We start from the raw sequence: 288358 nt of genomic DNA on the forward strand, positions 1-288358 counted from the left end.
TACATTAAATCAAATCTATTAAAACGTTTTTAATGAAGGGACTGAAATCCTTTCCCTTCTTCTAAGAAGGCCAACCTCTTCCAAGAAAGTACAACCTTGTCGTGTTAAGATCATGTACATATTGCTGCCCTTTTGTCAAGATAAAGGACACATTGTATGCTACAAGTTCAAAGGTTCATCTATAAAGCAAATGTGCCTATAATTAGTATGACAAACATTATTTGCTAGGCAGAAATACAACCATTTTGTCCTCTAAGCTGACACTCAGTTGTTTTGGGAAATGATGCATTTTAGATGTTTAATAAATCATTCACAGAATTAGGTATCCGCTGTAATTCAACAAGTCAACAGGCTTTTCTTTAAAAATTAAAAACAATTTTAAAGTAGCACAGACCTCCCTATTATATACTGATACACAAAGCCACAGGTATTGGAGGAAATCTCTTGCCCTTTGCAGTTTTCTTCTCACACGTCCTTTTATACTAAATGTTTGGTGTGGCTCCTGTTCTGATGGATGTATAATCTCTTAAAAACCTATTCTGTGTTTCCTAACAATTCATTTCACGAAATATTGGCCGACATGGTGTTGCCTCCTGTTACAAAGACACTGAGCTATCAGCTCCCTGCCTTCACAAACGGCCGTTGTTCCCCACTGACCAGCCCCCAATCCCTGCTTCCAGAATTCAGGCCCAACAATGTCAGAACTGTACTTGCTAGTAGTCATCCAGGTAATTTCAAGATGCCCATCTTTTAGAATGTGCAAAAAAATGGAAGGTCTCAATATAAGATTCTCTCAAATAACAGAGTAAAAAGTTAGGCAAGATATCACCGTCTCAATTTCTGTAAAATAAAACCCAGGCACTATCACAGATGATAGACTGGCACCAACACCAAGCCATTCATATCAAACAGAGAGAATATTGACTCTAATCCCTTTAGAATGGGTGCTACTATTCAGAGTTCACAGTTGTCTTTCCTGATTTGTCCTCTATTAGATTTTTCCTTTGACCTTATGAATCTTCCTCTGGTTTAAAGCCTGCTTGTTAATGGTTCTCTGCACAATTGTATCCGTTTTTGTGCTGAAGGCTGCAAAAGTCCACTGGGTTTGGGCACCAAGGACAAGTGAGTTGCTGGATATCTCTTGTGCCTCGTTTACTCCTTCCGGCCAGGAGAACATAAATGCTTGGCACTACGTGTGCTCGGGGGAAGTCCAGACAGTACCGAAGGCCATGGGGCTGCCACGTGTTGCTGTTCTGTGAAATGACAAAGTATAGGGCAAATAATAGGAATGAGCCACATGGTTGCCCCCCCCCACCATCTCTTATCAGAAAGTCAAATGTAAGTTGACTCAGCATCAGCAGTGAGCAGAAAGTGGGCTGCAGAAGCTGAGGGGGCTGCTGGAAATGAGGGGGACGTCACTGTAGCCGTTCCGTTCCCTCCTGGCTCCTACAAATGGTGACTTGCATGAACGCAAAGGAGGAAGTGAAGCTGGGGCTGTCCACCACTTCTTGATACCCTGGAGCCAAAGTCCTTCCAGGCTAGACTCAATAAAGAAACACACAAGGCTGAAGGTCGTAGGATGTACAATCCCATTTTGGACTATGGACACGGAGGGGCAGGAATATCATTTACTGAGTGTCTGCTGTAACTCAGACCCAATGCCCATGTGGTACTCATAATAATACTGTGAGGAAGTACCACCTCCAAGGACAGAAAATTGATGAGAAAGTTGAACCACAGAGAGATTAAGTAGCTTGCCAAATTTTGCAGAGTTAACAAGAGTCAGAAGTGAGTCTCACCCAAATCTGATGATGGAGCCTTCAGCAGCTTTAATCACTAGGAGCGTGACTGGAGTAATGGAAAAGGCATAGACTTCAAACACACAGAGTTTAGGTGGAGGTCCAATTCCCTTACCCATCACCTTTCCTGCATCCCCATCTCCTTTGTCCCTCTCTAGCATTTACAGTGCTGAAACATGATCTTGAGCTGCCTGCTCACTTGGTCTGGGCCCAACTTTCCTTGTCTATAAACAGGTGACAAGACGGCAGCACTGACCCAAGTGTAGGCCTGTCGGGACGGGGCCCACACACAGCTGTGCTTCACTATGGATGAGCTCTGTGCTTTCGCTTTCTCTGTGCACTGACTCAGTGTTTGCTGTTCTGATATGACTTTACAGAGACCCTCACGAGGGTCCGGCATTACTGCTTAATACGGTGTGAACTGGGTAGTTGTGTATCTAGCTCTTATCTTGTTCTTAACAATGTATGGAATGTCTCTCTTCTTCAACAAGTGCCATTACGCTTCAGACCACTTTAAAGCCAGAGAATGTTCTGGCAATGGCTTATAGACAGAGTGAGTTAGCCCTGTGGTCGTGAGCCCTGTGGTGCCTTATCTTGGCTTTATAACTATCCCTGAACACACCTGTCCTTGTTCAAACTGTAGTAGGAGGGGCCTCAGGCCAGAACTCCCTGTGTTGTCTGTTTGTTAACAAGGCATGGAAAGGAGATTAATTCCACCAACCAGTCCTGTGCTGATAAAAACTCAGGGGACCTATTCCCTACAAGAAGTACAAATGGTACAAAAGTACCAATTCCCTATAAGAAAAGTTTCCGATCTAAGGTAAGGACGTTGACCAACATAAGTGCTGTTTTGTTTTTTAATTTTTTTGTTATTGGATTTTATTTAATTTTTTCACTTTTGATTTTGTTTTGAAAGTTAAAGAAGTTACTCTTTTAATACTACTCAGCCACAACAAAGAACAAAATAACGTCATTTGTAGCAACACGGATGCAACTAGGGGTTATCATACTAAGTGAAGTTAGTTAGAAACAGAAAGACAAATATCATATGATATCACTTATATGTTGAATCTAAAATATGATACAAATGAATTTATCTATGAAACAGAAACAGACTCACAAACAGAGAACAGACTTGTGGTTGCTGGGGGGGCGGTATGGAGGGATGGATTGGGAGTTTGGGATGAGCAGACGCAAACTATTATATATACAATGGATAAACAACAAGGTCCTACTGTACAGCACAGGGAACTGTATTCAGAATCCTATGATAAACCATAATGGAAAAGAATATAAAAAAATAATGTGTATATATGTATAACTGAATCACTTTGCTGTACAGCAGAAATCAACACTTTGTAAGTCAACTATACTTCAATTATAAAAATTCACTAGAACCACTCACAGAAAAAAAGAAAAAAAGAAAATAAAGGAAGTTACTCTTTTATTCTCAGTAGTTCAAGGGGTCCCAGGGCAACCTTGCTCCTGGTAGTGAGGATGTTTAATAGAATGGGGACTGTTGGTTATGCCAGTCAGTCTTAAACATCTGGCAGCTCATTTTTCCTGACAGTGATGGGATGACCACTACATTAAGACCTATTATTATTATTACTTTATTTTTTTTTTCCCCGTACGCTGGCCTCTCACTGTTGTGGCCTCTCCTGTTGCAGAGCACAAGCTCCGGACGCACAGGCTCAGTGGCCGTGGCTCACGGGCCCAGCCCCTCCGCGGCATGTGGGATCTTCCCGGATCGGGGCACGAACCCGTGTCCCCCGCATCGGCAGGCAGACTCTCAACCACTGCGCCACCAGGGAAGCCCAAGACCTATTATTTTTAATAGTCGTGTGATCTCACACGCTCTAGGTACCTCTGCCTGAAGCATAATCATTCAGCCAAACAATACTCACTAAACCCTTACTCTGCGCAAGCCCCAGTGTTTATCACCATGGAGGATGCAAGAAACAGGTTCGTGATTCCTTCTTAATGATACTTAACTTCTTTTGGGGGGAGGGATTGAACAAAACAGGAGGTGTCATAGGGCATATGTCATATAATTAACTCCTAGGGGAAAAAATGTAAACTTGTGATTTAGAAGTTCAGAAGAGAGATGGACCCATGACAAATTTCATTCACTGGATCACAAATTCATTCAGTCACTCAACCAGTGAGGATTTACGGACTCGTGCTTAGGTGCTGAGGGAATTTCAAGATGAATAAGAAAAGGTCCTTCCCACTGGACTTGCAGTAAAGTAGACAAGCTAAGTCATGTACACAAATAACTATAATCCAAACAAGGAGGTAATAAGTGCCGCAAGAGACATAGAGATAAATGTGCTGGAATTTCTGATCACAAAGGGACAACAGCTTGGAGCCAACCCAAGAAGGCTCAAAAAGCAGATATTCAGATGGAGCCCTGCAGCAGGGGCAGGGCCTGCACATGTGGAGATGGTTAAAATCACTCCCGCCAATGGCACCCGGACAATGTCTTCTTAAGTTGGACACTGGCATTTGGAATATATTTTGCATGGAAACAATACTCTTAGCCAGTCTTTGGTCTCCCCGGCCTGTCCACAAAAGCTCATTTAACCCACAATGTATGTGAGGAATATAAATATATTCTTTCAACTACACATAGATATTACATCAGGGTTCCTGTGGGAAAATTCCAGCTGTGCAAATATTTGAAGCCAGGCACACATTTCCTGCTCTCCCACTGTGGGATCAGGGCCCACCCCCAGCTTCCCCCCCAAGACCCCTCAGGCCTCCAGCCAACACATGAGAACAGTGAAGGCTTCTGTGATGGGGGAGTTTTGCAAGGAAGGCTCCAGGTTGTGGGGTCTGGCCCCCTCTTCTGTGGGGAAGGAAGGTGGGCGTGGGGTCGATCAGAGCACAAGTGTAGGAGCCGGACAGACTGGGGCTGGTATTCCGGAGGGTTCCAGAGTTGATCCTCGAACACCTTTTTGATCCTGAGTTTGCTCATTTGTAAAAAGGGGGAAATTGTCATCGTCATGTGTAATAGTGCCAACTTTGGAGTAAGGTTTCAATGAAACGTCTAAAATACCTACCCCGGGGACTTCCCTGGCGGTCCAGTGGTTAGGACTCGGCATTTCCACTGCCGTGGCCCTGGGTTCAATCCCTGGTCGGGGAACTAAGATCTCTCAAGCCACGTGGCATGGCCAAAAAAAAGGGGGGTGGATTTTAATAAATAAGTAAGTAAATAAATAAATAAATAAAATGCCCAGCTCTAGCTCACCACAAGTGTTTAACAACACGGAGGGATGGGTCATCTGGAAATTGTGATGCTGCCTATTTTAAATAGCTTTGCAGAAACCCACTTTCCTGCCTGTACCTCGAGTTCACTTGTCTCTACTCCAGGAATGAAGAAGGAACTGCAAGAGACGCTCCCAGTGTTGGCCAGAATCTAGAACATTCTGGAGACGATGGCCACACATATGCATGAGTCCTTTGTAAATGGTAAGATCCAGGGCACATGGGAATCAGTGTTGATACAAGTCTGGCTGTCAGAGATGGTCCCCAGATTTCCCAGCCGCTGGCCAACTGCAGTGCTTCCAAAGGGAAGGGAAATCAGACAGCCGGGAGGGACCAGAGAAGCAGGTTGGGTAAGGGAGCTGAAACAGGGGCGCACGGGTATTTTTATTTAAAACTGGTCAGGTAGAGTCCTCACCTTTTACAGACAAATACTGAAACATTTAGAGATGAAGTGATAGGATGTCTAGGACTTGCTTCCCTGGGGGCCAAATAGTTGAGGGTGCAGATAAAATTGGCCATCTCTCTTCTTTGGTATAGGCCTGAAATGTTTCATAGTAAAAAGATTAAAGAGGACCAGATAAATAAAATCACTTATTCTATAATGGGGCAAATGTTCACATGTGTCCTGTGCTGTGCCCCCCACACCCTGCCAGCAAGGCTGACCTAACTAGCAGCCCCTGATGCATCTCCCCTGGTCCTGCCCCTGTGCCCTAGGACCGGCTCCTCCCCACCGGGGAGTGTGTAAGCGGCATTGTGGAGGAGGTTGGCGGTCCCTGTTGGGTGCCCCGACCCTGCTGTCTTTATCTTTCTCCTCCCTTTGGCCCTGCCTTGAGCTCAGGACTCCTGTGTGCTCTGCTTCCTGGTCCCCGACACTGGTTTGGCCAGCTGCCTCGCTGATGCCTCCAGCACCCAGATGTTTCCACCCTTCTGACTTCTCTTTTGAATCTGGAACGTGGTGCTTGAGCTCAACCCAGTCTCATTCCTGGTGCTTCTTTCCCCCCTTTTCTCTCAGTTTGGGCACCTTACCCTGTCTCTGTGATCGACTGGTGCTCACAGCTTAGACTGACAACAAAAGGTGGAACGATTACATTTTTTCAACCCAAAAAAATAATGTGCATTCCATTTCCCAGTAGTTTTATTATGGAATTTTTAATTTGCTATTTCTTTTGCTTTAAATTGATCAATTCAGCCATCTTAATGAAATCATTCTAGTAAACCTCTGAAGCATTAGAGTACATACCATCTACTCATTTCCTATTGCTGCTCGAACAAGTTGCCACAAAATGAGTGGCTTAAAAAACATACATTTAATGGAGCTGGAGGAATCAGACTCCTTGACTTCAGACTATACTACAAAGCTAGAGTAATCAACACAATATGGTACTGGCACCAAAACAGAAATATAGATCAATGAAACAGGATAGAAAGCCCAGAGATCAACCCACACACCTATGGTCAACTAATCTATGACAAAGGAGGCAAGGATGCACAATGGAGAAAAGACAGTCTCTTCAATAAGTGGTGCTGGGAAAACTGGACAGCTACATGTAAAAGAATGAAATTGGAACACTCCCTAACACCATACACAAAAATAAACTCAAAATGGATTAAAGACTTAAATGTAAGACCGGACACTATAAAACTCTTAGAGGAAAACATAGGCAGAACGCTCTATGACATAAATCACAGCAACATCTTTTTTGATCCACCTTCTAGAGTAATGGAAATAAAAACAAAAATAAACAAATGGGACCTAATGAAACTTAAAAGCTTTTGCACAGCAAAGGAAACTATAAACACGATGAAAAGACAACTCTCAGAATGGGGGAAAATATTTGCAAATGAATCAATGGACAAAGGATTAATCTCCAAAATATGTAAACAGCTCATGCAGCTCAATATTAAAAAATACAACCCAATCAAAAAATGGGCAGAAGACCTAAATAGACATTTCTCCGAAGAAGACATACAGATGGCCAAGAGGCACATGAAAAGCTGCTCAACATCACTAATTATTAGAGAAATGTAAATCAAAACTACAGTGAGGTATCACCTCACACCAGTTAGAATGGGCATCATCAGAAAATCTACAAACAACAAATGCTGTAGAGGATGTGGAGAAAAGGGAACCCTCTTGCACTGTTGGTGGGAATGTAAATTGATACAGCCACTATGGAGAACAGTATGGAGGTTCCTTAAAAAACTAAAAGTAGAATTACCATATGACCCAGCATTTCCACTATTGGGCATATACCCAGAGAAAACCATAATTCAAAAAGACACATGCACTCCAAAGTTCATTGTAGCACTATTTACAATAACCAGGTCATGGAAGTAACCTAAATGCCCATCGATGGATGGGTGGATAAAGAAGCTGTGGTACATCTATACAATGGAGTATTACTCAGCCATAAAAAGGAACAAAATTGGGTCATTTGTAGAGATGTGGATGGACCTAGAGACTGTCATACAGAGTGAAGTAAGTCAGAAAGAGAAAAACAAATATCGTATGTTAATGAAGATATGTGGAATGTAGAAATATGGTACAGATGAACCAGTCAGTTTGCAAGGCAGAAACAGTGACACAGATGTAGAGAACAAGCATATGGACACCAAGGTGGGGGAAGTGTATGTGTGGGGGTGGTGATAATGGGATGAACTGGGAGATTGGAATTAACATGTATATACTAATATGTATAAAATAGATAACTAATAAGAACCTGCTCTATAAAAAATAAATAAATTAAATTTAAAAACGACAACAACATACATTTAATCTCTTACAGTTCTAGAGGTCAGAAGCCTGAAGTGGGACTTACTGAGTTAGAATTGTGGTGTTGGCAGGACCGTGTTAGTCTGGTGGCTCTGGGGGATTGGTTTTCTTACCTTTCCCAGCTTTTAGGGCCTCCTGCATCCCTTGACTCATGGCCCCCTCCCTCACGGTCAAAGCCAGCAGTGTAGAACCTTCAAGGATCTCTCTGACTCTGACCCTTTCTGCCTTCATCTTCCACTCCAAACGACTCTTGGGATTACATTGGGCCCACCTGCAAAATCCAGAATAAACTCTTTAAGGCCAGCTGATTAGCCATCTTACTTCCATCTGTAACCTTCATCCTCCCCTTGCCTTGTAACCCGACACAGACACAGATTCCAGGGATTACGATGTGGATATCTTTGCTGGGGGGGGGGGCATTATTCTGCCCACCACATACCATATTAGAGATTGAATGTTACTTTAAGGAGATTCAGGACAAAAGTTATCCCAAGAGCGAAGTGGTTGGTTTAATAAAACCGTAGAGATGACCAAGATACTGTTCAGTTAAATTTGTCTAAACAAACCGGTGATTGAACCTCTCACATCCCACACTATTGGTCCCCACCTTGGCCTTTCTGGGTTTCCAGGAAGGGCACTTGGTGATTTTGAGTGAACCCCTCATCTTTATGATGCTGTCTCTTTGGTAACAGTAAAAGACCCACACTCATCATTTATTGCTGTTGGCCCAGCACCACCCTGGACTTGCTCTCCGCACAGCCCCAGGGCCCCAGCTGAGCTACATGAGGGCCGGTGCTGTGCTGGGTGCAGGAGACCCTCAGGCAGAGAAGAGAATCCTGAAGCTCGAGGGGAACTAGCTTCTATTTTTCCAGGTTATGTTATAGATGAAGAAAATGAGGCCTCAGGACGCTAGGTGACTTTACAAAGACATACAGGAAGTGGTGTCAGGGATCAGAACAAGAAGCAGATCTTTGAGGGGCTAAATAGAACCCACCTCATTTTCTTCCCAAATCACCGCTGGTAACATCTATAATTCTTTTAGAGGAATACTTGTTTTAGACTCACAGACACAGAGAACAGACTTGTGGTTGCCAAGGAGGAGGGGGGTGGAGGAGGGATGGATCGTGAGTTTGGGATTAGCAAATGCAAACTATTATATAGAGAATAGATAACAAGGTCCTACTGTATAGCACAGGGGACTGTACTCAACATCCTCTGATAAAACATAATGGAAAAGTACATGAAAAAGCATGTATGTATATGTATATGTATAAATGAATCACTGCTGTACAGGAGAAATTAACACAACATTGTAAATCAACTATACTTCAATTAAAAAAAAGAATATTTGTTTTTAACAAGGTCAATGTCACTTACGTGTTAGGAGACTAGAGCCCCATGATAATAGAAGAATGAAAGTCCTTTGTTCCAAAAGTATAAGCGAGCTAAGGTGTGGAAAAACAGCGAAGAAAAGTAGCACAGTGAAGACAACGGTTAAGCCCGAATTCAGAATAAACTCCTTTCACACGCTCAGGCCAAGCCTAGGGAGGTGGCACCTCCTCTCACGAGTTGTCCCAGATGTGGGAGTGGGGGCAAAAGGGATGCAGCCCTCTCCCTAGATCCTGGTCCAAGGTGGGGGACTCATGATGCCAACTGTGCCCCAGCTCTGGTGGTCCCAGCCCGCCGGCCCAAGGAAGCAGTGATGCACAGACTGTCCAAGTCCTGCCCATGCCCTTGCTCATGCTGTCAATACTCATTCATTCATTCATTCATTCTCAGTGGCGAGTACCTGCTCTGAGAGCCAGTGCAGCAGGTACTGGAGAGAATGAAAAAGTGAAGAACTCTCCGGAGCCTGCCGTCCAGGCGAGTTGTTCACAGAATTAAACTTTCATACCACCGAGCTCTGTCATACAAGCCACAGAGGTAAACACAGCCTCAGAAAACACAGCCATTGGAAGCGTTTGAGAGCCCAGAAGGTCCTCCCGGGGGCAAGCCCAGAAAGAGGGCAGCACTCGGCCAGGAGCCAGAGAGAGGCCAGGCGTACAGCCCTGGTCAGAGGCAGGAAGCTGGGTCAGGTTTTCAGAGCAAAGCGAGTGTCCGTGATGCTGCTCAGGGCTAGCTTCTCATCCTTTGGAAACGACTGTCATCACTCACTCAATGGACCACTTATAGTCTGTTCAAGTCTGTCTTTCTAGTGAGAGATTCTATTAATTCTCAGGCGAGCAATCAATAAATATATGTTGATTGCTGTATCAGGCCCTGGGTGGAATGTGCTGGGTGCTTCCTTATTTAGCAATTCCATTTGTAAATGAACCCAGATCTTAACAAAAGGGGAAAAAAAAGATACACTTACTTTGTGACATTTTTGAAGGGACAATTGATATTACAACTCTTCTCTTTAAATCATATATTTAATTGTGAGGCATTCTCCCCATCAGGTGCTCCCAGTTTGATTCAACAGTCTTCTGTCAGTTGGTTCCCCACGATCAGACATCTGAGTACCTAAAGAGAAATGTTTCCTGCATAAACGCTATGGAGACGATTTCTATGTTTTAAGTGTGTAAAGGTGATGTCTAGTTGAACAGCGAATCATTTAATGTGTTAAATAACGCAAAATGAAATCTGACAAATGGTGTCAGATTAAAAAAGATATAGGCTATTTAATTCAGTTTTACATCATTTAACTTTGATATTCTAATTCATTGCCATATAAAATGAGCTTTCATGAGAGGGGCTGATTTATCACCATTACTTTTCTTCCTATTTCCTTTTCTGCTTTCCTTTTTAATAGTACTCCTGAAATAGGGCTACAGAGTTATTTTTTAAAACAGCTCTTGATGCGTGTCAGATCAACAGCAAAATCATTTAGAATTTAAAATAAAGTACATTTAAGGGTCCTTATAAACCTCACCATGGAGACCAAAGAGTGAACAGTTACCATGGAGATGTGTGTGAGTCCACTGTGCCCCGAGTTATGATCACACAAAGTCAGATATTAGCATGAATTGGAAATCGTATGTAAAGCATTTTCAGTTCCTCACTGAAAGCCTGGTGACAAATGAGATTAATATGAAACAGACTTCAATGCTCTAGAAGTGTCCTCATCCCTTGCACAGGAAGAAAAAATCTATGGCTCCCGGACTTCACCCAAATTCCTGATTCAGTTTGGAGAGGCGGCTGAGCAGTCCTGAGAAACAAGCTTCTCAGGAGACTTTGAGAACCCGCCCAGCGTGAGACTCTCACAAACTGGAGTTTCTGGGCAGGTAGTCACCAGGAATGGTTTGGTCTTGGTTAAATAAAAGTTTTTGCTGATCTTTCAGGGGTTTACTTTGACATTAAAAATTAATTGCAACTAATTAAAATTCATAAAAACCTAGTTCTTTTTTTTTTTTTTGTGGTACGCGGGCCTCTCACTGTTGTGGCCTCTCCCGTTGCAGAGCACAGGCTCCGGACGCGCAGGCTCAGTGGCCACGGCTCACGGGCCCAGCTGCTCTGCGGCACGTGGGATCTTCCCAGACCGGGGCACGAACCCACGTCCACTGCATCGGCAGGCGGATTCTCAACCACTGCGCCACCAGGGAAGCCCCAAAACTTAGTTCTTTCTTAAGTATTGACATTCAATTCACATACCTTGCTCTATTTGCTAATTTGACACATCTTAGCCATCATTTTTAGAGGGGCTTTTACCATTTAAATTCCCTTTGTATAATTGTAATATACCTGAGTTTTTAAAAGATACCTAAAACTTTAATGCAACAAAACTGTCCCAAGTTCTTAAATAGCTAATTAAAATTTAAAAATTAAACTTATAATCTCTTCAGTATTCTAATACTGTAAAAGCACAGTGAGATTTCAACTAGTCATAAATCAAAGAGTTAGGTATTTCAAATTTGAATCACTATGCTAACTTCTCTGCCTCTCATAACCCAGTTATTAAAAACTTTGCAAGTATATAAAATGCAAATCCTCAAATTCCATAACACAAAAATACATTTATTAAACTCTACGGGTTTGACCTTAAACATTTCTAGACTTAATTCTAAATCTTCTGAGGGAGAAAATTTCCTCCTTGCTTATCCACAAGAGGTTCTGGAAGGGTCGCTGATGGATGGGCTGTGCTGAGCATACGCTTTCATCACTTCGTACGTGCTGGGATTTAAGGTTTTCACCTGGAGCTTGTAGATGGCAGTCGTGACAATCACCATTGCTGCAGATGGTGATGTGGTCTGGGTCCACCACCTACCAGCAGGGCTGTATGTCTCAGCTGCCTGACCTAGGCATCCGAGGGTAGTATGGGGGGTTGTAACATGGTCTTCCATCTGAATCCATGCCTGGGGACTCAGGTAGGAGGAAGCATGAAAACAGGAGGAAGGGGACTGGACACTAGGGGTCTCACCTGGTCAACAGATCTTCTAGGAGAAGATGATCATGAAGGATCTCCCAATAGGGAGAATAGGCAGCTGATTTCCAAACAACCGGGGTCTGAGAAGTAGGTCCCCACTTGGACTTGGTGAAAGAGGGTCATAGTCTGTGCGTCCACCTGGTACTGATCTGCACTAATTAGTGCAAAGACTAAACTGCTGTAACAAAGAGCCCCCAGTAGGCTGGCTCATCAAAAACAGAGGTTTATTTCGCTCTCACTTAACAGCCCTGTGGGAAACGGGCCACAGACCAAAGAGGAGGCTGTGCTCCTCAGGACCATTCTGTGACCCAGGTACCTACACACTGTTGCTTCATTGCCCCCCAGGGCTTCTCAATCTGGGGTTCTCGGACCACCAAAGAGTCCATGGATAGAGTTCAGAAGCTCCATAAATTTGGATGGGAAAAAAAAATCACATCTCTATTTTATATTTAGCATTTCCTTCAATTATGAATGTAGGCAACAAACCTTGGTACTATTAGCAGTACTTATGAATTTATCACCAATATGAATAATAGATATTTTATATCAATTTCAATTGTCTTAAAATATCATTTATATTCATCCTTACCTTGAAGTTATGGTAATTATTAAAACTGCTGCTACTTATTATTAGATACCTCACTAAAGAAGCATATATATTACTATATCACAGATTAGTTTTTAAAACACTGATAACATTTTATGCATATTTCAATATAAGTTCTTTATAATTTTAAGAATTTTATTTTCTATTTACTTGTGTATTCTACTTTTTCACTGAGTTGCAACATAGACACAGTGACTAAAATACTCAAAAGTGTTAAATTATACATTTTAATGGTACCAAAATATAGAACTTCATCACCCTAGAACATTTCCCTGTGATTTTTCCCTGTTCTTTCGCGGTGCCGCTCTTGGGAAAGTAACCATTATTCAGACTACCGTTACCATTAATTGGTATTAAATGTTCTTGACATTTAAATGAAATCATATAGTGTGTGCACTTCTTTTTAAAAGACAATTTAAGAGCGGTTTTAGGTTTACAACAAAATTGAGAGAGAGGTACAGAGATTTCCATAGACCCCCTATTCCCACATGCAAAGCCTTCCCCATTATCAACATCACTCTCTGGACGGTACCTTTTTTTTTTTTTTACTAAGGATGAACCTACATGGACACATCACAATCACCCGAGGTCCATAATTTGCCTTAGTGTTCACTCTTGGTCTTGTACATTCTATGAATTTGGACAAATATATAAGGATGTATGTCTACCATTATAATATCAGACAAATATATAAGGATGTATGTCTACCATTATAATATCATTCACTGCCCTAAAAATCCTTTCTGCTCTGCCGATTCATTCCCCGCTCCCCCAAGCCCCTTGAATATTTTTTTATTGAGATATAACTGACACATTATATTAGCTTCAGGTGTAAAACATAATGATTTGATATTTATGTATATTGTGGAATGATCACCACAATAAGTATAATTAACGTGTACACACTTTTGCGTTGGCTTCTTTTACTCAACATAATGTCTGTGAGGTCCATCCACACTTTTGTGTGTTTTGGCAGTCCACTCCTTATACTGCTGTATAGTAATTCATTTTATGAATAGAAACAATTGATTTGTCTATTCTCCTGTTGGTGGACATATGAGTTCTTTCCTATTTTTGACTATTATACATAAAGCTACGATGAACATTCTTATGCATACCTTTGCAAACATATGCACTCATTTCTCTTGGGTATAAACCTACGGGTGGGATTTCTGGGTCAGAGGGTAATCGTAGGTGTAGTTGTAGATTCTGCCAAACTATTTTTCAAACTGGTTGGATGAGTTTACTCTTACTAGGAAGCAATGTATAAGCATTCCAGTTTGCTCCACATTCTCACAAATATTAGGGATTATCAGTCTTTTAAACTTCAGCCACTCTAGGGGGTGTTTTGTGGTGTATTTTATTTCATGCACTTAAAATATATTTTTCTGAGAAGGAATCCATAGACCCTCAGGGAGGTTCATGGCACAAAAGATTTCAAATGCCTGGTGAAACCTGGATGCTCTGGTTTTCTAACTCCGGGGGAGGACAAGCAGCAGAAGTTCAGGACAAGCAACTTCCTTTCGACAATGAGGAGGAAGTTGCTCATAGCTTTTCACTTAGTCACTTGGCCACGCCCAACCTCACAGGTATCTGGGAAATGTAGTCTCTGGCGGGGCAGCCACGTTCTGGGTCTAAACTCTACTAATATGGGAGAAGCGATGATTAATTACTGGGAGTCTCCTCCAGGATGCTGTGGACAGTCCTGGTGGTTTTTCAGTGGGGTGGACTTCCACAGCTGCTAAATGGACCTCCCCCGGGGCAGGCAACTGATGAATCACCTAGCTGCCCTGTTTGGCCTTTCTGGGATGTATTGGGGTTTGGGGCATTGGTTTCAGGCCCTCATGCTGAGCCTGCCCCTCAGGCAAACAGGTAGGGTGATGAGGTCCATGAGGTCCTCCAACAATGGATGTATAAGACATGCTATTTTAGATGCATCGGTGAGTAACTGCATGACCCAAGGGTGAGTAGGGCAGCTTTCTCTGGAGAGAACGTTGGAGGTATTGGTGTCAGGGTGGCCTGAGTCATGCCTTCATCAAGTACCTGCAAAACATGTTGAAACTTTTCCAGGAAGTTGTCATAGCATCTCAACCAAGGTCTCCTGGGTCATCCCTGAGTGTGGCTTTTACCCACTTCTCAGACTGGGTACAGTGGCCACGTAAAGACAGCTGTGGGCCTGGGGGTCAGCTGTCCCGTGTCTTCACCCCACACAGACCAGCAGCTACAGAAAACAAAGGTGGGAGCAAGTGCGAACATGTCCATCATTGGAAATGCACAGGTGGCACCAAATGAGGTGGCTGGCATACTCCTACCAAGGCCAAGGTGATGGGAGAGGCTTTGCCATGTAATTTGAGATCAGAGTGGAACCAACAGTCTTTCTTCACAGTGAACTCACACATGCCAGCATGGGTTGGGATGGAGATTTGAGTCCATATGAAAACCAAAGAGGACACTGAGAAAGAGATTAAATCCTGCAGTGTAAGCTATGTGTAATTAAATATATATATATATGTATATGTATATATACATATACATATACACTTGGAAACAACCAAAGAAAAGCAAAAAGTCAAACTCCATCTGGGAAGTGGAGAATCACCCCAAATCCCTTCCTTCCCACCCCATCTAATCTCAGGCTCCCGTGTTTGTTATCTCCCCCCACTCGGCAGCAGATACAGGCAGAGATAAGAATAGCTTTGATTTCCAACTCAAGGAGGGGCTGGGAAAATTTCTAAGCTGCCAGAAGAGGTTTGGGATCTGCTCACATCTGGTGTGGGGTGTATGGTGCCACCAGGAAATGGAGGAGGTGGGAGCTTTGGGAGAAGTAAAGGAATTACAAAGATGAACAGCACTGAGGGAGGAAAACGTGGTGCTGAGGGGAAGAAAGTGTGTTTCCCTGATGAAATTCTATTGGGGGAACTTTGGGCGGTGAGGCTGGGCTTTCAAGCAGGACACAGAGGGATGCATTAATGAGAAGAGAAAGCCCGAGGGGCGGCTTTATCACCATCTCCCCAGCGCCTGCAAACTCTGCACCGTGGCGTCTGAACACGGTGACCCTGAGTTGCTGGAGTCGTGTGTGATGTGCATGAATGCACTGGACCTCCACCCTCCTGGTGCCTCCAGCCTGGGACCGCTAGTGACACGGCCGGTGGGTGACTCAGGTGTGCGCGGCTCATCAAGGGGGCTTTGTGGAAAGCCACGCTCTCCGAATGCTACGGCTCCTCACTGGGTTACAGGGGGTGTTTAGATGGCACGTCAGCTTTGAGGCTGTGAATTCCATTCAGACCTGTCCAGAAATTCTAGTTTGGGAAAAGTTATAAACAGTGTTCTCATGAACACTTATGAGGAAAAAACACACAAGTGGAAACACCCATGGGCGAAGGCTCTGCAGACAGATCTGAATAAAAGCTTCTCGGTTGGCACCCAACACACTGGAATCTTTTGAACAAAGCCTCAGGCCTGCCTGGCAGAACGTGAATGCCGACTGGGTATTGAACAGTATTATCCTTACTTGGCAACACACACACAAAGTGTGCTTCCTGGACAACACAATTCTGACCTTAATACTCTTTTTTCTTTTCTCATTTACAATATTTGGCTTAATGAAGAAGCGTAACGGTGAATGTTTCCTTGGCAATTTGGCAATAAACATGGACATCTGTATTGAATATAAAGTCCCATTTGGTATTTGGGGGCAGAATGACCAGTTCATTAACGCGTGGGTAAAGTTTCTTGGAAAGCGAAGGAGGCTGTGTTGAGATCCAGCATTTTTCTTAAACATGGTCATGTACTGGGCTGTGCTGAAGCGGGGCAGAAGGGGAGGTTGGTCAAAACTCTTCATGGACTAGGCTTGAACCCTAGCAAAGCCCAGACACAGGGAGGAAATTGTTGATAGCATCGGAAATCCTTCCCAAGGGGTGTTTCATCAGCAGGCTCCTTACGGCTGCAGAATACAGCCTCCATTTAAAATATAACAGAGGGGAGTTTGGCGTTTTTTGATCTATGAGCCACCCGTTCTGCTTGCTCAGCCCTGCAATAAACCTTTCTCCCCTCTCTCCCTCTCTCTCTCTCTCCCGCTCTCTCTCTCTCTCCCCCTCTCTCTCTCTCTCTGTGTGTGTGTATATATATATATATATATATATATGTGTACATATATATATATACATGTAAAACAGAGGTTTCGCAAGTGAAAGGAGGAAGGGAAGCTTAGTCAACAAATGGCATCAACTCATTTGCTTCAAATCCTTCACTAAAAGTAATTCATTAAAATTAGAAGTTAAGAATAAAACACCAGCCATAGGAAGACTGGAAGAAAATATAAATGAATGTTAATCAACCTCTGGTGTGTGTATGTGAGGATTCTTTTAAGTTTGGAAGAAATCACAGAGAAAAATGATAAATGTGAATGTATGACATCTTGAAATTTAGTATCTGCAAATACAAAAAAAGGCAAAAAAGAGAAGAAAAAGACTGGGAAATAATATCACAGGTCAATGAGAAGCAAGTGATTAATCGTTGCCTTAGATCAGGTTCCCTGGCAACAGACCCAGATGAAGCATAGTTATTCAAAATGTTTATTGGCTCTAAGCATTTATTGAGGGATGAATGGATCAAGAAAATATGACATTTACCATTTGTGACAACATGGGTGGACTCTGAGGGCACTGTGTGAAGTGGAATAAGCCAGACAGAGAAAGACAGGTACTGCGTGACCTCACTTATATGTGGAATCCAAAGAAAGAAAAAGTCAAACTTGTACAGAGGAGAAGCGGTTGCCAGGGGCTGGGGAGCGGGGGGAACAGGGAGGGGTGGGTAAAAGTGCCAACTTTCAGCTCTGAGGTGCTAACGTCTGAGGATCTAATGTATGATTGGGGACTATAGTGGACAACACTATATTGTAAATACGTGAGGTGATGGGTGTGCTAATTAATTGGATGTGGAATCCTTCACTACGTATGTGTGTATCACATCATCACATTGTACACTTTAGATATCTTACGATTTCATCTGTCAGTTATACCTGAATAAAGCTGAAAATAAAAAAGGAGTTTATTGGGGAGGGTTCTAGAAAGATCACCCGTCAGGGAGTGAAGCCCCATGTCTGGACTCTCCTGGACTCTGCCCCAAATATCTCTGCCTGTGGCTGATTTTCATCTGTTCATTTCCTCTGTAATAAACCAGATCCATCAGTATTACAAAAACTGAGGGGGGTTTGGGGAACCCCCAAACTTGCAGTTGGTGTCAGGAGGAAAGGCAGTCTCCTGTGGGAACGGTTCTAACTGGACAGGGGGCTGACCGGCACTCAGGCTCGGGGAGTCCATGTCCCTGTGCCTCTAAGGAGGAAGCTCTGCGGAGGTGCTCGGAGCTGGCTTGACTCTCCTCTTTCTGGGTTAGTTCTCCCTTTGATTCTGCGATAACTAGTATCTTTCCAATAAATTATCTGCTTTTTCTTAAGCTTTCCCAAATTGGGTTCTGTTACTTGTAACCAAATTTGTCACAGCTATAGAGGAAATAGCAAGTGCTATGAAAGCATAAGGTGGGGGACAGACTCCCACAGGAATTCCTCTAAAAGATAAATAAAAGTCGACTTCATGAGGAGGGGACAGGAAAGAGAGAACAGGGAGTGAGATGGCCCCAAATTTGTTATGACACTGGTTTGTTATTTCTAAAGTTGGGACATCAAGGGAAAGGCTCAAGCATTTTTCCTGCCTCCCTGACTCAGAGTAAACAACAACTGATGGGAGAAGTTCTTTATAGAAGGATCAGAGTTAATGATTGCAGGGGGAAAAACAGAATTAGAAAATCATCACACTTCTCCTCTAATGAAGCAACAGATGAAGGTAAAGAAGAATGGCCTCTAAAGCCGGTAGGTGCACAGTTGATGGGGAACGTTCTGTGGGACAGTCAGGCTGGCCACACCTGAACCACGGGTCAGTCTCAATCTCGACGTGACTAAAAGCAGGACAACCAGCACTGAAGGCTCTTCTTCATGAGATGCAGTAGGAAATGGGCAGCCCCACCTTTGATGTATTTTTGCTCCCAACCAACTTGAACCTGAATATCAACAAACTTCTGGATTTAAGTGCCAGTTTACAGGAAATATGGGGCATATATTAAATGACCAATGAGGATTCAATCAACCAAAATCAGATTGTGAGAAATTCTATAAGAAAATTGTCCCAACGTCTTCAACAAATAAATGGCATGAATAAAAAGAAGAAAGGTAAGTCTTTAAAAACTAAAGAGCCTTGAGACTCATGAATCAAATGCACTGTCTGGACCTAGTTTGAATCCTGATTTGAACAAACTGATTGTAAAAAGACATTTGTATGACAGTTGGGGAAATTTAAATACTGACACTGTATTTGATAATATTAAAGCATCTTCTTTTTTAAAAGAGAACATAATATATTGTGGTTATGTTAGAGGAGAAGAAGAAGAAGGGGAACGGGAAGGGGAAGGAGAAGGAGAAGCAGAAGAAGAATAATTTTCATCTCTTAAGAGTACATCCAAGGTATTTCTGGAGAAATGTTATGTTTTCTGGAGTGACTATAAAATAGTTGAGTTGGGGGAGATGGATGGGAGGGGTATAGATACAAGAAGATTGTTCAGGGACTTCTCTGTGGTCCAGTAGTTAAGACTCCACGCTTCCACTGCAGGGGGCATGGGTTCGATCCCTGATTGGGGAACTAAGATCCTGCAAGCTGCACAGTGGGGCCAAAAGAAAAAAAACAGTTCAAATATTTATAATTGCTAAAGCTGATGACAGGAAGTCACTTTATTCTGGATGTAAAATCAACTTTTGTGGATGTTTGAATATTTTCACGATAAAAATGACATTGGGAAAACTGGGTAACATACCTCACATCCTACACTTGGATAAATAAGCCTAAATTACGAAAACCAAAACAAAAACCACTGAAAGAAATCATGGAAGAATTGTTTTCATGATCTCAAAATCTGGGAGGGTTTCTAAGAATGATCGCCTTTCTATTAGTGTTCTCCTGTGACTGTGTTCCTTTTGTCCATATTTTATTAAGGCTTTGGTTCTATCACAAATGACATTTGATGGTAGTTTACTTTTCTGGGTTGTTTTGTCAGGTTTTCATATTAGTGTCAGGATACCTTCATAAAACAAATTGTGACATTTTCCATCTTTTCCAAAGCTCAGATTAACGTAACTTTTTTGGAGATAGTTCTCCAAAAACTTGTTCATTTTTTCCCCAGAGGTATCCAATGAGATGTTGAGTGTTTTCCCCCTCTTTTAGTATCAGGATGAACTAATGAGTTTTTATATATTCAGTGTTTCAATCTTCCCTTCCAGTTGGTTCTTGTGTCCTGAGACATTAACCTCGAAGTCTCTGATGGCTTCCTTGCTTTCTGAAATAAGATATTTGAGGCTCATCTTGTACTTTTCCTGCCCTGGACCTGTAAAGAGCCATTTCTCCAAGAAACCCTGGTTCCTTTTAGTGATTGTTTTTATACCCAATATTATATATTGGATGGTCTTTAGAGACCACACAGTGGATGCCAGGTGTACTCATGTTACTGTTGTCATTGCTTCCGGCCTTTTCAGTTTGGAGCTAGGAAAAGCATATTAATTTTTTTTTGAAAAAGAAAAATACATCATGAGTTCATACTTTAAAAAAAAATGTATATATATTTATTTATTTGGCTGCGCCAGGTCTTAGCTGGGGCATGCGGGATTTAGTTCACTGACCAGGGATCGAACATGGGCCCCCCTGCGTTGGGAGTGCAGAGTCTTAACTGTTGGACCACCAGGGAAGTCCCGAGTTCATACTTATTTTTCCATTTAAATTAAATATCTCATGGACTTAACTTCTTGATTTTATATTTGTATCTTCTTCCTCTTACGTTGAATAGCTTGGATCCTAATAAAATTAACATAATTACTTCATATAGATATATGCATTTATAGTGTGTGTGGGGGGCGGGTATGAGTACAGTGGTTGCTTAATAATATGTCAGCTTGGCTAAGCAGAACTACATTCTTCAGAATTCCCTTCCCGGAAGACCTCTGCTTAGGGTTGACATAAGAGATATTCGTGAGAGATTCTGAAGTAGCCGTGCTTCCTCTGAAAGCCAGTGTAGGCTGTGCCCTGCTGGAGCTCAAGCACATTTTGTGGGTCTGCTGCTCACCTGTTGGTGTGGGGAGCATCTGGGTGCAGAGTCCTCCGATACTGTGGGATCTTGTCCTTCAGCTTCTCCAAATTCTGGGCTGGGTGTGAGGAGAGAGTGGGGAGAAGTCCCTGCTGCCGCCCATTTCACATGAGCCTTTCCTTCCTGGCCACGGTGCTGTGACTTCAGGCTTAATGAAGGTGCAGAATAAAGAGCAGATGAGACTTATTAGCCCGCTCCACAGCTGTGCAACGTCAAAGCTTTGCATATGAGTCCTTTATTCTGTGGCATTTCTAGGGGTTTGGCTTCTTCTATTGGTTCCTGACTGGTACACATGTATAAACACATCATATGTATGTATGTATACATGACTATATGCATATCTATGCATACACGCATACGTGCATTTATGCATATATGCATGTATGTATATATGTACTACTATCTATATGAACTAATTTCAAGACAACAATACTAACATTATTGCTATCAATATCAATATAATTTAAGATTTCTATGTGATTGTTTTTATACCCAATATTATATATTGGATAAAACATCTCTCTTCCATGATTTGAAATACCACTTGTTTCTTATACTAAATTTTCATGTTTCTTTGAGTCTAGTCTGGACTTCACGATATTCTAGCCCATTGAGGTCTCTATTCAAGTGTCAGTTCTACACAATTTTAATCACTATAGCTTTCTAATATTTTTTAATATCTGACAAGTCCCCCTCGTCTTATTTTTTTTTATATTTCAGATTTTTCCTGGCAATTTGTTTATCTTTCCTACAAAATTTAGAATCAACTACTTAACTTTTAAATAATCCTGTTAATATTTTTATTGGTTACACCTGTTTTGATCATTTATGTTTTCTTAGGAAATTATTCCACACACATTAACATTTTTTACACAAATCTTACATGTTAACTGTGGTTACACTCCCTCATTCTTTCCAAATGAAATGGTGTTGAATCACCTTTTTTTTGTTTGCATCTGTCCACAAATTGTCTGTTTCTTTCAAAGCTTTGGATTTGTCTATCAAGTGTATTATTTTATGTTTTAATTTATTCATTTTTGCTTTTGACTTTATGATTTCCTTCCTTTGCACTCCTTAGAGAAAAAGAAATTAGAAGAAAAAGTGATTGTGTATGAGAAATATCTGTTTCAATGTAAAGGAAAAGTGTCTCTTTCATTCCTTCACTGAATAATTTTTAATGCCTGCTATGTTCTGAGCTAGATACTAGACAAGAGGAAAATAAAAATATCTTTTTTGTAGGGAAATAGAAATCACCCCAGCATATAAATACTATCAGCTTCACAGGAATGCTTCTCTGGAAATTCTAACCCTGAACTGGCGGCCCTGCCTTTTCTCTGGCTCCGTTTAGTCACCTGGATGGCTTCCCCAGCTATGGCTTCTCTATCTTTAATGGAGTAACAGAGTTCTTAGAATTGCAGTTAAATAATATACATGTGTTGGCCTGAGAAGCCTGGGTCATCGCTTTCTCACTGGCGTCTTCAGACCGGCACTGCCTCTGAAACCATGCCCTTGTGCATTAGGAGGCCTGAGGGTCAACAGGTCACTGGTTTTCTAGCAATCAAGAAAAGGTAAGTGGGTACTAACAACAGGAACGTGGCAACCAAATGGCACGCTCTTGCGTCTATGTAACTACTTATTTTTAGCATATGCTTCCTCAATTTAACCATCTCTCTTATGTGCAGTAAATGGATGTCAACCAGAAATGAAATTCCCTACTCGAGAAGTTCAGAAGGCAGTAAAAGATGTTCCTTTCATCTCTGAGTTTCTATAACACAGGAGATTCCTTTTCACGGCTCCACACAAGCATAGTGGACCTACAAGGGCTGTTCGTTTAGAGTCACTGCTGTCTAGTGTTAGAGGTTAGAAATCACCCAGAGGCTGGTCCAAGCCCTTTGTAAGCACAGAGCCAGTGGGCCGTCCAAGGACATGGGGAGCTCGGAGAAGAAGGGGTTCCAGTCTCAGATCTCCCCGCCTCTGTTCTTTCCGTAATATCTCATTTTCTCATCTGAAAAACCAGGACAATCATAGCACCGGTAGATACTATTATGTGAGTATTAAGGGTGATAACATATATAAAGTGCTTAATGCAGTAACTGGTGTATCACAGTAAGTGTAGGCTTAGATTTTTAAAACTTTTAACAGATACCTGCACATCCTGAATCTTCCACACTTAAACAGTCATGGTGTCCCTGGGTTCCTAGAATTAGATGGTAAAGAAAATAGAGCAGTCTTGGATTACAGAATTTTAGGTACGTTTAACTTATGAAATGGATGGGCGGCTACAGCATTTCTACCTAAGCAATGTCTACAGAGAGCAGACCGGCTGAAGCAGAGCAGTATCTCACAGTTAACCCACAGTTTTTACTCAGATATCATACCTACTGGCACATCATGAAAATGGCATAGGTTTAATTCAATTTCTATAATATTTCATAATAATTATAATTCAATATAATATTGAGAAAAAGGTCAGCTTTCCATGCCAAACCCTCCATGTTGTGGGTTAACCGCTGGGGAGATGCTGTGAAGATGACAGAGCACTGGGAGCCCTCCCTGGACTACTGTCTGTTTCCTCCACTCAACACCACCTCCATGACTTCTCTTAAAACAACTCAAAGCAGCAAACTTATTTTAAACCAAAGTGTTAAGTAAATTACTTCCTGGTCCATTATATTTACTTCTCACAACATCAGGTCAGCAAGAGAATTTCAATATCAAGGTGATGGGGTTTTTACATGGGGGACCTACTGGTGACCTTTCAATATGCATCTGGCAGAGAGCACCTGAAAGCCATCGACTGGACCAAAGATCAGTGGACTTTTCTTCTTCAAAGATCATAGATGAGGCCCAGGTCTATTGAAAATGTGTGGGGAAATGGAGTCCAGCTGAAAAAGGGAATGTTGGATGCTAGAAAAGGATACAGGTCCTATCCTGACATGATGAGAAGTGAAGACTGGCCTGGGGGACTTGAAGTAGGTTTTGACTCCCAACTTCTGCCCTTCAAACTGGTCACCCAGCGTGGCTCAGCCTGATGCTGTCTGAATATCCTCTTTTTCCACATAAATGAAGCTCCAAAAGAGTTTGCAGTGGGTTTATAGCATGAGTGGACAGGGCCTGTGCCTTCGTGTTTACATCAGATGAATAACCAACCTTGGTAGCTTGTATTTGGGGCGGAAGGGACGGGGAAGGGGCAGATGTACCACGGAACAGGAAAACCTCTCCTGTGTCTCTCAGCAATTCTACGCCCAGAATACTTCTGTCCTCTCCGCGCTGCTTCACTTCTGACACTCTGGTCACCAAACGTGTGGGGTGTTCTCACGCCAAGTGCTTCCCTGACACCAGCTGGTGTCCTGCAATTTACCCAATTCTGACGCTTATCTACGTGGAGAGACATTCGGATCCCGTAGGCCAAGGGCTCATTCTCACAAGACTGCCTCCATGTCAGTACACCTGTGCTTCTGACCAACTGGCTGCATATCAGAGGTTCCCACATTCCCCTCCTCGGGTTTGATCATTGGCTAGAATGGCTCACAAAACTCAGGGAAATACTTTACTTCCTATTGCCAATGTATCACAAAGTATGTCTCAAAGGATGAAAATGAACGTCTGGATGGATGGAAGAGATGCACAGGGAGATCTCCGGAGGGCAAAGAGCCTCCATGCCCTCTGCAGGCTCACCGCTGTCAAGCTCCTCCATGTGTTCACCAGCCCAGAGCTCTGAGGAACCCCGTCCTTTGGGGTTTTTATGAAGATTTCATTACCTAGGCCTGCTTGATTAATTCATTGGCCTTTGGTGATTAAATCAACCTCGGCCCCTCTCAGCTCCCCAGGTGTGCAGCGTGGGGTATGGATAAAAGTTTCAACCCTCTAATCACAGGGTTGGTTCCCCAGGGAACAAGCCCCATTCTGGGGTTGGTTATCTAGAAGCTTTCCAAAAATCATCTCACTAATAAACTCAAATGTGGTTGAAAGGGGCTTGTGACGAATAATGAAAGACACCTGTACGCCTCTTATCACTTAAGAAATTCAAGGGTTTTAGGAGCTCTGTGCCAGGAACAGGGATGAAGACCAAGTATATATTTCTCATTATAAATCAGAATACCACAACCATAATTTTTTTACCCAGTCACCCGCTGATGAGCTTTGGGTTGTTTTCAGTTTGGGGCAACGCTATGAATATATGTTTTTATTCCTCTCAGTTAACACCTGAGTGGAATGTTTGTATCATATGACAGGTGAATGTTTAAGTTTTTAAGAGACTGCAAAACTCTTTTCCAAAGGAGTTGTACCATTTTACATTCCCACCATCAGGATATGAGAGTTCCTGTTCCTCCACATCTTAATCTTAGTTATTTGAATAGGTAGGTAGTGGTATCTCATTGGGGTTTTAATTTGCATTCTCCTAATGTGTAATGATGTTGAATATCTTTTCTTGTGCTTATTTGCTATTCATATCTTCTTTGATGAATGATTATTCCGATCTTTTGCCCATGCTAAAATTGTTTGTTTTATCATTGTTTTAAAAGTTCTTTATAGGAGCTATATACAAGTCATTTATCATATTCATGATTGCAAATATTCTCTCCCAGTCGTGGCTTGTCTTTTCATTTGCTTAACATTGTCTTTTGAAGAGTGGAAGTTTTTACTTTTGCAAAAATCTAATTTATCAATTTTTTCTTTAGTAGGCCATGACTTAGATGTTGTATTAAAAAAACACCTTTAACTTAAGGTCACAAAGTTTTCTTCCATTTGTTCCTAGAAGTTTAATAATTCTAGGTTTTACATTTAGGTCTATGACCCATTTTGAGTAAATTTTTATATGGGGTATGAAGTATGAAACAAAGCTCTTGTTTTAAAAATGTGGATATCCAATTGTTTCAGTACATTGAAAAGATTATTTTCTTCTCTGAATTGCCTTTGTATCTTTGTCAAAATTCAGTTGTGCTTATACATATGTGGGTCTATTTCTGGACACTATTTAGTTCTACTGAACTATGTTTATGCCAATACTTTGCTGTTTTGGTTGCCGTAGCTATAAAAGAAGTCTTCAAATCAAGTAACATTAGGCCTCCAACTTTCTTTTTCTTTTTCAAAGTTGTTTTGGCTACATACATTCTTTGTATTTCCATGTGAATTTTAGAAGAAGCTTGTCAATTTCTACCACAAAATGTGCTGGGATTTTGACTGGGATTATGTTGAATCTACAAATCAATTTGGGGAGGATTGGCATCTTAACAATATTGACTCTTCCAGCAAATGAACACAATCTCTCTCTCCATTTATTTTGGTCTTATTTAATTTCTCTCAGCAACGTTTTGTAACTTACAGATCTTGCACGTCTTTTGTCAGATTTATACTTAAGAATTTTGTAATTTTTGATGTTACTGTAAATGGTATTTTAGATTTTCAATTTCTGATTGTTGCTAGTACATAGAAATACAACTGTTTTTTTAAAAAAATAAATTTATTTACTTAATTTTTAGCTCCGTTGGGTCTTCGGTTGCTGTGCGCGGGCTTTCTCTAGTTGCAGCGAGTGGGGGCTACTCTGTTGCGGTGCATGGGTTTCTCATTGCTGTGGCTTCTCTTGTTGCAGAGCATGGGCTCTAGGCGCGCGGGCTTCAGTAGTTGTGCCTCGCGGGCTCTAGAGCACAGGCTCAGTAGTTGTGGCGCACGGGCTTAGCTGCTCTGCGGCATGTGGGGTCTTCCTGGCCCAGGGCTCAAACCCGTGTCCCTTGCAGTGGCAGGCAGATTCTTAACCACTATGCCACCAGGGAAGTCCCCATTATTTTACTTTTAACTCTTTGTGTTTTTATATTTAAAGTGTGTTTGTTACAGCCTGCATGTAGTTGAATCTTGTTTGTTTGGTTTTTTTAATCTAATCTGAAACCTGATTTTGAATTAGGGTGTTTAGACCATTTTTATTTAATGTGAGTACTGAAAGGATTTGGTTAAATTTATCATCTTACTATCTGACTATCTTACTATTTGACTCATATTTTCTTTGCTCCTTTTTCTGTCTCTTCTGCCTTCTTTTGGATTAATTGAGTATTTCTGATGATTCCATTTTATCTCCTTTGTTGGGTTATTACCTATAATTCTTGTTGTATTATTTAAGTAGTTGTTTAGGATTTGTAGTATTCATCTTTAACTTATCACAATATACCTTCAAGTGATACTACACCACTGCATATATAGTATTATAATAGTATACTTCTATTTCTCCCCTCTGAATCCTTGTGCCACTGTTGTCATACATTTTGCTTTCATCTATGTTATGATTCCTGCACTACATTGTTATTTTTGTTTAAATAGCCAATTATCTTTAAAATATATTTAAAGAAAAAAATACATATTTACTCATGTAATAAACCATATCTGGTGCACTCTATTCCTTTGTGTGGATCCAAATTTCTACCTGGTGTCGTTTTTTTTTTTAACCTAAAAAAACTTTTAGGTTATGGAAAATTTCAGAGTACACAAAAGTAGAGAGAATGGTACAGTGAACCCCCATGTATCCATTACCAACATTTTGTGCCATTTTTGTTTTCTAGCAGGTGCATGTGTCATATATTAAAACAAATAAGTAAAATTATGAAAATAGCCATGCTACAGAACTATGGAGACAAAAATCTTTGGGTGGAGGGCCCAGGAATCTGCATTTTAACAAACGTCTTGCCTAGCAGGTATCCTTTTCCTTCTGTTTGAAGGACTTCCTTTATCATTTCTGGTGCTGCAAATGTGCTAATGATGATGTCTTTCAGCTTTTGTCTGTCTAAAGATGTCTTCATTTCACCTTCATTTTAATTAATTAATTTATTTATTTTTGGCTGTGTTGGGTCCTTGCTTCTGTGCGAGGGCTCTCTCCAGTTGTGGTGAGCGGGGACCACTCTTCATCGCGGTGCGCGGGCCTCTCACCGTCGCGGCCTCTCCCGTTGCGGAGCACAGGCTCCAGACGCGCAGGCTCAGTAGTTGTGACTCATGGGCCCAGCTGCTCTGCAGCATGTGGGATCCTCCCAGACCAGGGCCCGAACCCGTGTCCCCTGCATTGGCAGACAGATTCCCAACCACTGCACCACCAGGGAAACCTCTCACCTTCATTTTTAAAAGGTATTATCACTGAGTATAGAATTCTAGGTTGATAACTTTTTCTTTCAGTGTATTACACATTACTCAACTTTCTTCTTGCTCACATTGCTTACCACAAGTAATCTGATGCTGTTTTTATCTTTGTTGCTCTGTCTGGAATATGTCTTTTTTTTCTTCTGGCTGTTTTTACCTTTTGCTCTTTTTTTCTGGTTTGACAAATTTGATTACGATGTGCATTGGTGTAGAAACCATTGTCTAATCCAAGGTCACAAAGATTTACTCCTATATTTTCTTCTAACAGTTTTATAATTTTAGCTCTTACATATAAGAGTATGATAAACTTTGATACATTTATTATACATTTGATATATTTGATACATTTTTGTGTATGGTATAAAGAAGGAGTCCAATTTCATCCTTTTCTTATGTGTATACAGTTTTCTCAGGACAGTTTGTGGAAAAGACTATTTTTTCCCATTGAGTTTTCTTAGCACCTTTGTTGAATATCAGTTGACCATAAATATGAAAGTTTATTTCCTGTCTTTGAATTCTAATCCACTGATGTAGAAGTCTATCCTTATGCTAGTGCACACTGTCTTAATTCCTGTAGCACAGAAGAAAGTTTTAAAATTGGGAAGTGAGGTTGCTCCAAAATTGTTCTTTTTTTATCCAAGATTATTTTGGCTATTCTAGGGTCCTTTGAATTTACATATGAGTCTATGGCCAGACCACTCTGAATGCACCTGATCTCGTATGAATTTCCATATGAATTTTAGAGTCCACCATGTTAATTTCTGCAAAGAAGCCAGCTGGGATTTTGATAGAGATTGCGTTGAACCCATAAATCAATTAAAAAACTAATTTCTCTTTATTTATATTCTCTATTTGATGAGAGTGTCATCACACCTTCCTTTACCTCTTTAAGCATGGTTGCCTTTAGTGTTTTTTTTTTAGACTTTTTAAAAATTAATTAATTAATTAATTTATTGGCTGCATTGGGTCTTCATTGCTGTGCGTGGGCTTTCTCTAGTTGCGGTGAGTGGGGGCTACTCTTCGTTGCAGTGTGCAGGCTTCTCATTGCAGTGGCTTCTCTGTGGCAGATCATGGGCTCTAGGTGTGCAGGCTTCAGTAGTTGTGGCACGTGGGCTCAGTAGTTGTGGTTTGTGGGCTCTAGAACACAGGCTCAGGAGTTGTGGCACATGGGCTTAGTTGCTCTGCGGCATGTGGGGTCTTCCTGGACTAGGGCTTGAACCCATGTCCCCTGCATTGGCAGGCAGATTCTTAACCACTGTGCCACCAGGGAAGTCCCCCTTTAGTTTTTAAAATATATTTATAATGACTTCCATGAAGTTTTTATCTATTAGGTCTGACATCTGGGCTTTCTCATAGGTAGTTTCTGTTGTCTGCTTTATCCCTGTGTACAATCCATACGTCACTGTTTCTTTGCATGTATTGTAATTTTTTATTGAAAAAATAGACTTTGTAGATATTGTGACAATTGTGACAACGCTGGATATTAATGCTCCCATTGCCTCTCCACCCCCAGGCTTACTTTATTGCTGTTTGCTTATTTATTTGTTTAGTGGCTTGGTGGTATTATTTTAGTGAAGTCTGCTTCTCCTAATGTGAAGCTTCGACATCAGCGTTCAGAGGGTGCAGCTTTGGGCGTGTGCACAGTAGTGTTAGCAAAACTCCCTTGACTGTCTCTTTCCTTAATCTTTCATTAAGCTGCTGCCTCTGTTGGACTCATAACCAGCCCTGAGGCTCTACTGATTGGCAATTGATTGCTCTATTGTTTTCCACAGTAGCCTGTAGGTTAATTGCTCCACTGCTCATCAAATTAAATTCCGGCCCCTTTGCAGGGGTAGTTTTTGAGGTTTGTTCTGACTCTAGGAGGGTTCTTCTTATATCTTTCTTCAGCCCTTCTCTGGCAAACTAGCTGGCATATAGTTTAGCTTATTGCTCTCAGCTACCAACCTTCTCTTAACCGCTTATCACCAAAATCGGCATTATTCTCAGGAGCATTCTTAAGCTTGAACTTCCCCACACTGTGTTCCAAATAAAGTCAGTTCCTTTGGGGAGAGTTTCAGAGTTCTCTGTCCTTGTGGCCTGACTGCTTGCCCCGCAAGGGTGCTGGACAGGGGTGGTAGCCTCTGCTCTTCTCAACTTGCCTCTCGGCACCAAATCTGTCCTATGAGCAAACAAAGGCAAGGGCAACAGGGGTCCTGTGTTCTCTGCCTGCTGTGCACGTGCATCAGTAGAGTCTCCACCCTAGAAGTGGGGATGGGCGGAGGAAGGGAGCCTCTGACCTCTTGGATGCACTCACCAGGAGCTTTGCCTTTGTAACATGGCACTGGGGGTAGGAGATGAGAAATGCTGGCAAGCTTCCCTCCCCGAGAGGTGCCATAGACCTTGACCTGGAGCTTCTGGGCCACACCTGCTGAGACTGGAGCATCCATCAGGCTGAGCTGAGGGGGAGGGAGGGAACAGTTCTGGCTCAGGTGCCATAAGCTCTCACTGTTCTTGCTGAGACAGAGTGGATTTTCTTGAATAAGTGTTTCTTAATTTGCTGCATGCCCTTAAGACATATTTCAGAGACTTTAAATGGTCATTGAAAAGAATAATTTTCACTAGTCATGGTTGTTTCAGCAGTGGATCCATGGAGTCCTCAGGTTACCTTCCTGGGAGTCATCCCACTCTGTTCACTTTTTATGATGCTCTTCCTCTGGGTTTCATTTCTGAGAGTTTCTATTGCTATGTCTTCAAATTCAGTAATATTTTCTTATCCAATATCTAATCTGCCTTTAATCCCACTCAGTGCATTTTTTGCTTCAGATATTGCAATTTTCATCCGTAGAAGTTTCATTTGGGTCTTTTTGATATCTTCCTTGTCTCTACTTAATTTTTTGAACATATATAACACAGTTGAAATAACTATTTTAATGTTCTTGTCTTCTAATTTTAACATCTGGGGCAGATCTGGGTCAGTTTTAATTGGTTTTTCTCCTCCTTTTTAGCTTTTATTTTCCTGGTTCTTTGCTTAACTGGTAATTCTTTACTGGTTGTCAGACTTTGGGTGTGGCTATTTTGTATTCCCATACTTTTTTTTTTTTACATCTTTATTGGAGTATAATTGCTTTACAATGGTGTGTTAGTTTCTGCTTTATAACAAAGTGAATCAGTTATACATATACATATGTTCCCATCCCCATAAATACTTTTGAGCTTTGTTCTGGAACACAGTTAAGTTACTCTGAAACAATCTAATCCTTTCAGATCTTGCTTTTTGGACTAATTTGGCAGGACCAGACTAGTGTTTAGTCTAATTTTTCCCCTTTTCTGAGGACCCTACCCAATGTTCCATGAATGAGGAGGGTTTCAGCCTGGCTGATGGGAACAGGCACTATTCCTAGCCCTGAGTGAGCACCAAACACTGTTCCCTGTAATCCTTTCAGGTGGTTCTTTACCTGGTCTCTGATGATTTCCTCACATGGACATGCTGGTTGGTGGGTGTTTGCTGACTATTCGAGGGAGACCCCCTGCAGATCCCAGGGTTCTCTCTTTTTGAAGCGCTCCCTTGTCTGGTGCTCAGCCCTATGAGCTCCAGTCGCCCTATTCTCCGCAGACTCTCATCTCTGTCCCCACAATCCAGGGAACCCACCAGGCTTTGCCTGTGTTCCCTGCTCTGCACCACAGTCTGGAAACTCTCAGTTTCCACAGGGTGGGGCAATCACAGGGCTCACCTCATTTCTTTCTCATCTCTTAGGGCTCACTGTCCTTTGTTATTAACAGCCAGTGTCTTGAAATATTTTTAAAAATCCAGTTTCTTTTTTTTGGGGGGGCGGGGTGTTTCAGGCAGGACCATATATCTGGTCCCTGTTACTTAATCTTGGCGAGAAGCAGAAATCTAGAACCCCCTTGTTAATTTCTGTATTCCTCTCTGAATCCAGTAAGTGAAACCATATTAAATCTACATGCTAATAAGAAAATAAAAAAGCATATATAGTAAGGTTCTTTTATGTATAAACAAGGAAAGCATCTGGACACACACATTATTTAAAGACATTAAAAATCAAATGCAGATAGCTGCTCCAGATAAATTCTGATCTCTCCCAGTAGGTTGCCTTTTGTGAAAAGATCTCCAAAACCAAAGGCAGAAAAAGGATAATAGTGATCACTTAGAACATTCAAGAAAAACTTGCATAACTGTCCCAAATGTCCTCTTCATTTGTGGTGTGGTATCTCTCTCTCTCTCTCTCTCCTTCCTTTCCTTTCCTGCTTCTACAATTGCAGTATCTGAAACTGGCTTTACAGCAAAAAGGAAGACTACTTGCAGTGTTTATGTTAGTAGCTGAAAAGTTGGTTTCACTTAAAAAGAAACTTTTTAAGTAAAATAATAAAATGAAAAATAACATATTCAGTATTTCAAAATGTTCCTGTTTCAAAACCCAAACAAAAGCCTTAGAATACTCAGCTTGCATAGTTCTGTTTTTACCAGATGATGGAAAACATTGAAACCAAACCAATTCCTCAGAAATGTGTTTCTAACCACAACTCCATGTAGGCAGACAAACAGAATTTATGTCAGTTCCTGGAAAAGAGAGGCCCAGGAGCCACATTTAACTGTTTCACCTCCTTTATTCCTGTTCCTGGTTGCCTCGTCTTCAGAGGGAGTGACGGCCAGTGTCAGACATGTCCCTTCTCTTCCCGCCTCCATGCTGATGATGCTTCTGGGTTCTGGAGGGTCTGCCCTGGGTTTCCTGGATGCCTTTCTCTGGCTCCTGGTCCCTCCTCAACTCTGTCCAGAAAACCCAGGTCTCCCTAGGTTCTTTTCACAGTGACCTGATTCAGGCTGAGGCAGCGGCTGAGCAAGCCACTGTACTTTGGGCTCATTTCAGTGTCCCCAGCTCTTGGTGCCCTGTTCTGTGTGTGGCAATCACCGTAACAGGAAAATTTCAGGGGTCGACAGAAGCAAGAAGGAAGGTCCAGCTGACTTTGTTCTTCCAAGTCCAGTTCCTTCTGAGTCCCTCATGTTCCCCCTGTTGACCTTATGAGATATCCCCCAAACGGTTCAATCAGCATCTCCCCTTACCTACCAGTGTTTTCTGGCCTAAGCTGGCTCCAAGTTGGCTCCTATTAGGTGACACAAGACTGCTTAGATCTGCCTCATTTCAAGGTGATCTTGCATTATTAAAAAAAAATCCATGCAAATTGTTGGAGAGATGTTAATGATGTAGTAATTTTTTTTTTTTGCGGTACGTGGGCCTCTCACTGCGGCCTCTCCCGTTGCGGAGCACAGGCTCCGGACGCGCAGGCTCGGCGGCCATGGCTCACGGGCCCAGCCGCTCCGCGGCACGTGGGATCTTCCCGGACCGGGGTACGAACCCGTGTCCCCTGCATCGGCAGGCGGACTCTCAACCACTGCACCACCAGGGAAGCCCATGTTGTTTGGGTTTTGACAAATGTATAATGACATTTATCCAGCATTACAGTATAGTACAGAATAGTTTAATTGCCCTAAAAATCCACTGTGCTCTGCCTATTAATTCCTCCTTTATCCTAACCCCTGGAAACCACTGATTTTTTTTTAATGTCTCCGTAGTTTTGCCTTTTCTAGAACGTCATGTAGCTGGAATCATACGTTATGTAGCCTTTTCAGATTGGCTTCTTTCACTTAGTCATGTGCATGTAAGATTCCTCCATATATTTTCATGGCTTGATAGCGCTTTTTTTTGGCTACACCGTGTGGCATGTGGGATCTTAGTTCTCCGACCAGGGATTGAACCTGCGCCCCCTGCGTTGGAAGCGCAGAGTCTTAACCACTGGACCTCCAGGGAAGTCCTGATAGCATTTCTTTTTAGTGCTGAATAATGTTCCACTGTCTGGATGGACCACAGTTTATTCATTTGCCTACTGAAGGACATCTTGGTGGCTTCCAAGTTTTGGCAATTATGAATAAAGCTGCTATGAACAGCCGTGTACAGACTTTTGTGTGGATATAAGTTTTCAACTCTTTTGGGTAAATACTAAGGAGTGCGATTACTGGATCCTATGGTAAGAGTATGTTTAGTTTTGTAAGAAACCACCAAGCGGTCTTCCAAAGTGCACCACTTTGCATGCCCACCAGCAATAAATGAGGGTTTCTTTTGCTCCACATCTTCACCAGTATTTGTTGTTGATAGTGTTTGGGATTTTAGCTGTTCTAAAAGGTGTGTAGTGGTATCTTATTTTAATTTGCAATTGCCCAAGAATGTATGATGTTGAGAATGTTTTCATGTGTCTATTTGCCATCTGTATATCTTCTTTGGTGAGGCGTCTATTCAGATGTTTTTTTTTTAATTTTTTTTTTTTTTTTGCGGTACGCGGGCCTCTCACTGTTGTGGCCTCTCCCGTTGCGGAGCACAGGCTCTGGACGCACAGGCTCAGCGGCCATGGCTCACGGGCCCAGCCGCTCCGTGGCATGCGGGATCCTCCCGGACCAGGGCACGAACCCGTGACCCCTGCATCGGCCGGCAGATGTTTTACTCCTTTTTAAATTGGGTTGTTCATTTTTTTTACTGTTGAGTGTTAAGGATTCTTTGTATATTCCATGTCTGTTTCTGTTCACCATCGTGTACCAGTGCCTAGGGTTACAGTAGGAGCTGAGTAAATATCTACTAAGTGAATAAAGATGCGAAAGCAAAATGGCAGATAATTCAAGCTGTGCCTAAAGATTAGTTATTGAAATAAAGAGTATAAGAGTGAGATGAGAAGAGACTATTAGGACCAAGATTTTGAGGATTTCCCTCATTTAAATGCTGGATAGAAGAGAATATCCAAATGGCCACAGAACCTAAAGCAATTCAACCTCATTAGTCATCGGAGACATGCAGATTATAACCACAATGAAATACTACTACACACCCACCAGAATGGTTAAAATTCTTGAAAAGGATGGAATTACCAAGTATGAGCATCTGGAATGCTCATACTCTAAGGGAACCGTAAATCCATACAACCAACTTGGAAAACTGTTTGGTGGCATCAATTAAAGCTGAATGTATCTACATTTTATCATCTAGCAGTTCCCTGATTAGGTATCTATCCAACAGACTGATACACAGAACTTCATGATTCTATATACAAAACATTCAAAAGAAGGGAAAATGAATTTATTGCATTAAAAGCCAGGATAGTCACTACCTTGAGAGAGAGGTAGTAACTTGGAGGAGGGTCAAGGTGGGGATGAGTCTAAGGTTCTGGTATTTCCTGATGTGGGTGTTGGTTATGTGAGTGTGTTCAATCCGTGATGATTCATCAGGCTGTTCACTTTATGATTTGTGAGCTTGTCTTCATACATGTTTATACATTAATTAAAAATTTATTTAAAGAGAAAAAGAGGTCTGTTTGGAGTCCTCCAAAAGGAAGTCGTAAAACTTTTCCCATCCCCCTCAGTGCCTGAAAGACTGTGAGTCTATGGGCCGTTTTAAGAGCAAAGGAATCCGTCTATAAAAACTTCTCACCCATTTTCAATGTTGATGCTTTAACTTAGAACCTAATACTCAGGAAGAGACTTACTTGATGGTCATGGGATGATAAAAATATTTTGGTAATGGTCTAGGATATTTAATGGGTCATGAGAGAAAACACTTGGGCCTCCAAGCTGTGTTCTGCTATTGATTCTTATCAACGTAAATTTTTTAGCCAAGACTATTATAACATATAAATGAAATGATTTATCTGCCTGGATGCTTGCTCTGGTTTTTGTAAATCCATTGTTGATGAATATTAGAGTCACGAGGAGCTCTCAGCTGAACTTTAGGTAATTGCTTAGAAATGCTGCGACAGTTTCCACCACGGAAACAGGGTTGAGCATGCAAAGTTATAGACAGAGCTCGGTGGATTCTTGGAAGCTCTCTCTTCCACTCCCTGGAGAGAGGCCACTAGGTGATTGTCAGTGCCTTGAATTGTGGGGTTGGGGTAAAACAATCAAACTCTATACTAGAAAGAAGGGATCTAGTAAAACAAAAGAACACCAGGATTCTAGTCAGAAGAAATAGTACCCTCGTCCTGCTACTTGCTGTGTGACTGTGGGTAATTACTAATGGTCCTCTCTTTCCCCCCCGGGTCCTCATCTACAACACGGGGATGATTCACTGGTTCACTGGGTGGGATGATGGCCTCACAGATTTGAAAATATTTAGCATGTGATAGGTGCTCAATAAACATTCTCCTGTTCCTTTCATAACTGAGAAGTGAGGAAAAAACACATGTTATATAGACATAGAGAACAGACTTGTGGTTGCTAAGGGGGATGGGGTGGGGGAGGGATAGATTGGGATTTTGGGATTAGTGGATATAAACTATTATATATAGGATGGATAAACAACAAGGTCCTATGTATAGCACAGGGAATTGTATGCAATATCCTGTGATAAACCATAATGGAAAAGAATATTAAAAAAAGAATGTCTACATGTGTATAACTGAGTCATGTTGCTGTACAGCAGAGACTGGCACAGTATTGTAAATCAACTATACTTCAATTAAAAAAAACACATGTTATAATCTATACTTTTTCAGTAAACATAAACTTTTTGTTAGTAGAGCTGTTGAATATATAACCTATCCAATGGCATAATCTAGTGAAAAGTGCTTCAGCCTCAGAGGACCTTGGTTCAAATCCTGCCTGCCATTTGCTAAATATTTGACCTTAAGAAAGTTACTTAAGTATCTGAAATTTAGTTTTTTCCATCACAAAACAGTAAAATGTTACTAGTTTCCCCACAGGCTCTTGTGAGGGTTAAGAATGATGTATAGACTAGCCATGGGTCTTTGTAGGTGAAACCCCACCTCACCTCGCCTAAGCCACAAGAGAGGGTATATTGGCTCTTGTTGCCACATTCAGGCAAGGGCAGAGGTGATCTGGTCTGGGGGTAGCTGCTACCTTGGACCCATGCTGGCACTTCTATTCTTCTAAGACACTTATCAAGAAAGGGGTCCAACCTGGGTTCTCCAGGCTTAAAATCAACATTATAAATGCTGTCTCCTTTAAGAGTTTCCCAGTCACCTGACCATGCCCCACCAAGGTAAAGTTTGTGACCCTCTGCCATTTCCCTTTCTTCCACTGTGGGTGTTGGCAGGGTCATCACAGCTCTTTCCCACCTCTCTGAAATGGGGGAATTTGAAGCAATCTTGAGCTTTCTTGCACTGACTTGGATACATCAATTCTTTCTCTCCTAAGGGTGAGTTCTTTTCCAACAGATACATTGCTGGGAGACTAAGATAAGGGGTACCTTTGAGGTGGCGTCTTGGTGTTGGAGATAGGCCTTCAACTCCAGTGCATTTAGTCATGCTCTCTCCCTTATGCAGATAAATCCAAATCAATTTATTCATTTTTCTTTATGCATATGAGAAATAGATATCATATACTTGTATTTTATATATTTTATATTATTTATAAATGTATACTGAATAGTTTTTCTACAGGCTCATTAAACTCCCTGAAACTCTTATTTATCCTTATTAACTGTTATTATTCCTGGAAGTATAGCACAGTATTTAAAAGCACACATTTTGGTCTAGGAAAAAATGTGACTTTCAATCCTGGTTCCATCACTGACCTCTGGTATTTTAGGTTGACCTCCCTCTTAGGCTTGGTTTCCCTAGGGAATTATCTCATATACAGTTTGATCTCCAAAAGTCCTATGAGGTATTAATAACCATAATTTATGCAGACATCTGATGCATATGTCCTTGTTTACTATTTTTATTATTTATTTGTATGTTCATTCTGGCCAGGACCTTAATAATCCAGAGAAATGGATGCCTCAAATTCCTATAAGAAATCGACATTACATATAAAGAACAAAGCAAAATGTGTTACCCAGCTCAGACTGTCATAACAAAATACCATAGATGGGGGGGGCTTAAACAAGAGAAATTAATTTCTTCAAGTTCTGGAGGTTAGAAGTCAGATCAGGGTTCAGCCAATTCAATTTCTGGTGAGGGCTCTCTTCCTGGCTTGCAGACAGCCACCTTCTTGCCGCATCCTCATGCAGCCTTTCCTCAGTATGTGTAGAGAGAGTAAGCAAAGCAAGCGGGTGTCTTTTCTTATAAGGACACTAATCCTATCAGATCAGGGCCCCACCCGTATGACTTGATTAATCATAATTACCTCCAGAAAAGCCCCATTTCCAAATACAGTTACATTGGGGTTAGGGCTTCAACATATGAATTTTTTGGGAGGCGGGACACAATTTAGTCCATAGCATGAAACAAAACAAAATTAACCTAAACTTGAATATAGCTAGAAACAAATAAATCTAACTGTGCATTAAATAATTACATAAACACATAGAAAAAAATAATTAACTCAATTAGCTTTTGAACTAAGTACTCTGACTATATAGCCTTAGTAAATAGGAGGAAAAAAAGAACTGCAGAGAAATCGTGAATTTCTTTAGTCGTTTTGTTGTTGGAAGGGTATTGGTTTAGTGATATTGGAACTATTTTATGTATATTGAAGGATAGATATGTTATGTGTTGTTGGGAACCAGGGGAAAGGGAAATACAAATAAGTCATGAGAAAGAAGAGCTGTAGTTGTATTAGCATCAACTCATGTTTGTTTGTTTAATCTAATCCATTGAAAGGACCTATATGCCCTTTCCAATATCACTTAAACACCCAGCACCAAAATCTTGGTGTCTAAATACTATTCTCCATTAAAAGGAATCAGGGCTCCTTAGAGAAACAGCTGACAGCAAGTCTGGGACAGGAAGTAAAAGTGAATCTGAAACCTTTACTGGGTCAGATTACTTATTAAATATAAAGAGAAAAGATGCCTTACAATGGAGAAAACTGGACACCACCTGTGCTGAGTTAGCATCACTGGTAATGGGATAAATTTACATCTGTGCCCCCTGCTCGGATGCAATGGGAAGGATACAACATCACCTTTGTACTTTTCTTGCCAAAATGTTTAACCTAAATCTAATTAGGAGGAAACAATTATTCACATCCAGATTGTGGAAGATATTCTACAGGACAAATAGGTCTTCAAAATGTCAAAAATCTTGAAAGATTGAAGGAGACAGGAAACTGTGGATTGTATAATAGAAATCAATTAATTAATATAAAATTAATTATCATGATTATTAATATTATGATTAATTTTATACTAATTGTTCAGTCATGTTAAATATCTCAGGAATGATAATATTATTGTAATTTTATATAAGAATGTTTTGCTCTTGGAAGATACAGGCTGAAGTACTTAAGAGTGAAGTATGATGATTAATTTCAAATGATTCAGCCAAAAAAAGGTGTTTTATGTACATATTTATTTATATAAATTTATATATTTATATTTAAACATATAAACTTCAGTACTTCCAGACTGAAGTTTGTTTATAAATATATAATTTACTTACAATATATATATATTTCAGTACATCCAGACTTGGATTTCATGGGCCAAAATAAATTTAAAAATAAATTATATTTATTTTTTATAAATAATTTTTTTATATTTAACATACAGAACAAAATAAAACAAAAAAATGGGGGAACTGATGTAAAGTTGCTAGCTCTGTATTTTGTCCAATAAAGACTGACATAAACAATTGAAAAAGTCATCTAGTATTCCATCTGTTATCATACTATGTCATTTTAATGAAATAACGACCTCAAAGAAAAAGCAGTCTGTTATCTCAGGGTGAAAGTTTTTTAAACCAGCTGCCTTTGTCCGTGTAAACACACGCGTTGTTCCTGTACGCCACGGAAAAGTGAAGCTGGTTGGGCCGGCGTGGTCCCCGGGCAGGCGGTGGGACCATGGGGCCCAAACACCTCCTGGCTGGGAATCACATGGCTGATGTCCCCGTTGGGCGGCTGACAGCAAATGTCTCCTTTCTGAGCTGAAACGGACTGCTCTGTGGCTCCCACTCTTTGTTACTTTGCCATCTGAAGCACCTCAGAATTTAGCCAGTTCCATTTTTCCCCTTGGATGAGGTTAAGATAGGAATCCAGAAAGAAGTAACCTGGGAACCGATCTTTCGCCCTCTTTTATGAATATGCCTGTGATAGCTGAAGGTTGTCATGTTTTCCTTAATCATCTCTAGCTCTAACACACCAGTCTTTCAAATATCCTTCTTAAGCTGTGGGCTGGTTACTTGATTTTTTTTCACTTTTAAGCTTCCTTCATGTAGCACAAAAAAGGTATTCACTCCATCTGTAATTTCTCAAAGTCTAGACTTTAAGAGCACTCAAGAAGTGTTTCTACAGCTCTAGTTAGTGTGTGTCTGTGTGTGTTGTGCGTGTGTGTATGCTTGTGCACACGTGTGTTAATAAAATCACAAGGCTGGGATGCAGGTTTGCTTTCCTTGCAAATGTTTTGCATCATGCATGTTGGAGACCTCATCCACTCAGCAGTGGGGTTTCCCTATTTCTGATCTTTCCCTCTTTCTCCTTCTTAGCTGAGCTCTCTAATCTCTGAGCTGTGGCTCTGAGATATTTACAACAGGCTCTGACATTCAGGAGGGGGGAGCAGCTTTGAAGTTGAATATGGCCCGACTATGGCTCCTGAACTACGCAGAAGTCAGGCTCTCCTAGGCAGTTCCAGCGTGATGCTCCCAAACACCCCTCTGGTTGAGCTTCTCCTGACCCCACTATCTTTATAGGCCAGTGGTTCCCAGACAGAGCCGTAAAATGAGAACATCTTATATCTGATAATAGACTTGTAAACAAGGAAAACAAATAAAAACTTAAAAACCCAAACATCCCCAGTATTACTACTACCATTCATAAAAGAAAGGATATTTTGATACCCATGAAGTAGGAAAGTCATAATCCCAGGATAACTTGGGAGCTGAGCTTTCGGCTGTGAGTACGACGGAGGGTACAAGAAAGTGCCACAGCTGCCCTTGGGAGCTTGTGCCCAGAATCTCAGCCAGAGACAACCTTCAGGGTCTCCTTGTCCAACCTCCTTCTCAGGGTTTAGATGAAATATATCATTCAGGTGACGTCCACTAACGGAGACACAGCTACGACACAGTGTAAAAAGTGAGAAATCCTCTCAAGGATGTAGGATGATGTCCAGCGGGAGGTAAGAGGAGAGGGAAAGCAGGGCTCAGGGCGCAGCCTACGAATGAGACTTTGAGGAGTGACGTGATTGAGACCAAACATTCTCAAATTTCAGTGTACATCAGCATCACCCATAGGGCCTGTCGAAAGACAGAATCTGGACTCTGATTTAGTGGTCTGGGGAGGGGCCCAAGAACTTGCGTTTAGGACAGTTTCCCAGGGGATGCTGCTGCTGCTTGTCTGCGGACCAGGGGTTTAGAGATGCAGAGACTGGGGCTTAGGCAAAGGTACAGAAGTGAGAAAGTAGAGTGGGTTGGTGCAGGTAAGACGGGCAGGCAGGATTCTGCAGAAGAGTGAATGCCACGTGAACGAGATTGGACTTTTATCAGGGTAGGCAATGGGGAACCATACAAGATTTTTGAGCCAAAGAGTAGAATTTAAAACAGGATCACATAAACAGGAATGAAGTGCTGACACAGGCTACAACATGGACACACCTTGAAAACATTATGCTCAGTGAAAGAAACCAGTCACCAAAGACCACATATCCTATGATTCCATTTATGTGAAATACCCAGGTCAGCAAATCCATGGAGACAGAAAGCAGATTAGTGGGTACTAGGGTCTGGGGAGATGAGGGGGTGGGGGATGACTGCTTAATGGGATTGAGGTTTCCTTTTTAAAAAATTTTTTAATTTTAATTAATTAATTAATTTTTGGCTGCGTTGGGTCTTCATTGCTGCGCGAGGGCTTTTCTCTAGTTGCAGCGAGCAGAGGCCACTCCTCGCTGCGGTGCGCTGGCCTCTCACTACGGCGGCCTCTCCCGTTGCAGAGCAGAGGCTCCAGGCGTGTGAGCTTCAGTAGTTGTGGCACGTAGGCTCAGTAGTTGTGGCCCATGGGCTCTAGAACACAGGCTCAGTAGTTGTGGCACACAGGCTTAGCTGCTCCGCGGCACGTGGGATCTTCCTGGACCAGGGCTCGAACCCGTGTCCCCTGCACTGGCAGGAGGATTCTTAACCACTGTGCCACCAGAGAAGCCCTCCTTTTTTAAAAAAAATTTTATATTTTATGCTTTTAAACATCTTTATTGGAGTATATGAGGTTTCCTTTTGAAGTGATGAAATTGTCCTGGAACTAGATCCTGGTGAGAGTCACAACATAGTGAATGCATTAAATGTCACCAATGGTAAATTTTCTTTCTTTCTTTTTTTTTTTTTTTTTAATGGTACGCGGGCCTCTCACTGTTGTGGCTTCTTCCGTTGTGGAGCACAGGCTCCGGACGCACAGGCTCAGCAGCCATGGCTCACGGGCCCAGCCGCTCTGCGGCATGTGGGATCCTCCCGGACTGGGGCACGAACACGTGTCCCCTGCACCAGCAGGCGGACTCTCAACCACTGCGCCACCAGGGAAACCCAACAATGGTAAATTTTACGTTATGTGCATTTTTACCATGATAAAAAAAAAAAAAAACCCAGCATCATATTTCTTACAAAATTAGGTTATATCACAATAAAATATTGATAATTCCAACAGATAAAAGACGCAAATTTGTATATTTAGAGTGGTTATAACCGTTTCAGGATACAACTTTATACAGAGAAAAAAAGATCAGAAATAACTGACTATGTGAGTATGTGTGTGTGTTTTGGATGATGAAAATATTATGATTTCCCTCTTGTTAGAGTTTCTAGAAATTTTCAATAAATATCCAGATATTACTTATATAATTAAAACATATTTTAAAGGAGGAGAAAAAGGAGAGTCCCAGCTCTAGTATAATTTCACCAAGAATAACTGAGAGGGGTTGGTTTGAGCCTGAGCTTTGGGACAGATCTGGGTCTCAGACATGAGAGGCTCGAGAGGGCAAGGGCGTGAGGAAATGAGGTGTCCTGAGCGGAAGTGGTGACTGTCCACCTCCCGCCCGAACCACTCCACGGTTTCCTCCAGAGACCTCCTCCACAGTATCCAGCCTTCCCTCTTGTACTTCTCTTTGGGTTTTTCCTTCATTGAGCTGTCAGCATGTCTCAGGATTTCATTCGTTCATCCATTCATTTTCTCAGCCAGCATTTATTGAGCATCTACTGTGTGCCACTGTACTTCATCCATGGAGCCAAGGTGCAAGCACACAGCCGTGTTATTCTGGCCTTATATTGTTTCTCTCATTTTTTAAACACAACTGTTTTCTATTCCTGGTCTGGGCTGCAGCCCTTTCTCTCATTTCCCTTGGATGGTGAGGAAGTAATGCCTTTTTTGTTTCACTTCTCTGGATGGTGCGCTTGACTCAGGCTGCACACTGCGGTTGAACAGGTTCTGGCCAGCCTGGTGGTGCTGTCTGTGGAGTCTACCCAAGTGGTGCCTTCTCCTCCTGGGGTCCACACCCCATACGGAGCCTGGCTGTTTTACTCTGAATGACTCATCTCTGCTTCTGCGCCAGCCCTTTCTCTCCAGTTCTGACACTTCCTGGTCACTGGCTTCAACCTCACAGGCCACGTCTTTTCTGCTTTGGACCTGGATCTTTTATCTCCAATTTTTATTTTTCAATCATTATTGCCCTCTCCTCACAACACTGATGTGGCCCAAACCGACATATATATTCATGAATTCTCACACTCTGGCCACAGCCTTGGAGGTTGGGGAAACAGTGGATTTCTTCAAAGGGTCAGGGCCAGAGGTGAGTTCAGACTGTGGCCTCCTGATGCCAGGGCCTCCTTGCCGACCTTCTGCATCTCTAGCTCCTGGCCTCGTGTCTGGTGCACAGTGGGTGCCTGGTTAATATCTGGGGAAACAGAGTCAGGACCAGTATGTATGCCACTGGGTGGCAGATTCAGGGCAAAGAAAAAATCAGTTTTGTATTAGTTAGGATTCTTTAAAGAAATCGAATCAATAGGATGTATAAATAGAGCGAGATGTACTGTAAGGAATCTGTAGGGTCAGCCAGCAGGCTGGAGACTGGGAGTGGAGTAACAGTTCAAGACTGAAGGCTGTCTGCGGCAGAATTCCTTCTTCCTCCAGGTGATCAGTCTTTCTCTATTAAGTTCTTCAACTGACTGGATGAGTTCTACCCACACTATGGAGGGTTATCTGCCTTACTCAAAGCCTACTAACTTAAATGTTCATCTTATCTAAAAATACCTTCACAGAAACATCAAGAATAATTTTTTAAAATTTATTTTTTATTAAGGTAACATTGGTTTATAACATTATATGTTTCATGTGTACAACATTATATTTCCACTTCTGTATACAACTACAGCACGCTCATCACTAGAATAATGTTTGACCAAACATCTGGGTACCATGGCCTCACCAAGTTGAGACACAAAATTAACCGTCCCAAATATCACTGCTGAGTTTATTGTCTGCTCTTTAGGTAAGAGCTCCATGGCAGTGAGAATAATCTGGTGAGTGGAAAATGTTGTGTTTCATAGACATGATATCATTTTTACTCTTTGGGAGCGACTCGCCAGCCCTGCAGAGAATTCCAAGATGTTCCAGGTGCTGACCTGGTCCCCTCTGAGCTTCTAGTCAACAGGTGGAAGTGGGACCTTTACCAATGGCAGTGAGCGTGTGAACACGCCAGCCGGCACTGACTCTCTCTCTCGTCTTTGCAGTTAACTCTTGATTCTCTAAGTTCAGCCCTGATATTTTACTTCCCGCTCTGCTCATCATTCTTACCCACATATCCCTGCCAACGCCTCAAACTAAAACCAAGTACAGTTCAATGCATGGTGTGGTAGTTAAAGGGCTCACTGAATAACCCATCTGGGCTGGAATCCCGGCCATGGCCACGCGGGCAGACCCTCAAAGAGACCATTTGCCTCGATCACAAGGACAATAGCACCTTTTTCTAGGCAGGAGGAAGTGACACAATTGTTATGAGATGCTAGGCACGGTGGTACCCAGCTGGCAGTCGACACTCAGTAAGTGTTTACTCTCATGGTTAAGAATCATTCTCCCATCCAGACTTTCAGGTTCAAAAGGGGAGAATGTCACCAGTGACACTGACTTAACCTTCCAGGTCCTTTTCCTCCCCTCCTTATCCTTTGTATGTAAATGTTGTATTTTTAGCAAACAGCAGAGAGCTTTCAGACTCTTTATCCTTCTTCCCCACCAGAACCTAAAAATACGCTTGATGAGTATAAATTTGCTCATGGAAAGTAAAAGAGAAATATTGCACCAGAGAAAAGACGTATGAAGGCACCCATGTGACAGAATGGCTGTGAAGATATATAAAGATATATAAACATATGTAAAGACACACACACACACATAAAGAAAGAATGTGTGACTCAAAAGGTCAAACCAGTACAGCCCAGCAGCTTGAATGGGCACTGCTCTTTCTGTCCCACTCACAGAAGCATGGGGGTCTAGGTTTTACGACTTTGCTAGTTTGATAAGTGGAAAATTGTTTCTTAATGCTTTAATCTGTATTTTTACTCACTTGTGAAATTCAATATTTTCTTCATATATTCATTTCCAACTTCTGGATTGCCTGATTGGGCCTCTTTATTTTTTTTTAAAGACTTTTATTTTAATTTTTAAAAATTTATTTAATATTTTTTATTCATTTATTTTTGGCTGCGTTGGGTCTTTGTTGCTGCGTGTGGGCTCTCTCTAGTTGCGGCGAGCAGGGGCTACTCTTTGCTAAGGTGTGCGTGTTGCTCCGTGGCATGTGGGATCCTCCCGGGCCAGGGCTCGAACCCGTGTCCCCTGCGTTGGCGGGCAGGTTCCTAACCACTGCACCACCAGGGAAGTCCCTAAAGACTTTTTTTTAAGAGCAGTTTTTGGTTCATAGCAAAGTTGAGAGGAAGGTACAGAGATTTCCCATATACCCCCTACACTGACACATGCATAATTTCTCCCATTATAGAAACCCCTCACCAGAGTGTACAACTGTTACAATTGATAACCTACATCGACACATGATAAGCATTCAAAATCCATAGTTTCCATTAGGGTTTACTCTTTGTGTTGCACATTCTTCAGGTTTGGACAAATGTGTGACATGTATCCATCATTATAGTTTCATAGACTATTTTCACTGCCCTAAAAATCCTCTGTGCTCTGCCTGTTCATCCCTTCCCCCTGACTCCCAGTGATCCTTTTACTGTCTCCATAGCTTTGCTTTTCCCAGAATGTCATAATCACACAGCATGTGGCCTTTTCAGATTGGCTTCTTTCACTTAGTAATATGCACTGAAGTTTCATCCATGTCTTTCATGGTTTAATTGCTCATTTCTGTTTAGTATTGAATAATATTCCATTGTCTGGATGGACCACAGCTTATCCATTTGCCTACTGAAGGACATCTTGTTTGCTTCCACATTTTGGCAATTATGAATAAAGTTGCTATAAACAGCTGTGTACAGATTTTTGGTGTGGATATAAGTTTTCAACTCCTTTGGGTAAATACCAAGGAGCGTGATTTTGGATTGGATGCTAAGAGTATGCTTAGCTTTATAAGAAACTGTCAAACTGTCTTCCAAAGTGGCTGCACCATTTTGCATTCAGCAATGCAATGAGCGTTTTTGTTGTTCCACATCCTTGTCGGCATTTGGTGCTGTCACTGTCCCAGATTTTGCTATTCTAATAGGTAGGTAGTAGTGGTACCATATAATCGAGCAATCACACTCCTTAGTACGGGTTATAACAAGCTGGTGTGGCTTAACTGTTTAACATGCAGACCCAATTTTGGGGTCATGTTATACTCACAGGAACTTACTTACTACAAACGTCTCTCTAAATCTACATCATACACACGTCATGTAATACCTAAGTGACATATACCACTGCACACCATTAAATATACCCGAGTAAAGACACCAGTCTGCTGAATCGTTCCCAAATGTTAAGAGATTTCAGTTGTTTTGCCCCTTTAATGCCACAATTAATGCAGCTGTACTCCTCCATCTCAGCAGAGATGACTTTTGATTTCTCAAATGTATCTCTCTGTGTGCATGTTTACTTGTGCACACACAGGCAGGCTTCCTATTTGCTCACTTTTCTGTGTGTGTTTCCATGTTATTGTCCAAAAGAAGATTTGCTGGATCAAAAAACATGATCAGTTTTATGGCTGTCATTGGCTAGATTTTAAAGAAAGAATGGGGTGGTTTTCCCAGTCCCTTGGTGGACTTTCACTAAACACTTGCTGGTGAACTTTCACTTAACACTTGCTGGTGAATTACTTGTTTCTTTTAGAAGAAATCCCCACACAGAACCTTCTGAGATGAGGTCCAGGGTGAGTATTCCAGGTCAACCATCCCGTTATGTGGATGCCCCAGTCCTGGGGTCCCGTCATGAAGACGACTGTGGTCTCCCAGACCCATCAAACAGGAGTCTCGTTTGAATCGCATGAGAGGACAAAGACCCTGCTGGGACAAGTCCTAGGTAAAAAGATCCATTTCTAATCACCTTTTTTTTTTTTTTTTTTTTGCGGCACGCGGGCCTCTCACTGTTGTGGCCTCTCCCGTTGCGGAGCTCAGGCTCTGGATGCGCAGGCTCAGCGGCCATGGCTCACGGGCCCAGCCGCTCCGCGGCATGTGGGATCCTCCCGCACCGGGGCACGAACGCGCGTCCCCTGCATCGGCAGGCGGACTCTCAGCCACTGCGCCACCAGGGAAGCCTTCTTCTTCTTTTTTAAAAGAAAATTCTAGTCATTTTCACACCCTGGTGATACAGAGACGATCCTTGCTTCATCTATGGGCACCTCTCATACAGACAGATAATTCCATTTGGGTAACAGTTTAGACCCTGACCTGCCGTAAAAGGGGTTTAGTGGCTAATTATGTTTGTCAGCAGGAAAGTCCATTAACAATTCCTGGGAAATAAAAATAGAACGTGGGTGATAAAGTCTAACCTTTTCCTCTGCGCTCAGTCTAGTCGGCTGGCTCCCAGGGTACCGCGCGCAGGGGCCTTGTGCCCGGCCCTTCAGACCAGGGTTCCTGGTGCAAAACGGCAGCGCCGGCACCTCAGCTCAGGGCGCTACACAGAAGGTCCGTCCTGCGCACTCAGTTCAAGATGGCGGGCGGTCGCCTGCAGAGACGCAGCACCTGGCACTGCGATGGGGGGTGGGCGGCGTGAGCAGCAGCTGCGCCTGCGCTGCTGGAGAGAACCCCGCCCCCTCCCCGCTAAAGCAGCCCCAATCGGGCCTGTTGGGAGAGCGCGTGCTCTGGAGCACGAGCTCCCACCTCCCCATTCTTTGATCAAAGAATAAAGCTTTCCTTTGCTTCTGAACTGAACTCGGCCTCATTCTATTGGAATCGACGCTGGGCAGGACGCTTGTTGGGGACGGAGGGCAGGTGAGTTGCTGAGTCAGTGCTAGGAGAGGTGTGAGCGGAGCATGGGCAAGCTCAGGAGGAGACCTCACGGGTGAGTGGAATCTGAGCAGGTTTCTGGAGGCTGATGGATTCCACCAGAGGGGCAGAGAAGAGGCTGGTTTGGGCCACATTTTTGCAAGATGTGCTGAACACTTCGATTGCATCTTGTAGGTGCCGTTGAGGACTTCAAGGCAGCAGAAAAGCAGAAATCCAGGTTAGTACAATGACCTTTTGCTTCACAAAAGTCTCATAAGAAAACCTTGCATGTTCCATTTTTTAAAAATTGGATAAATCCTCAGTTATGTACCATTGGATTTTTATCCCTGCTTAAGTTGTATCAGAACCTCTTCATAGTTGCAGAGAATTCCAGAGGAGTCAGGCCAGGCCCGTCATACAGTAATCCTAGAGTATAATGACAGCATTCCTAGGGAACATTATACCTCTAGGAAGCTGAGACCCACCCAGGACCTGACACTCCCCAAACACATCTTGGATCAGCCACCGTCCCTCCTTCCTGGGAGAGCATGGTGCACAACCTTGGGGTGATCATGGGGACCAGGGTTTTCATGAGGCCAGTTTTTAAGTCCCCAGCGGTGACCTGGCTGATGAGGGGGGTGGTGCGGTTGACAGACCAGGGTTGGCACTTTGTGAAGCGCTCGGCCTGGTCAGAATGAGACACAAGTGAGGAGATTTTAAGGGGGTAGGTGTGGGCAGAATAAACAGAGGGGTGATTCTCAGGGGAGAAGGCCTGGATCAGCGACCGTCTGGGGAGAACCCAGAAACCACACAAGCCTGGCAGACACCTAGGCTAGTGGAGAAGCGAGAAGAATGGGAAGAGTCGTGAGAAGAGCAGGGGAACCAACGAGAAATTCTGCCAGCCCACTTGTATGGGGATGGTTCTGCCTCAGTGACCTATTGCAGTTTTAATAGAAAAGCCTCCCACCCTGGTTTGGCCAACTTTGGGGAAGTGAGAACTGGTTTGGCGCCTTTGGGGAAGTGAGAAGAAAGGCCAAAGGGAAGCACTTTGACGTCGCCTTACCAGAGCTGCTTCACCACAACAGCTCTGCAGCTGTGTGGCAGCTGTTCTCTGCTCAGCGAATCTGAGGACAGTGAGGCCCTGTGGCCAGGGCTGGGTGGCTCTGGGCGGCCTCTTTTCATTCTGTCCTTGCTTTAGATACTAAACCAAGGACAGGTACCGATACAATAATCTTCACGCCGAACAGGACCTGTGTTTCATCCATGGCTACTTTTTGAACAGTTTAGTCCAGGTTTGTGTGACTGAATAATCCTCCACAGCCTGCCCAAGCCAGTGGAAGCCTCCACTGCCCTGGGGAATTCGTGGCCAACTGTCAGAGTTTTTTTTCTGGGGGGGGGAGGGCTATTTTGACTCCAGACTCTCTCTCTCTCTCTCTGGAGGTCTTGATTCAGAAGTCCCTATTGTATGCACTACTTGGGTGCTGGGTAGCTTCAACATGGCCTCAGTAGGAACAAAGCCAGATAGTCAAGGTGGGTGGTCCATTGGGGGCCACAAATGTCATCGATCAAAATTGGCAACTCAGGACAGAGGCCTGAGAGTTTGGGTTAGGGGATGAAGTTTAAAGAAAAAAGTTCTTTCTGATCTGAAATGACATGAATAACTGAGGTACCTATGTCGGAAAGGCGGACATTTCTATGGCAGCAACACAGGTGGCCTGAGTGGGTGAGGTACGTGGGCCACGGTGGAGAGGGGAGGGCAGTTCCTCAAGCCTGCCTCCACTGTCTCAAGCCAGAGCTTCTTGGTTTCCCGGTCAAGGAAGGATGCAGAAGGTCCCTGTTTGTAGCGTCGTTCTGAGGGCTGGGTGTCTGCCCGGCAAGTGGCAGCGTTTCTGTGCTGAGCATGGCAGCTTCCTCTCTAGAAAGCGCTTCCCTTTTCAGACACGGACACCCTTGTTTTGGAGGGAGGAATAGACCGTAGCTTCTAGAACCAATTTCGATTACATACAGAAAAATGAGCTCAGGGCTGCTGAGAGTGACAAACTACGTGGGGGTAAACTGAAGCCCCCCTCCCCATGATATTAGGAACTTCGGGAGAGGGTGGGCTGCACCCTCAGACCTTCCTGCCCGTTCGCCCAGCCTCTGTCAAGTGCCATTTATGACATGGAAATGCTCCCCAATGATGGCCTGGGCTGGCATCACCCACTTTCCGGAGGGGGATGCAGTCTCCAGCCGTGGGCCCGGTTCCCTCCCCAACCGCCCCCAACCCCCCCACCCCAGGCGGGACGGGTCCTCTCTCCACCCCGGGCGCCTTGCAGCCGGCAGCCCCTGGGTCGGGTGCGGGCGAGGGGGAGGGGGACTCTGCAGAGACGGGTCCGAGGCCGCCGGCCGGCGGGTGGGAAGAGGCCCTGTGCCAGGACGCCGCAGGCCCGGGGGCTGGGGGCCGGGTGGCTGACGCCGTCGGGGGCGTTCCCAGAAGCCGGGCCGCCGAGGTTTCCCCGCAGCCCCGGGAGGAGCCGGCGGCGGCCACGTGACCCTCCTCGGCGCGGCCGGCGGCCCAGAAATAGCAGCGGCTGCGGATCCGCCCGCGGGCTGAGCGAGGGGAAGGCGGGGACCGGAGGACGCCAGCTGGCGGGGCGCGGCGCGGCGCGGCTCCGGAGGATGCTGAGCTCCTGTCCGGCCCGGCCCCGAGCTCATGATGGCCATCCGGGAGCTCAAAGTCTGTCTCCTCGGGGTAAGTCCTGCGCCGCCATTCGCCGGGGACCCGGGTCCGCGCGCCCCTCGTCGGCGCGCCTCCCTCGTCCCCAACTTCCCCTGCCCACCCCTCGTCCGTGCTCCCCCCGTGTCCCCTGCACCCCCTCTCCCGCTCCCCCGGGCCCCCTCCCCGTCAGGCCCTGCTGGTTCCGGGCCCGAACCTGAACGGGAGCTTTCTCGACTCGTCGTCCCTCCGCCGCCGGCCCGCGTCCCCGGAGTTGCTCGGGCCGGGCCGGGCGCCCGGGACCCCTCCGCGGGGACAGGAGCCGCGGCCCTCACCTCTGAGGGCTTTCTCCTTCGCCTTTAATAATTTCCTTCCGGCGGAAACTTTAAGTTACTCAGCCAAGGCGCCGACTCTTTTTGCCTCCCTGGGCCAACTGGTTTATTTACTTGTTTAAAAAGAAAGCCCAGCTCAGGGTGAGAAAATGCGCGAGGGGATGACCTGGCGGGAAGGTGAAGAGAGAACAACGGATGGTAGAAAACCGCGCCTAGGAAACTTTTAGTGCCGCGGATAAAGGCAAGATGAGAGAGTCCTCCCCTGTCCCCACTTCCCCTCCCGAAGTGGGTCCTTCTGAGCCCGAAGAAACTTGGAAGAAGCCAGAAACAAAGACAGACACAAACACCCAAGTGGTGCGGACCTGTCAGATGGCACTGGACAGGCCCCTGGGGACCGCCCAGGGGATTCAGATGGTGTTAAGGGTCTCCTCCTCTTGGGTGCGCATATCAAATTCCAGAATTACTTCTTTGGGAAGAGCTGGTTTGAAGCCCTGTTTTCAGCAGCTTTTGGTAGGAATGCCTAGTGTTCTGCCGATCTGGTCGCCCAAGAAAACCATTTCTGAAAAGAGCAGCAAAGGTTGGACTAACTGGTCTGTCAAGACGGATGTGCAGAAGTAGATAAAGAAGAAATGGTTCTAGGTTAGGACTGGGTTGTCGCAGACCAAGGGGCTGTCTGGGCTCCCTCTAGGCTCTTCTGGAACCTGGGGCAGAATGATGCTCTTGGCTGTCTCCCCTCGCTGTCCTTTGCTGGAACCCCCATTTACACTAGGTCTTCGGTTGGCCTCGAATTCCAGGGGATCAGGCAAAGGCCCCCCTTCCCTGTGCCCCTCCCCCTGCCTGCTCTGCCATGGCCTGGATTTGGATGGGATGCTGTTCTGGCCTTCCTCTGTTGACCTTTATCGGTGTTGCAGGGGTAGGTTGCACCGTCTGCCAGGCTCTCTAACATAAGCCAGACATAAATTCCAGGAATCGCATGCTTTCCTTGTGAGGAATCATTTCAGCCTCAAGGAGGCCCTTCAAAGACTCAGAAGGAACGTCGGATCCCAAGGAATCAGAGGCAGCTTTGACGTGTGTTGTGTGTGTCAGGATTGGCTTTGGGAAGAAATGAAGTCGGAAGTGACTTGCCTGCCCCACCGCATGAATTATTTGCAATTTTGCTACTTAGGGGTGAGTCTGTTTCCTTCTATAAGGAACTGATCAGGTAGAAAGAGCCCTGTACCCGGAGGCGGCAAGCCTGGGTTCTCATTCTCTCCCATTCATTGGCTGTGGTGTTTTGGACCAGTACCTTAGCTGCATTGTCTGTGAAATGGACATAATAGCATCTTCCCTTTTAAGGCAGAGGACTATAGCAGATGATCACCTAAGATACATGGTACCATTTCCTGCTACCCTGTGATTCCAAGCCTGGGAGATGAGAAAGCTGGAGGAACTCCCTATACTTCTTTTTGTCTCATCTCTAAGAATGGAACGCACTCATTCAGTGATTTCCTGGAGACAGTGCCTCTCCTTGTTTGCTGGTCCTTTGCAGTGGCTCAGTTGGTAGGAGGTTGGGCTTGGAAGGGAAGAACGGTCCCAAAGCAGAGCAAGAAGATGTTTCTGAGCAGATGGAGACCTTGAAGCTCCAATCCCATCACACCGTATCCGTGGCCTTCTTTTTTTGAGAGTGGCTCTAGGTTTTAGTCTTGCTTAGGTCGGAAGACATCTTATTTGAAATCTTTGAAAGGGCCAGTGATCTTTTTATCACACTGAGTAATGTGTCTTAAGTTCCCCCCGTTTGGCTGGTCCTGTCCTGGGCAAGATGTGTGTGACAGGGTATGTTCTCAGCGGCTCCTCCAAACAGGGTGATGCTCTGGGTGAGACAGCACTTGGGTGAGGCTACAGCCGTTCTAACTGCTGGGTCTGCTCTCTTGATTTGGGAGAGAAGCCTGTGGATCCGCGGCTGGAAGAGGGAATCAGTGCCAAACCCAGCGTCCTCTCAAAATTTTAAGAGGCGTCCCGGCTCCTTTGTTCTATGTGTGGGAGGCCTGTCTTTTCTGGATGAAGTCTTGCATGCAGCCAGCCCTCAGCTTCCTGTTTTTAGCCATCGCCCCACCTCCCTGAAATCTCAGTCTGACCCAGGCCCTAGCAGCCGTGCCCACTGTGGGCGTCACTGTCTGTTGGGCCCTGGTGAAAAGGTGATGGGAATGAGGACCACTTAGCTGCAGCCCTGCTCGCTCACTGGAGAGGCTGAGGGGCTGGTCCTTTTGTGCCTGGTGATGGTCCCTGTTCCTCAGTGATTACTTGGGGACGTGCTTCCCATTTAAGGCACACGGTTGTGTTTGGCACGGGCGGTGCAGGCTTTCCTCCCTCTCAGCTGAAGCCTCATGCGCCTCGAGGGGCTGGAGGTTCCCCACCGGAGGGTCATATGCAGAAGGTGGCAGTGGAGTGGGCCAGGTGGCATGTACCTGTGCCTTTCAGAACCCTGATGTTAGACGTGTCTGATCTTACTTCTTTTGGTGAGTGCTCTCGGATGGAACCACAGCCATCTGTGGAACATTCCCTGCATGCTTTGTGCTAGCGCAGGGTTTATTTAGCCTACCTGTTAGAGATTTTTGACCTTGCTGCTTTCACGGGTAGACTTCGTGTTTCTCCCAAGCCTTCGTGAGTGCCCTTTCCTGGGATAAGCCGGGCTGTCATGGAAGTGAGCCGGGCAGGAGGGTGTTGACGGGGGTCTGCGTTGGACTCTTCGGACACATGAGTCTCATTCTTGCCAATAAAGTGCCAATCATCCTGCTTTGTGAATCTCAGCTAGTATTATGAAACATGTAGCTTAAAAACAACTCCATTAAAAACAGCAAAGTATGTTAAAAAAAAAACAAAAACTAACAAAACCAATATTGAGGCAGCAGCTGTTCCAACCCCAAAGGTGGAAAGCTTCCCAGTATGCATTTTTAAAACACATCACCACGTGGCAGAAAGTGAGAGGAGGGAGAGGAGGGGAAGGAGGTGGGGGGGGGGGCGGGGAGAGGAGGGGGAGAGGGGGAGGGAGAGAAGGAGGAAAGGATATTTCTTGTCTTTCATTATTTCCTCTGGGTGTGTACACTTAAAAACTGCTTCCGAATGGAATCCCTGAGAGATTTATATTTGGACTTCGGTTGTCTTGACGACAGTTTAGAGATCTCTGCCACTTCCTCCACAGCTGAGTGGCATGGTTAAGAGGCCACCGTCAGGGCCTTGGTGAGGCCTCTCCTCTGGCCTCTGTTAGAATCTGCTTAGTGCTTCATCACAGCGCAATCCAGTCCCTGGGATGTGCTGTGACATGTGGGCAGTGGGGACTTCTAGCCTGTCCGGACCTTCACGAGAAAGGGCTGTGGGACCCCCGAACACCCATGAGGCTGCTCACAGCCAGCAGATCGGCCCGAGCTGTGGACGCCGGCACAGCCGGCTGAATGAGGGTGAGCGCTCCTTACCGAAAGTGTTCCATAAGGTTATGTGAATCGTGGGGTCCTTGTGGAAGGAACAATGCATAGGATGGGGAAGCGCAGCCCAGGCAGCCATCAGCATTGCTTTCCAAGCCTGAGATTCTGTTAACATACTCATATTTGAGGGGCTTCCCTGGTGGCGCAGTGGTTAAGAATCCGCCTGCCAATGCAGGGGACACGGGTTCAAGCCGTGGTCTGGGAAGATCCCACATGCTGCGGAGCAACTAAGCCCGTGCGCCACAACTGTTGAGCCTGCGCTCTAGAGCCCGCGAGCCACAACTACTGAGCCCGCGAGCCTAGAGCCCGTGCCCTGCAACAAGAGAAGCCACCGCAATGAGAAGCCCACGCACCGCAATGAAGAGTAGCCCCTGCTCGCTGCAACTAGAGAAAGCCCGTGGGCAGCAACGAAGACCCAACGCAGCCAAAAATAAATAAATAAAATTTAAAAAAACCACACATACCCTTTTTTTTTTTTCTTACCCAGAAACTAGCATTTCTTTTTGCGGGGGAAGTGGGGAGGGGAGTGGGGGGTTGCAGAGAGGCTAGGAACTTACAGTAATTCGTTTCTTACCTGATTCCTCTATTAAACTGAACCCCTGTGGAAAGTGTGGTTTAGCGTTGGTGACTCTGGGACGAGAATAAATATTCACAATAGAGCGGGACGTCTCCCAGCAGGGCCCGGTGCGTAGTGACACTGAGCCCCCGAGCCGGGCTGCTGGGCTCCACCAGGCCCTCGCTCCTCTTCTGCTCAGGGTCAGTATGGCCGCATCTCACCCTGAGCCCAGCGTGTGCATCAGTCATCTGTGGGGCATTTTCAAACGTCTCTGGTCCTTCCCCAGCCCTTGTCTGTAGCTCTCAGGCGTGCTGCCCCACCTCTACCACCGCCCAGCGTCCCTGTTTCAGTGAGTGTGTTGTATCCCCGAGATCTGCTCCAAGGCTCTGGCCGTTGGAAAACAGAAAACTTTACATTTTAAGGTGCCAGGACATGAAAAGATTTTGAGGTCACGCATTAGAACAGGTCTTCAAATTCAGTTTTGTCCAACAGGTTAGACTAATTTTGGTGCTTCCGTGTCTGTACATATTACACTTTCATTTGTCTTAGTTTCTATAATTTGTCATATGTGTTGGAAATTGGAATAGACTTTCCTTCACTCAGTCGTTCACTGATTATCGAGCACTTCTTTCATGCCGGGAGCTTGGGCGGCTGCAGGTGGACAGGACAGCCACGATCCCTGTCTTCAAGGCACTCTGCCTCTCCCATGACGTGGACACAATGACACGTGAACTAAATGACATCACCAGTATCCTTGCGACAGCACTCACCACGGAGCCACGCCCAATAGAATTAACAGAGTAGGATGACAATAAATATTGACTGTCGTCCATCTTATCAGGTGTGAGGACAGGTGAGGGACAAAAAGGTTTTGGTCAAGATCTGTCTTGAGTACCTGCGGTGGATAAGGTGCTGTGTCAGCTCTACTGGAGGTGGAAAGTCGGGAGGCTGGGTTCTAGTCCCGCTTGTGGTGGAGGGGCTCCTGGTTGGGCAGGTAAGACAGGAGCTAGCATCCGTGGCTGTGGTGACAAGAAGGATGCTGGAGGTGTCACGTGGCGCCACGGGAGACATGCAGGTTATGTTAAGTGCAGTGGGGGGCTGGGAACTGAGCCATCTGGAAGGTCTCCTGGCGTGGGAAGGATTTGCACAGGGCTTCAAAGGACACGTAGGGCTTGGACAGGGAAGGAAAGGTGGGCATGGACCCCAGGACTGGGAGAGCAGGCTCTGGATCTCACTCTATTTTCTGGAAGGCTGAGGTGGTGGGAGGGTGTGGGGAGGTGATGAGCACCGCCTCCCACTCCCAGGCTGACGGCTCTCCTGCTGACCCCACAGCCTCTAGCAGGGGGTCTTTTATTTTAACTCCCCTTTCCTGTTTTATTTTGAAAAACATCAAACTTACAAAGCAGTTGAAAGAGCAGTAGAACGAATGTCTATAGCCTTCTCACCTAGAGTCAGAAGGGATGACTTTTTGTCACTCTTGCTTTCCTCTCTCTAGTACACAAAAAATATTGGCTTTTCCCCCTGAACCATCTGAAAGTGAGTTGCAGACATTATGACACATCACCCCTACAGTCTTCAGTGTGTATCTTTTAGGGACAAGGACATTCTCCCCCCACACAACTGTAACATCATCATCTCACCTCTGACGTTGAACACAGCAATAGTGTCAGTCGTGTAGTTCACATCCAGGATGCAGTCAGGGATCACGTGTTACATTTGCTTCTCACAGCTGCTTCTTAACATCTCTCATCTAAAACCGTTCCTCTCTTTTTTTTTTCCCACCACGACATTTGTGTTTTTGAAGAATCTGGACAGTTGTCTTGTAGAAAGTTCTAGCATCTCGATTTGTCTGTTTGCTTCTTTGTTGCTTCTTCTGGGTTAAGTGGTGGGAAGACAACCTAGGTGATGTTGAATGGTTGTATCTTTTTCTGTGCTCATATGGAAGTAACTCTTTCTCATTTACCTCTATGGCACTCCTTCAAAAAATACTCCTGGCTTTTATGAGCAACAGGCAGTGGTGTGTCTGAACAAAACCAAGGGCCTTGATCATGTGGGTCAGACGCTTTAGCGGGGACTGAAGGTGCACAACCGAAATCAACTCGGGGTGAGTGAGATGCTGAGCTCACCCACCTACCCATCTGCTCGTCCACCTCCCACCCCCGGGGCTCCCGCGACCCTTCCTGGGCTCTGGGTCCTGACTTTCCACAGAGCACTGACCACTTCCTGACAGACCACATGATTTATTTTCCCCGCCTAATTGCTAAAGCTGCTGAGAGTTGCAGGTGTCCCGAGAAGTTTGTCAGCAGAAATAAAGAAAAGAAAAGTGGGATTTAACATTGGGGTCCCGGAGCGAGCTTCTCCTTGTGGAACCTTCTGTCTCGAGTCTTTTTCTGATTATTTCCTTGCTCCTCATGCCCCAGCCCTGCTCTGAATTCTCTGGAGGTGAGGACTGTGCTTCTGCTCACTAGTATTTAGCCTGGGCTACTCTCAGTTTCCCTAGAGGTGCCCAGATGACCCGGGTTATCAGAAAACTGGGCCCTGGAGAGAAGCGGAACCTAGGGGAGGTCACTTCCCTCCTATTTTCTCTTCTTTGAGCAAGATGCTGGGAAGCTGGATGCCTTTGTATCAACAGTATGCGTTTTTCTGGAAGAAACAGATACCTGAATTGTTCAGAATTACTTCCTTTCTGCCCTTGTGGAATCACTGTTCTAACTAGGACCTGCAGATAAAATGCATCTTCCTAAAAAGTGCCTCTACCCCAGCCTGCCCTGGAAGGGGAGGAGAGAAAAGGGATGGAGGGAAGGAGAGGTTATGCGGGGGTGGGTGGGTTGGAGAAGACAAGGGAAGGGGAAAGAAGTCTGTGTGAGAGAGAGAGAGAGAGGGAGAATGCCAAGCACAGACACACACACGCACACACACACAGACACACACAGACACACACACAGACACAGACACGCACAGACACACGCACACACACGCACACATGCACACACACGCACACATGCACACACACACAAACACAGATACACAGACACACACAGACACGCACAGACACACACACACAGACACACACACAGAGAATGACACACACACACACAGACACACACACACAGACACAGAGAATGACAAGCACACACATACACAGACACAGACACACACAGAGAATGACAAGCACACACACACACCACACACACCACACACACACACACACACACACACACACACACACACACGGTATCACATAAAGCTTGCCCTCTGCTGGCAGGGGAAAAGAGCAAAGCCTCCCTCCCTCCCTCCCTCCCTTTATCAAACGATTGGCCAGGGCATTTACATTTGTAGCAAGCTTAATTAAGAAAGTCTTTTTTTAAAAAAAAAATCTCATAGCATCAATACTTCAAAGACATCTTTCATTTGGGGAGGTAAGATATTTTCTAAACTTTTCATAACAAACTTCTGAAAAGCTATTTTTTTTCATTATCCGTGCCCATCTTAATTAGATTTTGAACCTAATGATGAGGCGGGGGAAAGGATTAAGGAGTAAAATGATGGACGTCGATTTGGGTTTGAGATGGCAAAGGCTAGGGATACAGGATGGTGCTTTTAACCTTGTTTCTTTATAATGACACGTAACTGTGCCAACTTGCTCATGTCCTGTTTCCTCGGGTGAGTTGGAAATCCTGCAGCTGTGAAGACAGCATCCTGCCTGCCCTCCTGCACCTCGCAGCTCACCTCCTCATGGTTTTTCTTCCTCTGTCTTTTGTTTTATGTCCAGCCGGCTCCTTTATTTTATGGTCAACATCCAGCCCACCGTCCTGCTCCAGAGTTTTCCTGCTGTCTCTGTTCTTTCAGCTCCACATTCTTCCATTGTTTTGTTTCCTTTTTCTCTCCCCTTCTAGTCAGTGAATCATCAGCCTGTCCTTTAAAGAGACACCCAGGGCTTGGCTGTTAGAGGAAAATGTTTCTGACTCTGCTTTCCATCCCTCCCTTCCCCACTGAGTGGGGAGTGTGCTGAGCCCCAGTGCTTGACCTTTCCTCCTGCTGCCAGTGTAGCCCAGAAACCCGGCCAGACTTACCCTGTGGGGAGTAACGAAGGCATTTCATGAATCTTCTTGTTTTAGTGTAAAATAAAACAACAAAAAGGCGTCTGTGTAAAGTAAATTAGGATTTCACTAATGGATCGTGTGCTGTGGGGATGAAGAGAGACCCTTACCAGGTGTGTGCATGACTGCCATGTGGGCAGGTGTAATGACTTCCCGCGGGGGTGTGGGGTCTGTCCTTGGGTTTCCAGCCCAGCAGGGCCCTTGGGCTGATAGGGTGGGAAGCGGGAGGTGAAGTAACAGCATCAGGAGACCCCTGGGATGTCACATGATGCTCAATGGCCAGGTAAGGGGGTGGAGTTTGGGCATGGCTGGTGGAGGGGAGGCTGTAGGTGTCTGAGGATGAGGCTGGGTGCAGAGGAGGGACCAAGAGTGGCCCTGTTTACACCGAGCAGAGACAGGAAAAGGTTCCGAAAGGGCTCGAATGCACGTCCAAGTGCGCCTGGGCCTGATTCGTGCTCACAAATAACTTATTCTTTCTCGTTTGGTTCTGTGCGTTGGTTTATTTAGTGAGCCTGCATTACTAGTGTAATTAACTTAAAACCTGTAAAAATTTACTGCAGGACCCGGGGAGATGTTTGCTGGGTAGAGATCGTTTGGTTGTTGCTGGAAATAACGGGTACACCGATATAAAATTGGAAGGTAATTTGGACGCAACATTGTAAAATCAACTATACTTAAGTTAAAAAAAAAAGAAAAAGAAAGTAAATTTGGGTTGTTATTCAGGCTCCTGTTCCATCGCCATGGCAGGGGCGGTGGGGTGGGCAGGGGCATTCCGGGCGTGGTCAGTGGCCCCCCGTTTGGCTTCCCCACCTGTCCCTGATCTAGGGTTTCTCCAAATGGGTCTGGGAGAGGTGTGGGCCTGCCGATCTGTCCTGTGGGATCTGCAGGTTTTCTGTGCTTGTTCATTTCTATGCTGCTCTTTGAAAGGTGAATAAAATTACATCTGGATCTTCCAGGTGATCCTCCTGTAACAAAACTATAGCAACTTTAATGTCCGTTAAAACTGGCCAAGGAGAGGAGAACCCAGGCAGAGTCAGCACAGATATCGCGTTGGGGCCACGTGATGACCGAGCGGTTCCGGAGCAGGTGCCTCAGGTATTGATGGACCTGCTCCCGGGTTGGGCACAGCTGGCAGCGGAGTGGACCCACTGTCCCTGACCTCATGGAGCCTACATCCTAGGAGTGACCGTGATTGAGAGCTCTGGGTCCCTGATGTGACAGATGGTGACAGGCGCCCTGCAGAGAAAGCCAGCATGGGCCAGGTGGGCCCATCCCCTACTTGGAGCTGCACCCTCCCCTGCACTTGGGCTTGAGAAAGTCCTCGCCAAGACAGCCTTTAAGTAAACACAGAGACCATATTCTTGAGCCGGCTGGGCCCTCCTGGCAGAGGGAACCCCACGCTGGGGTGGGAGCAGCAGGCTGGCCAGTGTGGCTGGAACAGTGACCAGTGGGAAGAGGGCAGAAGTGGGGTTGGGGGCCTGTTAATTGGGGTCTCGCGGGCCGGTGTGGGAACTGTGGCGTCTCCTGGGAATCCAGCGGGGGCCATGGAAGGTTTTTGTGCAGGGACAGTGATCTGACTCGTCCATCGTGGTGGTCAGCCTAGCGGCCACCTGGAGGATAGACCACTGGAGGATGCATGCAGGGGAGCCTGTGGCAGGCTGTGACCTTGGTCGCGAGCAGGGTCCCGATCGGGCTGTTTGGAAGGAAGAACTGACAAACTTTGCTGACAGATGTTGTGTGGAATGCAAGGGAAGTAACCCATCCCGGGCACAGGGTGACAGAGCACTCTGACCTTGGGACTGACCGCAGCCCTGAACTGTTTTTCTTCAGGTAGCAACACCATCCATCGTATTAGGTTAATGTTCATTTGAATGGCACTGGTCTGATAGTTTAATTTGTATTTAATTAATGCATTTATCTTTATTTTATAGCTCTAGAATAACAAAAACAATTTGTGGGTACCTTTACTATTTGTATACAGTATATTTACACAACAAGTAATATCTGTGTTGGGTCCCTGGGGTAGCTTTTCTCTTTAAAAGAGCTTATAGAACCTTAACAGGGCCTGAGAAGCATGGCCCTGAGAATATTTTGTAAAGAAAGACGTCTGCGTAAAAAGATGAGTTGTAAAATTTAAAAAAAGTAAATAAAGTAAAAAGATGAGTTGTATTCTTTCTAGACCTCCACCTCAGGTTAGGCTAATCTTAGTAAGACAACTAGTAGAATATTTTTTTTCAATAAGAATAGAAATATTTTTGAAGTTTTTGCTAAAGTTATAATTGATATAATTTACTGATTTGAGTATGTTGCAGCAACATACTGATTTGAACATGTTGGTGTGAATTGCATCATTGCACATTTCACTCCCATCAGCCCTGTGCTTCCGTTTTGGTAATCATAGTTATTGTGTCACAGCTAACCATGTACACACCCTTACTCTTGCTTGTGAGCAATGTAGTTACAGATGCTCTGCTGGGGTCTTCTCCTTATGTCCTTGACTTCTTTCTTATTAAAAATTTCCATGGGTAAAAGAAAAACAGTAACTATAAACTCACCAGCACTGTAATAATTTGTAGTTGCCCCCAGCCCTAATCACAGCAACAGTGACAGCAGTAACAGTTGAGAAGGAATTGAAGCAAAACCTCATTCTGTTCTTTCTCAATCAGGAAAGTGCTTCAGAATGCCTTTTATGAAGAGGGATGTCTTGAAATCACTCTAGTTTATGAGTATCCCTGTAATCAAGACAGCTGACCCCTGCTGAGTGTAACTCACATACCGGACACCATGCTGTTTCAGTTTTCCACTGCTTTGTGACAAGCCACCCCAAACTTAGTGCTTAAAGTAACAGTTTATTTTTCCTTCTCACAATTTAAAAACTAGTTCAACAATTTGAACCAGGTTTGAAGTACTTCGCTGGAAGAAAAAGGCAGGGTCCTGGCCAGGCTTGGGGAGGTGTGATGGAGGGGCCTGTATTAGCTGTGAAGAGGCAAAGTGCTGTATCAGCTGGGAGGCTGGGACGCATCCAGGACACCACCATGCACGGTGACAGTGACACAGACGTCCCCTCTGTTTGCTTAGCACCTTGCAGGGGCAGCATGGGGTCCGTAAGTTGTCGCATTGAGTCCTCGGACCGCCCTGTGTGGGGGCCCCTGTCTCTGGTTTGTGGTGTGAGAGGAGCCTTGGCAGGTCTCAGGGCTGTGTGAGCGGAGTGGCCTTGAGCTTGGCTTTATCTGTTGCCCATTTTCCAGCTCATGTGCAGGAAGCCCTGATTTCCAGGCCTTTTTTCCTTCGCTCCCTCAGGGGATCCGTGTTAAGCGCTGTAACTGGGTTCAGGAAATGTCAGGTTGCAAACTGTGGTCCATCATGACGGCCCACCTGCTGGATGGCGGGCCTGCAGGTGTTAGGAGTTTCTAAGGCTGCAGTTGAACTGTCAGTGCGGCTGGACGGGCCTCTTGCCAGTGGAGCACAGTGCATGGTGGGTCACCCTTGGGCCGGCAGACGTGGGTGTTTACTCTGGCTTTGGCACTTCCTAGCTCGATTCCCCTGGCAAATCACATAACTGCCTGGGTCCAGTTCCCTCCTTTGTAAGATGCTGGCAGTTTGCACAGACATCCTCTCTAACCCTGCCTGGCGTGTCATATGGGAATATGCTCTTACCTCTTCTTCCCCAAACCAGTTTACACCCTGAGAATCTCAAGGCTTAAGAGAGTTTAAGTAGGTTCTTTCTACAAGAGAATCTCCAGTTGAGAAGTTTTCTTTACTCTGCTTAGCTAAGGGATCTGGCCAAGCATAGGTGGTAAGTAATAGCTTTTGACTTACTGTGTTACACTTCAGAATTTCATTCCTTTCATGAATTTGAACAAATTTCTAACCTACTCTTTAAATTTTTTTTTAATAAATTTGATGGTATAAGGTATAGTCATGTTACTTTGATACACTTATGTGTTGTAACACGATTGCCAGTGTAGTCGTATAAATATTTGTCACATTGCATAATTCTAGTACAATTTTTGTATTCATTATACCGTGCCTTAGATCTCTATGGCTTATGTACTCCTTGTTATGAGTTTGTGCCCTGAACAATAGCAATCTTATCCCCCCGACCCCCAATCCCCTGGTCGCCACCATTTTACTGTCTGTTTTTTACAGGTTTAACTTTTTTAGATTCGACATGTAAGTGGTATCACCCAGTACTTGTCTTTCTCTGTCTGACTTACCTCATGTAGCATCATGTGCTCGAAGTCCATCCATGTTGTCACAGATGGGAGGATGTCTTCCTTTCTCATGGCTGAATAATACTCTGTTGTGTGGATGTACCACATCTTTTTTATCCAGTCATTCGCTGATGAGCGGTTGGCTTGTTTCCATATCTGGGCTATTGTGAATAATATTGTGGTTAACAAGGGAATGCAGATATCTCATTGAAATCCTGTTTTCATTTCCTTTGGGTATAAACCCAGGAATGGAATTGGTAGATCATATGGTAGCTCTATTTTTAATGTTTTGAGGAACCTCAATATTACTTTCCATAACGTTGGACCAATTTACATTCCTGCCACAGTGCACAAGCGTTCCCTTTGCACTGCATTCTCACCAGAACCTGTTGTCTTCTTGGTGATGGCCGTTCTAACAGGTATAAGTTGATATCTCATGGTGATGTAACATATTCTTTACATTAAAAAAAATTTTTTTAACGTTTAAAAAAATTTTTTTTTAATTTTGGCTGCACCAGTCTTAGTTGTGGCATTCAGTATCTTTAATTGTGGCATGTGGTATCTTTTCAGTTGCAGCATGCATGTGGGATCTAGTTCCCAGACCAGGGATCAAACCTGGGCCCCCTGCATAGGGAGTGTGGAGTCTTACCCACTGGACCACCAGGGAAGTCCCTCTTTACATTTTTTTTTTTTTTGGCGGTACGCGGGCCTCTCACTGTTGTGGCCTCTCCCATTGTGGAGCACAGGCTCCGGACGCGCAGGCTAAGCAGCCATGGCTCACGGGCCCAGCCGCTTCGCGGCATGTGGGATCTTCCCAGACCGGGGCACGAACCCGTGTCCCCTGCATCGGCAGGCGGACTCTCAACCGCTGCGCCACCAGGGAAGCACTTTCTTTACACTTTTATACTGAAGTATAATATTAGTGCAAAAAAGTGCACAAATCTTAATATAGTGCATACTGGATTTTTACAAATTGAACAAACCTATGTAAATGCCCAGATCAAAAACCAGAATATTCCTATTAAGTGTTTAGGATATGATTTTCTGCCACTTTACCAACACTGAATATCACCAGAACTTTTTATCTTCGCTAATATTATAGATTAAAAATGATAATCTGTTCTAATTTGATTTCATTAATTATGAATGACAGTGATCATCTTTTCATATGTTTATTGACTTACTGTATTTTTTGTTACCTACACATTCACATCATTTACCTAATTTTATTGGGTTGTTTTTCTTATTGATTTGTGAGAACTCTTTGTATATTAAGAAACCAAATCGTGGCCTCTCTCACATTCTGAGATGGCCCACACTCTGTGGAGTGTGTTTCTCTCTAAAGAAATCCACTTCTTACCTATCAAAAAAAAAAAAAAAAAAAGGAAACCAAATTCTTTGTCATTTGTATTGTACAAACTTTTCTTCAGTTTGTTACTTTCTAGTTTACTTTTTTACTGAATTAAAAAAATCATATCAATATTTTGAAATCTTTATTTAGTCAAATATATCAGTCTTTTCCTTTATGGTTTTGTTGTCTATGTCTTGCTTAGAAAGTCGTTCCACATTCTAGTATTATAAAATTTTTTACCTGTATTTTAATTTTGCTCTTGTACTTTCATAGTGTCTTAAAATTTTTTTTAATTAAAAAAATTTTTTTTTGGTCATGTGGCATTTATTTTGGTACAAAGAACCAGGCTGGGATTCAAGTTTTTTGTTTTTTTCTTCACTCCAAATGTCTAGGTAGTTGTTTTAATACTGTTTATTGATTAAGTCTTTATTATTTACTGATCTGTTAGGTTATTTTTATCATAAATGAAATCTCATTTTCATTTATGAAATGAAAATGTGGATTTTCATTTCATGAAAATGTGTATGTGGATCTGTTTCTGGACTCTATATTGTTCTATTAAAAATACACTGATGTCTGAATCCATCAGATTCAGGAAAGTTTAGAAATAGCATGAAGGAGTCACTTTTGGGGACTGAATGGTTCAGGGGGCCTTGGACACTGAGGGCTGCAATTTGGATCTAGTTCATTGGTTTGCTCATGGAACCACTATTAACGTGTACGAACTTTGTAGGTACAAGTGTATTGAGAGTTTCGTTCGTCTGTGACAATGTCCTTAGCGAGAATGATAATCTGGAACACTGCATATATTGAATTCATTCAGTGGTTACCGGAAGGTGCTTTAATGAATGAAAAATTTGAGGGTGGCTAAAGGGAAAGAGTGATGCTGTGAGCTGAGCTTAGCTGGGTGGTACCTGGCTCTGAAGTGCAATGGCTTCTGTGTTTGGACCAGTTGTAGAAAAATAAGCAGGTGGAGTGGTGAGTTACAGTTTCCACCATCTACAGAACTTGGGTGTTTTCCGTGCTGTGAATCTTTATATTTTTCCCCTTCAGTGTGAGTGGGATTACTTCCATTGGAGTTAGTCCAGAAAGTGCTATGTCAGTGGGAAGTGTGAGTCTAAAAGTTAGGGATACATCAAGCTTAACGTATAACACAGTCCATTTAAAATGATCCTAGGGCTTCCCTGGTGGTGCAGTGGTTGAGGGTCCGCCTGCTGATGCAGGGGACGTGGGTTCGTGCCCCGGTCCGGGAGGATCCCACGTGCCGCGGAGCAGCTGGGCCCATGAGCCATGGCCGCTGAGCCTGCGCGTCTGGAGCCTGTGCTCCGCAATGGGAGAGGCCACAGCAGTGAGAGGCCCGCGTACCGAAAAAAAAAAAAAAAAAAAGATCCTAGATCCTAGGTTCTTCATCTCCCCCAAATAGTGAGCAGGGCTGGAGTCCTTCTTCGTGACAAATTAATGCTGTCTGTAGCGCTGGACTGTAGGGCATATGCTCCGGTCAGGGAAGTGCTGACCCCACATCACGGCGGGTCCAGCACTGCTTGTTGCCAGTCAGGTGGGGCAGAGGCTGCTTCCAGGAGGATGCACTTCAGTATTGAGGGCTAATCCAGAGGCACAGGTTCGCCTTCTTTCTAGGAGAATTCTGATTCTTCCTTTCCTCATGGAGTCCCAACCCGAACCCCAGCCTCCCATTTTCCTGGGCCGTCATCACTTCCAGGAGTCGCCCAGGAGGGGTGTGGACAGGCTGCCGCCTGCCTCCCAGTTCACGGCCTCTGCTCCTGCCCTGGGGGGCCAATCCGCGTTCCCTCAGGCGCTGTGTCCCAGCGCCTCTGCCGCCAGCCTCTCCTCTGTCTTCAGGCTCACCTTCCCTCCCGTGAACCCTCACACGTGAATCCACGCACGTGACTGGTGAAATTTCACGCGTGTGGAACAGGCTCATAGCTCTGTGACGGAACTCACTTTAGCTGGAATGTTAATTGCCCATCATTCTCAAATATCACAGGATGGAAGACTTGCTTGGCTTAGTTTCAGATCAAACGTAGGGAGAGAACGATTCTCAGAGCACCTGAAAAGTGCCTGAGGACACAGCTGCTTCTCCTCTTGAACTAAACTGAATTTTGTCTGGAGTTGGGTGCAGTGTCCAGTCTGAGTTGTATAAGCCATGGAATTAGATGCAGGGAATGTGGTCGATGCTTGTCTTTTATTTTAGGAAATTCCTTGTAGCATTACTTTCAGAGGGAAGCAGATCCTGCCTTCTGAATAGAGGCGAGAAAGGCCAAGAACCTCTTTGGCAGCTTGGTCACGGGCAGGTGACCTAGTTCGACCAGCCTGGGGCCTGCGCCCTGGCCCTTGCCCAGGAGCCGCGATGGCAGTGACCTTGCAGGCGGCTGTGGGGAGCCGTGCCTGGCAGACTTCCCCGGCCTGCCTGATGTCCTGGTGTGATTTCGGTGGCGACCGCAGCTCTCCAGCTTCCTGAAAATCCTCGGTTAATTGGTACGACTCACCCCACCCCCCAGTTGTGCTCTTAGGTGCTGAGGGTTCTATGGACACACCCCTCACCTAATGCCTCGTCAGCCCAGGCCCGCCTACATCCTCTCTCTCATTTTTTAGCTCGAATTAATTCATTCTCCTCCGGCCCTCAACCCAGCTCCGACCATTCTGCTGTGTTTATTGTGCCTTTTTGTTTCCAGGCCGACATCTTTTCAGGAAATCTCTTTTAGCTTGAATGCCCTGCGTGGAGCCCTGGCCGGAGCCGCAGGTGTGGTGAGGTTGTCGGCATCAGAGCCGGGTCGGCAGACTGCAGGTGTGGACGACTAGGTGCTATCGAGACGACTAGGTCCTATCGAGCGGCAGTCTGTAGGTGTGGACGACTAGGTCCCACCTCCCTGGCCTTGACTCCCAGCGGCTCTGTGGGCCTGTGCATGCTGCGTAAGGATGAGGGGTGAGGGGCCAGCCAGCTGACGACGTGCAGGTCTCAGGGCCTGAAGGCCACACAGCAGACCCGGCCTCAGTGACTAATGCAGGGGAGATGGAAGACGCAGCTATGGGTGACAGAAGGGGCACCGGGAGGCGGTCCTCGGCTCTGGCCCCTGGAAGCTCCCTGGGGTGGGGACTGCTCTGTGTTCTTGGGCTCTGGGACCGAGTCACCGTGCAGGGACGGACTCCTCAGGTGATGCCAAGGCTGTCTCATCTGTGTGCCAGGCGTGTTGTGTGTGATTTTATTCTAGCAAAATCTATTTCTTCTTTTGAAAAGGGGCCCTTTTTCCCATTCTTTACCGTCTTGATGTAGAGAGTAAATAGCATCTTCTCTGTCATTATTGAAACTTTTAATTTTGCTTCTGGACTCCAGATCCTAACCCTAGAACTGACGCTCTAGAAGCTTGCTGCCCACCGCTGTCACTACTCTGTCCCCCTGTCGGGACTGAGGACCGGAGCCGGCCCGGGGCCTCCAGGTGGCGCTCAGTGACGCTGGAGGTGAGGGAGCCTTCTCTGTGACTGAGGGGGGTCCCTCTTGTTCATTTATTGATTGTTAGAGCTGAAATTTCCCGATGTGTGTGGATTTGTATTCGTTCATTTGTAAACTCAGAACATCAAAATGGTGGCATTCATCCTGGGAATTTTTGGTAAATATTTGCTGATGGTGGTAACATGATATCAGGTGTCTGAAGCCAATTCAGCAAATGTTAATAATTAGATTGGCCAAAGGCAACAGAAGTCTTAAGTGGGTTATGCTTTCAGCTTCTAAAAAGCCTTCAGACTATTACAGTGGTGATAAATTTGCTTGAAAATGGTGTATAATTTGTGTTAGAATACACAAATGTATATTAAAAGCACAGTACTGTTTTATGTGAACTTCCAAGTTTTCCCCTAAGACTAAAAAGTAGTGCTTTGAGATGTTGGATAAGAGGGACAAGGGCTCATTATTTTTGTTTTAAAATCTGTGTTGTCTCTAGTTTACTCTTTCAAATGTCTATTAAAATGTATTACCTGTCTGCACTTATGCATGTTTTATATGCCAATTGTAAGGATGGATCAATGGATTTATGTGTCTAGCAGGAGGTCGGTTAATTGGTTTTGAATGGTTTGCCAAGGTGACACTGTCAGTTTTATGACTTTTCATAGATGATGGATTCCGCTCCTGTGACAAGGTCACGCACATAAAAATTCCAAACGCCATAAAAAGCGCGGTTCCATATGCCAGTTTAATTCCGTCGCAGAGCTGGCAATGCCATCTGTTTCCATCTAAGGTTAGCCCCAGTCCTGCCTCTGTAGCAGGTGATCACACAAACACCTAGTTTCCTAATACATGTAATATAATGAAAATATATAGCATAGAAAATAATGGATGTGTAGCATAGGTCATTTCAACCTGAAAGTGTATTTATTTTGGTTGTAGTTGAGGCTGAGTGGGAGGTAGAGTGTAGCGTCCGTAATTCAGGATGGCGAGGGTCATGCTGGTCTCCCGTGCTGACAGGCTGTTGCCCCTCTACTGCTCGGTGTCGGGTGGGTAGACACTGCTGTTAATTACGTGCTGCTCCTAATGGGCAGATGTCTGTCCTTCTCGACTGCAGCTCTTCACCAAAAATGGAGTGGCCAAAGTGAATTGGTTGTGTTTATTATTCTGGTCACGGGACACAGCAGGTGTCACAGCAAATCAATCTCAGCTTGGTAATAGGTCATTGAGAAGGCAGAAAACCGCAGGCTAGAACAAATTGACCCATACCTGTCATAAAATCTCAGGTAATGACGGTTGGGTGGTTATGTGTGGTGCAGCTGAAATATATAGCATAAGGCATCCAAGCTGGGGGTCTCTAAATAGGTCAGAGGGTTCCAGCAGATACCCCACCCCCTTCTGCTGCTTTTAAGGGCTGTTGTTGCTGAATGGTCATAAAAAGAGTTTTGTCTGCTCTAACGCTAACCAACAAGACAGGACTATCAACGACTTGGTCCTGGCATCCGGTCTGCCAGCCAGCATTTAAAGGATGCTCGCTGCCGTGGCAACCCCGCTGGGCCTTATGTGTGTGAAAGTAGATGCAGCTGCTGGAGAAGGACCAGAGCCACCCAGCAGGGCAGAGAGTACCGCCTGGTTCAAATGATGCCCTGCCAGCCCGGGCCACTGGGAAACTGGGTGGTGGACAGACCACCTGCGATAGCTAAATATGGGTGAGTGGCATTTTCCAAAGAAGGACATATTCTGGGAAGAATATGGGTTTAAAGAAATGGTATATTGTCATACTTTACAGGTAAATCTCATAAATTGGGATTCGGAAATTGTGAGAATTCAGACACAAGGCCAGGATGAATTTACCTTATAAATGAATGAGGAATAAACAGGTGATGAGGTTCAACAAGCTCTAAGGATAATTCTTAGCCAGTTTAGAGGGATATGCAGGTTTTTAAGTTTCTTTGATGTGCTGTATTGAGGATACAGGCTGAGCTGCTAAAATAAGAGATCCGAAAGTCTGGTGACTTAAGCAGGAGAGAAATCGTCTCTTTCTTCTTGATCAGTCCTGGTGGCTGGTTCAGGATGCTCTGATGGTTTACGGGGTCAACACATTGCCTCTGCTTCCACCCCGTTGGCCAGAACCAAGACCCCTGACCGCCTCGACCAGCAGGGGTGGCGGGGCTCTTTTTCTGATGGTGAAGGGGAGCATGGGTATCGTGGAGCGATGCTAGTTTCTCCCATAAGCACCTTTTGTGTTCCAACAAGGTCACTGCCGGACTATGAATTTGAAGACTGTGAGTTTATGGCTTAATCGGAGCTTTGACTTGATTTGTCCTTTCAGACTCTGGACTCGAAGGAGAGAGAAGCGAGCCTTAAGCTGGCTTGTGGAACCTCTTCAACTCAGATCCCTCACTTGTCAAACGTTGATAACACTGTCTGTCTCAGCGAGTTGTAACGGTTACACAGCACAAGTAACCTGAGAACACTGGGGTTCCTGCCTGTCATATGATAACTTCTGGGTAGGACTAAGTTTGTTCTTCCTCTCTAGGGGACCGGTAGAGGTCATCTACTTCCCTGATGCTTCTGGAAAAACAAGTTGACTTGCTCAGCAGTTACTTTAACTTGCCTCATTGCACCAGGATTACACCACTTTACAGTAAAAGTATTTTTAGTTCTCCAAATGCAAATTTTAAAATTCTGTGATGAACTAATGTTCACCCAGAGGCAACTCACACCATCATGACACATCTTCTGGCCCCATTGCACCCGTGCTAGAAAGAAGGGATAACAAAAAAGCAGGTTTCTTTGGGAAATGAGGTATGCACGCTGCCTTGTGGGAATCTGCAGTGGCAGCCGTGGCCTCGAAGCAGGCTTTGGGGGTCGTGAGCTGTAGTCTCCAGGCAGTGCAGACGTGCTCCTCCTGGCCGGTACCCTGGGGTCCCTGGGTCTTGAGCCCAGACCCTGTCAGGAAGCTGCTGGTCCTGGGCAAGACCCCAGCACGTGCTGCTTTCAGGCAGGTGGGACTCCTGCTGGGGCATCGCATGCTGTGAAGTGTGAGGTGGCCAGTGGCACCCTGGGATGTGGCAGACCGGGTCCTGGGATAGGCAGCTCCAGAACTGGGTGGCATCGCTAAGTGACAAAGACACATCACAAGAACTGAAGTCGTGGGGTCGGAATCGATGAGCCTTCACTGGGAGGACCTGCCCTTTGGGAAGCCACCTTCTTTCCCATCTCTGCCTCCCCGGCCGGGGTCACACATGTGGGCTACTGGGTGGCTCCCCTCGTGCTTTGCTGGCTTCGCAGGGCTGTGAGGGTGGGGTGGGGCCATGCATCCTGGCCTGGGCTTCCTGTAGCTTCCATGTGTGTTTCAGTTAAGGCACCGTCTGCCTCCCAGCACTTCGGCAGCAGTGCTGCCACCCCGGCTTTGGGAACCCCTCCCCCGGGTGTGGTTACTTTTCACTGGCGTCCTGATTGCCGTCTGGGGGGACGGCATCTGGAAATGCTCCCCTGCCTTCCACGTGGCACCCGTGTCTTTGCCGAGCTGATGCAGTGACCACAGGTCCTACTGCTGTGGGGGCCCTGGTGTCAGGCAGGGGGAGTCGGTGGTCTCTTGACGGGAGGCCTGTGGCGTCATGGGGGCTCCGGCTGGTCACCCTCTCTCCTGTCCAGAGCTGTCCTCACCAACAGCCTGTCTGGGACATACTGAAGTTCCCTGGCAGAGCCAGTGTTGGCAGCACCAGTGGAGGGAGGCAAGGTCCGACGCTGAGAATCAAGTTTGATTTAAGGAGGTCTTTCCGAGCAGGAGGGAGTTGTCATTGGGTAAGAATCACTGTCACGATGCAGGATGGGTGCAAACAGCAAGCAAGGTTTTTGAGGGTTTCCTAGAACCCTAGGGTGCAAACTCCTGTGGATGCTTCCCGTTGAAGAGCTGGTGGGCCTTCTGGGAAGTTCCTGTCACAAACAATCACCCCGTTTGTCCCAACAGGAAGAGTAAAGAAATGCTAATGCCACAGGGAACAGCCAAGTCCTGATGAACCAGCCGGGAGGGGGTTGGGCCTTCGCTCCGCCAGCCGCGTGCTAAGGCTATTCTCAGTTCTCGTCATTAGCTCTTTGTCTTCTAATAAGTGATAGGTTTTTATTCATAAACGTAAATGGGAAGATGCCCATTTAAAAAGCAGTGTAGGGACTTCCCTGGTGGCGCAGTGGTTAAGAAGCCACCTGCCAAAGCAGGGGACTTGGGTTCAAGCCCTGGTCCGGGAAGATCCCACATGCCGCGGAGCAACTAAGCCTGTGCGCCGCAACTCCTGAGCCCTCGTGCCACAACTACTGAGCTTGCGCTCCTAGAGCCCGTGCTCCGCAACAAGAGAAGCCACCGCAATGAGAAGCCCGCGCACTGGGACGAAGAGTAGCCCCCACTCGCCGCAACTAGAGAAAGCCCATGCGCAGCAGCAGAGACCCAACACAGCCAAAAAAAAAAAGCAATGTAAACAGGCTCTGAAGCCCAGTGACAACGCTTTAGTAAGTCAGCCCCTAGACCTGCTTTGGATGGAAACAGTTTTGCTTAAAATGATTTATTTTCCTTGAATATTGTGATTTTCTTTTTCAGTTGTGTGTGATAACTTTCCCTGTACAGGCATTACCAGCATATGAGGAGAAATGATTAACAGATGCACAAGTAATTTTCATATGCTTGAAAGCTACAAAACAATGCGTTTGTTGCAGGAAATAAAGAGGACAGATGTAATAACTGAAATATTTATATATATATCTCAATCACTTAAAGAAGAAGTATTGCATTAAGTCAAATAATAATACCCGAGTGTTTATATGAAGCCAACTTGTGACTGCCTAGGTTTCTACAAGGGCTGGTTCACACGAGGGCCGACTCCCCATCCGGGCTCCCAGGTGCATGCCAGGCTGGACCCTGGGTGGGTTTGGGAAAACTCCTGGGTCTCCACTACCCACACGTGCTCCAGGGAACCTCCCTTCCCAGCCCAAACCCGGTCTTTTAGTCTTTCCTGATGCTTCTGGGCCCTCACACCCGCCGGCAGCGGTGACAGACCTCTGCACTGTCCGACTCAGTGCCAGGGTTTGCCGTCTTGCAGCCCCGGTTAGTTCTTTGTCCCGTGTCCGCTGCCTTTGGTGCCCTCCCTTTTAGACCAGGGTCTTGTTTGCAAGAGAGATCTCCTCGTTAGCCCCCAGATTTCGCCATGTGGACTCCCGTGGCACGCGTGGCCTGTGTCTTCCCCAACTGTACAGTGGTCGTGGGACCCCATGGTGCACGTTGGCCCATTTATCTTTTCCCATTTTAGTTCTCATTTTTATTTAGTGTGGAGTTGCCTCTCCTAGTTCCTTTTCTCATCCACACCTTTAGTTTTTTCTCTTTTTACTTCCTGTGTCATATTGTGAGGAAATTTGGAATAAGCAGAAAAGATTTCCGGGTGTCCCCAGTGGAAAACTATGCATCATGTAAAGAACAGCCTTCCAGGGTGTCTGATTCTAGGCCTTTCTTGTCCTTGATCTGCTTTTTGCCTCTGTAAGTTATAGGTAACTGATAGCAATGCAAAATAATTACAGTCTACAGACATGGAAAAAACATCTATTTGTGTGATTAAAATGACCTCCCCCAGCATCAGGAAAAAAAGTCAGTTTCTTGTCCATTTGTAAATTCATTTCAACATTTAATTGGATCATTCCTTTAATCCATATAAATTTGTGCTTCTCTGACTTCTGTGAATTGGTTGTAACACCTCACTAATACTCTCATTAGTAATGAGGTTAATAAAGACTTTAACACATGTTCATTCTATATCTGCAAGTCAGGATTCTGCCTATGGTAATTCTTCTTTAACCGCTATATGGATAGCGGAAACGTAAGATGTGCAACTGCTGTGGAAAATGGAAATTTGGCTGTTCCTTAAAAAGTTATAGACAGAATTACCCTGTGACCCAGCAATTTCACTCCTAGGTATATACTGCAAACAGTGGAAAACAGGGCCTCAAACAAATACTTGTAACGTGAATGTTCACAGCAGTACTATTTACAACAACCAAAAATGGTGGAAACAACCCAAGTGTCCATCAGTGGAGGCTGGCTAAACAAATTGTGGTTTAGACACAATGAAATATTATTCAGCCTTAAAAAGGAATGAAGTACTGATACACAGGACGTTGTGACTGAACCTTGAAAACATGATGCTAAGGGAAAGAAGCCACTCACGAAAGATCACGTACTGTATGATTCCATTTGTATGAAATGTCCAGAATAGGTAAATCAATAGGGACAAAGTAAATGTATGATTCAGAGGCTGTGGGGCGGAGAGAATGGTGAGTAATTGCTTAATGAGTATGGAGTTACTGGGGATGAAGAAAATGTTTTGGAACTAGATGGAGGTGGTGGTTACACAACACTGTGAATGGACTGAGTGCCACTGAATTGTTCACTTTAAAATGATTAATTTTGGGTTATGCGAATTGCACCTCAACAGCAACAAAAATGAGCGTAGGCAACTTCCACATCTGAAATCGTTTACATTTGAGTAACTAGGAGGGGGAGGGTTTAGCTCAGCAGTTTTAATGTTTTCGCACCAGAAACACATGACACATAGGACACCGACGGTGGAGTTGACCCAGGAAGCACACTCCCACGAGTTCCCAGGTTCATGCAGTTTCCAGCAAGTTTCCTATAATTCCACCTCATCAGCTTTGGTAACGCTGATTCATACAGATTACACGAGCCATACCCTGCAGAGGCAAGAATCTATGATTTGGGTGATGGCCATTTAAAATTTAGATGATATGAAGGGGTCTGGGGAGAAAATGTTAGTGTAAAAAGTTACGTTTATATAGAGAAGCTTAAAGAAGAATACAGAATTTGTACCCTGATCCCTGTACCTGGATCACATCTGTTCATACTTAAAAATAGATACAAGGAACGCTTTGTATAGGATTACAAAGTTCAAATGCGTCAGAAAGATACAGGATAAAAAGTGCCGCCTTCCTAACCTTCGATCATCACTGTTAATGTGTCCTTGTGATTTTTTTTTTTTTTTTTTTGCGGTACGTGGGCCTCTCACTGTTGCGGCCTCTCCCATTGTGGAGCACAGGCTCCGGACATGCAGGCTCAGCAGCCATGGCTCACGGGCCCAGCCGCTCCACGGCATGTGGGATCTTCCCGGACCGGGGCATGAACCCGTGTCCCCTGCATCGGCAGGCGGACTCTCAACCACTGCGCCACCAGGGAGGCCCGTTGTGATTTTTTTTTAAAGGAAATGTTTCAGGCTTGTGTGCTTGTGCTCACACACCCAGATTTTTTTTTTTTAATAAAGGTGTCATTACAAATTTGTAAATGGATTTTTTCAATCAGTATATCTTGGAACGCTTTCCATTCGTATCGGCTCCTACAGATGGACTTTATTCTTTTGAATGGCTGTGTAATCGTCATGATGGTAATCAGCATTTATGAACATTTGCGGGATGCCGGTGCTGTTCTAAGTGCTGTGGACGTGTTATCTCATTTAATCTTCACGACAATCCTATGAGGCAGGCCCTCCTATTGCTCCTCTTTCACAGAGGAGGGAACAGAAGCACAGAGAGAATTAGGAAGAAACTTCAATTTCATGCGTCTGACCCCAGACCCACACTCTGACCACCCCCAGATTCTGCTCCCCTGTGCAGTTAGTTTGTGGGAAGGCGGGGGTTATCACCGCTTCTGGTTTACCCCTGACGGTTATTTTCTCTTCCTCCTTTGTTACAGCATCCCCTCGGATGTGTGTGCCCTGTGTGTCTCACACTCCAGGCTATGACCTCTTGGGATCTCTGTTTTATTGGAGTTCTCTTCATGTTGTCCTGCAGTTAAAAGAGATAGGGAATAACTCAGAAGAGCAAAACAATTATGATTAAGGTTTGCAAAATTATTCCCAAGAGTGGCTATCAGATTTTGATCTTTTAGCCCAGAAAAGAGAGTGTGCATAATTTCTATAGCTTGGCGTGCATACAGAAAGAAATCTCAGAGACTCTTCTCTCCTGTAGGAGAGGCAGGTCCTGGTTGTCCCCCTGGGATGCCACATGGCTGAGAACCACACTGAGACTTTCTGGGTGTCCCCTGCCTGCCCTGCTACGTGGTGAGTGGGTCCCCAGGATAAAAGGCGGGGCCGAGGAAGCCCCTAATCCCTGGGTGCCTCGGCCCTTGCTGTTTATTTCTTCCTTTTCTTTGCTCTGGGTCATTGTGTCTCCCCAGCTGATGAGCTCCAAATTGAATTGTAGCTGGTAAGCCAGCCCACGGATCAGAGGGTGGGGCGCCGGGGTACTCTGTGAGTTCGTGGCATTATCAGATGCGGGGATATTGCGTAGAACAGTTGTGCACTGGGGATGCACATTTTGGCTTTTTCGGAGAAGGAGCAAACGGATACTGCAGTGTTGCCAGCCAGCCTGTTGCTACTGTCTTGAGCAAGCCTAACAGCGAGCCGGTTTGGATCTAGAGTCAAGATTAAACGTCATAGAAAACTCAAGCTCCAACATGTTTTCCTTCGGTCAGCAGAACAGCAGGATGCTGCCGCTGGCTGTGTGTCCTGGCTGACCCTGTGTTTCTGGCCGCCAGCTACAGTTTGCCATTTAGATCCATTTAGCAGAAAAGGATCCCGTCTCATAAAAATGCAGGCTGGGCGTGTGCTGGGAGCTCATTCTTAAATATCCTAATCCTTTTCTGGGAGAGAGGCAGGCACACAAAATAGGAGACTGTGTAGGCGGATTTACCAGCGTGTTTTCATATGCGTCAGACGCTTGGGAAAGTCTCTTTTCTGCCAGGTTGGGTAAGACACAGATTCGTGGGTAGGAAACCAGAGTTTGAAATTAGCTGCTCAGGTCACGTGGTCAGATCACAATAGAGCAGACGTTTGTGCCCTGAGGGCAGAGAAGGTCTGCAATCCCTTTCCTCACCCCTGAAGGTGTCCAAACCACCAAGTGAAGAAACACACTTCCTTTGGTTCATCTGACCAAATTCTTCTGTCAACTTTTGGCCTGGTTGCCTCAATCTAGCTTCAGTCTTCCTGCCTGCTTGAGAGAGAATTTGGTGGGGGAGGCAGGGCAGTGTGTGATGGGTCCCCAGAGTCAGAACATGAACAGACAGCAGTGTCCAAATTGAAACCAGAAAGATGATTCCACTCCTGGAACAAGTCATTGTCTTTCCTAGACTTTCCTAGACAATGATTTTTCTTCCTTGTTTTGTTTTCTAATGAAGTCAATCAGTTGTCTTTTTGTGAAGCAAGAAGATAGAAGTGGACATCTCTGAACAAATTAGAGGCTGCACACGGCTTTCTGTCACTTAGATTCTGAGTGCATGTGTAGCAATGCCTTTAGACCGTGATGCAGATGAAGTCCACCCAGGGTTAGCGAGTGGCCGAGGGATTGCTCCTGATGCTTTGGCCGGAGGCAGCCAGACGTTGCTGTTGGCCAGGCCCAGACATCAGGTGGCCTTTTCCAGGCTCTCTTTTGATGGGAGAGCAGCACGTTATGAAGTTGTGGTTTGGCCGTAACTTCCTGCAAAAAAATAGCATGTGTGATGACGTGATGACAGAGTCAGGGGCGGAAGGAAAGGGGCATGGAGATGGTGCGATATGACCAGGGGTCAGCTGTAAAATCCTTACAGATGTTTCCTCCTGGGGGTCAAGCTTCGGATGGGCAGCCTCCTACCGTGCTGCTGGTGGCCATTGGGAGGTTCCAACGTGCACTTGAGACCCGGTTAAAAAAGTAAGAAAGATACATGGTGTCCCACGGAACCCAAAGCAGGAATGCAGCTGGGCCTCGGGAAGGTAGGGGAGGTACCAGAGTCCCGTCTTTGGGCTGCTTGCCTTAACGTCCCTCTGCACAGCTGCTTCCCTTTTCTGATGCAGGGAGTTGAAAGGTGGCCGCCTCCAGCCTCCACTTTGCACGGTGTGGCTCTAGCCTCAGAGGGCTTCATCCCTGTGTTTCCCAGCCTGTGTGTGTGTGTGTGTGTGTGTGTGTGTGTGTGTGTGTGTGTGTGTGTGTGTGTGCTTGTGTCGATGGTAAGTCTGTCTGGGACACCAGCGATGCTGGTTGGTTGAGCAGAAATGTGAAATCAGGGGCTTGGGGGCAGTTGCAGCTTACGCCAGCCTCAGCATCCAGGGATTTTCTGTATTTGGTGGTACAGTATCGAGAAGATCCTAATAGATCATTCTCTTAAAATTTCTATTTCTGATTCTATCTTATACATTGTATAGTATCTTAGTACGTACAGTATTGCATGTGTGCCACTTGTAAATAGATGTACACCTATCAGAGGATACACAGCTCATTTTATGCAATGTGGGACTTGTCCTTTGTTCACATTACATGTAGGATGTTTACCCACAGTGTCTCTGGGAATATTCAGTGATTCATACAAGGCAACAGCTCCTATCGTAAGAAGCATAAACTGCATATTTTCTTTCTTGACCCTAAAATAAACTTCTTAAAGAGATTTATATCCACAGATCTAGAAGTATCCACAAGCAGAATTTCACAGTGTTGGTGCATGAAGTTCAAACACGTACTGATACCCTCCCATCAGCGTGAAGAGGAAGGTGACCCGCGCTGTGGGTTGTATCAACGCATCTATACCTATTTACATAAAATTATGTTTTAATATAAAAATTAACCAAAGTTGTTCACTTATAGGAAACAAACCGCCTGTTATTTCACTTTGACATTTCTTAGCTCTGGACTTTTTCCTCCCTAACTTTTTTTTTGGAAAGAATTCTGTTTTTACTTTGCCTATATTTCTAGTTAAGATAAGTTATCTGTACCAACATGAAATAACTCTAACATTTTGTTCAATCTTTTTTAAAATTGCAAATTATTTTATTAGGTTCATGCAGCATATATTTGCATGATAAAAGCATTTTTATTTCTCTGAAAACCTGACCAAGTTCTTTCGTAGCTTGCATCTTTTTTCTTCTTTGAGATGTAATTCACATATAACATTACATTAGTTTCAGGTGTACAACGTAATGATTTGACGTTTGTGTATCTTGTGAAATGATCACCACAATAAGTCTATCACCTCACGTAGTTACGATCTTTTTTTCTTGTGATGGGAACTTTTAAGGCCTACTCTCTTAGAACTTTTAAGTATACAACACAGTATTGTTAACTCTGGTCCCCAAGCCATCTGCTGCATCCCCAGGACTTGTTTATCTCATAACCGGAAGTTTGTGCCTTTTGACTCCCTTTATGCGTTTTGCTTTTGAAAGCCCTCCTGGCCCCGCATGCTGAGCTTCTCTAAGGATTTGTTGACCTGGGACTGGAGATGGTTTCGTGTTGGGGAAAGAACGTACGGGGAGGCCGAGGCCTGGCGTTGGCTGGACCTCCTTTCTGCCAGCAGTGTGCTATGACGGGCACCGGGCCTCAAGCTCTCCATCTGCGAAATGGGAATGATGATCTCACAGGGTCACCACGAAGGCCGAATGCAGTAATGAATGCGAGTGCTCGACAAGCTGGAAAGCCTTCAGAATGCAGGTTGAGGTCAAGAAAGGCCATGGCTTCAGTTTCTCCTGAACTTCTGAGCAAGGGCATGTGCCAGAACATCATGGAAAGGGCATCGTGAGGAGCCAAGGAAACCCCATGGGCCTGAGCAGTCTTCTCCCGGCATGGGGGCATGTTGTCCTGGGCGTGATGCTCCTTCTGTGTCACGAAGAGGAAACTCCAGACCTTGAGGTCTGGCTCTGGGTCACGTTCCTGGGTGTGTCTCTCCTGCGCTTGCAGGAGAGGATACATCCCACTGACTCGCCAGTGCCTGACACGGGGCCTGCTGCGTCTCAGACGCGGGATGGGTTAGCGAGCGGGAGAGAAATGCATCATCACACCTGTCGCAGGGTGGGGACGCAGGTGGTGTTTGTCAGGAGGCACTAGGGTAAAGAATGGAGGTCGAGAGCTCGGGCTTGGAAGCACAGACTGGGTTCAATTGCTGACCCTTCCTGGGCCTGTTTTCCCAACCGTGATGGGCCACAGTAGTACATCTCTCAGAGATTTGGGCTGAAAATGAATGAGGTGATGCAGGTTAACATGGAGTCTAGCTGAACAAAACGTCAACCGTCACCATCACCATCATCACGTGACTAACATGGTCGGTGTTATTAATAGCTCATCGATCATCGTGATCCGGAACTTGGAAGCCCAGAAGCTCCATTTGTCCTGGAGCTTTGCCTTCTCTTCCCTTTTCCCTGAGTCATCACTTTCGTTGTAATTTTGGCTCAGCTGGGCCCGTGCACTTACTCTTTAGCTCAGGTTCACTGCAGCACCCTTGATCTTCACCTCCGTCGGCGGGAACATCCTCCTGTCTGACAAGGTTTCAGATTAGTTTTCCATTCTGGCGGTGGGGGGTGGCACGGCTGGTATTTTTCAGACCAGAGCTGTGCCTCAGCATTAATGACATGGCGTTGGCTCTGCAATTTAGCATCCAGCCAGCAGTGGAGGGCGGATCTGCAGTCACGTGCTTTCCTCTTTGACCTTCAGCTGGTCTTTGGCTGGGGAGCAGCGGGGGACACCGTGCAGGAATCAGAGGGCACGTATCCATGGCTTTACTGCTTATTGTCAGCAGTGTACCCACTCAGGCTGTTCCTGGGGAATTCATCCATGTGGTCCATTTTCATCTCCTGCCCCAGAAGCCACACCCGTCTTCTCTCCTTTGGACAATGAAAGTAAGAGGGTGGGGGCTTCCCTGGTGTCGCAGTGGTTGAGAGTCCGCTTGCCGATGCAGAGGACACGGGTTCGTGCCCTGGTCTGGGAGGATTCCACATGCCGCGGAGCGGCTGGGCCCATGAGTCATGGCCGCTGAGCCTGCGTGTCTGGAGCCTGTGCTCCGCAGCAGGAGAGGCCACAACAGTGAGAGGCCCGCGTACCGCAAAAAAAAAAAAAAAAAAGTAAGAGGGTGCCCCATCTTTGACCCTGGAGGCTCACCCTGGAGGCTGAGCCCTGCTCAGAGGCTGCCAGGCAGGGGTTCTTCTGGCAGAGGCAGCTGTGATGCAGGCATCCTTGCGTTTCCTGGACGAATGTCTTAAACTAAGTGTGATAGTTTAGCATTTATTCCCAAAGAGCATAGATTGAAAATGTGGGGGGTAGTAATTTCCCTCGAGCTGGAAATTCCCACTGCTGCCTTCTACGTGTGTTTTGTAAAGTCTCTGAAATGCTTGCAGAAGCGCCAGCTGACCGAAGGAACTTAAGCCATGAGAAAGTCATGCCAGCGTGATAGTTACGGGGATGGCTTTTCTCACACTCTGTAGGCCCAGCCCCGCCTCGGACACACTTCCTCCCTTTCATGCAAGTCCCTTTTCTGGCACTAGTGTGAGAATCAAGCCTGGGGCTTGATAGAGTTGACTGTCATACGTATAGGACGATTCCTCACATGTCATGGGTCAAAAACTATGGTTATTTAATGGGAACAGTGATAGAGTCAGGAAGGTAGGTTAGTTGTGAGCAGAAGCTAGTATCCCCAGCTTGTCAGTACCATGCAGGTGCGTTGACTGTTTGCTCTTGTTTGCAGCCGACAAGGGTGCATGTGCATCCTCTATAATCTAGTGTCGTGATTAAGGATCACAGCAGTTAACTGTCTACATCACACAGGATCTCGGCTTGGGGGTCAGCGAAGCACCGAGCATTAATTCAGATGAGCAAGTGGTCTGAGGATGCCAGCTGTCAGGCTTGTCAGAGTCGGGATGTAAGAACGGTTCCTTCCTAAAAAGGGGGTGGCACCCTACTCCCTTGAAAAAGCCCTGCCCCTTCCCCTGTAAACGAAAGCATCTGCCTCCCCATCTTTAGCCTCCCTCCTCCTCCCTTTATCTTTACCCTTTAAAATTAAATCCCTCTTGCCAGGTGGGCGAGAAGTCGATCTGTGAATTTAGTTCTCACTCCTTTATTCTTTGGCCACTGAATAAAGCTTGTGCTCTGTCAAAAACAAAAACAACAAAAACGGTTCCTTCTGTCCTCCCTGCACAACCCAACGTGAGCACCAGGCGGGCTCTTGATGTGGGGTCTTAGCTCTGACACGATAGACTGGCCACTGTTATCTGTGAAGATGCCCGGCGCATAGTAGGTGCTCAATAAAAATGCAGCAGATGAGCGCAGCCTCCTAAATGCCTCTGTTTCCTGTTTTGGTTTCCCTCCAGTCCTCTTAAATTTCCACCCCTGGTGGGTATCGTTGGTTCCACTGCCCTTAGGACAAGTCCAGGCTCCAAAGGCTGGTGGAGAAGAGGGGAGGGAAGGAGGGCGAAGCCTCCTCATCTGAGTTCCGGCGCCCTTGGGGTTCATGGCAGCCCCTCCCACCTGAAGGGTAAGTTCATGGTGTGGCCGTACCAGCTGATCCTAAGGATGGGCAGAGCACCCTGGATGGTCATTGGGTGCCAGGGCTCTGATGTGTCCGTTTCCAGGACCGTGTCTGCTTCAGGAGCCCATTGGCTGGGGGCAGGGAGCCTGGTGAGAAAGGGAAGGCCACGTCTCAGTGTTTTATCACCTAACCTGGGGACTGACGTCCATCACTTTCGCCATTTTTCTACTTTTTAGTAGCAAGTCGTTAGGTCCAGGTCACGCACAGGTGACCAAACACCAGGAGTCGGGGATCACTGGGAACCACTTTAGAAGCTGCAATTATGATCATTCTTTATCCTTACTTGCTAGATCTGCAACTCAGGAACAGTGAATATTGAGTGTTTTGTAAGAACACGACAGAATATAACAATAAAATCCCACATTGGTGCCGGGAGCCTATGCAGGCCAGGTGTCCCGTGGAGCCAGTGGGTTCCCCGCCAGGAACAGGGCAGCTCGTGTCTCTGCCGTTTGTCTGGTGACCTGTCTTGCCCAGTCACCAGCCCACACGTGCGTTGCTTGAGAGGAAACAAAGGTGGTGAAAGAACAGTTGGTTCCTTGGGCAGGAAGTGCGATTTAAGTAAAACATTGGGTTAAAAATTTTTTAAAACAGTTCAGGTCACGCCTTCTAAGACTCAGATACTCTGAAATTTCTGCTTAGCTGCACAGAGTCTGTACATCGGGACAGAGTGCTCTCTGGAAACGCTGAGAAGCGGTGGGAGCTATTATAAGAAGAACGGAAGTGAAGGGATGATGGAACTTGCCCTCCTTCCCCATTTCAGAAGTGTCTTCCTTCTTCTTTCCCTTCTTTAACTTGTCTGAGGAGTCAGGCAGGAGGAGGACTTCTTTCTGAACCGGGGCCGGGAGAGGGATGGGGCCTCTGCTGCTCACCTTTTCTCATGCCCAATACATGACCTTGGCTTCCCTAGAACTTCTAGGACGTTCCTTTGCCATCAGCAGGATGGAGAAGCCACCCCCTCTCTGGGGCCAGAGCACTTGATGACTGAAAGATTGCTAGACTTTGGAATCCTCCAGACCTGTCAACTCTGTAATAGCAAGAGGCAAATAAATTTAACAATAGTAGAAAGGGACGGCATTTATTTTTGGCTGCATTGGGTCTTCGTTGCTGCGTGCGGGCTTTCTCTAGTTGCAGTGAGTGGGGGCTACCCTTTGTTGTGGTGCACCGGCTTCTCATTTTGGTGGCTTCTCTTGTTGCAGAGCACAGGCTATCGGCGCACTAGCTCAATAGTTGTGGCTGACGGGCTTAGTTGCTCCGCAGCATGTGGGATCTTCTTGGGTCAGGGATCGAACCCATGTCCCCTGCATTGGCAGGTGGATTCTTTCTTAACCACTGCGCTACCAGGGAAGTCCAGGACAGCATTTTAAAACAGTATAAATATTTTCTTACTAGGAACAGCTTTTTGGGGGTGGATGACATCCCAGAAGTGAGATCACTGTGCTTTTTAAACACCCATCCAAGAGTCAGAGAAGATCAGGGGTCATCACCAGACAGGCTGCTCTAATTCCCTTCTCCGGAGGGATGCTTCCAAGATTTAAACTTGACCAGTGATAGGAGGAGACAAGGCGATTTGACTGAAGATCTTTCCACAGGCAATAGAAACAGAACCTGCAGAGAATCTAGATAATGGACTTATCAGACATCTTTAAAACACGTATGTTCATTACGTTCAAGGAAATAAAAGTCATGATTTCACGCTTTGGCATGCAATCGAAAACTGCACAATAGAAATTTTATGGTGAAAAAATACAATAATTGATATCAGGAAATCAGTAAATGGGTTCATCATCACATTAGGTACATCTGTAGAAAGAACTGGAAGATAGGTTAGAATAATTCCAAATTGAAACTCGGACAAAAAGATGGAAAATAAAGAAAAGAATATAAAAGACATATATGGTAAGGGAAGAAAGTTTAATACAGGCACAGTTGGAGTTCCAGAGGCGAGAAGAGGTATGATAGACCAGAGACGATGCTCTAAGAAGTGACAGTAGACATTTCTCCATAGAAAATGCCTGGCTGGGTGGCTGGAGCTTTAGTCACTGTCCTTATGACTGTTTGGCCCACTCCTGCTCCTATGAAAGGCTGGGATTATTGGCAATATTACTGGAGTCCAAATGCAGGAGACTGTGTTCCCCAAAGATCTCTTTACTCCTGGGGCGTTCTGCTTGGACTGCAGGCCTGGTTCACACTGGCTGGAACCCCCAGGTTGAAAGTAGAATAAATTTTCCTATGGAAACAATAGTACAAATGGATGTCGAGGTCTTCTGTTGTAGAGTGCTGTAGTGCAGGGGCAAGCTTGGGAAATAATCATTTATTTACAGCATTATGTCAACAGAAGAATACACACCTGAGTTTCAAATGATGGGCCAACAAATGCAGTTTGGAACACAGCTGTCAGCCGTCCCGTTGACGTGTTGGGGTGGCCTGTGTGATCTCAGTCACTACGGCTCTGTCTTTGATTCCTCTGAAAGTTTAGGTCTGATGTGTAAGTGATCTGACTTGCAGGAATCAGGACTTAATCTTGCCTCCTGTCCTTGTATCTTGCGGACTGCACAGGCACCAGTAAGTCAATGAGGGCATGGACGCATGCCTTCCAGAGAGAGGTGGTTTGGCCAGTGGGTATGGGGGAGGGGAAGTCTGAAGGTCGATGAAGCCTTTGCTGATTATAGGACTGCAGGCAAGTCACGTAAGCGTTTAGACCACAGCTTCCTAACATGGGAAATGTGGACAGTACACCTGTCCTCTGAAGGGTTGTCGTGAGCACCCAGTGAGATAAAGGAAGTAGATGTGTGCCTATGTTCCCTGTTGAACCATCTAATCATCTCTCTTGGGGCTTTCAGCCTCCTCATTTTTGCTTATTTCTTCATATTCTCTAGCGGGATTTTTTTACATTTCTCCTAGGCATTTTTTGCACCTCAGACATGGCACCTTATTCCCTCTGTGTGGACTTGAGATTGTGTTCGTATACATCTAGAGGATTGTGGACGTTTCCAAGCTGTGTTCACTATTGTCCTTGGGACCTCAGTCTAGATGCTTTAATTCATTTATGCTATCTGTATGCTTAAAATTCGGTCTGTAAGCAGTTTTTCCCATGAGAGTAAACAAAGTCTAGTGCCTCCCCACATGGCTGTCGCATGCAGGGGTGTGTCCAGTGTCCTGGACAAGGCCTTCACTCCCCTGGGTCAGACTCCACCCTGCTCTCAGCTTCCCTCGCTTTTGGGCTCAGAGGATCAAACTGTCAGCCACCCCGCGGTTCTGCCTGTTTCTCTCCACCCACAAGACCTGGCTGGCCTCTCTCATCCTCCTAAATTCCTAACTTAACTCCTTCTCCACACGTCAGACACTTAAGGCTTTTTAGAAGTAATGTTAACGCTTAAAGTCTAAACACTTAAATAAATGGGTGACTGAGTGAAACAAATCAACAAATAAATGTAAAAATCCTTGCCAGTTGGGTTCTGATTGCCAGACCAGAGACAGATGCTGGAGTTAGCATTTCCATAGTTCACATTATGTGCAAATAGTATTCTATCTCTTTGATGTTTGATAGGTCTGAGATGAAAGCGTCACGAGTACCATCTATTTATTTAAAGTTATGTTTTAGGTGATTTCTAATTTTTATAAATAATACCTCAGTGAACTTTTTTTTTTTTTTGCTGTACGCGGGCCTCTCACTGTTGTGGCCTCTCCCGTTGTGGAGCACAGGCTCCGGACGCACAGGCTCAGCGGCCATGGCTCACGGGCCCAGCCGCTTCGCGGCATGTGGGATCTTCCCGGCCCGGGGCACGAACCCGTGTCCCCTGCATCGGCAGGGGACTCTCAACCACTGCACCACCAGGGAAGCCCTCAGTGAACTTTTTTTGTGCTCATTGTTTTCCCTTCTTTTAAATGGAATTCCTGAGTCTGTAGGTCTTGTTATCGCTTGCAGTTTCCTATCCATAAGAGGCATGTGGATTTATAATGTTATCAACAGTATACATTCCTTATTAGTTTCTCAACCTTACCGCCTGTAAAGATGTCTAGAGCGTCTGTAGAGCAGTGCTTCGTGAGTTTGGAGTGGAGTGGCTGGGAGGAGTGGGTGGAAGGTCGGGAGAAGGCAGCTGTCTGTCCTGGGAACCCACCTTGATCGGGCCTTAGTGATTCTCTGCGGAGCTGGGTTGAAAAGGTTCCTGAAATAATGTGTCCTGGGTTGATTTGTGACGTCTTCCGTTAGAGCAGGATCACGTAGCTGGGATATAGCTGCCTAGGATTTCCCGTTCTCTATTCTGAGAGGTGGGAACCCTACCTGCAGCCTGTTGCCCTAGTCCAGGAGTGAATTAAGTGACACCTAGAGATTTATGTGGCAGCAGCTGAAAGTTTGTGGTTCGTGATTCCAGATTTACACGTGATTAATAATGGGGACCGTTCAGACAGCAGAGAGTGTCATGGAAGAGTATGTGATTGTTCGCAGAGAATTGTATTATTAGCCCCAAATAATAGCAATAACGTCTATGGGAGGAATATCCAGGAAGTAGCAGGAACTGATAGCTCGGCCTCAAAATGGCTCTGGTATCAACCATACAAGTTAGAATACAAAGAAATCCTGATTATCCCCCAGGGAGGATTGTACTAAATTTTATTCCTGCTTTGTGCAGTCAGAATTGGTTTTATTCTCGTGGAAGCGACGTAAATGTCCATCGACAGATGAATGGATAAAGAAGATGTGGTATATATCTACTATGGAATATTACTCAGCCATAAGAAGAATGAAATAATGCCACTTGCAGTAACATGGATGGACCTAGAGCTTGTCATACTAAGTGAAGTAAACCAGGCAGACAAAGACAAATACATGATGTCGCTTATATGTGGAATCTAAAAAAAAAAAGATACAAATGAGCTTATTTACAAAACAGAAATAGAGCCACAGACATAGAAAACAAACTTATGGTTACCAAAAGGGAAAGGCGGGGAGGGATAAATTAGGAGTTTGGAATTAACATATACACACTGCTGTATATAAAATAGATAAACAAAGACCTACTGTACAGCACAGGGAACTGTACTCAATATTTTGTAAGAAACTATAAGGAAAAAGAATTTGAACAGGAGTATACAGATATAGATGTGTGTGTATGTATAACTGAATCACTGTGCTGTACACCTGAAACTAACATGACATTATAAATCAACTATACTTCAGTTAAAAAAAAAATTGGTTTTATTCTAATGCCTCCCCGGTAGTTGGCAATATGTCCCCCTTTCGTTAAGGCAAAACCCAGCAGACGTATCTTTAGGACATGTGACTCTACTAAGGAAGGTAACTCTGGAAAGCAATAGTCAAAGCACTCCTTGTGGGTTCTAGAAATGGACTATTTTTTAAAGAAATTTACATTTGACAGGGCGGTTGATTTAACCTGATGAGAGCCTTTAAGGATTTCACCGGGACTCAGAAAATTAGGTTCTGACTCTGCGGCCTGCTGTGTGACCTCAGAAGCCACGCAGCTTCCTCTTGTGCAGAACTAGAGGCTGGACAGGGCTGTGACAGGCTCCTCATCTCAGGAAGCGAACGAGCTTCCTTCCATCGGTGTCAAGCCCCCCGGAAGTAACGGGGCCATGGAGAGCCGTGAGCAGCCCGGGCCTCGCCCCTTCTCTTTCTCCTCTGCCTCCTTATCCACCCAGGATTTCTTGCTTCAGACCTTTGCCATTTCCCGTGGGATAGTCATGACTCAGGGCGTTTTCCTCCTGTGTGTGTGTGTGTCATGGTCTGAATGAGGTCCTGCAGGAAAAGGAAGTCACCAAGCTGAGTGATTCATGAGAAGCGCCGGCATCCTGCCTGGCTCCTCTGCCATCCTCGAGCCGGGCCTTCCCCTCGTGGCTGGAGGGGGAACAGCAGGCACGGGAGGACGAGGTCCCCAGGTCATCACAAAGCCATCGGCCCTGCAAGATGATTTAGGCCGTGCTTTGTAAGAATATTTTCCTTTCGGAGAGAAACTAAAACTTTGCCTATCCTTTTGTCCTGTATTTCCTTCCTGTCAATTGTATAAGAGAGAGATGTTGGGAGTTACATTGTAAAAAGAAAAGAAACACTGAGTGTATTTGTTGGAAGACTGAGCTTCAATCTAAATTTGAGCAGGCTGGCTGCTTTAACTATGCAGGACCAGGGGGATTTTAGCTTGAGTTATCCGGAGAAGATGATGAATAGAGATGAATAATTTGGAATTTTGGCTTTGGAATATTTCATCTTTAAGGGGATTTTAAGGGTTGGCCTCGCAGAACCCTTGGGCTGTTGGGAGGATTTGGAGCCAGTTTTGAGCTGAGCCCTTGCGAAGAGCAAATGGATGTACTCCAAAACATGCCCCCGGAGCAGAATCATGACCCCCAGGATGCACCCTGGAGCCCTGGAGCCAGCCCCCCCCTTAGAGGGCGAGCTCCCTGCTGCTGGGCGGAGGCTGTCAAGGGGCCATCGTCCCAGCTGGGAAGGAGGGCGGCCTGGGTGGCAGCCCAGTTCTTCCGTGTCCAGTGTCTCCGGGGCTGCGAAGACCGCAGGATGGCAAGGGTGTGCTCATCCACGGGGGCTTTAAGAGCAGCTGAGATGGGAAGGAGGGCCTTGTGGTTTGGGGGGAGTGAGGAACATTAGCTGTAATCCCTCCCGAAGGTGCAGCTCAGAAATAGCAGCGGCATTGATTTGGAGTCAGAGGAGCTGATGTTTCCATTCTGTCCTCACCTCTCTGAGCTCCGCACAGCGATGCCCACACTGCAGAGAGAGAGTGCTTGGTGCGCTCTCCCTGGGGCTCGGGACCAGCGCAGGCCGCGTGCACCGGGAGCTGACGCCTTCTGGACACTGACTTTCTGATGAGGATCCTGAGCCCACAGCCCTCTCGCCCCAGGTTTGCTGGAACGGCCTCCTGAATGTAGGAACGAAAGGGCGTGCCCGTAGTTCAGATGGGCAGTGGTGTTTCAAATCTCATTTCATATTTCAGTGTCTAGAGAAAAACACCTTTATCTGAGTTTCAGCGTTTTCTCCTTGATCTGTAGGCTTTTAACGTTATTTATTTATTTATTTTGCTATTTATTTATTTTGCGGTACGTGGGCCTCTCCCGTTGCGGAGCACAGGCTCCGGACGCGCAGGCTCAGCGGCCATGGCTCACGGGCCCAGCCGCTCCGTGGCATGTGGGATCTCCTGGACCGGGGCACAAACCCGTGTCCCCTGCATCGGCAGGCGGACTCTCAACCACTGCGCCACCGGGGAAGCCCTAACGTTATATTTTTAAGAGAAGTGTATCAGTATGTTTTTTCCTTCTTGGGCTAAACGTGTCTCGTTTCCCTTTCACTGTCGGTCTCGAGTCTACGTGATGCCCTCAGAGCAGGGCGACAGGACTTTTCCACGTGCCCTGCGGCCGCTCTCAAAGCACAGCTGCTGGCAGCTGGGGCAGTTGCTTTGCTCTCCTTCCCCTGCTTTCTGGGCAATCTCTCGACTTCACCTTGTAACTCTTCCTTTGAAATTTCCACTTCTACCATCGGATTTTTAATTTCTGAGGGGTCCCTCTTAACTTTCTGAATGATCTGCTAAAATTGCATCCTGCTCTTTTTTTTGTGGGTATAAGTGTCTGGTATTTCTTAGCTGAGCCTTTCTTTTTAAAAGATTAAAATGCATTCCCAAAGCTCTGTTTGCACGGGGGCTTGTGGGTGGGTGCACACGTGGCCTGTAGTTGGGGGACGCCACATATCAGGGTCTGCAGGGTTTTCCTCTTCCCCAGAGGGGCACCCTCGCCTCTTCCATCTGGGGTCCCACAGGCCAGGGCAGTAGCCCCGGGGCCCCCTGAGTTGCATGTGGAGTCCCGAGCCAGCCGGTGGCTGATACACAGTTCCTGGAGAGTCAGCCTCCTGGGTCCTTATGGAATGTCCCTCCCCTGGTTACGTGCCTGGGGCGCCCAGCGTGTTATTTTATGCAGCTTTTCACCTGATTCTGATTCCAGCGTCGCCCTCCAGCTCTTGATACCTTCAGGGAATGTGGGCGTGGACTGACTTGCTCTCCTCCCTGCAGGCCCTTTGGCTCCAGTGATACCCCCTCCCCCAACATTGCTTCTCGCTGGCATCACTGGTCTGATGGTTGTCTCTTCTCCCATCTCTTTGACCTTGTGAATTTGTGTTTTGTATTCCTTGAACCATTTGACCAAGTGTTTTGGAAGGGACTGCAGAAAAACCCATGTGTCCTAGTTCCAGTGTGTAACTGGACCCCTATCCTAATCAGCTTTAAAGAATTATTTAACAGAGAAAGAGCTGAGATGCGACCTTTATATAATTGAGCAAAACTGGAGGTTCTTATGCAGCCATCAGATTCTAGAGAGAAAATGCTAGAAATGCAATAATTAGAATTCATCATTTTTACAGGGCGATACCTAGAAAAATAGGTTACATCTTTTTAGAGTGCTAAAGTTTTGAACAAAATCAATTCTATTTCTAGCAAAACAATGTGATGCATTGCCATATGTCTTAGACCCCTCCAAAACTTTCCAAATTTCTGGGAATAAATGTACTGTGAACATGCCAATTCTAGGTTAGTTACTGTGTATAGATGGGACATGTTTCTTAAACTTATTTTTACCATACTTCTTCTCATTTTATGAAAGCAATACGATTTCATTGTTGAAAATGCTGGTATGAAATAGAGGAAAATATCCCCCTTCCCACCAACTGGAAGGAAGCTCCCGTGTCCTGGGTTCTGTTTAGGCTCGGTCAGAATCGGCGGCCTTCATCTTCACGGCTGTGTTCTCTTCCTCTTCCAGGACACCGGTGTCGGGAAATCGAGCATTGTGTGTCGCTTTGTCCAGGATCACTTTGACCACAACATCAGCCCAACCATTGGGTGAGTTCTCGTCTGTTCTTCTAATTCACCTTTCCTCCTTTCTAAGCACTCAGAGAGGTCATTCTGTGTCTGAGCCTTCAAGTGGTTTCATCCCAGCCAGTGAGAACCAATCCCAACTGTAAAGACTTGGACAGAAATTCAGGGACTTTTAGGCAGTGTGTCTGGTCTTACTGTCCCTGTCAATCCCCTCCATCCCCCCAACCAGCCTCCTCACACTGCAGCCTAAGGCCATTTCCTTGATCTCCAAGAGCGTTATTCTGCAAATCACGCTGGCTTTATTTCCAGATGGAAGTCGAGACTTGGGGCAAATCCCTGAGGGTTCTGCTTTGGGTTCTGCTTTGACTTCGCCTGCACGGAAACCGGGAGCGCATCCACTCACAGCAGAGCTGTCTGCACAGCCTGTGGGCAGATTGAGTTTCCTTTCCTGGCTTAATCCAATGTCAGCATCTCCTTTCTAATGCTTGGGAGGCGAGGGGAGGATTGCTCACCCCAGACCCCGACCTTGGAACGTAGGAGCGTTTTCCTGTTCCATTTTCCCCTTTCCTACGGACACCTTTGCCAGACGCTCTTTTGCTGTGCGGTTTGGCAGGTGCCTGATATTTCACTGTCGTAGAACTTGGCCTGGCTTAGTTTTCTCCCTGAAGACAACATGCTCTCTGCAGAGAGCAAGGTTTGGTCTTCCTCAGCAGAGAAACAATGAGTGTATAAATTTGGGAAACTGGGTAGGATTGATGAGGACAGGGCGATGGTCTCCATCAGCCGTAAGTGGAGAAAACTCGTGGCAGGCACACAGCAAACTTCTGACTCACAACAAGTGAGTCCTCTGGGAGTCCACCTCCCTCCCACTGTGATCACTGTGCTGGGGAAAGACCGAAGGCTGTGAAAGGGCAGCGTTTCAGCAGCGAAAGTTCATCCTTATCGTCCTGTGACTCATAAGAAACTCTGGCTGCTGTTCAGGCAGATTGTCGGCGTCCTGAACAGACGTGTGTGTGCACCTCCCTTTCTATTTCGACCTTTACAAGGAAATTGTGTTAGCTTCTCTGCCAGACTTTGCTTCCTGCAGGGAACGAAGTCAGTTCAGCATTGCTCACACCCATCGCTCGAGAAGGCAACTAGAGGGAGGAGAAGATGCCTGAGAGTCTGAAGTCGTAAGCTAGCAAGGAGGCTGAAAAAAAAACCCAAACAACCAAAAGACCAATGGTTGTCAGTCTTCATTTCAAATAGTGATATAGTCTTTCTCCTAGTGGCAGGAAATCAGGGACAGAGAGGGGTGTGTGCGTGTGTGCATGTACGCGCGTGTGTGTGTAGTGTGTCTGCACATATAGGTATATACGTACATATATATATGGTACTCATTACTACTGTGACTAGAGCTGTTCCTCACGGGCTTACTGTGTACCAAGGTGGGGATTTCACAGCTATCATTTCCTCATTTGACCCTACAACAGCCCGTAGATCATGCAGAATAGATTTGGGACCTGTTTCACAGGGGAGCAAACTGAGGGACTTTGTGAGCCCCCGTTCCACAGGCTGGCGGCGGGGCCTCTGCGTTCTCTTCTGACTGTGTCATCAGATTCTTCTTTGACCAGGGTCAAGGCCGTCTCTCAGGTCTCAGATTTACTCCCCTCTTATCTGTAAAGTGAAGGGGTTGGCCTGGATTTTTTTTTTTTTTCCCAGTTAGTAAAGTCTAAGATTTTAAAGGCACAAACTTAGTTTTCTAAGCCTGAGAACTTGTTACAGGCAGAGTTGCTGTATTATTTATCCCATTGCCTAGAATATATTGAAAAATGAATGAAAGTCTGCTTACATCAAAGTAGAAACAAAAACAAAAATAAGTACCGAGACAAAATATTGATATAGCTGTCCACATAAAATTTAAAAAAGCGTTTCTGGAAAAAATCCATAAGCCAAGTAAAAGGGCAAAGATTTAACTGGAAGAATATTTTTTAAAATATACTGTTACAAAAAGCTGGTGTAAAATCCTCAAAAAGTACATAATAAAGGGATGAACATCCCAACTGAAAAGTGGGAAAAGGTCACGAACTAAAGATTCACAAAAGCAAAACAAGTGAACAGTGAACACTAAAATGATGTCCAGACTTATGATAACTATAACAGAAACAGGAATGAGATACCATTTTCTATGTGTCATCCTGAAAGATTTGAAAGATTCTTGGTTGGGGAAAAGGTCATCTCATACACTGCGGTGGGCATGTAGGTTGGTACAACCCACCGTTTGGTGAACGTAGCAACGTGGAGAATATATGCTTCTAAGAATTAAGTCCAAAGAATAGTGTACAAGGACACAAAGGTTTAGGTACAACGATATTCATGTAGCTATTGTCATAATAGTGAAAAATAGGTGATGAAGATGAACTTACATCCATAACATGGTGTGTAATATGCAGTCCCTTTAGATAATGATGTTGATCTATATTCATAGAAATTGAAAGATGTCCACAATATGTAAAGTGGAGGAAAAACAAAATTTATGTATCATCAGTTTGGGGGTAAAAGTTGTGTAAAGATCATTTGGAAGGACATATACCAACTTATTAGCAGTGATCGTGGCTAGGTAGTGAAATTACAGTTGATTTTACTTTCCTGCTTTATTTTCATTTTTTGAATTTCATTTTTGTGAAATACTTATATTACTTTTATAATGAGAAAAGTAGTAAAGATATTTTTATTTTTGGAATATATTTGCTCTGACCGGTAATCTGGGATGTATAGTTTAAGAACTCTTAAAGAAATTAAATGTCATGGGGCAGATGCGATATTGATCATATTAGGTCATATCACTTAGAAAAATACTTAGAATTTCCACTTAGTACAATTGTACGTTGATAATTACAACTATTAACCTTGGTGTGTGTGTATGTTGTGGGAACAGTATGGGAATTGCAGGGCCGAATACCTTTCTCCCTGGGACTTCTGTAGTTTGCCTCTTAGTCTTGGGGGAAAGGAGTAGAAATTGAGGAAATATTACTGGGCTGAGCGCTGAGTGGCTGGTCGCAGGGCTGGACCCTGCACTGGACCAGGAGGGCCTGCGGGGTCCATGAAAGTGAGAGACGCCCTGACATGTTTCCCCTGCAGACTCCGGTGTGCATCTCCTAAGGAGAACATGAGGAGGACACCATTATTGTACCTAGAAAGTTAGTTCGATTCAATGATAATATCTGACATATAGTCTAAATTTAGATTTCTCCAGTTGTCCTCAAAATGTCTTTTGAAGCGCTTTTCCTCCTAACCCAGGGTCTCCAGGGTCCAGTCTCGGTCCATACAGTGCATTTGGTTGTTTTGTCTCTTTCTCTTAATCTAGAACAATTCCCCTGCCTTTTGTTTTGTTTGCTTTTCATGACACTGACTTATTCCTAGCATTCAGGCCGTTGTCTGGTAGAACGTTCCCCATTCCAGATTTGCTCGATCGCTTCCTCATGATTAAATTCAGATTAAACGTTTTTGCCCGGCATGCTGCCCAGGTGATGCGTGTACTAATCCCATCACATCAGGAGGCTCCTCATGTCTGGCTGTCACAGGACTGGAGAGACTTGCTATTTTTTAATGAATGGGAAGCTTTATCCAGTACAAGGATTTTTACATCTTTCCTGAGCACAAAGAAAAAGCTTTAAGAGGAACTATGCAAAAAAGAAAATAGCAAGTGTTTCATTATCTACTGAGAATTTCAAATCCTTCCTTTTTCTTGGAGGAAACAAATGTTTGTTAAGCTACCCATCTTTATCCCTGTGCTTAGGCAAGCAGGATGGGAATGAGATACAGTATTCTAATCATTGCTACCAGTGCTGGATTCATAGAGCAGGGAGTATGCGCCACTGTTTGCACCTCTGCAGGGCCCACACTGTCAAATGCCCGAATACCAGCTGCTTTTTCACTCTTCACTGTGGTGATAATATGTTTTCAAAATCTAAGGTTTTATTTTCTTTCCTGATTTCAGGCATAATATCTTAGAACAATTGAAGATAAATGTTTTGGAAACAGTGTTTTGAATGCATTCTTTGCCTTCTCCACCGCTAAACCCCCCTTGTACTAACAGAAAATGCAGAATATTTTTTTTGGTGACAGGACTCCACAGCCCTTCTTTCCTCTCCGTGACCCCTGAGAGGAGAGCGTCTGGAGTCCTGCAGAGGCTCCACCTTCACTTGCTGGAAACAGGAGTCTTCGTGAAGGTTGTAGGGGTGATCGGTAACGTGGAGATGTCGGTTTTTTCTTTTTCAGGGCATCTTTTATGACCAAAACAGTGCCTTGTGGAAATGAACTTCATAAGTTCCTCATCTGGGACACTGCTGGTCAGGAACGGGTAAGAACGTGCTGCTGCTGGCTTTCTAGGGAAAATCTTGGGGGGAAAAATGCCAGTGACCAATGGTTTCTTTGTATTTGGCAAGACTACTGGTTGCTAGTGATAGAAACCCAGCTTGACATAATTTAAGCAAAAAAGGAAATGTACTCTTCAGCTATGAGAAAAAGAAGGGGGCAACATCATCTTAGGGTGAGACTGAGTTCCATTCCTGCCAACGTGCTGTCCAGGGTGTCCGTCTCTTATTTGGTTTTCTTGGCTTGCTTACCTTTATTTTATTTATTTAAAATTTTTTATTTATTTTATTTATTTATATTTTTGGCTGCACTGGGTCTTCATAGTTGCGTGCGGGCTTTCTCTAGTGGCGAGCAGGGGCTACTCTTCATTGCGGTGCGAGGGCTTCTCGTTGCAGTGGCTTCTCTTGCTGCAGAGCACGGGCTCTAGGTGCGCGGGCTTCAGTAGTTGTGGCGCACAGGCTTCCTTGCTCCGCGGCACGTGGGATCTTCCCAGAGCAGGGCTCGAACCCGTGTCCCCTGCACTGGCAGGCGGATTCTTAACCACTGCGCCACCAGGGAAGTCCTTGGCTTGCTTACCTTTAAATTGACTTCATTTTTAGGCTGACCCACCAGCTTCCCTTCCACGAGGGTGGCAAGGAGGCCTCATCAGCAACCCCAGGAAGCAGGCACCTCTTCCCAGACCTGCCCCTGGGGTCCTTCTCCACCTGGTCATGTGCTCGGGGGCTGTGGCGCCCCTACTGGTGGGGCCAGGCAGTACACTTACCCCTGGAGGTGAGGGCTGCGTTCAGCTGCGCCTGAACCCTGCTGGCTGGGAGCCAGATGGGCTTTGTTCCCTGAGGAAAGTCTGGGTTCTCTTGCTCGGAAACAGGGCAATGGACATTGGGCTACCAGAAACAGCAGATGACTGCTCTCTTATTCCTGATTCTTTTTCTTTGCTGAAGATATTTATGGAGAAGATTACTCAAGAACCTCACATCTTTAGATTTTAAAAAGTGAAATAACAAACACCAGCAGACTGTCTAGAACAGAGAATGTGTGTAGTAAGTAGAGCGTACGTTATCAAAGTTGAGAGGGGTGGCCAGGAGAAGTGAACACAGCGGTAACCGATACTTCGTCTTCAATGAGAGCTTTCGGCCTGATCAAAACTTTCACCAGAGCTTGTGATCGTGGAGTGACAGGTTGAACTTCCCCTGATCTGGTCCCAGCTCAGACGTCACCTTCTCTGCCCACCCTGCTTAGAATGTCAGCACTTCCTCCCCGCCCTCCCCACCCCATTTTTCTCCATAGCCCTTACCAGCCTCTAATACACCACTGAATTCACTTATCGATTCTGTGGACCGTCTCCCTCTCAAAGAAAGAGAATCCAGTGTTCAGGATAACCCATCATTTTTCATCATCAGCTCCTAACAAATCAAGTGTGTGTTTATATAATTTTCATTTTCTATAAATCCACTCTTAAAATGAACGTTCCAGCGTTTGTAGATTAAGGCATTTCAGAGATTTTCTTTTCTTTAATTGGGACGAATCTTCTGTCCTACAAATGCTAACCTCATTAGAATGTCTTCTGTTTCTCTGTGGAATTGAGAGTGCAGATATGCACTTATGAAGCTGCTGCCTGGGGCCCCTCTTTCTCTCTGTTTCCTGAAGTGAGGGGGATGGATTCCAGGGGAAATGTCTTCTTAGGGACCTCTTCTGCATGTACTTGTGTGTTCTCTGTAGTAGATCTGCTAGTTTTTTGTTTTGGGAGTTTGAGGGGTTGTTGTTTAAACTTAAGCAGTGAGATTTTCTTGCTCCCCTTTTTACTTTTGCCCATGAAATAGTTGCTTTTGCAGCTGCTTTTATTGAGTGTAATAAGTCAATTTTACATAGATCTGGCAGCACTGCGGCTTCTACCGCCGGCTGCCGTGTCCTGAAGGCTTGTTGTGCTCCAGCCCTGTGCTGAGTGCACTCTGAGCTGGGGACTATCTTTATCTCCATTTACAGGGGAGGTCACCCAGGCACAGAGAGGTTAAGTAACTTTCTCAAGATCACACAGCTAGTAAGGTGTAAAGCTGAAATTTGAATCCAGCAGTCTGGGTCCTGTGCTTTATAGTTCTGTTATGATAGAAAAATCATACAAAACCATACAGTTGAAAGTGAAATTATCCAAAATCCCAACCCCCAGGTATTTCCACTGTTGACATTAGGTGACCATCCTTCAGATAGCTCACTGTGTGTGCTGATAATTTCATATCAATGGGATCATGAGTCTTTATAATCTGCCGTTTTCCCTTGATAATAGTGTCCTTAAAGGGAGATTTCTGTATAATCTAAACAGGACATTTGACATTTACTTACTTATTCCAATAAAATATTCAAGGGGTCGATTGCTTTTGATGAAATTTGGCTCTAAAGTGACTATTTTAGTTTGGAGTCTGGCCCACTTAGCATCTCAAAGCAACATAGCAATAAAATTTTTTTCATATGACTGTATTTTTAATTCTTCTAATTGCTTTTCTAAAATTTGACTCTTAGAGGTTATAGACACCTGTGACTATATTACTGTGCCTATAATTTGAAAAGTGTTAGCCTTGTAAGTGCAAGGCACACCTCCGTACTAGTGATTCTCTTTATACTTCAGGGAAGAGGGATGGGGTTTGGGTGGTAACTTCAGGTGAATCCAGTTTGTGGAGAGCGACTGAGCCGTATCCACCCAGACTCTTGGTTGTCCGATCCCTCTGACCCTCGAAGGGCTGGTGTGTGACTCCCGGCTGACCTTGTCTGTGGTCCCCCTGTGCGGTCCCCTGTCTCTCCAGGATGGCAGTCTTTCAGTCGTTTCGGCAGCTCGTTGCGGGACTTAATCATGCTCGTAATGACGTTCCCTCGTGTTTGAGCTAAAAATAAATTCCTTGCTGTTGCTGGTGCAGAGTGCTGTTGGTTCTCTCATTAATTGTTGGAGTCCAGTGCGTTTTATTTTTCCTCCTTATCTTCGTAGAAATCTGCTGCTGTTCTCCTTAGTTTTCACAACGCTAAACAAATCCAATCTCTTTGGATTTATGAGTTGACAATATCAAGACAGATTTCTGTGTCCTCAAGGAGGGAGACTGCTGAGTGCAGTGCTTTGCATATGTTAATTCCTCAAAATTAGAGCAAGTCTGTGTCTGCCTGGCACACACGGCACTTCCGTCGATGCGCTACTTACTGCCGGTACTAATCCTGCATTATCCGTGTGGCACAGATTCGTACTCTTGAAAGTTTGTTTTTCCCTCTGGGCACTGAAGATGTAAAGGGATCCCGGTTCTCCTGTCCTTGTATAAGAGTGTATTCATTCTTTTTTTGTTTTAAATTGTATTGAAGTATAGTTGATTTACAGTGTTGTGTTGATTTCTGCTGTATAGCAAAGTGACCCACTTATACATATATATATTCTTTTCCATTACAGTTTATATCACAGGATATTGAATATAGTTCCCTGTGCTGTACAGTAGGACCTTGTTATCCATCCTATATATAATAGTTTGCCTCTGCTAATCCCAAACTCCCAGTCCTTCCCTGCGCACCCCGCATTGGCAACCACAAGTCTGTTCTCTGTCTGTGAGTGTGTTTCTGTTTCACAAATATGTTCATTTGTGTCGTACTCTAGATTTCACATATAAGTGATATCATATGGTATTTGGCTTTCTCTTTCTGACTTGATTTAGTATGATAATCTCTAGGTCCATCCATGTTGCTGCAAATGGCATTATTTCATTCTTTTTTGTGGCTGAGTAATGTTCCATTGTATATATGTACCACATCTTCTTTATCCATTCCTCTGTTGATGGACATTTAGGTTGCTTCCACGTCTTGGCTATTGTGAATAGTGCTGCTATGAACATAGGGGTGCATGTATCTTTTCAAACTAGGGTTTTGTCTGGGTGTAAGAGTGCATTCTTTCTTAATATACTATCTTAATTTTGCTTTTAGTTCAGCCATATATGATGGGCATCCTCTAGTTCTTTCAATGGCAAATGGTAATCCACCGAGTGCCTCTGTAAGAAAAATGGTCTAAAAGAAATGTAACCCTTTCCAATTGATTGTTGAATCCAATTTGTTAACAGCTTACCATTTTCAAGATTTGTGCATTTACTTTCCTGCTCCCCAGAGGGGTGTTGCGAGGGAAGAGTGCCCGTGTTGGAGCTCGGTGGGGGCTTTTGGGGTTTCCACCCTGCCCTGTTCGCATGGGTGCTGGTTTCCGCTCCATGCTGATCTGTGAAGAGGACCAGCGGTAGGTGAGCAAAGCCCCTAGAAGGATGCACTCAGGAGCTGCAGCTTAGGGAGAACCCCGGGAAGAGAAAGGAGCTTATCTGCCCAGGTCTGTCGTCCCATCGTCAGAATTTGTGAGGGGAGATGAGACTTCTGTCCCACGGTATCAACACGTCATTCCTTCCCTCCGAGTGTCCTTTGATTTCCTCCTTTGTTTTTTCACTTAAACTGGGGACCAGCATATCCTCATTGCTATTAAATATCACAATGTGAGATGCAACCTTCACTTTCTAGATGTGTGCTTCTAGATCCTTCTGTGCCTGCTTTAAAACACAATCACAATCTATAGAATAACGCCATTGAAAATGTCAGTATCTTGGGAAAATGTCAGGCTTCCTTCTCTTGGTCTGATCCATCAGAGCAGCATTATTTTAAGAATCTAACCTGGAAAAATATTAGCATCATCTTATTCTTTTTTAAAAAATTAATTAATTAATTAAATTTATTTATTTTTGGCTGTGTTGGGTCTTTGTTGCTGCACGTGGGCTTTCTCTAGTTGCGGCGAGCGGGGGCTACTCTTTGTTGCGGTGCGCAGGCTTATCGTGGTGGCTTCTCTTGTTGCGGAGCACGGGCTCTAGGTGTGCAGGCTTCAGTAGTTGTGGCATGCGGGCTTCAGTAGTTGTGGCTCGCGGGCTCTTAAGTGCGCAGGCTCAGTAGTTGTGGCGCACGGGCTTAGTTCCTCCACGGCATGTGGGATCTTCCCGGACCAGAGCTCGAACCTGTGTCCCCTGCTTTGGCAGGCGGATTCTTAAGCACTGCGCCACCAGGGAAGCCCTCATCTTATTCTTTTGTTTCATTTGGTTAGAGTCAGTGTTACCGCTGTCTGTCTTTCCTAGTAGGCTGCCTGAGCCGTAACGGTTGCATTTGTGTAATTTTGGTTTCAATTGAACCACAGTCACAGACTCCACAAAGGCGAGTTGATGATTCCGTTATTAGCATAAAAGCTCTCCAGTCCTCTGCAAACATCTGAAGTTGGATAGACTGGCTTCTGAAATCAAGCTCATTGTTTTATGCTTTTTAAGGATGAAATTGAAGAACACACATACAGACTAAAAAATAGCCTCCCCTCAAATCCCCCAGCCCTCGGCTAATTTCAGTCTCTAGGTTTCCCTAAGCTGGACACTCCATGTAAATGGACTCATGCAGTCTGTGGGCTTTCTGTCTTCTTTCACTGAGCATAATGTCATCAAGGTTCATCCGTGTTGTAGCTGGGTCAGTACTTCCTCCTTACGGCTGTTTATGTTCCATCGTATGGATTACTACGTTTTGTTTATCCATCCATCCGTCGATGGACGTTTGGGTTGTTTACACTTTTTGGCTTTTATGAATAAATAATGCTGTGAACATTCTTGTACAGGGTTTTGTGCAGATGCATTTTAAAAAATCTCTTGGGTATGTATCTAGGGTTGAAACTGGTCGTGACTCTTAAGTTTAGCATTCTGAGGAGCTGCCAAGCTGTTTTCCAAAGTGGTTGCACCATTTTATATTCCTACCAGCAATGCATGAGGTTCCGATCTCTCCACATTTTCGCCAACACTTGTCTTTGCCTAACTCAGGGTCACTGGATTTACTCCTGTATGTTCATCTGAGAGTTTTATAGTCTTAGTTCTTACATTTAGCTCTCTGATCATTTGTTGTTACTTTTTGTGTATCTTGGTAAGAAAGGAATTCAGCTTCATTCTTTGTATGTCAGTATCATACACACATGGAGAAGACTATTCTTTGCCCAGTTAGTTGTCTTGGCACCTCTGTTGAAGATCAGTTGGCCACACGTGTGAGGGTTTAATTCCTGACTCTCGGTCCTATTCCTTTGATCTAAAATTTTCCTGTCGCTTTGTAGTAAGCTTTGAAATTGGGAAGTATGAGTCCTCCAACTTTGTATTTCTTTTTCAAGGTTCTTTTGGCTCTTCTGGGTCCCTTGCATTTCCACATGAATTGTAGGATCAGCTTGTAAATGTTTATCGAAAAACTCCAGTTAGGATTTTGATAGGGATTGTATTGAATCCATAGTGAGTTTGAGGTTGCCTACTCCTTAAGCCTTTAAATTATAAGTGATAAGTGAGTTTCACGCTGTCTTTCATCTTTCTGGAGATTACTCGCGATTTGGAAGTGCAGTCTTGACCTCACAGTAGCACCTAAAGAAAAAATGTTGAATAAAGTATTAAACCTTTTAAATGTTCAAATGTGGTCCCTGTAGTAAATTCATGTAGTACCATGAACAAGGTCATATTTGTGAGGTTATCACTTACAATGTACCAAACCATTATTAGACTTGAAATTTATGGTGTTTGACTAAATATATTTTTTTAAAAGAAGGAATCAGTCGTCAAAGTAGTAGTATTTGCAGCTGAGTTAGTTTTATTTCAGCAATATTATCTAACCCAAGACCAGACTTTATGACTTAATACATACTGCTAATGATAATGCGATAATATTCTGAAACCCATTGATTCAAAAGGCTTATGGTCACTTTCCTAGTAAGCGCACAGACTTTTTTTTTCCCCCAATTGTGAGAGATTTAAAAGATTCCAGAAAAGATATACTAAAGAGCTATATTGGCACCACCCGGGTTTGTTTAATCTTTACCTGCTCCTTCTGTCGGGGGTTTTCCTTGAGCCCCGGGTGCCTGAAGAAGGAAAAGCCACTGAGGCCCCAGGAGCTGACGGCTTCATGGGTGCTGTTGTGAAGACTTGGGTGCCCGGGCTGGTTAGCGGTACTGCTGGTTCCCCTACTGCAGCTGAATTCCGCCAGCACCTACCGGTCTCCCATCATTTGGAAACTTAGGTGGTTGGAGGTCGGGTGCTGGGATGCAGCTGAGAATGCCGTGGCCTCACTGCTGGGTCTGAATGGGTCCCTGAGAAGGAGAGAACTGAAGACAGCAAGTATCTGAGGTCAAGTTCAGACTCGTTTACAAACATCAAAAGAAACCTGTCTGCTCTCGTTCCTTCTTTCTCAGGGCCCTGGAGTCCATGGTCAGGAAAGTGGTTCACTATTCATAGGCTGCAGCTACAGTCAGAGGAAATTTTGACCTTCAGGAATCCTTGAAGAAAGAGGCCTCTTACAGGCTCCAAATGAGCTGCTCTTTGTTTTCTCCCCCGCTCGCCTTGCAGCCCCTGGAAAGAGAGGCCCAGCTCCCAGCGCGGAGCACACACTTGGAGCACTGCTGGGGGCGCTCCACCCTGGGGCACCTCCTCGCAAACTTCCATGGGGGCCTCCCTTCAGTGGGAGGAGATAGAGTACATGCACCCCCCTCCCCCAGAGAACAATGCTGTCACAGTGTGAATCGAGGTCCGAATAAGGGAACTACCCCCTCGCTCCATCACCCACCAAGAATGCTCCCAGAAAGGAAAACTGGATGAAGGTTTTGTGGGAAGAAGACAGCTTAGAAACCTGCGGATGTGCTGTGTGCTATTAATATGAGATCAACAGCTGTCGACGGGGCCGGGTCACAGCAGCTCCTCTTACTTATTTATTTATTTTTATTTTTTAAAATTTGTATTGGAGTAGAGTTGATTTAAAATGTTGTGTTAGTTTCTATTGTACTGCAAAGTGAATGAGTTATACATATACATATATCCACTCTTTTTTAGATTCTTTTCCCATATAGGCCATTACAAAGCGTTGAGTAGAGTTCCCTGTGCTATACAGTCGGTTCTCATTAGTTATCTATTTTATATATGGTAGTGTTTATATGTCAATCCCAATCTTCCAATTTGTCCCTCCCCTCCCCTTTCCCTCCCTGGTAACCATAAGTTTGTTTTCTACATCTGTGACTCTAATTATGTTTTGTAAATAAGATGGTTTGTACCATTTTTTTGAGTTTCCACATATAAGGACTATCATGTGATACCTGTCTATGACTTACTTCACTCTCTATGACAGTCGCTAGGTCCATCCACGTTGCTGCACATGACATTATTTCGTTCTTTGTTAGCGGCTCCTCTTAGAAGAAGCCCCAGGAGTCTCCTTTAGTTAAAAGTGGTACAGCCCAAGAGGGGCAGTTATCTGGCGGCAGAAACTACAGGAAAAGAGGCTGACAGTGGTGTGGGAGAGGGGACAGAGCTAGTTGCTCATAGACCTGGTCCCCAGAGTTGTTCAGTGTGTGGGTGTTGGTGTCATTGAGGAAAATAGGACTTTAGGTGCAGAATTGCCCTCCTGTGTGTCAGAGATGCTGCTGACAGGAGAGCAAGAGGAAGGACACGTCCATGTACTAAAATAATAGATCCTTCGGGAAACACTGTAAACGTCTCTGCCCTCGGCCAGTGGGATGGGACACTGGAAGTGGGGAAGGGGATGGGGAGTGGGGATCCAGGAGTTGGGTGCGGGAGTCTCAGCCCTGAGCTGGTCTGAAAGGGACCCAGCCCCTTGCCCTCTGCATCCTCCCCATCATGACAGACCCCACTATCTTCCTTTGTTCCCCAGAGGGCATCTCCCTGTCCTGTGGAGGGATGTGATTCCTCTAGGTGAAGATGCTTCGATAGTTGGACTTTTACCGTGTGTATCTAGTCTGGGACGTGACACCCTAAGTGACTTCTAATTGTGAGGCATGGTCTATGCCACTTGGGTTGAGTCCAGTTTCCCTCTGTGACTCTCAAGCAACCTGGGGCAGAGAGCAGGTCGTGTCTACACGGGGACAGAGGAGTGTCCTCTGAGAGGGACCTCACCCTGTGTGCCTTTATCTGCAGAACAGCCCCTCTGAAGGTGGCGCTTCCACCCTCCACTCCAAGGAAAATGTGTGCTTTGGAGGACAGGGATTTGTCTGTCTTCTTCACCTTCTCTGTTTCCTGTGGCTTCAAACAACCCGGGCTCACGCTCTCACAGGTCTGGGCAGGTTCCTTTGCAGAGGCTCTGGGGAGAATCCGTTTCCTGGCCTTTTACAGAGTCCGCCCACAGTCTTTGGTTTGTGGCTTCTTCGTCCATCTTCAAAGCCAGCAGCAGAGCATCTTCAAGTTTCTCTGACTCTCCTGCCTCCCTCTTCCATGTGAGAGGACCCTTGTGATGACACTGGGCTCACCTGGTAACCCAGGGTAATTGTCCATCCCAGGATCAGCTGGCCAGGAACCCAATGCCCGTCGCTGTGCACCGTAACATCGGCACAGGTCCAGGGATTAGGTGGAAACCTTTGGGGGCTGTTATCCTACCTACCAACCCTGAGTCTCCATGGCTTAGAACGGTCCCTGTCACGTGTCAGGTGTCCAGGTGATAGCTGATGAATGAATGAGTAAAGTTAGTGCCAACCCGTATCTTCATCTCTGTAAGCAATGCTTCATTTCAGAGAATCAGCTGATGAGTGGAAAAAGTGTGGAATTTGGGGTCAGAAGACCTGTGTTCAAGGTCTTTTAAGAGCAGTGTGTCTGTGGGCAATTTACGTAATCATCCGGAGCCTCAGCTTTCTCATCTGTAAAATGGGAACACCCCCCCACCCCATCCCCCTGTCTAGCCTGCCTGCACAGGGTTATTGGCTCATCCTGTGGGTTCTGTCTCCGAATGTTTGTTGAGTTCCTGCTGCTGCCCAGATAGGGGGTCACCGAAGGTTCTCGGAGGAGGTGGCACCTGAGAAATGTGTGAATGAAGGAGGGAGCGAGCCATGTGGGTGTGGGTGGAGGAGGGTCCCGCTGGGGGAAAAACCTGGGACTCCTTGTGGCTGCAGGTTCAGGCCTGGTGCCCCAGCGATGAGGGCCTTAGACACCACAGTCCAGGGGGTGGATTTTACGCTAAGTTAGACAGATGTTGAACAGGAAGGTGACACAATTTGACTTATATTTGAAGAAAAATCCTTCTGCTTTACAGTTAACATGATATGATGTCAAGCGTTTGCTGCATTGGACTCCAGTGGTGGGGGTGGGCTGGGCGGTAAGGGGGGGCGGATATTAGGGGCCGTGGGTCAGGGGTGCTGAGTCTGGGGGATAAGAGCACCGACGTGCTTTATACTCTGCTCCCTTCTTGTGTGTGTGTTTGAAAATTTCCACGATAAAAAGTTAAAAATAGATTCGAGGGGCTTCTCTGGTGGCGCAGAGGTTGAGAGTCTGCCTGCCCATGCAGGGGACACGGGTTCGTGCCCCGGTCCGGGAAGATCCCACATGCCGCAGAGCGGCTGGGTCCGTGAGCCATGGCCACTGAGCCTGCGCGTCCGGAGCCTGTGCTCCGCAACGGGAGAGGCCACAACAGTGAGAGGCCCGCATATCACAACCCAGCAGTAAAAGATAGCATCCCCCAGCCCCCGCTGTGCAGCCAGCGTGGAGGCCATGGCCACATCTAAATGCACTGATGGAAGCTTTGGGACAGTGGGTCACGGGAGGCCGAGCTGGGCTCAGGAAGGCGATGCACGGGGCGGGGGGCAGGTTTCCCCGTGGCTGCATCGGGGGCCAGCTTTGCTGGCACCGGGGTGGCCGGCCCCTGTGAGTGCGGGGTCACCAGCTCGGGTACGATCCCGGGTGATGCTCTGTGGTCCCACTCCGCGGGGGACTCGCCTCCACGATGGGACATTGAAGCTCAGAGGGCCGAGGACGCAGAGCCTGGAGGAGAGAGAGGGAGACGTGACCCCATCACCGCTTTTCCTCCGATGATTTAGGGGCAAGTGGGGCACACGTGGTTCTGCACTTATAGGACCGCTCCCCACCCCCTCGCGCCAGCCAACTGGACTGAGAGCTGAGGGTCCCCGTGGTTGGGTTTTTCATGGGTGGGAGAAACGTGAATTGCTACAGCGCTTCGAAACCTCGACTTCTGTCTTACACATTATTCTAGGGATCAGAATAGGCCAGCTCACGACCTTGTCTTTTAAAACACACTGATCCTCTTCCCCTTACTCCCATGCCGACACCATTTTTGTGGAAAGACATTTGGATTTGGTCATATCATTTTCTGCTACAGAAGGTTTGCACGCACCTTGTCAGGTGACCCTAAACCGCAGCTTCCTCCTGGGACTTTTGCTTTAACCCTTTGATCTCCGAATGCAGAGGAAGCCCTTTGACATTAACTGGCACATTAAAAGAAAAGAGAAAGCAGAGGGGGAAAAAAATCCCCTCTCATTGCAAAAGTAGTGTATCCTCTTAAAATTTTTTAAAAAATAATTAGGAAATATGGAAACAAGTGATGGTTTGCCTGTAATGGCATTATTCAGAAATAACCATTTTAATAGGCTTTTCTATTAAACTTTACGTATTATCGGATTTTAGGACATCTGAGTAGGCATATTAAATAGGCCTCTGCTTTTCTGTGGAGAGAGAGGGTCTGTGTAAATCTTAGAAACGCTCTTCTGAATGACACAGAAAGTACATTCAGTAGTGGTTTTTCCATTCAACTTTTGCCAGCTGAGAATGTCGGAATGTCAGGAATTTTCCTCTACCACTTCCCTCTTTGTTTGAATCCTGAGGGACCTCGGGATGTATTTTGGCTTCTGCCCTTGAGTGTGCGTGGCCCTGGTGTTGTGGGGGAGGGTGAGAATTTCTGCTCGAGCACTGGCCCCCGAGACAGACCAGCACTGGCTCCCAGGCCGCGTGGAAGCATCTCACCAGGGACAGAGCGTTCTCTGAAAATCCTAAAACAACCAGTCCCTGAAGTTCCAGGACCCGATGCCATAGCCCTCTGGCTTGGGTTACTCATCTGGGGAGAGAGAGCCCAGCTGGGGCCTATCCTTGTTTGGAAATTTCGTGTATTTTCCACCACTGCTCATCCTTGATGTGCAGAATTTTGCTGCTTTGGAATTTATGCCACCACCAACCCGCGTGTAAGGAATTTTGCCTGAAGCAGACTGGGTGGTCTAAAGGATTAGGTTTCCTGGAGTAACACTTTCTGCCTGTGTGCTGAGTGTGTGTGTGTGTGTGTAGGCACACAAAGGATGCTGTGGGATGGGAAGAAGGGAGCTTTGTTTTGCAGGTACGGCAAGAGCAGGGCAGGGGAAGGAGGTTCCATGCAGAGCCTGTCTCACCTTGAACCGTGAGTGTCCTCACAGAACTGGGAAAGCCTGAGCTGTCACCACCCACGCCCCGCCACCGCCACCCCCAAACCGGTACAGAGCCAGACGCAGGTCAACACCCTGTCTTGGGTCTTCATCCTGTGCCCCTAAGGTGGGTCCTCAGGACACTCACTAGGTCCCTAGATGTTAATAAATATTACTTGAAAAAAGGTAAAAAGTAAATTAAAAATTCTGAGTTAAAAGCAAAATAAATAAGTTCCTTTACTACAGAAATTTTCAGAGCCTTTCATGTACTAATAAAACTCCGTAAACCTCCAGGGGAACATTGTAATATGTAGAGTTTCTCAAACTTACATGACCAAGAAACCTTTTTCCCAAAAAGTACTTCAGGGGCACAGGGTTCTGCAGAAAACACTTCTTTGGGAAATACTAAGCCATCTTGCCTCACGTGCCATTTCAAAGTTTTCAGAAACTTGAGTGTAATTCCTGCCCAGTATTCCATCATACGGCTAAGCCAAAGTTATGTTTCCAGTCCCCGATGGTTAGACACGGAGGTTGATTACAAGTTTTCAGCATTACTGATGATTCTAGAATGAATTCTGGTTTCTTTGAGGCCACCTCTGATCATCCCCTTCAGAAGTGGAATTGTTGAGTCAGAGCATATGAATGTTTCAAGACTTTTAAAAAAATTTTAATTTTATTGGAGTATAATTGATTTACAATGTTATGTTAGTTTCAAGTGTACAACAAAGTGATTCAGCTGTACATATACATATTTTCAATCTTTTTTAGATTCTTTTCTCATGTAGGTTATCACAGAATATTGGGTAGAGTTGCCTGTGCTATACAGTAGGTCCTTGTTGGTTATCTATCTTATATATGGTAGTGTGCATGTGTTCATCCCAAGCTCCTGATTTATCCTTCCCCCCCAACATTTCCCCTTTGGTAACCATAAGTTTGTTTTCTCTGTCTGTCTGTTTCTGTTTAGTAAATAAGTTCATTTGTATCATTTTTAAAAATTAGATTACATATATGAGTGATATCATATGATATTTGTCTTTGTCTGACTTTCTTCACTTCGTATGATGATCTCTGGGTCTATCCATGTTGCTACAAATGGCATTATTTTATTCTTCTTTATGGCTGAGTAATATTGCATTGTATATATGTACCACATCTTCTTTATCCACTCCTCTCTCGATGGACATTTAGGTAAGACTTTCTAAATACATTGTCCAGATGCTTTCCAGAAAGGTCATGCCCACTTATCATTTTGCCCGTTGCTGGAAGTGGGAGCAGCACTTTGCACCTGTGAAAGCTGAGGGTCTTAGAAGCTCAGAGAAGGCCATTCCCTTGCCCTTACCCTGTAGACATCCAGCAATTTACAAACAGTCACACACATGAACATAAACAGCCTCTTCTTTTTTTTTTGCAGTACACGGGCCTCTCACTGATGTGGCCTCTCCCGTTGCAGAGCACAAGCTCCGGACGCGCAGGCTCAGTGGCCATGGCTCACGGGCCCAGCCGCTCCGTGGCATGTGGGATCTTCCCGGACCGGGGCACAAACCCGCGTCCCCTGCATCGGCAGGTGGACTCTCAACCACTGCGCCACCAGGGAAGCCCAAACGGCCTCTTCTTTTGAGGGACAGATTGACTGTTAACAATGCCTGTGCTTCTTCTAAACAAATGTCCCCTGAGAGTGATCTGAACACTTTAATCTGGCATTCTTGATATTTCGTTGGATAGTTAGGGAAGAAGGGATTTTTTTTTTTTTTTTTTGTGGGAAGAAGGGATTTTGAATTGGCACCTATTGTGTTGATTTTGAAATAACCTTTCAAGGTGAGATTTTTAAAAAAGTTTTATCAACCTCCTGTGATTGAGAACTTTGTTTCTAGAAGAATCTTTTATGAGAGTGTTTCACCAGTCTTAATTCCAACCCCACGGAAATGGAATGATGTCATATTGAGTGTTGAGGCTGCTTGTGGCTTTTGTTTTATATTTGTAGGGGGAAAGTATACACATTGTAGGCCAGACATGATTTATCTTTTTGTCCTCCACAAACATTATCCTTTGGCCAACGCATTACTGGGTTTTGGAACTGAGACACGAACTTTAACTCATTAAAACCCCCAGGTCCCTGGTAATAAAGTTTAAGCGGCTTCATCAACAGATTTATTTCAAAATGATTCCATTTGGAGGAAGGAAAGAGCAAGTAATGCGTTATATACAAAGCTCTGGTAAATAGTTCACGCGACCTGCACAGTAGTGACCGTTTCAGATTTACTTCACGGTGTTACAGCTGAAAACGAATTCTGTCTTAGAAAATCCACGATTGGCTCCTCTTTGTGTATACATTTTGTACTGACTCTCCTGCTTCGAGTGTGTAAGTGGACCATTCTTAGACGGAGGCTATTTTGGAAAAATAGACATTTTATATAATTGGGCTAAAAGGACACTTTCTATGTATTCCTTTCCATTAGCAAAGCAGGAATGTTTTAAAAAATACATGGCTTTTTTCTCCTTTACGGCAGGAATTCTGATTTTGGTTTCTGCATCTGGAGTGGGTTGCCAAAGGATGGACTAAAAATAGATTTTTGATGCCTGACAAGGACAACAAACACAGAGCTGGGCAGCCAGTGCCTATGGAAAGGCTCTGTCCTCAGTGACTCCTGGTCCGCGGCCATGGTCCCCCAGCTGGGAACTCCTGGCTCCATCCTGAGCTCCATCCAACCCGTTCCCTTTTCCGAAAGCCACACAGGAGCAGGGCAGTTTCTCATCAAGGTGGAGATTGCACGAGGGCCGTGGGGCTGGGGTGGGTGGCCTGCTTCTTTGCACACTCTGGTGAGGCCACACTAGCATCCTGCAGTAGAAGGAATCCTCGGCTTTGGGTGTGCTTCCAGTTTCCAAATAGGATCATTTCATCTTGGCCAGTGTTGATTCAATGAAAAGTATTGCACGGGAAGTAAAAATGAACGATGGTTTTGTTGTTTGCCAGAAAAACATCAGGATCCGAACTTTCTCTCCCTGCTACCCCCTCCCCCCGACTCCCCAGTAAATATGGCTACTTTTTTTTTTTTTTTTTGCGGTACGCGGGCCTCTCACTGTTGTGGCCTCTCCCGTTGCGGAGCACAGGCTCCGGACGCGCAGGCTCAGCGGCCATGGCTCACGGGCCCAGCCGCTCCGCGGCATGTGGGATCTTCCCGGACGGGGCCACAAACCCGTGTCCCCTGCATCAGCAGGCGGACTCTCAACCACTGTGCCACCAGGGCTTTTTATTTTTATTTCTTTTTCTTTTTTTAAATTTTATTTTTATTTTATATTGGAGTGTAGTTGATTTACAATGTTGTGTTAGTTTCAGGTGTACAGCAAAGTGATTCAGTTGTACATATGCATATATCCATTCTTTTTCAGATTCTTTTCCCACATAGTTTATTACAGAATATGGAGTAGAGTTCCCTGTGCTGTACAGTTCCCTGTGCTGTACAGTTCCCTGTTGATTGTCTGTTCTATATATAATAGTGTATATATGTTAATCCCAAACTCCTAATTTATCCCTTCCCCCCACCTTTCCCCTTTGGTAACCATAAGTTTGTTTTCTATGTCTGTGAGTCTATTTCTGTTTTGTAAGTAAGTTCATTTGTATCAATCTTTTCGATTACACATATAAGTGATATCATATGATATTTGTCTTTGTCTGATTTACATTCACTCAGTATGATAATCTCTGGATCCCTCCATGTTGCCGAACATTATTTCATTATTTTTTATGGCTGAAATATGGCTGCTTTTAGAAAATTTAAAAATCATTTAAAAATCATCATAAAAATTTATACAGTACAGACTCTTATGAGGAAAAGGTACACGCGATGAGAAATCCCACTGTTAACATTTTGAGAAACATTATGTTATGCTTATACACATGGACCCACCCAGACACATTTTACCCAAAATTATATTATGCTGCGTCTGCTGCTCTGAGACTGTTGTTTTCATTTAACGGTATGTCAAGGATATCTTTTCCTATAAATAAAAATCCTCACCATCATTTTAATGGTTGTGGCATTTCCATGATATACATACAACGTTAATGAATTCTCTATGATGAACCTTTGGGTTGTTTTGAATCTTTTTCTCCCATTTACCACATAGGGATGAGGATCTTTGTGTGACGATCACAAAAGTGGAACTTTGGGGTCAAACGATACGCACATTTCAACTTTTTGTTATATGTTACCAACAGTAGCTTTGAAAGATCTCTTTTTTTTTAAAAAATAAAAATTGTATATGTTTAAGGTGTGCAACATGATGATTTGATGTATGTATACGTAGTGAAATGATTACTGCAGTCAAGCTAATTAGCATATTTTCTCTTCACATAGTTACCCTTTTTAAGTGGTGAGAACATGTGAAATCTATTCTCTTGGCAAATTTCCAGGTTCAAGTGTTATCAACCACAGTCATCACGCTGTATATTCCATCTCTAGACTTACCCACATAGCTGCAGCCTCGTCCCCTTTGATCAGTGTGTTCCCAGCCACCCCTACCCAGTGCCCTCAGTTCCTGCTAACCCCCACTCTGTTCTTTGCTTCTATGTACTTGACTTTTAAAAAAAATTGATGTATAATTGTCATACCACATTATGTTAGTTTCAGATTTACAACATACTGATTCGGTGTTTGTATGTATTATGAAATGATCACCACAAACAGTCTAGTTCACATCCTAGGTAACATTCGTCACTGCACAGTTACAATTCTTTTTTCTTGTGATGAGAACTTTTAAGATCTTTTCTCTTAGGAACTTTCAAATATACAATACAGTATTATCAACTATAGTCACTATGCTATTGATTCCCTCCCCTGCCTTATTTATTTTATACTTGGAAGTTGGTACCTTTTTTTTTTTATATAAACTTATTTATTTTACTTATTTATTTTTGGCTGCGTTGGGTCTTCGTTGCTGCGTGGGGCTTTCTCTAGTCGCGGAGAGCGGGGGCTACTCTTCATTGCGGTGCGCGGGCTTCTCATTGCGGTGGCTTCTCTTGTTGCAGAGCACGGGCTCTAGGCACGCGGGCTTCAGTAGTTGTGGCTCGTGGGCTCTAGAGCTCAGGCTCAGTAGTTGTGGCGCACGGGCCTAGTTGCTCCGTGGCACGTGGGATCTTCCCAGACCAGGGCTCAAACCCGTGTCCCCTGCATTGGCGGGGAAGCCTGGAAATTGGTACCTTTTGACCACCTTCACCTATTATGCCCACCCCTACCCACGGCCTCCGGCAACCTCCAGTCTGTTCTCTGTATCTGTGAATTCAGTTTTTGTTTTTAGATCCACATGTAAGTGAGATAATATGGTATTTATCTTTCTCAGACTGACTTACTTCACTTAGCATGATGCCCTCAAGTTCCCTCCGTGGTATTGCAAATGGCAAGATTTCATTCTTTTTTATGGCTGAATAATATTCCTGTGTGTGTGTGGTGTGTGTGTGTATGTGAGTGTGTATGCGTGTGTGTGTGTGTATCATATCTTATTGATGATCCATTTATCAGTTGATGGACACTGGTAGTTTTTCCATGTCTTAGCTTTTGTAAATAATGCCGTTGTGTACATGAGGGCGAATATATCTTTTCAAGTTAATGTTTTTGTTTTCTTCGGATAAATATCCAGAAAAGAAATTGCTGGACCATTTAGTAGTTCTATTTTTAATCTTTTGAGCAACCTCCATACTGTTTTCCATAGTGGCTACACCAATTTACATTCCAGACAACAACGTATGAGGGTACCCTTTTCTCCATATGCCTGCCAACACTTGTTATTTCTTGTCTTTTTAATAATACCTGTTCTAACAGGTGCGAGGTGATATCTCATGTGGTTTTGATTTGCAGTTCCCTGATGGTTAGTGGTGTTGAGCATCTTTCCATAAACAGGTCTTAAAATACCTTCCTGTGTAGTGTATGAGTGCCTCCTGCCCCAAACCCACACCAACCCTGGATATGATCAATCTTTTCAATACTTAATAAATTAATGAATACCCTATCATTGCTTTTATTTTCATTTCTTTTATTATCATTGAACTATTTTAAAATATTTATTGACAATTTATTACTCTTCCTCTGTGATTTATCTATCTATATATATCCTTTGTTCATTTTTCTATTGAGCTGAGTTATCTTTTTCTTATTGTCTTTCAAAACACCTCCGTGATATATGCTTCAGATATATTCAAATATATTTAAAGATATATTCTTCAAAATATACATAAAATCTGTATGTATCCCCAGGATAAGTATCTGTCCTGCTTGGGGATGACTGATTCTCATGACCAGCAACACTTGCTCTGTTCACATTTGGAACGAAGCTCATCTCTCTCACCATTTGTTGTGAATTTGTGGGACGGCAGCCTTCCAGACCCGAGGGCGGGGGCCGAGATGCCCTGGCTGCAGTGCTCTTCCTTAGCAGCCAGGCCCGGGTGGTGTGATTTGTGCCAGTCTTGCCTTTTCCTTCCCTTGGCAAACATCTTATCGCTGTATCATCCTAATGAGATTGCCCTGGGTCCACCATATTAGATAAATGATGAGCGGTAGGGAAAAGAAAATTCATAGGATAGCAACATTGAAAATAACGTTTATTTTTGGCTTTTCCCAAGAATGAATCTCATGGTTTATAAACTACAAGGGAATGTGCCATTGAGGAGGAAAATTTATCTTCGGATCTGAATTCTGGGGAAATTCTAGGGATCCTATAGGGATGATGTAGGGTGATAATTTTATGTTTAATTTTATGTTTAAAGTATGTTCACTTTGGCCTAAAACTATCCATTGTTCCTAAACAGTTTCATTCACTGGCTCCCATGTACTATCGTGGATCCGCAGCAGCTGTCATAGTGTATGATATTACCAAACAGGTAAGAAGGTCCCCTTTAGAATTTAGGTGCCATTTATGGTGATCCCCCTAGAAAGACCAAGGCAGAGGCATCAGTGAGTCTCACCAGCAGCCTGGGGTGAGATTCCACAGTATGCTGGTTGGGGTGAGTGAACACCAGATTTTGAGTTTCTCTCATCTATATGTAGCTAAGCCTTTCAAATCTACCTGCTAAATTAAATAAACAATGATCATTCGCTTTTAAAATTGACTGTTTGTAAGGGCAAGGTTATGCCTGCTAATACTGGTCTCCAGAATGTCAGATTTTTAGGAAAAGGAAAATTACCTTTAAATTTTGCATGTTTGATGGTTATAGATACTTATTTCCTATTAATGTTTCAATCATACAACTTGAAACACCAAGGATGATGTTTATATATGTATAGTGTGTCTGCGTGCATGTGGGATGAATGTATTTTTAGTTATCATTTTGAGGACCCAAGATACCCATCAATGAATAACGGCAGTGGTCTGCTGGCATTTCCCCCACTCCTGGAACTCAGCGTTGAGGACCTGCTTAACTGAACTTAGTTAACTGCTTTAACTGATTCGATGCTGTGACCATCCGTGAGTTCCCGACCACTGCTTCCTAAATGGAGTGGCTACCTTGGCTGTTTCCTGGAGGTCATTGTGAGGGAAGAGCAGTTAGGAAAATAGGACTCTAACGCGTGCGTTTATGCGCATGTGTGTGTGTGTGTGTGTGTGTGTGTGTGTGTGTATGTATGTATATATTTTTTCTTTTCTGATTAAGCATGAACATTGGTTCAGTCCTATAGCTTTGTCTCACTCAAGTTGAGGTAAGGCTAACATTAATGTTATTTATAAAAGAAAATTACTAATATGATTATCTTAACTTCAAGTTTCCATTTTAGAAGGGGAACTTTTTACAGGCTGTGTAAGTATAACTTAGCTAATATTAAATTTTGTGCCAAGGTTGGGGTAGTATGTTAACCTTTGTGTGCCCCCTGAAGATATTTTTCTTCATTAAATTATATTGGGTTTGTATTTCTACGTGGTTCAGATAATTACACTGATGGGTCTTTCCCAAGATTGATTTACACTTTTGGTTTAGGATTCATTTCATACCTTGAAGAAATGGGTGAAAGAACTGAAAGAACATGGTCCAGAAAACATTGTGATGGCTATCGCTGGAAACAAGTGCGACCTCTCAGATATTAGGTAAGATGCATTTTAAAAATGTCTATGCAGTTCAAGTCCTCCATCCTGAATGTCTGTGCGTAAAAGGCTGTCACAACTGTGTGGTTAAGTCTGTTCTCAGTGTCATAATTTAATTTATGTCATTCACTTGTGGTGATCAAGGTGGTATTTATTCAACCAGAGTAGAATTGAGGGAAAAATAATAGGGAGATGCACATTTGAGGGAGCACCCACTCATGAATATTTAAATCAAATCTCCTGTACAGAGTACAGTTACACCCCTGACTCTAGATGTCTTTGGGCTAAATGGTTTTAATATTTTTTTAAATTAATTCATTCATTTATTTACTTGGCCATGCCGCATGGCTTGCAAGATCTTAGTTCCCCAACCAGGGATCGAACCCGCGCCGCCTGCAGTAGAAGCTCGGAGTCCTAACCTCTGGACTGCCAGGGAATTCCCTTATTATTGTTTATTGTTACCTTGTCTGTTGTTTTTGTCATTATTTCTACTATTACCATTTTAGTAACATTTTCATATGGTGAGGAGGGTTAGAATTCTTCACATTTTCCACAGCGTCCCTGTTTGTTTTAGTTCTAGACTTTAACTTAAGGATGTAGCCAGGTCTATATGATCTCACTGTTTTGTTCTAAGATCTGAATTAGATGCATCGTATGTGAACATTCTGGCTTCCCCCAGAGACACTGGGTGTTGAACTTCCTCTGCCAGGAGAGAGGTTTGTAGGGACCCAGTCTGCCTAGACTAAAGCTGTGATGATAGCTCTATCTAGCCTGATAAGCTAACTATTTTTACTAAATAAAGCTGAAATAAAAAAGAAAACAGTGAATTTGTGTTGTCTCCATGCCCTGGTTAGTTTAATTCTCAGCAATTCGAGTAGTTGATTTTCGTAAAGACAACCGACACATGCTTCAGGTTTTGCTAATCCAAACATGATTAAACCAAAGTGTAATGAACAACAGGAAAGATCTCGCAAAAGCCCTTAAGATGGGCTTTGCCAAATTGCTCTGTTTGGGATTTCAGAAGCTTTCTATCACATTGCACCAGGTTGGTATATAATAACAGCCATAACCACCACTTACTTGTTTGTTTTTCTGGGGGCTGGACAGGTCTTTAAACTCCCCAGACTTAGTTCAGATCTCTGCCTTCTGCCCTGTAATCCTGAAACAGCCTGCTTGTCCAGAATTCCCAGATGAATGGTTTAACTTTTGTCGTGGGAAGGAGGTGGGCTGGGTGGGTGGAGGCAGCCTCTGCTGAGAGAAAGCCTTTGCTCTCACCTGACACCATCGAATTGTGATAAAGGTGCGACTTCCAGTGAACTAAGCCTTGTGTGTCATGGGAGAACGAATGGATGACAATTTAAGCAGAAAACGATTTAAACGTGAATGGAATTAGTTAGGACTCTTGACTCTAGGGGATTGAAACTCAATTGAAATTAATTTCAGGAAAAAGGGGAGTTTATTGGAAGGTACTGGGATCCACATGGTAAAAAAACAGGGGTGCCTTTAGCTCTGGTATTTGATATGTTCCAGCTTTAGTTTCTAGAAAGATCCTGGCCTGGCGCTCTCTTTGTTTCTACATTGCCATAAAAGGATTGCCGCACGTCATGAGAAAGCATTTGTGGCCAAGGGAGGGGATGTGGGTGGGACAGATGATTTCTCCCACCATAGTCACAAGAATGGGAGGGTGGGTGGTTTTGAAGAGGGGCGGTTCCTGGAAAAGTCCAGCTTGCTGTCTGTGACGTGTTGGTTTGGCCGCTGGCACCGAAGCCACACCGTGTCTCAGGGTGGAATTCACTGTTTTGCATTCTCCTCGGCAGACATTCTGCTTTGTCTGCTTATCTGTACTCCATCCCCAAAGGGAGATGATCCAGTGCTACTTCCAGCTTCCAGTGTGACATCATGGGGTCACTGTCCCATGAGCCCACGCCCCCTGGTTTGGCCTCAGTGGGTCCAAATGTAGCTTCTCCAGCTCCCGTAGTTGTGGTTTAAAGGGTGGAATGTGGATCTCTTGTTAGACACAAAACTCTCTTAGATTTTTCTCTTAAATTCTCCTTGTTATTGAATCAAGGACATAACTCCCTTTGCGATTCTCCTTCAAACCTCTGATTAACTCAACAAGAAAACCCAGTTTGATGCTAGTAAATTTAAAATTTTTAAGCATTTAATATATTTTTTTGAGATAATTGACAAACCATAGACCCATCTGTTTTAAGTATGCAGTTCAGTGAATTTTGTGTATGTATAGAGTTGTCTAGTCAGCCTCACATCTCATTTCAGAACATCTCCACTCTGCAAACAAGCATCACGCTCATTACAGCCACTTCCAATTTCCACCTCCTTCCCACCTCTAGCAACCACTAATCTACCTTTCTGTCTTTGTTAATTGGCCTTTTGTGGACATTTTGTATAAATGAAATCATACAAATGTGGTCTTCTGTGCCTGGTTTCTTTCACTCAGCATACTTCCAAGGTCCTTCCATGTTGAAGTTTGTATCAGTTACTTCATTCATTTTCATGGCTGACTGTGATTCCATTGTGTGGATATACCACATTTTATTTTTTCATTCACCAGTTGAAATTCAAGTTGTTTCCACCTTTTGGCTATTATGAAAAGTGCTGCTGTGAATAATCATGTACAAATTTTTTTTTTTTTGGTACGCGGGCCTCTCACTGTTGTGGCCTCTCCCATTGCGGAGCACAGGCTCCGGATGCGCAGGCTCAGCGGCCATGGCTCATGGGCCCAGCCACTCTGTGGCATGTGGGATCTTCCTGGACCGGGACACGAACCCATGTCCCATGCATCGGCAGGCGGACTCTCAACCACTGCGCCACCAGGGAAGCCCCATGTACAAATTTTATACTGACATATGTTTTCATTTCTCCTGTGTGTATACGTAGGAGTAAAATTTTGGGGTCATTTGGTAACTCGGTATTTAATAATTTGAGGAACTGCCAAACTTTAAAAAAGAGGGAAAAAAAAGAACTTCAACCCTAGCCTCACACCTTATATAAAAATTACTCTAAAATGAATCATAGACTTTAATGTAAAATGTAAAACTCTTAGAAACTTTTAGAAAATATCTAAGAGAAGATCTTGAGAATCTGGGGTCAGGCAAAGAGTTCTTAGACTTGATAGCAAAATCCCAGTGTATCTAAGGAAAAATTGATCAATTGGACCTCTTCAAAATTAAAAACATTTGCTCTGTGAAAGCCCATGTGAAGAGGATGAAAGACAACGTACAGACTGGGAGCAAATATTTGCAAACCAAACATCTGACAAAGGAGTAGCATGTAGGCTACATAAAGAACTCTGAAGACTTAATAAAGTCTAATAAGTTTAATAAAGTTTAATAAAGTCTCATTTTAAAATGGGCAAAAGAGATGAGCAGACATTTCACCCAAGAGAATATCAAGATGTTGAGCAAAACCCTGAAAAGATGTTGAATGTCATAATCAGACCATCAGAATGGCTAAAATAAGAAAGAGGGATAACAACTAGTGCGGGTGAGGGTGGGGAAGAACTGGATCCTTCGTACATTGCTGATGTGCGTATAAAACTCTGGAAAACTCTTTGGCGATTTCTTTAAAAACTAAATATAAAATTACCATATGCCCCAGCAATCACACTCTTGGGCATTTATCCCAGAGAAATAAAAACTTACGTTCACAGAAAACCTGCACACTGGGTCTTAGTTGAGGCATGTGTGCTCCTTAGTTGTGGCCAGCGGGCTCCTTAGTTGCGGCATGCGAACTCTTAGTTGCGGCATGCATGTGGGATCTAGCTCCCTGACTAGGGATCAAACCCATGTCCCCTGCATTGGAAGGCAGATTCATAACCACTGCGCCACCAGGGAAGTCCCCACGGAAACCTTGTTTGTGATGGAATCAGCCCAGATGTCCTTCAGTGGGCACACCAGGGTGCGTCACACTGTGGAATACTACTCAGCAGTGAAAAGGAACAAAACGGGTACAAGCAACCTGGACGAACCTCCAGGGAAATATGCTAAGTGAATAAAGCCAGTACCGAGGGTTTCATGTTGTATGATTCCACTTATATAACTTTGGGGAATGAAACCATTTTAGAATTAGAGGGAGATTAGTGGTTATGGTCGGGGTGAGGTGGGCGGAGGGGCGGGGGAAGGACAGCATGGACATAAACGGGCAGCACGAGGCATCCTTGTGATGCTGGAAACGTCCACCTCTCTGTGGGGAGGACACGAACCTACACGAGTGATAATACACACACACAAGCACCAGTAAAACCAGGGGAATCTGAACAGCATGGAGTGTATTAGTGTCAGTGTCCTGGCTATGATGTTACAGTTTTGCAGAACGGTGCCATTTGGGGAAACAGGGCAAAGCGTACAAGGAGTCTCTCAGTATTATTTCTTGTAACAGCGTGTGAATCCACAGCTACCCCAGTACAAATTTCAGTTAACAAAGTTGGATTTAGATAAAAATGATAAGTAAATATTAGGCAGTGGTGTGTGTGTGCGGACATGTATATGTGCACATACACATGCATATTATGTATATTATGTATGATTAAAGTTTTGTAAACACGCTGAGCCAAAGGATGAATTTAACCACTCCCCCGCCACACCCACTGTACAGAAGAAAAACGGGAACTGTATTAAAAACTCCCATTTAGGAAAGCGGAGAAGGGGAAGCCTGGTGGATTGGTCCTTGCCCAGAGGATAAACTTTCTCCCGCTAGACAGAAATAGTCTGGTAAATGATACGCCTGCGAGCCTAATGACACCTGCTGTTGACTCCTTTCCATGGCAGTGTAATTGCGTTCTTGGCCAACCAATCCAGCTGCTCCAGATTCCGCCTGCCGGTACGATTTTCTGGGGAGTTAGCCAAGTCTCTCTGCCCCAGACCTTATTTAGAGCTTGACCTTCTTTTACTCTAATCTAAAAGACTTTGCTCTTCTGTAATCGCCACAAGACGATAGTTTCTTTTTCACTGGGGGTTGGAGAAGGATCGCGTGTGCGCGCGTGTGTGTGCGTGTGTGTGTGTGTGTGTAGCAGGAGCCGGGCTCACCTAACAGACTTTGGTTGTGTAAGCTTGTAAATCCTTGAGCAGAGCTAGGCCTGGCGTAGTTTGAAAGTGCCTGGACTTGAAATGGGATTAACTCCCTGAACTTGACTCAGCCACTGGAGACTTGTGTGCAGAAGTGCTTTGCAGGGGAGTTGCCGATCATGGGGTCAGTGGGTTTCACATCCACCAATATTCCAGAAGAGGGTAGAAGGGTCTGACCACACCCCAGCATGAAAGGCCCTCACGGGCATCTGATCAGAGGAACTCAGGACTTCCAGTTTGGATTTTTTTTTAAGGCTCCTGATCTTTCTGAGAGATTTTCCTGAATATCTTGAAGAATTCTAGACAGAATCTCCTCGGGCTCAGATTATTGTGGAGTTGGAGTGATGTGTGGTCTCTCCGAACCCAGGCGAGGAAGCAAACCGGAGTTGGTGATACTGTGCGTGAGAAGACTGTCCCCAGCTTGTGCACAGCAGGTGCTCCGGGGACATCCCTTCCCTGCTTTCCTGCCCCCTCCCTCCCCAGTGAGGACGGTCCTTGGGGAGAAGTGTGTGTGACTCCTGATGGGGCCTAGGGGATGGGGCACCTCCCTTCTCCTTACCATCTACTGATGCTGGAAGGGGGCGTTGCAAATTGGGGACATTTTAGGAACATACATAGTTGAAAGAAAATCAGAGAGCCTGCGCCGAACTGACTGTGCAGGGCCTGAGGTGGCCGGCTGGAGGAGCGCAGCCAGCTTAGAGCCTGGACAGTGACCATTTGCTGACATGTGCTGAGCAGGGCGGGTCCCAGGCTTCTGAACTAGTAACACGAGGCCTCGGGCTAATTCCAGGTGCCTCTGATGAGGGCACATTTGGCCTGGGGTCTAGAGGGAAAAGAAACCTTCTTCTCAGAAAGTCTGGAGAGCCTGCCAGAGACTGCACAGCCTTGTCCTGGGCCTGGTGGGAAATTTTGGGCAAACAAGTCTTGAAAAGAAAAAAAAGAAATAGATCACCTTGCTTTAGGAGTTTTAAAAGTTCCATGAACATAAGAATTGCTTAGCACACTTATTAAAATTCAGATTCCAGGATTCAGTTCCGTAGATTCTGATTCAATAGGGCAGGAGCAGGCTGGGGACAAATACATTTTGTAAAGCAGTTCTTTTACAAGTGGTCCAAGGGCCATACTCGCAAAAGCATTGCCTTAGGTGATAGGAGTTGATGCGAGGGAAGAGGGACGGGGTCCTGGAACCCGGCTGGGCTTCTGACTGCAGGCCACACCTGCCTGGGCCTCCCTGCTGCCCTTCGGAGCTCACGGAGGCTGGAAACAGTGGTCCAGCATCATTCAGGATACGGAAGAAGCACCACTGACCCGCCATCTTGTCCCCTTCGGAAGCAGCTCCAGTTCTCTGCCCCCTTTTCTGCATCTCACAATGATAGTCATCGGGAGAAAAGGTGCGATTGTGGGTTGGTTTGCCTCCGTCTGATTAATATCAGATGCCGCTGGACCAGCATCTTGCACCCAGCCCCCTCCTGGGTGCTGGGACTCCCCCAGATCCAGCCTGTACTTGGTTGCCTTGGCTTGGCCCAGGAGTTAGGATCACCTTGCTTGGGTGCTTTCATGTGATGCACTGCAGGTACTTCAGGAACCATCTGCTTTAATCAATGATGGGGGGAAGGATCCTCCAGGTGTTGAGGTTAGAGGAAGAAGAGGATTCCCTATCCCACCCCTGACACTTCAGCCAGAATCCCCCCTTCACTTTTCCCCGTCAGCCTTTCAAGCAGCCTTGATCTGTAGCCATCATAATAAGTAATTTATTGGAGAAATTATGCCCACCCCACCCCTACCTCATAGCAGGCTCCAGTTCTGTTTCCTTGGTTTTCTTTTCCCGATTTTGGACTCTTGACTCTGTACACAAACCCCCCTGTGACCTCTCCAGATTAGGAACTCTTCCTGCCTTTCTTGATCACGTAGACATTGGCCTTCCTCTAATGGGTTCCAGCTTAGGGGTCTCCTGACATCCTTAGGGCTGTGAACGAATCAGAAAGGGTGAAGGAGTGATGGTGTAGAAGTGCTGATAGGAGAGAGCCTTTGAGGCCTGATTTATTTTATCTTGCCTGTGGTAGCGGATGGAAGTTACCCACCGAAAGTAGTGGTGGAGTCTGGGGCTTGGAGAGGTGGTGGGTGATGACCTGGGGATGCCCAAGGTTCCTCCCTTCCCCCCCTAAATACAACCCAGGAGATGATCAGGGATGGAATCCTGAGGAATGGAATCAGGGTCTCTGAGATCTTACAGCAACACTTCTGGTGTCTCCAAGAGAATCACTGTGAGAGATTGGTTGGGCTGCTGCCGATGAGTCAAGGCTTTTCTCCTGGAGTAGAGGTCGTCTTCCAAGAACAGAGCAGCTGGGGCAGAAGTGAAACTAGGCTAGGGGACGAGGCAGGCGATTTATTCTACCAGTTTTCAGTTATTCGATTAGCAAATAACTTTTGGTAGTTCTGTGTGGAGCAAAGTACTATGGGAAGTACAAGAAAAGAGAAGAAAATATTTTTTTAGAGCTATTTATTTCTATTTGGGGAGCCAAGAGGGATATACAGGGGGAGGACAATATCTAATGAGTAATACAAGACTATGTTTAATAAAGTTCCAAAGTTAAGGTGCAGGAAGGACAAAGGGATTCAGGAAAGGGAAAGTCTGTCATTGCAGACGGTGATTTGGAAAGGCTCATGGATAAAATGTGTCACAGGCTGGGCTGTTCAGGATGAGTCGGGTAGGAGGAAATTCCAGGAAGGGAAGATCATGGACAAAAGCATGGGCGTGGGAGGGCCTTTGACAGGTGTCATGGCAGGGGGGGGGGGATATCAAGAATATCTACCTGATCGTCTGCCCTCAGGAATGGGGAGAAGATGGGTGGGTGGTGAGTGGCTTAAAAGTATGCCGAGTGTCTGGGCTCAGTGGGCAGGGCCAGGATGGCAAACCCCCGAGGTCCTGCCTCCAACTTCTGTCTCTCATCCCCAGGCTCCATTGCCCATCAGTCATGGCTCTGTCTTCTCCTGAGCCTCTGTGGTCTCAGGCTTCTTCTTAACACAGAGCTGCATGTAGTCACCACCAGCTAAAGCAATGGAACCTATCTGCCAACACCACGGTAGGTGTGGGAGCCTCTCTGGATTCTTCAGCAAGTAAGGCTTCTTGCAATTTCCTGTGTCATCTAGAGTGGGAAACCAGGGTGAGAGCTGGATATTGCAGGCTCAGTGCCCCCTGTGCAGCTTCCTGAAACACATGCCAACCCAGTCAGAAATCATCAGGTACCAGTGGTTTCAAGTTTTGGGGAGAAAGTTGAGGTCTTCAGTAGATGAAAAATATATTTGGAAATAAATATTGTTTTACTAAGAATACATGAATTGCTTTCACTTCTTACGTGTGACTCCAAAACTCATTCCATTCTTGACAGTGGGCCATAAATGGGTATAAGAGTTTGTTTAAAATTATACAAACCAAATAACAGAACTTGAGATGTTAGATGATAAAAATCCAATTTATTCCAAATACTAAAAAGCAAAAAAGCCAACGAACATCAAAAGCCACGACTGTGCAAGGTGTGGAAATATCATGGCAAGTATTAAAACACACCCAGGGACTTCCCTGGCAATCCAGGGGTTAGGACTCAGAGCTTTCACTGCCGTGGCCCTGGGTTCAATTCCTGGTCGGGGAACTAAGATCCCACAAGCCACGCGACACAGCATAAACAAACAAACAAACAAGTAAATGAATGAATGAATGAATAATACCTCCAGCATTTTCCTTACTTGAGATGAGGAAGCAGAGTAGTCTGCGCTGTGAAAATGTGAGTTTTGTGCCCTGAGATGCACCTTCCCGTGTTTCTACTTTCTTCTGATGCTGTGCAGCAGCTGAGCCTGCATCTACTGCTATTATCCAAGTGGGAGGGAAGGAACTGAAGACTGACCTCCCCAGAGAGGGATCTGGAATTGCTCTGTTTCAGTTATCAAGTATTCTTAATGAAGAATCTATAAAACACTTACGTATATCTTAAAGAATAATATGAATTTGAACAGCTCTGTACCTACTCAATCACATCCCCTTCTCCCCATCCAGAAGTAACTGCTGCTCTGACTTTTGTGATAACCATCACTTTTTTTCTTTGTACTTTGCCACCCATGTTTGCATATCTAAACAATAGATTTAGGTTTGCCTGTTTTTGAACTTTATGTAAATGGAATAACCCTGAGTGTATTATATGATGGTTTGTCTCTTACCTCAACATGCCTGGGAGATTTCATCACAACAAACGTTAGCTGTACCTTGTCCGTTTCCACAGCTGTACACTTTTTTTTTTTAAGGCAGTCTTAATACACTTTATTTACTTTTTAATTTTTATTTACAAATTTATTTATTTATTTTTGGCTGCGTTGGGTTTTCATTGCTGCACGCGGGCTTTCTCTAGTTGCAGTGAGCGGGGGCTACTCTTCGTTGCAGTGCGCGGGTTTCTCATTGTGGTAGCTTCTCTTGTTGCGGAGCACGGGCTCTTAGGCACGCGGGCTCAGTAATTGTGCCTCTCAGGCTGTAGAGCATAGGTTCAGTAGTTGTGGCACACAGGCTTTGTTGGTCCGCGGCATGTGGGATCTTTCCGGACCAGGGCTCAAACCTGTGTCCCCTGCACTGGCAGGTGGATTCCTAACCACTGCACCACCAGGGAAGTCCCGTGCACAGTTCTATTTGATAAGTGCAACACAACTTATCTATCCATCCTACAGGTGATGGGTATTTGCGTTATTTCTGCCTTGTTATTATGAGCATTGCTTCTTGAACATTTCTTGCGTATCTCATAGTGCCACGTGTTAGCATTCCTTTAGGTTCAGGTGTGTAAGAGTCTAATTGCTGAGTCACAGGGTGGGCGCAAGCTCAGTTTTACTAGGTGATGCCAATGTTTTCCAAAGAGGACACCGGTAGTGCAGGAGACTTCCTGTTACTCAACACCCTTAGTGCTGTAAGATGCCAGGGCGTGGAGAGAGATCTGATAAGAATTTCAGTTTTCGTTTCCCCAGTTACCAGGGAAGTTGGCATGTTTTTATTTATTGGCCGTTCAAGTTTCGTCTTGTGTGGAGAGCCTGTTCAAGACTTTGCCACCTTTCCTCTTGGGATATTTACCTTCATCTTGTTTATTCATCTGTCTGTCTATCTATCTATCTAATTTGATGGTATGTGTTGAAATATCTTCTCAAATTTATGTCTTGTATTTTCACTCTTTATATATATTTTTAAAATTTTTATTTATTTATTTATTTATTCATTTTTGGCTGCGTTGGGTCTTCGTTGCTGTGCGCAGGTTTTCTCTTTTGCGGCGAGTGGAGGCTACTCTTCGTTGTAGTGTGCAGGCTTATCATTGCTGTGGCCTCTCTTGTTGTGGAGCACGGGCTCTAGGCGCGCAGGCTTCAGTAGTTGTGGCACGTGGGCTCAGTAGTTGTGGCTCGTGGGCTCTAGAGCACAGGCTCAGTAGCCGTGGTGCACGAGCTTAGTTGCTCCGCGGTATGTGGGATCTTCCTGGACCAGGGCTGGAACCCGTGTCCCCTGCATTGGCAGGCAGATTCTTAACCACTGCACCACCAGGAAAGTCCTCTCTTTATATTTTTACAGCATCAGAAGCCTGTAATTCCTACCTAAGAGAATTTATCAAGTTTTTCCTTTATGGTTTTTTTGGGGGGAATGGTCGAGGGAGGGCGAATCATTTAAGAAATCTTTCTGCACCCCCGAGATCATGAAGATATTCCACTGTGTTGATTATCTTTTAAAAACTTTACAGTTTTGTTTTCCTGTCTGTCCTTAAGTCACTTGGCACTGATTTTATGTGTGCTGCCTAGTTTCTCCTATGTGGATATCCAGTCGTCTCAGCACTCTTGGTTGTAAAGTCCATTCTCTCCCCGCTGAAGTTCCACCTCAGTCGTGTATCACGTGTCCTGGGTGCACAGGTCTGTTTCTAGTGCCCTCTGTTCTGTTTCACAAGCCGACTTACCTATCCTCATACCTATACTACACTGACTTAATTATCACAGCTTTCTCATGAGTCTTGATAAATGGTCTTGGACTTCTGATATGGTCTGGAATCTCTGTAAGTGATATTTGTTGGCCCCAGGGAAGGTTTCCTGAGAGTGTAGGGTGTGGGTGTGGATGTGTGAGTTGTGGTCTGGTGGAGATTAGGAGAGTGTTGGGGTGCAAATCTACATGTGTGTGTTGGGGAGTGTTTATTTTTATGGCCGATTTAAAAAATATTTAAATAAACTTTAGTTTAGGATAGTTTTATATTTACAGAAAAGTTGCAAAGATAGTATGGAGTTCCCACATACCCCATATCCAGTTTCCCCTGTTGTTAACATCTTACATTAATTACTGTGGTACATTTGTCACAGCTAAGAAACCTACATTATACTTTATTATACTTTGTATAATACTTTATTATTAACTGAAGCCCATACTTTACTCAGATTTCATTACTTTTCCCCTAATATCCCTTTTTTATTATAGGATCCCACCCAGAATATCATATTACATCTAGTTGCCATGTCTCTTTAGGATCCTTTGGGCTGGGACAATTTCTCAGACTTCCTTTGTTTTTGATGACCTTGACAGTTTTTAGTACTAGTCAGATATTTTGGAGACTGTCTCTCAGTTGGGGTTTGCCTGATGTGTTTCTCATGATTAGACTGAGGGTTTGTGTTTTAGGGAGGGAGGAAGACCACAGGGGTGAAGTGCTCTTTTCATTACTTTATTATTAATTAAGCATAGCAGGGGTTCATGTTATCAACATGATTTGTCATCCCTGATGATACTGACCTTGATCACCTGGCTGAGGTGGTGACTGTAAAGTTACCCTCCCCGGCTTTGCTTACCATGCTGTTTGGAAGGCAGCCCCTGTTCCCAGCCCTCACTCAAGGGGTAATGATTGTCCTCCGCTGCCTCGAGGGAGGAGTCCCTACATAAATTATTTGTAATTCTTCTGCTGATGAAATTTGTCTCACCCCCATTTTATTTATTCAGTCATTTACTTATATCAGTGTGGACGTATGGATATTTATTTTATACTTTAAGTTATAATGCAGTATTGTGTCATTTAATTTGTTACCCAAATTGCTCCCACTTTGGCCGCTGGGAGCTCTTTCTTTCGGCACCTGTGTCCCTTTAACATGTACGCATCATTTTGGGTTTTGAGTACTTCCTTACTTTCTGACACAATAAGATGTTCCAGGCCCATCTTGGACGGTTTAGGCTACAACCCTAGACTCAGCCATTTCTCCAGGCAGCCCTCATTCCTTTTACTGGAGAAGGGTATTTAGAAACCAAGATCTGGGCTTGGTGTGCTCGTTGCTACTGGGGTGTCATTGAGTCTAGGCCCTCTGGGTGAACAGAGCTGGGAAGTATATGTATGTATGCTAACAGGAGCATACATACACACCTATCTATAATTATTTCTGTAAGTATCCATTTGTATCTATATTAAGATAAACATAAGTTCATATTGATAACTCTGACCTTAATCCAGAACCATAGGGATCATTGTAACCTTCTTTACAGGGCGGGGGAGGGCTGTTTCAAAAAATTCTCAACTGATGTATGATTAAACAGAGGGATAAGCTTTTGTTGCTGGAGATTTTCTTAGAAGATACAACAATCTTTCCCCTTTCACTTTACATATTGCCCAGACCTTTAAGAGTTCAAAATGTGACTTCGGTGAAGAAATACAGCTATGTCAGTGATTACTTTCAAATGGCACGATATTTACTTTTCTTTATATACTGTTCACTTAGGCAGTGGATTGAAAACAAGTTTAACCATCATCACCATTATCATCCTTACTGTGTGCCAGATACTATTATAAGTAGTTTAACTGAATCTTCACAGCCCAGTGAGAGTTACAGTCATTCTCCCATCTTATCGATAAGGAAACAGAGGCATGGAGACTGAAGAGCTTGCCCAGGTCCTGTGGCTGAGAAGGTGTAGGGCCCAGCTTTAAACCCAGGTAGTCTGTCCCAGAGCCGATGTTTGTTCTTTGTTCCTCTCCTAAGATGTACGAACAGGATCCAAGAGGGAAAATAATTTCTGATCTACCGAGAGAAAATAAATGGCAGCTGATTTGATTCTGCTCAGAGAATTTGGAGCTAATGATTTTTTCCAATGGTTTCTCTGGCCTCTTGGGACTAGCCTACGTTTCTGTCTGGAGAAGGGGTATTTGGAAGCAGAGGTAATGGCCAGGCCCCCATCGGGAACCTGTGTTTTCTGCTCAGTCCTCATTCGTTTCAAATTCTGACATTTTCCATGAGAAACAGTCCGTCTAAGTCTGTGGCAGGAACCTGACACTGCTTGTTTGAACCTGACACCAGGAATTTGGCCCCAGGTTAATAACATTTGCAGACACATTAATAAGCAGGCTCGGCCCCCTGGGAACAGAAATCCTTCCCAGGGTACACATGCCAAGTGCTTTAACTGTAAGCGCTTAGATCGTCGTAAAGAGTTATTGTCCAATCAGATATTCATTGAGAAGGTAGTAATTCTTTTTTTTTTTTTTTTAGTTCATTTAAGTTTTAGTTCCACCTGGCAGATAAACCAATCTGAGGGTCTAAAAGAACTGGCATTTTGAACAGAGATTTTGCTGATTTAATTATTGCTAACATGGTTGCCTCCTCTGGGTGCTACACAAATATCTTGGATATTTAGAGAAAATACGAGCTGGTAGGAGCACAGTAAGCCCTGATTATTCATTTCAGTGGCTGCTTGAGGGAGCTGGGGAGACGGAGACCACTTCATGACACACAACAGCCTTTGCAAACAGCCTGCAGCCTTCCTCTGATGGGCTTTGGTGGAATGTATTGCTTTTGGCTAGAATGCCTGAAACACATGGGAGGGTTTTGACAAAAATAATGCCAGCAGACATTGAACAGCCTCTCCTGCTCACAGTGCCTTGCTGCGTCCTCATGGCCAGCTTAGTTGGTTGCTTCAGTTTGACCTAGGCTGGAAGGGGGCTGTGGTTGGAGGAGAGAGTAAAATTACGGGGCAAACATTTTTCAGTGAAATGGTAACTGTCATATCCCAGGAGTCTGGCAGAATATAAAATGCTTGGTTATTGCTGGTATGGTATTTTAGAAATATAATATACACGCTAGAACACACCAGAAACGCCAGAAGTTTTCTGTTGGGAAGAGCTCATGAAGCCACTATTCTTTTATCACTTATAAAATGGTGCCTGGTGAATGTATACTTTATTATGTCCTACGTATAATCATCTTAATACAGATTTCCAAACTCTGGACTTGATAGTGTCAGATTATGAATTGGATAGACTGCAGAAATATCAAACTCAATATTTTACAGTCTACCTTCTAAAAGAGTTGTTTTCAAGCTATAGAAAGCATAAGAAACGGTCGTGAAGTTGCTAAAATGCCTATTTCTGGGATGTGCCCACTAAACATTCTGCTTCAGTAGGTCTGGGGCACAGGGGTATTCATTTCTAACAAGCCCTGAATAATCATGGGCTAGGAGGTCTGTAGAACACACCTGAGACTGATGCCCTACAAGATGCATGGGGGCATGGGGCGTCCTCTGAAGACATCTAGAGAAGCTTAGTGATGGTTGTTAATGTGACAGAGAGAAGTGCGGGAAGCTTGGATGTATGTCATTTTGTCTCTTTGTTTTTAGCATCAAAGTGTCTTGTTTTTTGACATATGTGTTTAATTTTCTGGGAAAATGAGGACTTTTGTGCACCTGCTCCAAGATACCTGAAAAGTTCTTAGGAGACATGGCTACTATGCATTTACCCATGAACTCTGGAATCACATGGTTACCCTGCGAGCAGTGTTTGAGCCCTCCTCTGTCTCCACATGCTAGCATGGCAGATAATAAACGTTTTCATCTTGGCCAGTCTGATGCATGAATGATGCGATCCTCATTTTCATGTGAATTTCTTTAATTGCAAGCAGGATTAGGAAAACCAAGATTATCTACTGAGAACTGTTCTTTACCTATATACAAGAACTATTCTTGGGCTTCCCTGGTGGCGCGGTGGTTAAGAATCCACCTGTCAATGCAGGGGACACGGGTTAGAGCCCTGGTCCAGGAAGATCCCACATGCCACGGAGCAAATAAGCCCGTGCGCCACAAATACTGAGCCTGCGCTCTAGAGCCCGTGAGCCACAAATACTGAGCCCGAGTGCCACAACTACTGAAGCCCGCACCTAGAGCCCGTGCTCCACAGCAAGAGAAGCCACCCAATGAGAAGCCCGCGCACCGCAACGAAGAGTAGCCCCCGCTTACCGCAACTAGAGAAAGCCCGCGTGCAGCAACAAAGACCCAACGCAGCCAAAAATTAAAAATAAAATTTAAAAAAAGAACTATTCTTTACCTATATCAATTAGAAAATCAAGTAGAAGTTAAAATCCTCTTTATAAGTAACAATGTAAATGAGTAATAGACTGTTTTGGTGTGTGTGTCATTTTTAAAATTTGAAATATTGTAATTCCTAGGAATGAATTTAGCAAGAATTGAGCAAGATCTATATAGATGAATGTTACAGTTCTAGGATAGGACAAAAAAGGTACTTTTTCCTTGGATAGGAAAACTGAGTAGTATTGTAGAAATGTCAGTTTGCTCTAAATTAATGAAGACTTTTGTGCATCTGCATCATGAATTCACTGAGCTTCCAGGCAAATTACCTCAGATAATTTAAAGTTACATTTTTAAAAGGTTTTTACAAAATGATCGTAAAATTCACCTAGAAAAACAAACAGGCAAAAATAGTATTGGAAGGACTAATCTCAGCACATATTGAAATATATTTTAGTGATTTAGTGATAAAACAATACAGCATTGTCAGGGAACTAGACAGAAAATCAATGAACAGACTACAGAATCAAGACATAGGGTGAAATGCATAGGGATATTTAGTATATGATAAATATGATATTTAAATAAGTCCAAAAAAGGGGATAGTTCAATACATGGTTTTGGGATAATTAGGGGAAAAAATGAGAGAAAATAAATTCAGAGTGGATCAAGGATTTAACTGTAAAGTAACAAAACCATAGAAGTTAGAGAAAGCAGTGGAATCTTTAAAATAATCTTGGAATTGGAATGAACTGTTTTAATCATGATACAAAACTCAGAAGTCATAGAAGAAAGTGATCAATAAGTCTGACTACATGAAAACTCCTGTGTGGAAAAAATGCCATACACAATGTCTAAATACAAATGCTAAGCTGAAAAAAAATGTGGAAAATATATTACAAAAGGCTAGGTTCCTTAGTATGCAAAGAGCGCTTACAAATAAATTTTTAAAAATCCAAACAATCAAAACCAGAGTGTGCAGAGAACATGGGTAAGGATATTACAGAACAAGAAATATCCGTGGCTTATGAAAAGTTGTGCACAAACTTTGAATAAAAGTTACTCAGAATTAATGTCAGATTTTTCTCATGGAGTTAGGACTTTAAACTATGGTGTAATTTTACTCTTGGGGTGATTTATGGTGGTTAGTGTATTTAATGATGTACGCTGTGTCCCCCGTTCTTCTGTGGAATAGTGATGACTGGCCTGGGAGCCTTCCTGGGCTGTAAAAGGAGGGGCCTGAGTCAAATAAATGTACTCAGGCTCTGAGGCAGTTTGAGCCTCCTGCTTACTTGTTTCCTCCACTTGCTTCATTTCCTCTGTGTTTTTGGTGTTCTCTGAGAAGGTGGTGCCATCTTTGTAAAGATGTATTAAGTAAACACCTACTATGTGCCGGGTATAGTTTTCAGCACTTTATGATATCAACTTACGTTACATTTATATTTTTTATATAAATTTATTTATTTTTGGCTGCGTTGGGTCTTCGTTGCTGCACATAGGCTTTCCCTAGTTGCGGGGAGCGGGGTCTACTCTTCATTGTGGTGTGCGGGCTTCTCATTGCAGTGGCTTCTCTTGTTGCAGAGTATGGGCTCTAGGTGCGCGGGCTCAGTAGTTGTGGTGTGCAGGGTTAGTAGTTGTGGCTCGTGGGCTCTAGAGCGCAGGCTCAGTAGTTGTGGCACAGGGGCTTAGTTGCTCCGCGGTTTGTGGGATCTTCCTGGACCAGGGATCCAGCCCATGTCCCCTGTATTGGCAGGCGGATTCTTAACCACTTTGCCACCAGGGAAGTCCCTACGTTACATTCAAAATGGTAAAGCGGAGGCCCTGAACCAAGGTGGCGGAGTAGAAGGATGTGCTCTCACTCCCTCTTGCGAGAACACCACAGTCACAACTAACTGCTGAACAGTCATCGACAGGAAGACACTGGAATTCACCAAAAAAGATAACCCACATCCAAAGACAAAGGAGAAGCCACAATGAGAAGGTAGGAGGGGTGCAATCACAATAAAATCAAATCCCATAACTGCTGGGTGGGTGACTCACAAACTGGAGAGCACTTATACCACAGAAGTCCACCCACTGGAGTGAAGGTTCTGAGCCCCACGTCAGGCTTCTGAAGCTGGAGGTCCGGCAACGGGAGGAGGAATTCCTAGAGAATCAGACTTTGAAGGCTAGCGGGATTTGACTGCAGGACTCTGACAGGAGTGGGGGAAATAGAGACTGCGCTCTTGGAGGGCACACACAAAGTAGTGTGCGCATCAGGATCCAGGGGAGACGGAACCAGACCTACCTGCTAGTGTTGGAGGATCTCCTGCAGAGGCGGGGGGTGGCTGTGGCTCACCGTGAGGACAAGGACACTGGCAGCAGAAGTTCTAGGAAGTACTTCTTGGCATGAGCCCTCCCAGAGTCCGCCATTAGCCCCACCAAAGAGCCCAGGTAGGCTCCAGTGTTGGGTTGCCTCAGGCCAAAGAACCAACAGGGAGGGTACCCAGCCCCACCCATCAGCAGTCAAACAGATTAAAGTTTTACTGAGCTCTGCCCACCAGAGCAACAGTCAGCTCTACCCACCACCAGTCCCTCCCATCAGGAAACTTGCACAAGCCTCTTAGATAGCCTCATCCGCCATAGGGCATACAGCAGAAGCAAGAAGAACTACAATCCTGCAGCCTGCGGAACAAAAACCACATTCACAGAAAGATAGACAAGATGAAAAGGCAGAGGGCTATGTACCAGATGAAGGAACAAGATACAACCCCAGGAAAACAACTAAATGAAGTGGAGATAGGCAACCTTCCAGAAAAAGAATTCACAATAATGATAGTGAAGATGATCCAGGACCTTGGAAAAAGAATGGAGGCAAAGATCGAGACGATGCAAGAAATGTTTAACAAAGACCTAGAAGAATTAAGGAACAAGCAAACAGAGATGAACAATACAATAACTGAAATGAAAACTACACTGTTAGGAATCAATAGCAGAATAACTGAGGCAGAAGAACGGATAAGTGACTTGGAAGACAGAATGGTGGAATTCACTGCTGTGGAACAGAATAAAGAAAAAAGAATGAAAAGCAATGAAGACAGACTAAGAGACCTCTGGGACAACATTAAACGTTATAGGGGTCCCAGAAGGAGAAGAGAGAGAGAAAGGACCCGAGGAAATATTTGAAGAGATTATAGTCGAAAACTTCCCTAACATGGGAAAGGAAATAGCCACCCAAGTCCAGGAAGCACAGAGTCCCATACAGGATAAATCCAAGGAGAAACACACCAAGACACATAGTAATCAAATTGGCAAAAATTAAAAACAAAGAAAAATTATTGAAAGCAGCAAGGGAAAAATGACAAATAACATACAAGGGAACTCCCATAAGGTTAACAGCTGATTTCTCAGCAGAAACTCTGCAAGCCAGAAGGGAGTGGCATGATGTACTTAAAGTGATGAAAGAGAAGAACCTACAACGAAGATTACTCTACCCAGCAAGGATCTCATTCAGATTCGATGGAGAAATCAAAAGCTTTACAGACAAGCAAAAGCTAAGAGAATTCAGCACCACCAAACCAGCTCTACAACAAATGCTAAAGGAACTTCTCTAAGTGGGAAACACAAGAGAAGAAAAGGACCTACAAAAACAAACCCAAATTTCTCCAAAGAAGATATACAGACTGCCAACAAACACATGAAAGAATGCTCAACATCATTAATCATTAGAGAAATGCAAATCAAAACTACAATGAGATATCATCTCACACCAGTCAGAATGGCCATCATCAAAAAATCTAGAAACAATAAATGCTGCAGAGGGTGTGGAGAAAAGGGAACACTCTTGCACTGCTGGTGGGAATGTGAATTGGTTCAGCCACTATGGAGAACAGTATGGAGGTTCCTTAAAAAACTACAAATAGAACTACCATATGACCCAGCAATCCCACTACTGGGCATATACCCTGAGAAAACTGAAATTCAAAAAGAGTATTGTACCAAAATGTTCATTGCAGCTCTATTTACAATAGCCCGGAGATGGAAACAACCTAAGTGCCCATCATCGGATGAATGGATAAAGAAGATGTGGCACATATATACAATGGAATATTACTCAGCCATAAAAAGAAACGAAATTGAGCTATTTGTAATGAGGTGGATAGACCTAGAGTCTGTCATACAGAGTGAAGTAAGTCAGAAAGAAAAAGACAAATACCGTATGCTAACACATATATATGGAATTTAAGAAAAAAAAAATGTCATGAAGAACCTAGGGGTAAGGCAGGAATAAAGACGCAGACCTCCTAGAGAACGGACTTGAGGTTATGGGGAGGGGGAAGGGTGAGCTGTGACAGGGCGAGAGAGAGTCATGGACATATACACACTAACAAATGTAGTAAGGTAGATAGCTAGTGGGAAGCAGCCGCATGGCACAGGGATATTGGCTCAGTGCTTTGTGACAGCCTGGAGGGGTGGGATAGGGAGGGTGGGAGGGAGGGAGACGCAAGAGGGAAGAGATATGGGAACATATGTATATGTATAACTGATTCACTTTGTTATAAAGCAGAAACTAACACACCATTGTAAAGCAATTGTACCCCAATAAAGATGTTAAAAAAAAAAAAAACCCAAAACAATTAATAAAATGGTCATAGGAACATACATATTGATAATTACCTTAAACATGAATGGATTAAATGCTCCAACCAAAAGACATACATTTGCTGAATGGATACAAAAACAAGACCCATATATATGCTGTCTACAAGAGACCCACTTCAGACCTAGGGAGACATACAGAATGAAAGTGAGGGATGGAAAAAGATATTCCACGCTAATGGAAATCAAAAGAAAGCTGGAGTAGCAATACTCATATCAGATAAAATAGACTTTAAAATAAAGAATATTACAAGAGACAAGGAAGGACACTACATAATGATCAAGGGGTCAATCCAAGAAGAAGATATAACAATTATAAATATATATGTACCCAACATAGGAGCACCTCAATACATAAGGCAACTGCTAACAGCTATAAAAGAGGAAATTGACAGTAACACAATAATAGTGGGGGACTTTAATACCTCACTTACACCAATGGACAGATCATCCAAAGTGAAAATAAATAAGGAAACAGAAGCTTTAAATGACACAATAGACCAGATAGATTTAACTGATATTTATAGGACATTCTATCCAAAAACAGCAGATTACACTTTCTTCTCAAGTGCACATGGAACATTCTCCAGGATAGATCACATCTTGGGTCACAAATCAAGCCTCAGTAAATTTAAGAAAATTGAAATCATATCAAGCCTCTTTTCTGACCACAACGCTCTGAGATTAGAAATGAATTACAGGGAAAACGTAAAAATCACAAACACATGGAAGCTAAACAATACGTTACTAAGTAACCAAGAGATCACTGGAGAAATCAAAGAGGAAATCAAAAAATACCTAGAGACAAATGACAATGAAAACATGACGATCCAAAACCTATAGGATGCAGCAAAAGCAGTTCTAAGAGGGAAGTTTATAGCAATACAAGCCTACCTCAAGAAATAAGAAAAATCTCAAATAAACAATCTAACCTTACACCTAAAGGAACTAGAGGAAGAAGAACAAACAAAACCCAAAGTTAGCAGAAGGGAAGAAATCATAAAGATCAGATCAGAAATAATTGAAATACAAATGAAGAAAACAATAGCAAAGATCAATAAAACTAAAAGCTCGTTCTTTGAGAAGATAAACAAAATTGATAAACCATTAGCCAGACTCATCAAGAAAAAGAGGAAGAGGACTCAAATCAATAAAATTACAAATGAAAAAGAAGTTACAACAGACACCGCAGAAATACAAACCATCCTAAGAGACTACTACAAGCAACTCTATGCCAATAAAATGGACAACCTGGAAGAAATGGACAAATTCTTAGAAAAGTATAACCTTCCAAGACTGAACCAGGAAGAAATAGAAAATATGAACAGACCAATCACAAGCAATTAAATTGAAGCTGTGATTAAAAATCTTCTGACAAACAAAAGTTCAGGACCAGATGGCTTCACAGGTGTATTCTATCAAACATTTAGAGAAGAGCTAACACCCATCCTTCTCAAACTCTTCCAAAAAATTGCGGAGGAAGGAACACTCCCAAGCTCATTCTATGAGGCCACCATCACCCTGATACCAAAACCAGACAAAGATACTACAAAAAAAGAAAATTACAGACCAATATCACTGATGAATATAGATACAAAAATCCTCAACAAAATACTAGCAAACAGAATCCAGCAACACATTAAAAGGATCATATACCATGATCAAGTGGGATTTATCCCAGGGATGCAAGGATTCTTCAATATATGCAAATCAATGTGATACACCATATTAACAAATTGAAGAATAAAAACCATATGATCATCTCAATAGATGCAGAAAAAGCTTTTGACAAAATTCAACACTGATTTATGATAAAAACTCTCCAGAAAGTGGGCATAGAGGGAACCTACCTCAACATAATAAAGGACGTATACAGCAAACCCACAGCAAACATCATTCTCAATAGTGAAAAACTGAAAGCATTTCCTGTAAGATCAGGAACAAGACAAGGATGTCCACTCTCACCACCATTATTCAACATAGTTTTGGAATTCCTAGCCACGGCAATCAGAGAAGAAAAAGAAATAAAAGGAATCCAAGTTGGAAAAGAAGTAAAACTGTCACTGTTTGCAGATGACATGATACTATACATAGAGAATCCTAAAGATGCCACCAGAAAACTACTAGAGCTAATCAATGAATTTAGTAAAGTTGCAGGATACAAAATTAATGCACAGAAATCTCTTACATTCCTATACACTAAAAACGAAAGACCAGAAAGAGAAATTAAGGAAACAATCCCATTCACCATTGCAACAAGAAGAATAAAATACCTAGGAATAAACCTACCTAGGGAGACAAAAGACCTGTATGCAGAAAACTATAAGACACTGATGAAAGAAATTAAAGATGATACCAACAGATGGAGAGATAAACTGTGTCTTGGATTGGAAGAATCAATATTGTGAAAATGACTATACTACCCAAAGCAATCTACAGATTCAGTGCAATCCCTATCAAATAACCAATGGCATTTTTTATAGAACTAGAACAAAAAATCTTAAAATTTTTATGGAGACACAAAAGACCCCGAATAGCCAAAGCAGTCTTGAGGGAAGAAAGCGGAGCTGGAGGAATCAGACTCTCTGACTTCAGACTATACTACAACTTACAGTAATCAAGACAATATGGTACTGGCACAAAAACAGAAATATAGATCAATGGAACAAGATAGAAAGCCCAGAGATAAACCCACGCGTATGGTCAACTAACCTATGACAAAGGAGGCAAGGATATGCAGTGGAGAAAAGACAGTCTCTTCAATAAGTGGTGCTGGGAAAACTGGACTGCTGCATGTAAAAGAATGAAATTAGAACACTCCCTAACACCATACACAGAAATAAACTCAAAATGGATTAGAGACCTAAATATAAGACTGGGCACTATAAAACTCTTAGAGGAAAACATAGGAAGAACACTCTTTGACATAAACCACAGCAAGATCTTTTTTGATCCATCTCCTAGAGAAATGGAAATAAAAACAAAAATAAATGGGACCTAATGAAACTTCAAAGCTTTTGCACAGCAAAGGAAACCATAAACAAGACGAAAAGACAGCCCTCAGAATGGGAGAAAATATTCACAAACGAATCACTGGACAAAGGATTAATTTCCAAAATATGTAAACAGCTCATGCAGCTCAATATTAAAAAAACAAACAACCCAATCCAAAAATGGGCAGAAGACCTAAATAGACATTTCTCCAAGGAAGACATACAGATGGCCAAGAAGCACATGAAAAGCTGCTCAACATCACTAATCATTAGAGAAATGCAAATCAAAACTACAATGAGGTATCACCTCACACCAGTTAGAATGGGCATCATCAGAAAATCTACAAACAACAAATGCTGGAGAGGGTGTGGAGAAAAGGGAACCCTTTTGCACTGTTGGTGGGAATGTAAATTGATACAGCCACTTTGGAGAACAGTATGGAGGTTCCTTAAAAAACTAAAAATAGAATTACCATATGATCTAGCAATCCCACTACTGGGCATATACCCAGAGAAAACCATAATTCAAAAAGACACATGCACCGCAATGTTCATTGCAGCACTATTTACAATAGCCAGGTCATGGAAGCAACCTAAATGCCCATTGACAGGCAAATGGATAAAGAAGATGTGGTACATATATACAATGGAATATTACTCAGCCATAAAAAGGAGCGAAATTGGGTCATTTGTTGAGACGTGGATGGATCTAGGGACTGTCATACAGAGTGAAGTAAGTCCAAAGAGAAAAACAAATATCGTATATTAACGCATATATGTGGAACCTAGAAAAATGGTACGATGAACCGGTATGCAGGTCAGAAATAGACACACAGATGTAGAGAACAAACGTATAGACACCAAGGGGGGAAAGCCGCGGGGGGTGGGTGGTGGTGTGATGAATTGGGTGATTGAGATTGACATGTATACACTGATGTGTATAAAATTGATGACTAATAAGAACCTGCTTATAAAAAAATAAAGTCAAAAATAAGTAAAATAAAATAAAATGGTAAAGCGTTCGCCCATCTGGCAGCACGGGGGCTAAGGCCTGAGCGAGGGAGACATGATGAGGCTGTTTTACTGAAGGAGAACATTTTACTTCTGTGAGCAGCACGTTGAGCTACCTTCCTCACGTTGGCCACTGACTAGGATACCTGTCATTCAGAGATTCTGAACGAGAATTCACTGCCACAGTACTGCTCTTCTGCACGGGAGGCCCAGTGGAGCTCACCTGTCTCCGTTGACTTTCAGGAGGGACACAGGAGGTGAGCTTGCCGGTGAACCCCTAGGTGCAGAGTGCTGTTCTGCCCTGGCCTGCAGGTTGGATGCACCTCCTGACAGGTGGGGCCCAGGAGCTCCTTCTTGGGATCCCTGACCTCCTCTCCCCCTGCCACCCGTGGAGGAGGCTCATGGGGAATTAAATAGCCCTGGGGTTGGAATGAGTCAGCTGCCGTGTTGCCGGGTTACACCCACCAACAACAAAACACGGACCCTCATTGGGCGGCACAGCCTGTTGAGAAATCCGAAGCCACAAGAATGCTGTTTCCTGCCCTCCTGCCCCACGGGGAGCCTCCCAGGGCTGTGGGCTCTGCCTGAGTCCCAGACACATACCGTCCACGCTGCGTGGACCCCGTTGAAATATAACACCTGATGACCGTCCGAGCCTGGGGCTGGGAGGAGATGCCCCCTTTCCTGTGTTTTCAGCCCTAAGCCTCCCTCCTGGCCCTTTCAGAAGGCTGGGTGAGTCTTTGCCCCCCAGGACTTTTCCAGTTGTCCTTGTCAGCACTCCCCATCCTTCCTCCGAAGACCCCATGGTCCCTCTACCTCAGTCCTCCTCTCTGCTGAAGGCCAGTGGGGGTGACTGTCACTCAGTCATTCAGTGGGTACTTACCAATCACCTCCTAGGTGCCTGGCACTGCTAGGATCCTGGCCCCTTAAAAACAAAACGTGATCCCGATCGTAGGAGATCCACAGCCCGTTAGGGAGACAGAATCTCACCAGGATGATGGCAGCCCCTAGGCTGCTCTCGAGGAGGGGGTGCTGCGCGGAGCTCTCCAGGAGGCCACGTGGAAGGGGGTGGGGAGGGGTGGACCAGAGCAGGTGCAAGGTCCAGAAACAGACGTGAGCACAGCAAGGTCCCAGAGCGGCTGTCCCGTCGGGCATGAACAGGGAGGACTCAGGCAGGAAGCCTCGTCCTGCTAAGGCACTGGGTTTCATTGGTTGGAAGACATGGAAGAATTCTATTCACGGGAATACTTGATGGATCTGTAGTTTTGAGAGATCCCCACGGTGGGCCTGGGAGTGATAGATTGCAGGAGACTGGAGGACCAGTTAGAGGCAGCAGCAGAAACCTGAGTGATGGAGACGAGGGCCTGATCACTTCGGGCTGAGAGGGGAGGGGACGCCTTGTAGGCACCTCCAGGGCTTTGGGCCTAGGAAACAGCAGGTTTACAGGGAGAGCCGCCGGTTGGTGGCTGAAAGGCGGTGAGTATAAATAGAGAAGTGATGGTTTCCAAGCCCCTTTGCTTTCCACACGGCTATGAGCCCTCTGAGGCTGTAACCGCATGCCCAACACAGGCCAGTCTGCTGGAGGCAGCCGCCCATCCCACATCCTGACCCGTAATGCTTTCACCAGCACCCCCGCCCCGCTGTCACCCAGCTCTGCACGCTCATCCCGACTCCGTTTCTTCTTATGGTCCCTGGAAGTTGGTGTCTTTCTCCGTGGTCTCCAGGGTGACTTCTGGGAGTCCTGACTTTGTGTATGTAGCTTCATCTTGAAAGTCTGAAAATACTCTTTCCCATCAAAATGGACTAGCTGTGTGTTTATCCCTTGGCTTGGGCGGACTCGTTTCAGTTTACCTGTTTAAGGCCTATCACAGCGCCCAGCCTGTGGCAGACATTCGGTAAATATTTGTTGAAAGAAATGAAGGAAAGTCATGGATGCCATGTCTCCTGTGATGGTGATTACAGAAGACCGGTTGATGCTGACGCCTTCCAGTCTCCCCGGGCTGTGTGTGGCCTCCCCCGAGACACAGCTGGGGGGTTCCAAGGTCACCGAATGGTCACACATCTACCAGGGGCCCCGAGGAAGCAGCCACTCGCCTCCGCAGGGTTCTCCTTTCAGATTGTAGCTGTACCATTTGTTCCAGCGACAATTCTTGGACACCAACCAGGTGTCCCGCAGCTCAGCACATTTCTGATGCTGGCTGACCCACAGTTAACACCGACCCCATGGGTCATGAACTCGGTCCCATGAGACTACCCGCCCCTTCAGATGCCAGCTCAGGTCTTGGTTATCCCCAAGTCACCCACGCTTCTGCGCAGCAGACGACGCATTTTGGGGGTCCATGACTGGCCCGCCCAGGTTCAATAATTCACTAGAACAGACAGAACTCAAGAAAGCACTAGACTTATGATTCATTTTTATAAAGGGTACAACTCAAGACCAGGCAAATGGAAGAGACACATAAGACAAGGTTTGGGGGGAAGGGAGGGGCTGTTATGTGGAGCTCTAATGCCCTCTCCGGGCACCCCACCCTCCCAGCACCTCCGTGTGTTCACCAGCCCGCAGCTCCCCACGCCTTGCGTTCAAGGCTTTGTATTGAGCTGTCATTACTTGGTCGTCTCCAGCCCCCGCCCAAGGTTGGGAGTAGGGTTGAAAGTTCCCCCTCCTCTAGTCAGCTGGGCAACCAGCTCCGGTCCTGCAGCCACTTCTGACACGGCCCCACCCCATCAGAAACTCAGGTGTGGTCTCCTGGGGGCTCTTAATGAATAACAAAGACGCCGACCCCTGGGGAAACTCCATGGGCTTCAGGAGTTCTGCACCAAGAACCAGGGACAAAGACATATTTCGTGTGATATCACCGTGGTGAGACACACTTTCTCAGACCCAGGAGTGGGTGGTCCTTCTAATCTCAGGTCATTTAAGAGGAGCGGGACTTGCCTGGCCTCCAGACTCCTGGCATGAGAACCTGTTCTACAGGACGGGCTGCACCTGGCCCTGCCTCTGCCCCTCCTCCAGTGTGCTGCAGTTTGGGGTTCTTTCTTTGTCTGTAAAGATGGAAGGAACGGCTTCTGGAATGTGGGTGCCTGTTTGCTCGTTGTGACAGGAGCAAAGGGGGCAGAGCCAGAGGGCCCCGCGTTGACCCCTGTCTCTGCCCCGAGTCACTGTGTCACCTTGGCAAGTCATTTGTTTAACGAGACCCGTTTCGAAACCTGGGGGAGATCTGAGGACGCGCTTCTCTTCTCTCTGCATTTCAGGGCCCAGCATTGTTGGCTCTGAGAGAACTAACCCTTCTCGGAGGTTTACTGTGGTCCTCGGGATGGATAGGTTGTATTGCATTGCAAGTGACTTTGTTCTCACCGTAACCCTGGCAGAAACTTTTCTGCTCGTCTTCGTCCAGCGAGGGGGCTGATGAGAGGGGAGTTAAGAACGCAGGGGAGGTGTCGCTGCAGCTTCCTTGGTTGCCAGATGGGCCCCTACCCCAGGGAGAGATGAGCAAACACAGCCCGTCTTATCTGCTCCACCTTTGGGCAGAGAGGAGCCCCACCCTTCAATTTGTGGTTTGATAAAGACTGCCAGGAAGACAGAAGAAATAGGGTGACTTGCCAAACTGAACCTAGACAAGCCCTCTTCTGAAATATTTCAACTGTAAAATTCACCGCCACCAAAAAACTGAAGACTTATTTTTAATAACTGAGAGGCCCGGGGCTTGTCTGTTAGAACACAAGAAAGAGGGTAGATTCGGGAGGGTCATTTTGCCCGGTGCATCTTTGGTGAGAACGATGACTCAAGTGCAGATTCCAGCTGACACTCAGGAGGCCTCTTTTCTCCTGGGACCACCGTCTTGAAGGTGGCAGTGGGACCCTTTCCCAGGAAGTGCCTGAAAAGTCCTCCTCTCATATGATTTGGGGTCTGGAGAGAATTTAAATGCCAGGTAGAAGTTGCCCAGTAACTTTTTTTTTAATATACATTTATTTTATTTCTGGCTGCACTGGGTCTTCGTTGCTGCGCGCGGGCTTTCTCTAGTTGCGGCGAGCGGGGGCTACTCTTCGTTGCGGTGCGCGGGCTTCTCATTGTGGTGGCTTCTCTTGTTGCGGAGCACGGGCTCTAGGCACGTGGGCTCAATAGTTGTGGTGCACGGGCTTAGTCGCTCCGCGGCATATGAGATCTTCCTGGACCAGGGCTTGAACCCATGTGCCCTGCATCGGCAGGCGGATTCTTAACCACGGCGCCACCAGGGAAGCCCTTCCCAGTAACTTTATGCTCCAGTTGAAACCATCGATGAGGCCTGTAGAAGAACTGCCCTCCCAGTTTTGATTTTCCCTGCCCTCTGCCCTTTCCCTGTAGCATCCCCCTAGCCCAGCCCTGCATTCTCTTGCCTGCAGCACTGGAGGAGCTGGCGAACTCTCCCCTGCCTCCCCGTCTAGTCCCTTTCGTGCCCCTGTTTCCCTAGGATGTGGAGCTGATCCTGTCGCTGGCCCTCCGTGACCACTAGGTGCCCACCTGCCCGTCCACGATCCCTGCTGGACCCTCTCAGCCCCATCACTGACTTTCTCTGCACTCAGACCCCACGTCCTTCATTGTCAACCCTCCATTGTACCCAAGGCAGTGCTGGCTGGGTGCAGAGTTGACTTTCCATGGCACCAGGGATGGGGGAATGAGGGCGCTCCCCCCTGGGGGGCCTTTGTCAGGCTGCTGTATCACAGGCCCTGGTCCATGTTCTCACTGCCGCTCGTGGCCACACTTCAGTGACCTCCTCCAAGGCACCTGCCTGGGTTCCGTTGATCAAATGCATGGCTCTCCACCCCGCTACTCCTGAGCACTTTGCTGGCCACACAGATATGACAATGTTTTTCCTTCGCGTGTCCGTGGGTGTGTGTGTCTTCGCTCTCAAGTGTAGATTCCAAAAGGCAGGGACTAGGGTTTTCTCTACACCTGAAAGAAAGGCTGGCATACAACAGCACTCACTAAATATTGGTTGAATACATCAGTAAACTTCTGGAGAACAGGCACTGTGTCTTTTTAAATGTTTGGATCCACCGCAGTATGTTCACATGAAAAGTACATCAATAAATGTCTTTTTAGATTATTCATCTAAATGTGCCGTTGGAGTTGTGAACATGCTCACTGCCAAACTTCCAGATCATGTCACATATTTTCTCTGATTTATAAAAGGCAATATATGGAAATCCTTAGAAAAGCATGTATGCATGCATGCGCACATACACAAATTTTTAAAAATATTGAGTCATTATTATGGGAAAAAATTTTGGAATCAATCCTAACTCCGAAAGCTGGCCTTACTCCTAAAGCCTTTTCCTACTGTTCTGGAGTTCTTTCCTTCGGTGGGACCGGGGACAGTAGTTTATCTCCATGGATGCCAGAGAGCAGGTTTTAAACTTGAAAAAGCCTCACCCATCTTAGGTTTCCAATACTTGCTGAGCAACCGAGTTATTATTCTGCAGGACCACAAGGGAGCTGTTTGCACGTGAGCTTTTTCTTTGCTCTGTCGGGTTATTTATCCTGTACAAACGAGCATTCATCTCTGTCTGGGTTTGCCCTCTTTTCCAGGGAGGTGCCCTTGAAGGATGCTAAGGAGTATGCAGAGTCCATTGGTGCTGTTGTGGTTGAGACCAGTGCAAAGAACGCAATTAATATAGAAGAGCTCTTTCAAGGAATCAGTAAGTACCTGATTTGTGTTTTCCGCATGGCTTGCATTTTTATGCTCTGGGAGTCAGAGGATAAAAACCAGGGAGCTCCAGAGGAGAGCACTTCCTCTGTGTGAATTTGTTCGATGCCACAGATACTAAACCCTGCAGTTCTGCCCTGGTTACTGCAGACCCACACAGTGCATCCTCATTCTCCGTCTCTACGAGTCTGTGGTTTCACCTGCCGAGTCTGGGTTTCGTGAATCAAAGTGAAGTAATCCTGTTGAAAAATAAAATGTATTTTAATCAAAGAATTACATATTTTATAGCATTTTATGTTAGTATGTCCAGGGGAGGAGAAAGAAAATAGAGAGTGATAAAGGTATAGAAAACCAAAATCACCCATGAGACTGAGTGACTCTGGGCAAACGAAACAAGAGAAGCTTTTAGTCATTTCTTTTGCCTGGTGATTGTCGGCAAGAAGTGGTGTCTTCATCCCATGTGACCTGAAGTTGGGAAGTGGGTGGAGAGTTGGTGTGGAAAACTTCTCCTCATTTCTGATGAGTTTTTTTTTTTAATTGAAGTATAGTTGATTTACAATGTCGTGTTAGTTTCAGGTGTACAGCAAAGTCATTCAGTTATACGTGTGTGTGTATATATATATATATACTTCTTTTCAGATTCTTTTCTCTTACAGGTTATTACAAGATATTAAGCACAGTCCCCTGTGCTGTACAGTAGGTCCTTATTGGTTATCTATTTTATAGATAGTAGTGTGTATATGTCAATCCCAAACTCCTAGTTTATCCCTCCCCTTTCCGCTTTGGTGACCATAAGTTTGTTTTCTATGTCTGTGAGCTGTTTCTGTTTTGTAAATAAATTCATTTGCATTTTTTTTTTTTATACTCCACGTGTAAGAAGTGATGTCATATGGTATTTGTCGTTCTCTGCCTGGCTTACTTCACTCAGCATGAGCATCTCTGGGTCCATCTGATCAGTTACTGATGGAAGCTGATGGCTCTTGTCTTTGTCCCCAGTCCTGGGTTGTGTTTGCTTCCCTATCTTTATGTTGGTCTCACGAATAACCTTTATCTGCGGCTGTTCCCCAGCCGACGGCCAGCTTGAACCTTCACAGCTTCCTTGGTAACAGCTTTTCCATCCTGGATCCCCCCAGAGAGCGACCTGCCGGTGGCTGTCTCGAGAAACTGTGTCCTGCGATGCCCTTGGAGCGTGTGCCTAGCCAGGTGCAGGGAGCCAAAGTCCTGGGGTGCCTGTCTCAGGAAAGCCGAACCCCAGAACAGTTGGCTGGGCTGCAGGCAATTCCAGAAGGGAATTCCAGAAGGGAAACTGATGTTTTGGTCTCCGTGCGGCCTGCAGTCCCTGTTGGCGAACCTCTCAGAGGCAGAGGGGCCGTGCTTCCCAGGACAGATTTGATTTCCTTTCCGCTGGTTTTGGTTTGTTACTGCAGACTCTGAGAACCCACAGCAGGGAATATTTTGCTTGTTTCTCTTGGCTTGAAGGAGACTTCACCGCACATGAGGAGCTCTGACCTGGGTTACTTACAGGGCCCAGGAACACGCGAAAGAAGCAGTGGAGCTCTCTGCAGCCCTGGTCCCACTTGTTCGCCGGGGTCCACATCCACTTCCCTTCCTTCCTCCTTCAGAAGGATTTGTATTCCTGCTGTGGTTTCACCCTCAAAACAATAGTATTCTCTGAGCTCTCGGGTCTTGGAGGTCGGACTCTCACGCGCCAGGGCTGTAGTTTTACGTTGGAAACCCCACATCCTCAGACTCCTGGTCCTGCCCGAAATTGGGCCGTGGGTGCAGGGCTGCGCCGTGTGAGTCTGGGTGACGTCTAAGAGGGTTTGGATTGAGCTCATTCCGCTAACCTCATATTTCTTCAAACTCTGTCTTTTCTGGGGACGTTCAGCTTTTCTGGTACGTCAGGCTAGTTGTACAGCTGGTAAACATTTTGTTTTTATGAATATGTATTAGTGGTTTTAATTAATGCAGCAGGAGAGCTGCTGACAACTGTGACATTCACAGCCGTCCCTGTGCAGCTCCTGGTATTTTCCAGAGCCCTCTCCCCCGCATCCACGCAGCTCTGTGTACCTGAGATTCACCTTGGGATTTCTGCATGAGCTAGGGGACCTTCCGAGGTTTCTGCAAAGTCATGCTTTCGATATAAAATGACATAAGGACTTCAAGGAAGAAAACAAGCCTGAGCCCAAGCATTAGTCTCTCAACTCAAAAGCTAATTCCTTTGCTCTGTTCAGCCAGTATAAATCCCTTCATGCATATGAGGTCTTTGTGGATCAAAGTGATGGAGACTTTGCATAAGGAATTCTGAGAGCCTGGTGGGCTGCTTCATTTAATAATAAAAAAAAAAAACGTTTTGCTTATAGCACTGGGTAATCATGGCTTCAAATCATTAATTCGTAGAGAAGCCATTGAATTCTTGTATCTCCTCATCTTCCACATCAAATAAACAGTTGTTTGTTTCTGTTTCATTAGACTTTGGTTAGAGTTACCTTAGCAAAGAAGCCTGTGGATACCCAGACAGTGGCGAGATGTCCGTCCATATTTATAATGTGGACCCTGGTGCCTCCCTGGCCTCTATTCCTTCAGGTGCATGTCTCCAGAGTGGGATGTTGTCACCCACTTACAGGTTAACTTAAAACACAGTACTGAACGCACCTAGATACATTACAGCAGACACCTCGTTTATTTTCCTGCCCCCTATTCCAACTTGTATTACATATGCTCCTCCCTGAACTCAAAATAGGTCAAGATATTGCTGACACCTGTGCCCCCCAGAACAGGGTTGCAGAGACAACATGCCCGGGAGAGAGCAGTCACAGAAAACCACGCAGGAGGAGTGAGAAGAAAAGCCGTTACAGAGGTGTGCTTAAGCAAAATTGATTCATACGGACTCAGAGCAAGAGACCAGCGTTTCCCTTTTACATTCCCAGAAGGCCCGTAAGCCAGAAATGAGACAACTGTGTTTTGGGAACATAAGTTAATATATTTCATAACTGGAAATTGTTAGCAAAATACTGTTTTCAGACTGAAGCTGCCCTGTGAAGTGTTTGTGCTCCCTTTGGGGTGGTCTGTGCACACTCCGTTCTCTGGTTGGCATCCTCCTGGTGCCCTTTTCCACCGCTCACTTTTGACCCGCTTTACCCAACAGCGTGTGGCTAACGTTCTTCGTGTATCTCCATTCAGAGTTGTTCTTTTTTTTCAGCCGCACCACGTGGCGTGTGGGATCTTAGTTCCCCAACCAGGGATCAGGCCCACACCCCCTGCACTGGAAATGCAGAGTCTTAACCACTGGACTGCCAGGGAAGTCCCATGGGGTTGTTCTTTTTTTTTTTCCTGGGTTTTCAGACCTTTAGTTTGAACACTAACGTTTTCCTCTTTGAGTTAAAACATAGGAAGGATTCTTAGCCTAGGAAATTATTGTCCACCGAGTTTTTAAATTGGTGTGTGGAAACACAGCGAATACTCGATTGTTGTCCCAAACCTGTATGGTCTTCCCGTCTCAGTCACCTTGAGAGGCAGGTGAGGAGCCCTGACAGCAGTAAAGGCTTCATCTTTGCTCCCTCCTTCGTACATTCGCTCTCTCCCGCCCCACCCTGCATGAGATGCCCCTCCCTTCCTCCCCAGAGATGTTAATTCCCTGGAATCTCCTTCCTTCCTGAAGTCTCATGCATGGCTCTCCCCTCTGACTTGAGGTTACTATGGTCTCTGCTCCATCACTCTGACACTTGGACATATGCTTTCTCTGAGTGATTCGCCAAGGGTTCCAGGTATGCGTCTCTTCTTCTGGTGAGCTGTAAGTCCTCTGGGAGCTGATCTCATTCTGGCACATTCCCCATAAAGATGAGGCTAGGAGATAAGAGCGTGCCCAATTGAGGTTTTGAATCTGGACCTTCCAGCTCATCTCATGCTGTTCCAGGAGATAATATTTCAGTGGATTCACTAGATCAAGTGAAATGTGTCACTTTTCTATGGGTACTTAAGTTGGCTAGCACCAGGCCATGCTGGACACCAGGGACAGCCTGGGGAACAAAACAGACTGACGGTCGAGACAGGCTGTGGGTACAGTCAAGTGGGTGTGTAATTACACATCGTAGTCAAGGCTGAGAAGCAAAAGTACAAGGACCGTGGGGACAGTTACAGGTGGGGACTTTAGATTGGCTGGGGAAGGTCTCCCCAGGGAGATGGTTTTAGGCTAGACCCGAAAACTGAGAAGAGGGCAGAGAGCTCACGAAGAGCAGTCAGGCCAAGTGGACACGGTGTGTGAGTTCCTGAGGCAGGAAGTGGTGGAGCCTTTAAGGAAGAGAAAGGAGGTGGGTGGGCTGCAGGGTGGGAGCTCAGGAACCACATGGGGGGGTGGGTGGGAGGGGAAGGGGGTGTTAGAGACTGAGCCAGATGCTTGCAGGCCTTGTAGTGGGGAGATCCACCCTGGAGAATGTGTCTGGAGGAGGAGGATACTGTTGTGGTCCTCTAGGAGAGAGGCCTGGATGAGGAGGAAAAACGTGGATGTGAATTTCAGAAGTCTTTTGGGAGTAGAACCAGGAACACTGGGTAGTGGTCCGAATGGGGAACAAGGAACAGCATGGTCCTGAGATGCACCCCAGGCTCCCTTCCCTGGAAGGAGGAAAGTGAGCACAGGAGCAAGTCCTCTGAGGCTGGATTTGCTAAGAGCCTGGCAGACTGGATTCTGGAGCATGGGGAACACAAGGTTTGCTTTGTGGATTTCAACTCAAATCCCCTACCCTTTAAAAAGAATCTCTCCCTGAGGGCAAAAAGACTTGGGGCTGCAGGCTCAACAGAAACATGTCTGGATTGGGGCAGGACCTAGGCTGGACAGCTGTGCTTCTGCTCAGCTAACTTGAATACTGACTAGAGAACACAGGGTTTGTCCTCAACATCACATCTGGAGATGAAACTAGGCTTTTTGTTTGTTGTTAGTTTGAGAACAAGGTGAGAAATATTTGGTTTTTTTTAAAGTGAATGTAATTAGAGGTACAAGCGTATGAGTTTGGAAAAATTAGAATAGGGTGTTAACATGAAAGACAGGAAGTTAAGGTTTATGGGCAGTAATCGTGTCTTGTCTGCAATCATTTGTTGCACAGAGTGTTAGCTATTTTAAGTCCACTGGATTTTGAAATTCTCTAGGTGGACACTTTTGGTTTGGAGCAGGTTAAAGAAAGTTTAAAACAAAACAAAACATATGCACATTTTATAATAGTACAGCAAACTGTCAAATGAAGGTAAGTTTAGCCTTTGTGGGACAAGGAAAGGACAAAGACAAAGCCTGTCCACTTTCTTAACCCCTCGAAAGTTAATTTACCAAATGCAATGATAGGAGACCTCTGCAAACGAATGTAGTTTCAGAATGTGGGTAAGTTGGGTCTCAAAAGCCCTAAACATGCATATCTTTTATCCCAGTGATTCTAAAGAAGAAATTGACCAGGCGTGCAAAATGTAGTAATGATGTTTCACATAGAGCAAATTGTCATTCTGCGCCATTGTTGCAATTGCTTACATATATATTAGCTCATTAATGCACCGTTTGTCTTGTGAAATAGGCACTGTTATCATCCCTATTTTACATCTGAGGAAGCTGAGGTGTGGAGAGGTTTGTGATCTGCTCCAGGTCACAGAGGGTCAGGATTAGAAGCCAGGCAGCAGGGCTCCAGAACCCAGGCTCTCAACTGCGAGTCTGTATCACTTCTCATTGCAGATGGCAGCTTATGGTAACAGTATTCATGATGGTGAAAAACAGGAAATGACTTAACTGTCCAACACTTGGGAAATAATTTTTTAAAAATCATGGGACACCAGCATAAACTAGTGATTAAAAGTGAGTTTGTAAATCTGTTTTAGTGACATCAAAAGAGAAATTGTTGAGTGTGAAACCAAAGATATAGAGCAGTTTGTATAGTATCCTGATTTTATAAAATACGAACCATATAATATATAATAGTAAATATATTCTTCTGGGCAAATATTGGGAAGATACACACACATTAAAACGTCAACAGTGGTTGTTTCATGGCGGTGAGATTGCAGGGAACTTAACAAAAGACTTTATTACAGGAAAATTTAAACATATACACCAGTAAACTGAATAACATAATGAACCGTCACGTACGGTCGTCACCTGGTGTCCTTGGAGGATTGCATAGGACCCCAGCGAGGATCCTCAAGTCCCTTATATAAAAGGGTGTAGTATTTGTATATAGCCAAGCACATCCTGCCATATACTTTCAATAATCTCTAGATTACAAATAATACCTAAGACAATGTCAGTGCTATGCAAATAGTTGTAAATACAATGTAAATGCTATTCAAATAGTTGCCAATGTGGCAAATTCAACTTTTACTTTTTGGAACTTTCTGGAATTTTTTTTTTCCTCGAATATTTTCAGTCTGCGGTGAGTTGAATCAGCGGATACAGAACCTGCAGACATAGAGGGCAGACTGTACTCATAACCAAGCTGGTTTCATCCCTACCCCCCACTCCCCCCGACCCCCTGCCTGTATTATTTCGAAGGGAATTCCAGACATCATTTCATCTGTAAATATTCTCAGCATGTAACTTTTTTTTACCTAAAACAACGACATGCTCACATTAATACTCATAATGCTATAATCATATTCATATCATCAAACATCCAGTGTTCAGATTTTCAATGGTTCATAATGATCATAACTGGTTTCTTTGTTTGCATTTTATAGTTTGTTTGGATCAGGAGGCAAATAAGCTCCACACACAGTGGATAAAATTGATAAAATTAGCTGGTGTGTCTTTTAAGCCCCTCCTTAGCAGTAGGTTCCCTCCTTAGCAGTAGGTTCCCTCCTTGCAATTTCTTTATGCGAGCAGTTAGGTCAGTTGTCCTGATCCGAGTTGAACACACAGTGGATTTTGCTGAGTTCCATTTTAGTACCGAGTGGTATTCCGTAACGTGAGTAAAAATTTGTTAGTCCATTCACCTAAACATTTGGGCTGTTTTCAGGTTTTGGCAATTAATTACAGGCAAGGCTGTGATGAGCTTTCGTGTACAAGTCTGTGTGGGTAAATACCTAGAAGTGGCGCAACTGGCTTATCTCACAGCTAATGGTTCACACTCTAAGGGTCCCCCAGACTGTGTTCCAAAGCAGTTTTAACATTTTACATTCCCACCACCAATACAGGAGAGCTCCAGTAGCTCCAGCTCCTTGCCAGCACGTGGAATGATCAGTTGATAAAATTTCAATCATTCGAATGGGAATATAGTGGTTTCTCCTTGTGGTTTTGACGTCCATCTTCCTAACGACAGATTACGTTGAGTGCCTTTTCGTGTGCTTATTCGCAATCCTTGTGTCTTCTTTGGGGAAGTGTCTGTTCAACTTTTGCCCGTTTTGTATTGAGTTGTTTTCTTATTATTGGGTTCTAAAGATTATTTATATAGTTTGGATACATGCTCTTTATCAGATAATTGTCTTTCAAATATTTTCTCCCAGGCTGTGGCTTGCGTTTTCACTTTCTTGACGTCTTTGGAAGATCAGAAGTTTTTCATTTTGATGAAGTCTAGTTTATTAGATTTGTTCTTTGTGGCTTGTGTTTGTTTTTTTTTTTTTTTGCATCTTATAATTTTTAAATGTTAAACTAAAAAATTAAAAGGGATATATCCACACAATGGAATATTTTCCAGCGATAAGAGGAAATGAGCTATCAGGCCATGAAAAGACACGGGAGAATGTTAAATGCATATTTACTCAGGGAAAGAAGCCAGTCTGAAAAGGCTACATGCTGTATGGTTCCAGCTATATGACACTCTGGAAAAGGCACAACTATGGGGACAGTAGAACGATCCGTGGTTGCCAGGGGCTGGCAGTGGAACTATTCTGTGTGATACTGTGATGGTATCATGTCATTATACATTTCTCAAAACCCATAGAATGTACAGCGCTAAGAGTGAGCCCTCGTGGAAACCATGGACTTCACTTAATGATCAGTAATGGCTCATCAGTTGTAATAAATGTTCCACACTCCTGCAAGAAGTTAAAACAGAGGAAATCGGGAGTTAGGAGGAGGAGTGTATGGGAACTCTTTGAACTTTATGCTCAACTTCTTCTGTAAACCTAAAGCTACCTCCCTTCCCCAAAATATAGTCTATTAATTAAAAAAATAAATAGAAGGAAACGATGCCTTTGAAAGATAAGGAAGCCTAATGATCTTAGAGTAACTTAAGCCCCTCTGCGCTGAAGACGTTTGGCATTTTGGACTAACAGCCAGTGGTGATCTGCCCTTTCACTTCCTCCTCTGCTGGGGCATCACCGTTCCCGAGGCTCCTAGATTTGAACTTCGGTTTTCCTCCCCCATCTCTTCACCCTCCCACATCCAATCAATTGTCACGTCTGCCAGGTGTCTTCCTACGTTTCTCCTTCCAGCCCTGTTTTCTACTTCTCTCCACTGCACCCAAATTAAGGCTGTCATTATCCCTGACCTGGATTTTCTGCCAGCCTCCGGCTGAATCCACTTCCTGAATCCTAAGCCATGCTGGTCCTGCACAGAATGTTAGCACCTTCCGAGGTCTAGACTCTAATGTTCCAGGTCATCTCGTAATCCCAATATGGTCTTCTTTCCACAGCAAAAGGACGGTTCAGAGGATGGCCTCGAGTGTCATGCATGTGTCGCCTGCCCCACTCTGTATTTCTAGGGCAGGGTCCCGTGATTGTGAGCACCGCAGTGGGCCATAGAGACCCCCCTCTAAATGGAGAGGCGTGGAGGTCACGATCAAGGGCAAAGACTGCCAAGTCCTAGTAAACTTGGTCTCTGGGTAATTCAGAAAATCAGGATCAAGAAATGGAAGTGACAGGGCAAGTACCAGCACCTCTAACACCGACCAAACAAAGCTGAGCCTCAGAAATGCTGGGACTGGGATAAGAGAGAAGAATGCAAACAGCGACTTGTCAGGGAGGACTCCAGGCCTGTGCAGAAAGCGGCCGGTCGCCACACAGGGCGAGAAGGTAGCTGCAGCTGAGCCTGCTGTGTGTAAAAGCGTTACAGCCCCAGGCCAGAGCCGTGAGACAGCTGATAGGCTTGGAGTTTGTTTTCTCACATACTGAATTCTTGAGGAATCATTTAATAAAGCCTGCTTTTTCTCTGGGCTATCAACTTTCAGGAAAACGGAACTCCAAAAAAAAAAAAAGTCTTTTAACTTTTCCCAAGCAGAATCTTACACAATCCAAACCTTATTAAAATAAACACCCTGCCATAGCATTTATACTCCAGAACGAGCTGTTTGGAGGTTGTGTACTCAGAGGACATTTTATAAGAGCAGAAACATGCAGTGATGTTTCTTTCAGACGTTTGCGTGTATATTTTTGTCCAATTCTGTGCCCATGTAATTAATACTGATTCAACAGTGTTCCAAGGTGATCACCTTGGTACCAAACGCTATGGCATTTTCCGGAACTATGCTATTGTGTAAGTGCCTTTAAGCTTTGAGTAAGTTCCAAATAGCTCCGACCACAAGATCCGAGCTCTTGGTGTGTTTTCACAGCGCTGGTGGCTTCCTGCACTTTTCAAGGTGCTTGCGTCGTCGTTAGGGCCCGGCTTTCCTTTCTCTGCCTGGAAATGGAAGCACTTCCTTTCTTCTTACTGTTGGAAGCTGGCACGTGCGGGCCCCTCCGTGGCTGAGTGTTTAGGAGAAGAGCAGGATGGGCCCCATCCTAGTAACTGAACCCTAAGTATCCACTGTGCAGAGGGGGAGGCCGGGGTTGATACGTAGCTGCATCCAGAGCCTGGGATGCTGGGGGCCCGCCCGTTGTCCTCTGTTCCTGGCACATTAGCCACAGCGTCTGTGATGCGTGGTGGTTGTCAGGCTACTTCCCGTGTTCTTTTTGTAGGTGAGGAAAGGCCGTCTTGGAGAGAGCAGATAGCATGTCTGAATTCACTCACCCGGAACAGTCTCACTCAGATCTCAAAACTCTTTCCACCAGATGAGAAACACAAAGTCTAAGGAAACTGCAGTGATTCTTTTTTTTTTTTTTTAAGGAGTTACTGAAGAAACTTTATTCACAGAACAAGTGTGAAAATATCTTTTTATTGGTATTAAAAGGGAATTTTAAGGCTGTAATACCAGCTCTTTATTCCTTAAAGGGAAGCAGTTACTATAATGATGTACTTGGAGCCACACGGCTAGTTAGCACCTTCCCTCTTCATTGGGGAACCATGAAATCTATTATGTTCCCCCAGGAGGGCAGTTTTCAATGAGAAATTGCTACATTTGTAAAGAACATTTTCCAATTGACCATGATGAAAAGATTTTATCCATATCTACACGATGATGACAAAATTGGACATGACTAAAAGGTTTGGGCAGCCCAATCCTCAGGAACAAAATCTAGAAACAAATGTCATGATACCCATAAAAATGCCTTGATGTGTCACAGGACACCAATCTAAGCCTTTAATTCACATTCCAGTGCAGATGGCCTCAAAGGTGTTTTGTTTTTGTTTTGTTTTGTTTTTTTTGCGGTACGCGGGCCTCTCACTGTTGTGGCCTCTCCCGTTGCGGAGCACAGGCTCCGGACGCGCAGGCTCAGCGGCCATGGCTCATGGGCCCAGCCGCTCCGCGGCATGTGGGATCTTCCCGGACCGGGGCACGAACCCGTGTCCCCTGCATCGGCAGGCGGACTCTCAACCACTGCGCCACCAGGGAAACCCTCAAAGGTGTTTTGGATCAACTTTTTTTTCTTTTTTTTTTACATCTTTATTGGAGTATAATTGCTTTACAGTGGTGTGTTAGTTTCTGCTTCATAACAAAGTGAATCAGTTATACATATACATATGTTCCCATATCTCTTCCCTCTTGCGTCTCCCTCCCTCCCACCCTCCCTATCCCACCCCTCCGGGCGGTCACAAAGCACCGAGCTGTGGATCAGCGGTTTTTAAATTTTTTTTTTTTTTTTTTTTTTTTTAGCAGAACAGCCCTTTTCTCAAAATTTTACACGGAACCCAAATATGTAAGCAAACGGCAGTCATCCTGTCTCGTAGAAATATTTTGTTCTCTTCCGTGAGATTTGGGATATTCTGAAGATAAACAGAACCCGGCTCCTCTCAGAAGCCGGGTTCGACACTGATTCAGAAACGTTGCTCACAGTTTAAAACAAATTAGAGGGGCGTCTCCTCGGGGGGCTGCCTCGAGTGTTACCTAATCTTGCTCCCAGACCTGTCCCCCTGACCGTCTGCTGAGGAGAGAAGTGAGGGCCAGGGAAGAGGAGGAGGAATGGGGACAAAGGAGGTGCTGATGGGATGGGATGGGCCGCTCCGGCATTGCCCTTTCTAGCTCTTCACTCCACTTTTGTGACTTCAGTCTTCCGGATGAGCTTTTTCTATATTTGAGGTACTTTTCCTAGGAAAAAACTTAGGAAATTTTATGACACTTGGTGTGTGGCATCGGTCACATAGAGGAGGGCATGCCGCTCAATGCTATTTTGCTAAGTTTAGAGTTAACAGCTTAAGAATACCATGAGGTTGAGGGGAGTGTAGGATACTGATCTTGATGTAGTCAAAACTAATCGGTAAACAGTACTTGACTAGTTAACTAGGGCAGCGGCATGCGCCGGTCAGAGTTATAATTTTGTCCCAAAATATTGCAGATGCAAAAGCCCCTATTACAGCTGCTAACACTCACAGGAGGCACCCGAAATGTTAATTTAAACAACTTAAGTAATTGTATGTGGAATCTAAAATGTGACACAAATGAACTTATCTACGAAACAGACTCACAGATGGAGAGAACAGACTTGTGGTTGCCAAGGGGTTGGGGGGAGGGAGGGGGAAGGACTGGGAGTTTGGGATGAGCAGAGGCAAACTATTATAATATATAGGGTGGATAACAACAAGTTCCTACTGTATAGCACAGGGACCTATATTCAATATCCAGCGATAAACCATAATGGGAAAGAATATGGAAAAGAATGTATATATATGTATGTATGACTGCATCACTTTGCTGTACAGCAGAAGTTAACACAAGATTATAAATCAACTATACTTCAAATAAAGAAATAAATAACACCAGTAGTGCTATAACTTGACACTACCATCCCTCCACAACACATCACTTTCTCTGGAGGGGTATGGAACACTTGAGCGGGAAGATCTGACCTAAATATATCAGAGTACTGGTAGTCACTGGGAACTTTCCCCTCTATTTATCACTTAAGATTGACAAAGTAGGAGAGGCATTTTGTTTCCTTCCCTTTTCTTATGACTAATAAAACAGACACAGCGTGTCCAGGACAGGGAAGTACATACTTGCTTCTGGATTAGGACAGAACTGTTTGGAGAATGGCCTGCGGAAGCTTTGTACAGCTTTGTGGAGGACACAAATTGGCAGAAGCAGTAGCTGCAGAAATCCCTCCAGCCTTCATGTCTGCCCCGTAAGCGGATAAGAGCTCTACCACGAATTCTGAATTTTGGGTAATTGCCAATGGCCTTAATCTTTATGCTTGAGCTTCAATGAGTGGCCATACCACCCAATCTACACAATGCATTAGTACCTGTGAAATTGACGATTTCCACCCTTGTGAAAATGCACCTCTTCCAGGGCGTTTTGACTCTCTTTATGGTCCTTAGGGCATCCACTTGCATGGAAGGGCTTTGTCTTGGAACTAATTTCCCTTCCATCTCTAATTACTGGTTACCTAGTAACTGATGCCCTAATTAGCTGATTTTTTTAAATCCCTGTTTTAGAGCTCGTGTTTCATGCCTTTTCCATGGGGGTTAGAAAAGTAGCCTCAAGAGCTATCGTGGTGGAGTGGGAGGGACACAGGCTTTGGGATCCATCAGAAAGTCAAGATGTAGGTTATAGTCAGAGCCACCTGTGCCCCTTGGTATTGACCTTCAGGTGTAGCCTGAGTTCTCCAGTTAATAGGAAAATGGTGATCATAACAGTCATTTCACAGCTTCACAGGACCCAGTGAAGATGTGCCTGTGAAAATCTTTTAACTGTGAGGTTCTACACAAATGTTTGTTATTTCCATATTCCATTCCTTTTTAGAAGACAGCTTTATTGAGACAAAACTCACATACTATACATTTCACCAAAATGTACAATTCAGTGTCTTTTATGTGCACCCGTCAGCACAGCTTTAGGATTTCTTTATCATCTCCAAAAAGAAAAAAAAACCCACAAAAAACAAAACACATACTCTTTAACTACGACACCCTATCCCCCTCCACTACCTGTTTAATTTTTACTTTGGATTTGTTAGCAGAGACTCTCAGCTAATTCTCTAAATTAAAACAAGATTACTTGTGAATGACACTTAAGATACTGTTTCCTGTGAAGAATGTCTCCAAAGGCTTTCCAGTTAATGCTCTAAGTGCGTTGGCAGGATGAGGGACGGGAGCTCAGTGTTAATACGTGATGTTACTGGGACCATCACAATTCCCAAGCCAGGTCTGTTTTTAGAAGCACAAAGATGAGGCCTCCCTAGGAGCTGAGAAGGGGCTCATTCCGATGGTGGATGCGGGGGGGAAGGCTGGGAGGAACCAGTGGCCGCTGTTTGTGCAGAGAAGAGGGATGCCGGCTCTGGAGCAGGGCTTCCACCTCCGGGGAAATACGTATTATCAGAAAGCTGCTTTTCCTTCTCCTTAACTTTCTATGCTTGAGCTTGACTTCATACAGCGGAGGGAGAGGGGGAACGAACTAGTACCACAGCCCCTCTGCCTCGTGTGCGACCCGCACATGACTGGAGAAGTGGAAGCGGGGTGGGGTTGGCTGGGAACAGGAATTCAACCTTGGCCTCCATTCCTTCCAGGTCGCCAGATCCCACCGTTGGACCCCCATGAAAACGGAAACAACGGAACAATCAAACTGAAGCCAACTTCGCAGGCCGGCCGGCGGTGCTGCTGACCTGGGGCTGGGGTCCCCTGTGCTTGAAGAGGCCGGAGCTCCCCTCCCCGTGCGCTGCTGCGCTGCTGCGGGGGCCTCCCACCCTCGGTGGCCTGGCCCCTGGCTCAGAGGGAGGTGAGACCCGCAGGGAACGGGGCAGGGAACATCCCTGGAAAAGGATTCTACAAAACTCTGGGAAAAACCACCACACTGCCAGGAAAGGGCCTTTGGTGCGTGGAATTCACTCGGAGGGAATGGATTTAGGTATTAATTATAGTTGAGTTTTTGGTTAAAAGCCTCAAAATATTCTTAAATTTGTACAAAAGTCTTACTGGCTTATGTGTGTGCGATTCTAAACTGGTGTTCCACTCTGATTTCCTATGTTTCTAACCGAATTTCAGGAACTTCTTCAGTGCCATTGCCTTAATTACTCAACCAACCTCCACTGAAAGGTTCTTGGAATTTCCCTTTCAGTGGAGTGTAATTGGACCATCTGCTATAGACTTGCGCTGTTATGAAAGTGGAGAAAGATGTATTAGGAAGTTTTATCTACATCTGTGACGTTTACTTGATGAACATTTTTCTAAGTTTTGGTCATATAAACCAACCAACCAAATCTGACTACAATATATCATGTCATTCTGGGATTTGGAGGCCTGGTTTGGAAGTCATTGGAGTCACTACTGTGTAAACTGTGACAAACGCAGGGTATAAATATTATTCCAGAGACCACCTGGTTTGCATCACCTCCACAGTAATAAATTCCCACTCTCTTAGGGAAGTTTCACACAGAGTATTATTTTACTAAGAGAGTTTGTCATAGTGTCATATCCGGGGAACAAATTACCTGGAGGATGTTTGAATCTAAATTGTAGGGCAAACTTCGAATAATATCAATGAATAATAGGGTACAGGAAAGCCAGCCAGAGGAAGTACCAGCACATTAAGATTCTAGACACCCCAAAACTGCAAAATCAGAGAAAGTCTTTAAGAAGATGCCAAGCTTTGAGGGTGTGGGTATTAAGGCTAACCAGAGGGCCAACCCTGGAATGCCAGTTGGCTGAGAACAAACTTCAGTGAACCCTCCCTTTTCAGGTGTTCTGTCCGCTCAATTAGTTAAAGATGTCTGAATCCAATGGAAGGAAAAGGGAAGAAGGCATGGAAAGGAGGAAAAGCCGTCCCCATTGAAAATTCAAATCCTGTTTCCATTCTAACTTTCATAGAAACCTGGGATCAAGAGGCAGTTGGTTTCCTCCGAGGGCTCATGTTGGGAGGTGATTCTGGGAGGATATGCAGATTGGTGCCCTTTTTGGGGGTGAGATGTGGTTGATCACGCAGTATGGCATCAGGGCCAGCTGGTACCTTCGAGGCTCAACAAACATTAATTGGAAACCTACAGTGTAAAAATCAGGGAAGAGATCATAAGCTGAGTAAAACCCTCGACCTTTCAGTAGCCGTGCTTGAGTCCTGCCAGGCTCTGCCCCTGAGCCCTGGATGGGCGGGGACGCTGAGTCTGCCACCAAAAAAGCGAGAGTCCTTGAGAGGCCAGGGCCAAGTTCACACTTCTTCACATGGACTGCAGTCAAGAAAGCAGGTCGAAATCTCAGATTTACAGTTTTTAAACTCGAGAACGTGTTGTCAGTTTGATGTTCTTACTGCTTCATCCAGCTTGCAAGAATAACTTGACAATCTTAGGACACGAACGCTGGAAACACTTACTTTTGGTTCAAGAGTGCCTCGTAGCTCTCTCAGACGGGTTCCTCAAATACTGTTAGCAGTTGGCACGTGGACGTCTTGGCAGGGCCTTTGCAGGGATTTTTAGGGTTTTCTTCATCTTGTCACTATCATGGGCTACTGTGATTCTGCTTGCAGGCCAAGCGATTATCTTGCCTCTTAAAAAAAATGTGGGTTGCAAATTCAAATGACCTAATTCCAGGTGTAATGTAGGCTTATTTTGGAATCTTTCATCATCCAGCTGTCCCCGAGGACCTGGGCTTGTCTCTAGACAAGGTTGCCTAGCTAAGGAGGTACGCAGCCCAGCAAGTCTTCGGTGCTCGCATCTTGCATAAAACAGCCAGTCTTAACCAGCAGGCTACCCACCCACGAGGTGGGTACCCACCCAGAAGCCCACGAGGGTGGGAACCACTCTTTTGCCTTCCTGTATGGCCTTAACTATTCACGCCATCAGGGGACAATGTGTCTATAGTCAGTCCTTGGAGCAACTGGTAGAAAGAGTAGATGGCACTTGGGCACACACACGTTCACAGGAACACGGCGTCTTCCCTGAAGATAGGTGCTCGAGCCTTGTCCGCAAGGAGGCTTTCGGATCTTCCTCTATTTTGCCTTGAGAGTACTTTCCGGCTGTTCTAATCTTTGAACTATAACCACGCAATATCATGTAAAGGCCTGGAAATGACTGTTGCTCCAAAATGTCAAGCAGCATCCTTTGCCCAGTTTCCCCAAATGTGCTCTTTTCCTCTGTTTTCCTTCCTCTCCTGTGCGGTACACTTGTGTATATGTGTAAATATGATTTCATATTTGTTACGCCGACATGTGATCCATTTCACTGGCTGAGTCTGGCTCGTGACTCTGTGTCATGTAACGCAGGCACGGGCTCTCAGAGGGATTATTTCCCGGTGGGAATCTCTAAAATGGCAGTGGGGTCATGCAGACATTCTACCTACGCACATAATTGACCTGCCATTTTCATAGTGGAAAGTGGTACATCGGGGCGCTAAAGATGACTTCCCTTGCAAACCACAGACGGCTGAAGACCTAAAGCCAACATTTAGCCAAGCAAAGGGCTGGGACCCACCGAGGACCGAGGGAGACTCGGGTGACCAAAGTATGCCCCCTGAGATCAAGGAACATGGCCTGCGATGGCTGAAACTGGCTCCCCTCAGGGGCCCTGCTTCTCCCTGCTCTGCCATGCTCATTGCAACTTGAAGAAAGAGTGGGCTCATAAGTAAAAGGACTCCAAGCCTCATTCAGACCTATTAGGTTCTGGTTTAACCATGAAACCAGACCCAGTGATCCATTGTCACCGCTCAGTTGTGTAAACTGCTCCCTTTCTCGTGTTTTTGTAAAGGGCTTCTGTCTGGGCTGGACCCAGTTCTCATGTATAGAAGACGCTGCTGCAGACATTAGGACCTTTCCACCTTATATTCTGTAGTAAAGCATTGCCCTCCACATCGTCCAATTGTATCTTTGGTTTAACACACACTGATTCATACTAATAAATATTTTAACTTTTACCAACTTTGTCTTTTTCTTATTATAATGTTCAGATGAATAATTGTTTTAAGTAACTTGCTGGCTGTGGGAGGGTTTGGAAGGTCAATCTCTTTAAGCTTCAGTTTCCTCACATATAAAATGCAGAAAATAATTCATATGCACCCATCCACAATTCTGGAATCCCAAAAGCTTTGGAAGGGACTTTTTCTTCAGTTTGATACGGACTCATTTGGCCGTAAAACCAGACCTGAACTGATGTGATGCTATTTATAGCTACTTATCCAACCAGGCGGGGGTGAGGGGGGAATGTCTGCATATTCGGTTGCAGAATTCCTGCCGTTTGCTCGTAGGATTCGATCCCTGACTCTGCTGCGTGTTCTGTAATAGATGCACCGTATTACTGTTATAAATGCCAAACAAAATTCCGAATCCTGAAAACATCTGCCCCCAAGGTGTCGTACAAGGTATGATGGCCACCAAATAAAGGTGTAGCACCTACCCTGCAGGCGTGTGTCCTCAGGATTCAAGGAGAACATGCGTGTGAAGAGGGCTGCCCATGGGGGCTCCGGGCAGCCGGGAGGGCCCTGTGTACACAGACGTCAACACCCTCAGTGCCTCCTGAGTGGGCTTTATGGGTTTCACTGGACAGAAAGTACCTCTTTTGGTCCCGGCACGGAGCAGGTGCTCATAAACGAGAGCAAACACGAATTTAGCAACCTGCTTTGCTCTAGCTACTGTCCCAGGTGTTTTACATCATATGACCTCATTCTATTTTCACAACCCCCTTTATCAGGCAGATACTATTATCCTCTCCATTCTACAGATGAGGAAACCGAGGCCCAGGAGGTTAGTAAGTCGCCTACGACCATAGACTGGTAAGAGGAAGAAGTCAAATGCTAGCTTCTGTTATCTTCTCCTGTCTTTTTTAATTAAAAAATTTAACTTTTGGGGCTTCCCTGGTGGCACAGTGGTTGAGAGTCCGCCTGCCGATGCAGGGGACACGGGTTCGTGCCCCGGTCTGGGAGGATCCCACATGCCGCGGAGCGGCTGGGCCCGTGAGCCATGGCCGCTGAGCCTGCGCGTCCGGAGCCTGTGCTCCACAACGGGAGAGGCCACAGCAGTGAGAGGCCCGCGTACCACAGGGAAAGAAAAGAAAAAAAAATTAACTTTTTTTTGTTAATAAACTTTTTTTAATTTTTGGCTGTGTCGGGTCTTCAGCGCTGCATGCGGGCTTTCTCTAGTTGCAGTGAGCGGGGGCTATTCTTCATTGAGGTGCGCGGGCTTCTTATTGTGGTGGCTTCTCTTGTTGCGGAGCATGGGCTCTAGGCGCACGGGCTTCAGTAGTTGTGGCACGCGGACTCACTCGTTGTGGCTCATGGGCTCTAGAACACAGGCTCAGTAGTTGTGGCGCGGGCTTAGTTGCTCCGCGGCATGTGGGATCTTTCCGGACCAGGGCTTGAACCTGTGTCCCCTGCACTGGCAGGCGGATTTTTAACCACTGTGCCACCAGGGAAGTCCCAAATTTAACTTTTTAAATTAAAGTATAATTAACACATAACAGTTTCAAATGTACAATAATGACTCCATATTTATATATCTTGGGAAATGATCACCCACAATAAGTATAGTTAACATCTGTCACCCCACATAGTTACAATTTTTTTTTCTTGTGCTGAGAACTTTTAAGATCTACTGTCTTAGCAACGTTCAAATATGCAACATGGTGTTATTAATTAATCATCACCACACTGTCCGTTCTATCCCCAGGACTCATATTCTAACTGGAAGTTTGTACCTTTGACGACTTTCTATTTTCCCCTTTCTTTACTCTCATTATAAGGACTGTAAAAATAAAAGAATGAAGGAAAGGAAATCCACATTCACTGAATGCTTCCCATGAGCTAAATCCTTTCAAACTGTATCTCATTTTATCCACAACATGAATCTGAGAAGGATGCACGATTGTTCTCACTTGTGCAGGAGGAGCACAGAGGGTTCAGCTGGCCTTCTGAGGTCTGCTTAATTGGGGAGCAGGACAGCCCCCCACCATGCTGAGGCCAGGCTACCACTCTTGCATCTCAAGAGGAGTTGCTGGCCGGGGACCCAAGGGTTAAGCAGCTCAGGCTGGCAGAGCTGAATCACGATTAACGAGATTTCACTCAACTATTACCTGATCCCAACTGCGGGTGTGCTGACCCTCCACCCACTGCTCAGACTGCTTCGTGTATCTTTTCCTTGTCCCTGACTTTGACATTGACCCCATCATTCAGCCGGGACTCAAGTTCTTCACTGGCTTTTTGAAATGGCTTCTGGATCAGCGTCTGACAAGTCTGACTTTACAGGGCCCGAGGCACTGAATTCCTTCAGAGAACCCAGTCCCCAAACCCTGTCCCCAAGTGGGCCCGGATCACCCAAGCGTGGCTAGTGTTCTCTGCTCGCCTTTACCTTGAGTTTTCTCCGGATTTGTACCTATTCTCTCCTTCTTTGCTCCTTCAGAAAAGGATCCCAACTCACTTCTAAAGTATGTCCCAAGCTTTTTTTTTTTTTGCTTCCATCTTAAAATTCCCTCTGCACTGTTTTCTCCTCTTGTTCACTTACACATATGCCTAAATTGTCACTAGGTTTGATAAACTACTTCTCCTTTTCCCCATCAAGCTACCCTGTCTTTCCTTCACACTAATTGAATTCTTAAAGGAGAACCGTGACCTTCTATTCACTCCTCACCTGAATTTAGGTACCTAATTGCCCCACCACTGCCCTCTTTCTTCTCACTCCCCCCACTTCCCCAAGGGCACCCGAGGCTGTTGACTTACCACCTGATGCTCCTTCTCTGGCCTCTGGCCTGGGCTCCAAGGCTCTCCTGGCTCCTCCCCCTTTACACATACCTGCTCAAATGCAGGTGCTTCCTGCAAATCCGTGCTCCTAACCCTCCTCCATTGATACCCCTTCCTAATGATCGCCTGCAATCTTAGGATTTCAACTGTCACCTCTGGGTGTTTGTCTTCCACATGGTGGCCTGACGTTTCTCCGGAGATCAGACCTTGATCTCCAGCTGCCAGGTGGATGTCCTGCCTCAGGTATGGTGCCCCTCTGGGTACGCAGGCCCCGTTCCCCTGTTACCTGTGTGTCTCATGCACTGCTTTCTCCCAGCTGCCCTGGCTCCACGTTCGAGATTCAATTTCAGCTCCTCTCAAGCATTTATCGAACAATGTAAATGCTATGTCTGGAATTTCTGCAACCCTGAACCCTCTTTCCACTGTCCCAGTTGAGACTTTCAATATGTTCCCTCTCAACTATGCGATCGTTTCTTAACAGATCTTTGAATTCTGTCTTTGGCCCTCAAATCTATGGTTGAATAAATGGTAACAGTGAATCTGCTAAAATGTATATCAGATCATGTTTCCTCAAAACTTTCTGGGACACCCATTGCAAATTAAATAAAATTGCAGCTCTGTCACCTGTGGTGACAAATCCCCCTCATCTGGGCCCAGCCTCCTTCTCTGCCACCAGTGGCTGGGGCCCCTGCTCCTGACCACCTGCCCTGCGTGTTTGCTATCCTCCAAAAGGAGGTCGCAGCCCCCCTGGCAGGCCAGTTCTGCGGCATTGTTCCTATTTCTGGGAATCATTCCTGGACACCTCACCCAAAAGCAGCCTTTCCAGCTATTTTCTGATTAGACAGATCTTTCTATGCCTACAATAGCTGATTGTTTCACTGACAGAACCACGACTGACATAAGCGTTCATGAGCAATTTGGGGATGAGCTTGTGCTGAAGGTAAAAAAATACGTTTTAGGACAAGTTGAGTGAAAATTATTCAGCAGCATCAATATTTCAAGTTGCCTCGAATCCATCTGAATTTCAGAATCAAGAGTAGAAATAATTGGAAAAACCCTGCCGAACCTAAAACACAACTCAGATCCCCAAGTATGAATGTAACGGGGTCACAGATTTCCTCCACAGATTTTTACTAAGATGTGCAGATATAATGAGACCTTAAAATTTTCCTACAAGGCGTCTACTCTTCCCCACGAGCCTGATCTCAGAGGGATTTTGGGAGGGACGGTGAGGAGAAGGGGCATGGAATTCAGTCTCTGCCCATTTGTGGAATTTCGGTCTAAGGAACATGGTTTTATTCTGGGGGCAGCTCAGTCTTCCTGATTCCTGCCCTCTCCATAATATGTGGGTGCACAAGGCTGTGTGGATGAGCTGTCCCTGGGCCCTCCACCTCTTACTGAGTCCCCATGTGAAGTGGCTGGTCTGGCCTGGTCCCTGAACTGGAAACTGCTAAGGACGGTAGATCCTGTCTAGGGCTGGGGCCCCATGCTGTCACCCACTGTTCGAGCCTGTGCCTCTGTTCCTTGCCTCTGACCGCAGATCCACCTCTACTGTGGCTTCTTTGTTCTTCCTTGAGCTTCTACTGGTTCTCTGGTCTTAGAACACTCATGGCCCCACCCCAGGGTGTGAAGACTTCCTGATCCCTGGCCCAAGAATCTGCCTGTGACCCATGCTGCCATGTGGACATGGGCCCTCCCTGGTCTTCCAGATGGAGTAGGAGGCAAATCCTCCCCTGCTTCCAGCTTTCCTCTGAACACAGCTAATCTGTGTCCGTGCTGAGGTTTCTACCTGGAGATGGGACACAGGTACTGTTCTCTTGGTTCTTGGTCTACACGGGTGGGGGTGATGTTTTCACTTCTGCCTCTTCTCAGTTAGGGAACCCCTCTGTGTCATAATCTCCCTTCCCAGTGTCCAAACCGGACATCTGACCAGCACGCAGGACTTTGCAGAAGAGGGTAACATGGTTAAGAGGATGTTGATGGTTACGGTGGGTGAGTCATAAAGAGAAAGCAGGAGCTGGGGATCCTAGAGGGAGAGGGCAGGAGAGGTGATCTCAAGTTACCCACCCCGGCCAGGGCATCCGGCAAGCAGCCCAGCCCAGCCCAGTGTTCCGAGTATGGGCTCGGAACCTGCCCCCCCATGAGCTCTGAGACCTTGAGCGGGTCACATAACTTCTCTAAGACTCAGTTTTCTCACTTGTAAAGTGGGGATCATAATGGGACTTACCTCAGTGGTGTGTTGTGTCGTAGGAAATAATGGCTGTGAATTCATTTCAGGCACTGGGCACAGCCTCACGCACAGAGTAGCCCCCAAGCCCAGGCTGTCATGAAACTGTCAAGGAGGACCCTTGTGAGAACAAAGAGGGCAAACCGGCTGTGAGCACCACCCGGATACAAGTGGTTACTCCTTGTATGACGTTCAGTTGGAAAAGGTTGCAGGGGATGCCCTCGCTGGCACTGTGAGGCATCTGTGAAGTAGGGGTGGGTTGCGACAAGGACCGGAAATGGAAAGTGATGAAGCTGGAGCCCCGGAAGAACCGGAAATGAGGCCAGTCAATCAGGCAGACATGAATGAAGGTGAGGCTACAGGTAAGGGGGAGGGAAGGGGGACCTATGCGCTAAGGGGGTTGGCTGCAGTGTCGCACTAAGCAGACAAAGTTGTAGTTAAACAAAAAACCTCCATGAAGATTACATGTAATCGCATGCTGCTTGGCCTTCTGCTGAATGTGATTATGCAAATGAATACATCTGTTATAAGACTACATTCACGAGCTCTGAGAATGACACCCGTCTTCCCTGGAGTAGATGATCAGAATTATTTTGTTTCTTCTTTGGCATTTTTTTTTTTTTTTTACCCTTTTCTTCAGAAAGTCCATCATTACAGGTTCTATCCAGCCATGTGACACTCCTGGTCCCAGCACACACCCGGGAGGCCTTTGTCCATGAGGTCAGCAATGTTCAACACACACCTGCGGAGCGGTCTGAAGTCCTACAGGCCATGGACACACTCCCACCTGAGCAGGGCAGTGACACCCTCAGCTCCCCAGCCCAAACTATCCCCCCCAAGCAGGCTGACACCCCCAATTCCCCAACCCAAACCGTTCTGCCCGATCAGGCTGACACCCTCAATTTCCCAGAAGAAACGATCCCACCAAAAGAGGGTGACATTCTCAATTTCCCAGCCAAAATCATTCCACCCAAGCAGGCTGACACCCCCAACTCCCCAGCCGAAATCATTTCACCAAAGAAGGGTGACACCCCCAGTTCCCCACTCAAAACCATCCTGTGCAAGCAGGCTGACATCCCCAATTCCTCAGAAAAAAATACCTCGCCCAAGCAGGGCAATACCCCCAATTTTCCAGCAAAATTCATTTTGCCCGGGCAGGGCCACACCCACAAGCTCTCAGCCATTCTATCCAAGCTGTGTGACACCCTAAAGTTCTCAGCCAAAACCGTTCTGCCCAAGGAGGGTGATGCCCCCAAGTCCTCAGCCGAAACCGTTCTGCCCAAGGAGGGTGACACCCCCAAGTCCTTAGAAGACACCATCCAGCCAATAGAAGGCAACCTGCAGTCAGCAGATGAAGCCATGGAGGTCCTGGAGGAGGACCTGGTGAAGGTGATCCTGAGCAAGGAAGACTTCGAGGTGGCGCTGAAGGAAGCTGGGGAGAGACTGGTGGCTGTGGACTTCTCGGCCATGTGGTGCAGGCCTTGCAGGTCAATCAAGCCCCTTTTCCGGTCCCTGTCCATGAAGCACAAGGATGTGGTGTTCCTGGAAGTGGACGCTGATGAGTGTGAGGGGCTGGCGAAAGACTGCAATATCGTTTGCGTCCCAACCTTTCAGTTTTATAAAAAAGAAGAAAAGGTGGGCGAATTTTCTGGTGCCCTTAAGGAAAAACTCGAGACATTCATTACAGCATTAAAGTGATTGTGTGTTCCAAAAGCATTAGGAACAGTCGGCTGTTCATAGCTTGCGATTTTTTATTTACAAAAAAAGATGAGGGGTAACAAAAGTGTGTGTCCAAGTGGCACCTGCATGTGCATCAGAAACAGTAGCTCAACCCTTTCCAAAAAGCAGTCAAAGCCCTAACGCCTATTGTGACTGTGTTCTTGTTGATGGGACAGTGTTGATATTAGAATTTCCTTTGGTGGAGATATTGGAAGTCCAGTTGTCCCCTATTTTTTAATCTTGATTTTTTTTTTTCACTCACTCTTGAAAATTCAGCTCGTGTAATCCTAGTGGCAACGCTGGAAATTTAGACAGTTTTTCTGTAGAAGGACATGTTTTAATGATGAGTGGAAATTTCTGATGTTCACATACCTTTGGGATATCTGATAAGAAAGTAAAGAATTTGAAGGATTCACATATGTCTAACCTCCTTCATGTGCGGGAAGTGCTATGGAGGCCTCAGGAAATGTCACGGGCTCCACAAACATCTAGGGGATTCTTTGGTATCAGAGCTGAGACCAAGGCCATGTTTCCAGATTTCAAGTTCAGGCTTCTTTCTACTGATCCAGGCTCACAAAAAAGCTCAAAGCTTCTGGTTTTCTCAGACCAAGAGATTTATGGTTCAAGTTTAAATTAGTGTGATCCTTGGTGCCATTATGACATCAGCAACCTAGTAGCAGAGTTCCTGCTTTGTCATCCCGGTAACTGGGTTTCTGATACCTGTTCTCAGATGTCTCAGAGTGTGTGTGTGTATACACATATATATTGCGCATATATGCATATATTTAATATATACAATTTGGTGAGTTTGGACATATGCATACACACGTGATACCATCACCACCATTGAGGTAATAAACCTACCCATCATCTGTTTCCACAACTTTCCCTGTGTGTCCCTTTCCTTGGTGTGTGTGTGTTAAGAACACTTTGCATGAGATCTACCCTCTTACCACATTTTAAGTGTACTATAGCATATTAACTACAGACACTATGCTGTCCAGCAAATCTCTAGAACGTATTCATCCTGGATAACTAATTTTATACCCACTGAACGACAACTCTGCATTTCCCCCCATTCCCTGTCAGCCACTGTCTTATCTTCTGCTGATCTAGAATGTTTTAAAGAATTTGAGGGCTTCCCTGGTGGCGCAGTGGTTGAGAGTCCGTCTGCCGATGCAGGGGACACGGGTTTGTGCCCCGGTCTGGGAGGATCCCGCAGGCCGCGGAGCGGCTGGGCCCGTGAGCCATGGCCACTGAGCCTGCGCGTCCGGAGCCTGTGCTCCGCAACGGGAGAAGCCCGCCTACTGCAAAAACAAAACAAAAGAAAAGAAAACAAACAAAAAACTGATTCCAGTTGGGCAGCGCCAAACCGTTAATGGTTGGGGGGCTCAGCCGACAAGAGCTGGGGAAAGACTGACACGGAGAAGGTGGGGAAGCAAAGCAAGGAAACGGTTGGACTGCTGCAGCCTGAAGCCTGGTTGGCTGTGATCCTCAGGTTTCAATTTCTTACCCTTGAGGCATCGCAGGCTTTGGTCTTGGTTGGCTTGCAGAGGCCACCAAAGCCCTGGAGCCACTTCTGTCTAATGGGCTCCTTGTTTAGTTGCTTTAACAAGGGCTACAGGCCAGAGTCCTCCTGGAGCAGGCTGTGGGGTCTGGGTTACATGCCTCCTAAGGGTCTGGCTAGACGGAGGGCCTTCCTTCCCCCAGTCAATGCTTATAAGGCATATGGGGACCAGGAAAGCAGGACTCTGCTCTTCCAAATTCACTCAGAAATGAAAAATGGAAACGAGAATAAAAAGGTCCAAATACGAAGAACAGGATGATCCCTATTTTATTTGAAAATGGAATAAAAAGCATCAAGTGTTGTCATTGGCTCTCTCTGTATGCATATTTTTTCTTTCATTCTATTTTTTTCCGCTTACTTATAATAGAAGAAAAACAAACAAACAATTAATAGAGTACTTTGGAGACCCCAGTTGCTTAGAAACTGCTGGGAAATACAAAATTTGGAAGGACAAAGCAAAGGGGAGTGAGCACGCTGGCCCAAGGTCACGGATGCTCTGGTGGAGTCTTTGAACGCTGAACTTAACCGCAGGTTCTGTGTTCCAGTTGTGCACTCTGGGCCTTCCCGGCTTTCCAGGACAGATGGTCATAGAGACTAAATCAGCAGCAGTTCTTCCTTTGGAGATGAACTGCCTTGGTGATCTTGGGTGTTGTGGGGTAGGTGATATATTCGCTTTTTGGTGGCAAGTGACGGAAACCCAACTCAAACCTGCTCCAGCAAAAATGGAGGGAGTACTGGATCTTGAAAGTGGAGATTCTAGGGGGACAAACTGCTTCAGGTGGGTGTGAGTGTTCAGACAACAGAATCAGGACCTGATGTTCTCCACCTCTTGGCTCTGCTGCTCGTGTTGATTTTAGCATCACTTGCTTCGCTGGCTTGTGAACACATAAAAAGTGAGCCTGTTTCCTAATAAATCAAAGTCCCTGGGAAGACTTTGACTGTCTAGTCATATGCCAATCCCTGTACCATCCTGAGTACTTGGGGGAGACCTTGCAGGCCTGGGTCAGTGCCATGAAAGCATCAAAGCTAAGCAGGACCACGGGGGCAGGGGGAGGAGGGAAGAGGTGCTGGGCAGACTCGTGTGTCTGCTGCAGGGGATGGCGATGACGTAGGACACACTGCCTTGGACCAAGGGCTACACCAAGAATGTGGTCAGCGTCAATCAATTCCCAACCTGATAAGAAGATGCTGTGCACTTACCCAGTGCCTTTCAAACACCCCTTCTCATTTCATTGTAATCCAGTCTGATTTCCTTAAGTCTGTATCTATAGGACTTAGAAATCAATACACTCCGTGCCTTATTCAAATGACAAGTTATCTTATGGTAACACTTGAGTTTCGCCAAAGATGGCATACGGAATATGAATCCAAAGACAGCATGAAACACTTAGCAACTAGATACTCAGAAAGATGCAAAGGATATGAACAAGGTAAGACAGTTTTGGGGTCTAAGTGATGCTTTAGAAATATATTTGTCTGTATGAGCAATTTGATTTCATAGTGGGGATCTATACAGACTGTTCCTTGGATTCTCAACACGTTTGTCTTTTTGAGGCAGAAATGTTCAAATAAATTATACTTAGCAAATATGGAAAAGATGTGGTATATTGTTGCTTAGAGAATTCCATTGTGATCTGGGGCAGGTTTTTAAGATCTTGCAAGGGAACTGTGAAATGGTACATTCTATGGAGATAGAAGTTAACTAAAAAACAAAATAAACCAAAAAGTCCAAGGAGAAGATGGCTGCAAATTCTGAAATAATAGTGACTCTTTAATCAGGAGCTCCTTCAACACCCATGGTAAAAAGTGTCAACCAGGGCAACAAGGACACACACTGGGATCAGCATAGCAGGGATCCAGGTAAAGCCTCACGGTTTAGGAAGATCAGGATTTTTTCAAATTCTAGAATGGAAAAAAATGATTGACGTGAATATGAAAAAATGGAAAGCGGTACACATGAAGTTAAGGTTGGTAAAAAGGCAGTGATTGAAACGGAAGAAGGTGAATTGTGAAAACTGAAAGAAAATGTGATCATTCTGTCGCCTATGGATAGGAAGTGTAGTGCTTTTATGCTCACATGTTGAGTCATCTGCTTTTAGGTTAAGATGGCGACTTCAAGCAAGAGTGAGACCTGGCGTGGGAAGCTCGGAGAGGAGCAGGGTCGTTCTGGCATCGAAGGTGTCTGTGGGCTTGATTGCTGCTTTCACTAAGCACCCTGGGGGGTCTCCGGCCTTCGGAGACCACTTACTGGTGGGGCTTGAGGAGGGTGGACAGAAGGGCTGCTTCTCTCTCCGTGCCCCATGGTCTTTGAAAGGCAAAGCTAAATGCAGGTCTAATGACTCATAGATCAATATCTTTCAGGGACATTAGGACAACTTGGAGGAAGTCGCCAGTCAGCTAATGATTCTCAATGCAGAAATGTCAGAAGAGGCTAGCCGCCTCCCAGAGATGGCTTTAAAGAAGATTTCCTTTAAATCATGCCAGTTAACAAGGGCCAGCCTATAGTGTGTTGTCATGCTCTCACGGACAAATGACTGGAACTGGAGCAGCCTCTCAGTGAAACGATTCAACATTAGTGGATTTGAGTGAGCTCCTCCCTGTGTCCATCCCCTTAAATAATTTGATCTCTCCCTCTGAGGGCGAAATCATTCGTATGATAAAGATGATCACTTTCAAATAATCTCTGCTTTTGCATCTGAGGTTTTTAAAAAAGCATTTACAAAGCCAAATTATAATCCCACTTTATTTTGGATTGCTACATTCCTGTATGTCTATAGATATAAAAATGCTAAAATAAAATGGGTAGATGTATATGTTGCGTACCAGCAGCCGTTGTGTCTCCTCTTCAAGCCCCATCCATGGTACCGATTCTTTCCTTGTGTGCTTTAAAAAGAAAGGGGCCAAGATTTATTATGTGTGGTTCAGACACTAAACATGTTTATAGTTGATATTCAGGTTGAAGGCAGAAAGATGGGTGCATACGTCAGAAATGAGCTCTATCCAGAACTGACAGAGAAACTGTTTCGAATGAGGTGAATATTTGGAAACCACAGGCCATCCTCTGGGAAAACTGTTTACAGGTACATGGGGTACCAAAAACTCCTCTGTTTCTAATTAAAATTAATAAATTGATTTCTAATTCTCAGGATTCTTCTCTACCTCATTGACTTGCTTAAATGTGAGATCTTGATAACCCTTGTTTATTCTCTTGGATGGAGATTCGATGCCTTTCCAACAATTCAAGTGAAACACAACCAAACGTCCCCTCTCCAGGAGGGAAGAGTTGAGCTGACCAGCAGGGGCATGGAGAGTTCCTGAAGGTCAAGGGCAAGCAGAGGTCTCTCATCTCAGGCAGCAGAGGATGCCAACAAGCTGAAAATGAAGCAGTGAAGATGAGACCCAAGAAACCGGGAGGGGACTGCAAAAGTTTCTGAAGCCATAAGGGTGATCTGTGGGTAAAAAAGTCAGAACCTGGTTACCGGACATGGGAACAAGATGCGCTCAGGGAAGATGACGGGGCAAGGGGTGGGAAGTGGAGGAGGTTGTCACCTGGGACAACCAGGGATGAGTGGGGCACAGGTATGGTGCAGAGGTGGGTCACCCTGGGTTCAAGGGCCATAGTCAGGGTGGACAAGATCTTGGCATTTGAGTGCTGCCCTAGCTATTGCACTTACACTTATGATTTCTTAAGTAGGTCATGGGGCTACACCAGAAATCTGAAACTGTATTGCTTATGAAAGTTTGAGAAACTGGATGGCTGTAACTAGATTATGTTTACCAATCTCACTCTAAATTAAGTAATAGGATGGGTGGCCAAAAAGTCCATCTGAAATACAAGATGTTTAATCCTGTAATGGGGTTTGCTGTCTTTGCTGTCCCTTGATTAAAGACAAAGCATAGTTTACATGTATATATATGTATATTCTTTTCCATTATGGTTTACCACAGAATATCGAATATAGTTCCCTGTGCTATACAGTAGGACATTGTTATTTATCCATCATATATATAATAGTTTGCATCTGCTAATCCCAAACTCCCAACCCTTCCCTCCCTCCCCTCCCCTCCCCCTTGGCAACAACACGTTTGTTCTCTATGTCTGAGAGTCTGTTTCGTAGATAAGTTCATTTGTGTCGTATTTTAGATTCCACATATAAGTGATATCATATGGAGTTTGTCTTTCTCTGTCTGACTTACTTCATTTAGTATGATAATCTCTAGGTCCATCCATGTTGCTGCAAATGACATTATTTTATTCTTTTTTATGGCTGAGTAGTGTTCCATTGTATATATGTACCACATCTTCTTTATCCATTCGGAAAGATGACCTATAAGTGTTCATTAACACATTCATTGGAAGGCAAACAAGGCTATAGGAAAATAGGAGATTGCAAGGTGGTGTTTGAACAGAAGGCATTTCTGGGACTTCACCCTGGATGGGTGAAAGGGTACGTGCGGGAACAGAGGAGCAGTTAGCCGAGGGGAGCTGCCCCAATAAAAAGCCACGTTCCTGTGCTCAGTTCAGAATCCACTGGTGGAAGAGATGGCTAAGTCCCCAGGAGGAAGGAAAGAAACACTGTGCAATTCCCTCAGGACTGCCCAGAGGGACCTCTGGCCATTGACTCGGGTCACTATACAATGCGGAGAAGGAGGTACCCAGACTTTCCTAGGGTTGTTGGGCCAGTCTCAGCTGACATGGATACCGGAGATCTGAAATGCCACCTGTGTGTGCCCCTCAGCCTTTCCTCACCTCAGAGTCCTGGCTTAAGGGTGCCTTACAGTTGGCCCCTTATGGCCACACATCCACCTGACAGTCATTTTCCTGGGCCATGAGTGTGTAACTGTCATCTCATAGTTTCATAAAAGAGAATGTACAATCAGGGACAAAGCATCCTTTACTACACTGCTAACATGCAGTAATTTATATGTAAATATAAATTCTGGAATTTATGTACTCATTTCCACAATTACTAGGTCGTCTGGGCAGGCACAGTCTAATTACACCTTCATGTATTTCTTCTGAAACTGAACCAAACTAGTAAGATGCATGAGTGATAAACGACACATTATCCAGGCTGTACTTTATACGGAACTACAGAAACTTAAAGGACGAGTCATTCACGTTAAAATCCATAGCTCGCATCTGAATTGTGATTTCATTTCCATTCTTTAGCTTGACAGTCCTTCAAAATTCATGATTCTCTTGATCTTCGGCCAGATTAAAAATAGGAATATGTATATCCCGTTTGCCACGTGTTCGTTTTATTTGTCTGAGCTTGTCAAATCACCTGGGCCAGGACAAAGGGGAAGAAGCATCCTGGCTGATGGCTCAGCCTGCTTGCTGACTCTCGCTTGTCCTGAAGGTGAAACCGGCCAGAGCAGGGGATGGCTGCTGCAGTGGAGCCTGGATGTGTGTGTCACGTGTCTTTGCCAGCAGGCTCCAGCCCTGGGGGTCAGTCACTTAAAGGGAGGTGGGGGGAAGTAAATAGCGTGTGAAAAAGATAAGCCATGCATGTGTGTTTTCAAGGGTTCCAGTAGTTTTTTAAAATCACATCTGTAAGGAAGTAAAATCTTGTGAACCACTGAGGCTAGGATAAATTAAATTCCTCAGAGCCTTTTTTAAAAAATTGAAATATAGTTGATTTACAATGTTAATTTCTGCTGTACAGCAAAGTGATTCAGTTATACATATATATACATTCTTTTTTAAAATATTCTTTTCCATTATGGTATATCATAGAATATTGAATATAGCTCCCTGTGCTATAGAGTAGGATCTTGTTTATCCATTCTATATATAATAGTTTGCATCTGTCTCAGAGCCTTTTAATTCCAAAGAGATCCTCCGTCTGAGGAAGCAGCTCAGTGAGCTTCCATGATATAGCCATGTAATTGCATTGGACTGAAATCTACATACTTGGCTTCAACTGCTAATAAACCTATAACAAATAGACAATGGCTAGAGCCATGGTACCAAGTAAAATGCTAAGGACATTTACAGTGTTGGATGCTTCCTCTATCACGTTGTGCTATGAACTTGGTGTACATGTTTCATGGTACAAACTCTCCAGGTGAGAGAGTCCATGGGGGTCAGTGGGGTCCGGCCATACCTCCACACTGACTTGAATGAACCGTGACTCTAGGGTCCCCACCCACCTCGCAGGTGCTCTGGTTGTGGTGAGTGAGCACATCACATCCATGTTTAGAATGAACTTTTCAGGTTCCTGATTGGTGACTGCTCAGGCCCCGCTAGGCTGGGTTTGTACTTAATCCTGGGGTCACCCAGCCTTCATTCGGGCTATAGGCATAAACCACTCCTTGAGGACTACAGGTCCTTATTTATATCTGCATTAAAAGGTGACCCCCCCAAATGCATTCATAGTCCTATTTTTAATCTCATGACTAGGAACTTAATATGCTGATGAGATATAGTCCAGACTTAGGCAACAGCACAAAGTTCAACAGGAGAACTAAAGAGAATTCCTTTGGGAGTAACTCTGCCAGATTGTGCTATTGAGTCTCCAGTGGTGACAGTTCAATTTTTTTGATTTATTATTTTCTTTAGATAAACTTATGATTCTAGTTATCCCAAGCTATATAACCTCTAAAAAGGGAGCCAAAAATGGACATTCATGCCTGCCTAAGAATGAGCAATTATGAAGTTAATAACAGCAATGGTGACATTTACTGGGCACTTACGAGTGCCAGGTATTGTGCTCAACCATTTACAAGTATCACCTCATTTAATTTTCACAACAACCCTGGGAGGTAACTAGTTGTTTATCCCCTTAGAAGTGAAAGGCCAGGAATTGAACCCAGATTGGAGTGAGCCTAAGCTCAGATCCCCAATATTGTTTAAAATGGCCAGGAAAAGTGAGGTAAAAAGAGCCCTTGAGACAGCAGACAACCAGAACACTGTTACAGATGGAAATGATTAACCATGTGTGCTAAACAAAACCAATACTTTTATTCTTTTATTTTATTGGGGTAAAATATGCCTAACACGAAAACTACCATTTTAACCATTTTTAAGTGCACAGTTCAGTGGCATTAAGTACATTCACATTGCTGTGCCACCGTCATCATCATCACCTTCAGAACTTTCTTCACCTTCTCAAATGAAACCCTGCACCCATTAAACACTAACTCCCCCTCCCCCTCCCCCAGCCCCTGGCCACCACCATCCTACTTTCTGTCTCTATGAATTTGACTACTTTAGGTCCCTCATATATTACAGTAAATGGAATCATACAGTATTTGCTTTTTTTTTTTTTTTTTGGCCACACGGCTTGTGGGATCTTAGTTTCCTGACCAGGGATTGAACCCCGGCCCTCGGCAGTGAAAGCACCGAGTCCTAACCACTGGAGTGCCAGGGATTCCCAAGAATCATACAGTATTTGTTCTTTTGTGTCTGGCCTCTTTCACTTAGCATAATGTCTTCAAGATTCATTTGCATTGTAGCATGTGTTAGAATTTCCTTTTCAAAGCTGAGTAATATTCTGTTGTATGTGTATACCATATTTTGCTTATCCATGCTTCCAACTTTTTTGTTCTTAAGAAAAAACAAAAACGCTTTAGGAAAATAAATGAAACGTTCTAGTAGAAAATCTTAGAAAGGTAAGTGTGTGTGTGTGTGTGTGTGTGTGTGTGTGTGTGTGTGTGTGTATTTACCTGGCCATAAAAAAATGCCATGATCTTGAAGTGGTCAGATATATTTGAAGCACTTCCTAGCTCTCCCAGAGTTCATTATTTTCAGCTCCTACTCGTAACGCACGTCACGCATTGGATGATGCTTGCTTAAGTCCATTTAGACCATCAACCTCTTCAGTACCGAAATCAAGTATTGGTTTCCTTTGTGTCTGCCCGAGCCTGTGCGATAGAGCACTTTGTCCCAAACAAGACATCAAGTAACAGTTGGAATAAATGAATACAAAGAAACCAAGGCTCATTATTTTCAGAAAACCCTAGAAAACTCTCTTTTGTTTATGAAGTATCTCATTAAGAAGATAACATTTGGTTGTGGATTTAAATGTCCAACAACTTATATAAACGTATGGCTGATATTTCAAAGGGGATATCAAATTGTGGGATCTATCATACAACAATCATTTAGTAAAAGCTTACTATTTGCCAGGCACCATGCTGAACACTTTGTACTCATGAGCAATATTAAATAGCAGTTGGACTGTTGCCATTTTATAGATAAGGTCATGAGTTTAATTGCATGACAGGGCAAAAAGTGATGAAGCCTGGATTCCAGTCTGCTGATGAGCAAATCTGTGCTCTCCACCCAGTGTCTACTCCAGGTTTTGATAGGTTCAGAGACTAGAAGGGGTCAGATAAGGTCAGATGTGGATTTATTGCTCATAGGCATCCTTGGATTTCTTCTTGGTTGGTTTCCTTTAGGAATAACTGTATTTGTGGGAGAAAACACATTATTAACTGCAAAGAATCTGGTGCTTTACAGGTGCTCTGATCTTTGTAATCTAGAGAAAGAAAATGGAATAAGCAGGAGGAGAAGGTACATTCAATGAACAAGGATGGATTTAGGAAAGTGTACAATTTTTGAGACCAGAACTATTGACCCAAACAATCCAAGGATACTTATACACGCCCCTCCTGCAGTTGCTGGTGTGAAGAGCCTCACTTGGTGAGGCTACAGGAGATGGACACTCTCATAAGTTCCCGATGGAAGTGGGAACGGCTGCAACCCTTTGGATAAAATGTGTGCAATATATATCGAAATAGGAAATAGCCTTGATCTAGTGGTCCCATCACTGGGCATCTCCCTGCAGAAATAAAAGCATCCTATGATAAGGATGCGTGTATAAGGACGTTTATTGCAGTGCTGTTTGTTGTGATAAAAGTCTAGATCCATTTACACGTTCATCAATAAGGGAACAAATGGTACCATAGTAGGGTAATCTAATCTATGGATTCAGCTATTAAAAAACTGAGTTAGATCTTTGCCAATTGACCTAATATCCATAATATACTGTCAGGTGAATAAAGCAACTGCATATGGTTTTACATATTTTACAAGAATTCTTATGAAGAAACACAAAACCCAAATAGCTATGTTTTCGTAACTATGGATAAAGTTCAGGAGTGGTACACAACCCAGGCAGTTAGCATTGGTCACTCCAAGTGGAGTGAAAATTGGGAGGTATAGGAGGAAACTTTTTATTCATATGCCTTTGGGTTGTGTCACTTGTTACAATAATCACACATTGCTTTTACAGAATAACATATTAATTGAGAAAACATTCTTCAAATGATTTTTCATAAACAAAGATTATTCCTCTTATAGTTTTAACTGCTTTACATAGTCACACAAAGAAAAAGTCCCGGGCTAAGTTTTTTTCTAACTCTTCTTCCAGCCTTGATTTTATCTGGTGAAGCTTCCACCTGCCTGCTCTTGGAATCTCTATTTCTCAGGGAAGTCTGACAAATAGGCTACAACAAGCACCCGCATCGTACCACACTTCCATGAGCACTGCATCCCTATCATGCTTCCCGACCTCCTGCATGTTTCAGGTGGTTGTCACTCTCTACCAATCTATATGTTTTAGAAAGAGCCCACGGTGTGCAGTGACTGTGTTTCGTTCCCGTTGTAGCCCCAGCGTCCCCCTTTTACTCCGTGGGGTGGATGGCTCCCCGTCCTCACCTTACAGGACCGCTGAGCAGATTGCTACACCACTGACCTCCTTCTTGGTCCGCTCCTGGCTTCCCTGACGCCTCCTTCTCCGCAGTCCTCTATTATCACAGGCAGGAAGCAACGCAACAGGGGGAATTAGGTGCTTACACGGTCTGGGGAGGGGAGGAGGGACGGGCTTTCCAGGAATGACTCCCAGGGCCAGACCGAGCCGCTCCACAGGGCAGCTGCTCCCTCCCATGCTGCACGCCCTACCTCTGACCCAGGGATCTGGAAGCTGCACTCAAGCAGGAGCCGCTGCTCCTGCTGACCCTGAAACAACTTACCGCCTCTGGATACAGGAAGTTAGTGACTGGGTGCTGGAACGCTGCTGCAGAAAGCTTCCAGGCTGCCTCGGCAGAAAACAGACAGGGGAAGAAAGCCGGCCTCCGTCTCACTTTTAAATGTCCCAGGAGTGTAACTCACTGGTGGAACTTATTCCAAGAACAGAATCCTACTTGCAAAGGAGCTATTTCACATTTGTCTCTCTTGCTTGGATGTAAGCCTGTAAGGGCAGAGACCATGTTTACTGGCTCACCACTGAATCACCCATCACAGGCCAGGCACAGCAATCATTTAACATTTAACAATGATAAGGTAACAGTGCTGGAACGAGGCACTATTCTAAGCTCTTTGTGTGTATTAACTCATTTAATTCTCACAACAAACCTCGGTTGTAGGTTTCGTTATCCTTCCAAATTTACAAATGTACAACAGGCACAGAGAGGTGAAGTAAGTTGCTATGACCACATAGCAGAAAATGGTGCTTGAACCCAGCCTGTACTCTGTATCCTTCTGCCTGAATGTCTGCTGAAGGTACGCTCATTTAAATGTTTACTGAGTTGAATTACGCAGAGGATTGATCATAAACAAATTCATAATTATAGACCACCTCTTGAGTAAAGGTTAACATATTTAACTATGGAGAAGAAGGTAGTTGTACTTTGTTACCATTTGTACTGGAGATTGGTGGGTTTTTTAAATTATTATTATTATTGCCAAACGCATAAGAGAGAATCTGTGCAAAGGTGAAAATTATTCATGATTCAAGTAGGCTGAAGTAATATTCAAGGACTTCATACCTCTTAGCCTCATGAAAACTTGGGAGTTAGAGAGTATATGCTTGAGTATATTTTTTGCTAATAACTTATTAAGGGATCTTTACGTAGCCACATTAATCAATGTAAAAAGAGCAATGAACATTGGGCCCCTGTTTCTCCATTCCAAACAATAGATGTCAATTACATTTAAAATTGTTGCCTTAATGACTTTTGGGTGTCATTTTTCGTGGCTTTGGGAAGAGCAAAAATGCAGAGTAGAAAATTGTGCGACTTCCCTCCCCCACCTTCCTCCCCCCTCTATTTACTGACAGAAGACGCTCTCACCTGTGTTTTCATTTCCATATTTAACAACAAAAGTAACACTTGCTAACTGTTATAAGGTTGTCCTGAGTAGCTGTGTTGTTTGTAAAGTTCTTGGAACTGTTAGAAGAAAGGTATTAATACCAAAGCACAAACCACTTAAATAGTGCACTATTGAATGAGGGTATGCTGTGCTCTAAAATAGTAATAGGAGAATTATTCCAAGCTCCCATCCTCCTAGGTCTTCCATTGCTCTCCTTTGGCACAGTCTGGTACGAATGCTAGGTTGGCTGTTCTGGAGAGCTATTCCCAGCTGGGGTCCGATGGCTGGACTGCTGTGAGAACGTAGACTTTGTGCCCGCGTCTAGGCCATGGTTCCATTTGTCTCATTTGTTTTCTAGACCCACTGGGCTGCTCCTTCATGGCAGCAGCATCAATTTGTCCTTTGTTTCGTGGTGCTTCCTAGGGATTTGAATTTGAGCAGCACTGTAACGGTTTATTTACGGCACATTCATTTTTTTCACGTTCTTGTCCCCTATTACCCTGGCAATCCGTTAAAGATTGGTCAGCAACTTTGCTGTTGGGATTTTTCTCCTTCGACTCAGTTTACTACAGGCTACCGTAAATGCTGCAGCTGGAATTCGTTGCCAACATGTGAACGTGACACTGTTTTGGTTTGGGCTTATCACTATCAGTCAAAACTGAAGAACAGATACGGCAACAAACGTTGTAGATTTTGACTTTTATTTCCAGTTTGATAACGTGTGCCTCGTCAGATCCCCAACTACGCGTCTGCTTCTTAAAGGAGGCGTGTTTCCTCTTCGGCTTTTGCATTACTGGAGACAATTCAGGAAGGAGGAGAGCTTGGACTGGAGAGCCATAGAATTTAGTTCTGCCGACGGAGGGATGGGTAGAATTAGGGAGCACGCTGACAGATCCACGCATGTTTTCCACAAGGCATCTTCTATATTTCTAATCAGGTGAACCTCGGGTCAGTCTCCGGAAGCTGTTTTTCTTTTTTAGCGCAAACGAGACACCCGCTGGGAACCAAAATGAGTGTTGGCGCGCCCCACCTCAGTCGACCCTTCTCCTTCCCGCCCGCTCACAGCCGGTACTACAACTCCCAGCAAGCACCGCGCAGCACCGCAGGGGACCAGCTCCGGCGGAGGCCCCGCCCCACGCGGAGCATGCTGGGAGTTGTAGTCAACAAAGCCTGACCGCTCCTCCTGCTATTAGGTATTCCCGCTTGGGAGATGGTAATTCGCTGCCGTAGCGGGTTCTCCAGTCTCGCAACCCTAACTACGGCTAAACGGGACCGAGGATTGCGCCTTTTCGCCCGCCGTGCGCGCCGCATCCGTGCCCCAGAGCTGAGCTCCGCCCCGTCGACACCCGCTCCCTTAACAGCTAGGCTGGGCTCGGAGCGCGGCGGGCCGGGGGTGCGCAGGCGCAGCAGCCGGCCGCGCGGGGCGGTAAGGAGGGCGGGCCGGGCGCGAGGCCTCGCAGCCTCCGGGGCGCGCACGTAGGCACGCAGAGGCGTCACGTGGGGCGCCGAGGATCGCAGTGCGCGTGGCCGCGGCGGCTGGTGTGGGGTTGAGTCAGTTGTGAGACCCGGAGCTGCGGACGGGCGGGCGGCCCAGCGAGCCGGCGACAGAGCGGCGGGCGTGGGGTTCGGGAGCCGAGCGCTGGCCCCGCGTCAAGTCGGGCCGAGCCGCGCCGCAGCCGCCGCCGCCCCCCGCCCGCAGCCAGCGACCCGCCGCGGGCGCGCCCCCGCTCTGCGCTGTCTCCGATGGCGTCCGCCTCCGGGGCCATGGCGAAGCATGAGCAGATCCTGGTCCTCGACCCGCCCACAGACCTCAAGTTTAAAGGTGGGCAGGGGCGGCCGGCGGGAGGGGCGGACGGGCGGGCGGGAGGTGGTGGCCGCGCCCGGTGGGCCCCCTCCCCCGCCGCCCGCGCTCGGCCCCGCCCGCGGGGGTGCGCGCTCCCTTGCCTCCTCCCGCCCGGCGCGCCCGCCGCCATGTTGCGGCGCGCGGCCGCGTCGCTGCGGCGGCGGCCTCGTCCTTGGCCCGCGGGCCGGGGCGGGGTCCGGACGTGGGCGGCGGGGCGGGTGGGGGTGTGTGTGGGGGGTGGGGCGGGCGGCCGGGCGCGGGCCGGGCTCTGCGTCAGCGGGACAGGCGGCCGGACGTCCTCCGCGCTGGGCGACACCTGCGCCGGGGCGACACCTGCACGTGGACTCCGGGGGCTGCTGGGCCCGAGGGAGCGCCTCGGGCGGGTTTCTCCTGGGGATGCTGAGGGCGTGCGGGGAGCATGCGGGGAAGCGGGGTCCGTCCCAGCTCCCGTCACGGGGAGACCGAATCCGATTGCTTGTGCAGGAGTCCGTATCTTGTCCTTAATTCAGGGACTGTGCCGAGCACGGAGCCTGTGAGATGCGTGGCCGCTCTAGTGCTTAAATCAAATCCTTCGTTGTAGTCCAAGGTTGAGTCCGAAAAGAAAACAGATTGTTTTCCATAGGAAACGCTTTAAATAAGTTTAGGAGTTTTAAAATGTTGTATTCCGACGTTATGAGAGGAGTTTTGTATAAAGCCTTCATTTTGGGAGCTCTAGTGCGTTTCCGAATTTCTTTGAATGGAAATGTCAGCTGCTTGTTAGGTAAAGATTTGGTTTTAAGACAACTCCATGAAATATTAATATTTTGAGAGGCGCTAAGTGCATTTTATTGTATCAAGTTTATGTGCGCGGCATGATTTTACATAGTTTTAGGCGAAAGGAAAAAAAAACTTTTGGGGAATCATGAATATAATGATTTAGATAATACCTAACTCAAATAGCTATTATCTTAGGGTGGAGGAATTTAATGTAAACCTTTATGGTGTGTGGTTCTTCCGAGAATTTTAGTATTTTGCTTTTATTTTTTGGGAGGCTGAGTTTACAGAGGAAGTTTCCTCTTCTGGTTAACCTATTGATGTTGCCATAAGGGACTTGGATGCCGTTAAAACTAGTTTTAGGTCAGGAAATGTTCGCAGAGTTTGATGCTTTCTGCTTAGAGAAGTTGTAATGTTTCCATAGTAAGACACTAGTAATAGCGAAGAGGCAAGTTAAAAAAACAACCAAAAACCCTACACAGTGACTTGCCAAATAGTTAACTCATTTCAGGTATTGAAGATTTACTAGCTATGATGATAGAACAGGTTCTTGTGTTATGGATGAAAGTAGTTCACAGGGCCTATTAAAGTTTGGACACAAGTTGACTTAAAAAAAAAGAGTTTCACTGGAAATTTTATAGGGACACACATTCACTTGGGCCATTTACTTAGCAAACACTAGTGAAAGCTTTGTGCTGAGACTTCCTTGGTGGTCCAGTGGTTAAAACTTCACCTTCTAGCGCTGGTCGGGGAGCTAGGTTTCCACATGCCTCACCGCCAAAAAACCAAAAACATAAAACAGAAGCAATATTGTAAGAAATTCAATAAAGACTTAAAAAAAACTTAAAAAAAAGATTTGTGTCATCTCTATATTTGATTAAGAGTATTCAACAATGAGTAATTTATTCAGCAGGTGTCAGCTTACATTTGGGGATTCAGTGCTAAGCAAGGTGGAGGAAAGGTCCACAGTTAGTTTGGTTTAATGGGGTAAGCATACAATCAATAACAGTAAAATGTGCTAGGTTTTATCTCAGCCCTTGAAGAACTCCTAGACGGAAAAGACATATAGATGCTGTAACAGAGGCAAAACAAGTATGAGGAAAGAAGCCCCTTCTTCCTTCCTCCCCGCTTGCTTTAGGAAGCAGCTTGCTTTCAAATGGGGAAGGGGGAGGGCTGGTCAAGGGAATGGTTTGCTCCTTTACTGATGTGAGAGAAGGTTGGCTTGTACTTAAATACCCAGTGGGTTGCTGTGTGCTTCGGTTTAAAAGTGGGGTAATGGGGAGGATTGGGAAAGAGGAGGGGTAGGATGAATTGGGAAGTGACATTTGGTGTCATTTGAACTTCTTAATAAAAGTTATTCTTTTAGTCAAAGGTAAATAGATTGCTCTGATGGAAAGTTGTCTGTATTCCGAAGAGCAGTTCAACACTAAGTGAGGAGACTCAGTTAGAATCAACAATCTCTTTATGCTTCATTTGATGGTGGTATAAAAAGTCATTTAACTCTACCGTGAATTACCCGTAATTTTCAGTTTAAGTAAAAGTCTATTAAAGGATAGTTTTGCCAAATGTCACCTGCTGGTAGGTTTATTTGAATTAGTTTGATTTTACATTTGATTGAGATGGTTTCTCCAGGAGTGAGTCATTGAATCATTCTGAGGTTGGGTGGTGAATTTTTCTGTTATATGCATAACAGAGTCATCTTGATATGAATTATCATCACTGCACAATTGTGGAGAAGCAGAGAGCAGTTTAATAGACTTTCCACATACCTCTATTTTATTGAAGTTTATTGTTTTATACAATTGTTTATATGAAAAGACTTTTATAATGATGTCATGAATTCTAAAGTAGTTCTTTTGTTGCATTAGTAACAAAAAAGAGGTAGATATTTTCAAATTCTGTTTTTTAAGCCCTGGCAGTAATTTGACCTAGAATTCAGATTTGAAATTTGGTATTACATGTGAGAGACTTTTTTGGGGGGTCCTTAAAAATGTTTATTTACTATTATAAAATTTCTTCCTTTGTATTATACAACATTTTTATTTTTCCAACCTGTTAGTAATTCTAGAGGAGAGTGTGGAGAAGAAAGTTTAGAAAATGCTAAAATAAATTGTGAATGTATTCTTCCTCTTAATGATCAGAGAAAGAGGAAAATAGACTAAAACCACTGTATTGAAGGTGGCCCATAACAGTAACATCAGTAAAGAAAACTAAGCTCTCTGAGTGACGAGGGACCTGCAGTGTGTCAGCCAAAGCATCTTTGAATAGCAGCACATCACGATGAAGAGGCCTGAGTGAGGATGGGGAATACTCCTCTTCTTGGTGGGTATTTGGCACATTTTTACGTATTTCAGATCACTCCTGTTTCACAGTGGCTACATCAAATCCCTGGGGTGATTCCGGCCCCCTCTCACCCCCCCAAATAGGACATGGCTGTCTTATTACTCCATTCCTTAATAGTTTTCAACGAGCTCTCCACTGCCCACCAGATAAAAGCCTAACTCTTAGTGTGACATACAAGCCCTTCCGTGATGTGCTGTCTCCTCTTGTTACACCTGTTCGTCGGCACACGTCCACACTTTCGTCTCTGAGAAAGAAAACCCCTTCTCATATTTAAGCTTATTTGTTCTGCTATTTTTGCTGGTTAAGGTAAAAGTCTTTCATGACTCAGACCATGTTCCATCAGATATTTTCTTGGTCATATTTTCAACCACTGGCTTCTTCCTTTAAACATAAAAATGCACTTCAGTCTTTCATTTTGAAAACAAATAAGCCAACAAAATACTTCCTTGACTCCCAGCTCCTTGTGGTACTTGTCCCTCCTGTGCTTCATTTCCTTTGCAGTCAGACTTCTTGGAAAAGTAGTTCATGTTCCCAGTCTCCCTGTTCCTCTCCTCCTGTCCACTGTCCTCACAGCTTCCTGATTGCTACTGCAGTGGCCACTGCCACTTTCTCTCTCCCTTGACCTTTCTTTGGCACTTGCCATTATTGACAGTTCGTCTTTTTAAAAACTCGATTCATTTGACTTCTGTGATACAGTTGTCTTCTAGTCTTCTTCTTTGCTCTTTACTGTCTCATTTGTGACCTTTTTCTTAAATGCTCATGTTTCTGAGATTCTGACTTGGTTTCAACTTTCTCTCACTCTGAACTTCCCTGGTTCAGGCTTCCTTGTTTCAAGGCCCTCTCTTTCCCCTGCTTGCTCTCTTTCTGCACACATTGGTACACTCCCAAACCTGTGTTGGATTCAGACTTAAAATCACCTTTGGAATACATACCACTTACTTATTGACACCTGGATTTGAGTGTTGCTCAGACATCTCAAACTCCGCATATCCCAGACTGGTTTTTTACATTGATGTTAAGTGGGAGAACGGTACAGGTGTGGAGGTAGTGGAGTGATGTCATATTTGTAGTTAAGGAAACACACTTGTGGTAGCAACATGGAGTAATATGGGAGGGAGAGATGAATTAGGCGGCTGCTGCTGTCCACGCAAGAGGTGACCGCTTGTGGGGTGGTGTTGGAGATGCAAAAAGTTAAAGACCGTAAAGCTGGTGAGACCCGGCGGTCTCTTAGGTGTGTGCACTGGGAGAGTGTGTCTTGAAGGCTCTGATTTCTGGCTTACACACCTGGAGAGAGGGGACAACAAGCACTGGCTGTCTTGTGAGAACGGGTGCGTTTTACCCAGGGGGAGTGGGGGAAGAAGGTCCCGATCTCCTTGGACAGGTTAGCTACATTTAGGTCCTTTCAGGGTTGTCATGAGGAGGTGAGTCATAGGCCTTTGGTGGTACGGGCGTGTTAGGGCGCGTTACTCGGGAGCGCTCTGGGCTTGGCTAATTTCTTTGCTTCAGGTGACTCTCTTTCCCTTACTGGTCAGCAGCTGGTCTCCTTTTCTCTAGCATCCCCTCCCTCCGGCCTGTCATCTACATGGATGCTAGAAAGAACTACCCTTTGAAAGATGCACACCTGATACCGTTGCTCCCTGGGTGGAAGAACCTGCACCATTTTCCCATTATGCACTTGACAAAGCTCCACATCCACCGCCTGCCTCTTCATTTCTCTCCTGCCGTGGCTTTGGTTATATGAAACCATCTCCCCAGACGCTCTCAGCTGTTGCAAGCCTCTCCAGGTGCTCTTTTCAGAGTGTTGTCCTCCCTCCTGTCAGGCAGGCTTTCTCCACTTCAAGAGCCCCTTCCTCTTGTGCTGTCTGATTTTCCCGGGTCACTTGGTCACTGCCTTCTTCATGCCACTGTCCAAGCTTGTGCTTGTCTGCAGTTACAGCACTCACCATTGTGTAGTATTTATGTTTACGTACTTTTCTCTCTCAGTCTGTACTGTAAATTACTTGAGGATATGCTCATTTATTTTTATGTCCATAATAACAGGATCTGGCATGGGATGATTGTCCAGTGAGTGTTGATTGCACTAATAAGATTCAGATGATTTCTCCTGTAATTCTTATGTTTTCTGTCTTGGATCTCTTTTCAGTAGGGTTTTTCATCTGCCTTTTCAGGTACTTGTGTTTTCAGAGTTTTGTAGTTCCAGAAAAGGGTATTTTGTTAAGAGCTGACTAACAGTAGATACATTGTTCATTCTTTATGCTGCACCTTTTTCATTTGTTAAGTGAGAAGTGGGACTGGGTGATTTCTTGGGTGGTGGTCCGCCTGTCAGGGTTTGTGAACGTATATGACAGTTGAGTGCAAAAGGAAGACACAAGTTTTCCCTGCAAAAGGAAAACACAGTTTTTCTCTTTACATATGTAAAGAATTGGGAGACCTTGGTTGAGTTAAGTTCTGCAAAGTTCGGTATTTTGTGATTGTTAGTGTTGGTAATTTTGTTGTTGGTTTACTGTTAGATTTCCTTTAAGTAGGACCTTCCTTAACCATGCAGAGATGGTCTGTGAAGAGAATTTGTTAGCAAGGACCCTTTTATTTTCTCAGAGGCTCTTCCTGACTCTCTTTTTCTTGTTGCTTTTCTATCTTGATTGACCGACCCTTCAAAGAACTGTTTTTCAGAGGAGATAGTGGTTAATACAGGATGGATCCTATTTTCCTTCATAAAAAGTTGGTTTAAAAGAAAATTACATGTTTGCCAGCTTATTAAACTTTACAGACCACAAAATGTAATATTATTTTGTATAACTACCAAAGAAAATTCTTGTTAAAAAAAGAATTAAATGCAAGAGGGGGTTATTTTTGAAAATGCTTGTTTCCTGGGTTTATTATAACTGAAAAGTGACTCAAATTAATCTGTTTAAAATTTCTTATGAAAACTTTCAAACATTCATAGAAACCTCTATACACTTAAAAAAAAAACCAAAAAAACCTCTATACACTTAATGAAACCTCTATACTCTTAAATTTAATAATTTAATAATTTCATATATACTTAAGTTTAATGATTATTAGTATTTTACTGTGTTTTTTGGGGAGGCAGGGTTACCACAGTATTTTAAACAAATTCTGGCTGTTAACATCTCAAGCCTAAATACCTGAGCTTGCATTTCTGATAAACAAAAAAAGGGTAATTTTATTTGCAGAATCATGACACCATTGTCACTTAATAAAACCAAAAATAATTCTTCAATAATCTGATATTTCATCTATTGAAATCTTCCCAATTACAGTCCTGGTTTTTAGTTGGTTTGTTCAGTCTGTGCATTGCATGTGGCTGTTGTATCCAGGTCATCTTAATCTTAACAGTGCCTCCACCACTTCCTTTTTATTATACCATTTACTTGTTGAGAAGACCAGGTTGTTGTCCAGTGGAATGTCCCTTATTGATATTTCTGGTATGTAGTTCCTGTAAATTTGGAGCTGGATTTAAGGGCTTGAAGATTCAGGTTTCAGTATTTTTTTGGTAAAAATACTGCATAGATAGAATTGTGTCACATCAGGTGTGGATAACGTCTGGTTGTCCAACTTCTAGTGATGTTAAGTTCTTTGGTGATGACCGCCTTATCCCTCCTGTGAAAAGTTGCATAAGTATGAGTGCATTTATGGTAATATGTGTGAGGGAAAAGATCAGAAAGGAAATAACGTTAGCAGTCATTAGCTCTACTTTAGGATGCTTTTGTTTTTACGTTTTTACTTTTCTGTGTTTTCCAAGATTTCTGCAATGAACATTCAGTGCTTTTAATGGTAAGAGAAAAAAATTATTTTGTTATTAGACTCAGTACTTTGAGAGATTATATCAAAAGTTTCATTTGTCCTACCTGTAATACTTTGTTTTATTTTTTATTAATAACTTAAGCCTTTTATACAGGTTGAAGTCTTTTTTTTTTTTTAATAATAAAGCAGTTATATTAGGTCAATAGAAAACAAGTCTGTAACTATACCGTAGCAGTTCAGAAATCAAGGCATATAAAGACAAGTAGACAATCAAGACAATCATGTTTGTTTGAAAGCAAATCTAATTTATAACTAACTGTACATACATCTGTTTTCATTGGGCTCTTACTGTTAGGATCAATTGGTGGTCTCTTGTGAGAGCGTGGTAGATTAGTTTGGGGTATTTATTTCTCAGAGAATGGGCCCTGCCCATAGACTGTATTAGAGGCAAGTAGGTCTAAGCAGCGTGTAAGTTCACAGGATCCCTCTTCGTCCAGACAGTGCTGAGGGTTCAGTGGTGGGCACCTCGCTGGCCAGCCAATATATACATACTGATGATTAGTCACAATGTGGAAGCCTCCTCTTTAAACACGATAGGTTTTAGAGTTTTAAGGTCGCAGAGACTTGGAGACAGTGGCTGATTTGGGCCATGTCAAGCAGAAGTAGCCAGTTGAGAGAGAACAGGGAGAGGAAAGCAGGCAAGAGAGGTCTTGTGGTTCCAGTATCAGTTTCTCTTGAATGCAGCCTTCTGTGAGGCCAGCTGTACCTCATGTCCTGTGTCATTGAGATTGTTTTCATCTTTATAATCAATGCTTAAGTATGATTTTATTCTTCAAAATAAAATGCCTTGCTTAAATAGAATTAGACTTCAACATTTATGAGACTGTTCAACTTTATGACTGTGACACATTTCACTTTATAAAAATAACCTCAACTAATGTCTTAAATTTTTATAAATACCATTTTTGTTGCCGTGTCATTAATATACCATAGTTTTTTTTAAATTTATTTGTTTTTTGTGGTACGTGGGCCTCTCACTGTTGTGGCCTCTCCCGTTGCGGAGCACAGGCTCCGGATGCGCAGTGGCCATGGCTCACGGGCCCAGCCGCTCCGCGGCATGTGGGATCCTCCCGGACTGGGGCACGAACCCGCGTCCCCTGCATTGGCAGGCGGACTCTCAGCCACTGCGCCACCAGGGAAGCCCTAAAATTTATTTTTTTAAAAAAATTTTATTTTATTTTTGGCTGCATTGGGTCTTCATTGCTGCGCACGGGCTTTCTCTAGTTGTGGCAAGCAGGGGCTACTCTTTGTTGCGGTGCGGGGGCTTCTCATTGCGGTGGCTTCTCTTTGTTGCGGAGCATGGGCCCTAGGCACGTGGGCTGCAGTGGTTGTGGCACGTGGACTCAGTAGTTGTGGCTTGCGGGTTCTAGAGCCACAGGCTCAGTAGTTGTGGCGCAGAGGCTTAGTTCTGCAGCATGTGAGATCTTCCCAGACCAGGGATCGAACCCGTGTCCCCTGCATTGACAGGCGGATTCTTAACCACTGTGCCACCAGGGAAGTCCCAATATACCATAGTTTGCTTAGCTACTTTTCTCTGGCATTTGGGGAGTTCTCTAGGATAGTTACCTTGAACATTTGGTACTGTTTTCAAAATTCAGGTTTAAATGAATGAGATGTTTAGTTACTTATGGTTAAGCTTTTAAAGGATGTGATTGGATTCAGTGGCCATTTTTAAAAATAGTTATGTTAAAGAATTGTTAATATGAGAGAGCTTTAAAGTACTAGTTTGTAATATAAATTGACAGATTTCTTATGGGCCTACATTTTGACAGCCTTTTATTTTGTAGCTATATACTTCCATATATATCTACTCATCCATATATATTTACACGTGTGTGTGTATATATATATACACATACATATTTTTATTTTGGTATTTGGATAATCTGACATGAATTGGAGTGACTGCTATACCTTTAAAGGTATAGAGCACCTTTACATCATGGAGTGTGTTTTCTGTTTTCTCTATGAACAGATTTTACTTTTATAGCTTATAGGGGAAGATGAATCCCTTGGTTTTGTTTTCTAAGTACTGTTCCTACTGCCAAAAATCTCAGTAACAGCATCTTCAAAAGATAGCTTTTTCTGTATCTTTTCAGTCCCCACCCCTCCACTTTAAAAATAAAAGATTTTCTGAACAAATTAAGGTAATATGAATTCACGTTTAAAAGTCCCTTCTGATTATAAAATCAATGCTTAATGTAGAAAGTTGAAAAAGCATGGAACAGTATAAAGCAAATAAAAATTACTTAGTCCTACCACCTATAAATAACCAGTTTCTTAAAAAAAAAAAAAATTATTTCTTTATTTTGGCTGCGCCAGGTCTTAGTTGCAGCATACAGACTTCTTAATTGTGGCATGTGAACTCTTAGTTGCGGCATGCATGCAGGGTCTAGTTCTCTGACCAGGGGTCAAACCCAGGTCCCCCTGCATTGGGAGCACAGAGTCTTACCCACTGGACCACCAGGGAAGTCCCTAAATAATCACTGTTAACAGTTGATTATTTTTTCTGTGTATGACTCTTTTATATCCTATATTTTTTAGTTAATATTATTGTGATAATTTTCCCATAAGTATTTTGCTTATAATCTAACAGGAACTTTAGATCTGTAAATGGTGTTAAAAACATTTATTTCAGGTTCTCCCGAAGATATCCATTTCTCTTTTATTCTTTCCCATCCTGCCTACCTAGATTTTAAAAAGTAAACTCTTCAGATATGGAACACTTACTTCTGTTTTAACAAAGGTGTTAATTTAAGCATATTTAATGTTTAATCCTGAGTGCAAGCATGAAAAAAAATTTTTTTTGTGTGTACATCTTATTTTTCTCTAGAAAGTTACACAGTGGAAGGACATAAGACTTATATAAAAATATTACAAATCAAAATGTTTCATTTCTGTGTGAAGACAACGTTGTTTGTACTCTCCCACTTGTTTTCAGGACTGTGTCACAAAGATTGTTTAGGTCAGAGTGAGCAGTCTGTGCATCAGAGGGTCAGAAAAAGTACTTCTAAAATGTTTAGTAGCTTTATACAAAATGTCAGTGAGGCTGTGATCATCTAGGATTGAATTACTGGCCATGTTACAATGGAGTAGTAGGTGTTTTCTAGTTAAGGCAGTAAGTAAAGTTGTTTATAAATATCACATACTTTGAGGGCTGAGAGGAGTCTTAGAGATGGTTTTGTGTACTGAGCTAGAGTGGAGGGTTAGACGGGGCTGGAGAAGTGACATGATTTGCTCAAGGTCAGTCACCGTGTTGATGGTGTTGGATTGTGAGCCTCTAACTCAGCACACTGCATTATGCTTTTTTTTTTTTTTAACATCTTTATTGGGGTATAATTGCTTTACAATGGTGTGTTAGTTTCTGCTTTACATTATGCTTTTTACAAAAGTCAGTACCTACACCATCAATAGCAGACCCCCCCTCCCGCCCCGTCCCCCTCGCCCCTGCCCCGTCCCCCTCCCCCTCAGGAAGGTGATGGATGAGTATTTAACTTTGTGCTCAGAACACTGCTGCATTAACTGAAAGTGTTGAAAAAGAAAGAAGAGACATGGTTCCTGCCTGTTGGTTACTTTTAACTATAACTTTAAGCCCCTGGAGTGGGAAAACTTTTTTTTTTTTTTTTTTTTAAATGATGACACACTACTACGTTAAGTGGATTTTGGACATTTTTTTCATGATACATTTTGAAATTCTTTGTTGATTATGTAATGTGGATAAACAAGGGCAGTGAAGCAGTTTAAGAAATCAAAGCTTTCCTTAAATAGTAGAAGGTTTAAATAAAATAAGCAGGTTTGGCTTTTGTATTAATCTCAGGGTCCATACTTTTGTAAGGTTAATGAAAGCTTATAAGAAGATGTGTTTAGTGCTTTAATAAGTAAACCATCTTGAATAGAAATGACTCATTTTGTTTCCCGGAAAGTGGTCTTCTGTTTATTTTTACATTAATGTTTGTACAATAATATTTATTCAGTACTTACTATGCCAGGGATTGTCCAGCTGGGGATACAGCTGCAAATAGAACAGAGACCCAGTCTTCATGGAGCTTACATTCGCTCAAGTCTGAGATTTCAGTGTGTTTGGGAAAAAAGTACAGTAAATAAATTAAGGTAACTTCATCTTTAAAATTTGTAATGAAGATGTTTTAGGGCTTTCTTTGATGTAAAACATAAAAACTGTTTTCTTGGTGTTTGATACTTGTTTCCAGAAATATTCATCCTGTGGAACCAAGGAAAATACAATAAAATATCCAATAAAAATCTTTTTCTTATATTACTGATTTGATTACAGTTTCATGCTTTAACACTGCAGAAATCCGCCTGGAATGGCTTATGAATTAGGAAATAAATATAGCTTAGGTATTTGCATAAAATACATAGAGAATTTATGAGAGTTCAGGCTCTGGAGGCAGACCTGACTTCCCACCTCCGTGGCTTTGTGCTTGTCTGACCTTGGACAAGTATTCTAACTTCTGACTCAGAGTTGACTCATCTGTAAAATGAGGGTAAGTAATAAAAGTATCAGCCTCATAGGCTTGTTATTAGGGTTAGTGACGTAATTCACGCAAAATTCTTGATACATGGTGAGTGTCCAGTAAAGGCTAGATTGTAAAACTTCTGTTATCACTATTTTTACTCTTACTACTGCTGCCATGCTACTATTACTGTGGGAGTTCTTAGTAGATATTCTGTATACTGTACAGCATATAATTCAGATGTGTGATTAACTTAACGTAGCAAGACATATTCAGCAACATAACCCTTTGTTACTGGAAAGCTGTTTAATCAGCGATGCAGCCGTTAATTTGCTAACACCTGTGGAAACATTGAAGTAGTCATCACTGACTTCACTACAGCTACATTATTTATATATTTGAGCTGAGCATCCAGCCTGCCTCATTAGGATTTTTACCTGTTCTGTTTCAGTACAGATAGGATGGAGGAGTGAAAATGTCATGCTGGGGTAAATGATTTATGAATACCTAGAGTCATAGTAGAACGTACATACTTCTGATTTTTTGCGTTTTTTTGCGGTACGCGGGCCTCTCACTGCTGTGACCTCTCCCGTTGCGGAGCACAGGCTCCTGACGCGCAGGCTCAGCGGCCATGGCTCACGGGCCCAGCCACTCTGTGGCATGTGGGATCCTCCCGGACCGGGGCATGAACCCGCGTCCCCTGCATCGGCAGGCGGACTCTCAACCACTGCGCCACCAGGGAAGCCCTACTTCTGATATTTTTTGTTGTTATTGCATGTTGACTAAGAACAATCCATGTGATTGCTTAGCCATACTCAGGTTAAGGCCAGTGTGAATTACTCCAGTTCATTCAGGGATGAGCTGGTTTCTTCTCAGGGAGCTTATAGTTAGTGGGTGATTTAAGACATACATAAATAATAAAGTGAGACGTGCAGGGAGAGAGGTAGGGACACTGTGCTATGGTAGTTGTAGTTGTATGGTCACCCTTGTTTCTCCTCAGAGATGCATGCTTTGGTTCATTGCACTTTCTGCTGTTATCCCCCCGAGGTCACTAACTCAGTCTGTACCCCATAGCCAAGAACTCAGAGCTTGTCCAGAACCGGAGAGTCTGAAAGGTGAGCCTGCTTCAGTGTTAAAGGTGCTGTAGAAGACATGGGACTCCTGGGTTTAGAGACAAAGGATGTTATTCTCAGGGCACTGCAGGCAGCAACTTCATAGTTGTGTTGGTTTCCTTTGCCCCTCAGATTCCATGGGGGCAACACAAAGGGGTTCAGTGCAGGTGGGTGCTGCCCACCTGGTGGGTTTGTGTCATAGCTGAGAAACCTTTAGTCTAGGGCCTCTGAATCTTTTGTGATGGGCTGCACAGAAACCTGCCTGACCTTTTTCCAGAGGAGGACCTGAGCATTATCACACTGGACAGCAAACAAACCTGCCCTCTCCTCACGAGGGAGATGCTAACAGTCAGATGCAAGACTGTTCACTATGTAGTAGATCCTTGAAAAGACAGTCTGTATGAAAGCCTCCAGGGCCTCCACTGGCAAAAGGTGCAGAAATGCTAGAGACCCATGGAGACTTGTCTCCCAACAGACCTCCCGGTTGCTGGTCTAAACGATGCTACGGAGTTCATGAGTTAACATTGGTGCACATAGCCTGTTTATTCTTGAGCTGCATCCCAGAGGCCTTTTCTATTTCTGAAATGCTCCATGCTATATTCAGGACCACTTATCCTGAAATAAAATTTGATTCTCTAAGCGCACAGGCTTAGTTGCCCTGCGGCATGTGGGATCTTCTTGGACCAGGGCTCGAACCTGTGTCCCCTGCATTGGCAGGTGGATTCTTAACCACTTCGCCACCAGGGAAGTCCTGCTCTAAATTTTAGGTATACAGCGTTTCATGCCGGAAATATATATTTAGGTAAAGGAGTCAGGCTAGTCTCACTTAGGACATACTTCTGGGTGAGCTGCCCTAAACTTTTCCTACATTTTTGAAGTTCCAAGTTTTTTCCAAACTTTTTAATACAGGGACCGTATTTATGTATGTTACATTTCCATCTGTTAGAATTTGGGACTGAGAATAGGACTTTGGCTTACTGGGAATGGTAATGTAGTAGAGCGAGGATAGAATACTTAGTGACAGGAAGTGGCGTGGGAGATTGAAGGAGGGCAGCCTGTGTAATTAAAAGGTGGAGTTTTAAAATTTAATTTTGTTTTTTCAGTAAAAGAGTTCAAGTAAATGTTATCTGTATTGTGTGGAATTTTGTTTTATATGGTATATTTTTACATATAAACAGTGAAATTTCATCTGTGAAGTAGGAAGTATCAGGTGGTACCTGTGGTTGGTGAGTAGTTTACAATCAAGTAATCATAAAATGGACTGTTGTAGTGATTGTTTCTAAATGATAAACTAAGCGTTTATATTGGACAAATGGCAGGATTTTCTTCAATTACAGGGATTAAGTTTTAGAAATCCTCAAAACGTGAGTATTTATTTCCTATATAAGTTGCTTCGAATGTTTCACTTTTTCATCAAAACACTGCTTTTCAATTTTCTTCCAGTTTTTTTTTTTAAGCTTACACCAAGGGTCAGCTTTTCTTAAAAACAAGAACAAAAATCTTTACTGTTTTTCATAAAAGAAAAATATGTACAGTTTAAAGAATTATCAAGAAGTTAGTAGCTCTGCAGTCACTGCTCAGGTTCAGAAATAGAACCTGTGTGTTGCAAAGCTCTGCTAGTACTTTCTCCCTGCAAAGTTAACTCCTGATTTTTATGGTAACCATTTACTTGTTTTTCTTAATGGTTTAAGCACCTAAGCATTGCAGGGGATGTTAGTAAAGCAGGAGATTATTGATATAATGCAGTGGTTTTTAACCTTATTTGACACGATATCCCATTTTGATATTTTATATTTTGTAATGCCCATTTTTCCATCCTGAAGTGAAATTCATATATAAAATTACATACCAACATACACAGTTAAAATTTTTTAATATAATGCCCTAACTGTAACATAAAGGAGAAGAAAGTGAATTTGTGATGAAATATGCATTTCAGTGTGTAAATGTTTGGGCATGACTATAGTAGAAGACTAATGAATTAGCCAGATCCCTGTAACCTACTTAAATAAATGAGTTTGGATTTAAGGGAGGTTAAGGGAGGAGTTATCTGATAGAGGGTTTTCTCTAACGTTTTGAAATAAGGGCAAGAGAATATTTATGCATGTGGGTAGAATCATGTGAATGTGTCACCCATACATGTGTGCTGACTGGACCAGATGTTTGTAGGAATTTAAGTGTCCTGAGTGACATTGCTGTTGGTAGAATAATTTTCTGTAATGGTGAACTCACCTTTCAGAATTTTAGGGAAAGAGAAAAAGGTTTCTTGTTTTATACAATAGATGTATTTCTGGGAAAGAGGTTTTTTTTTTTTTTTTTTTTAACCAGTGTGGATTTCTGGAGGGGTATGTGAAGATCTGGTGGGATGGGGGCCTAATACTGTACTTGATTGCATGGATCTACCCGGGTGTTGTGAAATGTCTAACATCCTGTTCCTCTCTACCCCCCACCCCACAACAGTAGCACCACCCAGTCCTAATGTCAGACAGAAGTACCTGACAGTGGCAGTATTACCCTGGATTTAGGCTTGTGTTGTAGCAGATATATTACATAACTTTTCCTCTATTTTTGAGGGCCTGTAAGGGTAGATTCTATTGGGTCTGTTTAACCTGCAGGCTCCAGGAATCCACGATACACCCCCACCCCAGATCGCCCCATCTCACCCTCACCCTCCAGAAAAACCCAAGGTAAAATTGTTGTGAATATTTGCCTGTGTATGTTTTTCTGGGTTAGTATATAGTTTTCATGAGATTCTTAAAGAGTTTCTGTGACCCACAAAGGTGGAACAGATGTTTCTGCCTAAGACCTCTTCAAGCAATTAAATCTGGTTATTATGCTAGTGGTCATTAGTACTTGCTGATTTTGTATCTTAACCAGGAAAATGGGCTCAGACTCTGAACTGGCTGCTGGGAGCAACCCTTACTGTGAGAGGCTTGGTTAGAGGGACACAGTGGAGTAGAAAATTTCAAATTCATTTGTTAGGTGGCTTTATTGTAGGTAATTTTACATTTTACTGATAAGGTTAACATATTCAGTAAAGAATTTGGCTTTTGAATTGGTAGAATTTTTTTCTTTTGACATATTATCTTCATCTTTAGGTAGTTTGCATTTTTATGTCTAGAAAGACCACAATCTATTATTTAAGATTTATAATCCCTTTTGGGCAACATAAAATGTAAGTACTGTTTCAGAATTCATATGTTGATGAAAATTGACACATCGTCATTTTCTAAGTCAGTTTAAAAAATCAGTTATTTTACCTTGTTTTGGATAGTTGGTACTTTCCTCTAAAATTGGGGAAATTAAAAAAATTGAATTTAAAATTACAAATTGAAACTTACATAATTGTTATAAAAATACAGGATTTTTCAAAATTAAAATTTTGTAAAATGTTTCCTTTGTTATTTTACTAAGAAACTTTAAAAAATAAATTTATACTTAATGCTAATGTTAAAATCCTAGTCGAAATAGTCACATAAACATGTACACATTCTCAGTTATCTGTAGTAATTTATGGATTTTCAGAATGTTAAGAAATGGAATCTATGTCTTTAAAACTCGTAGTTTTAATAGCTTAAAATGTGTCTTTAGCCAATGATTTTGTGGATTCACGCAGCAAAATGGACAGATTGGAGCTTTCCCCTTCACTCCCCCGGGCCAGTGTATGGTGGGGTAGTTAGCTGCTAGCCAAAAAATGCAAGCAATTGGGATTGAAGAAGCAGCAAAGGATGTAAAATAATATATAAATGCAGTGATTAACTTGACCATATAATTCAAGCAAGCTATCCAAAAGATTGTAGTTCTTATATATATTGTATATATATTTTTTAAAAATGTGTACTTGTTGATTTAAATGCCTATTCCACATTAGAATTTTTTCCATAACTGGTTCTCTGCCTTTATATGCTTTCTTCTAATGTTCTCTTATTTCTGTCTCTTCCCTTTTATCCCAGTTCCAAATCTTTATTTTTTTAGAAAATATCTTACAACTCACAAACTTTAAGCATAGGATAAAATTAATTCATTTCCTAGGACCTGAAATAAGTGCCTTTCATTTCAAGTCTCTTCTTTTCCTCTCCTTGCATCAGGCAGGTCTACTTTCAGCCCCTGCTCTCTTCCTAGTGCCTCTGCATTGTCTGTCTGTTGTTCCCCTTCAAGCCTTTGTCTAAGATAATTTTCCAGTATTCAGCAAAATGGGAAACTTTATCTGGCAGAGTTGGGGAATCTTCTCAGTCTGGACTCTAAACTAGAAATATTTTAAAGTTTTAAAAGACATACTTTTTCTGGTTTATTTAATAAAGGAAAGATAGCCTTTATAATAGTTGTCTTTGATTTCAGCCTTCTAGCTTTTTTTTTTTTTTTAAAAGTATAACTTAAAATTAATTGTTTTAGAAACCACTGAAAATTGCTTTTGGGTTAGTTAGAAGTGTGTGGTTGTTGCTTCCATTGAGACATATTTATCTTCAGTCTCCAAATTAACAGGTATTCAGTTTACTGTCTAAACCTGTATAAAATATCTTTAGGCTTTTCTTCCGCCAAGAACAAAAGTGGTGGTACTGTTTCTCCACACCTCACTCCCCCCTTTTTTAAACAAAAAATGGTTTAGGACTTATTTAATTCAGGCAGGACTGCATCACCTTTTGGGTTCTTTGTTTTGCAGTTTTATGTTTGGGTGTAGAATCAAAGCTTAAAAAAAACTTTGTATGTAGAGTATTTGACACAGTGCTCTTAATAAACACTTGACAAATATGTGAGTGAAAGAATGAACGAGTGAAGGGATCAAACTTAGTTGAGGTGAAGCAAGAGCACCCTGTCATTGGGTTCGTCGGCTTCTGATGGAGAGGTTTTGTGGTCGGCTCTGTCAGGTGAATCTGAAGATTGGCATTGGTTTGCAGACCACTGGAAATCCCGATCTTTTCAGTCATGTGGTAAGAGCATACTCTAGGAATACAATTTTGGGCTTATTTCATAAATTGAAACTTTAAAAATATATTTTATTTGATAGAAACAATACATGTTCATGTAGTGATTTTATAAAGTCTGGTAAGGAATGAAGAAGAAAATAAAACTCCTTTGTGTGTGTATACCTGGAGGTATATTTAGGTACACAGACTTTCAGTACATACTCTCTATAAAATTGAGGTTATGTGCATCCAGTTTTGAATTCTGCTTGTGTGTGTGTGTGTGTGAATCCAATTAAAATTTTTTTTTCCCTGTTTTTGGTTTTTAAACCTTACAGGCCCCTTCACAGATGTAGTCACTACAAATCTTAAGTTGCGAAATCCATCGGATAGAAAGGTGTGTTTCAAAGTGAAGACTACGGCACCTCGTCGATACTGTGTGAGGCCCAACAGTGGAATTATTGACCCAGGGTTGACTGTGACTGTTTCAGGTAGCAAACCATGTCCTGAATTTATGCTGTTCTTTTACTATATGCAAACTGCTGCAGGAAATGTCTTATCTTGGGGTGAGGGTGTATGTGGTCAGTTTGTAAGCAGTTACTGTCGTTCAAAAAATGTTATATCTATTCTTTATTTCTACAGCTTACTACCACATTCTCTGCCCTTATTATTTTGTCTTTGAAATGTTGTATCATTTTTGTGATTGCTCATCCTCATTCATTCAGATCTCTAGCTGTTGTTACGTATTGCATGCAGCTGTGGAGGTGTTATCCTAAATCTTTTGCTTAAAAATGTACAGTGCCACTCTTTTGCCAATAGTTGTAAACTTAGATGCGTCTTTCTGCCTTTTATTGTTAATGCCAACAGTGTCCCGCACTTGAAAACTTTAGTTTTGTCACCCCCTTTTGTGTTTACTTGTAGTCCAGGGAGTGTGCTTGGTTCCTTCCATGTGTGGATTGCTTACTCCTGCCGTGGAGTCTGTGCTGGTGCCAGAGTTAATGCCCTCAGACTTCCCTGACGATATCCTTTCATGATACCATCTAACATAGCAGAGTGATAGGAAGCAAGTAGGAGAATGTAGTTTACTTATGGGAGAACTTCTCAGGCCTCACACAGAGACCATTTACTCGTATTTTCTAGCAGTAGTTCTCACCTCTGTGAAGCTCTGCTGTAATTGCACAGAGAGCAGGAACACACGCAGACCTTTCCAGATTAGAATCTCTGGGGACACAACCTAGACATGTGTATGTTAAACAAAACAAAACATGCCTGCGTAATCCTGATAGGTATTGCTAAAATATTAAAATAATTCTGTATCAGTTTTCTAGTTTTCAAGCCCACAGCGGATTAAAAACAGAAAATTATACAAAGAGTGAGCGCCCGGGGCAGGCTCACTGAGATGTTCATCAGTGGAACCTGACTGCAGAGGCAGTCAAGGACAGACGTCAGAGTTCTTGGGGGCACTTAATCCTCCCTCAGTAACTGTATTCCCAAACTCAGAGCTAGGAGGGCCTAGAGAAGATGCTTTTAGTGAGTCTTGTGTGGTGGCCTGGCAGGCCTGCTTTCATGTTTGTCTGGCCGAACTGTCAGTTCATGGGGAAGATGGGTGGGCAATAAGAAGAGTTGGCAACGAGTGTTCTGGAAATTGCTCTCTAAGTCCACAAGCCTTTTTAGCTCAATTGGAAGAAGATAAAATTATTTCTATCCACATGGTTAAAAATAGATTTTGGTGCAAACAGCTATATCCCTAGGAATCCATGGAACTATTCAGAAGGACTTTTTCTTTAGGATTCTAGCTTTCTGAAGTTTTACTGTATTAATGTTTCTTAAGAACCTGTATACTTCTCAAAGCCCTTTCTCTCACATAAGCCCCTTGTATTGAGCACCTGACTTACTAAAAACTCCTTACACACCAGTTACTGTTTCCATGCACACCCTTGATCCCTCTCCTCCACTGAGAACTGGCACTCCAGTGTTCAGTGCAGTGCCTTTCCGGGTGAGCAGGCACTCCAGCCACGCTTCCTCCAGCAGCCTTCCCTGATTGACTCTGTCTGCATACTCTCTCCTTTTCTCCCTCTCTCTCCCTTTAGCATGCACCTTTATGGATTTACTCCTTTAATCTGTGCTAAGATTGTCTTCCTCTTGTTACATGGTCTGTAGCCTTAGAAGTATGACTGTCATAAAGTCACAACCATGTTTGAAGTTTTCTTTTTATCCAGTTTCTAGTGAATAGCGTAGGGTGGTTGTTCAGTGAAGGGTGTTCCTGGAGATACACTGTGCTTTATCTGGGTTATGGGCATTTATCCTGTGCATTTTCTACAGCTGTATATTTGGCCCTTAAAATTTTTTTTTTAACCATGATGGGAGTTAATGGACTTCTCAGACATACCTTATAAAGAAGATGTTCTTATATAATTGATATTTCTTACATTTGCTTCATTTCATCTGTCTTTTTGAAAATGTTGACATCTGTCTATCTTAGAAATAATCTAAATATTAGCAGGGAAGTAATCTCCACAATATTGTATACATATTGTGTACAATTGCTGATTCATTCTTTATATTCTCTTATTAGATTTATATTACATAATTTTAAACCACATGGAACGTCTAAAAACCCTCTTGTAGGCCACTGAAAATCATAAATACTTCAGAAGAAAATTTGAATATAATTATTAGGAAGCTGGAAAAAGTTTAGAAATCATGAGGCTGTATGGTTTCCTTGTACACTTTGTTGTCCTAGACTCATTTAAACAAATTAATAAACTCTTCTTGAATAGGTGTGTATTTAAAATCTATTTTAGAAAAATTAGTTATATCAGAACACTAATGTATGGTAGTGAGTTTTTATGTTACTTAGAATTTCTTGTATAAATACTTCAGTTGTCTAATTTTAAGAGCTGTTATCACTAAATACTAATGTGAAACCTAAGTTTATATTATAAGTGGTTTTAATAGGCAATTTACTAGATTTTGAGTTTATAGGCATTTTAATAGTTAATGTTGGCAAAGTTTTGAAAAATTTCCAAACTTAAGTTTAGAGAGGGCAGTCATAGATGGATATTTATTTATTTTTAGTAGACATTTGTTTATTTTATGGGTTGTTAAAGACTTAGCAAATCAGAAAGGTAGACAGTTTAAAAATAATTGGAAACCATAAAGTTGTTTCTGGATCCTTACTGTAAATAATCCAGTGTGTGCACCTTTCCTGGTTTTCTTTAAATTTGCAAATTAGTGAGTGAGTACTAGGAATGCAAAGAAGCAAACAAATGCAGAAGTCACTGTCATGTGTCCTTTCTTCTTCTTTAGTAATGCTGCAGCCTTTTGACTATGACCCCAATGAGAAGAGTAAACACAAGTTTATGGTACAGACCATCTTTGCTCCACCAAACATTTCAGATATGGAAGCAGTGGTGAGTAGAGAAGTTGAACAGAAGTTGTCTGGGGAAATGTTGTTTAAACTGTGGGTTTTGTTTAGCTCTCCATTGAGAAACCTGGTTTTTAAAATTAACAAAATCTGTAAATCTGTTCACTACAGATAACCCTGACTCATTTCAAGAACGAAGGAATTTTGAAATAGTACGCCTTAGAGACAGTTTTGAAGTGCTGCTATTAAGAGTGAAGTCCTGTAATCTCTAGGGCTGTTAGTGTGATTTTAATGGATTGTGATAGTAGCTCTTCCTAGGGTTCTATAGGAAGTTCTGTGGCATTGCCGGTACCTGTGGTGGGTGAGAATAACGCAGTGTGTACAGGCAGCTGTAGTCCTGGCTGACCTGGGGAACCCCCTGCGCACGCGCGCGCGCGCACACACACACACACAGACACGCACAGCAGCTACGCTAACCCTTCAGTTGTCCCTTGAGGCGAAACCTATTTGTCCCCATTGTATCTCCTCTGTCTCATTGTTTGGTTTTGTTTGCTTTCAGTGGAAAGAGGCAAAACCCGATGAATTGATGGATTCTAAATTGAGATGTGTATTTGAAATGCCCAATGAAAATGATAAATTGGTAAGTAGGAAAATATAAGAAAATTGGAAGCTATTAAGCTCTCAGTTACTTTGAGATTGAATTCTGCTTCTGGTTTTGGCCTTTGTGATTGTGTGATATGGCTGTTCCACTTTATCAGACTCAGTGTTTACGGTTTTTAAAAACTTAATGTGTATATGCTCTTTTCATTTCATAACATTTTGTTCAAGAAGAAAAATACTTTTAGATACAAGCTGGATGATGGAGAAGAACCGCCTAATTCTACCAAAATTTTGCTACTTAAACCACTTCAAGTTCTTTGTTAGAATGAGACATGTGTATACATAAATATAATTAAATTACAGACATAAACCACTTTTTGGCAACTATATACCTGCAGTCTGGGGATAAGATTTAATTTACATGGACAAACAGTTTATTCCAAATTTGGCTATTTCCAGATATTTTGTTCACTATTGATCAAAATACATCTGATTTTATTCCTTAGTAAATAATTTTTATGTTGCTTTTTGATTAGTGTGAGGCAAATACAATTTGAGGGACTGAAGTGTATGTGCATGGAGTTTAAAAAGTAGTCTTTTTTTTTTTTTTTGTCTCACTGTTGTGGCCTCTCCTGTTGCGGAGCACAGGCTCCAGACGCGCAGGCTCAGTGGCCATGGCTCATGGGCCCAGCTGCTCCGCGGCATGTGGGATCTTCCCAGACCGGGGCATGAACCCGTGTCCTCTGCATCAGCAGGCAGGCTCTCAACTGCTGCGCCACCAGGGAAGCCCTAAAAGGTAGTCTTATAGAATGGGTTGTGGTCACTTTATTCCTTTTCTGAAACGCAAATTTGAATTTTTTTCTGTGGTTTGTAGGAGGGGCTTGAAGGGTAAGTCGGTTTTTGTGTGTGTGATTTAACATATAAAATAATATGGATAAATAGAATTGTTTGGCACAATCAGATTATAATTTTACATGACTTTTTTCTTTGCTCTGGAGGCCATTTGCCCTATTGAAAAGTAAACTTGCAGATTAAATACGTGGGGTCAATTGTTGTGTTACTCTTAGGATAAGCTGAAATGAAGAAGTGCCTGAATGGTAATTAGGTGTTGACCAAATCATTTATTGTGTTTTTAATGCCTTATTAAAGGGATTTTGAAATATTTGCCAAAAACAAAAAAATGTGAATACATATGTTGTTACTGGAAAGTGAGACTTTGATGGCATGTTGATGCTTCCCATTTGGAGTTTACTTTCTCTTTTGCTAGGCTGCCAGGACGCTAATAGCTTGCATAACTCTTATTATTGGAACCAAGAAAAGAGCACATTCATCGCGGTTGACTTATTTTATTTCTAGTTTTATTGAGCTATAGTTGACATACAGCACTGTATAAGTTTAAGGTGTCAGCATAAACATTAGTATTACATATATTGTGGAATGATTACTACAGTAAGTTTAGTTAACATCCACCATCTCATATAGCTACCCAAAAAAAAAGTTTTTCCCCCTCTGATGGGAACTCTTAGGGTCTGCTCACTTAACAGCTGTCAATATACCAAACAGTGGTGTTAGCTAGAGTCAGCATGTAGTACATTACATCCCCAGTTCTTGTTTATCTTCAATTTTGTACCTTCTGGCACCCTTCATCCAGTCCTTCCTCCCCGTTCCCCGCTTCTGGTAACCACAAACCTGATCTCTTTCTACAAGTTTGGGGCTTTGTTGTTTTGTTTTAAGATTCCATGCATAAGTGAGCTCATACAGTATTTGTCTTTCTTTGACTTATTTCACTTAGCATAATGCCCTTAAAGTTTCGTCCATGTTGTCACAAATGGCAGGATTTCCTTTTTTTAATGGCTGAAATAATATTCCATTGTATCTGTATATTCCAGTCTGTATATATATACCACAACTTCTTTATCCATTCATCTCTTTTTTTTTTTTTGCGGTATGCGGGCCTCTCACTGTTGTGGCCTCTCCCGTTGCGGAGCACAGGCTCCAGACACGCAGGCTCAGCGGCCATGGCTCACGGGCCTAGGCATTTCGCGGCATGTGGGATCTTCCCGGACCAGGGCATGAACCCATGTCCCCTGCATCGGCAGGCGGACTCTCAACCACTGCGCCACCAGGGAAGCCCTAAACATTTGTTTTTTTGCAGTTTGTTTGATTTGAAATCAAAATAAAGTCCACATACTGCTATTGGATGGTATGTTTCTTAAGTCTCTTAATCTATAGATTCCCTCTGTTTTTCTCTTGTAAATTATTTATTAAAGAAACCGAGTTTGTCCTGTAGACTTTCCCACGGACTAGATTTTGCTGATTGCATCCTTCAGGTATCTTTTAACTTCTCTGCTGTCTTTGGTATTTCCTGTCATTGGATCTAGAGACTTGATTAAATTGAGGCTTATTTTTGCGGTGAGGGCGAGGCAAGACTACTTTGTAGGTGGTTATCTGTTCTCTCAGGGAGGTACCTAATGTCTGATTTTTTTTGTTTTGAAGTTAGCAGCCGTTGGTGTGCAGTGTGTAGATGAGTGGTCCCAGCCAGGGGTGGTTTGCCCCTCAACGGGACAGTTGTCAGTGTCTGGAGACATTTTTGGTTGTCACAGCTAATGTGGAGGGGCCTACAGACGTCTAGTGGGTAGGGGCCGGGGATGCTGCTCAGCTTCCTACAATGCACAGGACTGTCCCCACAACAAAGATTCTCCAGCCCCAAATGTCAGTGCAGTTGGAAGTGAGTAAATACAGTTTAAGTCCATTGATTCATTCAAGGTTGTGTAATGGTGACTTTGTCATTACTGCTTCATTGTATTAGTTAGAGAGTAACTGGAGCTCATCTGATACCCGCTGATTCATTCAATGGTGGAGTTCTAAAGCTTTCTCTTAAGTTATAGGCTTTCAAAAAATGAGTTGGTTACAGTGTCCCTCTGATGATGTACAGTCAGCTTTCTGTCCTCCTTCCTTTCCTTCCCTTCCCTCTTTGCCGTGTTGTTATGGACTCATGGACTTAAAATTCCTACTGTTTCAGCCCCTTGCAGTTATCGTATTGGTGATCAGATTGGCTAGTAGCCGGCTCCTGAGTCCTTTCACCTTAGTAGTCTTTGGTAATTTCCTTCATGTCTAATATGGCAAGATACTTCCAGGCTCAGACCTGGGATTAGACATTTCTTCAAGCCCTGGGTCCTTTCAGTGGGAGATGGTATTTCAAGACCACAAGCTGGGCACTGGGAGTAAGACAGTGATTTTTAGTTTTGTGAGAATTCCTATCAAACCATTCTTTTGGCCAAGATTCTAGTGGAGGCCTGATTGTCAGTTGAAGGCACTTTTAATGGTAAAATTTTAATGGTGAAATTAGTCAGTATCACATAAATCACATAAGATGATGCTCATCCTTTTATTTTTTGAGGTGTTGTGATTGTGTTTAATGGTTGGGTTATGTTCTTGAAGCTCTTGGATAATTCAAATTGTGTAAAATCCAACACTAACAGAGAAGGATGGGCAGGTCCTCTTGTGCACCAGCTGCAGTGCTGTTGGAATATAGCAACTCATGGCTTCTTAGCTTTGCTGTTATGCTTCTTGATGGACATTTTTAAGTGTTTGGAATTCACATTTCAAGTTTGGCACATAAAATGAGACTTTTAATATTTCAGTATATCAGATTTATATAATTCAAATGTGCAAAAATATTTGTATCTATACTAGAGGTGGCCTTAATTGATTAATGTGCGTGTTAAAAAGAAGGGCTGAAATACAGCTGTGTTTTTATGAGGCGGTGTTTGCCAGAATGTGTTGGTTTGGAAGGGCTCTGTGGTCAGATGAGTTTGGAAAAACGCTATAAATAAGCACACTGCATATTTGCACATTAAAGGCTCTGAATAAAGAAAATCTGATTAACCTAGTATTTCTTTTTTGTTTCATATAATGCAATTAACTTCCCATGGAATGCCAGATGTTCTGTAAAATACACTTTTGGAAACGCCGTTCCTGTGTAAGCTCATTCTTGTGGAGCTGCTAACCTGCAGGTTCTACGAGAAATCCCCATTACTGAGGGATCACTGAAGTGGGCGCAGCCTGGTACAGACCTGGTGCTGTCCGAATTGTTGATTAGTGACTTCCTGTCAAGTCATAAGCTTACTGTTGCATCGCATCCTTTACAGAAAATGTGAAACCTCAGAGTAACCAAATCTGGAGTGTTTATAATAGTATAAAATATATAAAGTTTTTGTGTATTTGTTATAATGATTAAAGATGAAACCTTTGGGCTTCCCTGGTGGCGCAGTGGTTGGGAGTCTGCCTGCCGATGCAGGGGACGCGGGTTCGTGCCCCGGTCCGGGAGGATCCCGCGTGCCGCGGAGCGGCTGGGCCCGTGGGCCATGGCCGCTGGGCCTGCGCGTCCGGAGCCTGAGCTCCGCAACGGGAGAGGCCACGACGGTGCGAGGCCCGCGTACTGCCAAAAAAAAAAAAAAAAGATGAAACCTTTTACACACACACACACACACACACACACACAAAACACCTCTTTTCTAATACTTTATTCATGTGGTAATAAAACCCTGTTGGTAAGACCCTAATGGTATCTTGCCATTTCTGGTTTAGTATTGTCTACAGATGAAGTTGATGAAACTGCTTAAAGACCATAGTATCTCTAACATACTGATTTCTTTCTAGTATCCATAGATACAGTTACGAAATTACTTAATATCCTTTTTCTGTATGTCTGTCTTCAGTTTAGTATGAACTTTGTCTGTTAGGAAATTAGGGCATCATTGAGTAGTGTTTTACCTAGATAAAGTTTGTCAGTTTACTACAGACAAATTGGTAAGATGCCATATGAAGCTGAATCCTGACTACACAAATTGATTAAAGATGAAACGCCCTTATTCAAGGAAAACACATTTCTAAATGTGCAAGATCCACAGAAATATGAGAACTGTTGGCAGCCTGTATTTTTAGAAGTAGAGTACAAAATATATTTTTTAGTTTATATAGTCACGATTGCTGTTAGTAAATTCCTATAGTGACATGGTTTGACCCCTTATTTATTTTAGTTTGTTTGTCAATATGTTTTAAAAAGTTTGTTAATTTAAGCAAACTTCAGTTTAGTTTTTTTTTTTTTTTTTGCGGTACGCGGGCCTCTCACTGTTGTGGCCCCTCCTGTTGCGGAGCACAGGCTCCGGACACGCAGGCTCAGCGGCCATGGTCACGGGCCCAGCCGCTCCATGGCATGTGGGATCTTCCTGGACCGGGGCACGAACCCGTGTCCCCTGCATCGACAGGCGGACTCTCAACCACTGCGCCACCAGGGAATCCCCCAGTTTAGTTTTTAACTAAGTTGCTGGTGACAACTTTTTTTTTTTTTTTTTGGTGGTGACAACTTTAATACACAGCTCTCTCCAGATGGCACATGTACTTTGTGTTCAGCCTTAGTGTTCAGAGCAGTGGAGAAGCCCATGTTCAGTTACACATTTACTCCAAAGAGTTGCTCATCAGAATTTATGATCTTTAGTAATCAACTTAGAAAAATTTGGTTCGCATCCAAAGCAGTTAGATAGCACAATAGCTATCATGGTTATTGATACTTTCTTCTCAGAGTTGGTGTAGGTAGCAGGTAGCAAAACGTGCTGTTGATTCAGTGTGTCTTATGTTGGGTACCCCATCCCACTCTCACCCCTGCCCGCAGCTCCTCACCCACCTCCCCGAGCCCTCAAAAGAAGTAGACAGGCAGTCAAGTACATTATGTAAGTACACCTTTCCCTGTTTGAGGATCTGGATCTTTTTAGGTATGCTGTTAGTTCTTGGGCATCTACTGTTTCTAAAGACAGTTGGAAACGGCTGTGTTATTATCTTGTTGATTTCTTTAGGTTTTTTAGGACCTTGATACTGAATATATAACTCAGAAAATGATTGAAGTTTTTAGTCATCTTGTAGGATAAGAAAGGTGCCAGCTTTAGAAGTATGGTGGTTGAGTCCATGTTTTTATTTTTATGGTTTAAAGAGATCATTTTTGTGATAAAACAGTCCTAATTTATTTGGAACCATCATTAGAATACGGGCTTCTTTTTGGAAAATAGCTCTCTGATTTGGATCATACATAGAATGACCTAGGAGTCCAAGAACCCTTTTATTTTAGAATAAAAAGAGGTACTATTAATAGTTATTCCTGGACAACAGGCATTAACTAATACTGCCCTTAGGCACTAAGGTGTGTGGTCCCCCTAGTCCTCGGGGACAGCAGGACTTTGACTGGGTGCATTTCAGTAAGGTAATGGCCCACAGTCTTCAAATGAGTTATGTTCAGGGCTACTACTGAGACCGCTCAGTGCATTCCCTGGGTTGTTGATAGCTGGACGCAGATGATACTGGAGTGTCGACTACTTTCTATTTTACAAACTGGAGTTCTGTGAATTATTAGCTCTTTTTAGTTATTATCAACTCTATATTATGAAATCTAATGTCCAGTTAGTGGTTGTGTTTTTTTTTAGGATTGAGTGTGGTTTTAATTAACTTGTTATGATGTTTTACAACCTCTTCAATTCTTTATGTTGAAATAAAAATTTTTTTTGGTTTATTTTAGGCCACCAACTCTACTTGACATTTTCCAAATTTAGAAAAATTATTACATTTCATTTATGCCCTCCATTTAACATCTATCTGTTAATGACATATTTTCTAGGGAAAAATACTTGTCATAATGAAGCCTGAAGGACTGTTAAGAATAGGGAATTTCAGGGGCCCTATGTATAAAGACTTTTTGTAATGAAATATACATTATTTTCTGTTGAGACAAAGAACAGATTGGGGACAATGCATTATTAAGTAAGATGGAGTAGTCTTAGTTATGTACAATGACCTGGATATCAGTAAGTATTTTATTTGTTTGTTTTTATTTTTGGTTGTATTGGGTCTTTGTTGATGTGCGTGGGCTTTCTCTAGTTGCGGTGAGCGGAGGTTACTCTTCGTTGTGGTGCACGGGCTTCTCATTGTCGTGACTTCTCTTGTTGCAGAGCACAGGCTCTAGGCGTGTGGGCTTCGGTAGTTGTGGCATGCAGGCTCAGTAGTTGTGGCTTGTGGGCTCTAGAGTGCAGGCTCAGTAGTTGTGGCGCATGGGCTTAGTTGCTCTGTGGCATGTGGGATCTTCCCGGGCCAGGGATTGCACCCGTGCCCCTGCATTGGCAGGCGGATTCTTAACCACTGTGTCACCAGGGAAGCCCTCAGTAAGTATTATTTCAGAGTCTGCTCCAACCTTTTTGTATAGTATTATTTTTATGTGTATTAAAGGAATTAGAGAAGATAGGAAGAGAACTGTGGAGATACTAATGGAATACTAGAATGTTCTGTGTGTCTTTGTTTCTTGATCCTGGGGGGTAAGTGGGTGTGTGTGTGTATGTGTTTGGGGAGGGGTGTCGTTGAATACAGGAGAGGTTTATAAATCATTGCAATTTTCGAACCCTTGAAAAAATTCATTTTAACATTGTTCAGTTAGAGAGTTAGCAAAGGTAAGAAAATATGAAGTGCTTGTTCTTCAGGTACTGACAAGTATTGAGTAGTAACAAAAATAGAGCCACACAGAGGGTACTCATTCTAGGAGAACGTGAGGCTGGCTTAAGTTTAATAAGGTTTCTACATTTAGTTAGTGAACATAATGCAAGTTGATTATAGCTAATTAATAGAAAAAGTTGAGAAATGTGTTGTATTTTTTGCTTTAACATAGCTATTATTTATTATTATTATTTCTTATGTGTAACACATCTTTATAGAATAAGGTGATTGTTTTAGAACCTAATGATTTCTGTGTTAGTCATTCCCAGTCCCACGCAGGAGAAGTCAGAGCTTGGTGTGAATCTGAGAATGTGTTTCCTCTGCACCTCAGGGTATTGCTCCGCCGGGGCCGGCCCTGGCTGTCGCTCCGCCGAGCAGCATCAACAGCACAGTTGCAGCACCTGCCAGTTATAGCGCGAAGAATGAGCCCAGGGCACTCAGTGTGTTCAAACAGGAGAAACAGAAGGTTTGTTTCAGGGAGCTAACAGATAGACAAGTCTGCCAGTGTCACTGGTTATGGTGATGTGGTCACCCAGCACGTACGAGGTGTTTATTGTGTGTTGTGAAGGAATTAGAGTTGAAAATGTCAGATATGTTTAAAATTACAGTAGAACCACAGTCACTTAAAAACCAGGCATACAAACTATTCTGTTCTAAAACAACAAATACCACACTTAATAAAATCTCAGTAGTGAGCAGGACAAATGTAAGTGGGAACATTATTTTGAAATTGGTGTAATTTTCCCTGTCACTGAGATTTGGGGAGCATCCTCTAAAAAAAATGTGAACAGACCAGCAGGTGTAGCAGTAAAGGTGGGAGCTGGTGAATATCACTCTCCAGGCAAGTATTTGTGTTTATATATTTAAAAAAAAGATAAATGAGATTACTGCTTTATGTTTCTTATCCAGTACAAATAATACTAACCCTTCTTTAACTGTCATTGTTAGTTATTTACAGTGCCCCAGGGTAGGAGAATTTGTGGCAGAAGCCCTAAAGATCTTAGGTCATATTTGAATTTATTCATGTCTCCGTGTGTGTGTGTGTGTGTGTGTGTGTGTGTGTGTGTACACTTAACACTCACTCAAGTGCAATGCCAGCGCATCAGTAGATGACAGTGACCTCCTGGTGGTGTCCTGGGTGCTATATGATTCCCTTTCTCATTTCCTGCTTCTTGGGAGCTCCGGGAACCGCACAGTTTGAACAGGCTGCTGATACTTTGATTTGGCTTTGCAGGGAATGTGTATACTAAGGCTTAAACAAAACCTGATCCTCTATCTAAATGTCTGATACTTTTAAAATTTTGTGATTTTAGTTATTTACTTCTGGGAATCATGATCCTAGAGAAAAAGAGTAAGTGGGTTGTTCAGAGTGAAACTATATCTTCGGTAACTTTATTATTCAAATACTACCTCTTCCCAGTTAAGGCCTTACTCAGGCCTTCTGACAGTTTCCTGCTGTGGCTCTTGGCCTTGCCTTTTACCTCCCTGTAATACACTTGATCCCTTACTCTTAACAGGAGTTACGAGAATGTAGCTTCGTGTTTACATTCTTTGGCTCCTTTGTCCATCCCAAGGCTTCAGTGCAAAAACTGAATTTGCCTTGTATTTGTATTTCCTCTTCTGAACAGTCCCAGTGTCCTCGCTTTTTCTAATCACCCCCAAAAGGAATAATTTAGAATATTGGAACTGAAATTCTAAAGGTTGTTTAAAAAAAAGTGCAGAAGTAAATTCAACTTATAGATAGGAGATTACTGCAGGTAGGCTAAATAATATAAAAGAGTGGAAAATGTACGAGATACCGTGTTTTCTCTTATCTCGATACCATGGGCTGACCGTCGAGTCTGTTCTGAGTTGCAGTGTTAGATATACTGTGCGTGCAGTGTCACTCCTCAGCTGCCTCAGAATCAGAGCGTGTCAAGTCCCTCCAGTTTGCTTGTTCCATGGTTCTCAGAACAGCCAGTCTCCTCTTTCGGGACCAGTCTGAAGCAGCTCTCAAGGAACACGCTGTTTTTCTGGAGCCAAACCTCACCGTGGCGCTCCTGAAGGGAAGCCTGTAGCTGTCTCAGCAGCCTTAGTGTTCCCACCAGGCTCCCCAGCTTGTCTCCACACCCGTGACTCTCCCCCCACCCCACCCCCTTTAACCACCGCCCAGGTAGCTTATACATGGTTCTACTTAAATTAATCAATCAATCAATAAATTAGATTTTTTTGCCTCTGCTCTGTATGTTGCCTGGTTTGTAGGGGCCTAAATGGTCGTGAGCACGTGGGGTAAGTGGGTTTACTCAGTGTGACTGTTGTGTGACTTGCTTGGCTTACTTTGGACAAGTGTTTAGGCTGCACTGTTATCATTTGCACTCTCGTCTTAACATTTATGCTCCACACATTGGTTATGACATTTCTTCTCCTTTTTCTTGTAAAAGCAATATATCAACATTAAGGAAAATTTTCAATAAAAAGAGAAATCTAATTCTGCCACCATGAGAAGATATTGATTGACATGTTAATTAAAATCCCAGAGTGGGAAGCTACCCATCAAATGTCTAACAAGAGTGAAATGTTGAAGTAATTTTGGTAAGGCACAGAACAGAATATTTAATGACATCGTGTCATTTAAAATGATAATTAGAAGATGTACATATAAATGAATAAAGATTAAAAAGTTACATGTATGCTGATTTTATAAAATATGCATATGAAAGAGAATATTGGAAGATAATATAGAAATAATAGTTATTTTAGGTTGATGAGAGAATGGGAGGTAATTCCCTTTCTCCCTCTCGTAATTCTCAATTTTCTGGAATTTCAAGAATTTGTTTAAAAATAAAAAGCCAATTGTGAAGAGTTTGATGATTCCTCATTCTAATTTTTTTTGTCTTCACTTTTTGGCCTTTTGTATCTCCTCGTAATTTCTCCTCGTAATGTCACCTTTCTGGTATGAGTGTGATATTTTCCCCCAAACCTAAAGATTGCTGAGTTGCCATGTTGTTGACTGTTCCTCTTCACAGAGGAAGGCCATGTGCCATTCTGGTTCCCAGAAGCTGGACTAGTTCTAGGTTGGAAAGTGCACACTTGAGAAGTCATTTTGAAATGAATTCTAATTACTGTTAAGGAAAAGGATAGGAAAAGAAATTGGTGGAGAGCAGAAACATCTGAAACAGGATTTGTAAGAGTACGATGAGATTGGTTGGGACGGGGAGGACAGAGTGGAGAACAAGAGGCTCGCACAGGAAGCACAGCGCCGGATGGTGAAGCAGGCTTCCTAAAACCCATCACAGCGGGGACGCTTCTGAAGAGAAGTGGGAAAATCTGAATGATGAAAGCGGTTTATACCATTCTTTTTGAAAAATTAAATTTTTAGCAAGTAAAATTTTAATTAAAGACAAGAATAGTGCTAGTCCTGTTAGGGAGCTTGTGAAGGCAGAGATGAGATTCCGGTGGATGGGTGTTGAGTTGAGGCTCAGGGATGCTTAGGCCCTGCCCTGTGCCTTTCTCTCCATGCCTTTGCCACTAGTTCCAATGGGTGAGTGCTGGCAGGAGTTAAGATTTGGGGGCTCATAATTTTAAAGGTGCCTGAGTACCACTGTGGTTCCATATTGAGTTTCATGAGTTAAAGCAGGTAGTGTTACTAATGATTTGAAGGGATCGTTTATATTTGAGTTTAAAGTCGTGAAGTGGACTCCCTCCCCTCTTTTTTTCCCCATGATACATGTTTGTGTTCATCATCTCCCCTTCGGTGCTCATATCCTTCAGTTATTTTTCCCCATGAATAGAAGTTAGGTTTTCTTTCAAGTGTTTTTCTTAGGTAGTCTCCTGATTTCATTGTGTGTTTGCAATAACATCCCCCCTTCCCTCCAGAACCCCATTTGAATTGCAGAATCAGAGCACTGAAAATGAACTTCATGTTTGGATTTTGGTTGGCATCACTCAGCATACTTACTGAGTAACTACTGTTGGCCACAGTGCTGGGTTTAGGGGTAAATGCAAAGAGGAATGGCTCTTGCTTTACCCAGGCTTTGAAGCGTTGTAGGAAAGAACACCAAAAGTACAGTGTTGTGCTGTGTGCTCAGTGCTCTCTGGTGGAGGTAAGTGCACAGGGTGGCGGGCGCAGAGGAGGGGTGGTTCACGTGCTTTGACCTCGCTGACTGCTGGTGTTTACTGCTGTCGTCCTGTGCAGTTGTTCACAGGTGACCGGGCATTGGGTATTTAAAAAACTTTTTAATAATGAAATTGAAAACTGTCAAAACTTTGCATGTAAATAATTTCTTGGAGATGGATGTTTGGAGTTTAAGTTGTTTAAAAACTTGTAAGGAGAGTTAGTCAGTTGAAAAACGCCCTGCCCGTTGTCTTTGTGCTGCAGAACGACATTGAACCCAGCAAAGCTGTTCCCCTGAACGCTGCGAAGCAGGACGGGCCCGTGCCAAAGCCACACAGTGTTTCCCTCAATGATACTGAGACGAGGAAGCTCATGGAAGAGTGCAAGAGGCTCCAGGGAGAGATGATGAAGTTATCGGAAGAAAACCGACACCTGAGAGTAAGTGCTCGCTCCTGGGAAAGGAACTTGATTGCAGTGAAGGCAGCGGGGAGGTGAACGTTGTTGGGCCATTTTGTCTGTCAGCTTTTACATTTACCCTTTTTCAGTTTTCTCCTTTTCCCCAATTTGCTTCTGTCCTGGCCTTGGCTCCCCGCCAGCCTCTTCTTACACTTGGGCGGTGGCTGCTTCTGTCCCGTGCTCCCTTCCCAGCAGCTGGCCTGGGTGTTGGGGTCTGGCCGTGGCCTTGCTGGCTTCCTCTCTCGCTTGTGCAGCCTTCGCATTCTGGGCCCTGGTCCTGTCACCTGCTGCAGCAGTGCTGTCCCCAGACTGGCACCCCGTTGTCCAGGGTGCTTGAAATGTGCTTAGTTGGAATTAAGATGTGCTGTGAGTGACATAGTGCCAAAAATAACCAAAAAAACCTCTTTTTTTTGTATTGTTACATGTTGAAATAATATTTTGGTTATATTGGATTGAATAAAGTATATCATTAAAATTTTGCCAATTTTTTGTACCTTTTTAAATGTGCTGTTAGAAAATTTAAAACTCCATGTAGGGCACCCATTGGAAGTGCCTCTCCAGGTCGTGTCAGTCAGCACTGGGCTGGGGGTCCTGGAGGAGCCTCCTCTGCTATAGCAGGAGCACTTCCCTCCGAGGGCGGCCCGGCGCCCTGCCCTGCCCACGTGGCATGCACACACGTCTCATGGTGCTCGGTTCTCATCACCTTGTCAGTATGACCTTTTCTGGGACTCTCTTCCCCTGAAAAGAAAAGAGAAACAGTCTTGGAATGCTGCCTCCTCTGTTTCCAGGCTACCGCTTACCTCTTCTGGCTCCCATTTGTCCGTCTCCCTCCGGCGGGCTGGGGTGTCTCGGAGGCAGGGGCTGTGTTCACCGCCTCTGCGTTCACGGCACATGTGCACAGCGTTCATTCACGTTTGAGTGAGTGAGCGATGGGCTGTGGGATAGTGTGGAGTTTACTAATATTTCAAGACCTGAAGACCTTTAAGTTGCTTTTTGAGGCTTTGTTTGAAGCTTTTCATGTCAAAGTAGATAGTATTGATACTAAAATGTACTTAAAGTAAATAAGCTAAATTGTGGGATGTCATCTACATCTGATTATTTCATAGCCTGTGGAAACTACACTCTGAATCAAAGGCACTATGTCTTGGCTTGATGTGCTGAGACGGCTTTTCTGGCTGTTTCTTCCTATTCCACAGCCCCGCCGCAGAGGCCCCTGCCCCCAGCGCCTGTCTGGAGAGTGGAGAGGTGGTCTCATGTTACACCCACACCCACGCCCTGTGGAGTTTTAAGGGTGCTGTTTTTTGTTACTTTTCCTTTATGTGCCATGACTTCCTCAGTCCTGTATGTGATGGAAGACGTGCTCCTCAGTGTACTGAGAGCCACGGCCCGTCGCCTGGCTGGGAGGGAGAAGTGCCTGGGTCGGGCCGGGCTGGGGAGATAGGTGATAAGATTGATTCCTGGTCCCGACTCTTTATGGACTAACGTTCTGTAGATGTTATTTGAAAAAGCGTTCTGCTGTTTAAAAGAGAAAACAAAAGGACCTTGAAGACCACTGGTTTACAGAGTCAACTTCTGGACCTTTAACAGTTCACACTAAGGCCCATCATCGCTGGTTGCCAGGTTGACTTCCTTGAGGGGTCTCATCACTGCCCTTTACGTTCCGCAGCCCTGGCCTTCTTCCTCCAGCCTGTGCATTGGAATCTGCTGTGAGCTCTTAAACACATGTGTTCAGGCCCTCCCGAGACCCCGGGAGGCAGAATCACCTGGAGTAGCTTTTAAAGTTCTTGCCGGGACTGAGCATCATTGTTCTGTCCACACGGGACCAATAAGAACAAGACCCAAACCCGCAAACCCTCAGAAAATCCAGTCATGCAAATAAAACAGCATGACGTCAGGTGCACTCTTCCCCTGGGTGTTATTAGTGCACACACTAGAGGAACGAATCAGTGTGAGAAAGTAAACAGGAGCTTGTGCTGAGGAGGTGAAAGCCTGCCCCGTATTCATCTGGTTGGGATGATGGACCAGGTAAAGCCCTGCCTAGGTAAACCGGTGTCAGTATTTTCCCCAAGGTCATTCTGCAGCTGGTAAAGTGTCATAACAACCTCCTGCTTAGAGTGACTGCTGTCCTGTTACTGAGAAACCTGGTCCCCTAAAGTCACAGACTGACTGTCAGAAACTTCGCTGGGTGAGGCTGTGTCAGTCAGCACGGAGCAGCCACCCGGTCTGGAGGATGGGAGTCACTGTGATGGCAGAGAAGCGGCCTCCCTTTCTGGTCCAGTTGCAGAGCCTCAGGTGCGGGGCTCTGCCTACAGCATCCCACCCCTGTTGTATTTGTAGTTTCCAAGGAAACGATTCTGTCTCTCCTCTACAGTCCAGACTCTGGTGCTGACCCTTTTACACAAAGACCTCCTGCTTTGCTTTGAGCACATTGAAACGCTGTGTTTAAATTCCATCCTGCACTCCCCCTCCCCAGTCCAGTAGAGTCCTGTCTCTTCCCTGCGCTCTGCTGTGTGGGGCCCTGCTTGTGGCAGGTCAGACTAATGACCTGACTTTGTTTCTGGTGGACTTTGGCTGATGGAGTCCAGCGTGAAGATGCTGTCGGCCACCTTGGGGAAAGTGCGCGCGTAGAATTCTTCTTTAATTGTGTTAATTTTAGTGGGATTTTTCCTTCTGTGTAAATACAACCGTAGCTGATTTTTCAGTTTTTTAGAAGTGTATTTCTTGGCTCTGGTTTTTAAAATCAGCATTATTGAGGTATAATTTACATTCCATGAAGACACCCGTTGCGAATGTACAATTCAGTGATTTTTTTTTTTTAGTAAATTTATGGAATGTGCAGCCATCACTGGAGTCAGGTTTTAGACTGTTTGTATCACCCTAGAAAGTTTCCTTAGGCTGGGTAGCAGCTCGTCCCTGCTCTTGCCCCCAGTCGCATGCATACTGACCTGCCTTTTGTCTGTATATTTGTAGCTCACTAGTCGTATGAATATTTGTTTTTAAAACCTCTTTTTGTGCATATATTTTTTTCTAGGATGAAGGCTTAAGGCTCAGAAAGGTAGCACATTCGGATAAACCTGGATCCACCTCAGCTGCGTCCTTCAGAGATAATGTCACCAGTCCTCTTCCTTCACTTCTTGTTGTAATTGCAGCCATTTTCATTGGATTCTTTCTAGGGAAATTCATCTTGTAGAGTGAAGCATGCAGAGTGCTATTTCTTTTTTTTTCTCTTGACCAGAAAAAGATTTGTTTACCTACCATCTCACTGGTAGTGTGGCCCACAGTGACCATTCTTTGTGTGTACAGCGTCATATAGGCCTCGCCTGTAACAGTCTCACGGTTAGAAACACAGTAAGAGCAGAGTGTTGGGCTCCCGGACAGCGTGAACGTCACCAGACCATCCCTAGCAGGTGTCATTGCACATTCAGTCCTTTATGAAATTCATAAATAAAGAATTGTTCTTTCTTTGTGGTTTTAATAAGAGTTCAAGAATTGTTCAGAGTCTTGTAAATGTTATTTTAATAATCCCTTTAAATTTTATCTGTTGCTGTTACCTCTTGAAATATGATTTATTTAGATTGCTAATCCCACTCATTCAGGAAATGCCAAGAGGTATTCTGTGGGGAAATGGTGCCTCTTACAGTGTAAATTTTCTCCTTTACCTTTGCTAATATCATGGCAGAATTTTTCTTATCCCTTGTGAGGCAGTTGTTGACTGAGTTTTTCATCCTTCCAACCCTGTCCCATGGTATTTAACACAAAAATAATAAAACTGTTAACAGATTCTTGCTCGATAGCTTGTGTTTGTCGTGTCATTAGATGGGATGCCAGGGAGTGTGCTGTGTGGTGATCTGGGTTATAAAATGCGTAATTTATCTCATGGAAACCCTTGCGGATATTAGAGTATTTGTGGTTCAAAGTCCTCATTCTTTTAAGGAAAGGAATTGATAAAATTTCAGGCCATTTTTGGAGTTTTGGAGGATCATAATCCATTTGTCCTCAAGATAATATAAAACAAGCAAAATACCATGAGTATAAAAGTGCTGTAATTTCAGTCAGTTTACATGTCTGCCCTGTGGCTCTATTGTGTTTAATTTATCCTATTCTTAATAGGTTCTTTTAGTGTCTTCTCAAGAAAGACTGATTCTCCTTGATTCTAGTCACTGCTTTTTGACCAGCCTAAGAATTCCTTTTATTTTATAACATTTCATAATAATAGTTAAAAGTAGGTTTTTTCCCCATCCAGTTTGACACGCACAGTAATTTCCATTATGGAAATTTGGTATTACTGAGTAAACCTTGGGAATTCCTTTGTGAAAAATGACCTTATCCTTTGCAGATCTCTACGTCAACCACGTGAAATATGTTTGCACTATAAATGCGTGACGGTCTGGCGTACTTACCTGTACTTAGTCTTATGTCTCATTTAGTTAATCTGTGTTGGCATAGAAAGTTTTGGAACCAGAAAAAATAGATTCACTTTTTCTACTAAGTACAGTCTAATACAAGCGAATTTTGAAAATAGGTGTTGGTTTTGTGAAAGATGCACTTATATTTGAAAGGGAAATTGGACTCTGGGACTTGACATGGTGCAGTGAAGTATGTTGGCCCCAGGTCTGTGTGTACCTTTTATAATGGAGTGAGATGCTCTGAAGTATTTTGGTTGCATTTTCATTTCAAGTACGTTTTGAACTCGTCAGAGCCCGTGTACTGTGGTGTTGCACTGTATGTTATCTTCTAGAAAACCCCTTGCTTGAGTGCAAGAGTAAGAACAAGGGCACGTCTTCCCCTCACGTGCTGCAGGTGCCGCCTGGCGCAGTCATTGTAGAAGCTCCTTCCCGCTCTGGTACCTGGGAAAGCATGCCAGCAAGCCTTGCATTTCCGTCCCTCCGTGCAGAGTCGCTAATTCCTCGGCTTCAGTCTCTTTCTATAATCAGCGTTAGTGGTGATGAGCAGCAGGCTTGAGATTTCATAGCTATCAGTTTTTAAACAATTTAAGTTCTCAAAAATTTAGTAGAAGCCTGTTTTATGGGAATGCTCCTTAGAGTTCATTTTGTTCACCCTCTTTGTTTTATAGTTGAGGGATGTGAGGCCTTCACGAGAGCTCAGAGAACTTTCCTCATGTCTCACAAGGGCAGAGGCAGGGCTGGACCTGAAACCTGTTCTCCTGACTCTAGCTCAGTGTCTGTTTCTGGTAACTTTGTAGGAAAAAATGTACCCCAGTTTGATACGACTGAATAGTGGACGTAAGATGCTCAGAGTGTGAGATTTCTTGTCATAAGACTGTACCGCAGGCAGCTGTGGAATAGTCTCAGGCACATGTCTGGTTTTAGTGTTTAGGCTAGAAATCCCCCCTCCCAATTGGAAATAAGTAAATGCATTTTTAGGTAGGCATTTCACAAGATGCATAATGCAGTAGTTGGTCTTGAGCTGGAATGTAGTCTGGGTGTTGTCTGCAACATAAAGTCCACATGGGCTTCTTTACTGCTTTACGTAGCAGGACATGCTCCGACTGTTCAGGAGACTCAACTGCTGTACGAAATGTGATCAAATTATTTTACTACCGACAGAGTCCAACTGTATTAATTGACTGGTAATATACAGATTAAACTGTTCGTCTTCATTCCTTACGTTTACATGTTCAGAAAGTTTTGCGTTGTCTGCCTGCTTACTTGTCAGTGTCAGCGTGAGGGAAATACACCGTTGCCATCACTGAAGCCACAACCAAGTAACTAAGGCCTTTAAGTTCTTACCTGACACTAAATGCACTACCTTCCTTCATTCTTTCTATAACTAGTGTACCTTACTTTTGCCCATTCTTGTATTTACAAGAGACAGATTTAAGAATTGTATTCTGAGTGTGCAGTATGTTACCTTACAAAAAAAGAAGAAATGACACTTGGAGAAAAATATGTATCAAATGCGGAAGTTCTCGTCAGAGAAAAATAATATTCTTAATTTCTCCTTCAGTTATCTTAGTTCAGAATATGCCACTTTGAAAACAGCCTTTATCAATAAGATAAAAAATACAGTTCCTTGTAGGGTATATCCCCCAATTTTAATCTTCTGCCAGTTTGAAAACATTCAAGTACTAGTTTTCCCAGAGCTTTGCACATTCCTTTCAGTGATTTTGGTATGTGCATAGATTTTAAAAAATTCACCTTTACGAGAATTAGGGAAAGTCCAGTTTTACCATATGGAAAAACAATAAAATAAGGTAAATAAATGATCTTCATATTCTAGCTTTCAAAGGAAAATAAACTATTGTGTGAATAAATAAACTGTTTAAAAATGTGGTGAAGTGTCATTTTCCTTTCTGAAAAGCAACAAAAAGGAATTTGATTTCAACAGACGATGGTGGTGTGTGTATTTATGTTCTATCAGGTAGTAACAGCCGGTCAGTGGGGCCCCGGTCCTGCTGGCAGGTGGTCTTTTCTTAGTGACCTGGAAGTTAAAGGCTCTTTGGTAGGACATGGGGACACCTGCTTCTTCAGTTCCACACTTGAGAGCCCACCTTGGTAGAAGCCGTGCTTCTGGAGAGTTCTGTGCAGGAACAGTGGCCTCTTGGGAATGCCCAGCCTGCAGGAACTGGTGCAGAGAAGTTAGAACATCATCCTTGAAGGGAAAGAAAGTTCTAGCTTCCTACATTTCTGCTTGTAGAAATAATGATGTGTGCATCTTAGGGAATTCAGAAAATAGTTTATAAAAAATGCTAAACTGCATCGGTTTTTATGAACATTTATTTCCTTATAATACTGGTGTTCTTTAAGCATAATCATAAATTACATACAACCTTGTATCTTTTTTTTTTAAATTTTAATCTACTTTCTCTGGTTTATTGAAAACCAAGTATAAGTGACTGCAAAAGTACTTTTTATGATCCTAAAATATTTTTATGATCATGTTTGTGACTGTAAGGTTATGAACATTTTATTTACAATGTAAAGCTCTATTGGCCAGGTAATTCCCTTTCTAATTATGCATACACTCCTATTACCACATTTCTCTTGTTTTAAAACTGCGTTTCTTGTTGTCCAGTTATTCCTATATGTAACACCCACCTTGAAAAAAGGTGCAGGGAACTACTAAGATAACTATTCATCATGCTAGATTTTAGTGGTGGTGTGCAGCTACAGCGTGTGTTAACACGTGTGATGCGCTCCAGAAAGTATCCTGACATTTGGACGGTACCTGCAGATACACTGCCTGAAGATTGGTCAGGGGTGGAGACCCGGCTCGGTCATTTGTTTTTAAGCTCCAGTCATTTTAATCTGTAGCCGAGACAACTGCTTTAGAGGCTTTTAAATGTCAAAAGACAAGACACCAAGTAGGTTCAAGTAAGACCTAAGTCCTGTAATATAGGGAACCTGGCATTTTCAGAGTTCTTTATATGTTAATCTTTTTAAAACGTTAAGTTGCAGGAATCGGCTTGAGGGGTTGCTTATTGCAAGAGCTGTCTTTGTGAAGTTAGCGTTGCTAGAACACCAGTAAAGGGTTTTTGCTTGCAAATAGGTCCGAGCTGTCTGTGCAAAAATAAATGACTTCAGAAATGTGGGGTTGAGCTTTAATTACCACTTTGCTAGCAGACACCCAAAGTGATTGCCCACCTAAGCAATTTATTTCACCCATCGTGTGTTTCTCAAAGCATGAAATGGTCCTCAAGATGCTTATCCCAGTGCGCCAGGTGTTAGTTTTATGTCAAGTCATAATCCTCCCCTGGATCCTGCGACATAGGTACTGTCCTTATGTCCTTAGTAGGGGACGAGCAGACAGGTTTAGGGAAGTTAGGTATGCTCAGGTCTACACAACTTTAGGTAACAGCACAGGCTCTGGATCCCGATGGTCTGGTCATAAGAGCGCCGGCTCTTAACCACTGTAATCTACCACGCAGAGGAGATGCTTTCTATCCTGTCCAAATTAGGTACTGTCTCTAGTATGGTCCTTTTGTGATGCCTTTGATTCACTGTAAAGACAGTACAGTTGTCCCTCTGTGACCAAGGGCAGATTGGTTTCAAGATTCACTGTGGAAACCAAGATCCAGGGATGCCCAGTCCTTTGTATAAAATGGCTGAGTACAGTCAGCCCCCCTGTATACACTGATGCGAAGCCCACAGATGACAGAGGGCTGACTGTAACATTTCTTTGAGGAACCTTGTGGCCCTAGATTTTCTAAGACTTTTTTCTTGCTTTTATCTACCAAAGAAGTGAGAAGAAATAACTGGCCATTAGCAATCTCAGCTCTTAAATAAAACCAGTATGAGCATAACTAAACAACTTTATTAACGTTATAATAAAAGAAGGGGGCTGTGGAACTCATTGGTTTATGTAACCTTCAAGGCTGGAGAACAGAGTGTGACCTCAGTCTTTTCTGTATATGGTCCTTAAAGATTTAATGATTATTTAAGCCAGGTGTGTGGGTTTTGATAATTCATGGTCTAAAATCTCAATACATGGGCTTCCCTGGTGGCGCAGTGGTTGAGAGTCCGCCTGCCGATGCAGGGGACACGGGTTCGTGCCCCGGTCTGGGAAGATCCCACATGCCGCGGAGCGGCTGGGCCCCATGAGCCATAGCTGCTGAGCCTGCGCGTCCGGAGCCTGTGCTCCGCAACGGGAGAGGCCACAACAGTGAGAGGCCCGCGTACCGCAAAAAAAAAAAAAAAAAAAAATCTCGATGCTCTTTGTAATCCTACAGAGAACAAAGGATGTCAGGTAATGTACACACTTAAGGACCTTGAGAAAAAATATAGATCTTTTTTTGGGAGAGAGAAATTATTGACAATTAAGTTCCAAACCAAGTTATGGAGAGTTGGAATTGCAAGTAATTGTCTATTTTACATTCCTGAGCAATAAGAATTACTCATTTTAGTACATTCCATGTTTCAAGACGTAGAGGTTTGTCAGGGGTTATATAAAGAGTTGAATGTAGTTTTGGGGGCAAACTTGCTTTTTCATTGTGTACTATTTTCATCCAAAGTGTGTAGCCTTAAGTGTGCAATATGTAATAGATAAGTGTATGAGGGTGTGTCTCAAGCTACTTCGAGTTAAATTGAGGGAAATACTTAATTTGAAAAATCCAACTTAAAGATAAACTTTTGAGAAGCAAAGGAGAGCTTTGTTGCAAAGTATTTCTTTGGGTGCTGTTCTGTACTTTGCCATCAACTAGGTTTTATGAAATTATTGAAATAAAATTCAGAATTTCTTGTAAAAGTTTAATGATCATGTTTAATTTATCAAATTAAATGAATTCTCTCTCAAGGGAAAAATGCTCTTACACTGTGAGACCCACCCCGCTGCCCCCATGGAATTTGTCAACTGGAGAATTTCCTTACATGTTTTAAGAAATCAGTTTCTTATCAAGATTCTACATTCTGTAATGAGGAAATGGCTTAATAAGAACCTTAGTTTTTGATTGGGTAAAGTGTTCCTTTGTCAGACAAGTGGTGGGTGGAATTTCAGAGAGATAAGTACATTGGAATATATACTTAGGTTCTGGATGTGAACTTTATAAAGTGCTAAAAATTTGTGTGTTCGTCTTTATAATGTTGGCATGGTGAGGCCGTGCAAGGGACACAGCTGCCGTTCTTGAGTTTTTAACAAGTCTTATAACATCTCTGCATTTGGTTGAGGCAGTAAATGCTATAAATGTTCCCAACGAGTAGTGTTCACACTATTTAAATATGTAAATATTTCCTTCCATCCAATACTCAGATCTCTTAACTCTAAAAAAGGACATTGCAGAAGCTGGTGTGTTCCCCACCCCGCAGTGGGGGGTAAGCTAAGCTGTAGTGCCTGCAGAATGGGGTCGCCTCCCTCCTTGGATTTTATTTTTTTCACTGTGAAGTTTTCTTCAGCTTTGATGTTTTATTTTTCCACATTTGCCTTAGATTTCTCGGCTGCTTTTAAAAAGTAAATCATCAAAGATAATAACCGACGTCCCCTTTATACCCTTCCCTGATGACCTTTCCCTCTGGCAGGCCACTGACCCGAAATGTATGTGGACCATTCTCATCCTTGCATCAAGATTTTACCCCACTTGTATGTAACGGTCAGCATATAGTTTTGCATGTTTTAAATGGTGACGTAAACGTGTCCTTTACTCAGAATATGATTTCTCTAGTTCTCCCCTCACCTAAAAGTTCTTACTGGGAAGCGCACACTCTTCCAAGTATCCCCTCGGGATGTCTCGTACGTGTTCTGTGACCTAATACACCATTTTCTCCTCTGCTCTCCAGCTTGGACCCATCGTAGGAATGTTTTCTGTCACTGACAAATCTAGCGTGGAAATTGTGACACCAAGACCTCCCAAAGTTCCCACCCCTTCTGCTGAAGCTGCATCTCTCAGGTTGGGGTTTGTTGACAAATGCTGCCCTAAAAAGCCACCTGCTCTGTGTGCCTGTGTGGACATAATGCGCACAGAACTAGGGAAGGAGGTCAGTCAGTCTAAGGGGAGGGAGGCGAAGGGTGCACGTTCACGTGAGGAACCCTCGCGTGGCCGCACGTCCTTGCTGTTTGTGTGTTTCTGCACGTGCTGCGGACCCTTATGTTTGTGTGTGTGTTGGATGGAGGTGGTTTTTCTTCCATGTTTTGGAAATGGAGAAATTTACATTAAAAACTGGGGATTCGTACTTTGGAAAACCTCAAGGTACGGATTTGGTTCCCACATTAAGAAGATTGACTTCCTGTTTCAGACTGTTTTACTTCTGAGTTACCTGTGCAATTCCCGGATTCACCTGAGCTTGCGAACCTGGCTTAGGTCTTCATCACATGTTACTGACGTTGACTCCTTCCCTGAGCCAGGCACTGGTGGCCGTGGGCTGGGGTGAGATGACACCAGATTGGGATTTAGTTTTGGATGGTGGGATCCAGGGGAATCCTGTTCTCGGGAAGCAAAAGATACCTAAACACACTTGTACCTTAGTCAACAGGTGGTTGGGCCCAGACGGTCCAAAACGTGGTCAAGCAGCCTTAAAATTTGAGGAGCAACGGAAGCTACTTTCAGGGGTACCCATTGTATGTCAGGTGCTTTATATAATCTCCTTTCCGGAACAAACTTCTAAACTTTTTAACAGAGGAGAAGAGCTGGGAGGAACGGGCTTGTCCAGGCCCGCTGTGTAGAGCCGAGTCCGGGTCCCAGGCGTGGGCCTCCCCTGTGCCCTGCGCCTTTGAGAAGGAGGGGGATGAAACTGGAAGTGGCCTAATGGCGGTCAGTAAAAACGAGAGCTCGCTTTGGTCTCAGGCACTCAGTACTGAGAGTATTAAACAGTTTTCTGCTTTTGAAAATCTTGGCGTCAAGAACAACACTACACACTTATTACACACTGCATTAGTGGCTAGAAGCTGGGGCGTGGCCGCAATATGGTTTCAGAATTTAAGGTGTTTTTGCAGTCCAGGCTCTTTATAGCTGGGCTTTTGACCAGCTAATAACTTAGATGACTAGCTATATAAATGGTGTTTAGCATTATAGTTTCAAGTATGAAACATGAGTGGCTTGGGAAGGAAGCCTGTCAAAGAGGTTACGAGCCTGGGCCCTGGGCTGACAGGGCATAGGTTATGGTTTGGGCTTGGTCACTTCCCTAGTTACGACCCGGGGGCGTTTCTGTTCCTGTGCCCCAGCTTTCCCCTCGTAAGGCTGCTTCACCGGGTGCGAAGTGGCTGGAAGAGCAGACACTTAGCAGATGGAAACAGGTACTGTCCACCTACAAGTGAGGTGGACGGTGGGCGAGTTGTCTGATTATTTGGGTCAAGAATTCAAGTGAAATATCCAGAGAGTGGGTATTGGCTTGACATGATCAAGTCAGGAGCCAGTTCTGCAGCTGAAACAGTATCTGGCCAAACGCAGACACCTTTCACTGAACCTGTAGAGGCAGCAGGACACAGCGTGGGCTTCAGAGGAGGGACGAGCCAGGATTCGGATCTCAGCTCTGCCCTGGCACACAGTGGAGCCTCTGCAAGGGCCCCTCGTCAGCAGCACACCTGCTGGTCACGCTCCTCTGTAAGCCAGGGAGGGGGTGTGGTGAGGACTGTAGGGCATTTTAAAGAACCCAGCATAGTTTTGGGAACATATTAAAATTGCATTTATACTCTGCCCTTTAGTCACTTATCAGAAAGATACAGCAAGAGTTCAGAAGTTTCTAACAGCTGCTTAGTGGAAATGGATGATCCTGAGTTAGAAAATGTAAAAATATCTTAAAAATTTAAAGGAGGCTGTTCTTACAGGGAAGCAGCCAGTGAGAATTATACGGGATGCACTTTTGTTTTTTGATTTCTTTTTCTCTGAATATGAAGGTAACACTAATTGATTATAGAAGCTTAGAAATTATGGAAAAGCCTATAGTAGAATTCCGATATCCCACTCCTTAGACAACTAACAGCTTTAATGCTGAGCTGAGTATCAAATATGTATAATTAACATAATACTTAGTGTAAATATATATTAATACTGTTAAAATCAACGTGTGTCTTTATAAGCCAATTAACAAAATTATTAAAATAATTCACTTTTGATCTGGAAACAGTTTTTGAAATTATTGTGCACAAAACCCACTCATATACCCTTTAGGCAGATTCGTCAGTCGCTAACATTTTGCCTCATTTGCTTCAGCCTTTGTGCTCGCTCTCCACACACAAATACACATTTTATATGCACACATGCACATGCACGCACTACCGGCGTGTGGCACACGTACACACACGTGCACATTCACACGAGTGCGTATATACCCATGCACACATGCACCCACGTTTTATTTTCTCTGAACCAGCCGAGCCTAGGTTGCATGTGGCGTGGAGCATGTATGATCCATCCGTCCCCACTTCCGTGTGGTTTCCTGGGAAAGTTCTCCTCTCACGGGTGTGCAGTGCAGTTGGCAACCTCAGGAGGTCGAGCGCTGATTGGACACTTTGTCCGCGTCATTTACAGCATCTCCGCTTCAGTGCAGGATCCAGGCTGGGCTCATGTGTGGTGTTCGGTCGTCCTGTCCCTCTAGGCTCCTTTACCCTGAAATAGTTCCTCAGCCTCTGACTTTTATGACATTGAGGCTTCTGAAGATACAGTCATCCCTCACCTCCACCGTTTAAAATTGCTCATTTGGGCTTTTTTTGCTGTTTCCTCACTATTAGATTCAAGAAATGGGTTCTTAGCGGGAAGACTACAGTGGTTCTGAAGGTGGCTCTTGAACTAAGGGAGGGAATATGTGTAGATTGTTGGAAAGAGCAGCTGTCCAGGACGAGCACCACATGGGACAGCCGTCGTCATGGATGCTGACTCTTCCCATTAATGGGAAAAGTTAATATGGTCACCAAAGTGGAAAGGTGGGGGGATAAATTAGGAGTTTGGGATTAACATAGACACGCTACTATATTTTAAACAGATAACCAACAAGGACCTACTGTATAGCACAGGGAACTCTACTCCATATTCTGTAATAACCTAAATGGGAAAAGAATCGGAAAAGGGATAGATAGATGCATGGATATGTAGAACTGAATCAATTTGCTGTACGGTTGAAGCTCACAGAACACTGGAAATCAACTATATACTCAATACAAAATTTTAAAAATCCCCAAACAAAAAAAAGACAAAAAATATTAAATAAGAAAGTCTCAGAAATGCTGAAATGGTAGGTGCACCATTTCAGCTCACACAGGTAGGATTCTAAGTCTCAGAAGTTAACCCTCAGTCTCTCCTGATTCGTGACACTTCCAGTTTTTACAAGCTCTGTGGAAGCACCTAATTTCTACCGAGTAGATTTGAAAGTTTAACCCTCAGGAGGGTTTATCCTTGTGTCGCAGGGGTGGCACCTCCAGGAACAAGGGTGGAGGGAGTTGTTCCTGCACTCACGCTGCCTGGAGAAGCAGATGCCATGGCTGTCCCTCTGCGCCTTCGAGAAACGGGGACTCTGTCCCTCGCTGTCAGAGGGGGCGTCACCAAATAAAACACATGAAGTGTATTTTGATAAATCTTTGATCATTTGTGGAAAATAGTTGGAGCTTTTTAGTGTAAGAATGGTGCTGATTTCCAAATGGACACTCAGGCATTGTGGTAAAATTGGTAGTTTCCCTTTATGTGTGTTTGCATAGAACTGGGATGATCTGGGAATACTCCTTTCTTCGTTTTTGAGCGAGGCCTCCTTTTTGTGCGTTAGGACAGGCAGAGGCATGTCAAGAGCAGTCTGGTTCCTCTCCTCCCTCGTTTGCTTAGATACTCACTTAAATTTAAAACTCACCTAGGTCTCCAGGCACGTCACTTCTTATTTTGGGAAGGGGTTTGATTTCATTGATTTTGTAGGGGAACCACAATGACCTGAAAACTCTATTCCAACAGGGGCAGTAGATCCATGAGCAGAACCGAGGCTCTTCTCACGGGCGACAATTCACTCGACGCGATGCAGGAATCCCTGGGCGGCCACCCACACCCGAGCATCTTCCTCGCCAGCCTGCGAGGTGCCAGCCCCGCCTCCTGCCCTGCCGCCTGCCCCTCAGTCTTCAGTGGGTTCGGACGCCAGAGTGGAGAGAATGAAAGGGCCTGTGGCCAGCTGTGCTCACCGAGTAGAAGACCTTCACTCCATCTTGCTTGACTTGCAGATCTCAGGCTTGGCTTGAAAGGTCAGCAGGGCAGGGCTGGGTAGCAGGCCAAGCCCAGGGGCTCTGGGACCTCGCCGGCCTCGCCCCCCGGGGTGTCCCTGTGAGCATTCAGGGAGCAGGCCTGGCGAAAGCCCACCATCCAGTGATGGAGATAGCGTGGCCTCAACGTGGATAATTTGGTCAGATTTATACCTGACTCTAGTTCTGTGTGGATTGTACTGGGTTGAGATAGGAATCGTCTCGGGGAGTGTTTTGGATCCTGAAGCCTGAGGATACCCCCTGCCAAGAGCCCTTCCCCAAGACATCAGGGAAGAGTCTTCTTCCCACCTTCACCCCAAGATGCAGCGGCGCGTCCTCTTCTCGTCCATAAATTGTTGGCTACATCGCCTTGTCTTAGGAAATTCTCCTTAAAACCTCAGCCCCCATTTTTTTTTCTCGTATTTTTCTTTTTTTCCCCAATATTTTAACTGTTGTGACATGTTTGAAATGAGGATCACCAGAATTCATTGGCTTCACGTGACACCTGTGCTTGGAGCGTCTCTCAGGCTTTCTAAAAGTAGGTAAATAACTGTATTTGGCTTCCTGACCTCAGAGCCTCGTCGATTTGGTTTTGGCTGAATGGCACGGCTGGTTTTAAGGTAAACAGAAGGATCTTGGAAGTGTGCTGCTTCCTCCACCAGGGGCACCCAGAGGCCACTTACCGGGTTCCAGGGTTCCAGGTGTCAGTGGGGTCGGGCTTTGTTCCCCAGGAGGGATGAGACTAATGGCTTTTCTAAGATTTGGACGTTTTGTTTTAATTCGGCACCTCCAACCCCCTGTCCCTCAGACCCTTTCATTTTTCTTGAAGTTAAATGATAACCACTTTTTCATTGCAAACCAAAGTCTGGCAGGCTCTCAAAATGAATCATTGTAAAACTCGATCCTGCCACCAGGTGGCAGTGTGGTCTTTAAAAAAATTATTTATTTATTTTTGGCTGTGTTGGGTCTTCGTTGCTGTGCGGTGTGCGCGGGTTTTCTCTAGTTGCTGCGAGCCGGGGCTACTCTTCGTTGCGATTCGCGGGCTTCTCGTTGCGGTGGCTTCTCGTTGTGGAGCACGGGCTCTAGGCGCACAGACTTCAGTAGTTGTGGCACGCGGGCTCAGTAGTTGTGGCGCACGGTCTTAGTTGCTCCGTGGCATGTGGGATCTTCCTGGATCGGAGCTCGAACCCTTGTCTCCTGCATTGGCAGGCGGATTCTTAACCACTGAGCCACCAGGGAAGTCCCGGCAGTGCGATCTTAAGTCCTGAGGCCGGACCCCGGAAACCCCCAGCTAGTGGGTTTATCATCTCAAACAAATCGGACTGTTATGTTTTTTATTCAAAGTGTAGTTACCAACCGAAGGAAACGTCTGTCTTGATTCTAAGGGTAGATACAAAACTTCTCTCCTCTCCCTTAGAAGACAACAGATAGTTGATGTAAAATTTGTTTTTCCATTATAAAATTGGGATAATTATAGCAATAATGTGGGTAAACCCTTTTGATGTCTAATGAAAAGATGCTATAGAATAATACCTTTAATTTCATTGTTAACTTTCATTGCAAGCATTAAGTTTTTATAATGTCTCATAATTGCTTAATGTGTTATGTGTTGATTTGTATCTGGTCCTTCACTCAAATGTTGAAGAGCTTTTTTTTTGTTTAAATTTTAATGTTGTGGCCATGCCCCGAGGCATGTGGGATCTTAGTTCCCTGAGCAGGGATTGAACCCAGGCCCACAGCTGTAAAAACGTGGAGTCCCAACCACTGGACTGCCAGAGAAGTCCCAAACAGCTTTTTGATTTAATAATTGAAGTGGATAAATTCTGGGTTCTTTATGTATCCCTCCTGCCCCCTGGGCTAATGTGTAAGAGGCCTGTCCTATGTACCAACTGTCAGATTGAACCTCTAGCAAGGGGAGTGCAAAGCTTGAACAGGGGCTTAAAAACAGAAAATTTCAAAGCAAAAACTCCTCCACTTTCTATTGTTAAAAGTGTTAATGCATAATTGTCTTGAGCTTAATGTTTTGAACTCTAATGAGAGAGGTCTCATTACCTTTCTGATGTTTGAAAGCTTTAGCTCTCCTCTGCTCTCTGCCTGGAGGGGTGGTCACGGGGGTGCTGCAGGGGTGTTCACGGGGGTGCTGGAGGGGTGCTCAGGTTAGAGCAGGCTTCGGGCCCCTGCTGGGTGAGGGTGGAGCCCTCCACAAACGGGGTAAACGCCAGTTCACTCACGGTTCACGCCATCCTTCCAACAAGCCCATGCCCCCCGCTTTCTCAGAGGAGGAAGCAGGTCCCTCAGAACGGCAGACAGAATAGTGTCCACAGAGATGTCCAGGCTGTAAACCCTGGGTGTGCTGTGGACCATGGCAAGTGGTGTGAGGGCTGCAGATGGAATTAAGTGTGCTAGTCAGCTGAATTCAAAGTAGGGCGATTATCCAGATTCTCCGAGTGGGTCCCGTGGACTGGGGACCCTCCCCTGCACCCTCAGGGGTCCCCCGAGGCTGCTGGCTTTGAGGACGGGGAGGGAGCTACAGGCTGAGGAATCTGGACAGGACACCACCTGCCAACACCTTGAGACTCATTTGAACTTCTGACCTCCAGACTTGTGAGATGATAAACCTGTGTTGTTCTGAGTCAGTCAGATTGCTGTGCGTTGTCACAGTGGCCACAGGAAACGAGTGCCCGGTGTCACACGGCACCGGTTCTGCCCGCAGGGGAGGGTGGTTCCTGCTGTCTCTTGGCTCAGAGGACTGAGAAGTGACAATTCCTTTGCTTTATAGATGAAGTGACCATTCTCACCGACCTCCTCCCCTGCATGTAGAGGATGAAGGGAAATGCACTTTTAGTTCTTCCTGAAATCTAGTCTTAATCCAATAATTAAAAAAAAAATCCCTTCAGGCCATGCTGTGTTTTTTATAGTTGTTCACTCTCTCCTTGCCTCCTTGGTCACCTGCTCTACCTGATGGAGTGAGTGCAGGAGGTGACTGGCGGCAGCGGGGAAGGGTCTTTGAGGCCCCTCGGTGCCCGCAGGCAGGCTGGGCTCTGCAGACGCATGTCCTCAGGTCCACCCACCCTCCATGGATGCTGCTCCAACTGGGTCCACAGGACCTGTGACCTGTGACCCACGAGGACCCTGCCGGCTGGGCTGTCCCAAGCTGGCCTGGGCCTCTCTGGTGGCCTTTCAGAAGGTTCTAGGCCTGCTGACCCTCCCCCCTCCCCCCACCCTCTGGTCTAATCCTAGTGACAGGGAGGGGGTGAAATTGATTGGAGTTCTCCAACCTTGGTTTTTTAAAAACTAAAGGAAGTCGTAATACCCTTCCCAACAGGTAAGCAAGCCTGGTTTTCAGGCCTCTTGCCCCAGGCCAGTCACTCTGGACACCACAGAGGAACATGGTCTTTAAAGTGGGCTGTTGCAGTGCAAAAGCTAGGAGTTGCTGTACGTGTCTCTATAGCAGAGGGTTACCCGTCAGTCTCAGCCTATGATAGCGATGCTCCTGGCCAGGCATGCCTGGGGCGCTCACCTGGGCCATCCTACCTGCAGCAGCCTCCACAGACATTTCCCTGACCAGGATCCAGCGATGTGGCTGGACCGGGCCTTGTGGGTCTTATGACCGCAGGACGCACCTCAGCGACAACCGTCAGGGAACTTTGGGAAAAAAGATTCATGACTTGCAGGTCCTGGAGGACACACAGCACACCTGGGGCCACACGTTGAGGTCGGGGTGGAGGGAGGGAGGGAGTGAGGACCTGGGGCTCTGCCTTTATTAGGGCCCCAGGTTGGGTGTGTGAGGTTTTGTGGGTTCACTCTTTATTGGCGAACTTAAAGCATAAGAGTGGGAACTGGGGTGCAGGAAGGAAGAAGAGGGATTACTTGAGTGGTCACTTACCCGGGTCACCCAGGGCCTTCTGAGAGGGGACCTTCCTGGGTGGGCGGCCAGCTCCTCACCTAGTTGTGGAGCTGGGAGTCTTTGAAGTGGGTGCCTCCACAATCAAAAGCTATTTGTCAGGCACTTAACCTGTTCCAGGGGTGGAGCTGGCGCTGGATCTCTGTCCTCAAATGTGCAAACCCTACACCATGGGCAGGTGGGCAGAGGTGGAAATCTGGTCTCGTGGCCAGTCTGGAGGGGAAGGACAGTGTTGCCCTGCTGTAATGAAAGGGGTGCCTTCCCCTCTGCCTGGCACAGTGAACCAGGAGAAAGGGAATGACTGGCCCCCTCTGCAAACAGCTCCTTCTGAAGCTGTCTGCCTCGAAGGGAGAGCAGAGGGCGGGGGCCACGGGGACCGTCTGCTTCTCATTAGGCTGTGCAGAGAGCACAGTTGGGTGGAGTTCATTAGCACCTTAGACGGTTTATCCTAAGGATGAGTAAATACACTTAGTCGACCTACCTCAATGGAAAGGAATGATGCCTCAGGACACTTTCAATTAAAAAAATCTGATTTTTAACTTTTGGGGAACAGTTTTAGGTTTATTCCTCTGCATTCCATTTCTAATGATGTTCTTTGACTTCTAAGAGGACATTTTTATTGACCGTAAAGAATAAAACAATCTCTGTGGTGTCCAAACCATGTTCTATAGATTCAGCCTGGAAGCATCTGTAAAAAGCAAACAAACAAACTGTAAAACTCCACACAGGCTTTCAGAGAATAGAATGTAACTTTTAAGAAGATGTTTACTGCTCTGAGTAAAAGACATTTTGGAAAACCAAGCAAGCATTACAATGAGTTTTTACAAAGTTAGGATAATGGATTTCCTGTGAAACTGGCATGGCTGCAGCAGCCCTACCTGCCTTTTCTCCACCCCACTCTCCCTTCCTTCTTCACCCACAGAGCCTGCTGTTGTTTGGAGTAGCATTTGCTGGATGAAAACAATGACATTTCTTGTTGGGGGGGATAACCATGTGCTACTGAACAGTCAGAAGTAAGTGGGAGACTGCTGGAAATTTCTGGGACATTTCATTTTCTTATTTTCACTCCCATCACTTTTTTCCTGTTGTTATTTTCCAGACTGAAACGTGAATTTGGCTGGCTTTACCTCTAGTGGTCATCTTGGGACCATGAAGTAAAGACTAAGAATCTCAGAACTTCTCTCCTCCTAGCCTCCCCATGCCTCACAATTGACCAAAGGTGTCCATACTGCTTCCAAAACCAGGCAGAGAGAGAAATGCTTCCCAAACGATGCTACTGTGGTTGAAAAGTATTCCTGAGCTCTGATGCTTCCTAGCCTGCCCTTGCTACAGCCTTTTATAAAATTTATCTGAAAATGTCATCATTTCACCTATATTCTGGAAGGATATATATATATATTTTTTTTTTTTTTTGCGGTATGCGGGCCTCTTACTGCCGCAGCCTCTCCCGTCGCGGAGCACAGGCTCCGGACGTGCAGGCTCAGCGGCCACGGCTCACGGGCCCAGCCGCTCCACGGCACGTGGGATCCTCCCGGACTGGGGCATGAACCCACATCCCCTGCACCGGCAGGCGGACTCTCAACAACTGCGCCACCAGGGAAGCCCTGGAAGGATATTTTTGCTGGGTGTACCATCTGGGTTTGCCGTTATTTTCTTTCAGTCCTTTAAAAATATGCTTCCATTGTCATTGGCTTCCACTGTTTCTGTAAGAAGTCAGCCATCAGTCTATTTATTGCTCCTTTAAAGGAATTTGTCTATTTGTTCAGGCTTCTTTAAGGTATTCTTATTGTCTTTTTGTTTTTAGCAGTTTTACTATCATGCAATGAGATGTGGGCTTGTTGTTGTTTGTTTATTTGTTTGGGATTTGGGAGACTTCTTCTCTTTGTGACTTGATATTTTCATCAGTTTGGGAATATTTTCCACCATTATCTCTTCTAAGACAGCTTCTACCTAAATTCCTTCTTCTCCTCTAATGAATTTCTAATTATTTATATGTTAGACTTCCTTATTGTATCCCCTGTATATCTTACCCTCTCTCCTGAAAAACATTTTATTTATTTATTTATTTTAAAATTTATTTATTTTTAATTTTTTATTGAAGTATAGATGACATACAGTATTATGTTACTTTCAGGTGTACAACATAGTGATTTGACAATCAAATACTTTACAAAATGATCACCCCGATAAATCTAGTAACCATCTGTCACCATACAGGGTTATTACAACATTGTTGATCATATTCCTCATGACTCATTTATTTTATAACTGCAGGTTTATACCTCTTAATCTCCCTCACCTATTTCAATTAACCTCCCCCCACCCCCACTCTTGCCCCCTCTAGCAAAGACCAGTTCACTCTCTGCAAATGTGAGTCTGTTTCTGTTTTGTTATGTTTGCTCACTTGTTTTGTTTTTTTGATTCCACATATAAGTGAAATCATATTGTATTTATCTTTCTCTGACTTATTTCACTTAGCATAATACTCTATTATTGTATTATTGTCAATTTCTCCTTTTATATCTGTTAGTATTTATATATTTAAGTGCTCATACATTGGGTGCATATATATTTATAAGTGTTATATCTGTTTGTTGGATTGATCCCTTTATCATTATGTAATGCCCTTCTTTGTCTCTTCTTATAGTCCTTGTTTTAAAGTCTATTCTATCTGATATAATAAGTATTGGTACCCTAATTTTCCTTTCATTTCCATTTCCATGGAATATCTTTTCCCATCCCCTCACTTTTAGTCTGTATGTGTCTTTTGATCTGAAGTAGGCAGCATATATATGGGTCTTTTTTTTGTTGTTGTTGTTGTTAAATTCATTCAGTCACCCTATATCTTTTGATTGGAGTGTTTGGTCCATTTATATTTAAAGTAATTATTGATATAGTTACTTATTGCCATTTAAAAAATCATTTTCTGGTTATTTTTGTGGTTCTTTGCTGTCCTTTTCTTCTTTTGCTCTCTTCCCTTGTGATTTGATGACTGTGTTTAGCGTTATGTTCCTTTCTCTTTATTTATTTATTTATTTTTGTGTGTATCTATTATTGGCTTTTGGTTTGTGGTTACCATGAGGTTCTTGTATAGCAACCTATGTATATAGTGGTCTATTTTAAGCTGATGGTTGCTTAAGTTTGAGTGTGCTCTAAAAGTACTACATTTTTACTCTCCCCCTACCACATTTTTTGTCTTTGATGTCACCTTTTATATCTTTTTATTTTGTATATCTCTTAACTAATTATTGTAGATATATATGATTTTACTAGTTTTGTCTTTTAAACTTCATACTAGTGATATAGGTGGTTGATCCACTATCTTTACTATATTTTTGCCTTTACTGGTCGGAATTTTTTCTTTCATAATTTTAATATTTCTAGTTATGGTGTTTTCTGTTTCAATAGGATTTTTTTAACATTTCTTATAAGGTTGATTTAGTGGTGATGAACATCTTTAGTTTTTGCTTGTCTGGGAAGCTCTTTACCTCTCCTTCATCTTTGAATGATAACCTTGCTGGATAGAGTATTCTTGGTTGTAAGTTTTTTCCTTTCAGCACTTGCATATGTCATGTCACTTCCTTCTGGTCTGCAAAGTTTCTGCTTAAAAGTCAGCTGATAGTCTTTGGGAGGCTCCTCTGAGTGTAACCAGTTGTTTTCCTCTTGCTGCTGTTTAGAGTCTCTTTTTAACTTTTGACATTATAGTGTATCTTGGTGTGGGTCTCTGGGTTTATCTTGTTTGAGGCTCTCTGTGCTTCCTGGACCTGGATGTCTGTTTCCTTCACAAGGTTAGGAATGTTTTCAACTATTATTTCTCCAAGTAGGTTTTATGTTCCTTTATCTTTCTCTTCTCCTCTGGGACCCCCATACTACAAAGTTAGTAAGCTTGATGTTGTCTCTTAAATACCTTCATTTATTTCCTTTTTGCTATTCCGATTGGGTTATTTCCACTAGCCTGTCTTCTAGGTCACTGATCTGTTCTTCTGCAACATCTATTATGCTCTTGGTTCCCTCTAGTGTATTTTTTCATTTCAGTTATTATATTCTTCAGCTCTGATTAGTTCTTTTTAATATTTTCTACCTCTTTGTTGAAGTTCTCAATGTGTTCCTCCATTCTTCTGAGTTCAGTGAGTAGCTTTATCACTAGTATTTTTGACTCCTTATCTAGAAGGTTGCTTATCTCTGTTTTGTTTAGTTCTTTTTCTGAAGTTTTGTCTGTTTTTGTTTGGAACATATTCCTTTGTCTCCTCATTTTGCCTAACTATCCAAAATACCTGGACATCAGTATTTTGCAAAAGCTCCCCAAGTGATTTTAATGAGTACCAGAATTGAGACCTTCCCTAACATAAAATATGATAAAGATAGTACAAAAAGGGAAAATAACAGCTTAATCTGATGTATGGATATAGCTGCAAAAATAAGATATTAATATAGAAAAATCATCAGTTATAAAACAAAACTTTTGCTAAATAGACTTTATTGCAGCAATACACGAATGAGTCCCTCACAGAAAGTTTATGGGCATAATTTATTACATTGCATTTCCTGTGGAGAAAACCCATAGGAACCTATCAATACATGTTGAAATTTTAACAACCAAATAAAAACTTTTTAATAGGAATGGAAAGAAATTACAAAGATGTAATAAAGTCTGTTTGGTAGATATTATAATTCTTACCAATATCTGGTTTTTGTCTCCTTCCAGCCATCCAGACTGTTATGCTTCCTGGTCCCCTTGAAATTCTATGGGTGGAGTCAGGGGGAGGGGGGGTGAGAACACTGCTCTCTTCCTTCACCAGGGGATCCAGGAAGCTTTGCGTTGTGATGGCAGAGCCATGGGATTGAGACAGCCTACTTTGTGTTACTTCGCAGAGAACGGCATGCCTGGAGGTTCTCCAGACCCACAGCTGGCCTTTTGGGAGTGAGAAATAAATGTGTGAATCCCCTGGGATTTTTGGAGTTGTTACCACAGACAGTATAACCTCTTTTGACCAGAGGTTTTTGGAAAAGTTTGCCTGCAAAGGGCCAGATAGTAAATATTTTAGATGTTACAGGACATATGGTCTCTGTCACAACTACTCAACACTTCTACTGTAGCAAGAAGCCACCACAGATAATATATAAATGAGAAAGCATGGCCTGTTCCAGTAAAACTTTATTTATAAAAATGGGTAGCAGACTTTGCCCATGGACCATAGTTTGCCAATCTCTGTTCTTGAAAAGAAAGTTTTATTTATTGAAGTATAGTTGATTTACAATATTATGTTAGTTTCAGGTATACAACAGAGTGATTTGATATTTTTATATATACTTCGTTTAAGGTTATCGTAAAATATTGGCTATAGTCCCTGTGCTATGCATTAGATACTTGTATCTTATTTATTTTATACACAGTAGTTTGTACCTTTTAATCCTCTTCCCGTATCTTGCCCTTCCCACTTCCCTCTCCCCAGTGGTAACAACTAGTTTGTTCTCTGTCTCTGTATCTGTGAATCTGTTTCTGTTTTGTTATATTTATTCATTTGTTTTAATTTTTTAGATTCCACATATAAGTCAAAACATGAAACATATAGTATTTCTTTCTGGATCTGACTTACCTCACTTAGCATAATACCCTCCAGGTCCATCCATGTTGCTGCAAATGGCAAAATTTCACTCTTTTTTATGGCTGAGTAATATTCCATTTCATGTGGGGGCACGCCTGTGTGTGTGTGTGTGTATTCACACATCCGTTCATCTGTTGATGGACAGGTAGATTGTCTCCATATCTTGGCTGTTGTGAATAATGCTGCTATACACATTGGGGTACATGTCTCTTTTCTAATTAGTGTTTTCATTTTCTTTGAATATATACCAGGAGTGGAATTGCTGGGTTGTATGGTAGTTCTATGTTTAATTTTTTGAGGAACCTCCATACTGTTTTCCATAGTGGCTGCACCAATTTACGTTCACACCAACACTGTATTAGGGTTCCCTTTTCTACACACCCTCGCCAACATTTATTATTGTCTCTTTGACAGTAGCCTTCTGACAGGTGTGAGATGATATCTCATTGTGGTTTAGATTTGCATTTTATGTGCTTGTTGAACATTTGTATGTCTTCTTTGGGAAAATGGCTATTCCTCTGCCCACTTTAAAATTAAATTGATTGCTTTTATATACATACATACATATATGTATATATATACATATATATGTGTGTGTGTGTGTGTGTGTGTATATATATATATATATATATATATATATATATATATATATATACTTTGGCCGTGCTGCATGGCTTGCAGGGTCTCAGTTCCCCAACCAGGGATGAACCCAGGCCTGGCAGTGAAGGCACTGAATCCTAACCACTAGACCACCAGGGAACTCCCTGTTTGTTTGCTTTTGAGTTGTTTGAATTCTCTGTATTTTTTTTTGATAGTAACTCCTTATCACATATATGATTTGCAAATATTTTCTCTTATTCCATAGGTTGCCTTTTCATTTTTTAAAATATTTATTTATTTATTTTTGGCTGCGTTGGGTCTTCGTTGCCGCACACAGGCTTTCTCTAGTTGCAGGGAGCGGGGACTACTCTTCGTTGCGGTTTGCGGGCTTCTCATTGCGGTGGCTTCTCTTCTTGCGGAGCATGGGCTCTAGGCACATGGGCTTCAGTAGCTGTGGCATGCAGGCTCAGTAGTTGTGGCTCGTGGGCTCTAGAGCGCAGGGTCAGTGGTTGTGGCGCACGGGCTTAGTTGCTCTGCAGCATGTGGGATCTTCTTGGACCAGGGCTCGAACCCGTGTCCGCTGCATTGGCAGGTGGATCCTTAACCACTGTGCCACCAGGGAAGCCCTGCATTTTCATCTTGTTGATGGTTTCTTTTGCTGTGCAGAAGCTTTTTGGTTTGGTATAGTTCCATGTGTTTATTTTTCCATTTGTTCTAGTATTTTGGATGAGCACGAAGGACTCTTGTTGTCAGTTGGTTAACAGGGAGAGCAGGGCAGTTGGGAGTGCAGGCTGCCCTCTGTGGTGCAGCTCTTTAGGCAAGGCAGAGTGCATGGACTTAGGAGCTCAAATGCTATAAGTGACTGGAACGCAAATACGAAAGCTTGTTCTTCCAGAAGGAGTGCCGGGCAGGGAGGCTGTGGGCTGTGCGCATGCCTCCTAGCCTGGCGGCTCAGGCCACGCTGTCATGCCTAATAATGATGGTAAATGAACTCACCTGTTATTAAGTTTGCGACTGCCCCCTGCTGCGAAGCTCCCAGAATGTATACTCAGATGCTTTTATGAGAAAACTAATTAGGTTGTTCAGTACAAAAGAAGCACACGTTGAAAATTTATGAAACTTCTGAGCTCCCAGATAATCAGCCTTCCTGGTGTCATTGTCAAACACCGCCAGTTTTCATTTTTTCCGGGGACACTACTGCTTAATTGAAAACCATCAATCAACTTAATCAATTCATCGGGATCTGTGGAGCTTGGACTCTGTGCTCCATGCCGGGCTTAGAGCCTGGGACGACAGAAACTATGTACGACATGGTCATGACCTTCAAGGAATTGAGTCTCTGCTTTTAGGAAGAAGTCCAAGTTTCTTAACTTATGTGGTTTTTTGTGTCCTGGCCCCGCCTCCTTCTACCCCCTCTCCTGCCCCTGCTTACCTGTGGTAGATTTTTACCTTCAGGAAATAAAAAGTGGGGCGTCCTGAGTCTCCCTCTGTCCATGACATGTTGAGTGACCACGTCCTCGTGCTCTCCCGAGGTCTTGGTAGTGTTACCTTCCTTTTGGGAAACTGGTGGCAAGTTCCTTCTGGCTGCAAGACCTCTGGGGTCTCACCGCGAGCTTTCCCGGTTTTCTTGTCATCTTCAAGATGTCATCTTGTCTCAACTGAGAAAGGAGGAGGGGAGGAGGGGGGGTGGAGCCCTCAATATTTGAAAGCACCAAACCCAACAGAATTTATGTGGACATCGTAATTATTACTATGCTGAATTACTGAACGCTATCCTCTCCTTTTTTGGCTGGAAGAACATAAAAATCCCGATGAAAAGAAACAGATGTCTTTGCTTTGAGCATTTCCAAAGGAAAGTGCAGGAAAGTCTGAAACACGCCGCAGGAAGGCCTGCTGTGTAACTGAGATGCTCTGATAGTGTTTTTGTTCGCCAGCTGTGTGCAAGTGGAGTGGGTATCTCTGGCCAACGCAGCCTCCACATCAGAGGGGTCACAGCAGCAGAGGCATGGAAGTGTTCAGGGAAGAAGCTCACACTGTGCTCCTGACTGCGCTTGGCTTTCCTTTTAACCAAAAGCCATGTCAGAGAGTCCCGACGGGGACTTGTGGGCTGGTAATTCAATGTGATTTACGAGCCGGGGAAGAGAAAAGACCGCCATCGGGGAGGACCATCTTCAGTGACCGGCAGGCACTCCGGGTCACCCTGCAGTGGCCGCGGCCCTGTGTCCCCAGCAGGGAGGGCCATGGCCCAGGGTCGCTGCAGTTAGAGAATTCTCGGCCGGCCCTCCTGCTGCACTCCGCATCCAGGGTGTGACCCTGGACGGAGGCTTGGATGCCCCGGGGCAGTCCTCTTCTCCATGCAGGTTGGAGGGGAGAATTTCTTCTCTCCCCGAGCGGGGAGGTCAGTGGCCACTGTCTCTCTTAAAGTTCGCTTTCCTACAGAACGTCAGAGTGTGGAGTTATGTCCACATTTTAAAAGAGGCCCAGGACTCATCTTCCCTTCTCCTCCTCTCTTCCCACCACTGCAGTTTAGAGACTGAGAATCAAGGAAAACAAGACAGAAGCTCGGCATACTCCAGCACTCGAGGTGGGGAACCCAGCGGTAGCGGCGACGCTCCTTGGTGGTGGAGTCCAGCGGGGGCGCCCAGCCCTGGATGCCAGGCTGCTGGCATGTTGGTCCAGGTGGGGGAGCACTGATTTGCTTGGCTCTCTGGCAGCCTCCCTGGGGCCAGGAGGCCTCCACTTACCGGGACCCCTCCGCCAGCCCTGGCCCCCCGGCTGTGCTCCACAGGCCGAAGCAAGACATCATCCCTGTCACCAGACCAGTGGCTTTGACAGATGCCTTGGTTCCTTCAGGTCTCCTGGACCCCGTGGGGCTTGAATGAATCATTGACTAAAACTGATAGGATGACGATTGTCCAGATGAAACGTGGACTGGGCTTCACGTCAAATTGACCGTTCTTGTTCTCCTGTTGGATGTTCTGAGGCAGCTTTAACAGGACGTGGATGGGTGTGCCCTGATTTTGATTTGTGGTTTAGCTGTCTACTCTTAAATTAAAATATCCAGCAAACAAAAGGCCCAGCCCTGGGGTCCAGGAAACGAATTGTAGAAGCGCAGGGTGGGGCGACGGGAGTCTAGTGGGAAGAGAGGGTGAAACGGGCTGAAAGCTGGTTGAGAATAAAGTTAATACTCAGCCCTGGTGCGCTGTGCCTGCCAGGAATCTGAGCCACGGCCGTGTTAATAAAAAGTGCAGTATCTGGGGGACGAGGGATCGTCTTGTTCTGGCCTGGCTGGACCACCGAGGGAGCGCGGCTGGCTGGTTCCTGCGAGGGGCACCTCTCTTCACAGGGGGCATAACTGATGGGGGTGCTTTGCAAGGAGAAGAGCCAGGGCCACATGGGTCCCCAAACTGAGCTGCATGAGAAATGGGGGAGGGGGACACGCACCTCGGCTAAGAGAGTTGAAGAGTGGCTGGACGGTTTGGGCACTGATCCCACGAGGCTGGGCGGGGACGCCGCGGTGGTGACCCTCCAGCCGAGCCCTTGGAGGGGCTGAGTTTGTGGGGTGGTGGGGATCCCATGGCGGGGAGACTGCATACCACCCCGTGTGCGGCAGTCAGAAAGAAGGTGGAAATAGGTGACTTTAAAGTCTTGTCCAGCTGTGAGATTTTATGATTTTCAAATGGACAAAACTGTAGTTTTCACAGGTTTAAGTGAAACTTGATAATTGTGTTGGGAGGAATCAAGTTCCTGGGTGACCCCCCAAGAGCAGCTTGGACCAACCCGAGTGGGATTTCGGCCCTGTCTGTGCTCAGAGCCGACACCCCAGGTGACCTTCGACTCGCCCCGAGATCTGATGCGCTTGAGGCCCGTCCTCCACGGCGCCGCCGTCCACGTCGTGTGTGTCCCTGGGAGCGGATCATTAATTGTTCATAACATTTGTTCGACGTTGAGGAGTTGGTAGGGAGCATGGAACACAGGATCCAATATGTTTTCCTCCTCTGACGTTGCTGCCCAAAGCCAGAGGCCGGGAGAGCGTCTGAACCAACGCATGCTCTGTGGGAAGCGTGTGCCAGCCCCTCTGTCCTGGCTGACAGCGCGGAGAGGGATCCAGGCCGCCTCCAAGAAACCTAACACGCAGGACTGAGTTGAAAGCCCAGTCATTCTGAGTTTCTGACCCAGAGCCAGAACGCAGGCTGTTTAAGCTCCAAAGGCAAATCCTCCTGCTTTGGCTTCTTGTAAGAGAAACGGAGGGTCAGTGCTGGTCGCCCTGAAGGCCGTGTGTTTTCTTAAGGCCCCCAGAGAAGAAGGGACGGTGGGAAAACTATCCTGGGGTGGACTATTTCCCCTCCCCCTCTGTTTAAAACAGGTCTCAGGGCTGCTTGGAGGGAGAGAGTGTCAGACACCTGGGGAGGCCCCCTCGCGCTGCCCCACCGCTGCCTGCGGGTCATGGCATCTACACCCCCGAGGCTGGACATCGGCCCGCCTCCCCGGGTCCCGCTGGGCTCTCGGCGGGCGCTGGGATGCCCACAGGACCCTGGTCCTCGTCCGAATGTGAAGAAAAACACAGGTGCTTGCCCAGTAGTTGCCTTTCTTCCCATTCACGATGCCGTCGGGGTGGTCAGGGCCCCCCAGAAAGGCTCTGTGACTCCAGCCAGTGTGGATGAGCCACCAGCTCACAGCTCGCATCCTGCAGGCTCTCGGCCGCGTTCACGCTCTGGGCTGACATTTGAGACCAGACTTCCCAGCTGGGTCACCAGCCTGGGGTGTGGCTGCCTGGTGAGTGGGACCACAGACGTGGGAACGCAGGCCCAGCCTGTGGCAGGGGGATGACTCACATGGGCTGAGGGCCGTGCGTGCGTGTGCGCGCGCACGTGTGTGTGTGTGTGTGTGTGTGTGGTGGGGTGGAGAAGAAGGGGCTGAGGGGGAGATAAATGATGAACTTGGAGGAAAGTTGAGCTGGATTTATTCTGACCGCCCGTGGGCCTACAACTGTCACAATGTAAATCACTTTCTTCCCAAGGAATTAACTTCCTAAACCTGGCCTGTGTATGAGAACAGAACCTAGAAGTCCGAGAAGATGACGGTTTGTACAAATGTGGTTTGAAACCACAACTTGTGAGCCCACCAGCGTGGGTGGAGCTGGACGGGCTTCGGCTCTCGCTTCCAGAACTTCTGAGGTGGAATTTCCAAGATGGAATTTCCAAGAGCAGTGGTGGCCACAGGGTCTTGAACTCTGGGCTAAAAAGGAAATTCAAGGGAATTTGGGGTCTGGGTATGAGCCCTGGGTTGGAGCATCAGTGAGGCCTCTGTTCCCTAGAAGCAGGGTGTCTGGAGCCTGGCTCCCACCCGCCTCTCCCCCTCTGGTCCCATCTGCAAGCACCTCCATGGCTCTGACACCTGTGGGCGCACACCTTGTGCTTGGAAGTCGTGGCTGATGTAACGAATGAAAAATGAAATCCTGGTATCATTATAAACAGAATCACTCGGGTCCTGAGTCGACATGAAAGGTCCTTTCTTGCTTGATGTCTTTCCCAGATGGCTTTGCATTTTCCTTCTGACAGTTGGCTGGTCTTGTGGCTACGTTGTGCCGTACGGAGCTTTCCTTGGGCGCAGATGCTGTGACTTCTCAGCCCGTAGAGGGCGCAGCTCAGGGCCTCGCATGTGTCAAGTCCAGGTTGAAGTTTAACTGACTTGAGTTGATACCTAAGTGACCATCTGTTAAGGTGTAATGTTTCCTTGTCCAGACAAATGGAGGAAGAGGCTCTGAAACTCTTCCCTGTGTGTGGTTCTGAGATGTATAATTGCATCTAATTCACTGCAGCTACGATGCTGGGGTGATTAAAATGAGGTTCAGCAACATGATAGAATGGGCCCACTAACCCTGACGGTCTGAGGACCATGGGGGGACCACTTCGTGCTACATCTCCCTGCCTCCCGGGTACCGTTGCTCGGATGGCCGGGTGCGCTGGGGAGTCTCACCTCCCCCGGGGCATCAGAATGGCAGGTGCAGAGCAGACCCATCCCGTGCAAATGCTGACCGTCTCTTGGGGGTCTGCAAATTCCTGCTGCCGTGTGATGCCATGTGCAGTGCCCTCCCCGAGGTGTGTCCGGGCAGGGGGCTGCACAAGGATCCGGGGGTGGTTGTGTGGCACCGGCCCCACCTGTGACCTTCTCCAGGGCAAGGCTGCACCTCAGCGGCTTCAAGAACCCAGTGCTCCGTGGTCACCACCGCTTTTCCTTTCAAACTCCCCAGGGAGGTCTTTGTTTGCATGGACAACGCTTTACCCACAAGCCACCTGAGATGCAAGGACCCTGCTCAGGACCACACAGCCCTCACGCCACCTGCGTGGACACAGTACCTGGTGCAACGCGCGACATGTGGCGGGGAGTGGGTTACTTGTGCGTTGATTTTAATTCAATTTCATTTCCCTTTACGTTCTCAGATATCTCAGCTTGTTGTTTTTCTGGGCATAAGGAAACGTGCCCTGCTCACCTGTGAGGTAGAGGTGAATCTGGTGCTGATAATGGGTGGAACATAATGGTTACAAGGAGGCAGATGACAGTGTCACCTGCGACCCAGGAGAAAGCGAAGCGTGGAGAGGGTCTGGCCTCCGTGTTTGCGATGGGAACTGGCGCCTCACCACCTCCTGAAACCCCGAGGAGGGCTGGTTTCATGTGTGTCTGCCCGTGGACCCCGCCTGACTCAGAGGCCACGTGGTGCCCTGAGCCCCCTGCCCGCCCTCAGTAGGGTCTTTGTGCTGCACACCCCCCAGACCCTGCCCAGTTTGATTTTTAGACGCCGCCTCTCGGGAGAGTGAATCTACCAATATTTATTTCAATCTACTCCGTAGCTTGAGGTCTGCAGTTCTGCCCAGTCAGTGGCCCCAGACCTTGGCTGGCTCTTTGGGGAGTGAGCCTCCACCGCCTGGAGCGTCTCTGCAGGGGCTCACAGTGGGGGTCCAATGAGAGGGCTTTGTCCTTGAGTAAGAGATGCATTTTCATCTCTCTGCAGCCATATCCTGCTATCTGGCCTTTTGGCAAAATCAACGCAGGATTGTGCCTGAACGCCCCCAAGAGTTAGATTAAATGGATAACTTCCCCCAAAGCCCTTGCTAGTCCAGAGACAACACTGGCGTTGCCCTGGGCAGAGGTGCTTGATAAACTGCTGTCTTGCGTACTCCTCCCATCTGTGTCCTCAAAAGAATTCATAAGTTAGAATTTCATGCTCCTCCTTATTTCTTCACTGCCAGATGCAGAATCCCCAGGGCCAACAGCTTGTGAATATTCAGTTAATCATCCCTCTTCTTTAGCACCAGTTGTCTCATCTCTGTAATGAACAAGGTTGATCTAAGTGACCTTCAAGGTCCGTTTCAGGACAAAATCTGGTCTATTTTAGAGAATCCTCCAGTGAGCACCGTCAGAGGCTGAAGATGGCAACACCGGGGTAATTTGTAGATGAAATTTCCACGTGCCTCCCAGAGCTGGGACGTCCTGGGGTTCTTTGGAGGTCCTGGCTGGCCACCGCTTGGCACTTGGAGCCCCGGCAGGCATGGGGCAGAGTCTGATGGTGGCCAGTCCTTCGTGGCTTTATGTGGCATCAACACATGAGGTAAATGAGTTGGATGTCCTGTGTCTCGGTTTAATTTGGATGTGGGTAAGGAGGATGCTCTGTGCCATTTCTGTGTCCACGGGTTGGTGGAAGGCTTGACTATGAACAGCAGCATTTGTAAGGTGCCTGCCCGTTGACAGAGAGCTTTCACCTTCACGAGCTCTTGTAACCCTCTTATCCATTGGGAGACTAACTGCATACTATTATTACTGCTCTTTGGTTACAGGTGCAGTAACTAAAGCACCAGAGAGATTGAGTGAGTTGCCCATTATATTAAGGCAAGTAAGTGGCAGGCTTAAACCCAGATGTTTAGACTCTGAATTCTGGGGGTTTCCCCTATGCTGCATCGTTGCCTAAGAAATTCCAGGCTGAGTGTCCATAACTTTTTTCAGAATGAAGATGTGGCCCATTTGGCATTTTCCACTGTTGTTGCTCAAGTAATGACTCTGCATATAGACTCCCCAGGTCTCACTCCTTACACCGTCTGTCCCTTCTACTTCATTCAAGTGGTGCTCTCACTAAAAAGGAATTGTGGTGATTACAATTTCCTGTACTTTGTTACACCTGTACTCTCCAAGGAACGTTAAATAGATAAGTAGTTTTGGAAAAGTGTCAAGGAAAGTGAGCAAGGCTCCATCTTTTTTTTTTTTTTGGCCGTACACGGGCCTCTCACTGTTGTGGCCTCTCCCGTTGCGGAGCACAGGCTCCGGACGCACAGGCTCAGCGGCCATGGCTCACGGGCCCAGCCGCTCCGCGGCATGTGGAATCTTCCCGGACCGGGGCACGAACCCACGTCCCCTGCATCGGCAGGCGGACTCCCAACCACTGCGCCACCAGGGAAGCCCCAAGGCTCCATCTTGATGCACATGAAGAACATCTTTTGTCCATGCAGTTCTCATGTCCATCTTCCTATCCACTCATGTATTCACCCAAGAAAGCATCCATTTATCCACCCATCCAGCCAGCCAGCCAATATTGACTGCATACCTACTACGGGTCAGACACTCTGAAAGCCTTCTGGGTTACAATATTGAATAAAACATACATAAGACCTTCCCTCATGGATCTTCAGGTTTACTGGAAGATGCAGAGAAGTAAATAGACAAGTACAAATTTGTGTGAGAAGTGCTCTGGTTGGGAAGCACTGGCGTTCTGCATAAACAAGCCTTTGCTTCTGTGTATTTAAGTTCTTGCTTACATTCCACTTTCCCTGGAAAGCATTCTGTTAAGATTGCTTTCTCACCAAAAATTCTTTTGACATTTATCATATTCTGCCTTATATATTTAGTTATCTTTCTGTGTCCTTTATATCCTCTTATACATATATGTATACTTTTATATACATATACATGGCTGGATTGCTTGAGCTGGAATTCCAGACGTGGCTATTTGCTGGTTAATGGTGCAGTGGCCTCTCTGGACACTTATCCCTATGAGGATGTGCCTGGCGCTTGTGTGTTTGCCTGGAGGAGGTGGTGTTGGTTTCGGTTTGGGTGCTGGGGCCAGGGGTGAGGATGAGAGATGAGGGTCATGGAGGATGTGGCATCTGATCCCATCTGCCCCTGGGCGAGGCTGCTCTCTTGGGAGGGTGTGGGTGGAGCCATAAGCCAAGGGAGCTCTTTTCATGGAAGATTTTGTGAGATGTGAGGCACAGGGCTCTGTGTCAATGGCTCTTCCGCTTCTGTCAGGTTCCTACATCCTCTGGTACCCAAGGGCTGGTGGCCCTGAGTATCAGGGGTCTGTGAGGGCCCGGGAGGCCGTGCGAAGGTGGGTAGCCCTCCCCCCATCTTCAGGGTCATTAGTCCCAACAGGAGGGGACTGAGAGGGGAGGAAGGAAACAGTACGTGCAGCTGAAAGTCTGGGTGTGAGCAGGGATGTTTCCTCGATGGTCTCAGGAATCCTGTGCAGGATGGGGCAGAGGGAGTGGGCTGGGGACCCTGCTGCCCACTCGCCGTGGATGCCCTGCTTCCTCTGCTGGACCCCGATGCTCATGATGTCTGAGGTGCCTCGTCCTTTGTAGACTTTGCGACGCTGCGCACAGGTTTCTCTCTGGGTTGTGGAAGGGTTGCAGAGACCTGGACTCCAGGCTTGGCTTCTATCACTTATCACTGGTGGCGCTACACAAGTTCGCACGCTTAGACTCTTGCGTCCTGTTTTCCAGCCACCACACCCTGTACACGACTCTACTCCTCCCCTCTTTGAACAGAGGTGTTCAGAGGTCACCATTTCTGCCGCTCTCGCCAAGTCCTCAGGACGGAGTAGTCACCGCCTTCCCCTCGGTGTCCTGGCATCCGCCCCCCGTGGTCATTGAGCCAGTGGGCTACTGCCATCCTCGGTTTATATGCCTTGTTCTAGGGCTCGCCTTCACTAACGTGTACACCAGGATCAGCACAGTTTTAGTCCGTGGAAAGTCTGTAAATGCTCGCTCGTGCAGGCAGGAGTAGCTAAGGTGGACTCCTTCCTGATTGCCAGGAAGACAGTCCCTGTCACCAACATGTGAATATGCAAGTGCTCCGCTTGATGCAGAGGGGCCCTGGGACTTGTCACCTGCTGGGTCAGGACGTCTGCAGGAGAAAGACACAAATAACCCCTGCAGAGGTGACAGTAATAAAAGCATGGTACGGTTTTTGGTTTCTGATCTCTGGGAAGAGCTACAGAAAACTGGTGTTATGCTCTAAAGTTTAGCAGTCAAAAGCGTTCGCCCGGCAATGATACAAAGTTTGTTTTAATGCATGGCTGTCTTCACCTCTGAAACATCCCAGAAGCCTGACACTGGCTGTGTTCTGGGAGATGCCTCCAGGTAAGGTCTGCTTGAGCCTGGGAAGCCCTAGGGCTCAATTAAGTCAAGCATCGATAGGTATGTCTGTAAAGGAAAAACTAAGAACTTGGTGTGAATGATTAGATATCTCTATTTCTTTGAAGCTTGCCCCCTGTTAGGCAAATGAGTTATAGTTAAATGGTTGCTTCAGAGAGGATGTGGCCAGTGGTGAAACAGGTCCCTAAAATAAACAAAAATATTGAAAGGCCGAGTCATCTTAAAAATATCAACAGTGGGACTTCCCTGGTGGTCCAGTGGTTAAGACTTCGCCTTCCAATGCTGGGGGTGCGGGTTCGATCCTTGGTTGGGGAGCTAAGATCCCACATGCCTCGCGGCCAAAAAACCAAAACATAAAACAGAAGCATTATTGCAACCAATTCAATAAAGACTTCAAAAGTGGTCCACATCAAAAAAATCTTTTAAAAAAATATCAACAATGACTTAAAATATTTAGGATGTCTTACGATGTTTATGATGTATTTTAGACTTTTGGATGGGCAAAGACCCCAAGATGAGCAAATAAAGCCATTAAGACGTTTGCCCTGTGGAATAAAAAAAATGGAAAAGGACGATGTTATCCACTTAATAAAATTGTGAGAAGCTTGAAATGGCCTAATGCTCAACCTAGAGGCCAGACAGGAAGTTCAGGGCTGATCAAATGTTTAAATGTACTGAGTAAAATAATATTTTATGGACCATATTTCTATAAATACACAGAAGAAGACTAAATCAGCAAGGAACTGGAGTGTGGAACTGTTGAGTAGGCAGTCCTGTCCCTCTGCAATCACCGTCCCCTACTCTGCACTGAATGAGCCTTTCCAGTCTGTTGTGGACCTCACCGCAGAAAGGGTGATTATGGGTTTGCTGAAGGGCTTGATTCCCTGTTAAGGACTGTGGACCCACAGCACACGCTTCTCTATTCACTCGTGGGCTCCCTGGTGGGTAGGACTTGCCTTATTCGTCTCTGAAAGCGTGACGCCAGCACGGTTCCTGGCAGACGCTCAATAAATATTTGTTGGACTGGATATACATTTATTCAAGCACGACTCAATTCGCACCTTCTTTCCTCATTCCTTCTTTCAGAGACCACACCTGCTGGTCTGGGTTGTGGCTGGAATAGAAAAGGAAACGTGTTTCCACAGAATGAAAACATGTCAGAGTGAGCAGGCGGGTGGCAGAGAATAGGGTCAAACAGACAATGGCCGTGAGAGGCTCAAGAAGGTAAACCAGCTACACAAACGCACGGAAATGAGATGTGCTGTTAACATCGAAACTGCCAAGTGGCTGCAAGAAGGAAAGCCTTTGAGAAGCTGATGTCATTGGCACCTGGATTCATGTCTATTCGTTCACAGGGACTATAAAAACACGACCCTATCTAGAATCTTCCATTTACGGCCCTTGTTATTTTCTCTCTTGATTTTCACCTTCTCTTTTTCTGCCTGGCTTCTTAACACCTGGGTATCTGACTCTGGTCCGTCTGCAGCTCCTCACTTGGGATGTTTATGGGGTGTGGGATGCCCACTCGCTCAGAGCTCTTCCTGTCTTGGGGGATAGATATTAAGGACGGAAAACAGGGCGCAAGACCCCATGCCCATGGCTCTGAGTTAGATCATCTGAAAGCTATGTTCCTGGACCTTGTTACCTTAGCTCCCCACAGAAAAGCAACCCAAAAAGTAAGATTTAATGTCACCTCTTTGGCTTTTACAAAGGGCAGCTGACACAGAAATGCACTTTTGAAGAACAAAACTGGGTCTTTTATAGAAGGACGAGGGAGGAATTTATCGTGTTACCCGAAGTCCTTTTCATAAGAACCTGTAAGGCGGAGAAAGGCTTCTTTCCCCAAATGAAATTTCTGTTGAACTGACAGTGACAAGTATGTCCTGTACTGTCACAGGGGACTCAGGACTGAATTCATCCCCGGTAGCAGCACCTGCCACATCCCGGTGCCTGGTGGTATCCCTTTGTTTGCTCCTTAAAACTGACTGATTCTGTTTTTATTATTCATTTTCCTGTTGTATATTGTGGTTAATTTTCCAAGTTGCCTCCAATGCTTGTGGATATGTGTGCATGTGTTATTTTTCCTACTTACCTACCCACTACCTACCTGCCTAATTACTTACCCACCCATCCACTTACCTACCTATCTACTTACTTACCTTCCTACCCATCAATCCACCTATCTACTTTCTTACTGCCTTCCTAGCTATGTATATGGTGCACATCTCCATCAGCCTGGACTTCTTTAAAGTAACTGAGTTGGTTTTCTTTTCCTTCTTTGACCATATTATTCAGGCATTTCCTACAATACTATGGAAGATTCAGAGACAGGTATGTAATGGATTTGACCGGGAGGCAGGAGACCCAGGTCTGATTCCAGCTTTGCCTCTTGCAAAGTGTCTAGTTCTGGGCACATCCTTTAGCCTCTAGGTGTTTGAGTTGCGTCGTCTTTAAAATGGAAATAATTCTATCTACTTCACTCTCTCATAGAGGCCCAGTGAAGACACTGTGTCCTGAGCAGCACCGACTTCTGATGCAGGAGCCTCCCATCTCCTGCCAGCACCACAGAATCAGCCTCACTTGTTAGGGTAAGTGGGGCAAAGCCACATCTTAGACACAACGCCCATGTCCCGAGTCCTGGCCGGAGCTCTTCACACAGTGGCACCTTATGCATCAATAGATGACCTGACCCGGGGAGGAGAAATGATGGTCACGAAGGCCACCTGGTGACGCACTAGATCTGGTCCAGTTCCCTTTTTTTCATTTTCTTGTGTTGGGCTGCCGTTAGCAGGCCTTCAGTAGACATCAGTAGCACAAAGTTGACTCGTTCATTGGTAAGCAGGGATCCCTGGAAGCCAGCAGGGCCAGTGTAGACCAGCCAGTGGCAGAGGGGCCAGCGTAGACCAGCGAGTGGAAGTGATAGGGAGGAAGAGAAAGAATGGAAAGGGAAAAGAGGACCATTTTGCAAAGACATTGAATGTCCCTCTACCATCTGATACGCGTGGCACAGCATGACACAAAGGAATAAGAGCCGGCTTCGAAGGCATCTGCATCCTTGAGGATCTAAGAAGTGGGGGAGGGGAAGCCAGGCTGATGGGGGTGGGGAGGGACCCTGAGAGGGAGGAAGCCCACTGGGAGGGGCGCTCAGGCTGGGGAAGGCCCTGCTGTGTGGTCCAGGGTAGAAGACGGGAAACAGCAGGAGTTGCAGTGAGCATGGACTTGGTCAATCCAGTTTATCCAGGGTCTATAGATACGGCCATAATTTGTCCTATATTCATTTAGAGAGAATGCTTATGTAAACTAAAAAGTTAATACTCAAGGCAAGGACATTGAACTGATGTTTGCGTGTATTCTTGTTCAACATTCAAGTGGTTTAGCTGGCATTTCAGAAAGTCACCTTTGCTACAAGTGAAGTTTTTAACTTGGGATTCAACAAAGCCAGGGCAGCATCGTGACCTTACCTGCAAGATAGTCAACTTACTTTTCTGCTCGCCCACCGGTCTCTTGCAAGAATCCTACAGAAATCTTAGTCAGTGAGAAGAGATCTAGCCAGGAGTGAGTGTTCCAGGCTCCGTAAGCTGGTCCACAGAAAGGGAGGCCAACTCTGGCCAAGACGTACCAACTGCTAAAGAAATCTGAAACCATAGCTGGTGTTTCTCAAAATAACTTCCCCTTTAGTGCTTGAGGTAGATAGACCTCTGTCATAAAACCTTTAATTGCTTATCAAATATTGACTAAAATTGAGTAGTTTTCTTTCAGGGCAAGTTAGCATTCTTAAAATCATTAGCAAATGAGAGTTTTGTAAAAAAAAAGCACTCCGTGCATGTATACACAATGGTTAATGGTCAATAAATAGATAGTTTTCTTTATGGCCTAGAGATTTTGTTTAATGTTTGATTTAAAAAATTATACCACTTGTATGAGGGATCAAGGGTAGTCAAATTCATAGAAACAGAAAGTAGAATATTGGTTGCCAGGAGGAGGGAGTGGAGTTGTTTAATGGGGAGAGAGGTTCAGTTCTGCGAGATGAAAATGTTTCAGAGCTCTGTGCACAACAATGTGAATATATTGAATGTACCGAACTGTGCCCTTAAAAATACAGAAGTTGGTAAATCTTACGTTATGTGTTTTTTACCACAATTGAAAAAAATCATCCACGTGGACAGTGAACATAGTATTAGATTTTGTAGTTTTAATTTCCCTCATTGATTAAATTAAAATGTTCATGCTGAGAGAAGAGGCAAGGGTTAGAAAAGACAAGACTGCTTTTGCAGAGAATTTTAGACAACTTCTCAGGCTACTGAAAATCAGCAGTTAGTTGAACACCTGTTCAGTCTATGGAGGTATAGATGGAACATATGAGCACACATATGTACAGAATTTAACACACTTCTCCACATTTCACTAAAGGTCACTGTGTGTTTTCTTGTGCAAAAGGAAGTCACATCAATGCTTATTCATTTTTCAGCCATTATAAAAATCACCAATTAAAGAAGTTACTTCTGGGTATATATCCAAGAGAAATGAAATTCAGGTCTTGGAGAAATGTTTGTACACCCACATTCATAGCAGCAACATTCACGAAGGCCAGAAGGCGGAAGCAACCCAAGTGTCCACTGACAGATAAGCAAAATGTGACCTATTCATGCAATGGAATATTACTCAGGCTTAGAAAGGAAGGACATTCTAACACCTGCTACAGCATGGATGAACCAGGAGGACCTTATGATCCGTGAAATAAACCAGTCACAAAAAGACAAACGCTCCATGAGTCCACCATGAGTGGTCAACTCACAGAGACAGAAGGAGAATGGTGGGTGCCAGGGGCTGGGGGGTGTGGCTGGGGGGTCGTGTCATAGGCAGAGTCTCAGTTTGGAAGATGAAAAAGTTCTGGGGTTGATGGGGGTGACGGTTGCCTTCATTTCCTCGTGTGGGTGAGGCTATGGTGTGTCACCCTCTGAGCTGGTTGTGTGGATTTGACACGCTGTTACTAACAGTTCAGAATGGGCACCAGTGTCACACAGGGAACGACACACAGGTTAAAGCAAAGACCAGTTGGCCGAGATCTCAGCCCCGCCGCACCAGATTGGTGGGGTCTCGGGCAAGTGTCCAAGCCTTTAGTGTCCCCACCTGGGATGCGGAGGCTGTGCTGCCTGACCCCCATCCCTCCCAGAGGCGCTAGGAGGGCCCAGGCGTGTGCTGACAGGTGACAAACCCTGGAACCCGTGTCCCAGGGGCTGCCTCTGTCCTGAGCAAGCCACGTGTGGCCGCCGCATGGACTGGCCTTTGCAGGGTGTTTAGACGGCTGTGCCCTCGTCTCGTGTCATCTCTCCATAGGCTCCACGGAGGAGACAGACGGTATCACCTCCATGGTGCAGGTGTGGAAGCTGAGTTTTGAGAGGGACTTGGCGGTAGCTCTAGGCTTGGAACTGGGGCCAGATTGTTTGACTTTACAAAACCTGTGCTTTCCTCCGCTCCAGCGGCCCTGAAACGTCCATGTACGTCGGAGTCATCACCGGCCGAGCCGAGCCCAGAGTCTCTGGCTCAGTAGCTTGGGGACGCAGCCCCGGGGCATGCATCTCCCACATGTTCCTACGGAAGCTGGTGCTGTGGAGCCGGGGACCACATCTGAGACCGTCTGCTCTGGATCAGTGTTCTCGGCTGGTTTGCACCTGGCTAAACACTGACACCTGGGTCCCCACCCCCAGGAGTTCTGTGTCACTGGTCCTAGGTGTGGTATGGGCATGAGGGTTTTATAACACCCCCAAGTAATTCCAGTGTGCCACCCAGGTGGAGGCCTGCTGCTGTGGGCCGGGCTGTCTCCCAGGGTAGGAAGATGAAATGACGCAATGGGTGTCAGAGGACTTTGGAAACAAAGGTGGGTGTTCTCTCTCTTATCTAGAGAGAAATACCAGCTCCAGAAAGCCACCGGCTTAGAACCCAAATCAGATAGTCAAAGGCATGCTTGAGCCCTTATACAAGATTAAGACAAAATCAAGGCCAAAGAAAATGTGCAACAGATGTTTGGGAGACGTGGGGCCTTAGAAGTGTTTTTCATCTCTGACTTCGAAAAAAATATCAGCTGGGATCAGATAAGAGGCAACTCCCAAGGCCAGCTGGTGTCCTTGTCCTAAGGTGACTGACTTGAGCAGAAGGACCCCCGCGGGCAGGCCTCCTCCAGTTGGAGGGTCTGAGCTCGCTTTGCTTCCCTCAGTCAGAAGGTACCAGCTGCGTGTCACCGTGTGACCACGTTGCTGGGGAACAGATGTGGGGCAGGTGTTTCAGGGCACGAGTCCTGCTAAGGTGGGGTGCTGACATGGCAAGAGGGTTGCCAGATTTGGAAACAAACGAACCCCCCAAACAAAAAACAAACAAAACTCCCCCAAACCAAATGCCCAGGGGCATTTGATTTCAGGTTAATGATGACTAGTTTTTAGTATAAGTGCATCCCATGAAACATTTGAGATGTACTTATACCAAAACACTACTGGTTGTGAATCTGAGCTCTACTCGTGTGGGCGGCTTGCATCGCATCTGGCGGCCCTGTGTGTGGGGCTCCTTCTGTCAAGGGACCCCACACTGCCGGGCACACCTCACATCACGTCCCAGCACGTAGAACGTGTCAGGGGCTCTGTCTTCTTCAGGGAGCTCAGGCAGGGCCTGGCCACGATGGGAGAGGCCAGCACCAGGCCCGGCTCCCTTGCTTGGTAGTTTTGTGCATCCTCTTCTCTACAGGGAGCTTCCTGAGGAGAAGCAACCACAGGGGCCACCCCTTTGGCCAGTTGGTGTGCGGTTGTGTGGCTTGGCCTGCGGTCCATCCGAGCATTGCTGACCTTCTAAAGGGATGCAGGCAGCTGCAGCAGTTGACGGGCTGCTGGTGGGTAGGTGAGGGCCCTGCACTCCAGGTCTCTGCTGTCGGCCTCCTGGGGGCAGCAGAAGGCAGCAGACGCCCGGGGCCTCTGGGCAGAGGGCAGGGGGGGCCCCCACAGACACCGGACTGCTCCAGGGAGCAGGGCAGGCGCACGAGCCTCGGCCTCAGAAGGGCCCAGAGAAGCCCCGCTCTGAGCTGGGGGTTTAGTGAAGGAATGCAGAGCCCTGGGCCCACGAGGGGAGTGTCTCTGCTCTGGCCAGACCCCCTCAGAGCAGAGGAGCTGGGACAGTGCTATTCCGGTGTCCAGCTGATGCTGTGGGGCCAGAGGGGCTTCTGGGGAAACCTGGACCCTGTGTGTGAAGGAGGCAGGGGTGGGGCCTGGGGGGGGGAGGGGGGAGGGGAGGTGGGGAGTGGGGAGGGGAGGGGAGGGGAAGGGGAAGGGGAGGGGAGTGGGGAAGGGAGAGAGGGGAGGGGGGAGGAGAGAGGGGAGAGGGGGAGGCCCTGGGCTCCAGGTGTGTCTTTTAGGGTCAGGAGGGCAAAGAGGGAGTTTAGAGAAGCTCAAGCAAAAGAGAAATGAGCTCCGTCTCCTTTTTCTGCTCGGCTCCAATTCCACACCTGACTATTCTATTCTCAAGGTCCCTCGACAGACGCCAAGGCTGTGTTTTGTTCCAGGGGCCTGAGACCAAACATTCGTTTAACTGGGGTGAGAAAAGTGCTCTTTGCGACGTCCATTCTCACTGCAGTAAAGCTAATGGTGCACACGTCTGGGAAATCAGACACCCTGGGCCCAGCGGCCTAGACAGGCCTGTAGGATTTGGGCTTGTTTATGGGTCTGTGGATGCTTTAATGTGGGGATGGCCAGGGGGCTCAGGACTCACAGAGATGCAGCCTCTCCAAACAGCTGCTGAATGAGGACGGTGTGGGCATCAGGAATGTGTATGAGAGAGAGAGAGACAGAGAGAGAGAGGGAAGCGGGGAGAGCAGGAGGGAGACAGAGAGACTTTCTGGATGGCAAGAAATTCTAGTCAAATTGTGACTCTCACACTCCCCAGCGAATACTTCCTTTTTCATCTGGTCTCATAAGGATGGCCTCAGGGGGTCAGAAGACCCTCATCTGTCCATTAACCATCTTTGCTCTGAGTCTCCTCGGGTTTCTCCCCAGGGGCCTGTGTCCTTCTGTTGTTACACTGGGTTCTCAGACTACCCTCAGGTGTCTCAGTGAGACCGTGGAGGGGGGCTGTCTGACCCCACGTTCCTCCACTGCAGGTTTGAAGCTTAGGCCCCTCCCCCCAAACATAAAAGGCTAAGGGTCAGCAGAGGACTTGGCTGTGAGGCAGGGCGGCTCCCAGGTCCCTCACAGCTGCTCGTGGAACTGAGAAGCACGTGTGTGTGGAGAGTCACACTGACGGCTTCCCTCCATCACCTTGTTTAGTCCCAGAACGAGAGCCACAAAGCTGTGTGGTCCTGACATCCCTCCACACAGAGCTGGACAGAAAACGGCTTTGAGGCCCACAGTGACGGTACTTTGTTCCCTCCCTTTCACAGCTGACGTGAGATTTCTCCTGCTGCTGCTGGTGCCACGAGGGGGGTGACCCAGCAGGTGAATGAGCTGGTATGAAGACATCTGTGATGTTATTGGTGCTTTAAAATAATACATGAAAAGTGATTTAAATGATCCCTGTGGGTGTGGCCACGTTCTGTCTACACACTCGGACGTTTTCTTTAAAACGACGGTTTTCTTTTCCTTACTGTGCATCCGTTGGTTAAATCCTAAACTTTGAACACTTAAGGAAATAATGCACTTTGTGGACAAGTTGGAAAAGATACGTAAGCACAGGGAGACTGAAGGACATCCTGTCCAGGTCCCTTTCTGCCGGCTGGGATCGCTCATCTCAGACCTTCCTCTGTGGGCTCCACTCAACTTGTTTTATTTTTACAGAACTGAAGTCATTCCGCAAGTACTGTTCTGTTCCCCAGGTTTTCCCTTGGTGCTACGGGATGAGCGTTTTTGCCTGGAAAGATACATCCTAACAAGACTTTGGTGGTTGTGTGCTGTGGTCACTGTGCCGATTTCCTTCACACCCCTGGTGCCACACACTTTACGTCTCAAATGTCTAAACGGCCCAGGTCTCCGAGGGACCAGGTAGCAGGCTCTCTCCGTGGGAGGGCCCTGCGGAGAAGGGGCCTGGATGCTGCCGGGAGAGAGGATTCTCCACCCAGACCCGAGGCCTCGGGAGCCGCGGGGTCAGCTTCCTCTCAGCATTTGTGGCTTTTAGCTCTGTGGAGCGTGTGCGCCTGAGTGTGACCTACAAGCTTCAGGTATGAACTCTTGTTTCCCCACTCAGATGAACATCTGATGGGAACCTGTGGGGGAAAGGCTGTGCTACTTCACCAGGGCAGCCTGCACGGCGGGAGGATGCAGACGTTGAGGAAGGGATAAAGTTACATCCCCCAGGCCTCCTCCGCTAGCGTGTGGAGCCTTTGATAATCAGCATATCTCTTTCATGTCACCGAACACAAAACCAGGCTGCATCAAAGAGACTCCTTCAGAAAAGAAACTGTGGAACAGGCTTGACGGGGTGAACAGGGATGAGAGGGGCAGGGCTGGGGCGGGGGTGGTCAGCTCCAGGTCCTCCGAGCGCGCTGGTGGCTGTCCCGGAGCCCCCGTGTGTCCCCCTCTGCTCCCTCCACGAGCCCGGCGACCACTGGCCCTGGAGTCCTCGGTGGCCGGGAGCTTGTCAGTCTGAGCCTTTAAGCTGCTGCAGATCATTAGCTATACAGCCTCCCTGATCGTTTGCCTCTCCTTAATCCTGACTTTTTCTTAGTGTTAATCTACTCGGAGATACTCATCCTTTTTTGGAGACACTTGGGCGTCCAACAAAAACATGCGAAAGAACAGCCCTTTGTTTGCCTGCCTTCAGGAAACCCGTGGGCTTTACGGTGACTCACGGTGCTCGTGGTTGGAGCCTCCCAGTGCCCAGGCGCCCGCTGGGGTCCGCTTAGTGCCCAGGGGACCCGATTCGACCGTCAGGTCACCCACGCGGACCTCAAGCCTCACCCCGCCAGTCTCCTTCTGACCCTGCGGCATTGCCAGCATTACTCAGTCTTAAGTTTTTCTTTTTCTTTTAATGTTTGCATTTTGACATGATGTAAAGTGAAGAAGATCTTACTGAGAATTCCCGCTGGAGAACGAACACATGTGATGTGTTTTAAACACGTGAAACCTGGGAGGGAGACGTCAGGCAGCACTTCCAACGATTTCCCCAGAAGGTGGTTACACGGGGTAGACGGTCCCGTTTTAAAACTCCTGCCCATGGTTTAGAAATGAGCAAACACTTGGCACGAAGCCCCGTGGTCGCTACGGGATGGTTACAGCCGTTTGGTGACGTTTCACTAAGGTCCTGATGATGCCACTGCCGGTCCTGGCCTCTGCTGTCACATCTTGTTGGTCTCATTCATTCTCTCACTCCGATTGAACGGTGTCGCCCAGGCAGGAAGCCGGTCCTAGAAGGGATGGGAACGGCTGCTGGGGCAGGCGGGCCGTGGACCAGTGGTGTTGTCTTTGCCATCCGCCCTGCGTGCGCCGGTCGGTCTAGACGCGTCCTTGTCATTGGGACGGAGGGGCTGGCCTTTCTCTCGGGTTGAGGTTTGAGAGTAAGAGAGGGGCAGCGCGGGAAGTACGTGCAGGGACTGCTGAAGATCTTGTCAGCAACCCCTTAGAGTCTGGGGTTACAATCGACACATGTCAAACACAGCCTGGGCTTCAGCTACTGTAGGGTCAACAACTTGACCCGGTAACTAACCTGGTCAGCCATCTCCAAGGCAGCTGGCTCCAGCCTCCTGACGCCGGGCAGGTTTCTAACTTCGGTCCGTCCCCACGGAGCTGGTCCTGGGCTTCCCAGCGGACCTGGCACCTCTTTCCTGTGCTGACCGTCGGGCCCCGAGATGGGCACTGGCCCTTGTCCCGGCCCTGCTTCATGTCCGAGCATTCCTGAGCCTCGAGCGAGGCCTGTCCTGCATGGGATGGAGGAAGTCAGACCCCAAGGAGGGGGGTTCCGGGGGTCTCTCCTCCCTCTGCACGCAGGTGTTTCTCAAGGACCTGTCCTTGCCTTTATTATTATATAAAAACATTTTTTTCAGTGTCAATCCTGTGACTTTAACAATTTCCTTTTACTTACGCTTGTCCTGTAGGTGACTTGGGGCGGATCCATGTTTTATTTCATCGTCGTACCCCAATGGTGCTTAGCATGGCGCTTGGTACATAGTTGGTGCTCAATAAACACGTGTGAAACGTATTAATACGTGATGGGTAAAGCTGACATAGAAATGAAATTGGCCAAGAATGGGAGCTGTATCCTGGCTGGTGGTTTTCTCTAAAAGTGTTGTTGACACTCCGAGGTGCCCCAGCCTGAGGTGCCACAGGTGACGTGGCATCTGGGCTGTGAGACCTGGAGTGGGCTGTGCTCGTTCACTGAACACTTAGCTGAAATCCAATATTCGTTTTTTACCCAACCACGAATGGAACCAATGTCTGCAACCAAGCAGCAGCACAAAATCTCGAATCCTAACCCCCAGTGTATCCGTTTGAAACCAAACCTGTATGTTTTAAATTTATTGAACTAGAAAAAGTCAAGGCATCAAAATATTTTAAATTCAAAATACTTTAATTTCAAATGGTTTGGTTGTTAGGGTCCCTGAAAAACCACATTCTCTGTGCTGGGTGTAGTCGTCCTCCGCTGGATTCAAGAGACGTTTATTGAGTGCAGGCCATTTATAGGTAGGTAGGATGTAGACACAGGTCATGGAACCCAGAGATGCACAAGGTCCTGAAGACGTTTCGTTTGGCTTCCTGGCAGCCCAGATGGTAAGTAATAAGAGGGCAAGGGGTAAAAGAGAAGGACGTCCCTACGAGTGCTAGCGATGAGACCCAGCCTGGCGTCTCCTGCTCAGTCTGCTAGGGATTCTGAGAAGGTTGGGTGTCTACTCTGGCTGTGGGTCTAAGGAGGCGGGCGGCCCGGGGCCCTAGAGCAGGGGGTCTTCGCCATCTGCTGGCCAGCGCCTTGCAGGCCTTGACTGGTGTGTCGCCCTGTTTTGCTGGAAAGACTCTGACACGGCTGGACAAGGGGTCAAGTCTCTCTCGCTCCCATGGGAAGACGGCCAGGCAGTGTCCTCCTGGAAATGGACAGGGAGAATTCACCAGATTCTTCCACTAGAGCCAAGAAGCCCTAGTTCATTTCATGGTCATTTCCACACTGTTTATCAAAGATTCTCTGCTTCAATGTAAAGCTCCCAAATATGGTGTTTTCACGAGCTGGGCTGGGATGCGGCCGAGAGCCTGGGGCCTGTAAATATTTACCAAATAAGCAAACGCACTTGGACATGTTTCTGACTCAGCATCAGTGCAGCGGCCCTTGGCATTAATTCTCAGAGTGAGGCCATTTTCTGGATTATTCCCAGCTGGGACTAAGGAAACTTATCAGCCTCCCGATCTTTTAAGGTCCACAGAGCCCGTGGGGGACAGTCTGCATTTTCTGAGAAAGGTGTCATTTATGTGCAGAGAGGCAGTGGTGACCCCATACTGTGCTGAGCGTTCTGGCGAGGCGGGGAGTGGTAGAGGGGAATTCGGGGGCGTCAGCCTCAGTCAGACTGGGGTTCATTTGAGTCTGAGCTTTGGTGCGCTCTGTGACTTCCTGTAAGTAACTCACCCTCTCTGAACTTTGTTGCCTTCCCTATAAACGAGGGAAAGCAGTCCACATTCCGTGGGGTGTTGTGAGGGTTAGGGGAGATGATGACTGTTAGCATCTGGCCAAGACCATGCACTCATTAATACTAGTTTTCCTTTCTTCTGAATTATTGTATTTTTTTCAACCTTAGGGCTCTCCCCAGCCTCACATTCCCTCCCCGGGATGTTCTCTGCAGTCATAGGTTGTATATGTAGTGAAATTGAACCCACATGTTCCTCATTTGTGGATACTAAAAACATCAATATGTTATTCCGGGAGATTGTTTGATGTTCAACAATTCTAAAGTGGCAGCGCTGCGAGGGCGTCTGACAGTGAGAGCTCAAGGCCGCATGGGTCAGTGCCGTTCACGCCCCATTCACTTAGATCAGTCTTGAAGACAACCCGTCTGTATAATAGTAAAGAATGACATGTGATTGCATTTTTTGCTATCAAATATGATCACAAATATTTTCTCATTTAATCATCAAAACAACCCTGTGTGAGTGTGTGTGTGTGTGTGTGTGTGAGAGTCTGTGTGGTTATGATATTGTTATCCGACTTCACAGATGGGTAAACTGAGTCTCAGAGGGATCAAGCCAGCTTATCCAAATGCAAAAAACCCTGCTTTTGGCAAAAGTGCGTTTCAGACCATATTTTCTGTCTCCATACCTAGAGTGTGCTACCGTCTCATAGGGCCTAGACACTGGGAGTTGTTAAGTGCGTTCCATTTCTCCCTTTGGCTTAATTTTGCTTGGTTTTCTCTGGGAACCCCCACAGAGGCCTCAGCATTGAGGCAGATTTCACGGACTCATTGGACAGTAAACAAAGTTACTGGGGGTTGGGTTCAGTACAAATTTTGCAAGCTGAGTGATTTTCAAAAAAAACCTGGCAAGAATCACAGAATTTAGGGCACAGGGGACTTTTAGAGGTTGTTTTATTCCTACAGGCATTCCTTATTTCATTCGGCAATTTTTATCAAGGTCCTCCATGTGACAGGCACCATGCAAGGTGCTGGAGACCCACTGTCAACTGTGATGGATAGAGTCCTCCTACAGGGTTGTAGGGTCAGCCCCTCATCCAACGCTCTAAGTTCACAGGTTGAGAATGGGTTCAGAGATGGGAAATCACAGGCCAGGTGGCTGGTCAGTAATGGCTGGTCCCTGGTCCTCCAACTCCCGACTTCGCCCCACTGCCACCGTGGCCAGTGACCCAGAGGAGAGAAGCCACCCAACGCCCCTCTTCTCTCTAATTAGGCGAGAAGAACACACACTCTCTTCCTGGACAGTGGTTCCAAAGCTCTGGGTTTTTCTCCTATCCCTCTGGCGTGGTTGATGTCCACTTGACGGCTCTTATGGGAGGAAAACCAGAACAACTTCCCTGGAGGAGGATCAGCAGGGAGCTAGTTCTGGGTCACTGATGGGGATGCTGCAGCCCCCACACATGGGCACCAGGAGAGCATCTCAGGGCTCATCCCCCTGTATCCTCCCTGTGTTCGGGAAGACCCAGCCCCCTGGTCCTGTCTCTCAGGGGGTCACTGCTTCCCAGGGGAGGAAGGCCAGCCCCAGCAGAGTTCAGATTCTTTTAAGTGGTGCCTCATAAACCCAGAAAACATAGGGAAATAACTCCAAATACCACAGATGGGGGGCCAGTCCTAACGCATCAGGCCCTGTTCTGCCTAAATCAAGACATCCGGTCACTTTGTTTTAGCGGCACAAAGGGTCTTTTCTTCCTAAGCCAGGATTTTATGTCTTTAATCTTTCCCAGAAGAAAAGAGTTCTCATTACGTCTGCATCTTATCACATCACTGCGTATCGTAAAGATGCTGTTATCACCTCTTCCTTCTGATTAACTGGCCCTGAGTGATTCTGGCCAATGTTATGAGCCATGCTCAGAAAACAAGGGCTTTAGTATCCCCGGCCATCAGCAGAGGCCAAGTTGCAGGCGCTGTTGAGGAACCCACGAGAATCTTTGCAGGCTCTTCATCGTAAACAATGGCGGGAACAGTTCTCTGTCCAAACCACAGCAAACAGAGGCTTTCTGTGCAGATACGCTTTGGCACCTGCAGCCAGAGCCCGCGAGCCTCCAGCAAACACACCCCAACATGTGCCTCACTTGGTGGCTTTGTTTCCTGAGTCAAAACAACCGACATGAGTAGAGCTGCAGCACCTGGTGTGATCCCTCCGTGGGTCAGGCACTCTTTGGAAGACAGCTTGGTGATGAAGATGGACATTGCCTTCAAATTTGAAACATGAAAATTAAAGGAGAAGTACGGGGACCTCCCTGGCGGTCCAGTGGTTAGGACTCCGTGCTTCCACTGCAGGGGGCACAGGTTCGACCCCTGGTTGGGGAACTAAGATCCCACATGCCCTGTGGCGCAGCCAAAACAAAACAAAACAAAAACCAAACGAAAACAAAACAAAAAACCAAAAGAGAAGTATGGGTTTTAGGACAGCACGGCAATGATGATGTTAGGAATGGCGGTGTGAAGAAGCGATGCCGATAGTCTGATAAGCGCTGGGATGGAGAGAGTGCCTGGTCCTCGGGGAGCACAGACAGGGCCGCAGCGTCCCCACCCAGCTCTCGGCAGACTCCCCTTGTCCAGGTGCACCCCAGGGAGGTGACTTCCTTGTTCCAGGGGAGGGGGGCTGGGCATTGGTACGGTTTCTGTTTAAACTCTCCTGGAGATTTTCATGAGCAGCTGAGTTAAGAAACTCTCGTTGACCACAATCACCCAACCAGGTGGCATCAGGAAGGACAAGCTGGTGATTTGAGCAGTGAGTGAGGCGAAGAGATGGTGTAGGGACCCGAACAGGACAGCAGCATGGGGCCGGGACATGGGGCACAGGCGCCTTTCTGGAGGGGCAGGATGGCGGCGGGTTTGGTAGGAGTGCTGTGTGTGGATGGGGAAGAAGCGGGGTTGGGGGCTGGGGCACACGCAGAGGTGCTCTGAAGGCGGCGCGTTTGTACCTCGTGTGCAGGCAATGGGTGGGGGGCACTTCGGCGCATCGAGCAGGTAGGTGACATCAGACATCTACGTCTCAGTCAAGGGAGCGTCCCGGCTGCAGCGTCGAGAATGGATTGCAGAGCACGACTGGAGCCCCAAGGCCCTGGAGAGGCTGCGGCTCTGACCCTGTGAGAGTGATGGTGGCCTGAGCAGAGGGGACAGCGGTGGATCCAGATTCTGGAGTTGGCAGAGTCTGGTGATTGAGTGGATACAGAAGGGGAGAGGAGGGGTCAGGGTTTCCCGGCTCCTCCCAAACCCGGAGACTCCAGACCCATCCTGTTCTTTCCTGGCCAGCTGCCCGCCCCCCAGGTCCTGGTGCTTCTGCTCAGCAGTGCCCCGAGAAGGGATCCAGTCCAAACCAGGTTGGACTGTGGTTCTCTTCCAGGAAAATATGCATTTTATAATTTTTTAAATATTTATTTATTATTTCTGGCTGCGTTGGGTCTTTGTTGCGGCATGCGGGCTTCTCTCTAGTTATAGCGTGTGGGCTTCTATAGTTGTGGGCTCCAGAGCGCGTGGGCTCTGTAGTTGTGGCGTGTGGGCTTAGTTGCCCTGCGGCATGTGGGATCTTAGTTCCCCCAAACCAGGGATGGAACCTGCATCCCCTGCATTGGGAGGCAGATTCTTAACTGCTGGACCACCAAGGAGGTCCTGAAAATGTGCATTTTAATTAGAGAACCGCACTCTCTTTGCATTCGTTCTCCCTAGCACATGGGGAGGGGGGACAGTGGGTGTGACTCCACCTCTTCCCAAGCTTCAAGGTGCCCCCCCTCCCCTGATCCACTAGCCCAGACGTTCCCCGCCTTCCCCTCCTCCTGACAGCAGGCATATGGGGATTTTGGCCCAAGTCATGCTTGTAAAAGCATGCTTGCGAGGAGGGGGGCCCATAATTCACAGGTCGTGCAAAAGCCTGGCTGCATTCAGTTGCTTTTGGGAGAGCTGGTTCTGATGCTGTCGCTGGGGCGACACCGTTTCTACACCTAAGGTCCAGTCACCTTGGTGGGAGGTGATTTTCTGAGGTCTGCTTGCTGGGCCATTTCAGGTCACTGAACTTCCCCTGCTGGGATTAACTTCCTTTAGAGTTTACACCCTGTTGTTTTTGCAAAATCCTCTCGGTTTAGGAGAGACTAAGAAGCTTCTGTCTTAGTGAAAGTTTGTAAAAGAGCTGAGTTATCTGTGTCAAACGGTAAATCATGCCAGGGGGAGGTAGCCTGGGGAGAACAGCAGATGACACTGAGGACAAAGCAGCCTCCATAAACTAGGGCTGTGAAGGTCACACAGCAACACCTGAGGTTTGTAACTTGTTGATTGGATGTGAGCAACCGAAGACATCTGGCAGCACAAGCCCGGGTTCTGTGAATCCAAGTGGATGCTGGCAGCACGGCCGGGGCAGGGGTGGTATCACTGCCCATCTGCATCCCGGGGCTGCCCACGTGCGTCCTCTCCACAGAGACCGACGGACAGAACCGGGGCCAAACCAAAGCTACTTCAGTTGCCATTGGCTGTGAGTATGGCAGAGAGTAGAAATACTGGTTTGGCTTTGCAAAATTTGCCGTGAACAAATGGGATTTCAAGCGATTTCTGCTTTCTTTTTTCTTCTTTTCTGTCTTGTTTGAATGCATGTGTTATTTCTATAATCGGATGAAAAACAAAGCTACACTTTGACGAGGAATGCGGATGGCATCATCCGGAGAGCTGTGCGAGTGACTTGGGTCCCACTTGAAGGCACATCGAGAAACGGGGGGCCCCGCACCGAGCCTGGGGAAGCTGGCCATGGGGCGGCCAGGGGTGCAGGCGCTGAGAGAACACACCCTCGCGGAGTTTCTTTGGGAGTGGAAGTGAAGTGTAAAATAGAGAAAGTAGAAATTTCTTTTGGAATATGCCCAAAAGGGCGGCGGAAGGGCTGGCTTGAGTGAGTGGAGAGCAGCTGAGCCTGGAGGCCGCAGTGGGGCGTGCGGCCCCTGGAGGCCTGTGTCTGGTGTATTCCGACTTGCCTCCGTGGACGCTGGGGAGCACAAAGAAACATTCAGAAAGCATCTGGGCGACTGAACTAGACGCCCAACTCCTTTGTCCCAAGCTTCTGCATGAATTCTGAGCCTCTGCCTTCACTTTTGCGTGGAGTGCTTCCCGGGCTGGCGCCACGTCGGGGATGCACCGTTGGCATCTGATGGTGACTGATGCTAAGGCCGCGGACGTGCTGATGGTTCCTCATGGCCAATCAGTGCTGTGGGCAGCCCTGTGTGTGGGCCCTCAGGGCACTGCTGCTCCTGGCTTTGTGGCCCAGGACATCTCGGAAGAGCCCTCCCACCCCACCCCAGGTGTGTGCCTCGGGCCTGAGCTGCGACAGCCCGTGTGGCAGGAACTCGGCAGTGTACTCAGCCCCCCATCCCTGGGAGTCTGCCCCGTTTCTTGTGAGCCCTTCATGTTCACCTGAGCCCCTTCATCCCTTAGGAGGAGTTTCCCCTGCAGCTTAGGCCCAGATGGGTCCTTCCATCAGCCCATCCTTACTATGGGACCAGAGTTGCCCGGATCCCAGGAACAACACAATTCAAGCATCCAGGGGGGTGCCTACCACCTGGAATGTCAGAACAGAATTCAGAGATCATATGAAAATGAAGGGTCTGTATCATAGAATTGTTGTGAGGATGAAATGAGTTTTTGTCGAGGACCCAACACAAGGCGAGGTACCGGCTGGACACACGGCAGGTGTCACCTAGGATACGGCATGGGTAGGGTGTGTGCTCTGCTAGCACCTCCGCCACCCTCCAGGCCCTCCCCAACCCTGCTGCAACCTGCTGGAGAGGGTGCAGAGCTCACGGTTCACTGGGCAGTGGGACTGGACGTCGCTTCAGCTCAGCCAGGAAGACCTGGGGCTGCTGCTTGGCGTGCGTCAGCGACACTGCACACAAGTGTGACTGTGAAAACGCACACTTGAAATTGAGACTCGGTGTCTGTTTCATCATCACGTTTGCTGTGACAAATGGCTGGTGCGAAACCGCTTTACAGGGAAAATTGTGTCTTTTTAGAACAAATATCCAAAGACGGAGAATTGGGAAGATTCAAACTGGTAACTTTCCACTGTTGCCTGGGCATCAGCCAATATCGCTTACTTCCTCTTTTCATCGGGGGCTGCTGCTCCCCATTTAGTGGAAGGTAGAAGCCCGGAGAGAGAATGAATGAGCCCGGCACGAGGGGCACCTGTCTGCCTGAGACACACACAGCCCGTGGCTCGGGGACCACCACCCACCCTGGGGTCTGACAGGCCTCAGCGAGGGAACGCGGGGGACAGGGACAGTTCTCTCCGCCTCCTCTGCTCTGCCACCTTGGCTCAGCTGGGCAGTAAATTCAGTTAACTGGTCATTAAGATGAAAGTGGGGGGAGGAAGCTGGGAGCAGATTTTACCCTCCTTCTGGAAAATAGCCTTGAGCTGTGGTTTGAAATAAGAGATGCTCTTTAAGGATTAGTTGTATTTTCAAAAACCACATCAAATGGAAAACCCAGAACCACAGAAACTCTGGGTTTGGCCTTGAGTCGCAAGATGTTGCAACAACGTGAACCAGCAGTGACCCGTTGGATGGTACCCAGCGGGATCTGGTCTCACCTGAGTGCCCCCGTTGAGCCCAGAGAGGAGACACCCTGAGCAAAGGCTCAGGCCGGCTTCCGAGTCACAAATTCCCAGACTTAGAAGGTTCTCACATGCACCCCTTTGGAAGGTAGACGAGTCCCAAAGTGGGCCTGGGAACGTACAGGCTGGCATGAGTCACGGCACCTCAGGGCTTGGAGCCCTTCACTAGGGCTGATGGGGTTTAGGAGAGCTTTCTGTTACGTGATCATGTTTCTTCTTTATCCGAAGGTTCTGGGGGGACAGGGCATTCTACAGTCTGACGGTAAAATGCAGCTGGCCGAGCGCTTGCTCCACCACAGGGGGTTCTGGGCAGGCAGTGGGCTCTCTGGAGCCTGAGAGGTCAGGATGGAGACCTTGAGGCAGGTGACATCAAGGGGGGCTCAGTCCAGTGCCGTGGTCAGGAAGAGTCTGGGGCGACTTTGCAGGCTGACACCGTCCTCGCATGAAGGACATGGTGCCAGGCTGTTCCTCCCCCACCCCAGGCGAGGGCCATCGGTCGCCTCGCTTGTCGCCCGGCCTGTGGGGTCTTGGAGCATTTTGCTTGCGGCACCTCACTCCCATCACTTGGAGGAAAACAAAACAACGCACCCAGAGTGCTCTGCACGGGGAGGACAGCTGAGTGCTCGCAGCGCCTTGATTTGGCGTGAAGCAGGTCTGTCTTTGCTGGCGCTGCCCCGCTGCGTCGGGTTGAGGGAAGTGGAAACAGCCCAGGCTGGCGGGGCTCTGCCTGTGTGGGATCCAGATCACGAGGGAGGAGGCAGGGGTGCAGGCAGAGCAGAGGGGGGACAGGGCTGGGAGGAGGGGAGGGCGGAGGGTGGCCGCCACCTCGTTGGGGGCACCCAGAGGGAGGTGGGCCAGAGGATCGTGAAAAGGGTTGCTGAGTCCTGAATGAGACCTCCCTTTGCCACTTTCCCAGAAATGGCTGTAAAGTTTTCAGTTGCTGTTTAAATACTTCCGGTGGTCAGCCTGCGGTGTCCCCGAAGGGAAGGGCGAGCTGTGCCGGCCCCAGGAGACAAGCAGGTGTGCCGCGCAGGGGCCTCTCGAAGGTGGCGCCTCGTCCCTGCGTCTGCAGGGACCGCCTGCCTGGTGTGCCCACCGCAGACACTCGGGCACTAATGCACAACTGTCAGCAGAGACCACTTGGACTGTGTAATGTGTACAATGAGATTTTAATAAAGACTATTTAACCCAGGCTGCCGCCTTCTCCTCCTCCTCCTCCTCCTTCCCCTCCCCCTCCTCCTCCCCCCTCCCCCCTCCCCCACGTCCCCTTTCTCCTCTTCTCCTTATCCTTCTCTCTCTCTGTCTCTCTCTCTCTCAATTGTGGTAAAATACACAGAACATAAAATTTATGTTTCTAACCATTTTTTTAAAAGATAAGGACTTAAAAAAATAATTATTTTTTGGCTGCGTTGGGTCTTCGTTGCTATGCGCAGGCTTTCTCTAGCTGTGGCGGAGAAAGCACGGGCTCTAGGCACATGAGCTTCAGTAGTTGTGGCATGCGGGCTCAGTAGTTGTGGCTCGTGGGCTCTAGAGCGCAGACTCAGTAGTTGTGGCGCACGGGCTCAGTTTCTCCGCGGCAAGTGGGATCTTCCTGGACCAGGGATCGAACCTGTGCCCCTGCATTGGCAGGTGGATTCTTAACCACTGCACCAAAAGGAAGTCCTGTTTCTAACCATTTTTAAGTGTACGGTTCAGTGGTATTAATTACACTCACACTGTTGTGCAACCATCACCACAATCCGTCTCCAAACTCTTTTCATCTTGCAAAACTGAAGTTTGAAGTTGCAAAACAACTCCCCAGCCCCTCCCCCAGCCGTTGGTAAGTAATCACCATCCCACTTTCTGTCTCTGTGGGTGTGACCTCACTAGGCCTCTCATATAAGTAGAAACGTAAAGTATTTGTCTTTTTGTGGCTGACTTATTTCTCATCATAATGTCCTCAAGGTTCGTTCATGTTGCAGCCGTGTCAGAATGGCCTCCCTGTTTTAGGCTGAATAATTTTACATGTATGTACAGACCACGTTTTATTTATCCATTCATCTGTTGATGGGCCCCTGAGTTGCTTCTGTTCTTTGGCTACTGTGGATGGTGCTGCTGTGAATATGGGATACAAATACCTGTTTGAGTCCCTGCTTTCAGTGGTTTTGGGGGTATACCCAGCAGTGAAATAAGTGGATTATATGGTAATTCTATTTTACTCGTTTGAGGAACTGCCATACCGTTTTCCACAGTGGCTGCACCGCTTTACATTCCCACCAACGGTGAACAAGTTTTCAGTTTCTCCATATCCTGACCAACATTTGCTATTTACGGGTTTTGTTTTTGTTTAGGATAGTAGCCGTCCTAATGGGTATGAGGTAGTATCTCATTGTGCCCTACTCTCTTTTGACAGAAAGTCAGATCATTCTGCTTCTGTGCTGACAGCCTTCTGAACAGCACGAGCCACAGCCTTCCTCATGGCCTCCTGGGCTCTGAGGCTGCCCCCCCGGTGGCCTCTGGCCTCATCGCCTACTGATCCCCACACGTTCTCAGACCCACACCGGGTCCTGATGCCCTCTCTGCGAGACACCCCCTTCTAGAGTAGCCCCTGGAGACAGCTCTTCTGCTTTGCTGGGTTGAGGGAAATTGAAAGAGTCCAGATTTCAATTTCAGTTGCTGGGGCCCCTACTCCTCCAAGTCAGCTGTGCAGGGAGGACTTGTCTGTTTTTCCTGTGAAAACAGCAGCCTCTCACCAGGTCACTGGACCTCTCCTTGGCCCTATTTTTCACCATAGACGTGTCACCCCCTGGACTTGGCGTATCTGCTGATTCCCTTGTTTGTTGTCTGACCCCCAGCAGGTAGCTGCACGAGGAGGGCGGCACTCTGCTCTACTCTGTGAGTCACCAGCGCCCAGACCACCGCGGGCATACAGGAGGTGCTCAACGAGTTGAAAGGAGGTTGCCAAACAGGAGGTTGCCAAACGAGTGAAAGAAAACTGCTTATCCTGAACCAGAACCCAAGACCTCGTGGAGTTATGACTTCTAAGGTACTGATTTATGACCTAGTTTTTACTAAATTCTAACTCTAGTTTTTAACGGATTCTCCTGGATTTTCTGGTATGTAATCATATCATCTGCAAGAAATGACTGTTTTGCTTTAGCCCCCTCTTCTTTCTCTTTTTACATGTCCAGCATCTTTCTGGACACCAGGGGTGACAGAGACCCGCTTGTCTGACTCCTGCCCTTCAGCTCCCCGAGTGCCCTGGAGGCAGCTGACCTTGGCTTCTGACTCCAGGTAGATATTCCATCATGTCAAGGTCGTACCGTCTGTTCCGACGTTACTTAGGACTTTTGGGTTAAATCAAGAGGAGGGTTACTGCTCTGAAATGCCTCTTTGGCATCTCGTGGGCTTACGTTTTCTCTGGACGCCTTGATGTAGGAATTACGTTCATGGTTTCCTAGAACTGGTCCATCCTCGCACCCTTCCCTTCGAGCCCCCAAAGTGCTCTGCGGCAGATGCTGGAGCCACCCCCCCGCCCGAGGAGCTGGGAACCGGCCCTGAGGTCTCGCTCGCAGGCTTCCCGGGGAGGACTCAGGATGGCTTCTTGCTTCTGAATCAAACAAGTGAAAGAATATGGTTCAATTGGAGGCCGCACAGTATAAACCAAGATGGATTTATATTTAACCAGGCGGACATGTGGGAAGAAGGGAAGTTCCTTCACTGTGGGGTGGGAAGTTGGCTTTGAAGCGAGGGGGCTGGGCTCCCCCTCGCTGTCGTCACCTCCCCCAGATGTCCCCCAGATGGTTCTCTCTAGATATTTCCGGCTCCAGTGGAAAGCAAAGCTCTCAGATGTTCCCTGGGAGCCCCTGTCTCATGGCTACGCCGCCCGCGAGGCGCTGTCCCTGTTTCCTCGCTTCTGAATGGGTTGATGGTACCTCCAAGCCCCCAAGGTGACTCTTAAGAATAGGTAAAAAATGGCAAGGATGCTGACGCACCCTCCAAACCAGTCCCTAGAGAGCATTAAACAGAGAAACAAGATCCCCTTTGTTATAATTCTCTATGGGTTCCCTTTTGGCAGGAAGATGAGACTGGAGGAGGATTCTGTGTATTTTTCTTGGTTGAGAAGGGTGGACGTGTGTGGAACCAAGTACACAGGGAGGCCACCCCACCCCCCACCCCACAGCCCGCCCGGCGCTGAGCTGCCCCGTCTGCACTTGGGTCCCTGCATCCCGCTCTGCTCCCGGGTGGGTGCTGGCCATCTGTCTAAGGCTGCTGTGCTCACAGCTGGGGCCCGAGGGTCCAGATCGCTGCCCTTCAAGGACACGGAGAGGGCAGACTGCATCTTTCTCTCTCAGACCTACATTTGGGACATACATTAACTCCTCTGTTTTGCTCGGGTCTGATCTTTTCCTTCTCTTCTTTTTTAACAGTTGAAACTACTTTGTGTTTATTCTAAGATAGAGCACAAAAGTGAATATGTTGTAGGTAACAAGAACCGTGTTTCTCACAGTTGGAGAAAGGCGTTATGAATAAGCTAAGGGGGTAGGCTGGAGTAGACCCTACGCTGTTGGGTTGGAATTGGAGGTCTCAGAACCAAATCACGTCTTTAATACACATGCATGAGGTCAGATACACGTAGGTAGAAACATAATAAGTGACAGAATTCATTGCACGTAAAGATGACTATTCAGTAAAAGGGGCTGTGGGAGAGGTGGTTAGCCATAGGGAAACGAACAAAAATCATGGCCCATCACACACTGCAACAAAATGGACTCCAGTTGTATTAAACACTAAATGTGAATTAAAAATATTAAAACACTGGAAAAGATTCTAACAACATATCATTATGTTTTCTGGAGAGAATGTTTATTTTAAGTCAGACAAGAAAAGCACAGCAATATATAAAACATAATAAATTTGATCCCATTAAAATTAGAAATTTGCTTCATCAAAAGACACTAAAAAAAAAGTGAAAGTCAAGTGACAATCTGCAAGAAAATGACTGTAATACGTTGAAGTCACTAAAGATAAGTATCCCGAATGTGTAAAGACTATGGAAGTCTGACCTTTCTAAGAGGACAGTGTGTTCCACGGAACAGCCATTGTCCGGTGGGAGCTGCTCTAAGGGGAAAAGGTTAGGAGGGGATTGATTACTGGCACCGAGCTGCAGAGTTTACAGTGGCAAGAAAGCAAAGGGAAGTTCAGGGCCTGCAGAGTGGTTCAGGTGATAAGGCTTTTGAACAGCAGCTGGGGTGGCCTGGGAGAGAGGGAGCCAGGCCCCGAGGGTGTCCTGAAACAGCCTCTAAGGGAAGCCAAGATTGGAGACCACCCTACAGGTAAAAGGAAAGTTTTGGATGAGCAGAAATGGGACGTCTTCCCGAAACATAATTTGGACTCAGGACTCTGTATCACTTTGATCCCTTTGCCTACAAGAGTATTATGTTTCTTCTGAAAAGGAAGAAGAAACTCATTAAAATATGCATTATTTTTCCTATTAATTATGCTTTTCTAAAAACGAAAGCATCCTAACATTGCCTTGCATGACCCTGCCTCGCCCCCTTCCTCCCTGCCCTACCCCCAGAAGGCCCAGCTGCTTCCACCAGAAACCTGCTTTCGGGGATCAGCCTGGCAATACAGGTTGTCTCAGTGGGTCTCTTGCAATCATCCTGTTTTATGAAGATTAGGAAGACCGAATAACATCCTTTAAAAAAATGATTGGTTCTAAGGCTTGTTCTCTTCTCCGGACCTTTGGAAAAAATTCGGTGGTACTGTGTGAAGGAAAAAAAAAGGTAATAAAAGTCTTCCCAGCTTTCCTTATTTTTATATCCAGGAGGGAGTGGAAAAATCGGACCTTTTCAAGATCACCAACCCCGCGGCAGTTTGGGCGCGCTCTTGTCTGTATTTAGAAAGCATGTCAAGACTGATTGAATGATCTCATTAAAATAATGACCACAAAGGGCCTGTTTATTTTGGCCCAGGCAAGCTTGGCTCAGCCAGCCCCTTCTCTGTCCCGAGGAGGGTCCCCTTCCCCTCAGGCCCACACAAGGCCCACGAAGGACAGCTCTGAATAAAAATGCGAGGGTGGGACCCAAGTTCACCAGCGGGGTTAGGACTCACTCCAGCTGCGACTGAGGTGGGTCTTTTGGACGCCCGAGACATTGCCCTTGTCAGGATCTATTCATTAGATCTATTCAATTGAATAGATCTATTCATCTATTCATAAACTGAATTAAATCTATTCAACTTACCATGTGAAAAATTCAGACGCTTACAACTTTATTTATTTTAAGAATAGTTATTTTTATTTACCTACATGATTCTAATATTTTGTGCTCTTCTTTCCTTTGGTATCTCTGATTCTTTTCTTTCTTTTTGGCTGTGTCACGCAGCTTGCGGGATCTTAGCTCCCCGACCAGGGACTGAACCCAGGACCCCTGCAGCGGAAGTGCAGAGTCCTAACCACTGGCCTGCCAGGGAATTCCCACAATTATGAGTTTTAGTCTGTGCAAAAATTGGCCATTGTCAGACCGACTGACTTTGACTGGCTGCTCTGCGCATTAGGAAGATAAACATAAGATCCACAGAGCAAGTTCACTAGTAACAGGTAAAATAAAAAGCCAGAAATTTTTTTTGTGTGTGTATGATTTGGAGACGATGAGAAAGCTAGGTATTTGTTGGACCAACTTGTCCTGAGATTGCACAGACAGGGCTGCTTGGAGGGTTGGGGTCACTCCTTGGCCCCCAGGCTCTCAGTGGGGACAGGACATTAATGATGGCTCATCACATTCAAGCCAGATCACGTCTCTTTGGTCTGGAGTAGAACTGGGGGCAGAGCTGATAAATGTGCTCTGCGTGCTTTAATTTACATGCAGCCATCAGGGAGGGCACAGAGCCGTCCTGGGCTGTGAGCCTGGCACAGGGTGTGAGAACAATTCTGTGGGCGGGAGAAGCATTCCGTTGATCCTGACGCTATTCAGTGAAGGGCCCCCTTTGGGGAGTTGGTCCAATATCCTGTAAGTCCCCAGAATGGAGGCCCCAGCCTTTGAAAGCTAGAGTGCTAAGGCTCATTCTTATTTTCTCCGGCTTGTACCCGGGAGATGAGGGGCTGGTGGACAAGTGCCCCTCGGGAGGGAGGCCAGGGTCTCTGCTGACCCCTGAAGGACGCGGTAGTTCTTCCAAGTGAAGGACAAGTGTGACAGCAGCGGGCTGCTCCGTGGTAATTGGAAATCGGCTCCAATGCTATGTTGATGGTTTTCCCTCCCTCCCTCTTTTTCTTCTTTTTTCCTTCAACGTTTAATAAACATTTCCTCTGAAATGTTTATTAAACATTATTAAACATATGGATGATGGCTCACTAAACAATTCTTTTGGATATTCAATAATATTAGTTGATTAACATTTTCCTGACATTTCTTAAAGTTCTGTGTGTCACCATCTTGCTTTGGGACATGCAAAGAGAAAAGGAGATGTCAAAATGTCAGCTTCTGCTAGAAAATTTCTTACAAAATGTTATCATGATTATCTTTCAATTTTGGGTGCTCTCCGTTCGTGTGGATCTAGATTTCCACCTGTCATCATTTTTCTTCTGCCTACAGGATTTCCTTTAGCATTTCTTGTGGTACGGATCTGCTGGGGATGAATTCATCCACCTTTTTTTATGTCTGAAAAAATCCATTTTGTCTTCACTTTTGAATGTGTTTGTGAAAGTTATTTTCCACAAATAGAATTCCAGGTCAACAGTTTTTTTCTTTCAGTACTTTAAAGATGTTGAACCACTGTTTTTGGACTTGTGCTGTTTCTGAAGAGAAAATTGCTGTCATTTTAATCTTGTTTTTTCCTCTGCATGTAATGTGTCAATTTTCTCTGACTGCTTTGAAGATTTTTCTCTTTACCACTGGTTTTGAGCCATTTCAGTATGATGTGCTTTGGTGTCGTTTTCTTCACATTTCTTGTGTTTGAAGTTTGCTGAATTTCTTGGATCTGTAGAACTAGAGTTTTCATCAATTTTGGAAAAAATGTCACCATTATTTCTTGAATACTTTTCCTGCCTTTCATCGTTGGGGATTTCAATTAAGCATCTATTAAGCCTCTGAATTTCACAACTCAGTGATGTTCTATTCATTATTTTTTGGTTTTCTTTTTCAATGTTTCATATTTGATTATGCTGCTGTGGTACATGTATTTTTGCAGTTCTGCCGTTAATTTCATCAAATTGTATTTTTCATTTCAGATATTATACTTTTTATTTCTATTTTTCATATTGATTTAAGTCTTTACTATATCTTCCATGTTTCTTAAAATGTTTATATCTTCCTCTGCTTTTTTGATTGTGTGGACTATAGTTCCAATAACTGGTTTAATGTCTACTAATTCTATCCTTTGGGTCACTTCTCAGTTTGTGTATATCGATAGATTTTTCTTTTCAATATGGGTTGTATTTTCCTGTTTGTTTGCACGACTGGTAATTTTTGATTGGATGCTAGACATTTTACCTGTACATTTTACCTCATAGGGTGCGGGGGGTTTTGGTATTCATTTAAGTAGTTTTGGGCTTTGTTCTGGGGTGCAGTGGACTTACTTAGAAGCCATTTGGCCCTTACGAGGATTGCTTTTAAAATTTGTTAGGTGGGACCAGAGTAGCCCCTGGTCTAGGACTGAGTTTTCTCTGTTCCTGAGATACTAAACCTCAGGAACCTGTATGTTGTTAGCCTGTATGTTGTGACATTGCCGCTCTGGCTGGTGGGTACGTGAAGTAGCCCCAGGCTCCTCTGAGCTCCTCTGCCCTGTGATTCCAGTGGCCTGGGCTTCCCTGATTTCTCAAGTCTGTCTCCTCAACTCAGTGACACCACAGGGCTCAATTTGGGTTCCCTGCCTGCCTTGCAGCCTGGAAACTCTCTCTAGGCAGTAGGCTGGCAGGAATGTGTTTAGCCTATCTTAGGAGCAGAGGGGAGACTAGTGTGGCTGGAACTGAGTGAGTGAATGGGTGGGCGAGCGGTAGGAGCAGGGTCAAAGGGACAGTGGGGCCTTGTGGTTACAGCGGATGCGGGAGCATTGTGACAGGGACGCGTGTACTGTGGCCCTAGGTTGGCGTTTGCTTTAGAGAACCCCTTTTAAGGCCAACTCAATAAACTTAATTTATAACCTCCTAGTTCTCTTAATTCGTTAATATTCTGTGATTATTACTGCTATAATTTATCACTGTCTTTTTCCATCCCTTATGGTGACAGTGACTCTTGACAATCCTTACTTTATTGAGGGTGCAGCTGGTTCATAAAGAGGGTGTGTGGTCTAAGGCTGAAGAGCAAAACAATATGGTCTTGTTCGAATTAGAAGCCAGGACACCCCAAATTTCAGAGAATCTAGTATACCTGCCATGCCCAGGAGGTCCCCGGGGAGCCGGGGAGTAGTATTCGAACTGGTTTTCTTCGTGGTGCGTTTTTAATCTAAAAAATTATTACTGTTTTTTAAAAACAAAACTAATATATTCTCATGGTAGACAATGCAAACCAAATGGAAGTCCCATTCCCCAAAGATAGCCATTGTGAACAGTTTCTTGTTTGTCCTTCCAGAAACTTTCTTTGCATTGGAAAAGAAATTTTCTTTGCATTTTGTTAAACAAAAATGAGCCGATTTTCACCCCCGTCTTGCCCTTTCTCTTCACAAGGCTCTCTGAGGGGACTTTGCGTGTCGGTGATAAGGTATCTGTCCTTTCAGTGGCTCCGTTGTGTGCATTTACTTGGTCTAATTCAACTTACCCACTGTTGGTGGAGACTGGACTTTTTTCTCCCAGCCCTTTTGTTGTAGCAGCATTTTTGTTGGTGTATCTCTACGTAGCATGATTCCTAAAGCGCTTCATCCCTTCACTGTGGAGTGACGTGCATTCAGTGTGTTTTGTCCTGCTCTAGAACATTTAGTATTTCCCCAGCTTCACTCCTTTCCTTCTTGCCCGCCCCTTCCCCTGTAAGCTCGGCTATGTGGACGTGTCCACAGTGTGCTGACTGAATGAATGAGACAGAGGATGGTGACCGAGGAAGACGCCAGGTGTTTCTCGCCACAGGTCCAGCCAGGACCGCATCCTCAGAACACCTCGAGTTGGCGCGAGAACCCCAGAGCTGTGGGCTTCGGCAGGCTGGGGCCCAGGCTGCCATCCATCATCCTCTGGTTTTCACATTCTGTGGCTGTCTTCCAAAGCATGAAGTCGTTCTTCAAGTCCTGGCATTAAGGTGCTCACCGGTTCTCACATCAGCCCCGCTTGGTCTTAGCGTGGCGCCTGCCACCGAGCCAAGGGGTGGGAGTGGAGCCTGGGGCGGGGGGAGGCAACTACAGAAACAGATGAAACTGTTTAAGGAAAACCCGTCCTGACTGGCACTGAAAGGCTTTGAAATGATAGCAGATCCCTTTTCGAGCCAGGAGGAGAACAAAATCAACAGTGCAGATGGAAAAATTGTGTCCATTGTGTCCCAGGAGCATCTGATACAGCAGACTTTCAACCGGTGTTGTCAGAACAAAGCACAAAACACGGCCCCTTGCCCCCCTGCCCCAGAGCCCTCCCCCGCTTGCTCGTTGTGGGTAGGACACGGGACACCAGCCGAAGGGTAAACACCTTGAGGGCAGGGCTGTGTCTGCTACACCTGTGGGCACCGCTGCCCTCTGGCTGGGCTTGTGGTCCATACAAGGTCCTTGTGGAATTAATCCAGCGATGACTGGATAATTCAGCCTCTGATGGACGTGGGGCCTTGACAGGCTGCCACGCCTCGGGAAGTTGGGAGACGGAGACCCTGAGCTGGCTGGCTGACCTCGTCAGATTTTGTTAGAATGGGACCATCTTGGTGCAGTATGTGTATGTAAAACACACACACACACACATTTTGCACACACTAAAGGGAGCAAAAATTCTCGCCTAAAAGTACATGTGAAGAAATTAGCTTTCTTTTGATTTCTTTACCTCTACAACGCATTTAAGATCTATGGCCCATGGTTCCGTTTTGGAAAGGAGGGAAGGTGAGTCTCTCCTCTGTACCCAAAGCATCTTATTTTTTGGTTTATCTGCAGATGCCACAAAACACTGTTTAATTAGGTGTTCGGTGGCCGAGAGAGAGGCCAAGGCAGCAGGCTGCTGGGATGAGTGTTTGGGGTGAAACGTAGAAGAGAGAGAATGGCCACTCACGGAGGTCTCAGTCCATCCCAGAGCCACTCGGTGCCCTCTGGGGCCAGTCTCTCCCCGGGCACGGGACCGACAGGCTGGGGTAATCTGGGGCTCTGCTGCCAGCTAGTTCTGTAGCCAAAGGAGTTCTAACTCAGTCTACCCCCAGCTGTTGCCATCGGCAGGGTGAGGAAGTTAATTTCATTTTGAAATTATTGGGGGTGATTTTATACAACGTCCCTTAAAGTGTTAGGGGGAGAGTGAATTTAAAAAAAAACAAACACAAAACCAGGTGGAAATACTCCCTCCCTCAGGTTGGTCTAAACAGACTTGCAGATGATCAGAAAGACTGAGCAGCGTCTGTGCATTTGGTCTGAAGCCACGCAGACATTCATAGTTTCTGAGGATCAAGAAATACAAATCCATACACGGTACAAATTCCACTGAGGTCAAACCTCACCTCATAAACAGACGTAGCCTTTTAAAACTGATGCTCAGACATTCCAGCTGCACGCTGATAAAACTGTCACCTCCCCGCTGCTCTTAGAGACTAGTGGGCATGAAAGGAGAAGTCCTGCCTTCCTGGGCTCCCAAAAAATCCATCTCACCCCAGTAAGGGGAGGCAGCCCCCCCTAAACCTTCCTGCCTCCTGGCTGGGGCCTCGAAACACACCCATCCCCTGGAACCCACAGTAAGGCCCCAGGCCCTGTCAGCCTGGTGCCCTGGGAGGACACAGGCCTTTCTGGCCTTGTGGGGACAAGACCTTAAACTCCTGTCCCCCAGGATCACTCACTATCCCTGCTGTGAAACCAGCCAGACCCGGAAGTGTCACACCCTCCTTCTCCTTTACAGCTCCCCACCCCTCCTCCTTGTGCCCCAGGCTGGAACCTGCCTCCCCAGCCCCACTCCTGCACCCCTCCCCCCTCCCCCCCGCACCCCCTCCTCCTGCACCCCTCCTCTGTCCCCTCACTGGCACAGGCCTCTCCAGTGAGGTGAAGGCCCTGCTCAGGGCACGCAGGCGCAGCGTGGTGACTCGGGCAGACGCCCCCAGGCTGCGTGCATGAGGCAGAGCGGGTGGAGAGGGGAGGAGAGAGGGGTCCAGGGCACCCGAAGAGGAAATGATAGGGACACGCAGCAAAGCCTATGGAGTCTGCAGCAGCACTGGGCAAAGCAGCTGGCCGCACTGGACATCTCTGTTGTGGCTGAAGGTACCCCGGCCTCTGTGGTCCAGGAGTGCAGAGATCTGAGTCTCACCCCAGCTCTGTCACCTAGCGCCACCGTGATCTCGGTTTATCACTTCCTCCTCAGGATTCAGGCTCCTTCTCGTAAGCTGATGGGACAGACCAGAGAGCCTTGGAGGTTTCTGCCTTTCTGTGCATCCTGTCCTGACCCAGGCCCCCTTGAAAAGCCTCCTTCCTTGGTTTCCTCCTCAGCGATCTGCGACTTACGCTTATAGCCGCATGTTTGAACCACACAAGGGAACCTCGATTCTAGATGTAGTTAGCGTATGACAAAGGCGTGAGGAGGCCAGGTGGCCCCAGAGACCCCACACGGGTGTCATTCACGGCGGTGCTTTGGAGCAACTTCATTCTCAAACACATGCGCCCGCCCCAGTCCCTGCTAATCTTTAAATTCTGACTCATCTGGGCTGAGACCCTTCTTCTTTTGACAGGGAATTTCCATTTAAGTGGTTGCCTTTCTCAATATTTTGGTGCTTAACTTTGGAGAATTTTTCTGCTTTTATGAAGGCGGTTCCCTTTTTATGTGCTTAATTCTCTTGCTGGGAAAGATCAGCGTTACCACCTGTGCTGGTGGAATGTCGAGTCCACCCCCAATCATAAAAAGCCACAATCGTTGCTGGGGAAAAATTAGCATGAAAAGTCCCACCTGTCCCCTTCCCCTGCCCTGTTTTTGTGAGCAGAGGGCAAACGTTCCAGTGGAAACTACAATATCGTCCCGAGTAATAAAAATATCTGGGCTTTGTCTTCGGAGGGCATTTATTACTGACTTGGGATTCAACGTACCAGTTTTTGCCCAGCAAATGGTGTCACGACTGACAGCAAGCGGTGTCACGGTGAGCGAGGTAACAGGTAAGGCTGTGGAATCGTCTCCACCCTTCTCCCGTCTGGACCTCAGGAAGCCTCAGTCAGTGCAGCTGAAGCAGGTAGGACTTGGTTAACCTCCTTTGTTGGTTTTGAGCGTCTTGGATGAGCTTTTCTCGCTGGGTTGTCAGCTCCTGTGAATTTTCGGCTTCTCTCATTACACACAGTGTATAAACTCAGACGCTGCTCCGCGGGGTGGAGGTGGGGGCCTGTGGCTTCTGAGCAAGACCGCCAGGTCACTTTGCAGGGCCCCTATTTTCTCATTTATAAAATGGGGGTAATATCTGTGTGTCTCCTGGGGTTAGCATGAGGGTCCGGTAGGGAGCCGTCTGGCCCACTCAGAGCTTTCTCCATCAGTGAGGGTGGGGTTTGCCAGGAAACAGAGCTGGGCTCCCTGGGCTCTGGCGGGGGTGGGGGGGGCAGTCCCTCTGCTCACCTTGCCTCACATCTCAGAATTAAGGCTCAGGTAAAAAGTGCAACAACAAGGACCGCCTGCCCCCCTCCCCAGCTTGACTAGGATTGGGGGCTCTGACAGCTAATCACGGTGCAGCAGCTAGAGGGATGTGAGCTCCACAGGTGGGTGGATGCTTGCTTCCTTCACGTTCCCTTTGAACCATCTATTCCTTCGCTCCCCGACCCCCCAGCCCCAGTGGCTTCGCACCTCGCACACCGTGCCTCGGTGGATTGGGGGGACTTCCTCTTGGACCCCATGTTCCTTTACTCAAGCTCTTAATACAGAGTAAATCAAGTCAGCAGTTTTCAGCTCAGACCCTTTCTTTCCTAGTTCTGTTTTGCTCATGACATGTGGCTAACCCCGCAAGGCTTTTTGCATCTGGTCGTGGATAGTGGAGATGGGAAAGCTTTAAACTGTAGTCAGTTTACACACGAGGGAAATGAAGTCCAGAGAGGTTGTGTCATTTGCCTCTTCTACAGGCCACACACAGTGTGTGTGGCCTGTAGAACTGAGATTGGACCCCAGCTCTCCTGGCTCTCAGCCAGCCTCCCCCTCTTCCCTGTGCTTCTGTATCAAGTGATGTGCGTGGTGAAGATAATCTGGAATTGAATATGTCCCGTGCTTATCAATTTATAAACATAATTTGCAAGCAGCGCTGTAGATGCAGAGGGAGAGCAAACGCTCAGGGGTTCTGAGCCCCAGTCCTGCCTGCCAACTAGCTGGGCTCCTGGGCTAGTCACTTTGCCTCTTTGGGCCCCAGGTTTCTTGTTTTAAAATAAAGAGTTTGGATTTCAAGGCCCCTTCCAGCTTTACAAATAGGAATCTCTTCCTAAATCGAACCGCACTTCGAGAAAGCTTGCGGTTTAAAGATGCTACATGATGGACTCTGGGTCTTTTTGGAAAGTGAGTAGTTGCCCCGTAGGTGGTCATTCTGATCATTTCAGATTTCATGTCAGTCTGTTTGGAGATGAGCTGATACTCTGAGGCTTTGAACTACAGAAGCAGAGGGCGCTGGAAGCGTATGAATGGAGGTCCACGATGTATGGATGCAGGATGGCCTTGTGGCTTCGCCCAGGAGCCCGGCACACGCCCTGCAAACTGTCTCCCTGCCCCCCTGTCCATGCCAGGCGCCCAGGCAGAAGGACGTGTTTCTGGGGCCCGAATGGACAGTGACCACAAACACAGACCCTCACCCTGCTTGCGGGGGTCCCCCACCTTCAGCGCCCACCTCCATCCACCTGTGGGGTGGGACAGGGCACTTCCCCACCAGACCAGCCACGGCCCCCAGGGCTTTTCAGTGTACATGGGCTGCGAGAAGACTGAGCCACGGAGAGGCCCAAATGCGGTCCATCCAGTTATCCATGTTAATCAAGGGGGCTGCCTTGTGAATAATTCAAAGCTGCTACAGATCTACACATCTTTTCCACGTTGCCTGCTTGCAGTGAGCTCTCCATAAATGTTTATTGAATGACTGAATACATTGACATACAAGTGAATATTTTGCAATGGGTTTTGTTATTTATATTTGCACATCTGTTTGTGAATGTTCTGAGGATTCACAGCAGCCCTCGGAGACCAAGAAAAACAGAGCCTGCACGGCTCCCCTGCTGTCCAGCGGGCAATAGGGAATGGGGGGCATCACCTTGGCTGGTACGAGCCCCCAGCCTGAAGCCCAGCAGCTTAGAGCTGCAAGGCTCCTGGCACACATGGTGCTGGATTCGGGTGGTTAAACACTTGTCCTGCGTTTGTAACTGTCACCCCTAGCCTTGGTCAGAACTGCAGACAGCATGGCACCCCAGAGATGCTCACACCCTAGCGCCTGGGACCTGGGGCCACGCCATGTTCCATGTTTGCAGATGTAGTTAAGATTATGGACCTTACAGAAGGGAGATTACCCTGAATTGTCCGGGTGGGCCCGTTTGAATCACAGAAGCCTTCAAATGCAGAGAACTTTGTCCGGCCGGAGTCAGAGACGGGGCCGAGGGAGAGCTGGAGAGATTCGCGCGGTGGGAAGGGTTCCACATGCTGGGTAAAGAGGACAAGCAATGAGGTGGGGACGCAGGTCACCTAGGCAGCTGAGTGGCCCCTGGGTAACAACCCTCGAGGAAATGGGGGCGCTGACCCTGTAGCCACAGGGACCTGAATTCGATGGGCTTGAACTGGAATCTTCCCAGAGCCTCCAGGAGGGGCTGCGGCCCTGCCAACTCCTGGATTTGGGGCTGTGAGACCCTAAGCAGAGAATCAGCAGAGGCCCCAACTTCTGGCCAGGGGAACTGGGACTGACAC

The 288358-nt window shown here is 45.3% G+C and overlaps 3 protein-coding genes and 2 long non-coding RNA genes across 11 annotated transcripts; 3 read left to right on the forward strand and 2 right to left on the reverse strand.

Moving 5' to 3' along the window:
• The first annotated feature begins 50963 nt into the window (after positions 1-50963).
• Positions 50964-163313, forward strand: RAB31 (RAB31, member RAS oncogene family). 2 transcript variants are annotated; one of them, XM_012535276.3, is made up of 7 exons: positions 50964-51201; positions 91765-91844; positions 96081-96162; positions 115199-115270; positions 116360-116466; positions 146080-146189; positions 159986-163313. In XM_012535276.3, the coding sequence occupies exons 1-7, from the start codon at positions 51163-51165 to the stop codon at positions 160078-160080; spliced, it is 585 nt and encodes a 194-aa protein (XP_012390730.1). In that variant the 5' UTR covers positions 50964-51162; the 3' UTR covers positions 160081-163313. The 2 variants fall into 2 exon arrangements, with proteins under 2 accessions (XP_012390730.1, XP_033295303.1); XM_033439412.2 differs by lacking the exon at positions 50964-51201 and adding an exon at positions 78330-78430.
• LOC117203717 (uncharacterized) lies at positions 69539-71291 on the reverse strand. Its single transcript, XR_004486592.2, has 2 exons — positions 70485-71291; positions 69539-69878 (listed from the first exon to the last, which is right to left on the reverse strand). It is a non-coding gene; the product is annotated as an uncharacterized LOC117203717 (long non-coding RNA).
• On the reverse strand, positions 116906-134372 carry LOC117203716 (uncharacterized). 3 transcript variants are annotated; one of them, XR_004486590.2, is made up of 4 exons: positions 134159-134372; positions 123779-123912; positions 123332-123513; positions 116906-118563 (listed from the first exon to the last, which is right to left on the reverse strand). It is a non-coding gene; the product is annotated as an uncharacterized LOC117203716 (long non-coding RNA). The 3 variants fall into 3 exon arrangements; XR_007471883.1 differs by having other exon boundaries at positions 123779-129599; XR_007471884.1 differs by having other exon boundaries at positions 116906-118573; positions 123779-129599.
• A 1531-nt stretch (positions 163314-164844) lies between the features above and the next one.
• TXNDC2 (thioredoxin domain containing 2) lies at positions 164845-170488 on the forward strand. Of its 3 annotated transcripts, none has more exons than XM_012535241.3 (2): positions 164845-168704; positions 168995-170488. In XM_012535241.3, the coding sequence occupies exons 1-2, from the start codon at positions 168632-168634 to the stop codon at positions 170050-170052; spliced, it is 1131 nt and encodes a 376-aa protein (XP_012390695.3). In that variant the 5' UTR covers positions 164845-168631; the 3' UTR covers positions 170053-170488. The 3 variants fall into 3 exon arrangements, with proteins under 3 accessions (XP_012390695.3, XP_049554473.1, XP_049554472.1); XM_049698516.1 differs by having other exon boundaries at positions 168613-168704; positions 169012-170488; XM_049698515.1 differs by having other exon boundaries at positions 168628-168716; positions 169012-170488.
• A 13751-nt stretch (positions 170489-184239) lies between these two features.
• VAPA (VAMP associated protein A) lies at positions 184240-221830 on the forward strand. 2 transcript variants are annotated; one of them, XM_033439413.2, is made up of 7 exons: positions 184240-184560; positions 202329-202481; positions 205300-205403; positions 205917-205997; positions 213822-213956; positions 217848-218021; positions 221071-221830. In XM_033439413.2, the coding sequence occupies exons 1-7, from the start codon at positions 184482-184484 to the stop codon at positions 221227-221229; spliced, it is 885 nt and encodes a 294-aa protein (XP_033295304.1). In that variant the 5' UTR covers positions 184240-184481; the 3' UTR covers positions 221230-221830. The 2 variants fall into 2 exon arrangements, with proteins under 2 accessions (XP_033295304.1, XP_004276007.1); XM_004275959.4 differs by lacking the exon at positions 213822-213956 and having other exon boundaries at positions 184245-184560.
• Positions 221831-288358: the final 66528 nt, after the last annotated feature.

This window comes from Orcinus orca, chromosome 15, assembly GCF_937001465.1.
Source record: "Orcinus orca chromosome 15, mOrcOrc1.1, whole genome shotgun sequence".
In the NCBI taxonomy this organism is placed as follows: domain Eukaryota; kingdom Metazoa; phylum Chordata; class Mammalia; order Artiodactyla; family Delphinidae; genus Orcinus; species Orcinus orca.

Coding starts and splice junctions, on each gene's coding strand:
- RAB31 (XM_012535276.3), top strand. CDS start 51,163: ATGATGGCCATCCGGGAGCTCAAAGTCTGTCTCCTCGGG. Junction 51,202..91,764: donor TCAAAGTCTGTCTCCTCGGG/GTAAGTCCTGCG, acceptor TTCCTCTTCCAG/GACACCGGTGTCGGGAAATC. Junction 116,467..146,079: donor TGCGACCTCTCAGATATTAG/GTAAGATGCATT, acceptor CCTCTTTTCCAG/GGAGGTGCCCTTGAAGGATG.
- TXNDC2 (XM_012535241.3), top strand. CDS start 168,632: ATGGAAAGTGATGAAGCTGGAGCCCCGGAAGAACCGGAAATGAGGCCA. Junction 168,705..168,994: donor TCAGGCAGACATGAATGAAG/GTGAGGCTACAG, acceptor CCTTTTCTTCAG/AAAGTCCATCATTACAGGTT.
- VAPA (XM_033439413.2), top strand. CDS start 184,482: ATGGCGTCCGCCTCCGGGGCCATGGCGAAGCATGAGCAGATCCTGGTC. Junction 202,482..205,299: donor GTTGACTGTGACTGTTTCAG/GTAGCAAACCAT, acceptor CTTCTTCTTTAG/TAATGCTGCAGCCTTTTGAC. Junction 213,957..217,847: donor TCAAACAGGAGAAACAGAAG/GTTTGTTTCAGG, acceptor TTTGTGCTGCAG/AACGACATTGAACCCAGCAA.